The sequence below is a fragment of the Coturnix japonica genome, chromosome 1 (genome assembly GCF_054131305.1).
Source record: "Coturnix japonica strain WE chromosome 1, WE-NBRP24, whole genome shotgun sequence".
In the NCBI taxonomy this organism is placed as follows: domain Eukaryota; kingdom Metazoa; phylum Chordata; class Aves; order Galliformes; family Phasianidae; genus Coturnix; species Coturnix japonica.
Window position 1 is genome coordinate 30009249 of NC_140663.1, and position 238771 is coordinate 30248019.

The 238771-nt window shown below is 41.7% G+C and overlaps 6 protein-coding genes, 1 long non-coding RNA gene and 1 other non-coding gene across 14 annotated transcripts in view; 4 read left to right on the plus strand and 4 right to left on the minus strand.

Annotated features, from left to right (window-relative positions):
• Window positions 1-10050, plus strand: part of RXYLT1 (ribitol xylosyltransferase 1) — a 10874-nt gene extending 824 nt beyond the window's left edge. For both annotated transcript variants that reach the window (XM_015855410.3, XM_085514299.1), the window contains 4 exons: window positions 1684-1786; window positions 5481-5795; window positions 7894-8064; window positions 9071-10050. In XM_015855410.3, coding sequence (XP_015710896.2) covers window positions 1684-1786; window positions 5481-5795; window positions 7894-8064; window positions 9071-9488 — 1007 coding nt within the window. In that variant the 3' untranslated portion in view covers window positions 9489-10050. The remainder of the gene's footprint in view (window positions 1-1683; window positions 1787-5480; window positions 5796-7893; window positions 8065-9070) is intronic.
• A 25891-nt stretch (window positions 10051-35941) lies between these two features.
• SRGAP1 (SLIT-ROBO Rho GTPase activating protein 1) lies at window positions 35942-165836 on the plus strand. Of its 2 annotated transcripts, none has more exons than XM_015855441.3 (22): window positions 35942-36575; window positions 98213-98408; window positions 100561-100723; window positions 109131-109193; window positions 117325-117507; window positions 117846-117974; window positions 125968-126189; window positions 126960-127061; window positions 129520-129717; window positions 129830-129914; window positions 133878-133905; window positions 135484-135586; window positions 138984-139044; window positions 139202-139279; window positions 140739-140873; window positions 148857-148962; window positions 151808-152032; window positions 152710-152789; window positions 159763-159943; window positions 160527-160661; window positions 160783-161128; window positions 162873-165836. In XM_015855441.3, the coding sequence occupies exons 1-22, from the start codon at window positions 36509-36511 to the stop codon at window positions 163248-163250; spliced, it is 3264 nt and encodes a 1087-aa protein (XP_015710927.2). In that variant the 5' UTR covers window positions 35942-36508; the 3' UTR covers window positions 163251-165836. The 2 variants fall into 2 exon arrangements, with proteins under 2 accessions (XP_015710927.2, XP_015710931.2); XM_015855445.3 differs by lacking the exon at window positions 135484-135586 and adding an exon at window positions 136098-136131.
• An 8030-nt stretch (window positions 165837-173866) lies between these two features.
• KICS2 (KICSTOR subunit 2) lies at window positions 173867-178770 on the minus strand. 2 transcript variants are annotated; one of them, XM_015855458.3, is made up of 4 exons: window positions 178510-178770; window positions 176798-176871; window positions 176583-176719; window positions 173867-175200 (listed from the first exon to the last, which is right to left on the minus strand). In XM_015855458.3, the coding sequence occupies exons 1-4, from the start codon at window positions 178742-178744 to the stop codon at window positions 174384-174386; spliced, it is 1263 nt and encodes a 420-aa protein (XP_015710944.2). In that variant the 5' UTR covers window positions 178745-178770; the 3' UTR covers window positions 173867-174383. The 2 variants fall into 2 exon arrangements, with proteins under 2 accessions (XP_015710944.2, XP_015710935.2); XM_015855449.3 differs by having other exon boundaries at window positions 176583-176871.
• Window positions 178771-179892: 1122 nt separating this feature from the next.
• Window positions 179893-182542, minus strand: RPL18A (ribosomal protein L18a). The gene is made up of 5 exons (XM_015855510.3): window positions 182480-182542; window positions 181967-182146; window positions 181203-181332; window positions 180319-180428; window positions 179893-180037 (listed from the first exon to the last, which is right to left on the minus strand). The coding sequence occupies exons 1-5, from the start codon at window positions 182495-182497 to the stop codon at window positions 179945-179947; spliced, it is 531 nt and encodes a 176-aa protein (XP_015710996.1). The 5' UTR covers window positions 182498-182542; the 3' UTR covers window positions 179893-179944.
• On the minus strand, window positions 180703-180834 carry LOC116652811 (small nucleolar RNA SNORA68). The gene has a single exon (XR_004306030.2). It is a non-coding gene; the product is annotated as a small nucleolar RNA SNORA68 (small nucleolar RNA).
• A 147-nt stretch (window positions 182543-182689) lies between the features above and the next one.
• Window positions 182690-203223, plus strand: XPOT (exportin for tRNA). Its single transcript, XM_085514316.1, has 25 exons — window positions 182690-182816; window positions 185024-185160; window positions 186989-187071; window positions 187474-187530; window positions 188568-188637; window positions 189626-189848; window positions 190469-190649; window positions 191026-191194; window positions 191642-191878; window positions 192194-192232; window positions 193418-193480; window positions 194962-195086; window positions 195390-195534; window positions 195703-195822; window positions 195985-196079; window positions 196831-196900; window positions 197356-197594; window positions 198070-198355; window positions 199392-199581; window positions 200177-200293; window positions 200381-200496; window positions 201058-201105; window positions 201734-201805; window positions 202069-202125; window positions 202635-203223. Exons 2-25 carry the CDS (start codon window positions 185101-185103, stop codon window positions 202659-202661), a joined length of 2889 nt encoding a protein of 962 aa, XP_085370442.1. The 5' UTR covers window positions 182690-182816; window positions 185024-185100; the 3' UTR covers window positions 202662-203223.
• Window positions 199484-206871, minus strand: LOC116653136 (uncharacterized). Its single transcript, XR_004306521.2, has 2 exons — window positions 206347-206871; window positions 199484-199898 (listed from the first exon to the last, which is right to left on the minus strand). It is a non-coding gene; the product is annotated as an uncharacterized LOC116653136 (long non-coding RNA).
• Window positions 206872-206907: 36 nt separating this feature from the next.
• On the plus strand, window positions 206908-231205 carry TBK1 (TANK binding kinase 1). Of its 4 annotated transcripts, XM_085514326.1 has the most exons (21): window positions 206908-206958; window positions 209943-210063; window positions 211089-211229; window positions 212028-212157; window positions 212749-212930; window positions 214052-214212; window positions 215605-215715; window positions 216793-216972; window positions 218718-218914; window positions 220974-221032; window positions 221986-222077; window positions 222680-222781; window positions 224142-224220; window positions 225013-225134; window positions 225256-225332; window positions 225676-225715; window positions 226680-226785; window positions 226892-226984; window positions 228021-228127; window positions 228668-228739; window positions 229141-231205. In XM_085514326.1, the coding sequence occupies exons 2-21, from the start codon at window positions 209977-209979 to the stop codon at window positions 229190-229192; spliced, it is 2190 nt and encodes a 729-aa protein (XP_085370452.1). In that variant the 5' UTR covers window positions 206908-206958; window positions 209943-209976; the 3' UTR covers window positions 229193-231205. The 4 variants fall into 4 exon arrangements, with proteins under 4 accessions (XP_085370452.1, XP_085370462.1, XP_085370458.1 ...); XM_085514332.1 differs by lacking the exons at window positions 206908-206958; window positions 209943-210063 and having other exon boundaries at window positions 211116-211255; XM_085514340.1 differs by lacking the exons at window positions 206908-206958; window positions 209943-210063; window positions 211089-211229; window positions 212028-212157; window positions 212749-212930 and having other exon boundaries at window positions 214080-214216.
• Window positions 231206-238771: the final 7566 nt, after the last annotated feature.

The following is a 238771-nucleotide window of genomic DNA, read 5'->3' on the forward strand; positions in this document are numbered from 1 at the left end:
TGCAGCCTTTCAATACCTGAAGGGAACTTACTCCCAGGAGGGGAGTAAACTCTTTGAAAGGGCTGATAATAGCAGGACACGGGGAAATGGTTTTAAGTTAAAAGAGGGAAGATTTAGGTTGGATGTTAGGGGGAAGTTCTTTACTAGGAGAGTGGTTAGGCCCTGGAACAGGCTGCCCAGGGAGGTTGTGGATGCCCCATCCTTGGAGGTGTTCAAGGCCAGGTTGGACGGGGCCCTGGGCAACCTGATCTAGTAAAGGTGTATGTTTGGTGGCCCTGCCAGGCAGGGGGCTTGGAACTACATCATCCTTGAGGTCCCTTCCAACCCGGGTCATTCTGTGATTCTGTGATTATACGTATGATTGAAATCTGTGTATACCTGTAAATGAGAAGTATTAAGGTGGTGGTAGTTATTCAGAATTACATTAATAACAGTATAAAAGTAGCTACATGTATCAGCTCTTTTCAGTGCTGCTTTTCACATCTGTCAGAGAGCTGCAGTAGTGGCCAAGAAACAGAATCACATTTTGAATCCCACATAACTTACAGTGCAACAGAAGATAGGCATCTTATTTGATTCAAACAGGATTCTTGTCATGTTTATGCTTTATGAACTAAAGCATTGTGCAGTGAGAAATAGAGCATTTTGTGCACTGCTGCTCCCATCCATGAGTTGGGAAATTGTTCTATCCTAGAAGACATTGAGTTGCCTCTCTGTAATTGGACTTTGGCTACTGTTGAAGACATTTAATTGTTCTTATAGAATCATAGAATTCTCAGAATTGGAAGGGACCTTTAAAGGCGGTCTAGTCCAACTTCCATGCAATGAACAGGGGCACCCACAGCTAGATCAGGTTATGGCTCAGAGCCATATCCAGCCTGACCTTGAATGTCTCTAGGAACAGGGCATCCACCAACTCTCTGGACAACCCATTCCAGTGCCTCACCACCCTCACAGTAAAAGACTTTTTCCTTATATCCAACCTAAAACTCCCTTGTGTAAGTTTGAAACCATTTCCCATTGTCCTGTTAGCACAGACCCTGCTAAGGAGTCTGTCCCCTTCTTTCCTGTAGCTCCCCTTTAGATACCAAAAAGCCACTATCAGGTCGCCTTGGAGCCTTCTTTTCTCCAGGCTGAACAGCCCCAGCTCTCTCAGCCTGTCCCTGTAGGACGTGTTCCATGTCAGACATGATAGTTTTTGTGGCTATTGTTTTTAAAGTTTCTTTAGAAATGTCGAATTTCCAGCTTTAGTTAAACTTAGCACAGAACACACAGTGTATTATGTGGTGATACGTTCTGTCATAAAATTCGGGTATTTCTCAAAAGCTTTAGAGAAATATGCTTGTGCTTGAAATGCTGATTAATATGTGTTAACTTTTAAGTGTTAGGGGTGCTAGAAGGAGATGCTAATAGAAGTGCTAGTGTGGTATATTGTCATTTAGTGATGTTTTGTCAGCAGGAGAATCTTTTCAAATGCCCTGATGTGTGAAAAAGTTCTCTTAACTAATTGCAAGTCTTAAAGATTATGGGGGTGCAGTGTCCATAGAAATTTTGATACTTCTTTTCTGAGTACTTATATTGTTTTCATTTTCTATAACTACTTTTTTTTTCCTCTTTTTTTTCTTGCTGGTAACGTAAAGATATGCATTAAAATTTGCCATCATACCTTCATCTTTTATGTAGGTCTTTACCTATGGCAGCATATTTTTGGAGGGCATCTTGAGCCAGCTGATGTGACTGCACAGTGGAGAGAAGGAAGCCAAAAAGCAGGAAAAACACATTTCAGGTACTAGCTGGCTAAACTAACAAGCCTCCAGCTCATTAATTTTTGCTTTCCAATGCTGAATTTGTTAAAGAGCGTGGTAAGATACAGAGGTACATAATTTTGTCTATCAAAGTTGGAATTGTTTTAATGTGAGTTGGAAATACTGTAATTTTGTGGTGTGTGAACAACTGAGGACCTCACCAGGAAGTGGAACCAAGCCTGAGAAACATCTAAACACTGAGGCACCTTAACAGTTTTATATTATGCACTTTTTAATACCATTTTTGAAGGCTTTCAGTAAAGGTACAATAAAAGGAGACTAGACTGGCTTGGGTTGGAAGGGGCCTGGAAGATTACCTACTTCCAACCCCCCGCAATTGGCAGGTCTGCCATCCACCAGCTCAAGATGCCCAGTCCCTCATAGCCCCTGCTGTTCTTCTGTCCACTCTTCTGTCCTCTTTGTGCAGAGTGCAGGAATCTTGATTCATTGCAGATAGCTGAATGAAAGCACACTCAACAAAATGAAGCAAAGATTTCTTTTCCTGACAGACAGTTTCACAAAGGATCACTTGTGGCAATGTAGTTTCCTTAATAGCCTTTGGTGACACTTTTTGAAAAGCCAGATATGCTGTAACGTCCCTTTAGCTGTCTGTATTCCCTTATCCCCTTATCTGATCCCTTTTATCTGTATTCTTTCTAACACTTTCATAGGTGCAGGGCACATTAGTGCGACAGCATTTCTCTGTAGGAGCCGTGTTGGCTTCTACATGATCTTATGATCTCATAGGTCCTTTCCAACCTTGATGTTCTATGATTCTATGGTAGTAGTGTGACATCCATGAGTGTGACCTTACCAGATCTGATAATGTTGTCTTCATTGTAGGTTCTTCAGACAGGAAAGTCATACTGCCTGCTCTGTAGCTCTCAGTGTCCCCTCAAGTTGTTTTTGTAGAAGGGAATGATGCTAACAGACGAGCTTTTCGTTAGGTGCAGTATCTCTTCATACTGACAGCCACACAGACCTTTACCAGCAGTGCTGCAGTTTCCATGTTTGAGTTCCGTCAGAACTCACAAGTGAAAACCATCCAGCTCCAGTTTCTTCACTTGATATAATAATGTGTTTTGATTTGTATTTCCTGCTTCAGAGGAATGAGGTAGATGTGGAAGCGTTCTCTGCTGGGCTTTGATATCTCTGAGTATGTTTTCCAAACCGTTGCCATTAAGAGATCCCACTAGTTCTGTACTTGCTTTTATTACATATTATTTATATTATATATAATTTATATATATTCACATATATATTTTTATATATATATATTCATATATATTTATATATTTTTTTCATATATTTTGCTCTTTGTATATTTAAAAGCCTTCTCTAATCAGCCTGAACTTCTTTTTATGAGGTGCTGTTAATGTTACTTTTTAGCCTTGATCTTTTGTTTACATTTTATCTGCAGTATTTCATGAGCTTTGCTGCCCTCCTTTATTAGGGCAAGCTTCTTGGTTTTTTTAGTGGTGACCTTTGCCTTTTCATAGCTTCTAACTATTCTATTAAGCCTGGTGGTGGGTTTTTTTCTGAGGTACTGCATTGTTTCTTATTTGGGTCGAGGTGCACAGTTCATGTGGACTTTTTATACAGCGTTTCTGTACAGCCTACAGGCTGCTTTCAAGCTTCTTGTTATTTGGACTACTGCTTTCAGAGCTCTGCTCTCAGTTCTTCTTGCTCTTAAGTAATTCCTTTATTTCATTTGAGGTATCTCCATGGTGAATATATTGGGCATCTTTTCCTCTGTTAAAATGTTTAACCTAGTTATATTGCTGTTCCAGAGGGGCTTTCTGACCGTCACCTTTGTGACTAGGTCTATTTGTACCAGTTTTCAGACAAGTAAGGAAAAACAAAGACTTCATTTGAAGCAAGGTGTTTACTGAGTCTAAAAATGCAGACTCCACATGTCAGTCTGATGAGGTATTGTTACAGTCTATGTGAATAGTGAATTTACAGCTTCTGTAACCTCCTTTATGTTTCATAACAGCTATTGTATTCTGACTGGTATTTCATAGCACAACCTTAGTACTATGTTTTTATTACTGAAATGTGGTGTTTCCTTGGTCTTCTCCCTCCAGCACAACGTCATGCTGCAAATTCATGTTTCCTTTCATCTTTGCTTCCCCAGCTGTACATCGTGTTAACTCCTGTACAACTGGTAGCCTCACAACACTGTCCATAGATAAAACTCTTTTCCCCCAGGTCTCTTTTTCCAAAGTATTATCTGTATATCCTATTTTCTGTATCAGGCATTATGATGCTCAGGATATTCTCTCTTATGAATCTCAGCGATGAGGTTGTCACTGTTCTTGTGCATATTAAGTCATTTCTCATTGTATGTTTAACTTTGGATTATGTCTTGGCCTGATTTACATTAACTCTTTTAACAGTCTTAATTCCAAATCGTGATTTTTCTTGGCTCCAAAATAAGGCACTGAACCAGCAGCATGGCATATTAATTCAGGTTTAGAATATACTTAACCAAAGGTCAGCCTGTCTCAGGTATGTTCAATGAAGCCATCTGTACAGCTTTGCTGTGAATTCTCTTCTCATTAGGCATGCTTGATTTGAAACTGTTAGTCTCAATATTTAGTGCGTTACACCACACACTTATTCTCAGTTCATTAAAATTGATGTTTCTTTTAAATTAAGAGTATCTAGTAGTTATAAAACTGTAGTAATGCAGTATTTCAGTCTAGAACATGAACACTAAATTGATTTCTGATAGGAAAAAAATAACAAAAAACTTAGCCTTTTTCACTTCCACTCCTTCCCATGGTGTGTAATCACTAATCCTTTGAGATCAGTCAACACATTGTTAACACAGCAGGTGACTGAAGAGCAGAAGCTGGCAAACACTGGTTTGCTTCGTGGCAGTTCATTCAGGATGGGATGTTTATGTACTTGCACTTCCCATGCTTGTTAATGATTGGTGATGTAATGATTTTGCTACACGGCTGCAATTTCAATATTCGGAATATTGTGATAAATCTAAGAATGCAGTTTCATACCTAAAATGTGCAACCTGACCTGTATCAAATCCTGTGGTTTGACCAGAGTCACACAAGCAGCATGAGTTTCTCGTTAGATACCTATCTCTTGCCTTGTAGATTCCACTCAGTATCAGATGATGCAGTCTGGTTATTGTACTTACTTTAACATAACACTGGAACAGGCTGCCCAGGGAGGTGGTGGAGTCTCCTTCTCTGGAGATATTCAAGAACCACCTGGACGCCTACCTGTGTGACGTGGTGTAGAGAGCCTGCTTTGGGAGGGGTTTGGACTTGATGATCTCTAGAGGTCCCTTCCAACCCCTACGATTCTGTGATTCTGTGATAACCAAAATTTAAGGGAAAAACAAACACCAGAGCAGCCTGCTGTCCCTTAATAAGACGTCAGTTTTAGTAAGCTTCTACAAGTTTTTCTCTCCTTGTTCTAATGCATTATTCATTGGTTACTACTGGAATTAATAAAAAGCTTTTTTCCCTAAATAAAGCTGTGTTATAACTATATGTATTAACAACAGAAGTGGTTGTTCTCTCATAGGTATACTGCATTTACTTTACTGAAGAAAAAAAGTCTCTTGTGTGCGGTGAGGATGCTTAGAAGATCAAGGTCAATAATTTGCCTTAAGGGTATTTACTGTTTGTATTCTGGTTTTCACAGCTTTATCACTGGTCCATCTGTAGTTCCTGACTACTTCTCAGTTGAAGCTGAGAATGTTGTGCTAGTTCTGAATGGAAGAGAAAAAGCAAAGATCGCTTACGCCACTCAGTGGTTGCATTATGCACAAACATTGCTTCAGACTCACAAGATACGGCATGTAGCTGTTGTGCTGCTTGGAAATGAGCAGTGCAACAACGAATGGATTCAACCATACCTGAAAAGACACGGAGGATTTGTTAATCTGCTCTTCATAACGTACGACTACGCATTGGTAAATGAAGAAGATATTTTCCAGTGGCCTTTAGGAGTAGCTACGTAAGTGCTATAGGCACAAATTTACATTTGACATGTAATTGTTCTATACGAAGGCTGGAAATTGAATTGGAATTGTACTGCTGATATCCACAATGAGTATAGTAGAACATGGTCCTATTTATGATTTTCAACATGATGTGTTAGAATCTTTCAAAATTACATCTGTCAAAATAATAACATAGCAGAAGAAGAGTAGGATTTAGGCAGCTTCTAAACAAAATCAGCTTGTGTCCAGTGGAGTTTTCTGTTTGTTTATTTATCTTCAGTAGGTTTTCTCTTGAAATTTATGATAACTGCTGCTGCAATACATACACAAGGATTTAAAAGGTCTGTTTAGGACAGGAATGGGGTACTAATGGGGTACTATTGGTGATACTTTTTTTTTTAACCCCTCTCAATAATAAATTACATGCTTCTCGTTTGGAATTATTGTATTCCAGTATCAGATTAGAATAAGCTGGCTTAACTGCCTATTTACAAAACCTTTTTGTTCTACATAGTGCTCAGGCAGTGTATGTGAAGTGGATATGTGTTTGGTTCAGTTACATGTATTTTTTTGCAGTTTAATCCTTATTAACAAAGTTATAGTGTTTTAGCTGTGTATCGTGGTAATACAAGAACAAAAGAATTCAGGATTATTTTCATAGCTTTGTGTTACACTTGAATTTAGCATCGTGTGTTGAGCCAGTCTGCAAATGATATGTAGCTTTATACACAGTGCAGCTGAAGTATTGGATTCTTAATAGTGTCAGAGAATTGATGATATTGGGAGCTCATGAGCAAAAAGAAGTTGAGTTTTGAGATGTCAAGATTAAGGTGACTAAAACAGAAAGAAACAACAGAGTTGTGTTGTGTAAAAGAGATCAGGAGTTAGGGTGGAGCTTTGCAGCCAGTTAGAAGACTTGTTGTTAAAAGCAAGTATATGGGCCAGATTTTCCAAGAGAAGAAGGGAAAGAAAGATAAATAGAATAGTGTAATACGGTTTGCCATGGGGAAAAAAAAAACAGTTCTGTGAGAGTAGATGAATCAGGCTAGAGATGAACTTGGAAAAGGCTGCTTCATCCAAATCTGGGAAGGTGGGGAAAATCAGTGTAGATATTCTAGACTATGAGGGCTGCTCTGAAAGTTATGTCTCCTGTTCTATTACGTTGGCCCATGCTTTCAGAGGTCGGTGTTGGTGGTACAGTAGTAGAGGCTGAACCTTCCCACCAATATTCCATTCCATGTTGTTGCTCTGTGATAAATGGCAGCAGAGGGGTGCTCTGACTTGGCAGTGCATATAGAGAGCAAAGGTATGGCCTTGAATTCCTCCACGTGAAATAATGGCACCCATTGACATTCACTGATGCTTGCTGAATGTTTCTGGAGACCAACTAGTAAATATGAGAATGCTGAGGCCCTGGGTGTGGTACATTTCAGCAGTGGCAATACTGACATGAAAGACAAGTCACTTTATGGATACCCACACATTTTTATGTGGTGGCGTGCAGGCTTTTGCTCATGTTGGTGAAAATGCACAGCTAATGGTGATGGCTATATTGAGAAATACTGTTTTCTAGCTGATAATTTGTTACATCAGAGTATTATTTTGCTCACTGTTATAATTTCTGAAGGAGTAAATAGGAGGCATTACTTTTGGAGCAACCTATGTATTAATGAGAATGAAATCATTGCAAAGTAAAATAGAGAGCAGATGCTTTGGGGAAAGTGTGTTTCTAAAAGGTATTTGTAGCACGCATGCACAGTTTCTGTGGTGTCAAAACAGGACAGAAGACTGTGGAGACATTCCAGAAGGGAGTGGTCATGACAGAGGGGAAAAAAGACCAACTTTTAGGAGAAAACTTGTACTGGTTTGCTTATGGTTACAGTGCAGGTTGGTTTAAAACATATATATATTATTATATATATATATACACTATATATATATATATAGTGTGTGTGTGTGTGTGTGTATATATATATATATATATATATATATATATATATATAAAGGGGGTTTTAATCTTAGAATATGAGATAGTAAACATGAAATGATGCAAAGTGTATTTTCTTTTAGCATAAAGCCTGTAATTATCTAATGTGTACATTCTCTTTACAGCTACAGAAATTTTCCGGTTGTAGAGCCCAGCTGGTCAATGCTACACGATCCAAGGTCGTATCTCTGTAATTTCTTAGGAACAGTTTACAAGAACTCTTCTAGAGAAACCCTGATGGAAATTCTGAAGCAGGATGGGCTTGATAAACTTTGCTGGATTGCAGCCAGAGAACAGTAAGACACTGATTCACTTCTTGAAAATACCCTGAATTTTTGCCTGCTCTTATTACTACCAGTCCTTTCTTGAATGTTAAAAAATGGAACAAATAATGATAAAAGTCATGATTAAAGAGAACACTGCTAGGATTCTTTGCGTAAGGCTTAGTAACATTTTAAATACCTAGAAAAATCTTGTATGTAACCCATATGTAATGACATCATTTTTTTTTCCTTACATGATTATAATGTAACAAGAAATACTTAAGTCTTGTGTGTGTTAATCTTTCCAGAAGAAAAAGGCAGCAGTATTTTGTTGTGTTCTATACAAGGGTGGGTTTAATCTGAGCAGCATAACTTTTTTGCTCCTAATAGGTAGAACAGATCTTCTGGCTAGCAGAAATGGAGTTCTGATTGCTTTTCTTAATTTTGCCAAGCATCACCTGTGAAATGATTGCTAGTAGTCAGAGCAGTGCTTTGGAAGACCTCTGCTACCCTGATCAAAAGCCTCAGGAGGTGAACAGTATTTGTGGCATAACTCTTATCTCACAGACATGCTGAGACACTCCAGGCATACTAACAGGGTTAACAAATTGCTGTACATGCTAGAGCAGAGGGATTTAAAGAGTAAGTCATCACCAGTCTGAAGGATTTCAAGCAAAAAAAAAAGGTCATTGGGAAGTCCATCAAGTGTTTCGCTGTCTCTTTCTGAACTCAATTGTGGAATAATTGGACATACGCATCACCCGAGTCATGCAAAAGATTTAAAATGGAGTTTCAATCAGCACCTTATCCTTCTGTATGCTACTAAAAGGTCCATATCTAAAAAGGGTTGTAATCTGGTTTTAACAGTGGTATTTCAATAATGTTTAAGATGAAGTTAAGATGAAAAGTAAAAGCTTTTTTTTTTTTTTTAACATTCACATTTTCAGTTCTGTAAGCAACTGATATTAAAGCACATCTCTGCTTTTCATTGTAATGCACGTGGGAAAGTTGTTAATTTTCAACCTCTTTATGTTCCTAGGTGGCAGCCTCAGGAAACAAATGAAAGTTTCAAAAACTATCAAGATGCCTTGCTGCAGAGTGATCTGACATTGTGCCCAGTGGGAATAAATACTGAATGTTACAGAATTTATGAAGCTTGTTCATATGGATCTGTACCTGTTATAGAAGATGTAATGACACTTGGTGACTGCAGAAATTCGTCAGTGTACCACAGTGCTCCATTACAATTATTAAAAACCATGGGGGCTCCGTTTATCTTTATTAAAAACTGGAAAGAGCTTCCTGCTGTTTTAGAGAAAGAAAAACAAATGAGCTTACAAGAAAAAATTCAAAGAAGAAAAAAGCTTATGGAATGGTATCAAAACTTCAAAGCATGGATGAGACAGAAATTCATTAATACTTTGGAAAATTCATTTTTGCCCAGTGATAAAGGATAAATGTTCCCTTTGGAAAATCTAGAATAGATCAAAAACTTAATTTCATTAACCTTCTGAGGAAGCTTTTATACAAATCAAAATCCCAAAAGGTGGGTGTGTTCTGTTTGAAGTCAGCAGATTTGGCCTAGCTGAGCCATGAGCTACGTTTGGCCTTCCAGCTGTGGCAGATTTCAGAGAGGACATTGATTTAGAGGGATGGTAGCCTGTAAGGTTAACAGCAATTTTAGGAGTGTTTTTGTAAGTTCCATGTTGATATGTGGACGTGGTAAATTTTTTTAAGGAAGCCGTCTTTGAGCATGTGAGCTTGTTAAAATACAGCATGAGAACAACAGTTGTTTGTGAAGATAAGGGAAAGCTATGTTGTACAGAATAATGTGTTATGAGAACTAAAAAGAAGTATGGCTGTAGCAAAATGGCCAGGTTTAGCAGTCATTGTATCTCCTGGTAAGTACTGACTTTGACAATGTGAACTGTTTACTTGATTGATGTGTTTCATTTCCATGGAAGTGGTCATAAAGCTGATTAAACACTGTGGAATAAAAACATATATTTCCAGGTGAAAGTAGAGAACTATTTCTTGGAAATATTTCATAGCAGTCTATTTCCTGCTTAATTTCAGATACCAAAATATCTTCTGTTTCCAGTTAGTTTTAGGACATACCTTTCTGAAGCTCGGCTGAGAGAGTATTCGTTACCTGCTGTTACAGCTGCACATCCTGAGCGTTTGGCCTTAAACATGAACCTGCATGTTGTTTATCTGGTTGCTAAAAGTCTGCTGGAACTTGTCAGCTCCAGACAATGGCAGGAATACAGCACTGCATGTTTATGACGCCGCGTATACAACAAACAGATTTCATTAAATGTAGTGAAAGGGATCTGTTGTGGTTGTGTATGAGAAACAAGTATTTGCTGTTATCTTCTATGTGTTTGGCTGTGCTGTTTTTCTGCATCACGGCATTGGCAGATGTAGGGTGGTGTAGTTTTGTGTCTTTGAGTGTTGGTATGCCATATCAGCTCATTCTCAAGTAGCGATTCAAAAGCCTGTACTGGTGAATAATATTCACTAGTATAATAATACTATTTAGTTCTGGATTGTGTCATATGAGTGCATTTCTGTGTTTCTTTTCAGGTTTTCTTGCATGCTTTCTGTTTGTAAAAAGAAAACCATATAAAATCGCTGGCTTCACTGGCAGTGGGTGATACAGTGGCTGTTCTAGATCTGCAATTATGCATGTTTCAGGGCACCTGGATTTTGGGGAACTTGCATTCCAAGTGCAGTCAGTAGAGAAGCAGATGTTCTCAGAAGACAAGTGAGTTGAATCCAGGTGACCTGACCTGTATGTCTAAAATAGATTTCCCGTGACTGTCACCCTCCTATTCTGTCTGAAGCACTGTGCAATTGCAGTACAATGCAGATGAACTCCTTTCAGCAGAGACTGGAAATTCAGCAGTCACCATTCAGCACAGAGTTGATGAACCCTGCTTAGAGGAAGAGCCTGGAAAGCCAACGGTATTCTGAATTCCATGAGAAGAGGAGTGGCCAACAGGGACAGGAAAGTGATTGTCTCCATCTGCTCTGCATTCATAAGGCCCCATCTGTGTCCAGGTCTGGGGCCCCCAACACGGGAAAGATGCATAGCTGTTGGAGAGGGTCCAGAGGAGGGCCATAACATGATCAGAGGGCCGGAGCATCTCTGCTCTGAAGATAGACTGAAGGCCATTGGCCTGTTCAACCTGGAAAAGAGAAGATAGCAGCCTTCCAATATTGAATGGGAAATCTTTTTTTTTTTTTTACAAGGGTAGATGACAATTGGACAAGAGGGAATGGTTTTAAAGTAAAGGAATGGAGATTTAGATTAGATGTCAGGGAATTTTTTTACTGAAAGTGCTGAAGTGCTAGCACAGGCTGCCCAGAGAGGTGGTGGATGTCCCATCCCTGAGCTGTTTAAGGCCAGGTTGGGTAGGGCCCTGGGCAACCTGATATACTACTTGATCTAGTGACTGGCAACCCTGCCTGTGACAGGGAGGTTGGAACTTGATGATCTCTGAGGAGCCTTCCAACCCAAACCATTCTGTGATTCAAATTCACCTCCTTCTGCCCAAAAGGAATTAATGCTAGAAGTTTTTTCCTTTCATTTTTTTTTCTAATGTTAATGAAGCAAAGAGAGACTTTGAACTTATGAGAGAGATGCATGTTCTGTTTTAGGAATTAGCCTTCTGGTTTGTGATTGTGATGGTGAAGTATGGCTTTGCAGAGTGCAACCAAACATCCCATTGCATCAGATAGTGAGTGTGGAGCACACTCGAGCCTTTCTTAAATCAAGGATGCTGACTGTAACATCACATACTGTATAGATGACCAAGTTGGCAGTAATTTGCATAGTGCCTAGATTTGTGTGCTGAATACTGGTAGCTCTAGCAGTTTTGTTATCAGAGATATTCCATGTTGATGAAGACTTTACAAACTAATCTGGATTGCCTTGCTATAAGAGGAAACAGCTAGCTTCTCACGCTTTACATGTTCTTCTGTCTCTCTTACATAATTCTGAACCCATTAGGAATAGCTGTGAATGTACAGTGTAAGCTGTTTAAAAGGTCAGCTCCAGTGCAATGTGCTTCCAGAGAAATGTTTCCAGTCCTTGTAGCTGTTGATAATGCTGCAGATAAGGCTGTGGCTGCAAAGAGTCAGGATCCTGATTATTTACCATTCTTGGACATTAAAGTTGCATGTGTTTCAATATTTAGGTATTTCTATGTTTTTAGGCACTGTCTTTCAATGACTGAAGGTTATATGAGTGGTGCCACTAAAAGTTTTGTAGAAGGCTTTCCCATAGGAATTACTAACCGTGAAATTGCTCCTATCACCATGTTCTCTCTTGGCCTTACCAACACAATCGCAAAACCACAGAAATAAAATCCTGTTGCTTCCTGGGAAACGTTCCAAGTTAATAAGAACCTCCAGAGCTGAGCAAACTCAGCAGCTGTGGCAGCAGCTTCCATTCTGCAGTCCTAAACTATTTCCAGGCATTCTTCCTACAGCGATGGGAAATGAAAGACAGCAGAAGAAGATTATACTGATTTTGGCATGTTTGTGAAGACTAACGACGGGAGAAACTAATCTTACTTCAAATCCAAATCCAACTGTGCACTGCAGAACTTGCTTCCAGGAAAACTGCTACCATAAAGCATGTTGGGACTGCCATTTTCCAATAGCTAAGAAGGAGTCCAATGTTTATGTAGTGATGTGAATGGTACACAAAGGATTTGATGAATCAGCCAGAGAAATAAAGCTGATCTGATGAAAATGTGCCTGAAGGGATGACACATCGTTGACAGAGGATCTCAGGACTTTGTGTTGGTTTTGCTTTCTGTGTCCACAAAGTTAAATAGTTTGTTTGAACAATGAGCCATCCTGGGGTCAGTCCAAGAGTGATGCTATAAAAGCCATGCTGTGCAGCAAAAACAACAGTAGTTCCACACTCTTGTTCTTTCTTCTCCATCCAGAAACTTAAGCAGTCACAGGGAACTGCATAGATTTCTTGTTAATTACCAGCCTATAAGCCACAACTGCTAATCCTGATAAGGAAATAGCTTGCAAGAGGTTGTACTACTGATTGACACCTGAATTCTTTGGGTGGATAAAATTTTGGGATTTGTTCAGGGCCTCTCAAACAATAAAAACTAGTAAAAAGACACATACTTTTATCTTGCCAATTTAAGTACTTCTCCCATCTTTACTACAGATCTGAAGACCACTTGAATATTAAAAATCTCTCCATGTGACTTCAGTTCTAAAGAACTTAAAAGCTGAAAAGGCAGAAGTGCAATCCAAGGGCTGAAAGAAACACATACCAGCAGTAGGTGAATATGTATATGTATTTCTGATGCATTTCATTCAAACTGCAAAGGAAAATGCATCTGAGCACTGGAACTACACATCAGCAAAGTGGTGGGGCAGGTATTATCTCAGCCAGCCCCTTATCAACCTAATGGCAGAAGGATAAGTTTAAAAAGTCTCCTATTTGATATTTTCTGCAGTTCAATCTGACAATCCAAAATTCCTGATTTTTAGGTGATATTCCTGTGATCTTTGTGGCTTTTTAATCTTCAGGAATGTGTTTTTAGCTTGGGCTGCATTCTGAAAACAAAGCAAACCAAAATATTACACACAGCTTCCATGAAATGTGTATTTTCAAATTATGAGATGCAAAATAAATGCTTCGAAGAGAAACGAGCCATTCACTAAGATCCAGATGAGGACACAGCATAGAAGAAAGTTGTGCAGGTGGCTGCATACAAAGGAAAACAAGTATCTGAAAGGCTCAAATTAGCCCAATTCTTCCAAAGGAAGTTATTCATTCAAGCAGTAGGAAGCTGTTAAATGTTGTATTTTGAAGTTTGTTGTATCTGAGGAGTTTGTTCAGGGCCCAAAATGCAAAGTCTGTGTGTAAGTGAATCTTTTTTCTTCTCCAGCTGATACTTTTGCTGGGAGGCACTAAAGCGTTTTCCTCCATGGCTGCTTATTTAGAACCAAAGAATCGTCTAGGTTGGAAAAGACCTTCAAGACCATCACGTCCATCCATCATCCTGACATACCAAGTTCTGTTCAGAATATTAAAGTATTTGTGTGATCATGGCACCTGACAACTCTCATCAGTAGTTAGGCTGCTGCAGTGCTAAGGCACAGAATACTCTTAGAGGTGAGGAGCCCAGGTTCAAGCCTTGGGGCTGGACTGGGCAGAACAGGGATGCTGTTCACAGTAGCTGATGTCATCTACTTGGACTTGCGCAGGGCTTTTGATATGGTCCTGCACCACATCCTTATCTCTAAATTGGAGAGGTGGATTTGAAGAGTAGATTATTCGGTGGACAAAGAAGAACATGGAGCTGTTGGAATGGGTCCAGAAGAGCGCCACAAAGATGATCAGAGGGCTGAAGCACCTCTCCTATGGATAAAGGTTGAGTGAAATGGCCTTGGAGAAGAGAAGGCTCTGGGGAGATGACATTGCAGGCTTCCAGTACTTGAAGGCAGCTTACAAGCAGGAGGGGGACTTGTATGGTCCAATACTGACAGGACAAGGGGGAATGGCTGTAAACTAAAAGAGGAGGGATTTACGTTAGATGTTTCTATGCGGTAGAAAAAAAAAGAATAAACCATCTCTGCTCCAAGAAACTAAAAAAAAAACAAAAACGAAGAGTTCAGACAACCTGGGTGGGACTTTAGCAACAAAGGAGATGGTTTTTCTCCTCTCATTCATTTTTGTTTCCTCTTTGTCTCCATTTCCTGTCAAATGGCATGTCATCTAAACCACGCTGTGATGAGGTCAGTTTAATTATCCAAACACTAAAGTCTGCAGTGTGAAATTGGGAACTGATAGCAATGGTGGAATGTAGCAGCTATGTAAGGACCTTGATTTGATGGAGGGATTTTACAGGAGAAGCAACAGTTTTATTTATAAAAGTATTCCCCGTATTCAAGACAGGATCGAATCTCTATTTAGAAACTTCTAGTCATCAAGAAGTATGAAAGCATGCATCAAGAAGTATGAAAGCATGCATACGTTACAAAAGGTGCCTTTTGTAATTTCCTCTTGTTTTCCCCACACTCCAGTGGTCTTCTGCTCATAGATTCATATTTTTAATCCTGTGGGGGAAAGAGAGAGTCGAGGACAACTGTGTTTCCCTTATGAGAGGTGGAAACGTACTGATTAATTTCTATAGGGGTGTTAATAGTGCTTTGCTCTTCTTTCAAGTGCTGGCAGAGATTTAAGACAGCCAGTGACATGTCCTCTCTGCTATGCAGCCTTTAATTGTATATTCCTGTTGCTGGAGGGTTCACTTTATTCATTTAATAGCAATTTATCAATCGCAATAGACTTGCTTTGCTATTGACTGTACATCATGGTTGTTTTACCATAAAACTTGAGCAGCCTGACTCACACTACAAGTGAAGTCAGCAGACCAGCTGGGGAACGTACACATGGGAATCTGCAAATTACACCAAGTTGTACCAATTTTCTTCCACTGTCTAATCAGACACTGATTGTTTCTTCATGTACGTCTCTTTTCTTTCTGTGCCCTACAAAATGAACTGCGCTGATTTTACCCAGATGACCCACTTTTCCCGCTGTTATTTTAAGATTATAGCAAAGTGCCTTCTATTTAGTAGAAATAACATTTTCTTGTCCCTGTGGAGGTTCTCTAGCAGGCACCCAATCCCAGCATAGACATAATTAGGCTTTTACTGAATTTCTGCCTCAGCAAAGCTCTCGCTGTCACACAGTGTGCTGTCCAAATACCTCTCTGTAGGATATTACCTCACCTGAGTGCCTGCGTCTTAAACCTTTATAGTCTTTTGTTCAAGATTTTTGGCTGTCACTGTATTAAAGGTTGAGTGAAAAGGATTGTGCTTCCAGGAGCAGAAGAGAGAGGTGAACTTCAAATGTCTCCTTGCTTTCCATTTTAGAGCAGGAAATGCTCTTTGTTCTGAGCGAACTTCACATCCAGCTACACATAGCTGCACATTTTATGGTGTTTGACACCACCTTTGACACTGGCTCTTGACTTTCGAGGTCTGACTTCCACTCCCCACAATACAAACTGCCTGGGGCCAAATCCACCAGAGGATTTTCACATCCGGTTTAAGACTTGGGGCAGTTGAACACAGCTTAGATGGGTTGTTAAAAGGATTGATCCTTTGAACTACTTAGAGGCAGCCTGTGGTGCTTGGCCACCTGGTGAGCTCAGAAACACCACAAAGGGTGCATGAAATGATTCCTTCTTTTGGCCCTCAGCTGCCACGCACATTCCCTACATGCAGTTCAAATACTGCTGCCAGTATTTTTGGCAGAAAAAAAGACCGCTTTGCTGTTGATTTTCAATAAAGCTTTTACGAACATGAAATACAGAGAGGCCTAGATAATGTTTTTGATGTGATGAGCATTTTAGTACTATTTCCTCTATCATCAAAGCATGCTGCGAGGTGAGATGAAGGACAGTCTCTTCCCCATTGCCAGCAGTGCATGCTCCCTCACACAAAAGCTTGCTGTATGTTCCGGAGCACACACACTTCATCAGAGGAAACCCCTTCCTCTCTGCTCCTCCAGCTCTGCTAGAGTCCCTGGTCAGGTCAAGGATGAACGACTTCAAGCTCATCTCCAGCCAAACATCTCAGACTATGTGTTCTGCTGTGTTTTTCCCCCAGGGCCCATTACATGTCTGCAGCATGCCTGATGTGCACCTCCTAGGATGGACCCTTCAAAGAGAAAAGGCAAACTGTTCTGTTCAGACAGCAATGTGTAAGCAGGAGTGGATTGTGCCTGTTGTTTCATGCCATGTGGGGGAAGAGCGCTTTCCTAGTACATGTAAGAATTGGGCTTGGTTCCCTGCTTCTCAAGTGAGAACTTGAACCTGTGTGTTCTAGCTCCCAGATGAATAAATGCCAGAGGTATCAGTGTGGAGATGGCCCACCTCCGTTTTGAGTCATCCCAGCATGAAACCTTTCAGTATTCTCAGGGACAGAAAGTCAGCGGTTCAGAGAAGGTGATACCATCTTACTGCATTATACCATGTGCAAATGCCTCTGCCCCGCAGGTCCAGCAGTGAGTCCATGACAGCTCCTACATCCCTGACAGCACAGGAACAACAAGGGAAGAGTGATAACAGCCATTGTATGGCATAAGGCATTTGTGGACTCCAGTTTAGACTAATCACTCCAGATTATCAGGACACCAAACAGACGGACCATTTATCATCTGGACAGCACTGTAGTCACCACATGCTTATATGCCCATCACTGTAAGGAGCTGAGGAAGTAATACGGGTTCAGGCATGACACCAGCTGGGCAGCTGCATCCCTTCCACTTGTATCCTGGTTGGTCTTTTAGATTTTCCCTGGTCTGCTTTGAGCAGCTATGACTGGCCGTACCATTATGCTTCAGTAAGATCATGAAGACAAAAAAGGCCTGAATTTACACCTTAGTTTTTGATGAGCACAATGCCTTCCTCAAAGCAGCAGGTGGCTGGAACCACGTACACAAGCTTAGCCCAGTAATTTCCCTCTGATAGTTGCATTTACTGATATTCAACCCCTGTGAAGCTAACAAGGTATGGGCCCACAGCACTGAGAGCACTCTGCAAAACGTTGGGAGAAGTGTTCTCTGCCTTCATAGTTCCCATATACAGTGGGGTAATCTGATGAGACAAATGGAGCAGACCTACTAGGTGGCTCATTGATGCTCAAGATTAATCTCTGACAAGGAGTTCAATTAAACAACACTGAAGCTGGGCACTGGTCTGTTTAGGGTAGTATGGGTAGGTCATGGTTGGACTCTGTGATCTTTAAGGTCTTTTCCAGCCTGAGTGATTCTATTATTCTATGTTACTTACTTTATCTTGACCAACCCTGTTAGCAATCCCCAGCTCCATATAAGGGATATAAGGAAAAGAAAGGAACTGATTGTCTGTGCTGTGTGATCAGCAGCAGAAGCTACAAGGCTCCTTTAAGAACATAAATTCTGCCTTGCTTGGTGATTCAGTCAATGAGGCTATTAAAGCCACAGCTTACAGCTTGCTTAAGAAATACAGAGACAGCAAGGAGGAAAATGGGATAGGTCCCTGTGTCAAACATATCACCAGCTCTCTGAGTCACTAACAGCTTGAAAATAGATTGCCATGGTGACATCTGGATGAGTGCTCTGTACAGACAGAGATTCACAAGTTGATATTTGCCACAGAGTATCAAATCACTTCAGTAAACACAACAACCAGCACATAAACAGCTGTCTGTAACATGCAGGGGGAAAATGGAATAGTATTACTGGAAGGGATTTCAATATGAGTGATTTAAGAATGAGACTCATAAAGCCAGAATGAAATGTTCTTGAAACTATTATTACAGACGATGCTGTGCTAACTAGTAAAATACTGCATCCAATATTGGGGCCTTCTTGTCTTGGAAAAAAGCATCTTGGAAAATGAGCTGTGTGACGAAAGAAGCCATCATTGTTTGCATTGTGCTGATCATGTTTCAGTACTTGCTACAGAGAAGAACCTCAGCCAGTGCTGCAGGTTTGGTAATTACCCACTGAAACAACTCAGTCAAGGTTTTCACTTTTGTTTTTGGTATATTTTGAGGGTGGGGAGGAATACATTCCAGTACAAGCATTAATATAGGCTAGGGGCGTAGTCCACTGCTGATGCCAGATGCCCAAGCACTTGGTATTCTCAGTGCAAAAGCTGTAAGCTAATAGTTAAAAATAAATATGTTGTAATGTCTAAGCTTCTTTATAACATTTTGTCTTCAGTAGGAGGCACTGGGTTCACATTTTCCTACTTATGCTATATATTACTTAGAGATCAGTAGTATTTCCATGAAATATCATAAGATTAGCAGAGTAATTGTTCTTGTTTTGCAGGTAAAACATGGCTCCTGTACCTATCAGCCAACCGGATCAGTTAATCAAAATGCCAAATGGTTTTAATTTGCATGTAACTTCTGAACCTTGCTTTAGAAAAAATAATACAATGACACTGCTTGTTGTATCCCTCGGTCTATTTGCCACAGGGAATTGGGCTTTGACTCTTCTAAAAATACCCTATCCTAGGTTTCTCATCAACTGTATGTCCTCAGGCACTCTTATTTTAATCCTGTCACAGGAAAAAAGAAGTAAAGCAAAGATTTCTGCAAAACACCAGTGTTGAGTTACTTTGGAATAAGCAGGAGTATGTTGATAAAAGAATAAAGGAAGGGAGATTTAAGATAGGACCAAAGTGCATTCAGACTTGATTCGTGCTCAGCAGGGCTTCTGAAATGACATTTGTGGGAGGGAAAGGAAACTCACGCTGAAGTGGAAGAAAAAGGATTTTGTCTTTTCTGATAGAAACAACGCACAGAAGCTTTTCTTGAATCCTAGTGACAGTATATTTAACAGTGCTTTTATTTGTGTTTTCATTTTAAACCATCTTCAGTAGTTGGTGGTTATGGGCTTCAGCTGATGAGCCTGACTTGAACTGACTAATCTGTTGGCTTTCCTCACCTTAGAAATATCTCTCATCTCAAGTCTTCTTCAGAGATTAATGCTCCTCTTTAAACCATGACAGGATATAACATGTCATCTCACCATGACACACCTCGGTGTATTTACCCCACAGCCCAGGCCCATGGATGGCAGCACCCCAGGCCGTGCCCCTGGCTCACCCGCAGCACAGGCCCAAATCCACAGCACAGCCATGCAAGTCAAAGCTCCAGCCTTAGCAGTGTTTGCAGAAGGAGCTTACACTGTGGAGATGTTTTCGTATCTCATTTGGTGAGCACAGGGTTCAAGTAAGCAGGGGTCAACAGCTGTTGGGAAGGCTGGGCTAGAGGACACAGTGAACATGGTGGCACTGCTACAGCCTGGGCTGACATGCTGAAGTGATTTGACTGCACCAGCTCTCTCTCTGCTTCTATTTTCAAGGCAGCTAAATCTGCATTCACGCTGTAGATGTTATTTCACGGAACAACTTTCCACATGGCAGGTGGTTTTCTAGTGAGATGACATTTTGTTCTAGTGAGATGACATTTTGTTCCTAATTAACGTACGCAGTTCTTTGCTGAGGGTAGGTGATCAAAACAAGCCCTGCCAAGAAGAAAGGAAAAAATCACCCGCAGCTCGAATGCTGAGCTGCCTTTCTTAACTGCTTCAAACAATTAATTCAGAAGATTACATAAAAGATATCCTTCCTTCCTATTTCTTTTATGCCTGTTAGACTGTGTTTCTACCATAAGATGATGGACAAGGTGAGACCATCGGTCAGCACACTGCTCTGAAAGATTTAGAAGGGCAGCAAGCCGCTCTGATCTTCCCTGTTCTTCCTCAGCATTCCTGTTTAGTGAAAATTAATGCTGAGTTGTTTTTTATCATCAGAAAATGTACAAATCCATCCACAGAAATGAGATTTGGAAGAGGATAACCCCTACATGCTCATGATCCCCTCCAGAGAACAGAAACCAGAAGACAGCAGGTGGCAATAGGTGTAGGCTAAATTAGCAGAGCTCTGTAAAACCACTGCACTGGAAATAAGGTAAGGAGACTGGGTCATTTACAAGAAGGAGAAGAGGTGGAATCATTTATTTACCAAATCCTGGCTTCCAGCCCTGGCTTTTGAAAGGACACTGCATGGTCAGGAGATGCTCCTGCTCAGCACTTGCATTCGCACCCCAACAGTACCGTGCAGGGTGTTCATCAGGAGAAATGCTTTAATTATCTTGCCAGAAGCTCAACTTCCAGCAAGCTGGCTATGAACCGTATGCAGACACAAGACATGCTGTTTTTAAGTTGAAGTACAGGTTAGTCTGCGCATGTGGAGACTGCTAATTTTCACCCACAAGCATACAGCAACTTTGATACAGGCCTGTCTATAAGCTCTCCGTGAATGGCCCATGTAAGTACTGCAGATACTTAAGCTGTTGAAACCTTACATTGAACTATTTCTCAGATGTGAAGTTAGCTTCAGTTGCCTGCTTTGTGCCATTGTCTCTGAGCAAATACAGTGGGCTGTGCGTACCCTGACATCCTGCTGATGAGCAAAAGGCCACAGATCATATGAGGAAAGCCTGTGCTGCTGCATCCAAAGGTCTGTGACTTTAGCCTGACATTTGGGGATGCTTTGGGTACATCTGCATTGTCATATTAGCTCAGAGCACCAGCATGTAGTGAGCCAGAGCTCCCTGATGCTCCATACTGTGTTATGCCTCACTATTGTGTCCTATTCTGAAAAGAACCAACTACTGTATCCCTAACATGGCCCCTTCCCTCCTCCCACCACAGTCCTTTGTGACACCTAGCAAGAGAGATGTGTGGTGAGCCAGACACCAGTTTGCTTCAGGAATGGTCAGAAAAATAGAAATTCCAGTCCTGGAATAAACAGATCTGGAGAGTAAGAGCAGCAGGTATGTGCTCAGGGAGGTGCAGCCAGCTATCAGAATGGAAAATCCACAGTGGGCAGGAGAAAAGTGTGACCTGCTCTTGGGACAAAGAGGAGCAGTTCCTCATCTAACTCATGAGACTCAAAGGGGTTTTTTATCTTCTCTCAGTCTGCTACAGGGGGAAGTTACTAAAATAGGACAAGATGCTGGGATAAAGGATATCGCTGTGTGCTCAGCTGGGAAATCCACACTAATATCCTAATGAACTTTTAGCTAAGACACAGCGGTCTCTTTTTCTTACCTGATACTGTGAGGAAAATTATCTTATTTGTCCCCACAGTATGAGTCAAGAAAAAGGAGCTTACTGCATGCGTTTGCAATAATTAATGATACACACATAAAATGAGACTTCTACCCCTTCTGTGAGCAAAAGCTTAACTTGCAGAAGGGTCCTTTTGAACACAGTGGCACTAAACTTATCAATAGCTTAGCACAAAGCCTTTTCCCATTGCTTTGAAGCTGTTTACGAAGGCCTTGCAGCAGCAGAGTATAAAGTCACCTTTCTCCTCTCCATGTTCCTTCATTACAAGTTCCCCAAGGACCACAGAGAAGCAAAGAAAATATTAAACCCTCCTTTCAAAAGGTTAATATTTGTGCACAGAGACTTTCAGTGGGTCTCTGCAGAAATGTACTGAAGACTTTGCTGTGTTTATGCATATAAACTTTGGAATATCACCCACTTGATATGCCTTCTCTGGGTTCTCTCATGATCTGGAACATTATACCTACTTATTCTTTGCTTCCTCCCCAAAGTCATTTCTAGTTTCTTTCTCTTGAGGGATAAAATAAATAAATAAATAAATAGGAGACTTCAGTTTTAATCATCCAACCTGCTTTTCTTGCTTTCTAAAAAGCACGCAAAGAGGCATTTTGACCTGGACATGCTTAACCCCATCATCATCATTCCCCCTCCTTATCCTCCTCAGAAGACTCCTGAAATCCCCAGTTGGAATCCAGCTTGGAACTCAGCTCCTCATTCCTCCCAGACACAGAGGAGCCCTGTCCCTGGCTCATGGTCACAGGATCAGAATGACCGCTACCCCAGGCTGAGCTGGAAGAAGCAGGGGTCTGCAGATAGGGCAAGTCTAAAAGACAAGTTTAGAAGGCAGGAACCCAGGGGGATGGTGAGATCCACTCTGGCTCAGCGATGGGTAATTTGTTTGGGGCACAGTGTCAAAGGAAGATCTAAGGGAAGCAGGACTCTATGCCTATGGAGTGCCACTGCCAACAGCACTGGAAATCCCCCACACGAGTGCTGCAGTCCCACGTTCTGGTCTGACAGTAGGGTTCAGCTGGGATGTTATGGTTACCATCTCATGTCTGGTTTGATATCTTACTGAACAAGCTACTGACAACAGAGGTGAGGGGTGAAAATCTGTTTTTCCCAGCAACGAGGATACAGAATATTGACTGTTTTCATCAGAATGTAATTTCCTCCTCACCTCTGAGTCTGCTTCTGTGAAAGGCATTTCCTTCATTTTCCCTTGGCCAAGGAAACCACAACAAACACCTACAGCTTGAGCTGCACAATGTGTCAATTTCCAAATGATAATTCCACAATCACACAAAAATTGTAGCTTCCATACTAACAACGGTTAATGAAATGAGGTTTCTGGCAGTGAGAGAAATACTTCAGGTTAAACGCTTTCTAAACACTGCATGTAGGTTTATTGAATTCCTTTCTAGAAAGGAACATCAGGTCAGAATACCTTCCCTTTCTTCCCACTTCAGAGTAAGTTCTAGTCACTCTCTCAGGGTGTTTGTAGATTGACTCATCACAAAGTAACATAAGAACTCCTATAAAGTGACAGGGGGCTTTTTCATTATCTCTATCTGTTTTGATGAGATAATGGAAGGCAAACTAGTTGAAATTCTGCTAGCCCAAGGCAAACAATTTATTTTGATGTGTGAGTAAGGTATTATTAGTTCTTTTCATTATAGAAAACATAGGACAAGTAGGACTGTGTGCCTAGACTTGTAAATTTTCATGACAGGTTTGCATACTGGAATGATTCATGTAATGAAATAATGCTGGAAGTTAATAAAAGAAGTGCAGCTTCTCACATTATTCAGATACTCAGAAAGATACAGAGATCTATTTCTTCCTCAAGCCAGCGAAAAGGTGCCAAATGACTTCAGAAGCTTTGGAATACGTACCTGGAGATCAATGCAAACTGCCCTTCCCCATTATTGCCTGCTTTGAGTGCTGATTTATCCAGGGCGTTTTTATAGAAGAAGGTAGGCAAAATACTTAACACAAATGTCAGAAGAATCATTCTTGTATTTCAATAGCAAAGTAATGTAAATCGGGAAAAAGAGAGTCTTGCCCTAAACAACAGTCTGGGCTCAATGCTGTTCTTACAGGAGGATCCATGCAGACAACAGATGCTTGTATCTATAGTGAATATAAACATCCCTAGGAGGTTGGCCAGACACCTATCTTGCTCTGTACACACTTGTCTGCTTGACGTAGCAGTCCCGTCAGTTCCCACTTTTGGGCATGCAGAGGATCACACATTGGAGCAGCCGCCCAGCTGCTCTGGCATTATAATTAAGCAGAGGCTGCTTAGCCAGAAAGAGAAGAAAAGGAAAGAAAAGGTTTAATGTCTACAATTAATATAATGAACTCAAACTTAAGCACGGCAGGGCTTAGTTTTTGTTGCCTGGGCCCCAGAATGTTGTCTGAGCTGTCACTGTGTGAGTCGGCAGGAGAAGCTGAACACAGAAGTGCTTGTGAAAAGCTGATCCTCTTGGCACCAAAGTGCCCCCCTCCAGGCAGGACCCAGCCACTCCTGGGAGCTCAGCCAGGAGCTGACAATGAGCTATGGGCTCAGCTTCCATTGCTCCTTGCGGATCTTACCATAAATATAACTCAGTGATCAGCCATGACCTGCCTTTGGGAAGAAAGGATGGAGGAATAAGAGAGGATTTCATCTTGCATCCCAAACAAACTGACATTGGTGCCAGAATTCTCATGGTAGCAGCTCACCCACCCTCCCTATCTCCTACAGTGCTGGCCACATTGGCCTGTGTACATATCAGTTTTGTAGGTCTCCATTCTGATATTATTCTTCCCCCCCAGGGGCTGCACAGCCTCATGCCTGACTTTGTATGAACTTGGGAGATGCCTGACGCAAGCTCTGAGACTCTGCTTTGCATGCCAAATCCCTAAGGCCATTACATCATCTGACTCACGGGCACTCGAGTCCTCTGTCAGGTTTAGCCAAAGGAAGTAGCAGCTTAAATCCATTAAAGAGAAAATTGGATATGAGATGAAAAAGTTTGATCGCATGGATAAATGTCAATATGCTGTGGGGCGTTTTGAGGAGGTACAGCTGCTGATGCTCTTGAGAAGTCAGCCAAAGCTGCAGCTCTGCAGAGTGAACCTGATCTGACTTGCTCCCTACAGCTCCCAGGGCTGAGTCATACTAATCAGCATGTGCACTTTGGGCACAAAACCTGTTCATTACATCACCTCCAGATCAGCTATGCAAGTAGAATGGACCTGGTGCTCATTTTTGACTGGTAATGACTGTCTTTACCAGCTCTTCCTAATTAGTGCAGATTGTGTCCATGACCTATTTTCAGGAGCTGAGCAGTATGTCAGGATTGGCTAATGAGAGCCTGCACTTCTGCTTTTGTAAAATAATGAAAAGCTTGTCTGTAACTTCAAATTTCCCTTTAGCTACTGCAGAAAGGTTACAGGTATAAAGCAGGCTGCATTTTTTCAGTGTTAAACAAGCCATCCTTAACACTGAAGTCCTTTTTAATGAAAAAATCATTTAATTTCCACATTATCCTGCAATCTACATAGAGCAGATGGAACTTCACTTCCTTGTCAGACTACAGAGTAAGACTCGCACTCATCTTGTGATCTTGTCTGCCTTTCAGTGGATCTTAGCAACTTCCCTGCCCAGCCATGGAGTTTAGTGAGCAGAGCAGAAACTGCTTCCCCAGCCAGCGCTGCTTTCAGTCTTGTGGGCTGGACAATTTCTTGGGCAGTGAGATACAGGGGTGAACCCCTCTGGCTATGGCAGGCATGCTTTCTGGTAGAGTCCTCTATACCAGCAGGATTCTACACAGTGAAAAAGGTTCATCTATAGTCTGTTCTCTAAAAGAATAAGTGTAGGCATCAGGAGCTATCTGCCCCATATGGCCAGGATGCCCAATTCCATGCCAGAAAGCTCAAGAGGAAACCCAAGCTTATACCCCAAGCACCCAAGTCTTGTGCCCTGCACAAGGCAGTTCCTGGACAGCACATAGGATTTTCTGCTCTGTTGCTTCTCCACACGCTCTATAAAAGAGAAGTAAATAGCTAAGACTGCATTTGGCATTAGCCATTGTAGTGTTTGATTTACTGGGACTAAAATCTTAAGCTGGGCCAGTGTGATGAACCTAAAAGGCATTCTCTGAAATGCACCCTTCACTGAGGCCCCCTGCCTCACTAGAAACTTGCCCGTGCAACTTGACAATACTTGATTGATATAGCTGAATTACCACATCTATCTGGGAGTTCTTACCTTTGAGCAACTCAACATCAACTTTTGTCTAAAATCAATCAGGATTCAGAGAGAAAAGAAGTCAATACCAAAGTTTCTTAAGAGGTCCAGACCAAGAGTTTAAGATGCTCAAACAGACAGAAGTCCACAAAACAGGTATGTGGTGAAATCACAACAGTATTTCCATCACCCATGGGGTCCAGAGGAGGGTCCCTAAGATGATCAGAGGGCTGGAGCACCTCTCCTATGAGGAAAGATTGAGGGAACTGGGCTTGTTTAGCTTGGAGAAGAGAAGGCTCTAAGGAGACCTCATAGTGGTCTTCCAATGCTGGAAGAGTGCATATAAACAGGAGGGGAAATGGCTGTTTAAGAGGGTGGATAGAGATAGGACAAGGGGAAATGGTTTTAAACTGAGACCAGGGAGGTCTAGGTTAGATATTGGGAGGGAGTTTTTCACACAGAGGGTGGTGACACACTGGAACAGGTTGCCCAATGAGGCTGTGGATGCCCCATCCCTGGGGGCATTCAAGGCCAGGCTGGATGTGGCTCTGGGCAGCCTGGTCTGGTGGTTGGTGACCCTGCACATGGCAGGGGGTTGAAACTGGATGATCATTGTGGTCCTTTCCAACCCAGGCCATTCTATGATTCTATGAATAGAAGAGCTATTTCTAATTCACCCCATCAAAGTGGGCAGGAACAGCAGGGTGGCTCTCACACTGCTGGGTGTCCTGCCAGCGTGGTACAGGGAATTGGTGCCAATACAGTGTCACCCCTTCCTGCTGAAGCTGTGCCTGTAAAGATCCATGAGATTTACAGTTCCTTCTCTGAGTGTGTTCTCCAACGTAGGCCAGCATACTGAAGACCACAGACTGGAGTGTGCAGCAGGTCTGTGATTTTTAGAAGTGTTTTACTAACACGTCCTATTCTTCACCTTTCTAAGTAATAGTGCAGGAGCTAGTTATAGTTTACAGAAACCTGGCAACATAGTATATATTGGATATAATTTTCAGAGCATATTTAGTTTGCCTAATCCATATGAAGCATGTTGTAAATGACTGATGTTTCAAGACAGCCTGAGTATTTGTAGCTTCCCTTATGCAGAGCAAAGATCCAGGGAACAGGAGAACAAAATGCCTCAATTTCTTGTCTCTGTGGGCACAGAGATAAATGAACAAACTGCCAGAGAAAAAAAAAGCATCCTTTTATTCCATGAAGGATGTTTTATAAATCCTATAAATCCTGAAAACTCAAGGGAAAGAAAACTGCTTCTGTATAATTATAGCTGAACTGCGATACTGTAATGTGTGCTTAGAAACATCAGACACACAAGATGCTTGATTAAGACAAGGCACACTGATGACTGGGGAAAGGAACTTTATTTTTTAATTAATGCCATTTTAAAAGTGATTGTGCAGAGCCAGTTTTCTAAATTCCACAATCACGCAGTATCAGAGAAATAATTAAAATCACTTACTTGCAGAGCAAGGACACACACAGTTGCCAGGCAACATCTTACGTACCTTGAGAATGTATAACGACGCACATGATTTATGTCGAGCTGTTGTTGTATCTGATACCATTGTTTCTGATGTGGATCCTCATAGGCTGAGCCACCATCAAACTACAGCCACCATGCTGACTCTTCTCCTTGGTTTACAGAGCCATTCATCTGCTGCCAGCACATTTTCAAATCTACAACTTGAATCGCTACTTAATATTGTCAACCATATAAGAATAAGTTGGTTAGAAAGGAACATTAAATTCCATTAATGCATGTTCTTCTCGTATGAGTTCATCAAAGTAATGACATTAATTTGTCGGCCTAATAATTACTAACACACGTGACGGCTGTAACCATGTTCAGGAAAAGTAATTTAAGATATTTATAAAGTGCATGTCACAATGTATCATTTCCCCAGAAACAACAAAGATTTCTGGGATATGAAAGCTACTGAAAGAATTACAACCAGAATTAGAAATACTGGAAACCACCTGAATAATTGTGCTGAATAACTGTGAATGTGATACTCAGCCTGGGTTAGACTTCATTACCCATGTGGGCACGTCTTTGATCACTGTTACACTGGAAAGCCTGTAAAAGGAGGCAGCAGCTCCGGTAGATATACAAAGATACTGCTAATCTGTGTTACAACATCAAACCTGCACCAATTCACATACATTTAAACAAATGGCTCGTATCTTGTGTTGTATCTGCTGCAGCTGTTCGATCTCAGAGAATGACATCGACAGGATGTTAATATAACAAACCTTCCTCGTGGTTACATAATCCACGCCGCCCAACTCAACACCAACAAATGTCTGCCATAAATGTTTTCTTTTTGAGTTTTAGAAGCTTTGGTAGGTCTGTAGAAAACCTCCTCGCATCACTTTGCTTTCCTCATCTTTCCACTTGAGGGAGCTCCAACATCTGAAATGTTTTAAAATTCTCAAGGAGGCCCTCAAGAAACCTATTCTATACAGCTCTGCTCCCGGCGGATCATACTTCTGAACACTGGGCTTTACGCTGAACAGACACTGTCTTTAGTAAAAAATAATGTTTTGAAGCAGTTATTGTCCACAGGAAGCTTTGGGTTGTATGTGTGCATGTGAGAAGCAAGTGACAGAGACATATATAAACACACTGTTGTACATGTGTATGTAACATATTGTATGGGAAAATGCTGATCACAGCCTGAACCTCTGATTAACCACCTGAGGCAAGCAATGAGTCAGCTGTGGGAGCACAGGGGAAGGCAATTCAGCTGTGCTACCGGAAGGGGTGGAGCTTGGCTCCACCTCTCCCAGATCTCATTTAAGGGCTTACTACAACTAAGGCAGGATCTCTTTCTTTGCAGATTGCTCCTTTGTAGAGTTTCCTGCCAACCTTCAACATCAGTGAGCATTTCCCATTTATCATAGATTATCTTTCTATCATGATAATCTTTCATTCAAAACTTCTGTTTAACCTGTTTACCTGTTGAGTGTATGATTGTATAACTGTGCACATATTTATACATTACTTGCTAAGAAAAAAGAGTGCATTTTGTAATATTTATGCAGCCTGCTATTGTGACATCGTGCTACTGAGTAAAGAAACGCACCCCTCACAAAAGGAAAAAGAAACAATAACTCAAACTCCCTGAATTCCCTGCCAATTCTCTTTAGTAGAGGATGTCTTCCTGGACAATAGGATGAGAACTTGAACGCTTCAATCTGAAGCCACAGTTGTGAAGCTGAGGTCATTATATTTTACTTTAAAACCTCTATGTATCTCTGGCTGATGAGAACTGGTGGCCCAAATGTGCAGAGGGGGTCAGCTGCAACCTGAGAGTATGACATGATAACAGGTCCAATAGGAGATGTGCATACCACAGCACCCCCTGCATGCCCAGCCCTTGCATCTATGCCTCTGCTGCAGGGAAGCGGGCATGGCCTTAGGAAAACATAAACAACTCTAAATTCACACCAAACCTTGCATGTTACGTGAAGAGAGCCTCTTGTAGCAAGGCAATAAGAAAAGCTAAGGACAGAAAAATGCATGAAGTCCCCTCCGAGCCCAGGGCTAGGTCTTCCATATTTTGAAGGGGAGACTGCCTCAAGGGCCACCTTCCCTTTTGAGGACCACACTAGCATAAGGTGTTTGAAAAAGAGTTACCGGGTTACCAAAGTCTTTTAAAACACAATGGTAGGAGAATGACTTCACTTTACTTTTTAATTCAGTGAGCAGCTGTCCGTGAAGTAGGAGGTCTCGATTCAGCTCATTCTACAGCCTGAAGCTTTTCCAGCTGCTACCACCCAGCTCACACTAACAGCTGGGTGCAAAATGTGGAATTACCAGGTCTCAAATGCATGTCAGGGCCTGTATCCCTCCCTACTTCCACTTGCCTGGAGATCTGGCCATCTGACACCCCCCTCCGTGATCCTGGTTTGTATTTTTGCAACAGAGAAGCTAGAAGTACCTGGGGGGGGAATAAATCGAGCACACTGCTACTACTCATAATTAGAGAAAATGTTACAGAAATGGCCTTTCTTTTTCCACTCTTGTTTCTCTTTACATATGCCTTGCTCTTGGAGAAGGGCACAGCCAGAGGGTAGGCCAAGGGGCTGAATCAGGGCAACAGCAGCATCCTGGGTAGACCATTAATAGCAGTGCACTTTTTAGCCTGATAGCTGCAGCTGTTCCCACCCTTCTGGCCCACACTAATAAATATGCACATTAGATGGATGTTTCTGCCAAAAAGAACAGGGCTGACATTTGAAGTGTCATTGCTGGGTTTCAAAATTAATGCCCTTCTGAGACAAATAAGGGCGGTTCACAACCTTCAAGCTACTGGCACCGACAGAAGCAGCCCCAAAAGCTGAGATTCTGAAAGATCTAGCTGGCCTATCTCGGCCATATAAGGACAGCAAGACTAGGAGTTACATACCCCTATTAAATGCCAGAGGTGCAATCCAGCAGCTTTATCCATGTAAGCATTCTCATTAAAGTCAGTCAGCAGCAGCATGATGAAGGATATGGGACTAATTTTTAAAACTCAATTCTTCTCAGTTCTTTGCTGTTCCTTCGAGCAGTCTCCTCTTTGAAATTTACTCCAACTTTTAATGTTCTCCATTCAGAGTCATTAGCATGAGAAGGTCAGGAGTAATGAAGTGGCAGAAGTACTTCATTTTTAGCTGAGAACTGATTGAACAAACATAAACAATGCAAACGGAAAATTTAAAACCAAAAGCTAATTATCAGAGATGCAATTATCTGCTCATCAGAGACTTCAATTGGCCCCTCAGGCTCACTCGGAAGAGCTCTCCAACACACCGTGTTCTCCCACCAGGCTTGGAAAGAAAGGCTAAACCATAAAAGTTCCTGACGCTATTCCGCACAATGCGGCGGTTAAGTTTAAGAAGCAAGATAAAGATCCAGAATAATGCTGGTGTTTGTAAGCTGGCAGGTGTAAGGCGCGTGCAGCTGCCTAAATTCAGGTGTTCAGTGCTTACAGATTGGACGTTCACATCATTATTCTGAGAAGAACTGGAATACGGAGGATTCAAAAGCTACCAGCAGGATGAAAGTAGCCCTACAGATAATGCAGGGCCTGCTCTGGGAATGCAATTACTCGGATGTGTCTTCAAACCAACAAAGTTGCCTCAGTCTCTTCTCATTAAGTGACAAAGTTACTACCCCAAATTCGTTCCTCTTTGTAATTGCTAGTTGGGAAGAAAATAGCAACACCGCGGGGAAAAGGATAATGTTCCTAACAACAGTAAAAGGCACAAATTAGCCTCATAACTTTCCATGTATCAGTTCTGTCATTAGTCCTAGTAGCACCGCTCAAAATGAAGAAATTAACAAGGAAACATTAAACTGCAATTCATGATGCTAAAGCAAGGGGACTAAATATTGACATACCAATTACTGCTTTAAGTCTCATGAATTTCTTCAAACAAAGTAGCAACTAAACTAATGTCAGGAGCTTTGGCTTTGGTACTTCTCTTTTTGTTTTACAAGAAATACAACGATTTTTCACATACCAGACACTACCGGTCCTCTGGGGCTGGAATCTTCCCTTACCTTATTCAGACAGAGGGCTCTCTTTCATTTCAAGCCAGTGACTTTACCTGGAAGATATTTTTTCTGTGATATCAACAATTCCCCGCTGGATTCAGATCTATGTATTCCGTGCTGACAAAGCTATCACACGCATTTGAACACGGCCAGCTTGGCTGCACACAACACATATATAGAACATTACCTAATTGTATTTTTCCTGAACCCTCCTTCAAACAACAGGCCAAGAGGATTCCTTTCCAACATGACTACAAGTAGTAAACAAACAAACAATCTGCAGATGCTTATCTGTGCATTTTAATTGGGAGCGAGGCACTAAAATTAATACCTATAATTCTAAGAGGCTGTTGTTAACATTCAGCACGTTACATTCAGGTTTTCAAAAGAGGACGTCCCTCCTGTCTGCTATGACTCCTGGTTAGGACAGTAAGGAAAAGTGGAACAAAATCCATCTTAAAATAAGCATCTAAAATAAGTGAAGTGCAGTAATCACCACCAAGGACGTGCCCACATCTCCTGGCTGGCTTCTGAAGGAGGTTAACTGACACGTCTGGAACAGGCACGTGCCTTTAGTTGCCTAAATTTAGGTGTGTAATGCTAACAAATTGGGCATATGGATCATTGTGTCTGAAAGAAAACCATCAATTTGGCAACAGACAAAAACAGTAATCCAAGGAAGTACACATTAAACCCCTAAGGCTTCGGTTGCAGAAGAGATGGTGTGCACAGGACCTCACAAGCAATGCTCCTACACCAGTGGTCAGAGTAGCATTCCTGGAAATGGAAGATTAGTCACAGCTTAGCCTCACATAGAAGCTTAGGTGAGAGAAATGCCTTTCCTGGACTGCTGAAGTTCAGACAGCACACAGAGCCTCATTTCATAGCTGCAGAGATCCATCTGAACGCTTTAAAGCCACTCACTTTCAGGTCAGACAGGGTGAATTCCCAGCTCTTCTACAGGCAGTGACAAACCCCATTATCCCAGATTTTGTCTCCATGTCTCAGGAGTTTATGAGCACAGAGCAGCATTAAGTGCTGCGCTGATTGGGAGGGAGAAAAAAAGCTTCACTGGTTTTATACCTTAGATAAGCAACTATATTTACTACAATAATCTCATTCCTGAGCAAATAGATTTGATTCTATAGAAATGTGCATCTTATCAGTGACAAACATTTGAACAAGCTCATAGAAAGCAGCTTCTTATTGTTTTTTTCAATGACAATCAAATGTTTCTTTGTTTCAATTAATGCTTGGCCTTTCATTTAGAGACTTACTGCCCAACAGTGAAATGACTGATTGACTGCAATTGTCAAGCATGATGAATTATTTCTGTCTTCTTTTCAGCCTGAAGGAAATTAGTGTAGGTTTTTGTTGTTTAAGGCTGCATTTCATTATGTGCTCACAGAGCTCGGTGATATTCCAGCCATCAGTTTCATACGGTCTATTTTTATTAGCAGCACAAGAAATGAAATCCCGCACAGCTCATCAGGCTGTGTAAATGAAATGCAATAACGAAGTCCTCAAGCAAGCTGAATCCAGCTTGCTCATGTTATTCCTTTTTTTGCACCGAGTGCATCAAGTATTGCAGGGACTGCTCTCTGTATAAACACATCTCTGCTTTATCATACATAATTCAGGATCTCCAGTTCCCTGATGGAGTACATTATCTAACTGCACAATGAGGTATGGTTCACAAACTCTGCTCCTGTACTGTACAGCTGCAGTGCCCAATTGCACTGCATTTTTTATACAGCTCTGCCTCTTCCAACAACATATGTGCTCTCAGTTGGCTTTATGCAAGTACATTTTAAATGTCCATAGCGTCCCCCCATGACAAGACCTGAATATGCTCTACATACACTAATTTAGAGTTCACAGAATTACATCATGGATAACCAAGCATTTTGAAGCACCATCTATGGATACACGTATATCAAGACTGTTCCACACCTCTAGTGCTTGCTGCTCTTGAAATTGATGGGAAGTCTGCAGGGACCCTTTTGAGACAGAAGACAGGAATTTCTGTAATAATCTCTGTCCTGTAAGTCATCTCAAATGTGGTGTCGCAGAGCCAGGCAGGGTCTGTTCCTGTGCAATCACCCTCCTTGCCATGGGATTGCAAGCTGTGGAAATTAGTGCGGAATTGAGTCCGGAGACTTGAGCTGCCACGAACATCTTCAAAGAAGATTACCACCATGTAATAACGCACAATCCTTTGGCAATCCCTAAAGAAGAGCAGGGGGTGTGGGAGGGTGGAAATCAGATTTCTCAACCAGCTCAATCCTGGTAGTCCCGGAAGCCAACCCTAACTCAGGGATCCAGAGTATGCACAGCTCAAGCCATCTGCGAACATGAGTCCATCCCTAGCTAGGGATCCTGCCATGGACAGGCTGAAAGCACCAACAGAGGAAAGCAATCTCCAAAGGCAAACCATGGTTTCTGTGCCTTCATAGGCAATTACATAGAAACAGGAATTCCCTCCCTGCTGCTCCACAGATAGCCACATCCTCTGCCTGCAGTATCTAGCACAGAAGGAAAAGGATGGTATAGACATGGAAATCCAGTCCCCATCTTGCATTGGGTAGTATTTCCCATCCTAGGCCTGGCTGCAAGAGGGATCTTTGTTGTTCAGCCTTCATAGAGGAGAAAGCAAGTAACTTCACATTCTTAATCCGTGCCACATTTTGGGTATGGTTTGTACACTCAGCTCCCAGACCAGAGAGCTGGAGACTGGCCTGACCTAAGACAATGTTCTGCAGAGCCTCGAGTCCAGAAACAGGGGACAGAGTGGCACTTAATGATCTGAAAAGGGTATGTACACTTACTACTAATATGTTGAAGACATGGTAGAGGTGTGGAAGTGATTAGCTGCAATGCTAAGGCAATGCTTTACTAAGATTTAAATACAAACACAGGCTAAAATGTCAGCATTAACACAGTATGTGTGCCACCTCCCTCCGAAGGCCAGATCCCCATAGCACTAGAGCTCAAATCAAGCCAGATTATTGTGTAGCTGGCTTAAGCCACTCCAGAGCAGAGGATCCCACTGCTCACTCCAGTTTGTCCTGAAGGGTCAGGCCTGCCTGTCCAGGACAGGATCTACAGGTATTTTATTTCTCTGGGCACTACCACCACACAGGAGCCACCTTTGGAAACTCCTTGTCTGCAACTTTGCCTAAATGCTTCTGGCTATAATTGAAGTTGGCAGAGCACTCCACATCTCCATAACTCCATTGCCTGCTTTTAAACTCCTCAAGGCTGATCTCCCTGCAGCCCAAAGTCTGCATCTGTAACCCTGGAATTTCATGTTTCACTTTGACTTCAAGAATGACAGCCACACTCCTTGCTCATCAAATAGTAGCAATACCCATCATCCTTTGCTTTTTACTTCCCAACTCTTTTCAAGCAAAGGCTGAATTTCAGGGCAGCCAGGGGACAAGGAAAAGGGTTTTGCACCCTGAGACACGTCTGACTCCTTCAGTGGGTGACACCAGGATTGGAGTATGGGACCTACAAGCAGCACGGCTACTGGCTCTGCCAACTGCAGCGCTCAGCTCCTGGCACATACACCATCATCTCAGCATGCAGCACTGGCAGCTCACTCATCCTTCACAACCCAACAGGGCTAAGCCTGGTGCCAGCTCTGCAGGCAGAGTTGGAGGCTGACCCCACACTGCTGGATTCACCCCAGAGAAAGGGCGTGGGGGCTGCACTCCCACCCACAACTCTTTCCGCCCTTCCGAACGGCCTTAAGCTCACAATGTTTGCAGGTAGGGCCGTGAACCACTGCCCACCGGCCTGGCGTCCATCCTTCCAGCAGGACCTTGTTCCCCATGTGCCACGCACAGCACTTCAAGGGAGCACGATTTCGGGCGGCCTCCCACCCTGCTTTGTTTCCTTCCCACTATTAGTGCCGTGACGGGCGGTGTCAGCCCTCGGGACGAGCCGCAGCGTTTGCACAATGCCGCCACGCCCCATGGCGGTGCCGCGGGCACGGGGCAGCCCTACAGCAAAGCGGCGGCGAAGCAGCGCACTGCCCTGAGGGGGAACGCGGGGTCCCCAGCGGTCACCTCTCGCCCCGGCCCCTCCCTCCCTCCCTCCCTCCCTCCCCCCGCAGCTCAGCGGAGGCGGCGGTGAGAAGCTTTAACTTTCCCCGGCGGATCAAGGCCCCTCCGTCACCTCGCGGCCCCTCGCACGCCGCTCCCCAGACGGCACCCGGCCGCCATCTGCTCACCAGGGCCGGCCCCTTCCCTCCCTCCGCCCGCCGGGCCTTGCTGGGCCTCCCGCCTCGGGGCAGCGGGGCACGGCGGGGCTGGACGGCCCGGCCGCCAGCAGGGGGGACGGTGCGGGAGCAGAGCGAACCACCGAGGAGGCGGGACGGGAGATCGACGGAGGGGAGGGGGAGAGAGGCGGGGAGAAGTTCATTCTCGGAGACACCTCTCGGGGCGCGGCAGGAGCCGCCCCGTGCCGGGGCTGGGCCGTGCGCTGGGCGCCGCTGTGCGGGGATAGCGGCGGCAGGGCGAGCGCCGGCTCCGAGTCCCCACCCAAGCGAACGCGGCGGCACTAAGCGCTGCTTCTGGCGGACCGACCGAGCGCAGTCAGCTCTCCTCACCACTCCCTCCCTCCCCTTCCCTTCCTTTTTCCTGGGTGCGCGAGGAGCGCTAGATAACAATGGTGGGGCGCAGCCTCCGGGCCCCCGCCCTCGCCTAGTGGGAGCGGTGCCCCCCGGCAGCCCCTCCAGCACCGCCCCGCCCTGCGGCGGCCCCGGGCCGCGGAGCGCCCTGCTGCTGCCGGCGGCGCTGCCGGAGGCGATGGTGCCCGCGCCGGGCTTGCTCTGAGCACCGCCTACCCCCGATCCGCTGCCGCCCGTCGCTCGGGCTCGAGTGGAGCCGGGGCAGCTGGCGAGTCCGTCCGGAAAATAATAGCAATTAATAATTAATAATAATCGAAGCAGAGGAGAAGAGGGAGAAGCGGAAGAAGCGAGTGGATAATGTCAACCCCGAGCAGATTCAAAAAGGACAAAGAGATTATAGCGGAGTATGAAAGTCAAGTGAAAGGTAAGCGGCGCGGCTCCCGGCCTCGGGGCTCGGCCTGCGGAGCTTGGCCCGGCCCGGTGCCTGTTGCCCGAACTTCGTGGGGCGGCGGAGCACCTTCCCCGGTACCGCTGGGGGAAGGCAGAACGCCTCCGAGAGCGGTACCGAGGCGAGAGACAATGGTGAGCCGGTGTCCCTTCCCCAGGCTGCCCCCACCCAGCCCTGGGGATTGTGGCTCAGAATGAACCATCGCCGGGTATTGAATGAGCCTGTCCAGCCATCCCAGGAAGTGTTGCAGCCTCGCACCGCCGGGCTGCGTCGCATGCGGGCGTTGTGCCGGAGTAGTGCCGGCTCAGCTCCGGCTCCGGCTCTCCTGTTCTTTGCGCGGCGTTTCCCCGCTGCAGAGGACGAGAAAGTAGCGGGTGGCGGCTCCTCGGGGCTTTTCTTCCCGGTACTGTCTTACATAAGGCACAAACGGCAATAAATTCGTACTTCGGAGATGGGTGTGAACCTGAGACGCAGCACCCACAAGGCTGCGATCCGCCTGGGCTCCGGTTATACAGGGTGTGAGATATGCAGGGACGGAACGAGCCCCACGCAGCGCCCGGGGCTGCGGGCCTTCAATGGGCGGGAGGAGCCCGTCCGCTGCTCCGAGCTCTGTGGGTTTCCTGTAACCCCGCGGTCGTTTTTCTCCTCTTATCTCGTAGAACCGATCTTGCAGGATCAAATGATTCCTGCGGTTTTGTTGTTTTACCTGAAAGTGGTAGGTTTTTTTTTCATTCGTCTTTCCAAGCTTAACTTTGTGTGTGTGTGAATACCTGTCAGCTATGAAAGGCTTTTTGGGTCCGGGGTGAGATTTAGGCTTAAAATAAAGAGGTGAACTGCCAGACAGAGGGGCGGTGGGCAGCCTGGGGTTGCTGAGCTGGCTGGCACGCTGTAGCTTGGGTGCCTGCTGGGAAGGGCTGAAGCAGATGAGCCTCTGGAGATGGATCGGGCTTGTCCTGCTCACTGAGCAGGAAAAACGCTCGTGATCCAAACCCTTCTGCAGGGCGTGCAGGCTGCTCTTTGCCTCCTTCTAATATGATTGTCACGGGCTCACGGTGTTTATTATTATGGCTGGTTGCTCTGTAAGCCATTCTTTTCTTCTAAATAAAAATACTCTTCCCTCCAGCTAAGTGCATTGGCTCATTTCATGAACAACAAAGACTCAGGCAGCAAGCACCTCTGATAACCATTGCCTCCTTCAGTGTTATGGTCCCTCATCCTAATTGCAAAGGGAAATGGCATTTGTAAACATAGCTTGGGAGGAATTCTGACTTGCTTTGCTCCTCCATGGGGGTCCGTACAGTCTGGTTCTGACCATCCAGCTTAGGTTATTGGTGAGCAGCTGTTTGGTAAGATGTGCTGGGCTGGAAATTGTAGCCAGAACTGCTCTGTCTTCAAGCAGTATCACTACAATGCTCTTTCATGTCACAAGAACTCTTTGTATTAAGGGATAATTCTGCTTGATGTTAGCACAGTGATAACACATCAAAGTCGTGATGCCATTGTGTGATACTCTGCAAATCTTTTTGATATTGGGAAGCCAGGGGCTAAGGAATCAGTCCTAATTAGCCAGCTAGGTGACTTGAAGAGACTGTAAATGCAGGGAACCCAGGTCCCTGCATGCTGCCAGGATTTCATGCATGAGGAAAGGAGAAAGGGTGTGGCCAGAAAGCTTTTGCTGTTTGTGGGGTGCACCTTGGCTAGTGGTGTTCTTCAAGTAGCTTATTTTCTCATTACTGCTTCGTACTAGAGGAGTTACAGATGTTAATTGTTCTGTCTAGTCCCTGGGTGGTGTAAACTGGCCTCCTCGGGTAGCTTAGGCACTCCTCTAGCAGTACCAGTAGGTTGGCTGTTGATTTAATGGATGATATCCATCCTGGGGTTCTGAAAGAGATGGCTGATGTTGCCGAGCTGCTCTCCATCACATGTGAAAAATGATGTCTGTCTGAAGGCCCCGGTGACTGGAAAAAGGGAAACATTACTCCTGTTTTTAAGAAAAGGAGAAAGGAAGACCCAAGGAACAACAGGCCGGTGAGCCGCACCTCTGTGCCTGGGAAGATCATGGGGTAGATGGTCCTAAAAGTTTATTAGAGCACATACGAGACAAAGAGGTGATTCGAGACAGCCAGCATGGCCTCACCAAAGGCAGATCTTGCCTGACCGATCTGGTGGTCTTTTATGATGGAGTGATGGCTTTGGTGGATGGGGGAAGGGTGATGGATGTCACCTACCTGGACCTCTGCAAAGCCTTTGGCATGTTCCCTCACTACATCCTTCTCTCTAAATTGGAGGGGTGTGGATTTGAAGGGTGGACTGTTCAGTGGATTAAAAATTGGCTGGCTCGATGCAGCCAAAGTGTTGTGATAAATGGTTTTGTATCAGGGTGGAGGCTGGTCACAAGTGGTGTCCCTCAGGGCTTAGTCCTGGGTCTGATACTCTTCAACATCTTTATCAATGACATAGACATTGGCAACAAGTGCACCCTCAGCAAGTTTGCAGATGACACCAAGCTGAGCCGTGCAGTCAATACATTGGAAGGACGGGAAGCCATCCAGAGGGACCTGGACAGGCTGGAGAAGTGGGCCCATGAAAACCTAATGACATTCACTAAGGCCAAGTGCAGGGTGCTGCACTTGGGTCAGGGCAATCCCAGGTATTTATACAAACTGGGGGAAGATCTCCTTGAGAGCAGCCCTGCAGACGTGGGGGTTCTGGTGGATGAGAAGCTGGACATGATCCAGCAGTGTGCACTTGCAGCCCAGAAGGCCAACTGTGTTCTGGGCTGCATTAAAAAAAGGGGTGGACAGCAGGGAGAGGGAGGTGATTGTCCCCCTCTACTCAGCTCTTGTGAGGCCCCATCTGGAGTACTGCGTCCAGGCCTGGGGCCCACAGCACTGGAAGGACGTGGAGCTCTTGGAACAAGTCGAGATGAGGGATGGGGCACCTCTCCTATGAGGAAAGGTTGAGGGAATTTGGCTTGTTTAGCTTAGAGAAGAGAAGGATCTGGGGAGACCTTATTGTAGCCTTCCAATATTTGAAGTGTGCATATAAACAGGACAGGAAATGGCTGTTTATGAGGGTGGATAGTTATAGGACAAGGGGGAATGGTTTTAAACTGAGACAGGGGAGGTTTAGGTTAGATCTTAGGAGGAAATTTTTCACGTGGAGGGTGAATTTGTAAAGTCAGAGAGGCAGATGGGAAGTACTGCTTGGTTCTGAAACTCCTTACTATGTGAAAGTGAGCTGTCTTGAGATACTTCTCTTTCAGTCTGAACTTGTTGCTTCATAGTCTTGTTGAAGCACCTACTTCTCAGCGGTGTTCCACTTCTTAAGCAAAGGCTTTGGAGGAAGCATCAAGAGCTTCTTTTTTTCAAGAATATTTTGACAGTTTGGAGGAATGACTTAAATTATTTCTAAAGTGGCTTGGGCTGTGTGCAGCCTGTATTGGATTACTGAGTAAAATAGCTTCTTAGAATATCTCTGATCATCTAGACTGTCAATTGCATGTGATTTTTTTCTAAGGAAAGTGGTAATTTTATAGGGCTTCTGAAGTTCTTGGAAGCACATTTCTTCCCAGCCATGAAGCTGAATGGAGGTAGGGAGTGGTGGTAGGCCTAGAGCTAGGGAGGAAAGGGACCTATTTAACTAAGCAGCAGACTGGTGTTATAGTTTCGAATATTACCCTTCTGATACGTGACCCTTCTTAGATTTATTCACAGCATATCTTAGTTCAAAGCTATTCCGTGACTCAATGATCTGGATTAGCCTTCTGTTATACTATATTATGCTATCTTTTGTATTCTGTGGACCAACCTGGTGCTGTTAATAATGTCAAATATTATATATTAGTAAACTTAACAAGCAATCTGTGGCAGTGAAGAAATACAAGAGTGTCTACTGAGGTCTTTGTGAGTGTCTCAGGTATGGAAAGTGGTGAGCTAGGGAGATCTTGAATACCTGGTTCACTACAGAATTGTATTCCTCCAAAGAAGAAATGTATGGTAGCAGAGGGGATTGGAGCTGCTCCTCAGGAGCTTACAGGTGATTCAAATGTTAAACTGGCATGTTTATTTTTTTTTAAGACTTAGAACTGGCTACCAGAGAAATGTTTTTTTTCCTCCTCTACTTCCTACTGGGATCTTATCATCTACAGGATAGAAATCTCAGTTCTTTGGGTAAACATCATTGAGTCTGTAGTTGGATATGCAGCTGAAAGAGATACCTGCAGGTTTAAGAAGTTGAGTCACAAACTGAACAGGCTTTGTCATCTGTGTATTTGGTACTTTTGTCTTTCTCATATATGTTTTGGAATACAGTCCAAAGAACTTGTATTAGTTCTGTGCTGTGCAGCAAATCGTTTGGGTGGTGTGTAACCCTGAATAGAGCCTCCTTCCCAAAGGTCATGAAGGAATGATTTCAGATATTTAGATCTCTTAGTTTTTCTTTCTAGTAGTTAAGGAACAAATTATTATTATTTTGTACCTTTTTGGAAAACATGACCAATGATCAGGAAGATAGATACACTTATTTTTTTCCTGGTTTGACTACACGCTGCAGCTTCTGTTCCCCAGTCCTGCAGTGAAACTACATTTACTGTTTCAATTGAATTTAAAGGTGAATGAAATGCTGTAGCACACATGACAGGACAAGCAATGAGTGGGTTGTCTGACCAGTATTTCTTTCTGGAAAAAATGTTTATCACGTCTGACCAGTATTTCTTTCTGGAAAAATGTTGATCATAACATATACTTAATGTGTAAGATTTTTCTGTACCTGCACTTCTTTTTCCATTATTCTAAGAAAGGTTTAACTTGTTTCTGCATCTGTAGCAGTTTGGATGCTTCTTTAGGGTTTTTTTTTCCTTTGCAGATGTACTTTCTGTGCAGTTGCACTATTGCAGAATAAGGTTCTAAATCATGCTAAGGTTCATTTAATTTCCTGCCATTATCTTTTATTGGTCACTTTTTTATGAACTGAAGTACCGGTTGATAATAAAATTAAACTTATAGCTTTGAAATGGCTGTGGTAAGACGCAATGGGGTCCAGATTTCATCTTATTCTCTGCCTCAAACTTCTCTTGGGCTGGCTCTTGCCTTTTATTAAAACTGTTTTCCCTGTCAGTCAGAGCTGATGGATGGTAGTATTGGAAGGAAGCAGGTCAGTGCTGCTGTGGCTCCAGAAGTCCCTTGCTGACCATGATACAGCCTATTGGAAATCACTGACCGTGGCCTGACAGTGTGTCATGTCTGATCTCCGCTTTGGACAGGGCTGGACATCAGGGAGAGCACAGATGGATCTGGACAGGTTGTCATTGTGTGTGTGTGTGCTCTTGTGGTGGTACTTTTCAGATCCCCTTCAAGCTGCTGTTACATCTTGCTGGTGTAGTACTCCACACATAACCTTTCTGATCTCTGTAGTGGAAATTAGTGCTACCTTAGCTTTTATTAATCCTTATTAAAGTCTAATCTGCTCTTACTGCTTGGCTTTCACAGGGCAAAAAAGGCTTAGGAGTTGTGTTTGGGGTTGCTTTCATTCACAGGCAGTTTGTATTGCTCTCTTTGCTCCCCATGTGCCGCTCCCTCTGCTTTTTGGAGATTTCATTCTTGTGGCAGCATTTTCCCTGTGACTTGCTCCTTCTGCTCTGCCAGCTTCTGAGCTGATGACCTTTCTGAGACTTTTCTGGGACCTGCTGTGAGCCTCCCATGCAAGGCCACTGGGCCTGGCTCCTTGCCTTGCAGTCCATGAGCTGCAGGTGGCCCATGGCCTGGCATTCCTCACACTTTTTGCTTGTCCCACTGCCTGTCTCTCAGGTAACTTGAAGGGCGAGAGGTGGTGGGGCTGCATGTGCTTCAGGAGGAGGAGAAATGCCAATACCAGAGGCAGTGGTTGGAGGCAAGAGTGCTGACAAAACTACTTTGTGCTAGCATAGATCTGCAGGACTGTGCAGTGAGTGTGACTATTGTGAGCATGGGGCTGTGTTCCTGGCAAGAGGCTGAGCTGAGCTTTCTGCACAGGAAGGTTGCTTGCTGCATGTCTTTTACATTACCAAGGCTATGTCGGGGACCAGAACCAGAGAAGTTTGTTATCACTGCTGTTTTTCCTTTGTTTCCAGGATTTAAACAACTGTAGGTTGCTGTAGCAGTTTGTGTGATGGTTTGCTCCTGTGGGAGTACTCCAAGGCAAACAATTCACTTTGATCTGTTGTAATGGGAACAGTAATCCTGAGATACCGCTTCCTCAAGAATCTGCTGTGTTCTGCTGCCTGTGGGACATGCAAGTATGTCACAATTCAGTTGTGGCCAGCAGGCAGGCTGAAGGTGATCTGTTACGTTTTACCTATGCTCTGCCCAGTGATTCAGAGCAAAATGTTCGTACCCCAGAGCTGTTTGCTGTTGCCTACAGCTCAATAACCAAAAAAGGAAAATCTCTTCAGTGCTCCCTTCCCTCTCCTCTCTCTGTTCATGTGACTTTTTCTCAAGTATATGTTGTATGAATTTCAGGGTGCAGTTTTCAATCTCACATCGTACAACCTACTGAAAACCTTGATTTTTTACCTTATGAGAAGAATTAGGCGTCCAATAAATCTTGAGGTGGCGATGCTGTCTTTTTGTGGAAAGCATGATAATGTTGTGCAGACAACCTGAGCCAAATCTAATGCTCTGTTTTGTGTATGGACCTGGCCTTGGTTTAGTGTTGCTCTGCTTGTCCTTGAGAATGGACGTTGTAACCAACAGTTTGCCTTCAATAGAATGGAAAAAAAGCCACTTGGTTTAGTTCACGATTGGCATAATCAAATCATCCCAGCTGTAGGTGTGCGTTATTGATACAGACATTGCAGGTAGGAAAAGAAGGTGCCCTTTGTGGTCTCTCACTTGAAACATTTGGGCAGAAAAAGGACCCAGCCTCCTATGTCAGACAGAAATCTCGAGGAAATGAGCATTAGCAAAGCAAAAATGCTCTCAGAAGGTGCTGTGGAGGAAATGTGTGCTTTATGACCTGACTGTAACACTCATGTCTGCGGAATGGGTTCTGGATGACCTGTATCATTAATTTCTAACTCTGTACAGTGCAGGACAGCGCAGCTGACCTGATTTTAATGAATACTCTGTGCAGGCATATGGATCTGTGTTTCCCTTGATCATAGTGTTCATGGTTAGGTGGGGCTGAGGGTTGCTTTTAAATCAGAGCGCTGAAAAGGGGGAGGGAGGAGGGAAACACTTTTTTTATCTTTTTTTTTTTTTTTTTAGGAGAAATTCCAGTAGAATTTGCTTAGAAGTGCAATCATGCATTCATCAATTGAACTATCCCTGTTAACTTTGATGTGTTACTTATTATTGAGTGATAACACAAATGGAGACTTCTGAGCCTTCTTATTACGGGTGTAAATGAAGGGAGCTTTTTAAATTGTGAAATAGAAGTAAATTCCAAAAATTATAAGAAAATACAAAATTATATAATGAATACTGTAAAAGTGATAGAGGAATACTGCATCTGTAATGTACCATTTCTTGTTAACCATACTGAGAATGAGAAGCAAGTACAGCTGACTTACTGAATGATGACTTCCAGGAAGTAATGACTGCAACCCTTGACATAATTGGCTGCTGTGGGAAACAGAAATGACTCCTGCACATTCATGTAAACGGACTGTCCAGGCTGCTTAACTGACTCAGGGCTTACTCATCTGAGTTGCTCCGTGTGTAGGATCTACCAGCAGTTCACTGGTGCTGTGTTCTGTCAGAAGTCTTCAAGGTGCTGCTTGGACTCATCACACGTAGATTAGCGCGTGCTTTTAGCATTGCTCTATCTGTGTGTTAGACTAAATAAGGAGATGTGCTGATTCACTTTCCACTGTCCGTACTTTCATATGGTAAAAGATCATTCTCTTGTGTGTTATCCAGTTCTGAAGTATCTGCTTCCTGAAAAGCAGAGGAGTCTGCTCATGTTTACAGAGTACAACAGAAGTCTAATAACATTCAGTGATAGCTCTTGTATGACTCTGTTCTTATAACAACCTGTCTTCTTTCAAGCCTTGCTGCTCTCAGCTTTTCCCCTCTGCTTCTTTTTAAGTGTAGAGAGGATAAACAATCCTAAGTGCTGGGTCAGAGACAAGATTTAAAAGGAATAAAAAAAAAGGTGTTCATTCAGTACCAAGATAAGCAGGCATCTGAACTGAAACTAACTCAGCAATTACTGAAAGTAGTAGAGTAAATGAACAGTTATCACTATTATATTCTATTTATTATTATTATGGAACAAGGAGACCTATTGCTGTTTTCTTCCAGGTTCCAAACACCTTTAGATTTGTATTGTTAACTTTAACTAATTGCGTGGTGCATCCAGTCATTCTTGTCCTTGCTTCTTAGATGCACTTCTGTACCAAAACATGCTGTGATTAAGCTGATAGGCAGCAAGTGACTCTTCATCCTTTGACAGTGTTTATGGAGACATTCAAAATGTATACTAAAGAAAGACTGTACCTTAACGCAGGTTACTTGACACAGCGAGATTGTAGCATTGCTGTTTGTGTTTAGATGGTGCTTCGTGGCAAATTGGTGTCTCTGTGTTCTTAGAATAAATGGCAGCTCCATGAAGATCTGGCTGTGTCACAGAAAGCTGGCTTGTCTGCTCTGTATTGCAAGTAGGTAGTGGTGTGTTTAAGAAGTTTATTTTTTTTCCTAATCTATGATGGCATTGCTTCCCAACAGACTACTTGAGGTTAAGAACCAGTGTAATAGGATTATATGTATTATGTGCCCTCTTAAGGCTGCTGTTGTGTATTGGTGCCTTCCTAATTTCCAAATAACAATGGATAAAATTAGTGAGATTTGTAATGTCGTGACAGAAAATAGAACTAAAGTGTCGATCTCAGGTTATCTCTCCTCAAAGCCACAGTGAAATGTGGAATAGGAGCAAATGCACTGTGCAAATCTATGGGGAGCCTGGTGTGGATAGTGAGGCCCATCAGTGCTGCTCCCCTAGAGCTGCTCTGGGGAGCCTTCAGCCAACACACACCCTGCCTCGGTTCTTCCCTGGGCAGCCTGCTGCCAGCAGTCTGTGCGCATCAGCAGCTCAGCTCATCGGATTACAGTGACTCTGTTGTAATCCTTTAATTGCCAGCCACTTCTGGTGCCATGATGTTGAGGTATGGGTCAGGCACTGCGCTGCTTGTACAACGCTGCTGTTACTCTCTTTAAGTTTACCTGGAGAAAGGTGGAATCCCCGTGCAGCCTAGATCATATGGCTTAACTGAGAAACAGCCAAGAGTACCTTGAACCACCCTGTTCCATATACCTGACTGAAGTTACTAAGTGAAATCCAAATAGTCATCTGTCTGTCAACAAACTGTTAACACTTAAAACTGTGTATCACAGAATGGTTTGGGTTGGAAGGGACCTTAAAGCTCACCCAGTTCCAACCCTCTGCTGTGGACATGGAATAGCACCTCCTGCTTTGCCAGGCTGCCCAAAGCCCTGCCCAACCTGGCCTTGATCTCCTGCAGGGATGGGGCTTCCACAGCTTCTGTAGGCAGCCTGTGCCAGTCCCTCACTGTCCTCTGAGTAAAGAATTTCTACCTTTTATCAGATCTAAACCAGCTCTCTCAGTTTAAAGCCATTACCCCTCGTCCTACCACTTCACTCTCTAACAAAATGTCCCTCTCTAGATTTAATGCAGGTTTCCTTTGGATACTGGTGGGCTGCTTGAAGTCTCCCTAGAACTAATAAAATGCTCGTGTTTCTGTTGAGCCTGGTCATACACAGTTACAGAAAACTGAACCATGTTTTTGTTATGAGACTAAAAAATGTTTTAAAAAGAAGCTGGTCCAGTTGATGCTTATCGCAGTAGGCTGCAGTGAGGCATGGAGCGCTTCAAGGCTAGTGAAAGAATGTAGGTAACTGGGAAGTGAAGAACAAGTAGCTAACACATGTAACATTTGCCTGTCAGTTTTTGCCTCTATCTCAGTATCCCTGGGAAACCTTTCTGGACAGACAATGGTAACTGCTTTATAACACTGAGCAAAGAAACCCTCTTTCACATCAAGAGGGAGGAAGGACTGAAAATAAGAACCGAGGGGTAATTCCTCCAGCCTGTCCCACCCTGGCTGGCAATGCAGCAGATTACTGAGGAGAACGGAAGGGAAGGCAATGGGACAGGTCAAGGAGATGCAGGCAGGCAGCCGGCCAGCTCAGTAGAGCTCTGTGCTGCTTCCTGACGGCTACAGGATGGCTGCTGTGTAACTAGGGAGGTCTTGGCTCAGGTTGGAGGGAGCAGACTTTCAGGCTACTGCAGCAGTTTTCACACTCTTCCATATGGGCTTTGAGAGGCATAGGGTGGAAAGTATCCTGTGGGATTAAATCAATAAAAGAATTTTTAAATTTTTAAAAGTGTTTGTGCTTTAGTTACCATGGTTAGTTTTCCCCTTTAGCTGCTGTCTCACTACAGAGGTGTCTGTGGGTATGTGTATGTGACCATGTATACAGGCCTATGTGTTTGTTCTGTGCACTGTTATAATTTGAGGCACAGCGCCTCTCTAGGGTAGCTCCCCTTATTTATAGACCAGAAGCTGCTTTGCCTCCAGCTGGCAGAGGGAAGAGATAATGCTGGCCCCATCCTGATGTAATCCGAGTTGCCACCAGTGATGACCTGGAACGTTAAAGTTTCTTTTGCTGAGCCATGTGGAAATCTATATGATACTGTGATGTTAGGAGCCTGATCAGTGCATCCTTCCTGGTGATCAGAGCATTCACATACAGAGTCTGCCCTTGTATCTTACTGCCGTTATCTTAGTCAGTGTTGAGCCTTGAGTCTCATATCTCCCATCTTGCAAGTGACTGCTCCAAGAATGAGGTAACGGAGTATTTAGGGACAAATCTCCTCCTCTTTTTGTGTTTGGTGAAGCTGTTCTGCTTTTCCCCAGCCTTAATGAATATTTAATTATTTACAGGGTGAACGCGAATCCATTGCCTGGTGGTTAAAGCACTCACCGAAGAGATGGGTTTCACTGTGTATTCCAGCAAGTGTGCATTTCTCTTCTAATTTTTTTAAAGGGATGAAAGAAGTGAAAGGGGGAACAGCTATAAAAGAGATGTTTGCTGCCTCTCTGAAGTGAGAATACTCGTATTATTAATCTAGAAGGGGGAAGTATTCAGAGTATACCTTGTTCTTTTGTTGCACACGATGGTACTGTATCCAAAAAACAAAACCAAAGCCCAGCCCTTTCCTTTGTATTGATTTTTATTTTAATGCCTTGCAGGTGTGTAAAGCAATCACTGGGTTAGTGACAAGCTGAATGGTCATAGAGCCGTTAATACAGTTGTAAGAAATGCAGTTAAATAGCTGCAAGAAGAAGAAAACTGAACGCCTCTTTATTGGTCATGACGGTTGATCAGGTTATTTCCTTTGCACTGTTATGTGGGACAGCAGGCAGGCAGCACCTCAGGCAGCCAGAGCACCTGAAGTCGTTGGGCTTTATGTGGGTATATTAAAATGCCAGTTCTTTACTTGTGGTACTTCAGCTGCCTGTGATGAAGTCAGGTTGTTTGAACAGCTGTGTGCAAAGCACTGTAACTCGGAATCAGCCAAGGAGATGGAAATGTCCACATTCTTTTTTATACTTCATTTTGGAAGGGAGTTTAGGGCAACCCTTTGGGTATGTTTCTGAATCTGTGCACTGGAATATATTGTGTTGTATTTAGTTCTGTCCTGCGTGCCACCAAGTTTCCAAGTAATGTATAGAGTTACTCATTTGATTATTTTTTTTTTTTTTTCATTTTTTCTCCAGTTGTAATTGAATTTTGTTTTAAATGAGGAGGCCTGAATCAGTAACAGTTCCTATGGGATAAGGATTTTGCTTACAAGCAAAAGAAAAACAAGACAAGAAGAAGATAAATGGCTGTCCTGCCATTGAGAGGGCAGTGGGGGCACAAGGAGCTGGGAACAGAACCAGGACAGCTGACCCAAACTGGTCAGAAGGATATTCTGTACCATATGATACCATGCAAAAAAACTTGAAAATGGTGGGGAGTCAGCTGGGGGAGCAGCCACTGATCAGGGAGTAGCGGGGCATTGGTCAGTGGATGATATACAATTGTTTGTGCATCACTTGTTTCCTGAATGTATATGTATATATCATTATCATTACTATTATCTTAGTAATGGTTTTTCTTTCAGCCTATGAGTTCTGCCTTGTTTTCCCACTCTCTTCCCCCATCCTGATGGTGGGGGCCATGTGAGCAAACATGTGAGTATGGCGCTTAGCTACTTATTGGGATAAACCACAGCACCTTTGTGAGTTGTATTTTGCAGTCATAGCTGGAAATGGCAGTTATGGCCAACATCTGGTAAAGAGTGAGGCCCTGTTTACTTGAGCTTGGAGTTTTTTAGCTGGTGGCCTGGGCACTGCTGGAGCTGTGCACCAACCGATGGACGGTATAGATATGTATAGACATCTCTACTCTCTGTAATAAGCCTTGCTTACAGGATAAGCTTGAGACCTGCTTCTCTAGTGTTGCAGTCAGTTAAAGCATTAGGCTTTGTAGTTCATTCAGTGCTGTGAATAGTTGCTAACAATTGCAGGGCTAGAGGAGTGAATGAAGTGGTACAGCTTTTCTAAGCAGTATAGTAGCTGCCGTGTGTGTCCTGTTACGCACAGCCTTGTTTACTGTACATGCATGAATCTGTTGACCTCACCAGGGCTCTTAACCTTCCCAGAGCCACTAATCTCCATAAATGTCTACAGGATTGGGCTTAATTTTGGCATGGAAATATGCAAAACAAATGAATCAAACTGTGAGTCATCACTTAATACAGCCAAAAGTTCTGACCTAGTCAGAAGTCCTGTGCCCATGTGCCAGCCTGGTGCTTGCGTGAGAGCTGGTGGGCTCTGTCCGTGCTTTGGGAATCCTGGTTTCGTGGGACTAGCAGTGGACTGCAACAAAGGAAGCATACTGAAATAGGTATGCTGAAGCAAAGCAAGAACTGTCAAGCATTGAAGGTGTGGCTCACAAGACAGAATTAATTTAGGCTGCTGGAGGGATTATACACGTGCTACGGAATGTTTCAATAGCATTCAGGATGCCTTTTGAAAACTGCAGTGGGGACTTACATTTGCAGAATGTTGTTCTCCTTTTTGTACGTCTAGCTCAACCAAAGTATGGTGTACTAAGGTCACCTTTAGAACTTACTGCAGGCAACGAATTGTTAAGCTAATTCAGATAAGTGATTTGAACGTTGCTTTAGTTCCTGTGCTGTAAAATGCAAAAGCACAAATGTGGTAACTACAAGGTACTTTTTGATATTTTAATCTTATAAACCTTTGAAATGTTGGTGTGCTTGAAAGGACTTCTAAATCCTTTGGATACTCTGTGCTGCCTCATATTGTGTTCAGAATCATAGCAGATAAAGGAAGAGTGATCAGAAAGCTTAGTGTAGCCAGAGCGTCATGACCTGTTATGTAAAACAACATTTGGCAGGGCCTTCCCAGCTGCTGTAAATGAAAGCTAACAGTATTTTATTGGCTGCTTCCACTGCCTTTATTGCATAACCTGAATATTTATGACCCTATTAATATGTTTAGCTGTGAAATTCCAATATTGATGGAATAAAGGTTCAGTGGAAGAGTGAATGAGCAGAATGATATTTGCATCATGAACAATAGATGTGTAAATATTAAAAAGCTTTGTGCTCATATCTGAAAAAAGGCTGCTGAATTGCTGTACAGATGTTACGTGCTATTTCCCTAAACATTTTCACAGGGAAAGCACTTTGGTGATGGGATAGTGTTGCCGAATATTGTGTAAAACAGAGATCGCTAACTGGGAAGTGGTAATTATTTAATTTTTAACACAAGTCCCTGAATCTGTAGGCAAGATGCTCTGTTGCTTTGAACAGACAGTGCCTGCTGGGTTAAAGCACAGCGCCTTTGAGAGTTTTTCCAGTCATAGCTGGAAGTGGCAGTCATGGCCAACATCTGGTAAAGTGTCAGGCCCCGTTTACTTGAGCTTGGGAACTGTAGGCCGGAAAGAGCTTATCAGAATTGCCTGTATTCTGAGAGTTGGTTTGTGTAGGATGTGGGGCAAGCTGTGGGCCAACTTGTTCTTCTGATGATTTTTTTTCAGTGACTAAGATTTTCCTTTCTGCCTTTTGCCTCTTTTCATCACAGCCCAGTGCAACTCCTTGCTGTGACCAGATGATGTGTATGGCTGGTGTATGGAGGCCTGACACTTGCAGTCAATGGAGTTTACAAATGTCACTGATTCTGAGCTTCTTTGTCATTCTGCAGGATAAATAGCTTGGTTAACTATAGGCTTCTGGAGGGCTGAGCTGGAAAAGGAACTTAGATTTTATTGTGGATGAGTTGGGGTTGCTGGTCATTTTTATACTGCATGTAGATGTCAGTTCTGCATGCTGTAATATGTCTAAAAGCTGCTGTCCTATCTGCCTTTTCCTCTTGTCTCTGAGTATCACTACTGAAGTTTCTGAGGAATAAAGCTCTTGGTGGAGGACAGTTCTGTTTACAGTAGCATTGTGGGTACTGGTACCAGCTGTGTCCTGTGCTTTTATACTACACCTGTTTCTGAATGAATATTTCTTATGGTTTCTACTTTTTACCTTCACCACAATGAGTACCAGGGGCAGCTGCATGCAAATGTAAGTGTACAGAACGTTGGAGAAGTAAAGGTAAATGGGTGCAGGGTGTGTGGAGTTTAGATTCAAGAAGAAAGTGTAGATTAACACATTTTTAAACAATATTTTGTCCCCAGGCCAGTTTGCTTTATCCACTTGGAAGCTCCAAATGAGCTCTCTCCCTTGTGGGCATTAGAGGTTTAAATGTGTATTGTTCTGGGTAATGGTATTGTGTAGTGGAGTAAAGTTCACAATAGAACAAAGAAATCTTGATTTGGATAAGAGTTTCAATTGCATTTTTTGCTTTGTGTAAGAGAAATTTGCATTAAATAAGATAAATAAATAAGACAATGGATAGGGTGGAGGGAATTTGGAAGAAGCACATCTGTTTACAAAGTTAAGTGCCAAGTTTACAATAAACCAGTAATTTTTACTCTGGAAACTCTTAAAATAGGATTCTCCTTCTCCACGTACATTGCTCTCTGCTGCAGAGATCTTGAAGGCTGTTTACACAGTCTCAGCAAATTGTGAGCGTGCAATAAATTCTGAGCCTGGGACTGAAGGGATAATATTCAGTAGGTTCAGAGTTTTCGTGTCACTGAAATGACCTTTTGCAAAAATACAGACTGCAGTTGCCTCTTCATTTCAGTCACCGGTGAGCAGAAGCTTTCATGGTAGATTAGAAACAGTTTTTCTTTTGCATTTCAACACATTAATTTCCTGTCTTAAAAGAATTTTTTAAAGGAGCACCTTAAAAAGATGGCTGTGATGAAGCTTTGGCCTTCTGTGCTGTGCCTGCCCTCTGCAGTTTAGATGCCAAATCCAGCGGTGACAGAAGACAGCTGTTTGCTGGGATAGTTTTCTGTTGATTCTGTTCCTTGTTTGGGCAAAAGAACTCTCTGACATGGGTTAAAATGCTCCATTTTCCTGATTACCCATCTCTTTGGTATTGTACAGCCTTCTGCTCATTTCTATCTGGACAGCGTTTTCCAATGCAAAATCCATAGTGTTTCTGTGAAGGACTTAATAAAAACTCAGTAAATTCAGGAGAAAGCTGGCACTGATTTCCGTGGACTTTTGGCTGGGTTTCTGCAGAGGAAAGGCATAGTCTTTTGTATTAAGTAACTGATGTGAACTTCATTGGTCAAAACTTTATTCTGTGGGCTATTTAAAAAATATTAGTATTCCAGTTCTATGGAATATACAGAAAATCCTGTTTCAAGTTCAGAATGCAGTACATCTTACTTGTGGAGATGCAAAGGATATTTATCAATAAACTGAGAACTTTTAAAAATCAGATGCTCTGACCCTCATCTTGCTTTCCTTTTGCTGGATCTTATACAAGTAATTCATTAGCAGAATAAGGCTGTTGTCCTTCCTCCCCTTGGAACAACCTCAGCTGGCACTTGGGAGCCTTTACTTCTAAGAAGAGGCAGGGACATTTTGTTGAATTCATAGAATGTGCAGCTTAATTACTCTTGCTGTTGCCTGGCTTGACCATGACTTGTTTGTCAAAAGGGGGGTGGGTAAGGTAAGTAACCTCTGTGAGGCTGATGCTAGTAACTTGAGAGGGTAAGTCTAGAATGGGTTTGTTTGTTTTTCTTATGAATACCAGTTAGTGGCCATTGCCTCTTGTCCTTTCCCCAAGTGTTAATGAGTAGAGTCTGGTTCAGTCATCTGTGCTGCCCTTGCCCCCAGCCTCCATCACATGTTTATAGATGTAATTCAGATACATTTGAGCCTTCTCTTTCTCAGGACAAACATCCCATCTCTGTCAGCCTCCCCATTATGTCAGATGTTCCTGTGCTCTAGTTGTCATTGTGTCCCCATTGCTGGAGACTCTTGTTCTGGTATGCTGGTTGTACTGTACAGTGTGGGCTTACAGTCAGCGTAGTGTTCACCAGGACCCTCGAGATGCTTTTTCTCCAAGCTTCATTCTAGCTGGTATGTTTACTGGTGCCTTGGGTTATTCCTTCCCTGATGTAGGATTTTGCATTTGTCTTTGTAATACTTTGTGAAGTTCCTATCCATTTCCACAGCCATTCAAAGTCCCTCAGAATGACAGTACAGTCATGGTGTATCAAATGTTCTTCCCAATTCTGTGTCATCCGCAGACTTGCTGAGGGAGCATTCCGATTAAATATCCAGGCTATTAAGATATTAAACAGATCTGGCTACAGAATTACTCCTTGGGTTGCGTGACTGGCAACTTCATCCTGGTGATGTCAAGCCTTTGAGATCAATAATTCAACCAGTTTTCAGTTCACTTCGCTGTCCGTTCATCTAACTCAGACTTCTATCAGTCTTTCCATGAGGATACTGTAGGAGACAGTACTGAAAGCATTACTGGAGTCAAGATAATGTTCAGTGTTCTTCTTTCATCTGCCAAGCCAGTCATGTCATTTTAGAAGACTGTCAGATTGGTCAGGCCCGATTTTCTTTTTTTTTCATGAATACCCACTGACTGTTTGCAATTGCCTTCTTTTCTTTACTAAGTTTAGAAGTAACTTCCGGAATTATTTGCTGCTTCTCCTTCCCTGGGTTCAAGGTAAAATTGGATGAGTTGTAGTTTCCTGGATCATCAGCCTTTTTCTGCTTGAAGATTCTCCTGTTGCTTCAGATTCAAAGCATTCCTTGCTAGGTTTGGCTGGAGATGGTTTTGCCTCCCAGTGCTCTTGCCACCAGCTTAAATGAAATTGAGATACAGGATCCCCATGGTGGGAGACTTTAAATCTGTCTGGTCAACTTGTTACGTTTTTCGGTCATCCACGCAGTAAAGAAGCATTTTTAAGAACCTTTTTGTTTGTTGGTGGTTGTTTGTTTTTCTTCCCTTCTTGAAGACAAAGTGCAAATATATTTCCGCAGCCTTAACTGGTTAAAGATAACCCAAGTCTTTTACCAGCTGTCTTGAAGCCTTCAACCTGGGGGATGTTTTTGTACAAAGTGGCATCAGTTAGTCTCCCTACTGGAGAACATGGAAGACTAAGGAAGCTTTGCTGATGTCCTTTTGCATCCACTTTTGATTCATAGTCTGCTGATTTTTTTCCACTGCTCACCCATCCAAACACCAGCGGTACAACCTCAGAACCGATGTCTGGCGTATCTTGATGAGTGTCTGTTGCTCTTCTGGAGGCATTTTGTCAAACCAGGGCTGTTCTGCTGTTGGATCTTTCTGGAATGATTTGTGAAGGATTAATGTTGCTTGTAAAACTCCCAGTGACTGCACTTCAAGTCATCTGTCTAGATTAGGAGATTTGGTTTGGTTGGTTTTCCCTGGCTTTCCAGTTTAAAATCTGTTTCTCTCCTGGATCCAAACGGAACAGAATATGTGATGCAGATGTACCAGCAGAGAAACATGTGCTTTGGATGGATGGATATATAGAGCTAATTAACTAAATATAATACAACTTAGATTAAATATTGAAGCAATCATATAAGTGCTAGTCCATAGCTATTGAAGTCTGAACTGATACTAAAAATGTTGTTAATGAACCTCTTTAGCTAAGCAGTGATATTCTTCTGTAAGCTTTTTAAACTGATCTTGTACCGAATAATTCTGGAATGAGTTCTGCAAGGTGGGTGTAAGACAGGAGCATCCCGGTGACATGCACTGACTATTATCTTTGCAAGAATTTTCTCTGGGAGCAACAAGGGAATCTGAAAAATAATAACCTGTGCATCTTCCGTGTTAATGGAGCCCTAAGAAATTCATGCCTACAAACCAAATGAAAATGGAAACTTTATACATTTTATCAGCAAATAGCAAGCTATCAGTCACAGCTACAGATGAAAGCTAGCACGACCTACATCTGTCATGTTGTCACAATGGTGCCGGCATTACAGTTCCATTGTTTAGATCTAGGGTCAAGCCTGCTGAGACCTCTTTTTATTCAGCTTTGAATGTATCCATTTTCATTAAGTTTTTCAAAGCCGTATGAAAGACTCAGTGGGGTAAGATGTGGCGATGTTGAGCCTAAGTTAGTAGCGCAGCTATCGAACTATCTCATGGTCACAGATGGTCACTGCAATTGTCCACACCAGTCTACCACCGGAGCTGCTATTGAAAGGGCACAAAACTGGTGGTACAAAGGGATGCCTTTTTTTCCCGACAGTAAATGAGTCTACTGTTGCTCCAAGCTGGCATTATTGAAGGTTTTGTGCAGGAGAAGAATAGCTGTTGACAAACCAGTTTTCATGCTAAAAAATGCTACTCTTATTCCTAAACTTAGAGATCTTTCCTTGGGTAAATAACGCTGTCTGACTAATAGCAGAGTGGCATTTGCAAACTATTTTCATTGATTATGTGGATGATGGCAGTACTGGGAGTCCTAACTCTGACAGCAGTAAATGCAAGCTTGTTAACGTGCTAAACAAGGCATGCTTCTGTTCTGTAATTCCATTAGAGGAAAATCTCTTTGACTGTATACTGTTAAAAACATCAGGGACATTAATTGCTCAGTTTCTGTGTTTAATTCTCAAATGTTAAGGTGTCTTTACACAGACTGAAGGAGTTCAGCTGTTTGTCTCACTGAGTTACCTAATGCGACTGATGGGGTACCACAGGCCTTACTCTTCGTGTTGAGACATAGTCTAGACCTAGTAAATCTTCCAAGCCATTCTTACTGATGATGTGAATGTGCATTTTGTTTTGTCCTTAAACAGAGCTGCTTCTTCAAAGCATTAACTACCATTTTCCTCTTTTTCTGGTATGATGAGCTGAAAGCCTCCATACAAACAGTCTGTGTTTGTTGGCAGCCTGTGAAGGTTCTGGTAAGATTAAAATAGTTCTTGCCTGAAAGAACAATGAAAAGCAATAAAGCCGATTTCTCTTGTATAGGATCCTTTGTGGCCTGTGACAGATCAGTTTACCGCTGGCGAGGGAACCCTTAAAATTCAAGTGACCACTGAGATGAAATGGATGCTTGTTCCTGAACAGGAAATATCAGGCCTCTGTGGAGACTAGCTCAGTGATTTGCCTCCAGACATTTAGAATTTGTACTTTAATATTAGGATGTGAGACTAGGATGGGTTTTGTGTTGTTGGTGGTGTTGTTGTCCTCCTTATCCTACTAAAAGCTGCCCGTTGGTTTGTCTCGTGTGCTGTAGTGGAATTTTTCAGTCCCCGGAGGCCCTCCATGACTTCTGAATGGCCTGTTGCCCCAGGAATTTCATAGCTCTCTGAGTACATGAATGTTTGTTTGTTCGTTTTGTCCTTTCATCTGGCCCTGGAGTCTGCTGCTACATGAAATGTCTCAGCCAGGCAGGTTTAAGTTACAAAGAGTATATTGCTGCATGTGAGAGGTATTGAACCTGGTAATGTACTTTGGCTTGCAGTTACTAGAATTAAATACTCTTGTGCCAAAGATGGAACTGCGAAAGGAGAAATATTTTTCCCATAAGATGAAAATCATTTGCACAGGGGTGGGTCTGGCTGTTCCAGAAAGAAAATTCCAACTTTCTTCTGCTTGGATTATTCAGTTAACAGGAGAATCCAAAGAATGAGACTTCTTGCCTGGAGAGAGATGGATATTGATGATTTTCATGATTCTGAAAGAACGAAAAGGAATTTGACACTGACCTGAAGCAGGGTCACTACGGCAACCAGTCGTTCTTAATGACTTCAGTCAATGTCCCTTTGCTTCAGTAGTCATGGCTTTCTGCTGCCTTGTTAATGCTGTGCTCCAGTGAGTGTCACATCTCCCCTTTCTTACAGTGCACTGCATGCAAATGATCCCTAGGCAAACAATCATTTAAATTTGTCAGTAGTGACTTCCTGGAAGCTGCGTCCTGATCAGGGTTGGGGTGGGGGCAGCTTCTAGACTGGTAGCTTCCTTTCTCATAGCTGGTCGGCATTTAGCATGATGTCAGTGTACTTTTATGCTGTATATGACTCAGACAGAAGCTTTTCCCTATTGTTTCTTTTATAACAGGTGCTGCTAGACTAAGCAGTAAATGTTCTTGAGCCAAGCAATACATATTCCACAAATTTAAAACCCAGCACAGAAACCGCCAGCCTCTGTAGGCTGTGGACCTGTGAGGCCTGAAAGCGGAAGGCTGGGACTGACGCTCAGGTGACTTGAATTAAGACCTTGCTGCTCCACTGAGGAGTGGAATCAGCTTTTGGAAGCGTTGGGAATAGTCATAGCTGCTTCAGCAGCCCTTGTTGCAGGCAGTGCTGCCGTGGGTCATGTCACTTATCGGCAGCACTCAGACCTGTCAGACCTCTTGTATAGGTGGACTGTTCTGACTCATTTCAGCATCCTGGGACTGCCACTGTCTTCTGGAAATTAGGCCATCAGTGAACTGGTTGGGCACTGGTCGTGTTTAATTTCTAGTTTAGGTAATGCTGAAAGAGAACTACTTTGGACTTTTCATAGTCATTCATGGAACAGAAGTACCTTTTCAGCTACAGTTCAGCTTCCCAGGTGGAAAGGAGTTGAGGTCTCTCCCTGCCAAATGCATTGGAGTGAGGGAAAGGGTCTTATACATGTGTTCATTAGTAACCGTAAGTTTCATTATAAGGTGTTATTTTATCACTTGCTTTGCACACGTCAAATTTCTAAGCATAACTGAAGGAGCTGATTCTGGAGTACGGCAGGCTCTGCTGAGGAAGTAGTTCCTGGTGCACTTAGACCTGTAGGTCATTTAGACTAGAGGTGGTTCTTCCTGCCTAGTTTCGGATACGGCTGTAGTTAGATGTAACAACAAACTCAGAATGCTGCTCAAAGATCTAAGGGATCAAATGTAGCTTGTGTTGGTGTTTCCTTCTGTTTTCCAGCTTTACATTACAAATAAAGGAAAAGTCCATCCAAATAGATTGCCACAGGAAATAAAGCATTAAATAAAATGTGCTTACTTCATAAATTATATTGAGGGTTAAGGTAACAGCAGCTTTCTGAAATAACGAACTGGCTGAAGATTTGGATGCCTGGAGAGAAACCTTCCTACTTTGAAAGGAAGGACGTGAGCTGAAAAGCTACTACTGTCCATATTAGAGCAAAGCCAATATGTTGCTGTTTCTGCTGCAGAATGAACCTCATTTTCATTGCCCCGGTTTCATAGGAATGCTTAGCTACTTAGGTGTCTAATGTGATTCCGCATGCATATCTTTACTATTTTAGTGCCTTAAATCGTTACTTATCTAAATGTTAATCACTCAATTTTTTAGAATGTGCTTTTAAAACTGAGTTTGCAATTCAGTACGTGGGTTAACTTTTTGTTGGCTGTAAAATGATTTCTGAATATTTACCAAAAGCTGATCAGCATGGAATAATAGCTGAAAGCATCCTTAGTCTTCAGAGAGATACCACAGTCTATGACTGATTTTAAATGTCTGACAGCTTCTCTGTGTGCTGATTATGGCCATCATGATTTCCTTCAAGACACTTCTTTCTAGCAACCTATCCTGCATTATGGCTTTTCTTTGGATGTAGAGGAGAGATTCTGCCCAAGATAATTAGGTTTACCCAGACAGTTTCTATATTATCTAGGAGCCTGAGGGATGCTTTGGCATTCCAGCTTGGCATGAGGAATGGAGGATCCTGGAATTCATCAGCTTAGGGCTGTCACTAGATGAGAGCTTTCTGAAGGCTCCTGGGACTTTGTGAAAAGCTACTAAGGGTGTGCAGCCAGAAAACTGGGAAGACAAACCTGTTGACAGCGGACTTATATTTGCTGTTTGTACCTCTGCTGGAAAATGTTTGCAGAATTGCTCAGTTCACAGAACTGAAGTGCAGAGCAGTCAGGGTGCTGTGTGTCTCAGCCTACTATTTATTTTAACTGCTGGGACCGTTTTTTTTCACTGCTCTGTGATGTTTCTATTCTTTTATGTTCACTCGCTTTGAATCCTGTGTCTCAAAGATAGCTGTTGCTATCCTCCTGCCTGAGGAATGCTGGCAGAGCCTCACATCGGAGCTCTTCCACCTAAATTCTTAATCAGATAGTCTGCATTGCGAGACCAAGCGTGCTGCCTCTGCATCTTTCCCTGCCAAGAGCAGTGAACCGCTCTGTTTGTCTTTCTGCGGTGCTGCTGAGCTTTGCCTGCTGCCTCTGCCTGGTAGCAGTGGAGGGAGGGGTGTTAAGCATTTTAGTTTTAAAGGCCTTCCTGTGTTTTGGGGGTGTTTGGTATGTGTCACCAGTTAGATAGTTGTGAGTAACAAACTGCTTCTGCTTTTAATGCTCTCTTCTCCTCCTTGCTTCACTTCTTTTCAGACATGTGGGAAAAAGAAATGCAAGTACTTTAGGTACTGCGGTTATTATAAATGCAAACCTTTTTAAGGCTTTCTGAAGGAAATTAGCAACACCTTATTCATCAGAGTACTTGAGAGTATTCTCACGAGGCTGGACTGTCATCATTTGGTGCTTTGCATGCTAGTACAAAGAATGCAGAAGATCAGTCTCGCACAGTCTCACAGTTTTTAAGGTGAATGTTCTGTATGAGGAAGAACTGGAATGAACTTTTACTCTGTAAGTGCACAATTCCTTCATAAATTGCAAATGAAGTTCAAGACTAATTACAGTCGGACCTTTACATAAAACTGAGGCGTAGCTAAGAGCTGAGACTTCCACTAATACCTTGAAAGCGAAACGTTGCAGTGGAGCTGGAATTGGGCCCCTGCTTCCTGAAGCGATGGCCAAACCTCTGTGCTTGTAAGTTTGTCTTTCATCACCTTGACTCCAGAGGGACCTCATTTCTTTCTCCACCTTGCTGTGTGCTGCTGGCTGGCTCTTTTCAAACTAGCTTAAGGTTGATTTTGATTTATTTATTTATTTTGTTTCAGTGGAGATTAACCTTAAAGGTAACTCAGTGCATTTTAAAATAAATATTTTTGGAAAGCATGCGTTATAAAGCTCTCGGAACAGAAACGCACAAAGGATCTTCTAACTGCTGGAGCTGAATATGCTTAAAGTTTATGAAAAGAGGGATTCAGGGACAGGGTGCCGTGTTGTGTCTTGCATCCTCAACACAGCTGCTTAGCAGCGATAAGAAAGCAATGCTCTATTCATGCTGACCTTGTTTCCAAAGAAGCCTTGTCCTATCAACTACTGAAAATAAGGAAGAATTTCCTGTGACATGCTGCTAATGTTGGCTTTTAAAGGGGAGCAGAATGAAACCTCTGAGCACGACACATACTGTATCTAACCACACAGGATTTCCTGTGCTGGAATGGGAGCTGAGTGGAAGCCACGTTTTTCTCTTCCTCTTAATTCATTCAGAAAAATAAAGGTCAGCGTCATGAATTGATATCGCTGTAGTCCCTGTTAAAAGCTCAAATCAGCAATTGCTAATGGATATATTGCGATGCCAAGAGGACTGCAAGACAAAATTGTTTCCCTTTAGTACAATAAAGTCTACATGCCCCTAATGACATTTTTAAACCCTCATAAGAGAATAGTTGTACAGGGCAGAGCTCTCAGAGGCTAAGGATAAATATGTCACAGTAACTAAAAATTCCACCTCATTGCAGTAATAAAGAAAAATAATACAAACATTGCATTAGTCTTCATTGGTTTTGGTATTACGCTTTTTTTGTCTAATCAGAATGAATTAAACAATTGATGAACTGTGTAGAAGACACGGAAGAACTCTTCAGTTTTGACTCAGACACTGCTGAAACTGTAGAGGACTTAAAATACTTATTTTTCCTTAAATTAAACTTCATTTTTTAATATGCCGGCTAAGTAAACTTCTCTTTTTTTCCCCCCTTTGTTGTTGATTTGTAACGTTGTCTTCCTGATAATGTTTCCCTGGCTTTGACTAGTAAAACCAGAGCTTCCTGCCATAACAGTTGTGCAGTTTGGGGTTATGCAGCTGATTTTAATAGGATAAAAGGCACGTATTTTTTCTTCCTATTTAAAATCACCCAGTTTGCAGTAAATCTTCAGAGCATGGGCTAACAGTACGTGCCTTTTATTCAAGTCCTACCATGTAGGATAGGATATACTGAGTTGGAAGGGACACACAGGGGTTATCAAGTTCAACTTCTGACTCCACACAGTAGCACCAAAAATCAAACCCTGTGTCTGAGAGCACTGTCCAAACACTCCTTGAACTCTGTCACTCAGGGCTGTGCCCGCTGCCCTGTGCAGCCCATTCCATGCCCACTGCCCTCTGGTGCAGACCCTTTTCCTAACCCCCACCTGCACCTCCCCTCACACAGCTCCATGCTGTTCCACTTAGTCCTGTTGCTGTCACCAGAAAGAAGAGAGCAGGCTGTCACAGCACACCATTTATTCATCTTGCAATCAACCAGGACCCATAGATCCCTTTCCACAGGGCTGCCCTCCAGCCTCTCTTCCCCAGTCTGATAGCAGATGATCTAATGAGCTATGTTATGTACTGAGAACACACAGATTTATTTTTGCCCTAGACCATGCTGACAAAATGGACTCCTGACTATACTGTCACGGTTGTCAAGATGATGTTAAAGTTCCACAGCCCACCTAGTACTGTTTGTCTTGGACTCAGTGCTTTTAAGTTAACATACTTTTGTTCTTCTTTAGTTCAGACTGTAGTCAGATGTTATCCTGGAACACGGGTAGGAGTGTGCTTACTGTCTCTGGTCAGCTGTGCAAACTCTGCACAGGTCTTCTTCCCAGACATGTCATTCACGTGGGGAGAGATTTGTTCATGCGTAGTTTTCACTTCTACTCAAATGATGTGATCTTTAGTACTTCTATGCCATCTGGATTTGATTTGTCTGGTGAAATTGGTTTTGGACTAAGAAGTAAAAATTTTGTTACACCTGGACTGCTTTCACTTCTCTGGTAATTCTGAGATCTCTGTTTTAAGAGTTTTTGTCTCAAAGAGAAATGAGTCATCTCATGGCACACTTGAAGTGCTTCTACTTGGTAGGAGCACTTCATTTTCTTCCAGTGCATTCATAGCCTGGTCCTGCAGTCCTTCAGTGTCATGGAAGCTAATAAATAATATATTCTAAAGGCCTGTATGGATAGGCTCCACCTGCTTTTTAACACAGTCCCACTTGACACATTTTCATGTTACGCATGCCAGCCTGGCACATCAGCTGTTCCTACATTATGTCTGCAGTTCAATTTGTATTTAAGTCAGGATTTCCAGTTGTAAGTTACTGAGGTCTGGCTTGGATCTTGTGTGTCTCACCAATTTAATCAATTAAATGTTTTAATCTCAGAGCAAAATCATAAGGGAAAACCTATTAAGGAATTCTTGTGTATGCTTTACATGAGGACTTCCTTCTGTGCCACTTTACATGTATTTCGGTTGTGTATTTATCTTGAAAGAGCTGAACAGTACCCTGGAGCCACTACACACAGATGGGTATGTAAACAGTTTGAAGAAGCAAACAGAACTTGTACATCAGAACATTTGCGCTCAGTTGGATGATCTGTTAAGTAAGGAAGAATTTGAAGGCATTTCTAAACAGTACATAGGTTTGTTTTCTCTCTTTCTCTCTCTTTTTCTCTTTACTTCTGACCAGTATCTATGGATTTGCACAGCACAACCAATACTAAATTCCAGCGTATGTAGGTCTGCAGTGTGCTGTGTATCTTGCTCTAAATCTGTTTTGCTTTTGATTTACCTATTATAACACATATGAGTTCTAGTAATGGGTTTTGCTTAGTCTGTAGGAAAATGCCTATAGCATTTATGCTGAGTTTTTTGAACATTCATATTGAACAGAAGCTTAGCTGTACTAAGAGGTCACGTAGCCCACTTCTAAATTTATAGCTTCTGGTCTTCTGCTTGACAATTCCTGCATAATTCTACAGGCAACAGGAGGCAACACTTGGCATGCTCTTATCTGTATGATAATTTGACTCTAGTGAAGTTTTACAGCTATGTACCAAGATAATGTAGTAATTATGCTCTGTGCATGTCTTTGAGGAAGTACAATTTGCTGTTACCAACAATCAGATAAGGTACAAGAGAAGATAAAAGAAGTTATCCGAAACTGCAGAGTGTACAAGAATGTGTGTGCCCTGTTGGCTTAGAGGCAATTTCTGCAATATATTTCCTACCACGTGCACTAAATTTGTGTAAAATATCACTGCTCATTACTCTGCTTGTGGGCCATTCTGTCAGTGCTTCTTAATGAATGAGTTGTGAAGAACAGCTTTGCACCTGCGGGTTATGAATGAAACAGTGGATTACATATTAACACGATGGCCTTCCTGTGTGGCATTTCGATTGCTCAGAAATACTGACCACTATCCTTTTGATACCTGCTTTGAATGCATGCATACTTACACATATAGAATGAAAATGGCATTTTAAATGCATATGTCTGTCTCAGCTTGCTAAGTTTGTGTTAAGAATGAAAAACAGTTTTAAAAGAGTATTCTGCACTTGAGAGCCATGTTCTGACCTTGCTGTATCAGCCCCATCTCAGTGTCCTTGGCATGACTGTGTTCTGAAGGCTGAGTGCCTGTAGGTTGTGAAGGGGAAGATGGGATGTCCTTGGGATATCAGTGTTATATCAGAGTGCTTACCTTTCTTTGTATTTCTACTTTCCCTCACTTGTTGGAAAACAAATTTCAGTGGGAGCCCAAGAAGCCGATCTGTCAGTGACTGTTCCACTTGTTTTTAAGCAGTTAATCACTCTTGCCTGAGTTGTGTGTTATCTCTGAGTGCTGAGATAGCACAACTATTTGCAAGGGAAATAATTGCTTATCAATAATATAGACACAGTAGGAAGAAGGCAGTATATATTTTAAATTTAATTCTGAGTCTTTGTAGTTGGAAAATATAAAATCATTGCTTTTACTTTGTAGTGTCAGATTGTTTCATGCTGCCTGTAAACAGATTCATCAGTAGACATCAGTTGTTCTGCTAAGATAAGGGAACATCCCTGAACTGGCTTATAGGGATTAATAAAGACATGGTGCCAGAACTAAAACTGTTTTTTGGGTTTTTTTATTTTAGAGATAATAGATGAGTTGAGGAAGAGGAAATCTTTTTCTGCAGGCACCATCATCTCTGTGTTGGATACATCCAGAATAGGAAAAACTATACTAACAAACAAGGAATTTTTGTTTTGGAAGCGCTTGGTAGTAGTTTTAAGACTTCACTGGATTAATTCTTGCATTTTCTTTGCATGTCCCCTGAGTATTTATTGCTGCTCTTGACAACAGCAAGAAAAAGCTAATCTAACTCTACAGTCACTACTTTTGGTTTATGTGGACTGTGTTCATTTCCTTTCACTAATTTTGAATTTTGCCCAGCAAATTCTGCCTTGGAAACTGTAGGGTTCTTCTCTCCCCATGCACTTTGGTAAATAGTAAGCTGCAGGTGCATCTGGTCACAGATGTTTCTAGATTTGACAGTCTGGTCAGATGGATTATGTTATTCCTCAGCCATGACAAGAAGAATAGTGTTCCCTGTGCCTCTTCAGAGAGTTGGTGCCTGTCAGATGCCAAAACTTCTTTGGCAAGCTGGATTCACAAGGCACATATGGGCTCCTGAAAGAAAATAAAGTTACCATATGCATTTAGGAAGAATTCTTTCTTCCAGTGCTTTGCTTATGAAAAATAAATGCTAAACTTTTTTCCACAAACCCTCTGAATTAGGAATGTTCAGTTTACCAAAATAGTTTCCAGAGTCCAAGGCGTGCATCTTTCACCTTCTCTTTTTGATCAGGCAGAGAGTGGGCTGCAGACCTCAGTTAGTCATCACAGATCTCAGTGGAGTTCATTCCATCCTAAGAGACTTCTGCCAACAAAATGCCAAGGTCTACCATCGTGTGATAGACAGCTTCCTATTAAAAGACCAGATGTATGTGAAATAGACCCTAATTTGGACATACAGTAATGACAAGTAACTTTCAACTATCCTCTTTACACAGATGACATAAAAATAGATAATCAAACCAAGACCAAATCTGTCTTTCTATACAAACATCAATGTTAGCTAGCACAGATGTATTGGTGTGTGTGAATATTACTTAGGATACTTTTAATTAATTAGGACATTTCAGTGTGAAATATTAGTCGGTACTGCAAAATAAGAGTAGGTTACACTATTGGGAGAATTCATTCTTTAGGAGAATGAACTATTGGGAGGCTTCGTTCTTTGAGGAAAGCGACACTGCACTGCATTAATAAACCAAATGCATCAACAAGTGACTCAATCCTTATGGACAGAAATTCAGTGTATGCATAGAAATGATCTTGGGAGAAGAAAATTTAGAGGGAATCTTACAAGCACTTACAAATACATAATGGGTTGGTGTTAAGAGGATGGGACCATGCTTTTTGGTGGTGCTCAGTGGCAGAATAAGGGGCAGTGAGCACAAACTGCAACGTGGGAAGTTCCATATGAACATGAGCAACACTGTACTTACAGTGAGGGTGACAGAGCACTGAAACAGGCTGCCCAGAGAGCTTATGGAGATATTCAAAACCTGTGCAGCCTACTGTAGGGATCCTGCTTTAGCAGGGCATTGGACTCAGTGATCTGATCTTTAGAGGTCCCTTCTGACCCATATGGTTCTGTGATTCTATAAATACACTACCAGCTTCACAGAGTAATTTTAGCGATGTAGAATAAAAAAAGTAATTCGGATTGCTGCCAGATATGGAACTATAATGACCAGAGACTCTATTTGTTTTTGCAACATGAAGTTACAAAATATACGATGTGGAAGTAGTGGTCAAATACAAATGACTTTCTTGGAGAACCCACAAGAGAAAATCAGATTGTCCTGCATCTTTGTTCACAGTTGATCCACTGAAGAATTGTAATAGTCAATGTAATGTATTTGAATTCAATTTTCTCATTAAAAATGAAAAAGCCTCCAGAAAAACACTTCCCACTATAATGTTTCAGAAAGGAAGTAGATAAAAATGAGGAAACAATCAAAGGCATATTAAAAGGAACAGCTCAAAGGGTAAAATACATAATAGACTATGGATTAAGCTATGGATCAAACCATTAAACCATGGCTGTGGTCTAATGTGGTATCTGTAAGTGTTCAAACTTAATAGTATAGTACATATCAAAGAGCCTGCTGTATAAATCCATGATGCAGAACATCTTGAACACTGCAAGTGTCGCAGACACTTTATCTCAGAAATAAGGAAGTATAACAAAAGGAGCATAGAAGATTATTAGAAGCATGCGACCACTTTGGTGCAAAGATGATTCCAGATAGCCTGGGAAGAAGTCACTGGAGGGGGAAAGAGGAACTTGTATGCAGCTGTAAATCAGCAAAATAATATGGAGAAGGTGACAGGGAGTGACTGAAGTGGTGAAGCACTGGAGCATGTTTTTCCTTAAGACTGTGAGGGCAGAGTATGTATGGGATTAGGAAGGGATTAGACCAGTGATTAGCCTTTGCTGAAAGTGTTCTGCATGAAACATGGTGTTCTCTAGCTTGGGAGAGATATCAAGGGTAGCAGCACAACTGAGTGACTGTTGACCTTGTCATATTAAAAATGTTTCACAGAGCTTTAAATCTAGCCTAACACGCATCAAATAAAGGTAGACAGTTAACAATCACCATCTTTATCAAACTTGTGGTATTCTCTGAGGGAAATAACTTCACAATCCAGGTAGTTTGTAGGCACAGCAATAGCAGGTATTTTTGAGAATATTTTTTCTTGTTTCAAAGTGAGATTAGTGTATGATTTTTGCTCATTTGAACAGTTCTTACTCATCTCATGAACCATCTTAAAGGAAGAGTTCAGTGTGGTTAAGTTTTCTTTAGCCACTAAAGGGTAGCAAAACTGTTTATTGAAAACAAGTGTGGGTGAATGTATGTTCGCTTTACTGGTGAACGTGAAGATTGTTTTTCCAGTACCTGTACAGATTCATTATATGATTTAGGTTGGGGAGGCCATAAAGTCCAACCTGTTCAAAATAGCCCATACAGTCAGGTTGCCCAAGGCTTCTTCCACATATATTTTGCTTATTTCCAAGACTGAAAGTATTACACTCTTCCTCGGAAACCTATTCTTGGGTTTGACCACCATCACAGAGAAGAGTTTTTCCGTACAGCTTCTCAGAACTTCCTGTATTGCCATTTGTTTCTACTACCTCTCATTTTGTCACAGTACACCTCTGGGAACTGTGTCATCTGTATTCTGTTTTCCTTCTTACTGGGTTGAGCACAGCACTCATATCGCCCTTTGTATTTTAGACAGTCATTAAAAGTGGAAAAAAAAATCAAGTTACTGTTTTATTTTCATGTGGGAATTGTAATACAAATGTCTTTTGCCTCAGAACTCATCTATCAACTGAATTTTCTAATTATAGGAATTTTTCCCTTCCTTTTTAAAGGAGTATAGTTCAGCTGAACTTGTCTATTAAATAGTAATGGAAAGCATAGAAAGAACACTTGCATTACATCTCTCTGAGCGTTCCATTTTGAATGCAGATACGTTCAACTTGAAGTGTTTTGTTCTTTCAGGCTTTCTTCCAACAAAATATGAAAATCATATGTGTGTAAAGAAATCTTGTAGGAAAATTCTGAGCTTTGCCTTTTGATATAAAATTTAGTTTTGACTTAATTTTGTCAGAAAGCCTTTGAGCAGATGTTGAACATATTTTGTACATCTGGATGCATTTTTGCTGCTGCCGGAGGAATTGTATCTGAGTGTCTTCTGAAAATGGTGGTCTCAACTGTGTTTCCCAAGCCTTCTGAAAGTTCCTTTTTGTTATATTTGAAGTTGTGGCAATTTCTGATGTTGTACAATATGATCAAGATGTAAAACTTAAATCTCAATGTTTTTTTTTCTCATTGCATTCTAATAAATTATGACAGTACTAGCATTTTCTCATCGAGTATCTAATCATCTCTTTAAGTTGGTTCTTACACATTTTCAGAGCTCTGTGTTTACTGTGTCTTCAGGAGTAGCTGATAGTTTCACTTTGTTTATTGAATTCACTTAAGCTCTTGATAGGACTCTCTGAGGGAAAGAAAAGCCGGGGAAGGACCCCAGTTTGATTTGGTTGGAATTGCTTTCTTGTTTTAATAACTTATTTTTCTCTCCTGAGAAGCAGAAAATTAATGCAAAGTTAAAAGCTGATTTTACTTTTTGCTCTTTCAGATGTTAAATTTGAATTTCCCTTGGAACAGCCAGGAAACAGAACAAAAAAAGTCAGGAGGATCTGCTATATTTTACTGTGGCGTTTGGCTCTGACATCCATTCTGATGGTTTTAACTGCTCAAAACATACCATGCATAAGCAGGCAATCTACAGTACTTTGACCCAAACAGCTACCGCATCGATGATATGGAGCATGCATTGAATGAGATGACTGTACCTACTAAGATTCATTAAGAAGCATTGTGGCTAGGAGGTTTGTAAGATTTAAAACATGCAAAGTATTAGTATTTTCAAATCAATAGAAAGGGAAGAGAATCAAATATGAAGGCTTAGTGTTTGTTACCTTTTATACAGTGAAACTCAATTTGTTCAGTTGCATAAAACAATAAAATTCTTAGGGCCTGATTTTAGAAGCTGATGAGCGTAGATAGCCCCATAACTTTAATGTAGCTGGCATCACACCTGTTGAGCTTTTTAAAAAGACCTTCGCCTGGAGCCAGTTGAAGCATCAGCTGCTTCTTAAGCTCATTCCTTGGAAGGCAAGTTTTGGAAGAGTCTTTTTGTCTTGGAAGGTCCAGGTGGCTGGCAAAGACAAGTCTTTGTCTATTGCTCAGACTTGGACTCCCGGGGGTATTAAAATGAGTTATAAAAATTTTACAGCTTGTTTTATGGAGGCTGCAACACTGATAAAAGTTAATGCAGTTCTGATTAGAAGGACTCTGTGAGGGAACCGAAAATGTCTTTTTTAGTGTTTCTCATGACACACACTGAAAGTGCTCATAGCAACTATCACCAGGGAGACCAGTGAAATCCTGAAAAATTCCAAGGTCAGATGAGAGCACCAAGGGACATTCCATCTCGATTAACAGGTTTTTGGACCTCACAGTTCTTTTCCTCCTGCAGTTCAACTTTTTAATGGCTGAAGTAGCTGAAGTACACCGTGCAGCTTTGAAGGGCTGTGTGAAGAGTGAGGAAGAAGGAATTAGTTCAGAACATATTAATTCCGTATTGCACAAAATAGTTAGACACTATATTATGTAAGGCTAGAATGAGGCTGGTATTATAATGATATCAAACCTCAGAATGTGCTGTTGGGATACGAGATGGCTGTGAGAAATACTTGTGGTGGACACATGCTGAGTCATACGCATCAATCCACCATCTAACACCTTGCAGCTTCTTACTTTTTTAATGTATTAAAGGCCGCCTCCTGCAGGTGCTGACTTTTTTTTGTTGTTTGCAACTTAACACGAAATTTTTAGGTACCATCTACATCTTGACAAATTTCTGCTCTGAGTACCATGAAACACAGTTCTTAGATGCAAAGCTTGATGTTATGCCAGAGGATGTGTTGTGGTTGCTTTATTCTTAGATTGTAAGTTGGGAGGAAGTATTTCTCAATTCTCCTACTAATATTAAGCGAAAGGGATGCTGGAAATTCAGAATGTCTAGTTGGCAAATTCTGGGGTAATTTTTCCATCATTTGCCAAAGCACGACAGCTGGATGCAAATGTCCTGTTTCTCTTAGAAACACTTAAGTAGTGGATATGACGTATGTAGTTGTAGAGATTTTCTTGTCGTTTTTAGTTTCTTACAGTGCTTTCTCGAAATAGAGTGCCTTTGCATCTGCTTCTTCATACCTCTCGGTCATCTCCTTTCTCCCAAGTTCATTTTGCTGTGCTCAGGACTTCATTCTATCACATTACAATAGGTTTTAATATATGTTATTGGCTTGAGATGCATCCGTAACTTTTGTCAATTTTATATTTGGGTTATTGGAAATATGACGGCAGTCACAATCTGGCTTCCTCTCACACCAGTCTCTGTTCTCCAGTTATCTGACATCTGGTTTGTGGCCTTTTTATTGTTGTTTTTTAAATGGAGAGCATTAAATAGGCCATGTGGGATAAGAAGTAGGGATGGCTGTTTTCTGCTATTGATTACCTTATGCATGACCACACTTTTTAATTTGCGTGGCTAAACAAAAAGGCAACGGCACAGCCAGCAGCTCATCCTTATGTAACATTTGCAAAGAGTGCTCTTGGGGCTGTGGCCTTGATGAGTAGGTCGGGCTGGTATTGATGGAACCAGCCACTGGGGAAAGGCACCAGGGGCTGTGTTGTAGCTGGCTTTACTGGTCTGATGCTGGTGAGCTCTGTGCAATACAGGCAGGCAGAGACTGTTGGGGTTTATTCTGAGGCAGGGATCTCTTTAAATTCTGCAATAAATCAGATGCTAAGATAGTGACTGCTATTTTTAAGTGTCTTCAAGGTGACCTGTTCATTGAGAGCAGCCCTGAGGAGAAGGACTCGCGGCTGTTGGTTGATGAGAAGCTCAATGTGAACTGGCAGTGTGTGCTTGCAGCCTGGAGGGACAGCCTGGTTTGCATCAGAAGCGGGGTGGCCAGAAGGGAGAGGGAGAGTATGAGCCCCATCTTCACTGCCCTTGTGAGGCCCCCGTCTAGGCCTGGGGCCCCAGTGCAAGGAAGATATAGAGCTTCCTTCTTCCAGTCCAGAGGAGGGCTGGAGCACCTCTCCTAACAGAGAAAGCCTGAGGGAGCTGGTCTAGTTCAGCCTGGAAAAGAGAAGGCTGCAGAGGAACATCAGTGTGGCCTTCCAGTACCTGAAGGAGGATTTTAAGAATGACAGGGAGAGACTTTATTTACTAGAGTGTGTAGCACTAGGACAAGGGGCAGTAGTTTCACACTGAAAGAATTGGGTTGTGAGGAAAAATTCTTCACAGGCTGCCCAGAGAAGCTGTGGCTGGCCCATCCCTGGACGTGTCAGCGGTTTGAAATAGATGATCTTTCAAGTCTCCTCCAACCCAAGCCATTCTGTGATTGATTCTCTGATTGTGTCTGGCTGTTAGCAGACAAGTTGTGAGGTTGTAGGCTATGCTGTTTGAATCCTGACTGATGCCTGTCACTGCCTTTCCAGTACCCCTTCTATACCCTAAAGAGCTGGCACAAGACACGTGGAGGAAGGCCTAACCAGGAGCAGGTAACTGCCCACACTGTGCTCCTGAAGGGGTGGAGTAGATTTGCTTTGCTGCCATTGTCAGGAGAGTAAAACAAAGGAAAGCCTTAAAAAGTGACCTGGATTACTTGTATCATTTGCCCAGTGTCAGGATTAGGTGTAACACTAGAGAGAAGTAAGTACCTGTTTGAGAACCGTGACCAGCAGTGTCTGCAGGGAAAATACTAAAGGATGGTGTCTTTATGGCATTTCCCACTGCACTGCATGTTTATACTGATATACCTTTCATCTTTGTTAGTATACAGAAAATTCAAGATAGTTCAGATATGTCTTTGTTTACAAATTTTGTCTTCATTCTGACTTTGCGAGCTATTTCTGATGTTTTAAGTTTTCCCTTAGAACTCATAATGAATTGGTTTTAAGGTGCTACTAGCACTGTGCTCATTGGGTTCCATGGCAAACCTACCTGTCTGTGTGCTAGTCTTAGTTTCAGGTTAGAACATGTCTGCTGTTAAACTGAAACTTTTCACATTAAATCAAGCTTAATATAAGATTGAGAAGTTTTTGGAGAAGGAATTGATTTGGATCTGGAAATAAAAGCTCATTTAATACTGAACTTTCATGCTGCGCAAAAGAAGAAAATTGTTTGAACTTATTTTTTTATTTATGTTAAAAAAAACCCACAACACTGTATTTTCAAAACTCTTAACATGATTTGCAGAGCTTAGGAGTTTGTATGGGGGAGATTGTTTGGCTTGGCTTGGCTTGGGTATTCATAGTAGAGCTGCAAAACACAAAGAATAGGAAATATCTTTTTTATGCAATGTCCATAAATAGGTATAGTATGTCTTTATTTAATGGTATCTCTACCCATTGTAAGTAAATAAAAATCATTGCATATGCTGGAGAATGCATCCTGTAACGTTTCATGTTTTAGCTCTGCAACAAAATGCTCATAAAAAGCATGCAGAATTGCATAAGAATATGTTCTTTGCACAGAATAGGAGGAAATGCCTGTGACTTAAGAGACATATTTATTTTTCTAATCGTGGCAGTGAAATTATGTTATCAGAGACAAAAAACCTTCTCATAGAACACAGGAAAATAAATCATTCATTCTACTAAGATGCTTGTAAACCATCAGTTTGCCGGGGTTATAGGATTCAGGGAGTTTCAAGATAGAAGGAATTGGGTTGGTTTGTTAAGTTCACCTTTTAAGTATTTGTTTCTTTACTGCCTTCTTCTTATTAGGGAAAACGGTTTCAAAAAGAAACTGCCACAGAATGAGCATCCCTGAAATCCTTGCCATAGCCTGTGCCATGGTGACCAGGCATCCAGGCATTGCTGGGACCTCCAGTTGTGCACTGTCCCAGCCATACGCCTTGAGCAGTCCTGTCCCTGTGAGGCAGTTCTCCCACTCTTAGGCGGTGCCCTGAGTTTCAGCCCTCCAAATATAGATTGTGGTTTACTCACCAGGCCTAATTTATTCCCTAGACTGTGTAATTTGGTACTTTTTGAAGCGGCTCTCTGGATTTGGAACAAAGTCCATGCAAAAATAAGCTCTAGCTTTAAAAAGCAGAATGGTTTAAATGCATTTAGTGTTTATAGAGTACTTATCCAGCATAGAATGAGCTGAGGTCCTTCTCTCAAGCTCCCCCTGGCCCCAGCTGCCTTGTTTCTCTTGGTTCTGACTTTGGGGAGCCCATGGCAGCTCATCCTGCTTTTGCAGCAAAGGTGCTGTTCAGCCTGTCTGGAAAGTCAGTGGTCTGGTTGTGCTGGCTCATGCAAAGTGAGATCTGCACCTAACTGGAGAGAAAGGAAATAAATTCCTTGATGCTAAACAGCTTGGCTCATTGTATTTAAGGTGTCTGCCCCATTGTATTTGAGGTCTATGCTTTCACATTCTTATCTGGGTATACGTTCTGTTACTTCCACATTTGCTCTTCACACAGCCCTGTTAAGTTTCATCATTAAGCCATACAGTAAGTGGTCTGTTAGATAGTGGTATGCAATGGAGCATCAACAACTTGCTTGTTCTTGCAGTGTTATGAATATTTTTTTTCATAGCAGCTTTCATTATATTTACTGTTACATCGTGTATTACTGCTTCTGTCACAGCTTACACTGTACATCTTCTGAGTTATGGCTGATAGATTGAGGCATTACTCCAGAGGTGGAATATGATCCTGTTGTGGCATTGCTAATAAGCGTGATGGAGCAGTCACATAACACAATGTGCTTTAACTTTGCAAAACAGGTGGTACCTTTATCTTCAAAAAAGAGAATAACCATCTCTGTGCATTTTCTAATGACCTACCTACCTCTATGGGTAGACTGCTTCCATCAGCTCCAATGAACAGGACATCAGTAACCACTACAATAAGCCACTCAGAACAGAAAATTAAGCACTTGCAGCTGGAACAGAGCATGGCAAAATCCCAATGAAATGTATTATATATTAATGCTAACCTTGAGTGAACTACAGGTGACTCCAAAAGGACAAATACTGAGTGAGTAATGAGCATTACTAGAGGGTAGGCCTCAATTAGGTCCTTCTGGAGGAAGACATCATGTTGTGGCCAAGTCTGTTGTCTCTGATCTCTGCAGATCTGGTTTGCTTTCTCAGCTTTCCTGCTTGGCTTGAAAAAGTCCCTTCATTTCCTTTAGGTCTACTTCCACAAAGCAAAGCAGGGATGGCGCTTTCTTTTTCATCCTCCTGGTGGTAAACTGTGGGAGAACGTTGTCTGTTAACTCTGTATTTACACATGATTTAGCACAGAGGGGTTCCTTCTCAGCTGGGTTTTCTGGAAGCTTTTCTGCTTAAGGAATTGACTAATTTTATCTACCTCAATTACTACGCCATGCAGAAGTTCAGAAAAAGGAAGATGACAGCAATCTTTTTTATGCAGTGGAAATAAACTTAATACACTTAGCTTTCTTACTCATTTAAATACACACTTGAAACTGAAGAATATTAACCTTGAACAGAAATATCTCATCAAATTGTTCACACTCAAAACCTGCTTTGAAAGAAGAACAGTCCTCTGATGTAGCAAGAGTTAGATTATGAAGAGATACTCCAAAATCTCATTTAAAATAGTGTCAGGATGCTGTCAGTATCAGTGAATGCCTCAAGTTTTCCCATTCTTTAGAGGGGGCACTGATAATTCAGGTGACCTATCGGTTTCTTTTTCAGTTGACAGAACTAGGCAAAAACCTCCGTCCAGTTACAAAATAGTAGAAGTCTTCCAGGGGCTGCCAGTGAAATCAAGTTTCTTGGTTAACATCCTCTAGAAAAATCTCTTGCTGATTTGCACCAACTCATTTCTCCTTGTGTGTGATTTAGTTAATGAGATACCAGACTGGAGCATGGTACTATGTAACAGGAGTCCTGTACCAGCTCCAGATCACCATGGTATAATCTATCCGCTTTCTCAGAGTAAAGCCAGGAGCAGGTTGGATTAACTGTTACGATGAAAGCAACCAGCTCGTCCTCCATCATGTACTGGGCAGCCTGCTGAGTCTCAGCCTTATCCCAGTCACAGGCATGAGGTTGTGTTGATCTATAAGTGCCAGCTGTCCTGCAGGTTCAGATGTGATTGCTTGCATTACTCATGTTGGAAATGCATGCCTTCATGGGTTTGTGGCAGTGTAAGACGTTTTTATGATATACATAAAACTTGTTGGTGTGGTAACTGCCTGGAGGTTTGGTGGTACTGCTGCTGTGAGCATGAGAAAGAAATTGTGATTTAGAAAACGTGCATCACTTCAGAGTTTAATTTCATGCTTGCTTTTCTGACTTCCTCTACACATTGGGACCTTACTCACACAGTTGGTATTTTGAGAAGCTGTCTTAAAATTGTGACTTCATAAACAGACACGTTTGTTTCCATTCTTGTTTACCTCTCTTTTCCATCCAGCTCCCACTTCCCTCTTGAAAGCCTCAGAAAATAATTTGCTTTCTGTCAGAGCAAGAAGAACGTGCTCTACCCTTCAGACTTGTAACCTGTTTTCCTAAGGAACCAATGCTGCAAGCTCCTGCCTATCATCACTGTTCTCTTCTCTGTCACATTCTGAACCCCTGGGCAGGTCTGGAGCAGATTGGTCAGAGGGTCAGCAGTCTGCAAGGCAGGGTGCTCCTCTCACTCTGTAATATCTGCAGATCTGTTCTGTGGGTGAGAGGTTTCCTGGCTTTTCCTGCTGAGGGCTGTGCTAATTAGCTCATCTTTCATTAGCTATCAGAAGCCTCTGAAGGCAGGAGACAGAAGCAAACAGGTTTCATCACTTCCGCTCTTATTTTTTCCTTTCCTCTGTCCTTGTCTCTACTTTTTCCCGTTCGCTTCCCCTCTCTGAACAATGCTGCTCTCTGGGGAGGGCCTGCTGTTCGTCATCCTGTTATTTTGACCAGTGGTCTCGTCTTTGCTCTGCAGCTGCTTATCTTTTTAACCTTGCTTGCCTAGAAGTTGTTAGAGATGCTGTCGGGAGGCCAGCTGGGAGACACAGAACAAAAGGCATCAAGGCTGAGAGGTCTGTCAGGAAACAGGAAACTGGAGTTTTCTGGGGGGTGGGGGGATGTTTGCTTGCTTCTGGGCTGCTCTCACTGTAAAGCCTGATCCTGCCATCCTCTGCACAGTGAATGATCCTCATCGGTGTGCTCCGACTCTGGGAAGTGGCAGAGTCTGTCCTTGTGTGTAAGGAGCTGGATTGAGTCCTTATTTTGAGAGCCAGCTGAATTGTTTCTTGCCTTTGAAATTCACGCCAGCAGCAGCCTGCGCGCACTGAAAACCCAATGTACTCCAGTGAGTTAATCACCCGAACATTCAACAAATGGCTAAGTGGCAAACTTTAGGCAGATTATGTTTCTCTGAATTGTTTTCCCTGTTTGTTTTTTTCTAAATGTCAAATATATCACAGTGTAATTTATGAAGACATGCCTTTGAGCAGAACCACGAACACTTACAGGGACACTTCTTTCAGACAGCATATGGCACAACCTATGAATTATGCACAGCCAACATACGGAGAATGGAGACAGCCTAAGGAAACGATTAGACCTGTTATCGTAGCAGTAACTGTACATTATTTTCACTTGACTGGAAAAAATGCAATTTTACTTTAGATTGGGGCTGTGATTGTTGCTTCCAGGTGCCATATATTAGCAACACACACGAATACTTAGTGGTTGCTAGGAAATGCAGCGTTTTAGTTTTGGCTGCTGCTTTGGTTCATTGAAAGGCTGGTCCTCCCCTGTGCTCGGTCTCAGGCTGCCGAAGGAGTCAGTCTCTCTGCAAGCGTAGTGGCGTAAAAATAGGTTTCAATTTTTGTAACTGTATTATTGTAAAATGTAAGTTATACTCCAACAAATATCACACTCCAGATGGGCAGCTTTCAGCTTTTATTGCTTCCTGCTTTTCTTGGTCTGAATAGTAAGCTTTATCTTTTTAAACACAGGTTAATCTTGCTGTTCCACCAATGAGATCAGCTCACCCTTCATCAGGCTCACCATTAGCAAAATGCTTATAAGTGGAGTTTGGACTCTTCTGGAGTGAAAGTCCCAAAGGCTTGTAATGAAAATCCTGTTTCTGCTTCTCAGTGTTGTCAGATGCCTTCCATAGTGTTCACTTCCAGGAAAAAGATGTAAAACCGGTGTGTTCCGTTGGAACCTGAGCCACAGCATTTCCTTGCAACCATATTATTGTGTGTGGGTCACTGGGTGTGCAGAGCTGTACCAGTCAGCACTGGTTGGCCTTGCTGCTCCACAATTTCTGCTGTGGTTAAAAAAGTCGGGACATGATGTGCTTTAAATGCTTCAAACTCTTATTACAGAGGAGAAACTTCATCAATGTGAACTGGGTGTTGTAAAACCAAAGAAAAGGATGCCATGGAAGGAATGAACATCTTTGTATTTTAGGATTTATAACCAAGCCCACCATATGTGAGGAGCCCTACTGGAGCTTAAGCACCAGCTTTCTGCTCTCGAGTGTATCTGTAAAGCACTTTACAGTGTTATCTCCCCTTTTCTGCTAGGGTTGACTGTTAACTCTTCCCAGCTGACTGATAGCTAAGTAGGTGTTCTCCAGCCTCTTCATTAGATATGTTTCTTCTAGTTAGCCTTCTGGGAAGGGCTGTCTGCTGGTAATTAGCTAAATCAGAATCCCTATTCCACATTTGCAGTCTCACTCCTGCCACTACCATATTCATCATACAATGTATTACGTATGTATAGAATGTTAGCTAGGGAAAGCATCTAGTTTGCACACACTGAAAGTCCATAAAACTACAATGCTTCTAATTGCTGATAGTATTTTCTGGACTTTCCTTTCCTGAATACATCTGTCACCATATAATAGCCTTCACCACAGAGAATTTACAGACACTTCGCCATATTTATATATAAAATAAAAACATGGGATAGCTTCTACCTTTTCCATAGAGGGATAAGGGAAAAGGGCAGGAAATGTCTCAGTCAAATGATGAGCAGTAATATTAATTTTGGTAGAAGAAATGTATAGGTAAATCTCCTTGTCCTTGTGTCTAAGCTGTATATGGTGACATATTTATCTGATTAATTCTCTTTCTGGAAATCCAAGACACCTTCCCTTAAGAGAATTTGGAATGAATATGACTTTTCTCCTTCAGAGATTCTCCAAATTTAGAGCAGCACTGCCTTGCTCTGCATAGCTACAGGTTGAGGCAAGTATGCCCATAATGATATACAAACTTGATAGATTTGGATGTCACACATGCAGCTGTACATGATATAACACCAAGAGATACTGAATTTTTTCAGCTTCATGCCTCTAAAAATTGAGATTGAAGCCCGATCCTAGTTCTATTGCAAAGGAGTCCAGAATCCCAAATATTTTTCACTCGTGTCTGTCACACCAATATCCGTAGAAAGGATTATCTGCACTGCAGGAAGGTCAGGCAGTTCTGCTTTGCAGTGTATTGAACAGGGTCCTTACACAGTTGGTCAAAATTTGCCATAACATTCGTAAGACTTAAAATCAAAGCAGGGCATTTTGATAATGTCTTTTTAAAAGCTCCAACTGAGTCAGTCTGTGCCTGTGTTTTGTTTTGTGAGGTCAAGATTTTCAAGGGGGAGATGTAGTCCAGGGTCATTTCAACCTTCTTGGCTTCTGTCTTGTACAGACACCCCTGCTGAGCTGTGAGTAGCCTCCAGTCGGGGACCTCCTGAAAAATAACAGCTTCTAAAATGGGGTTGTGTTTGTGTAGTAATTTGTCTTATTAGATAGTGTGCTAACTTGAAACGTGAAGATAAGTTTTAGGATGTAAAGATGCAATCTGCTTGAGAATAAGCAGACGGGAAGCTTATTTGTCCAAAGGCACTTCTATTAAGAGTTACAATGACCCAGGCACTAACTCAGCTGCTCTACTGCCAACTTGCGCTGCCATGCAGGTCACCAGCAGGCTTGTAACCAGAGGAAAATCCTTTTACTTTTGAAGCAAGTAAATTTTTCCTCTTTTGGATGCGCTGAGAGCGTCGCCCTACATTTGAGAGGTTCTTCTTCTTACTTAGAGACTCACGAGGCTCATTTTCTTCCAAGCGTGAGGATTTAAAATTTAACATAGGGATTTCTGCAATGTTTCCACCATGCTGCAAAATGAAGTCATTATGCTGAGTTTCTTCAAGCAAACTAAAAAGTTAAAGGGTAGATGGGTAGTAAATTTTATCTGTAAATCAAAATCAGGTTTAACTGCTGGATTTATCTTACTAGTGCACGTGTTCACTACTTTCAGGATCAGACAGTGTTTTTCAGATAGGAAGCGAAAAGTTATAAAGCAACTTCTTACTCTTCAAAAGCACTTTTTAAATTCCTTCAATTACAATCTTCGACTTGCAGTGAAAATTATACGGATTAGATAAAGCTTCATTTTGGAGCATTCAAAGGTGAGTAGATTGGTCAAAATATTGCCCAAAAATGTGCAGCAGCTTTTCATACTTCAGACGTTTTACAGCCTAGCGGTGTCATTCCCCTTTACTTGTTTTTAAGCATTTTGTCTTCCATACTAGAACTCCTTACACGCTCCTCAGAGCTCCTCTTCCTGCTAGGAGTAGATGGGAACAGCTGTAGTGCTCTCCTGCTTTACACTTGGACAATTAACTCCTTGTGACCACGCAGATGTTAGTTTTGCAGGCTGAAGGCAGCACTGCACAGTTTCCTCTCTTCATCCTAGCCACAGATGTCTGGATGCTCAAAAGAGTGCTCAAAAAGGGCTTCTTGACACCTAGAACAAAATGTTTTCCTTAGGAAGCAGGAGGAAGTTATTAGTATGCAGACCCACAACAGAACTCTCAAATGAGCTATTTCAGAAGTGCTAGTATGGGGGTAAATGCATTGCATGTACTCTGTACCAGAATTGTCGCTCTTCCTGGATTTCCTTTACCATCAATGACATCCCTGTCCTCATGGGTGTGTATACATGGAGGGGCTAAGCCTACAGCTGGTGGTGATCTGGGCATCTGGAACCTGCTGTCACCCCTTCCTTAGTGCTCAGCCATTTCCCTAGAGCTGTTCTTTTGTGTCCTGCTGTGGGACCTCAGATACTTCCTTCTGCTTGTCATAGCTTCCAGCTACTGCACAGGTGTGGTGACAACTATCTCACTTTATTCAGTGACTATAAAGGCAGTAGAGAAACTCAGTGCTGTTTTACTTGTGTGTTGTTTTAACAAGGGCTGCCTTTGTGAGTTGTAGCACACAAGTGCCTGTCACCTCAAAGCTCATGACTAGAAGAGAACTGTGGTGCAGGGAGAAGCCGAGAAAGGAGAATGGATTGCCAGGTCTGAGAATGAGATGTACAACAGTCACTGTAGCTCTTCGATCCCCTGTGTCCAACTTTGAGGTCAGGAGAAGTAATGAGGATAGTGTGATCATCTCAATCGTTCTATTGCAGTGGATGTAGAGTGGCGAAAACACTTTCCCCTCCTTAGCATGTGATGGCAGCAGGAGAAGAAAGCTCCTACAGCTCCTTCTATTTACTCCCTGGCAGTTCAAAGACAGGCAAATATAAAATGTATAAGCCTTCTCCCACTTTCTCTGTCCCCTGTAGCCTGAACAAGTCAAGTAGGAGGAAATGAAGGGAAAGGAGGAAGCATAAGGGTCTGAAAAAGAGCTTTTTGGAAAGAAAGACGTCTGTGTCCTTGAAGTATAGATAGGATAGGACACAGGGATAGAAGGACATGGGAAGAGTAGTGCAGCAGCCTGAGGCACTCATCTGTGTGGGACTGGGCTGCTTGGAGCTGAAGTCCCTTATGAACATGACTTCAAGTGCGAGCAGCTGGGCAGAGGTGTGGCAAACACCCAAGAGTGGCAGCGATGACTCCTTGAGGGATGAGTTTAACTCAGGGGGCTGAAGGGGAACATTTTGTTTTGTCCCTGGAGGTGTCCAAGGCCAGGCTGGATAGGACCCTGGACAGCCTGTTCTAATGGACGGCAATCTTGCCCATGGAAGGGGGTTAGAGCCGGATGATCTTTAAGGTCTCTTCCAATGCAAGCCATTCTGTGTTTCAGCGACCTGTGCATCTTGCACTTAGTTTTTCTCCTTTTTCCTGTAAAATTGATCTTGATTTTTTATGGGATTTTAGTGTAATGGTTTTAACGTGTCAGGAAAAAAAAATCATAGGGTTAAAATGACAGATCATAGCTTGTGTGACTCTTACCAATAGCTTAGAGATGAGCTGAGTTGGTGGCATGCCTTTTGGATTACAAATGGTAAGGGAAAGCTGGAGAGAGGCCATTCTGGGAAAATTTATCTCCTAGTTAGAGCTTCTTATTCTGCCATAGTTAAGGGCTGGTCATTACTGTGGTTTTCTAGAAATTATCTTACACCTGGAAATAATTAACACAAGATTGAGTTCCTTGTGGAATTCCTTCAAATGTGTTTGTTTGTGGAACTTATCTGTTGCACTCGATGTGGCATTTATAATAGATACTATTCCTTCCTCCTGAGACAGATCCTTGTTCTGTTCTTGTGAATGGCTTTTTGCCATAGCATTTCCTCTCTCATGTATTTTCTTCAGACTTTTAAGTCCCTTTGAACAAGGAGGTATTTGTTTTTGCTTTTTATTTGATTTCCATAACTACACTCTTTCCTGACTAGTATGTTTGTAGGAGCTGATAACTTCTTTTGTGTTAGCATTCCAAAATCTGGATGTCCTTAATAGGTGCCTCTGGTCCATAGTATGTAGTCATTGTCTTCTTCCATGGAGCTCTTGTGTCGGCAACCACCTTGTGCCATCAGATGTATTGCATCCTATCTTCCTAACCCAGAAAGCATAGAGTTGGAAGGAAAGGGAGCAAAAAGAAAAATGCTGCTGTATTTACAGAAGGTATCTCAGTGGTGAAGGAGTCAGCTTGCTGTGCACAAAGCAAAAAGGCATGTTTCTGCTCCATCAAAGAGGTCAGTACGTTTCCCCTATCTAGCATATCTGTAATAGCTGGCTGGTGACCTGGCCAAACTCCTGCTTGGCAAACCTGTCCCTTTCATCCATGGCTGATGTGGTATCCAGCACTTTGGAAAAGTGAGAGTCCTGAAGAGTGTCATAGTTTGGTGTGCTGTATCTGAGACAGATGGTTTTGGAGTGCCAGCTCCTGTCATGGAAGTCTTTTCTTCCTCCACAATAAAAATAACCAATAAAAATAAGTAACAGTAAAAATAATAATAATAATAATAACCTACAGAATAAGACACTTCCTTTTCCTCACTAGTGAGTAACATCCTGACACCTCCATGCTTCAGGCTTAACACACATGAAGAAGCAATTACATGAAACAGCACTTCCTCCCTGGCTTCCTCTGTGAATCAATTGCTTCACGTTCCCTTGGTGCCTCAGTGGATCTGTCCCCAGCACAGGTGTCTGGCCCCCAACATGGGCAACCCTCACAGGGCTGCTTTGCAGCCTTTGGGCATCATACCCAGTGTGTAGGACTCCAGGCTTAGATAAATGAATGAGGAATTAGATTCCTGAACGTAGATACCATGGTATGTCTTAGCTAACATAGGTGCCTTCACCCAAGATGTGGCTTCCTATGGATTGTTGCTCCATACCACTGAACATCCATTAGTGGGATGGATGTGTTAAATGATGGTTTGGTCTGCAAAACTAAAAGGAAATTCTTCCACAAGAAACAAGGTGAAATACATGGTCATGTGTGCTGAAGGCTTTAGGCAGCAGAGCCATTTATCAGGGAGAAAGCTATATCATCCTTCTTGTTAATGCTTTGCACATGCTTTTTTACTCAAGTGCTTGACAGTATCTGTTGTACTTTGTGGCTGACAGTAATAGAAATCGACCCTGTGCTGGAGGGTTTAGGCTGGAAGACAGTGAGCCTTCGGCAGTAGTGCCATTGCTCTTGCCATGTCGTTTTTTGGGAACTGTATCTTTGCAAGTACTTCACTGGGGTGTCTGATGCAGAATTGACAGACAAGACAGCGCCTTTGCCAGTCACTGCAGGAAATAATGGAGCCTGTGATCAGATGACGGCATGTCATGCAGGGCATAAAGAGCTTTTCTCGCCCCTTTTTTTTTTCTTAACACGTGACCACGCATCTGAAGTGTATTTTTTTCCTTATGCTGCTGCCATGATGTGCTGCTGCTCTTTCCACCCCACTCCAAGGTGCTGCAGTGTCAGGCACAGCATCCCCACAACTGCTGCAACTCTATGTGCTAGTGCACAGCCAACAACTTCTTTCTCTTCCTTGCACATACACGAACAATGAGGTTTTCATGTTGCATTGAGAGTCCATGCCTGCTCGTGTATGTGCAGCATTTGTCAAATGGTGGTTTGAGATTTCTGTGTACGTGGCTGATGGAAAGGTCTCTGGTACCTAACAGACAAGAGTAGGCACAGCTGGGTGTGAATGCATTTGATCAGTGCAGCTGCTGCTGTGAGCTGGAAATGTCTTCCTTGGCTAAATCTTAACAGTCTCATGCTGAAGGGGGTGTCGCATTCTGCCTTTGTGAGCAAGAAAGGTACAGCTTCATGAGGTGACCTGCCCTTTACTGTATGTTTTTTTCTCAAGGAGTACACCCATATTCAGCTGTTTATGTCTGTAGGCTTTAATAAGGAATGCCCTTAATCTTTCAGAACCTTGTTCTGTATTTTTAACAGAGTTTTTCTATTGCAAGATTAAATATCTTCTCGTGAATCCATCAGGTAGAATTCTCTGTCCTGCTCTGCTTTTCCAAATGCCTCTCATAATCTGCCTACAATAGAGCAAATGACTCCAGTCCTCCAAATTTCTTTTTAAAACCCTCTAAACATATGGGAATACCAAGGGAGCATATGTGTGCTGAGTAAAACATATCGGTAAATAGAGACGAGCATCCTGCAAATCAGTGCTTTACTCATCTCCATAGTGCATATGTGGAATGTTAATGGAAGGGCTTCCTTTTGCCCCTAAGCAGACACATTTGCCAGGCATCCCTCTACCAGGTATAGCTTCTGCAGGGCTGCTGCCTCTTCTGCACTGATGGTGGTGATGGTTCCCAAAGCTTTTATGTCTCCCCTTGAATTCTCTTTGGCAGCAGTTGTTTAATTCTTTTTACTGGGTGATTTAAATTCTAAAAACTCTTCCTAAATAACACTGGTTAATGACATTTTAGGGAAAAAATCCAGAGTGTTTCCCTTCTGCAGGAAGTAAGTGTTTGAACTTTTGTTTACATCTTAATTAGATGCTTGTAATAAATCAAAGGACAAAAACTTAGCAGAGGAGGGAAGTTTTAATTAAAATCATTAAGTTCTAAGAACTGACTTGGGTTTCTTGAATTAAAATGCTTGAGGGCTGTTCTGATTTATTGAGTTTTGTGGTCGTTTTTTTTTAGATGACCTCTACGCACCCTGTCCATGCTGCCATTTGGGCAGCAATAGGCTCTGAATGCATCTTTCCTTTTTGCCTGCACACCTTGGTTGATCCCTACACCAGCTGGGGTATGAGCCTGTCCACAGAGCCTCCCAGGGAGGGGGTCAGCCTCCAGACAGTGTGAGGGGGCTTGGCTGGACACAGCTGTCCCACTGGGAGTCCCAGCAGAGTCCTGGGATGCAAGTGGGCTGAATTGATCGGCACTCTTCACTACAGGGCAGTTAGGAGGGTTTTTGGATGGAAGAATCATTTCACAAAGCTGTAAGTGACCGACAATAAAAACGAAATCTGATATGTTTCTATCAAAATCCATTTTATATCTAGCCTTAAGGATGATGCAAGAAACAATTACTCAGAAGATTAAACTGTTGCAGATGTGCTTCCCTCTCAGAGGACGTGAGATTTGCCTCCAGTCATTTCCTCGCGTTGCTCCAGTCAGACTACTAACTCTGGGTGGTTTTTCCACCCACACTGAGGAGCTCAGCAGCTTGTTTGGCTTGAGTGTGAAGTGCTTGTAGGTTTGCTAGAAAACTTTTTCCTAGCAAGCTGGCTTACAGCCACCTCTTTTTGCTTAAGCTACTGGCTTTTCTGATCTGAGATTTGTGTATCTCCAGTGGGCAGAGGTTGAAAAGGAAGCAAGTCATAAAAGAAATTTTTGTGAATAGAATTTCGAAGCGGCTCAAAAATGAGACATACTTGGGCACCAGCCTTGTTATAGTTTTGAGTACAGGCTTGAATGATGCTAAAACACTCACTTTCAAAGACCAGTTGGACCAGTGACAATGTCCAGCTTTCCAGCGCAGTAACTGGAATGCTTGTTTGTGAAAAGGCAGCTCAGTTTTAAGTCTTGTAATAATGTATGTTCCATGATTTATCCAGAAGGAAAGACCTTCAGCTGGAGAGGCTGAGAAAGGCCAAGTTTATCAAGTAGCGCCATGCACTTGCATTTAGGACTTGTTCTGGAAAGCACAGTGCTGGTTCTGCAGAGGAGGCTGGGCTGAGCTGTCTGGCTGGTGCCACTTGCCATAGTCTCTCGCACCATATCAGACCTCTCATCAATTTTCTAAATCCAGCGTTAGGGAGAAAAGAAGAAAGTCTAATGGCAACTTCTCAGTAAACTTCAGTTAGATTTGCAGGACCTTCTTGGTGAGGGTTGCTGGGCCCATCCGCAGCAGTGTCTGGATGCTAAAGGCCCATCAGGCTGTCTGAGCAGCCTTTCTTCACATACCAGGCTCATCTGTTTTCTGGTGGGTTGAAATCAATGCTAATCGGGAAGGAAACTGTTTTTTACAGACAAGGACAGAGGTGTTCAGCACATCATACAGGCCTGACTTGCAGGACTCTCAAATACCATTGCAGCTCTTTCTGTCACTGCTTTCCACAGACAACACTGCCTATAAATGATGTGTCTACCAATGACCACCATGGATTCACCACAAGTATTTAATGGGTGTTGTATTACTGCCTGCAGTCACATCCGTGGCACTGTGCTCAGCACGGTGGGGGCATTCAGTAAGCTGGAAGTAGAAGCTGGGTTGCTGATGGCTGAGGAGGGTATAGCCAGCTGTGAAGGGGCCTCTGCATCTCTCAGTGCTTGCTGGCATATCTAGTTTGTCCTTTTGAGAGCTTTTGCTTTTTGATATCTGAATTTTGTACCTTTCTGGTATCTGGATTTACCAGATACCAGATAAATTTAAATTTCTTTAGAATTTTTCCCCTATTTTTTTTTTTTACTGGGGTCTGGAGGATAGGGTTTTACAGGACAAGGTTTTCTGCAATGTAGGGATCACATCTTTGATTTCTTCACTTGTCTCCCTGCTTTCTGTGAATTACCAAACTGTACTACTGCTGTGACGGTTGACGTGCTTCTCATAGCTGGCACTTTGTATGTATGTAGCAGCTCGGATTGAGTTTCAGTTTTCCAGAGGAAGGACTTGGTAGACACTGCTCCTGCTCTGCCTATTGCAGCAGCTCTTCTCCTTTATTTGCTCCAGCAAGGACTTTACTATCAGAATTTCAACTTCCAAGTTGCAACAGGCTAAAAATAGAGGCAATAATTGGGTTTTAATGGTCTTTTAATGAGGGGATCCTGCACTAAGTAGCACATGAAGGATTCCTCCCTTGGCCTTTCACTGAAAGTGCCCAAAGTGGCACATCTGTTTCCTACAGCTGTTCTCTGTGCCTTTGCTTCTGTAGAGCAGTGATCAGAGCCCCACTGGAAGCCATAACCATCCATATGTCTCTTGGAAAGAGACAGTTTTCACAATGAATGTAGATTAGGGAAGTGTTGCAGAAAGACAATGGAGATACTGAGTTCTGCAAATTATCGACATTTTGTTTTACTGGTTCTAATAATTTTATTTTTTAAAAAATCAGTTATTTTTAAAATTTCTAACAGGTTAAAATAGTTTTCAGAGGATCTGGTAATATGGAAATGGTTCTAGCCCAAAGATCCCTTACTAGTAGATACTATTCCTCATCTTAGTGTTGAGTGGGTGAGCAGCAGTAGATGTATTTTTTTCTATCCCCATTAGCATGAACCTTGGGGGAGCTTTCTTCTCCTCCAGCTATAACAACTCAAGCTAAATTTAATTAAATGTGGTCCACAATCCAATTTATACTTCCCCACAGCTGAAAGACAGAACAAAGAATCTGCTTTGTGACACTAAAGGATTTGTGTTTTTTTTTCTCACTGCTGGTAGTGAGTGGAAGTTGGGGCTCTGAGTAATTGAGTTCAGACTTGTCAGAAAACATTCCTTTGAGGTACATGTTTTATTTTCTCACTTAGAAATTATGTCTTTTACCAGATCAGAGCAGTACATAGACAATGTACTTGAAGCTTGGTAGAATTTGTATCATCTTATTAGTTCAATGACACATAAAAAACACCTGACTGCTATTACTGTTTGTTTTATAGTTACACTGAACCAACACTGCAATTATTTAATGGTTTTGTTGGATTCCAAAAGACAGAAGTTGTTCTTCTGTCACGATAGGGATTACTATTTTGTTTAAACTCCAAAAAATTTAACATTTTATGCTCAAAGTTTGTCATATGAAACTTGGAATTAATTCCCAGAATGTGATGTTGTCCTGTTTTATATCAGCTGTATTTTCAGGTAATATAGTCATGCTCAGAGGGCCAGTAATTACAGACTGGAAACCACTTCTTTCAGACACTTAGACCGTGTCTCCACTACAAAAGGATGTAGATCAAGGCCCGTCTGCCTGCCACCCAGCAGGGCTTGCATCTGTACATATATATCCCTGAAAAGGGTATGAATCTTGGGGGGGATATGGTTTAGCTCCAAGGTTTCTTGGGTGGTAGATGCCAGCCTCATCAGTGTTGCATGGTGAGGTTTGAGCTCCAGGCCCCAGCTGCCATGAAGACCCCTCACCCATGCAGGGTGTTGTAGACAGCTCCTGGGCCATACTGCCCCTGAGCTCTGCCCAGGTGGTGCCTGCAAGGAGGGGTCTATGGGCTGGGGCCAGTGCAGCAGTGAGCAGGATGTGCAGCTCCAACTCACGGCTGTGTCTCTGTTCTGTTTGGTTCACTGGAGTAGATAAGGCCTCATGCAACGAGGAGGATGCACTCAGGTATATTATTAGCATGGGATTTGGGCAGAATGTTTTAAGATTAGCACCAAAGGCATCACAACATCATAGTTGTCTCGGTGAAGAAAGGGAGCGTCATGGACATGTCACAGCAAAAAAGCACAAAATTGCTGTTTTAGGTAAGCAGTGCTCAGTGTGTTAAATTTACAGTTCGTAGGAGTTTAATGTGTAAAAGATAAAGGAGCAGCGGTGAAAGTATTTTGCTATGTGTTAGACAGGTTGAACTGAACAGGGATGTGGGTAGCAGCTTGGCACATGGAATACGAGTTGCGGTTTTCCTCTTGTCCTTAACTGGACGGTGACTTCACCTTGGGACTTAAAAAGCTGTCATTGAAAGTCATGGCTGGGTCGAATGTGCGGTCTGATTTACAGCATGCAGTGGGGCATATGTCATACTAAAAATGTTTTACTGACCTCTCAAAGATGTGCCATGCATGAGAAATCACTTCCAGAGGATGCAGAGAGGGCATTTTCTGTAGTTATTAATTCCTAAGCCTTATCACGGTGATAGTAATCAAAGTACAGGAGGGGCCGTGCGCAGCACGCTGATGGATATGCAGATAGTGACGCTGGATTTCATGGCTTTCCTGGTCGTTTGCTGCTCAGGAATTCCTGCCTGTGCTGCTACTGGCGTGATTCTCATTTTAAGAGCTATGTCACCTGCCAGAGGCTCAGGATAATTTGTTCTGTTGTTCAAAAAAGCCACATCTCTCAACATTTAATTTATAGAAAATGCCATCAGATGTTTTTCTTGTCAGCCATCTACCTGAGATACTAAGGAGGAGGGGTTCAATTGCTGTAGAGTTTAACAGAACAAAATGGTGGTCCATGCGGAGGGGAGGTTTCTGTTCTCCCTGCGGGTGAAGGACATGTCAGCTTCAAGCCTGCTGCCACTGCAGGAGCTGTCGGTGACGGATGGCACGGTGCTGTGGCGATGCAGACCTGTCTGCAGCCATGCAGGAGCCAGGACAGAGCTTTCAACACCTTCCTGATAAAGGTCATACAGGTTTCATCACCCTTCTGCTCTTGACAGTCCAATACAGATCTTTTTCTCTTCATATTTGCCTGCATACTGTATTCTGCATCCTGAAGACTTCGAGAGAACCTTTTGAAAGGAGGTGCTGCTACATCTACCGAGTATCTTTTGTGTTTATTGTATAGACTCCACAGCAAGAGCATACATGCACTGAATGTTGAAGCGGAGATGTCCTGAGTTATTTTCAGGGTAACTGAGAACTTGCTTTCACTACAAATCTCATTTTTTTTCTTCTGCAGTTGGATATTACTGTGAAAAGTCATAGTAAATGTGACTTCAATCAATTCTAGATTTTTTCCCCCATCTAAATCTAATTAGAGAAGGAATTAGTGAACTGAAGCACTAAAATAACTTCTGAGCTCTGGAGAGGGGTGGAAAAAGGGAAAAAGAGGACCTAAATCTGTCAAGTTGAGATAATAAACCAGCTTCAGACAGGATGCGAGGGTTCCCCAGCACTCTGTCAGCTCCTGCCTGCTCACAGTGCTGTCTCTAAAGTGCAAATTAAGAAAAAATAACAAAAAAACAAACAAACAAACAAAAAAAAACAACAAAGAGACCTCAGTGTCTTCTGTCTGCCTTACCATTTCCTCGTGTGGGAAAGAAAAGATGATACAGAAGTCTTCCAGGGAAAGAACGAGACTGTTTAACAGAAGTGCTTGCCCACATTTTAGTGAGAAGTTGATGATGGTGATCCAAAGGTATGTAAAATCTGCATACAACCATCACTTGCTTTTGTGTTGCACCATCAGTTTTAAGACTACCAGCTGCTGCTTCTTTTGTTCTCCCTTTCTTGCCATTTGTGGCTCTTGCCTGACCAGAGAACATCGCTTACCTCAGAGGTGCCTTTTAGATGGCAGCTTCATATTCATTCTTCAGTGTAACTTCTGCTGGGATCTAAATTTGCTGTAGGTACCCACTTTCAGTATTGTTTTGAAGGAGAGAGGCTGACCTGTAGTGGCGGTGACTTAAGTGGTCTGAGCTGCACCTTCCTTCTTTTTCCCTCATTTGACAATACCTTTTGAGCACAGCTGAGAAAACCTTTCATTTCTCCCCATGGCTTATTTGTTCTGTCTGCGGAGGTGCCAGTACTGAGGCACAATGACCTGGAAGGTTTGTGTAGCCAGGATATAAGACGGGAAGAAGGCACTGCCTCCTTAGAAAGCAGCATGTCTATTAGGTGAGCCTGAGCTTCAGCCTTGAGTTCAAGCGGAGAGTTAGGTAATAATCCCAGCATGAGTAAAGTTAGTGGCAAATCTCTACTGATTTCAGAAAGATCGAATTTATTTTTAAAGTCTCAATCTTTTGCTGACATTAATTTTCTGGGAGAAGTGAATTTCACCATCGGTCAGTGCTAAAACTGCTTGTAAAGGTCTAGCAATAAAAGGGTTCTTCTTTCTGCTTCACGAAGTGATAAATCTGAAATAACATTGCTCCAGGTGCCAGTTAAAATGTAGAATTTGCAATCTAATTTACAATCTAAATACAGGAGAAGCATGTAACAAGAATATAGCGTAATGTGTATGATGAATGAATTCTGTTTGAATAGATAAAAAACACTCTGTGTTCTGTAAGGAGAGCATTTTCTGTACAGAGAAAACAAGCAGAAGGGAGGATACATTACATCTGCTGTGATTAGAGCAATCACTGCAGCCTATAATAACTATATTAAATAGAAGACCTAAAGAAGTCTGTGGCCAGGGAGGGGCATGGTGGTATTTTTTTCCCCTTGTAGAGTGCCCTTGTCAACCCAGCATTCCAGACATTGCTGCAAAGAATTATTCAAAGGAGAGTCATGAATGATTTTTCTGTTCTGCTGACAGATACCTCATTGGTAAGAAAAGAAGAAAGATTTGGGCGTATTGAGTTTTCTTTTAATATTCTTCTGTGCCCAGAGTTTAGATCTGCAGGGAAAGGCTGATAGTATCTGTAACAAGCATTAAAAAACTTAAACCGTGGAAACCCTTTGGAAGCATCAGAATGAGCTGTCACTCGGACCTTGACAGTTTAGATGCCCTAAATGGGTTTTTAGACACCTACTGCATGATACCCTGTCTGCTTGGCAGACAGAGATGCCCACAGACTCTTTGTCTGCCCCCCACTTACTTTTCTATTTTTTTACTTTCCTTTGTAAGGCTGTAGGCCTTTGCCATGAATGCCCTGCTTGAGGCAGCGTCTGGTTTGTTCAGTTAATCTGAAATGTGTATTGTGACTTGTTTGATGTGGGTTCTTTCCTCTCCTTTTGTGTGCCCATGATTTGCAGAACTGATGCATTTGTCTGGAGGTGGAGGGCACCCACTGCCTGCATCACCATGAAGCCTGAGGGCTGCTGCAGGGCCCTGCTGCAAATGTTTCAGGCCCAGGAGGTGTCCTGAGATGAGATGAGCTATTGCTTTTGAGCAAAAGTAAGTCCCCTCTCCTCTGAGTGGGATCACAGGTTTTTTCCTTAGTCCCAGCTCTGGCAAAAGAAGGATGAGAAAGTTGACCTCTATTGTGCTCCAGTGTGGGTAGGATTCAGGGCCCATACCTTGCCGTGATGCGCAGGAGCAGACAGTGCCAAAGTAGCAGCACTTGAGAGGTGGTGCAGGCAGCCTGCCTGCCCAAACCCACAGCCACTTGGCAGCAGCACCATGGCAAAAGCACCCAGCCAAGTTGTGAGCTGGCGAGCTGCCCTCCATTCAGGCTTGGACTGCAGGCAGCCAAGTGACCAACAGCTGTGTCTGCGAATAGCAGGAGGGCATTATTCCAAGAACAACACGATGAAAATTTTCTTCAGCTATGTCTAGAGGTTTTTGTGGCTCATCCAGAGATGTGTCTGAAGGTAACTGGAAGGTGGAAGGGGCCTGGATGCAGCCACCCCTTTTGAACCCCGTCCACTGGGATTCCCCAGTTACGTGATTCTGGCTGAGAACACACTGCTCCATCTGTGGCTGCAGTAAGCAGGACTAGGGCAGTATTTGCTTGAATGCACTGCTTAAAGTTTTCAGTTACAGCAAAGAGAGAATCTGTTACTTCTCTGCTCTTTGTTTCTACAGCAGCATTTCTGCTAATGGCCAATCAATGACTGATCTTTATGGCCTAGGTGCTCAAATGAATTAGTTGTATGGGAGTAAGGAACTCAGATGTCAACAGGTTCTTCAGATCCCTGACCCTTTGTGCAGCCCTCCAGTCATGGTTCTCACTCCCATTCCAGCACCTACAGCCTGGAAACCTGTACTAGGAAGCAACCTCAGCCGCATCCCCACAATCCCCAAGCAAACAAAAATCCTGAAATGGATTTTTCTGGGAAATGGCATGCAACCAACAATATGTTTATAATTGGGGTTTGCACTGGGCAGGTTTCATTTTAAGTGTAAGCATGTGTAAGCCATGTCCTAAGTGAAATCAGCTAGGGAATAGAAGAAAGTCCCCAAAAATTCTGCCTTCAGAAGCTCCAGGTTGTCACTATCTATGCAGCCACATTTCTTATGTGCATGTTGAAGACAGGGAAGTGCTTATCACTCATCTGTTATAGAAAGTTAATGTTGTGGAATAGACTTATGATCTATTTAAAGACATTTCTGCAGCAACCTGTGAGAGCCTGACTCCAGCACCTCTCATCAGCTGTCAGGCAGTTGGGATTTCCTGGCTTTGGAAGTGCTTGTGGTCCTAGAAAATGGTCCTGGAGCAGAGCGTGAGCCAAGATCCCTGCTGACCACACTGCTTCTCCTATGATTTATCATAGAAACACTTCGACAGCTTTCTAGTTATGGCTCTGAGAAATAAAAGCTTGTCCAACACTAGTACCTTTAGGCTTCATATATTCCAGAGAAGTATCAGCAGCTGGGCCAGAAGAGGCACCATAGAGCTTGTACATCTTACAGTCTTTATCTTCTTGTCTGCTGAGAGACAGGATAGCATCCCAGACAGGCTTGGGAGTGCTGATCCTAGGCATGACTTAATCCTAACTGTGCACGGTGGAGCTTCCCTGGGCTTTTTGGTGGTTACTGCTGCTCTTTCTCTGCTGACACTCCACCTGGCCAGCTGGATCTAAGTACTTTCCTGAGAATATCTAAACATGGGAAAAACTGGCTCTGTAAACCAAGTTATCTGTGTTTTCATGGGGATGAGGAATGTCTGCACTGATGCAGCTGTTGGCCAGCTGTGTTCAGCTAAACCAAAGCTCTGCTCATCTCAATCAAGAAGCCAAAGGCAGATCCTCATAAAGACAGAAGATAAGGGTGAACTGGGAAATTAGATCTCTTGAGGAAGGAAATAAACTTTTTACACAGGTAGACAGTGATAGGACAAGGGGGGGTGGTTTTAAACTGAAGGAGGGGGGATTTAAATTAGATGTCAAGGAAGTTTTTCACAGTGGTGAGGTGCTGGCACAGACTGCCCAGAGTGGTTATGGATGCCCCATTCCTGGTGGTGTTCAAAGTCAGGTTGTGTGGGCCCTGGGCAGAACGATCTAGGTACTTGATATAGTGGCTGGCAACCCCGCTTGTGGCAGTGGGTTGGAGATTTATGGCCCTTGAGGTCCCTTCCAGCCCAAACCATTCTCTCATTCTTTGTAGTGTCCCAGCTTCAACCAGCAAACTTGGACATGAGCTGGTCTTCTATGAAATAATTGAGGCACAGCGAGAATCATGTAAGATTGTGTCTGTAAGGAGGAGCTACAAAACAAACAAGGCAACAATATCTCCTTAATTACAAACACATGCCAGCCATTAAATGGTATCTAAACTGAATTTAAGCTCTGAATCTTCTCCTGTGAAATACAGTCTGGATCACATAAACGTAAGAATGAGGAATATGTGTATCAGTGGTATAAAAAAATGGGTAAGTTGTAGCGGATTGAAAATAGAAAGTCTAAAACGGTATCAAAAATCACCTGAGTGCTTTTGATGAGACACTGACTGTTTTAAAGCTAATATGGAATGTAATTTTTTTGTGAGGAGGATATTTGAAATAGGTGGGTAGGTGATACAGCTTTCTTTGAAGTTACCAAGTGGATGAAGATCTGCAGAAAAACATGCCCTGTTAGAATGTATTTGTACTCTTAAATAATTTCGATGAGCTTCTTGCTTTTATCACCATTAGCAGGAAGGGGCCCTGGGGCTTTTTGCGTCATTATCCAGTGATTCTGCTGGATGGATGCATCTGTATGCTGTAATCACAACTTCAGTATGCGAAGGCAGCAGGTGGGAAGCTTGCAGACCCAGGGAGCAAACCAGGATCTGGTTCATGTAGCACTTTACAGGGTTTTGAGCAAACAGCAAAAGCCATACCAGTGCTGTTCCACAAGCACAGAAGTACTTCCACCCAGATAGAGTAGCAGGGAGTTGAGGATGGCAGGCTGCAGCAGCTCAGAGGGAGTTCTAGTGGAAAGTGTCCATATAACAGTGCTGTGAAGGGTTCGTAAGGGATGTGTGGGTTGAGTTTGGTAGTGAGGGTTTGCAGTGGTCTGGAGGTCTCGTGAGAGTGGTGTGGCTGGAGACTGCCTGACCACATGGGCAGTGCAGCATCACCTGTGAGGAACATGGGTGTTCCAGTGGGTTGTGAGGGTAGTCTTCATAGACTAAAATAACACTGTTTTGATTTAGAATCCATGTTAAATTTTAGAGCTAGAGAATGCTGTGTATCTATGAGATGTCCAGCTTCTTGCCTTCTGAAGTCAGGAGAGGAGTATCCACAGCTTTCCAGGATGCTTGATGGAGCGTGGTGGTGGTGGGCTGGTCATGGGGTTGAATGTGATGAGTTGTGTTCCCTGCTGGTGTGTGGCCAGCGTGATCACCATGTGTCACATCTATGTATTTCACTGCAAGTGCCTTTGGATGAGTCATTGGCCGCATGTTACTGCAGTGCTGTGTAAGTCATTGTAATGCTGCACTGTGTACAAGAGACAACTTTGATGAGTGTATTTCTGATTATGATTTGGAAGATACCAGTAGTTCAGTTCCCTCTACTCCATTCACCTCTAAACAGCTCTGATCTCATCTGCTTTTGTTTCTGTAGTGCACTGCTTTAATGTCTTGTCAGAAGAAAATATGCTAAAAGCTAAAGCAGTATCTTAAAGGCTCCGACAAACAAAACCAGTTTTTTTTCGTAATGCTTTAATTCTAGAGACATTGTTGAGTGGGGCATAAATTTAAACTGAGTTTTAATATGAAAATCTGCAGAACAAAAGTTTGCTCAGGGGTTGTGGGTTTTTTCCACCTGATGTGAGCTCAGTCTGTTGAAGCTGCATTGTAAATGGATGGGATTCCCTTTGGTTGGCCATAAAAGCAGTGGTTATGGCTGAAAATTGCTGTGCAGAGAAGGCGAAGGTGTTAATTTGTCCACAGTTTGACAATCATTTGACATCAGCTACCCCACAGAGCAGAGTAGGACAATGTCATTGTCCCTTACAGCTGGCATCAGTTCGACTTTTAATTTAAATGTGCCTGCAATACTGAGCAAGGACAGGCAGTCTTCTGTTGCCTGCTGCACCTGTCTGTGCCTTTATAGAGTTTGGGCTTTCTGGTTTTTACTTGGCACCCTCTCAGCATATTGGGTAGTTATTTCTTTGAATATAGTGCAGCTCTTTGCAGCTCTGGGGAAGTCACACATGTGGATTTGTTAAGGACAACAGTGTTGCCTTGGTGAATTTTTCCTTAACAGGAGGAGATGGACAGTCTGTGCTGCTTAGTAGTACTTGGCCAGTTAATTGGGATTTTGTGATGTGCAGCCACTCAGACTGGCTGGCTGTTGTGCCAGTGTTTGTTAGGTTTTCTTTCCCTTTTTTTTTTTTTTTTTTAATCTACAGTTGTCTCTTATCAGCAAGTGGAAATCACAACATTTCTTGTTCACTGCCATCTCCCCAGTCTAGCAGCATGGCATCACACACATTATTACTAGAAGTAGAATTAGAAAGAGCAGGAGCAGAAGGACACGAAGGGCTGGAAGGAGAATTGCTGTGCCACAGTTTCTTCTGAACAGATCCTGGTCTGCTGACAAAAACAGAACGTGCATCACCCCTTGCTGCAGATGAGAGGCATAGCCATGGGACTGGCAGTCTTTTTCCTTGCTGAGATCCAACCAGCCAGGAATTGTGAGACATCCTTCATGAAGCTGCTGTCCCACATCACTAACCTAATGCCTTGCACAGAGCTTGGAGCCCACCAGGCACCATCACCATCAGTGGTCATGATTCAGTTTTGGTTTTGAACATGCAAGCTTGAAGGAAACCACTGCTGTCAAGCAGCTTTCTTACATGGAATCTGTCATCCCACATTCCTTGTTTCTTACATCTCTGTTCATGTATTCCTTTTTCTACAATCTTTCTTCTTCTTGTTGCTATGGTAAAAGCTTGCCTAGAAAGGAAGAATTATAGCAGCAAGATCCACTGACCTACAAAATAATGAGAAGGTAGTTGTTCCGTACAGTGCTCTGGTTTTAAAGTCACTAGTGGAAAATCTCTGGTGAGAATGGGGGATGACCAAAGTACAGGGATAATGTGTGTGGATTTGGATAGAGTCAAAACTCCTGCTTCTGATAAGTGAATCTGTGCAACTGATATCCTTTAACTGGGAATTTTCTGTGATAATAGTGTCCACAAAGTAGTGGACACTCAAGGAAAAATGTTTGGTTTTTTTTTAATTATTTCTGTTAATAACCTTCCAGCTTCAGTTTGCTTTTCTCCTCTGTGTACATGAATGTCATTGGTAGGGTGTTGTATTACAGTGGCTCAGCCTTGCTGGAGGCATGGTCCTTTTCTGATGAGCTGATTTTAAATGAAATGAAAACCAAAACATGTATTCTTTGGTTCACCTACTAGAGTATAAAAATGGATGGTCTCATTAATGATTAACACAGCAGATGGTAGCTCAAGGGAGGTTTGGAAGAAAACACTGCAGTATCTGTCTCCTCCAGTAAATATATTGACTTAACAGCTTCCTATGCTCATCCCACCTTATTTCAGTACACACATTTGAGTCCCAGCAGACTGAATCTCTGCTGTTAGATCTGCTTTAAGATGAGTGAAGATGCATTAGTTCCTAGTTGCCTCAGATAAGCTTTTGCAATTTCATTGTTGCTTACTGATTTGCAGTTCCCTCTGATGTTAGTGGTGGTTTTCAGAAAGACTTTTCTACTTCTGTCCGATGAAGCATCTAAGATTTCTGATGTCTTTTCACCTACAGCATGGTTAAATCAGTAGAACGTGAGGAGGCAGCCCAAGGACATGAGGAAACAGCCCCAGATTGAGTCAGGGCAGCTTTAAGTTGGATATTTGGAAGAATTTCTATACGAAAAGGCTGCCCAGGAAAGTGGTACAGTGACCATCCCTAGACATATTCAAGAGGTGCAGATGTAGCACTAAAGGATGTGGTTTGGGGATGGGACTCAGTGACTGTGTGCTGAAATAAACATCCTCAATTTCATGAACATCATTTCTGGCATATTGTTTTATTACCAATATATAATTATAAACTGTACGTATATATATGGTGGTTGCAAAGTGTTTACTCCACAGTGTTGGATTCTAGTGTGCACGGGCAAATTCAAAAACTCTAATGAACCAGCCTCACAAAAGAGGTAGAGGGATATTTTTAGACCACGTATTTCCAGAATGTGGTTACCAACTTAGCACTAAAGAAATAGAAATGATTTGGGGTTTGTTTCTTTTTTAAAGAGACCTAAATAAAGACATGTAGTAACCGTACATATGGCAAACAGCACAGAATACAGTGGTAAGAGATCTGGAGGCTTTTCCCTGTTACTCCAGATGCTCTCTATAAGCAGACATTCTCTTCCAAATGGACTAATTTCGTTATATATTAATAAATGTACCACAGTGTCTGAAACTTTTTACACATTTTCAGATAGCTGCTTCAAAAACACAACAGCACTTGTTGCTCTAAGCTCACTGTAGCATATTGGTGAATAATACCACCAGTTCTCCCTCTGGTGTAGATGGGCAGCTGTGAAGGCTCATTGTGCACAGTCAGGGTAGATAATGCCTCCAAAGTTTATTGCAGAATTATTTCCATAGTGTGCAGGGTGATATGAGCTGGCATGGTCCACCTGGCAGGGAGCTGACTACAGCCCAAAGGATATATGCTTAGCCTAAAATTTTTGGGGTAGCAGAAGGAGCTGCTGCTCAAACAGTTGAACACCACCACCCCCCACAAGCAGATAGCTCTGAGCCAGATGTCTTGCTAATGCCAGAGGCTGGGAGAGGAAATGGGAGGCAGATCTGATCATATGAGCCCAGCAGATTGACAGTGGGTGGGAGGACACCGTGGCCCAATGATATGTGTGTCATGACAGAAATGAGGGCTACCTTGGCTGCATCCCACCACCAGACCTGAAAGTCAGGACCAGTTGGTGTGGATGCAGAGGCTGAAGTTCTCCAGAGTGTTTGTAATTTTGATTCATAATGCTTAGTTCTTGTTTACTTTCACTGACTTGATTGGCATGTGCTTCTTTTATTAGAGATCCGAGCTCAACTCATAGAGCAGCAGAAATGCCTGGAGCAGCAGACTGAAATGAGAGTGCAGCTTCTTCAGGATCTGCAGGACTTCTTCCGCAAGAAGTCAGAAATCGAGATGGAGTATTCCCGAAACCTGGAGAAACTGGCAGAGAGGTTCATGGCAAAAACAAGAAGTACAAAAGACCATCAGCAGTACAAGTAAGATATTTCTTCCTCCTCAACTCCATGTCAGCCTCTGTGGAGTAACTGGAGAGTTGGTTGGCAGATTTTAAAAGTGTCTAAATAGGTCAGTCAATATTATAAAAGCAACAGCAGCAACAACAACAACAACAGCAACAAAGGCCATGAATATTGACAAAAAGGCATTGAGAGAGAAAGCTGTTTTGATTTGCTTGAGCTTGTGAACTTCCAGTACCTCTTTGCCACTCTTATCCCTGGACAGGGATGTGAATGTTATGTCTTGCTTGCAATTTAATGTATCCCTCTGAAGGCATAATAACTTGGGGCAAAACAGAAGTGACCAAGTGGTATTTGTTAAAAAGCATTTACAGCATTTCAGAAAGTGTTTCAAATGCATTATTTGCTGACATGGTGTTACCTGGTTATCTTCCTGAGCTGAACTGATTAATGAATGCATCTGCCTGGCTTTCTTTTGTTTAGGATTATAACCCAAAAATGTGTTTGGATTTTTTTTTTCCACTATCCGGGTATTATGGTGCTGTAGACACAGACATTTTTGCTTGGGGACAAAAATCTTCTCCAAACACTTCAGACACAGAGGAGGTTAACCTGAGTACAGCACACAGAAGTCAAAGAACAGTGCTATATATTTGTAAAAATTCTGTTAAGTGACTCAATAGTTCTGTGAAATAACCAAGATGTGTATGTCACTGCTTCAGAAGGAGACCAGGCTGTTACATAGCTTGTGTCAAGATCCTTTTGCCTTCTACATACAAACATCTTTTCACATTCTTAAACAATAGCTAAATCCAGAACAGCCAATGTGCATGAGTGTCATGACTGAAGTCCTGTCTTCAACTTTGTTTTTGTCTGGCTGTTTCAAGAAGTGAGAAGTCACTTAAGATGGTGGTCTCCTTGCTTTTCCCACCATTCCCTCCCAGAACAGGCAGGAAGGTGGGAGTACCTTCCTGTGGGAAGGTAGAATTACCTTTGGGACACGTGGAAGCAGTGCAGACCAAGTAATGTCAGCATGGCACTTCAGGGATGCTTATGCTGGCTGAGCTATATGACAACACCCTGAAACTTGTTGCTGTGAGTAGCTGTGTTAAGATGTCCCACTCCAACAAAACAGGGAAGTTTCCTGAACACGCTTCTGATTCATAGCAAATCAGAGCACACTGAATGATTAAGAAAAGGCTGGTGTCTGTTAGTCATTCATTGTCGCTTTGATTCTGGGCGTAAAAGCTAAAGCTAGACAATCAGATGAGGAATTAAAGACACATTGTTAACAGTGGCTCTGGTTAATCATTAGAATAATTTACCAAGAGCTGAAGGAGTTTCTTCCTCAATTCATTGCCACCCATGACTGTTATCTCCATGTCTTGATCCTTATTTACAATATGAGAATCCCTATGCAAGAAAAAAGAAAGAGCAGCAGCAAGCTTTTAGACCATGTGGTTTGAAGGCAAACTTAAAGCTTCAGTAAAATCATAAGGCAAATATTACCAATAGGTTTTGTTTGTCTGTGAAACAGTTGTTGAATTACATACATTTCTATTCGTGTTAAAGAAATGAGAAGCTGTTTGTGATTTCACCATCTGCAACATTAGTCGCTTGGGCCCATAGCACAAAATTCTGTAAAGAAATTTCAAAACTGGATCATTGGGGAAAATGTCTGTACTGCTCTTGGCCCTGTAGTTGAACTGGCTGTGACTGGCAGCAGCAGTATGTTCATGAATGCTGTGGATTTATGAATGCTGAACACAGAATATAGATATGCTTGTGACATTTCCTTCTGATTGTATAGCTAATTACTGTTACTCTCAGCAGCCACCTTTATTAATTTTGCATAGTTATATTTACATGTACACAGTCTGTAAGCTTTGTGGCAAGACTTTTAAACTGTTGGCTGTCTTGAAGTGTTCCAAATTCTTGCACTTTTTTGGTATTTTTGTATCCAGGCCTCGTGGGATTTGTGAAATTTGTCTTAAAAGAATCACCTGAAACTTGCCTGATCTGAGTTACTCCAAGAATGGATAGGCTGAGTTTTCAGAAGTAGCCATTTTTGCACAGTGAACAAGTTATGAGTGTAAATATTGGGGGGGTGATTGTGATAATAAAGTAGCTTTTCCGTTTCTGTACATAACACATATTTATCTCCCCTTCTTAGAAAAGATCAGAACCTCTTATCACCAGTAAATTGCTGGTATTTACTCCTGAACCAAGTGAGAAGAGAAAGCAAAGACCATGCAACGTTGAGCGATATCTACCTGAACAATGTCATCATGCGCTTCATGCAGATAAGCGAAGACTCCACCAGAATGTTCAAGAAGGTAAAGCCTCTTCTGCAGTGGGGCCCTCAGATGCATGAGGAAGGCAAATGTGTCTTAATCAGTAGCATCTGAAGAGAAGGTTCAGCACATGTAGCATAAAATCTGTTGTAGCACACTTATAAATTCTTCATGACAGTTCTTATGGAGGAAGTCCTTAGCACTGAAGTGCCTGGAAACCTACTGTATATGCTGCTGACATTAAGAACTGAACTGCAGATATCTAAGAGGCAAGGAAAAAAGCCTGTTCTTCTTTCAAAAACACATTTGTCTACCCATGCAGATAGGAAATAGTTTTCACGTATGATTCCCAAAATAGCCATGCTGAATTAATGAGTTATTTGTAAAAATGGTATTTCATTGTAACTCTGTCATTGGAGAAACTTTGATTCAAGCCACATTAAGGGTGTGCCTTGCAGATTTGCCTTGGTGTAAATATTTTAGCATATACTGTGACTTCCTTGAAGGACTTTCCTTTCTTTCCCAATGTTGGGTATGAACATACATTTCTGATCGCATAACTACTTCTGTTAGATCATTAAGCATTATAGTACATGCCCATTGCATGTTTTTCATAGCCATATAACATATGAGGGCTGCTCCAAAGGTAACACCTCCTATTTTATTAAGTCAGCCTGTGGCATCAGAGGCAGATGGTGGTGGTACAGCAGTGGAGACTGAATCTTCCCAACAGTATACCACTATGTATTGTTGCCATGTGACAGAGGGTAGTAGAAGGGCAGTCTGGCAAAATGGCATCTGACATAGAATCATAGAATGGCCTGGGTTGAAAAGGACCACAAAAGGATCATCCCCCCACCCCGCCATATGCAGGGCTGCCAGCCACCAGAGCAGGCTGCCCAGAGCCACATCCAGCCTGGCCTTGAATGCCTCCTGGGATGGGGCATCCACGACCTCCCTGGGCAACCTGTGCCAGTGCATCACCACCCTCTGTGTGAAAAACTTTCTCCTAATCTCTAACCTCAACCTCTCCTGTCTTAGTTTAAAATCTTGTCTTATCACTATGCACCTCATAAATAACCTTTCCTCACAGGAGAGGTGCTCCAGCCCTCTGATCATCTTAGTGTCCCTCCTCTGGACCCACTCCAAGAGCTCCACGTCCTTCCAGTGCTGTGGGTCCCAGTCCTGGACGCAGTGCTCCAGATGGAGCCTCACAAGAGCTGAGTAGAGGGGGACAGTCACCTCCCTCTCCCTGTTGGCCACCCCTTTTTTAATTCAGCCCAGAACACAGTTGGCCTTCTGGGCTGCAAGCACACACTGCTGGCTCATATCCAGCTTCTTGTCCACCAGGTCCCCCAGGAAGTGTACATAATCCAAATGGACATGGGAGTGTACACAAAACAAAGGTGTTTCCACGTTTCCTCCATGTGGAAAAAATGGCACCTGTTGACATTCACCAAGGTTTGCTGAATGTTTCTGGAGACCAAACAGTGGATATGAACTCAGTGAGGCAGTGGATGTTGCATTTCAGCTGTGGTGTCAGTCACAGTGGGTCACCTCCTCTGGTGCAGATTTTTACAAGTGCAGCGTGCAGACTCTTATTCATCACTGGTGAAAATGCACAGCTAATGGTCAAAAAACAGTGTTTTGCAGCTGAGAATCTCTCTATCAAGTAGTGTTCTTTGTATCTGTTGTAGTTTCCATGAAAATAAATAGGGGGCATTACTTTTGGAGTGACCTACATATATATCTCAGTTTGGCTAAGCACTCTAAGGCATATTAGCTTGAGGTCTGTATAAAGTGTTTGCAGTCTTCATTGTTACTAGGTTATGAAATAAAAATAGAATGTAAATGCAGATCCATCAGTTGCAATTGTGAGGTTTGTAGGCAACAGTTGTATTTAGTACAAGAAAGAGTTCCAAGAATTGTACAGAATATAAAGTACATGACTAAACAACAGTGTGTCTAGCAAGGGGTAATCATCATAGAAGTATAGAATGGCTTGGATTGGAAGGAATCATGAATCTCCAGCCCCCCTGCTGCAGTCAGGGCTGCCAACCTCCACATTTAATACTGGACTAGGCTGCCCAGAGCCCCATCCAACTTGGCCTTGAACACCTCCAGGGATGGGGCATCCACAGCCCGTTCCCCTGATATCCAACCTAATCTTCCCCTCCTTCAACTTAAAACCATTTCTGCTTGTCCTGCTGTTATCTACCCCTTCAAGGAGTTGAGACAGATTAACAGGTAATAGGTTAATGCATTCTAAACATTTTCACATATACCTGCCTACAATCTCGACAGGTAACAGTAGAGTGGGAAGAATTATTTAGAGAATGCATAGGTTGTAGTTGATGGGAAAGAACTGAAAACATGACTCAATTTTATTGCTGTGCATTAAAACCTGTAGCAGTAATAGGATCAAAATTTCTAGTTCTTCAGTCTCTAATGGTTTGTGTTAACTTGCGTCTATATAAAGCTGTTATTCACAAACAAGTAAGTTTACTAATTAGGGGGATAGTGTTGGAATTTGAAAAGATGATGGAAAAGCAATGTGGAAATATTCCAGTATAGTCTGTGTGGAGATGTCTCAGACTTGCTTGAAACAGTAAAAAATTTTCAGTAATGGGTTTGGAATGAATGGCTTTTCAATTGCTTATGTTGCTCTATTTTGCTATATGTGCATTACTAGGCTGGCCCATAGTTGAGGGTCTCTAGTGCTAGAAATCTTTCTTTTGCTTTCCTTCTCTCCAGATGTGTTGTATAAAAATACCTTAAGTTTTCCATACAGAATCATAATAACTCATAATTCATAAATAGGGATTGCTGCAGCTTACCATTCAGAAGGGGGAAAATATGTGGACCTTTTTTCAATGTATTAACATTGACACAATGCCCCACTTGCATTTTCCTGACAGACTTTTGTCTTTCCTCCAGATCATGCCCAAGAACATGTAACACCAGGTTTTCTCACTCTAGCATAGCTTCTTGAAGAAGACCAAGAGGTTTTTCTTGCATCTTTATTCCTAACGTGAATGTTCTGCTGGGGGAAGAAGAGAAAAGAAATTGAATGTGCGTACCTTGAAGCACACATTAGTGGAGCCCACATCCTAACCAGCCTTATGCTACCTTTCAGCTGGGTTTTCTAGTTAACACACAGAGTGATACTGTTACGTCAAAAAGCTATTAGATATTTTGGAGCACAGGCAGGGTAAGCTCCCTAAGGGATGCATAAAGGGATGTGAGCAGGGCTCTGTGATGTGAAGGAAATGGTAGCAGGAAGACACATAGCACCTTGAAGTGATGTAAATGAGTTTTACAAGCATTTATCCTCAGTGTGGCAATGATTGTTCACCAGTTAATTTTGAGCACTTATTTTTAGGACTTTACTCTGTCAGGAATTAGTACTTCTTGGAGAAATTGGTCTTTCCAGCATGTTCCAGTGTAGACAATTCGTGCTGTAGTGCTTGCTGCAGAGTGCTACTGAGGTGGTTAATTTGCCTTTACTTCCCAGGTGCAGAACCAATTAAAAATCTAATGATGGCGAAGTTCCAGTTCTGAGTAAAAGGGAAAGCGAGTATGAAATGAGGTGAACCATGTTGAACAGAGAGAAAAACAAGACCAGTGCGGGAAGTGGAGCTATTAGCAAATTGTGTTGTTTTATTCATGAAGAACATAAGCTGTCTGCGCTTAGATTTAGTTCAAATGGGCAGCTTCAACCATAATTTCTGTCTGATGGGAATGAGATGTCTGACTTAAGGTACCTCACATCTCAGGACTGCTTAGTTGACATCCACCAGGAACCAGACTGAGATTAGCTGCAAAATGCACATGTTCACCTGACAGAAATTGCAAGAGCAAATAGAAGATACATATAGAATGAGAAATGTGACATCCAACACTTTTTCTCATTAAAATTATGTAATGAAAAAATCAAACAATATCTTCTTTTCCTGGCCGTACCTACCAGTATTGTTTTATTCCCTTTCCTGCTCATGTCTGTTACGTGTAGCAACCCCTTGCTCTAGTCCTTATGAACAAGATTTGTGTTGTACCCGCTGTTGTTCTATATGAAATGCAGGACAAAGATAGGATCTAGTTCAGAGATACTAAGGCATCTACCTGATGATATTATGTCAGGCTTCTTACTACCAGGGAGGCACTTCAGCTCTTCTATTTTTCAGTTGCTGGCATATAAAAGCAGTGCAGATTGCTGTTCATGCCTGCCTTCTTGTTGCACATAAAACTGCAGACATAAAGTAGCAGAGTTCAGATCTTGCATGCTTGCACATCTCTTCAGGCAGATGGGGTAGATGGCCTCATGGGGACAATTAAAGAATAAAGCAATAAGGAAAAATGTCAAGCAGAAGGGAAAAGTATTATGCAGAACATTTCATGCAGCGATTCTGGTTACCCCAGCATTAATAATCAACTGTATAAACACACAGCCACAAAATCCTTAAGCAGATTTGTATATTTATAATTTATAAAAATGTATTTTCTTTGGACAGAAACCATAACAAGGCAAGATGAACATATCTTCCAGTGTTTACAGTAAAAGATGCTGGAGAAGCCAAGTACAATAAATATTTTAGTTCCATAATCTGACTATTAGCAGGGAATATGACCACCTGCCAAATCTGTTTGGAGGTTAGGAAAATTGTGGCATACGTAGAGACTTTTCACATCACTTTCTTAAACGTTTAAAGGTTTAAAAGGATAGCAAAACTATTTGTTGCTATAAACTGGCAAATCTGGGACAGAACGTTACTGTGACACAATAGCTGTGTCAGTGTCACAGCAGCTTACAGAAGCTTCTTTTAAACACGGGTTCGCATATCGCTTCCCCCAGGGACCAGCAGCAGACTCATTTAAAAGAAATAGTCACAGAATATTTTCCCTAAATGATGTAACTGATAGTAGTACTGTGTGTGCTAAATACAGACAATAAAGAGTTCCAGGAACAATTCCACTGCCTAAAGTTTCAGTAAAAAAAACAACAGATGAGTAAAGATTGGGTTCCCAATGGACAGAATGGAGAGAAATTCCTTACAGACTCCAGAGAAAGGGTATTAATGAGGACTACAATTCTTAGCGTATCAGTTGTTATTCAATAAATGCTAATCTTGAGAACATCAGTAGGATCACTAATAGGATGAAAATTGGGCATATGCTGAAAGGCTGATTTAAGTACACTTGCTTGTGTCTGTTGCGCAGGCATGATCTATCCTACCAGTAATTTGGATATTAAAACAAAAACAAAGACAGAGCTTTCATATTATGACAGTTTCTTCAAAATGTGCTTTGAACCAGATTGGTTACTAATATATTTTTAACAACAATTTGTATGGACTCTAACATTTTTATTACCGTCTATGTTCTTTCGGTTAATAGATGCTAATACATTTCCCTAGGACACAGTGAATAAAGAAGCATCTCAGTGATTGGTCCTTGGGTTTTAATGGCACGATTAGAGCTATCAGCTTAACTCCACAAAAATGTGTGTTGCATCTTATGTTCTGTTTGGCTGCCCTGAGGAGAAGCTCCTAGACATGCTGAACTGCTGCGGGGAATAGGCAGCATCAAGGAGAAACAGGAGAGCCATTAACCACTGAAAATAAATGCACTTCTTATCTGCTGCTCTAACGCTCTGAATATCACACACTAAAAGCCTTGCACTTGAGTCAGTATTTCTTGATTATAAATGTTAATGTAAAAGGTGTAGGTTCCTGAAAATTAATCCTTTCGATGCTGATAATGCTAAGCAAATTTCCTGATTTTTATTGGACAATTCCAGCAAAAAGACAGAAACTGACATAATATCCTCCAGTACTGAGGGCTGAGTCCCCAGATGAATTGATGGGAGGATGACTCATCTGTGATCATGTGGCATTGCTAGTCTCCGTCTCCCTGATTTTTACTGGGTTTTATGTTTGGTTGGTTTTTGTTCGTGTGTTCTTCTTTTACAGCAGAGTCTGGGGGGAAAAGAAAAATCAAAGAAAACCTGCTTTTCTGTCTCACTTTCAAACAACAGCTTTTCACTGCACAGTTAAATCATGAAGACTACTTAGAATCCACCTTGCTGTGTTTAGGGCTTGGGCTGTCAGCAGCTTTGAGATGGTAGCTGCTGACCAACAGTTGGAAGGAATAAATTGCTCAGAGCTAGAGTTCATCCCTACTGGTTTTTTCCCTTGTGATTATGTTTACATCTAACAGTCTTAATGTCTGTCATCTTGACAGACATTTATCATCAACAGAGCATTTATCTTACTGGGCCTTGGTTACTACAGCTGATGCTGTTGGGAATAAAAGAATCTCTTAGAAGACTTTGTTAATTCTTAACATGAGCCAACAATGTGTATTTCCAGCCCAGAAAGCCAACTATATCCTGGGCTGCTGTCACGTCCTGCCCATCAAGGGTGGCAGAGGTGACCTGATTCACAAATCCCCCCAGTATCTTAAAAGTATCGATACTCTTACAATCATACCTGTCTAAACTGTGAAGCTGCATCAAAAGAGGGATGGCCAGCATGGTGAGGGAGGTGATTGCTCCTCTTTTCTTTACCCTTGTGAGGCCTCACTTAAAGCACTGTGTTCAGCTCTTGATCTCGTATCAAAAGAAGAGTACAGATCTGTAGGAGTGGGCCAAGAGGAGGGCCATGGGGACAATCAAGTGGCTGGAGCACTTCTCCTGCAAAGACAGGCTGAGAGTGTCGGGGTTATTAGCCTGCAGAAGAGAAGGCTCTGGGAGATGTCCTTCTAGTGCCTAAATAGAGCCCACAGGAAAGCTGAAGAGGGATTCTTTATCTCAGGGGGTATAGTGGTAGTGGTAGTAGTTTTAAACTGAATGAAGGTAGGTTTAGATTAGACATTAGGAGGGAATTCTTCTCTGTGAGGGTAATAAGGCACGGGCAAAGGCTGCCCAGATAAGCTGTGGGATGCCCCATCCTTGGAGGTGTTCAGGGTTAGTTTGCATGGGGCTTTGGGCAGCGTGATCCAGTGGGAGGTGTCCCTGCACATGGCAGGGGGTTGGAACTGGTTGGTATTTAATGTCCCTTCTAGCACAAATCATTCTATGATTCTGCAATTCCATGATTGTAATTCTAGTTTCTTGTCAGTTAAAAATCATGTTGCATGTAAGGATTGGTATGAATATCGTTAAGTATTAAGGCAGATTCCTGAACATACTGCCCAGAGTTTGGTATGACAATAGGAGTGGAATCATAGAATCATCAAGGTTGGAAAAGACCTCTAAGGTCATCTAGTCCAAGCGTAAACAGGAGCAAAATGTGCTAAGTTTTCTGTTCCAGCTACTGTATGTATGTGTTGGTTGTCCTTTCGGAAGACGTAGTGGATGGGATGTGTGCTGTGACTCCTTTTCATATGTGGGTGTCGCACTGGAAATTGTCATTTAGAAATGGTTCTTCCTGCAGGTGTTTTGGTGATGGCCAAGTATGTGTTAGCAGCTTTGGAGATTAGCTGCCCCAGAAGATTTTCCTTTGGCTTCTATCCAAATACAGAGTACTTCTCATAGCTAACGTTGTTATTTATTACACAGTTGGGAGTTTTTAGAAGTTGGGCTAATCATCAATATATTCACTGAGGAGAACAAAAAAAAAAAAGAGAGCATGTATGTTACAATTATACACTTTGCAGAACAAATGTAGCCGGGCTGTTTAACAAGTCCTGTAGTTCTGTTCTGTAGTTGTTTTCCAAAGGCTGTGGTACAAATGCCTTCAACTGTTGTAGCTGATTGAACTCTGTGGACAACTGACAAAGGAATATATTTGAATGAGACTCTAATTAAATGCTCTTATTTTGACATACTTGATTTTGTTAATAACTGCTGCCAAGCATTTCTTTTTTCTGGGTCAGAATGAAAGTAAAGGCAGAGTCCAGGAAAGCTAAACAAAGCTGTTTCAGCAGCCCACTCTGTGAAATATTATGCAGTTGAGTATCTGTTTCAGAGAGGAGCCACAATTATTTCTTGCATAAATATTTAGATAATTGCATGTGCTGAGAAACAAAGACTATTCTAGATCTAGAACTGGGAGGGATGTCCCACTGGAGTATCACATTCCATGTGGTTTAGTTTATGTATATAGCATAGCAATTTTAAAACAGTACACAGTCTGTTCCATTAAAAAGGCTTATAACATTAATCCCGACCTTTACCCTTTCTGTTGGCACCTAATCTCCTGATGCTTCATGAGAATATCTCTCTTAAATTGCTTCTGAGTTTCCCTCCAGGAGTTTTCTGTCCAGATGTTGTGTGTCTACCTCTGCTTCCCCGAATCTTTATTTATAGTACACTGTAATTCTGTCAGAATGGTGTCTATGTGAGTTCCATTACATTCACTAGCATGAACGATGAATACTAACAGTAAGAGAGAAGTTTATATTGCAGTTTTTGCATTCTTTTTTCTAATGATTTTCTTTTTAATTACAGAGCAAAGAGATTGCATTCCAGCTTCATGAAGACTTAATGAAAGTTCTTAATGAGCTTTACACGGTAAGTACAGTTTCTTACTTGCTTTATCTTATTCATATTCTGTATCGAACTTCTTCTGTAAGTGCTAAGTATCCTTTTATCTAGCAAGTTACCCCCAGTGGAGGCGCTTATTTTTGTCTTCTTACACAAGTCTAAATTATCTCTTGCAGAAAGACTACTCACTTGTTTAGAACACGTATGCTAAGGATTTCAGGATTAATTTTTATTTTCAGCCCCTTCTCCTCCTAGACTATGCTAAGCCAGTTTATTATAAGTTTCGTTGGTTATTAATGAGACATTTCTACCCAGAGCTTACCAGAGCAAAGCTTCTCCCTTTTCTACCTCTTGGCAAGCAGCTGCTAGTGGAAAATCTGAGGAAGGTTTCCTTTTTGAAACTCACCTACACAACTCATAACTACAGGATGAGGTCTTGTCTACCTGAAAACCATTTCCCAAAATACTTTTGGGGCAGGTACCAACAACGTTTTCTAAGAAAGAGCAAAGCAAGGATCTTTATTGTATTTATTTATTTTATTTTATTTTTAACATTGTTGTGCAGTGAAGAGGAAATGGTAATATCTACCTCTTACAAAAGTCTGTTGATTCCTGATTGTCAGGGAAATAGTATGTTTGAATTTTGTCTCCAGCCTGAAAGAGCTGAAGCTTCTATGCTCCTGTACCGTACATAACAGTCTCTGGATTGCTCCCATCCCTATCCATGATATTTGAGAGATCAGGAAGGCAAAAAGAAAAAACAAACCATCAAAGCAAAACCACAACAGCAAAAACATGTTATTTGTATTAAGAAACAATTTGGGATTTTAATGACACTTAGGAAAACGTCAGAGACCAGCCCTCCTGAGGCAGTGATTGGTGAAACATTATTTGAGTGCTTCTGATCTCCTTTTCTTTTGACCTAGGAAAAATTGTGCACTACTTGTAGATGGGCTGACAAGCATTTGAACAGCTTAGGTGGTTGCAAAAAAAAACCCAAATGAATGTGGACCTCTACCAGTGCCCTAGATTCTTTTGGACTGTGGTTCAGGATGCAAATTCCTGAAATATAGCTAAAACATCATTTCTTTAGAGGTCTTTTTTTAGGCGTTTTTGCTCTTAAAATAACCACTGATTTTGTAGGGTGTGATACCATAAAGCTGTGTTTCCTCAGGCCTTTCTGTATTCTTTTAAACATGCTAGAATCTGCTTCTGGAAAATAGTGGTAGCCTCGGACAATTCACACATCTCCAGGGAATCAGCAACTGTAGAAGCCACTGCACAAGCGGGACCTTGGCAGTGAATTAAGTCCTGAAGATACAGACTTGTTCCAATTAAACAGTTACATAACTCCAGTGCCTGGATTAGTGCATGTGCTCCCAGGACAGGGAAAACACTGATGCATGTTCTGAAATCCCTGGCTAAATTACCAGTGAAAATCTGCAGGACTGTGTTTTAGCAGTCTCACTCGTGTTCATGCTGCATCTTCCCACTGAGAGCTGCAAAAATTTATTCAGGTGCTGATTTCCATGTTATATCTTTCATATATTCTTTCTCAGACTTAAAGATTTTTCTTTACTAACTGGTTAGTTTTTTGAAGGTGATAAAGTACAGACTTTAAAGCATCATTTAAATTACTGATATACAATGAAATATTTTTTTTGTATCAAGTTAACCGCACCTAATTTTTACACAACTGCAGCGTAGATGCAAATCTTAGCTTGCCATCTGTATTCCAGTTATAGTCAGTAAAATGTAATATGTGGAGATCAGAACCCTTCATCTAATGAGGTGTAAGTGTGTGCTTCTGATGAAATTTACTACACTATTAGTTCTGTTGTTGTCCAGCTTTTTGCTGATTGCAGAGGACTTGATCAGCTGTAGGTGCCTATATTTAGCCGGATATAAGCCTTGCATAGAAAAGTGGCGAGATGGTGCTGAGTAGCATCTGTTCCACTATTTGCAGCATTAGGATGATCATCAGTTTATGTGCGATACATTTTTGTGTACGTAAAGTTAGAAGGATACTTAGACAGATGGAAGCTCCATACATAGGATTTTTATTCTGTGTAAGGTTTACTGTTTAGAGAATAAGGTGATAGTGGCCTTACATAAACAAATGTCAACAGTTTTAAACTCTGGGAAGTAAATTTCTCAGTCATTTACAAAGGGAGAAGTCATTTTTTTTGCTTTTCTTCTGACTTACGAAAAGAAGTAAAATCAATCTTACTGTTGTGACATAAATCTTTCTGTCCAAAAGAAATCCAAAGAATTTCAGGTTATTCAAATGTACGATAATATTGAAGTCTATGTATATTAATATGTTTTGGGGTGTTGTGGTTTTTTTTTTGTTCTTTTTTTAAGGAATGGTGCTTTCATGAAGCGTAACTGTTAAAATGTAAAACCTTACTGAAGTTTAAATTCCTCCAAAGCACAACCCACTGATTATCAGTATAATCAACTTTGGATCAACTATGATAGTCACCTGTATCATCGAAGATGCCAGACATAAAAGATGATTTCGTGACCCTTCTCTGAAATTATAGTCTACACTTGCACCTCCCAATAATTATTAACATCTTCATGGTTCATATATGAATATTGCAATAGTTAAGGAGTTCTGCCCGTCAGCATCAATGTTTTTTAGATCAAATTCATAGAATCATAGAATTACCCAGGTTGGAAAAGACCTCAAAGATCATCAAGGCCAACTACCATTCTTCTAGTCAGTAAGTCCTGCTATAGATTTTGCAAAGAAATTGTTCTAAGAGAATTAAAAAATAAAGCACTGAGAAGTACTTACCACCTTCCACTGAGAATGCACAGCGATTTCCAATTAAAAAAAAAACAAAGCTTCCTTCTGTTCAAAGATCAGTGAAAATTTGAATGTCTGCCTTTCAAGAAGCTACAGAGTGATTTGGCTTCTTACTGAGTGTGGAAAGCCCAGAACTGCAGTCAGATGTCCAAAACAAAACAGACCTCTGGGTCAAAAACCCAGATATTTTAGAACATTAAGTAGCTGTTCTTTAGAAGTGAACTCCATTAGGAGATCTTTCTTCTTGTGTACATTTTAATAATTCCTCTTTTCCCATTTGCATCACTACGAATTATCTTGAAAGTAGGAGATATCTGTGATACGTCTTGTATTTGTTCCCTGGGAGTATTCAGTGTGTCTTGTGCCATCCTAATTAAAATTATGCATCACGTACAGGATTGATGAAAAAATATAAACAGAAGAAGATGAAGCAGGGCTCCAGAGTGTGTACTGAGAACCTGTGAGTGAAGTAGGTTTACTTTATTGGAGTAATCAGAATTTTATAAGGCAAACTTTCCTTTCTAATTTCCATCTCTCTTCCATAGAGAAGGTTTACTTGTGTGCTACGTTAAATATTTGTATGTTTTCTTCGTTACTCACGTTATTAGTGAGAATACGTTTTAAAATTCTTTCATTTTTAGTTCTCAGTATTTCATGCTCTGGTTCTAATGTTATTACTCAAAACGCTGTGCTAAAAATAATTGAATAGCTAAGCTTCAGTCTGTATCTTTGCAAGCTCAGTAAATTATAAGTGGCAAGTACTTTTAATTATGCATGGCTTTACTGTGGCTTTGCCAGACAATCGGTATTTTCAGGTCTGCAACATCCTAGCAACTGCATTTATCTCTCTCTATTACTCTTTCAGCCAATGTTATTAGTCCTATATTTTACATAAGGAGTAAGCCAGTCCTTTGAGCAAGTGGGAATGAGAAAACAGGAGCCCAGTTAGTTCTGGGTAGTGAAAGAATGAATTTTTTTTCCTAGCAATTCCAGAACAAAAAGTGCAAGTCAAACAGAAGAGTGTAAGGGTTTAGGCTGGTGTTTTTCACGAACTGAGAGATTTAGAAATCTTGTTACATGTTGAATGGAAGAGGAAATAAATCGTTCATTTTACATCTTTGCTGCAGAGAAAGCTTCCCAAACTCTTCTTCCATTTCTCTTGGAAGCTACAATATCTTGTAATATCTTCATGCCTCCTACTTGGTTTTCCAGTTACACCTCCCAGCATTGCGCTTTTTGCAAGCAGTACAAATGTAGGGTTTGCAGAGGAATGAAAGTGTCCAAAGGACAATCCAAAAGAAACAATATTAAATAAGACCAGGGCAGCGGTGCCACTTGCATTTCCCATTGTTTTATCTCACTCATTAAAATTTTGGCTGTTTTGTTTCTGAGAGTCCTTGATGCCAGATTTTCTTTTTTTCTTTACTCATTAACACAGAATCTGGATTCTTTGTAGAAGAGTTGTGTTCAATTTATTGTAGTACATCAGGCATCTGAGATCTGGCGAAATCAGTAATTCTGCATTGAGTCAGCGGTTGTTCATGCAGCCACATCAGAGACTGTCTTGGAAGTTATAAGAATGCTGAAAACATTTAAATATCAAGCCTGCTCAACTGCTAGAGGCCAATGATATAGTGGAATTGGCGTAAGATTTTACTTGCTTCCTGGGGAAAGCACTAGCTTTAACCCAATGTAATGAATTCCTTGCAGCTCCTCTTTCTAATAGAATTCACTGCTTACCAGAGTTGATTCTGAAACTATTCAGACTCAGTAATTCCAACAGAGATGAACTTCTGCTCTATTAAATGCTTATTTCCTGAGAAATGCTATGAAAAAGCTATTAATTAGGCAATTTTATTACACAAATAAAGCATGTTACTTTGACAACTCAAGATAAATACGATGTGTTTTGACTTGGAAACATTCAGTCAGTAGTCTAGGTTAAGAAATTTTCTAGAAAAGAAGCTTGCATGTAAAAAATGAAGGCCACGGCCTTGCTACAGGAATATTCCACTGGTAGCCCATGAAAGTAAGGCACTAATTGCTGTCCTGTTGCTTCACATGTCCCAGTAATTATTGTGGGCTTAAATTAAATAATTTTCTAAGTGCTGACTCTAATGTACCTTTCCCTGTACTAAGTGCTATGTGCTGCCCTTTCTGAATTCTTAGAAATGATGAAAGTTTATATCACTGAGTGTACAGTGCGTCACCTACAAGTAGGAGGGTACATAGTTTGTGTAGCATCATCTTTTTTATTTACTTGCAGTCTGACTTAGTTATCTATCAGAAAGCTATATTTTACATTTTCCATCTGCAGTAGTAGACTTCCTAAACTAGTCAGAGATGAACTCACCATTTGATTTGAGAAAGGGACTAGCATACGTTTAACAATGCTTGCTGAGTACAGCAGAAAGCACAATCTGTCTGTCTTGATGGCAATGCAGCATCTGCAAAATTACAACCTTGTTCTCTTTTCAGTGCGTACCTGGTAGCTGATCAATAAGCACTTTGGAGACTAATGGAAGTCAGTTCAGTGATGGATACTCCCACATGATAGTCTATCAGTTCAACAGTTTGTTGAGCATTTGTGAAGCTATATCACTTATTTCATTACTTAATTTGTCATTTGAATAACAGATCTATGGATCTGTTACATATTTACAGCTCTGGGATCTGTGGATCTCAGAATTCTTCTTACAGTAAGTCTATTTTAAATAATTAGACAAGCATATTAGTGTCTTTTACAGAATTTAACACTTCTAAATACTTCTGAGAGAAAAGACGGTGTGATGTTAAGGGAAAGATTAATATATATGTTACTTAGCGTGCAAATTCTAAACTAATGATGGTGATAGGTTGATGGTTGGACTAAATGATCTTAGTGGTCTTTTCCAGCCTTAATGATTCTACGATTCTCACACAGAACTTGGCTATCAGTCAGGGTGTATGGGTATATTGGGTTTAGCGGCCTGTGCTATAAGCGAGCAGTGAGTGGAAGAAGTGATCTTCAGTGATGCATGGTTGGTGGAGTCAGCGCAGGCTTCTGAAACTTCTTGGTGAGATGTCATGATGTATTTATGCTCCTTCTCTCAACAGTAAGGCAGGCTGAAATGTCATGGCCACTGCAGAAAGTCACTTATGCCTAGTGTGCTGAGCTGTGCAGCACTCAGAAAAAACACTTCAGAAGCTTCAGCATTCACTGCTGCCTTTATCAAGGAGTGACAGTGCAAGGATTTGTTCTAAGGTCAAGTGCTTTGAGATGTGCTGTTAGGAAACTCAGAGATATTATTGTTTTGTCTTTGCTGGCAAACACACAAACAAACAAAACACAAGGATTATAAAATAAAGTAACTTCTCTAGATGGTAAGACAAATAAAGTAGCTTTGTCTCCACCAACTGAAAACTTCCCGGACATGACACTGAACAAAAAGTCGAAACTAAAAAGAAACACCTGTAGAATTCTGTAAATAAGCACTTAATTTGAATACAAATGCCAAAAGACAAAGGTGCAATCATTGTACTCGATTGCCTTTTCCTATTGTTTTTAATAGGGCCATATCACTTTTTGTGCCTTTTATTATTTATTTCATGCATAATTTCTTTAAGAAGTGCATTCCTTTTCAGTAATTATTTCCTTATGCCTATATGAATTAAGTTCCCTTAGAAAGGATTATCAGCACCATTAAAAATGCCAATGAAAACAGCAGATATAGGAAGCCAAGCATGGTATGTAGTTAACTGGAAAACAGGGCAAATCTCAGCTTTGTAGGCTTGCATCCTTTACCCAGCCCAGCTTGTTTAGTCTTCATGGTTGTGCCCCATCCATTTAGACTATGGTCACCAGCTTTTCACTTTGTGTGCCCTTTTGGCAGAGAAGTGTGAATATGGATAGAAGTCCTGTTGCATAGGACTTCAATTATGCATCTCCTCGCCACTCACCTGATGTGGAGTTCAACTGGTTTGTGCTGATCCATGCTAAGCTACATGCAGGATAGCTTAAAGGCTGACAAAGGCCAATTTACACCCTCTAGCTTTAGTGTTGCCAGTCTCTGGGTTCTCCAGAGGCTGCCCTAACTTCTCAGTTAGAAAAGTTACTTGTCTCATTTTCAAGGCAGTTCCCCAGACTGGTCTGTCTCTTCAGCAGACATGCAAAACCCTGTTGAAGGAGAAACAGCCCCTTTGATTTCTCCAGACTGCATCCTTTGCAGGAGAGGTGACTGTTTGCATGGCCTGAGCCTGAAAGTGACATCTGCTGGAGAGAGATCTCCAGCATGCTGTGAAGAAGAGAGGAAACCATTGTCCTCCTGGGAATGCCTTCCCACCTTGTTCCTAGCTTATAGCTTGTGTGTATTTGAAGTCTGGCAGCCCAGACTTCCTTTCTTTTCTTTCTGCAGATCAAGTGTGTGTGTGGGAAGGATGCTGCTATTAACTGGGGTCTATAGTGCGAGTATCTTCAAGGCTTATCTATCAAACTGCTCTTTCTCCAGATCATGTCTGGAGAGCTGGCCAGTTCTACATCATGGCTAATCTGCTGGCTGCATGGTTGAACACAGCTTATTTCCAGGCCTTCAATAGCTATTCATCTGATTAGGGATATATCGCCAAGCTGAAGCTTCTGATTGTTTTTGATTCCTTGCCTTGTCCTCAGAGCTAAATGGATCCTCCCATTCTCAAACATTTGATGTCCCCAGCTGGGCCATCGTTAACTAAATACTGAGGAGGTGAGATAGATTTGGCTCTGATATTCTGTTTTGTTGCTCATCATTTCTCATTTTTTACAAAGATAAAAGTCCTGAAGTATAATAACAAGGATTTGGTTCTTTCCTGACAGAGAAATGAGAGAAAAAAATCCTATAAAATATTTTTTACACAACTACTGACTGAAATATTTGATAGCTTTCTGCTCAGTCACCTACCAAAAAAATCCTAAGATACAGCACCTTTCTCAGCAAAAGTGAGATAGAACACAAGACAGTCTCATACGCTTATCATGATGACTAGTTCTCCATCATCTTCCTCTTTATTCACTGTGCCTATTAAAGCACTCTGAACATTTAGAATGTTATATTTATAAGTACCTATTAATTTAAAGTGCAGAGTGGCAGTTCTGGCATCATCTGAAGACATGACTGGTAGACGAAGGCCTATAGGTTCTTAGTATCCCTACTGGTTTACTATTGAATAAGTTGGTGAATATGAATACAACTGGAAACCCTCAGTCTTTGTTGATGAAGAAAATTACTCAGGCTCCATCTTTGTAAAGGAACATTTTACTTAATGACCCCATAATTTTTCTATATGTACATCTTTCTCCTAACTTCCTTTTCATTCTGTCTTTTGCAGGTCATGAAAACATACCACATGTATCATGCAGAGAGTATCAGTGCAGAAAGCAAACTGAAGGAAGCAGAGAAGCAAGAAGAGAAACAGATTGGGAGGTCAGGAGACCCTGTTTTTCATATACGACTAGAAGACAGGCACCAAAGACGGAGCTCTGTGAAAAAGATTGAAAAAATGAAGGAAAAAGTAAATAGTCCTTTTATTTTGCTACATTTGAAATAAATTCAATGCATTTCTGACATTCTTTAGCATGATGTTAGAAAAATCCATATGGGAAATAAAATTAAAGAAGGTACACAAAATAAACTAGAAGTGGGTTATAGACAATTTAATTGAGGTTCAGAGTGGGGAATACTTTATTCCCAGTACAATTCTTACTATATATTACATTCTTTATATGTATAATAGTCTGACTGTTAAGGTTCATTCTTGTTAATAGGAATGTGTGTTTGAACCATTTCTACTTTTGCTAGATGTCAGCAATTAAGTCATTCAAAGACATTAATATACAATCTCTTTCCTAGCGTCAAGCAAAATATTCTGAAAACAAGCTGAAATCTATTAAGGCCCGTAATGAATACCTGCTCACCCTCGAAGCAACCAATGCTTCTGTTTTCAAGTATTATATTCATGACCTTTCAGATTTAATCGATGTAAGTATTTGCACATTTGTTTTAAATATCTTTTTTTTTTTTTTCATTTTCAAAGGAGATATATTAGTCATATGAATCATCATTTATAATGTCGTATGGCATAATTTGCAGATTTTTCTGTTAGCTTTATATTTCACAAAATAAAGAACCAATAAGATGCTGAACCTTCCTTTAAAGTTAGAACATTATGTTTCTTCCCCATGTGGCAAGAACAAATATGTCAGGAATAACACACAAAAAAAGCTGGTTATTCCACTTTGTGCTTCAGAGGTATTTCTGGAGTATAAATATTTCTTAAGAGAGAAACTTCTAAAGTGGGCGTGTAATAACAGTATTCAACTCAGTAAGAAGTAATTTCTTTTGTATCTTCAAAATCATTTAGATTCATTCACTTAGTCATTGAATTGAATACACACTAGGTTTTTTTCATACATTTTGCAGAACACGCAGAATCAACTCTCTGTTTTAACAGAACTAGTTACTGATTTTCAGTAGGCCATGAGAACATCTAGGAGTATGAGGTGGAACAATGATGCTGACCTATGCCAGCATTTTGTCTGCAGAACCTGTATTAGGGACATTTCAGGTGATACAGAGGGCAGAACCCGCGCTCTGTCATGTCTCACCTTCTTTGCAAACTAATCATATATTTTTAAAGAAAATGTGGCTACAGCACATACAAGCTCAGGAAGCAACAACATGTTAAACGAGTCAGTGGCTTTACTACTGATACTTGAATGTGCTTTCTCCTGTAGCAGTGACATTGGTTACTTGTAATAGTAAACAGTCCCACTGTCATTTCTGGTGGGGGGTTCAGTGCAATGATAAGCCATCTGGGTTCTGGTTTGTCATACAGTATAAATTAATTTAGCATTTGACAAGATTTTTTTAATTTCTACTGTCTGGAGTAGCAAAGCTTTATAAAGGGAAAGATGCCTTATTGAGATGAATGGGCTAAAATAGTGGCATGCATTTTATTATGATAATGAGGGGACTGGAGCTCTTTGTTATTTGCTTTCTTCAGTAACGTGAGGGCTGCTCCAAAAGTGGTGCCTGATATTTTAATATGTTGCCCACAATGTCAGATGCAGATGTGGGTGATATGGCAGTAGAAAGCTGAACCTTCCTGCTCGTATTCCATAATAATAAAAAAAATTCTCTCAGAGAGTGGTCAGGCACTGGAATGGCTGTCCAGGGTACTGGTGGAGTCGCTATCCCTGGCAGTGTTCAAGAGACATCTGGATGAGGAGCTACAAGAGATGGTTTAGTGGCTTCTAGTAGCAATGGTAATGGGAGGATGGTCAGACTAGATGATCTTGTAGATCCCTTCCAACCTTGTGATCCTATGATTCTATGAATATTTTGTTGCCATTTGACAAATGGCAGCAGAGGGGCAGTCTGACAAAATGACATCTGACATGGAAGTATTTATGAAACAGAGGTGTGTCATTGAATTCCTCCACTTGGAAAAAATGGCACCCATTGACATTCATCAATGCTTGTTGTACGTTTTTGGAGACCGAACAATGGATATGAGCACAGTGAGGTGGTAGGTAGTGTGTTTTAGAAGTGGCAACAGTCATGTGAAAGACTAACCACATTCCAGATGGCCACACACAGCTGCCACATCATTAAATGAAGAGCGTTTCAATCAATTCATCCACAGGAATCAGAGGGTAAAGTGGTATGCACTGTCTTTTGGGATAGGAAAGGTACAATCCATCCGGATTTCCTGAAATGGGGACAAACCATCAACTCTGCTGCATTGTGACAATGGCTCTAAATTCCAGAGTCAGGACAGAGAGTTAGACAACCTTTGTCTTGCAAAACAATAAGGCTCCATGCCAGTTTAAAGACTGTAGAGCACATGGCCAGCCTTAGCATGACTGTCCTACTGTGCTCACCGTACAGTCTGGATTTGATGCCTTCTGACTGTGTGGGTAATGTTTTCCTAGTAACGGCACCATCATAGCAGCTGTGAAACCGTGGGTCACCTCCACTGGTGCAGATTTTTACAAGCACAGCATACAGGCTCTAGCATGGCAAAAATGCATAGCTAATGGTGCTGGCTATGTTGAAAATACTGTTTGCAGTTGAGAATTTGCTCTGTCAAATAGCGTTATTGTGCTCTTTGTATCTGTTTCAGTTTTCGTGGAAAAAAATAGGAGGCATTACTTTTGGAATGACTTACATGTATTGAAAACTTGTCCAATTTTGTTGTAAATATATCCTTTTCCCTTTCAACTTTCTTCCCTCCCAGTTATTTTATTGCTGTTTCCTGGTTGCTGGAAGGAAGGGAATCATAAAATGGTCTGGATTGTAAAATACCTTTAAAGGTCATCTTGTTCAATCCCCTACTGTGGTTAGAGACATCTTTCAGTAGATCAGGGTGCTCAAAGCCCTGTCCAAGCTGGCCTTCAACACTTCCAGTGATGAGGCATCCACAACATCTCTTGGCAGCCGGTTCCAGTGTTTCACTACCCTCCTAGTGAAGAATTTCTTTCTTACATCTAATCTGAATCTACCATCTTTCTATTTAAAGCCACTACGCCTTGTCCTGTCACTACATACACAAGTAAATTTTTTCCTCATCTTTCTTCTAGACCTCTTTAAGTACTGAAAAGATGTAATAAGGTCTCTATGGAGTCTTCTCTTGTTTAGCCTCTCAGCTTTTCTTTGTAGGAGAAATAGGAGAAGTACTCCAATGCTCTGGGCATTTATGTGGCCTTCTTCTGGACGTGCTCTAACGGCTCCATGTCTCTCTTGTGCTGAAGGCCCTAAAGCTGCACACAGTACTCCAGATGGGTTCTTACAAAAGCAGAGTAGAGGAGGACAGTCAGTTCCCTTGACCTACTGGTCACGGTGCTTTTTGCAGCCCAGGATACAGTTGGCTTTCTGGGCTGTAAGCCCACACTGCCCTTTTCATTACTGTTTTGTAAGACTTGGCTAATAAACGCGTAACTAGAATTTCATTCTGAGCCAACTTAATCTGATTGTGATCTTGTTTAAATGAAGTGTCTTGCAGGCATTTGTATTTCATCAGAATATTCTGTGTAAGCACTGGTATCTAGACAGAATGTTTACTACTTCACAAAGGAAACACTTTCTGTAAATGAAAGAGTCTTGGCAAGATTTTTGTGTTATATCATTGGAATGTGAGACATGCTTCCCACTCACCATATGTTGCAACAGTCCAGACGATCTCATTCTGTAAATCTATTAGTGTAATTGAACAATTCTGAGTTTTCAGAGCAGTGGTGATTTTACCTTTTCTTCTTTGTCTATCTGCCTTTCTTCTTTTCTGTGCTTCCATGAACTTTGTCTGTGTAGAAGGGGATTATTTACCCTCTATGTCTGAGTTCCAGCTAAGGTGGAAAAGATACAAATCTCTCTGAGCTGTTGGCATTGCCCATAAATGTTATTGAATGCTTTCCAACTTTACTGATAAATATATCTGATAAAATTAGATAAAAATATGGAGAACTTCAGTGAAGTATTCAGTATACTGTTTGCAACAAGACTGGGGAGGATTCTGAAATTTTCTTTTTTAATTTTTCTTTTAGTTTTTTTTCTTTTTTCATTGGGGTTTTTCTGTAGCTTGATTTGTGAGGCTCATGTGGAAAATCCTAAGTTGCAGCTCATCGACTGAGCTCGATTTGAACTGTTCAACTCATTCATTTCAATATGAAACACGGGGCTTCTGATTTAAAATGATGTGTTCATCTTAAGCTCTTGTGATAAAAGCAAGATAAAAATATTGCTGGAGTCTTAGCTGGATGTTTTAATGCAGTTAGTAAGCTGAGGGTTGTGACCATCATTTGCAAAGAAGTGGGGGGATGAGAAGGATTTGATATATACAGTACATTTCTGTCCTGTCCATATTGTTCTAGGGGAATATGTATTTTCTCTTGAATATTTCTTTTCTGTTTGATATGTAGTAGGTTCTAGTTCAAGTGAGGAATAGGATTAGTTTTACTCTCTATGTGAATCATGCAGAAAATAGCAGAGTGTTTTTTAGCTCAAATAAGCTTTATCTAAGATATAGAATTTTAAAGTCTGCATTTTGATGAGCAGTATTGTACACACCACTGCCAACATGACTGTTGGTGCCAACATATGTCCATATGTCAGAAATTATTATTCATTTATTTAAAGATGTTCATGTAATTGCATTCATTAGACTTATCTGTGTGTAAGAGGAAGGTAGGGACCTTTTTTCAGGCTAGCCGTGCACTTGTGTGGTCTGAAGGTGAGTGCAAGGAAACAGTGGTCAAAACTAATCTGTCTGTAGCTCTGCTTCTAGAATAAATACGGTGTTTTTGTTTTGATCTTCTTTAGAGTTAGAATTTCCAAATCTCTAATTGCATCCTGCATGCTTTGGATGGTTAGGAAGTTAGAGAATATTTCGCTGTCACAAACTTTATTGGGTAAAGATTCTTTGTTAATCATCGATAGAAGCAATTTTAAAACTAGGCTAGAGTTTGTGTAGCTCAGTCTGGATTGAAAGTTCTCATAAATATGACATGTGCAGTCAGATCTCTTTGATTTGAGTGTTGATGTCTATGTAAGATGAATGATTAGAATGTGACTTACTCAGAGGTTAAGACATTTTTATGAATTTCTCTACCCATGGCATTAAGTATTTTATTACGGTTACTGAAATGAAATGAAGATCATCTTGGATATTTGGTTGCAGCTCAGTGCTAAGCACTGCAGTCTGCTTTGTTCAAGCCTAAATATACTCTGGGGTGCAATAAAGACAGTAAATGCTCTTGAGACTGCTTCAGATTTAATTCCAAATAAGTATAAAATGCAAATTACAAAATTAATTTTTCACACATATCCTAAATGCATCACTCATCTCTCCCAACTTTGCCTCACCAAAAGTCTTTATGAATCCTGAAATGCAATAAAATTCATAGTCTGTGACTTCATTCTCTCATTTCTCATCTTCATTTCTTACTGCACCAACAGACTCCTAATCTCTCTCTTGGCTGTAGATTGATATCAGGTCTTACTAGCCATCCAGGCTGTCAGCTTGCTATGTTGATATTGTGATGAACAGTGTGGTTGCTTCTTTGATCTTTAAAAGTCTTTTGGATCTATTTTTTTCCTGAAAATTATGTATTCATGCATGAATGTGTGTATATGTGCATACATACCCGCTCATGCATGCATGCATTTATACATTTTTGCAACACCTGAAGGATTAGGTTTTTGTTATTGGTTTGGCTTTTTTTTTCCCAGAGCTGTGGGGATAGTGGTTTAGTAGCAGTACCTTACATCATTAGTCTTAATAATGAGCATATGTATCAAGCTCTTTCTCCATTGTAGCCATCTCTATTTCTAAAAAATCACTAGTAAAAAGAGTGCTCGCCGAATAGCTGTGAGTTGATACTGTTACAGAGCCGTTCCCAGGTTAAGGGTATCTTTGTCTCCATAATTTAGAGAAAATGAACTACCTTCTGGAAGAAGTAAGACTTGTGGTGTATCATGAGTGTTCATTTTGCTTCTAAAAATATAATATTAATCAGACAAATACAGCTTTCACTTAATTTTTTGAAGTCAAAATCCAAATCCAGGCATTTTCAGTTTGACTCAAGGAGCCATTGGTGATAAGGCATTAGTTCAGCTTCTAGATTTTGTGACTGTTTGCTCCACTGGCATTAGTTCTGCAAGAAAATGCCTTAGTCTGCAAGATAGTTCAGCTTCACTTGAAGAATCCATGTTCTTGGCTGAGAAGCCATATTTGTTATCCTGTACAGCTGTCTTTGCCTTCAAAAATAACTGTGGCTTTCGTTCATGAGCAGGTGATAGTCACAGAGTAGATTAAGGGTTAAAGGGAGAAGGTTTTGCATAAAGCTGCAAGGCTGCAACCTTATATTCCAACTTGTAAAACAGCTGCATCAGAAACCCACACATCTATAATTGTAAATCAATGAGCTTTCTGTTAATCCTCCAAAATTCAGGCTCGAGATGCCTGTAGTTTTGTAACACATGGGTACTTGGCCATGCTAAATCTAGCATTGCCCTTATTTTCTCTCAGTTAAATCTTCCACGAGGTCTCTCTGAAACTAATGCACATGAAATAAAACAGCTGGCCTGATCCACTTTCTTATCATCACTTTTAGTCTGTCTTTTTCATCCAAGGTAGTGAATTAAATATGAGATCCGAGTTGACACAGAACAAGAGAAAAACACCATGAGATTTTTTTCCTTTTAGAAACGGTATTATATAGAATGGATGTCTTTGAAATATAGATGGACTTTAGTATAAAAGCTGAGTGGCTCTTTTAGTAAATGTAATACACTTCTGTTGTATAAGTGCAAAAGAAAGAGGATAAGCTGTGTGCCTTTGATTGAACATGACATCTTTTTCTTTCCTGTTTTCTGTAAATAGCTCAAGAGCTAGTTTTTGGGTAGGCACTGTCCCCTTGGCAGTAACTACCCAGAATACTTGCTAAGCCCAAAAGTTTGTCTGGAAGTTTTGGCATCCATATTGAGCACAACAGCCTTCAGAGCAGTTTAATCACTCATGATGACTGTACGTAAGGGAAGGTGTGAGTGGTTTGTTTCTCTTGTACACATAGGTTTAGGTGTGGTAAATAGCTTGAAAACTTTCCTGCTCTTGTATGTGTGCATGTGTCTGTTTTCTGTCTTTCTTTTAATAAGAAAGAGGAAAGGAAAATGAAAAGGATTCAGTGAATCCTAAGGGTTTGTAACAGCTGGGAGGGAAGGCTGCATGTAAAGAGTGGACTGAATTCAAATTGCTTCTTTACCCAGATGCATCCTGCATGGGAGAATGATTTTAAGCTTTGGGGGATCACCTGGGAAAGAAGGAGGGTTCAGAGACAGTGTCTGACTGCCCCAGGGAGGAGGCATTGTCCTCTGACTGGGACAGATCTCTCCTAAAACTGTAGTGATTTCCTACATGTGCTCTATGAGATGGGAAATGCTGGATATTTTTGTCTGCTGCTGACTGTGTACCAGCAGATGTTTGGTCAGTTTCACTCAGGACTGAGCCAAGCCTAAAGACACATTTCTGGTTAACATTGCTTTGTATGCAACTGTTAGCGTATTGATCGAGTACAGGGGTGACATGGAGCTTTGCATTACTTCTGCCATCACCTGGAAGCTCACTAAGTAAAAGCAAGATACTGTTTACTGTGAAATTTGCGAGGAGGTTAAGAAAACAGCTACTTGATAACACTCCTGCTGTGACGTTTTAAAAATATATTAAGCTGTTCCTCTAAAATATTAACTAATCATGAATAATGCAAACCGGGGATACTTAACATTCTGGAACAAACAGAACTTTACATTTTACCAATTAGATTGCAATTATGTTCCAGTGTTATTCTCACCCCTAGAAAAAAAAGACATAAATTATAACTTTCTGTATTTAGTAATGATGTGCATTGCTGCTTCTGTCTAAGCATGGGGAAAAAAAGGTAAATATGCCTGTACTGCTGGGGGAAAGGATGTTAAATCATTGTCACTGCATCAAAAAGCATCTTAAATGGGTCACTAATGTGGGAGGCAGATATGGGGCTTTTTGGTTGGGCACAACCATTATTAGCAGGAAATGGTTTATGTGCAATTAGGTGGCTAGCGTTCTCTTAGATGGCAGAGAACATTCAAATGCGTTTGAATAGATGACCTGACAGGTATACTGAGAAGACCACTTCTTTGTGGAGTCCCAAACATTTTCTGTATAATGTGATCATAGCACATCTAAATCCAGAAGACAAACTGCCATACTTGTACACTTGATCTCTTTGCTAAAACGGTCCTTTAGTCTTTGCAGTAGGATGAGAATACAGAATACTTCCTCTCTTAACCCTAATACTAGAATTGCAAGGTATTTTGTAAAGTATTTTGAAGACAGAAAAGTTCCTGGATGTAATATTTTAGTGATAATTCGTGATCTGGGATATTGGAATGGTGTTACTGCTTTTTAATTTGTTTTCTTCTCCCTTTATTATGTTATTAGTGTTGTGATCTCGGATACCACGCAAGTCTGAACAGAGCCCTAAGAACGTATCTTTCTGCAGAGTATAACCTTGAAACTTCCAGGCATGAGGGCCTTGACATCATAGAAAATGCAGTTGACAGCTTGGAGCCACGAAGTGACAAGCAGAGATTCATGGAAATGTTCCCCACTGCTTTTTGTCCACCAATGAAATTTGAGTTCCAATCTCATATGGGTGACGAGGTCTGTATAGTGACAAGTATCCCCCCAGAGATTATTTCTGTTCCTGTAGAAAAGGAGATTTTATCACCTTTTACAAAGTCACAGCTTGGTAACAGCTGCTGTTGCTGTCCTGAAGCAAATGGTCAGCAGTAAGCACTTGCAAAAGTTGCAGCACTGTTCTTGAGTTCTAAAGTAAACACTGTTGTGTGTTATAATGTTCAGTACTACCTGCTATGACATACCAGAAGATTTTCTGGCCATGCTGTGCTCAGCCCAGTGCTGATGTACATAGTGACTTTGTCTTTAGTACCTGCCTTTCCTATAATGGCGCTTGTGATCGCTGTTTGAAGGAAACTGCAGATCTCCAAGCTGTGCTCACTGAAACGTAGCCCTTTCCCCTTCTTCCTCTCTCATTTTGTCACCTGATTATTGCTAGAATACAGTGCTCCCCAGCTCCACCATGTCCTGCTGTTTCAAAGGCCAGTAGTAAAGCAGAATGCAGAACATACATATTTAGGGGAAGGCAACTCCAGGGTTTGCATTTCTGTGTGACAGAGAATCAACAGCACAAGGCAGCCATGCAAAAAGGGCTTGTTTGCTGTTCCTAAGATGTAAATAGTTCCATACTCTGTAGCATACAAATACTTTAAATTTAGATGAATACATTTTATTGTCTGCTTTATTACATTTAATGGCTTTGGTGGGAATTCCATAGCATTAAGGAGAGCAACAGAAGAATTGATTTTGTTTTTCTTCCTTACATCTCACAGCTCTTTCTGATTGCTTGTTAGGTTTGTCAAGTCACTGCCCAGCAACCTGTGCAAGCAGAGCTTATGCTTAGATATCAGCAACTGCAGTCACGATTGGCCACTCTCAAAATTGAAAATGAGGAGGTAAGATCTGTGTGTGCATGTGCTGTGCATTGGACACCATTTTCAGGGAGGTGCAGTGTTTTCTACCTTGTCTGATCCACATAAATAATGGTAAAATGACATCAGCTATCTTAGTTTTAAATGAAGGAAAGTTGGAGATATTTCAGGGGATGTAGAAGTGCTGGGTTTGGCTTGCATTAAGCATGACTGCTTGCCTAAGCCTCGTAAACAGACGTGAATGAAACAGCAGTATATGTTGGCTACATATGTGTTGTTCACTGTCTTTTTCAGGAAAGGTGTGAGGTAATTCAGTTTTGGCAGACTAGAACATACAAACATTCACGTGCTTCTATACATCAGTCTCCAAAACAATTGTATTCTGCTTTCACATTTATATTTAGCAATTCATTAATGTGAAGAATTGTAAGAAGATGTGAAAATAAACTTTCTAGGCTGCGTAATGTCTTTCAGCAGAGATAAGTAGTTGTATTTTTCTAACTCTTATATTTACCTAACCCTGATATTTCAGAGAATAATTCTATTCCTTAAGGAAACTCTGGTATTCTATGTGGTACTTATTTATTTATTTTTCTTTTAACCAAATGTCTGGTTGTACACACTCGAATGTTAGCACTCTTTTGAACCACTGATACCCAGTTTTAGGGAACCACTGAACTGGAAAGAGCTGAAACATGCTTATTTTTCCTACATTCACGTGCCTGTCATCGTGCTCTACTTCCTTAGACCCAGTTATCCTAGTGAAGAACGTAATTTTGAAGGTCACTGGCAGAATGCTCAGTAGAACCTCCTTTTGTAGCCACCTTTGTGGATGTGATAGGCATGGAAAACCACAAAACCTGCACTTAGCTTTTTTGGTTATTCAACTCTTTGGAGATTGAATGTGCATTCAGATACAAAACTACCACTTCTGATGTCTGCTACAAAATGTTCGAATATGTTGGATTTGGGGGCATTTCCAGGGGTGTTAAGAGAAGCACCATTTAGGCAGCATCATTAAATGTCACCAAGGCCTACATTTCTGGAAGTCTTATTTGTTCAGCTGATACCTGTGTGATACATATAAAACTCTAACAAGACTCCTGATGTATCTAACTATGTAAAGGTACGTGTGTAAGTGCTTTGTATCATTTAAGGGCAGCTAGATCCTTGCCTGCTTTATAAATGTACGCATAATTTGTTCTTTTCCTGTGTATGCAGCCACAATAGTGAGGTCTGTGCTTCAGCGAAAACTTGTCTTTTATTTTTGCATCTTTGTGGCAGAAAGCTGCTGAGCACACTTGCTGTGTGTCGTCTGTGACCACCCTCTGTCTAGTCCCCAGATTGCAACTTCTGAAGGTCAAAGGAATTTAGACTGTCATTTGTGGTAGCTGAGTCAAAACCTGCTATGCTTTCAGCTGCAGCTATTTATAAACAGGAATACTGAATGCCTGTCATGGGAATAGCTCACCTAGTAAAATAGAAAACTCCTTTGGTCAAGTGCGAAAAACCAATGCTGTTCTCTTTCCTCTAGTCTAGTGGTAGAAAGAGGCCCCACCTTGGGTAGAAATTGAACTTTTTTTTCCAATTTAAGGCAGTGTTAAAAGTCTTCAGTTTCAGTGGGTATTTGTACCTAAATTGAATCTTAGGGGCTATTTAATTTTTTGGTGGACTTTTTTGATAGACTTTTGAGATTCAATTTTTTCTCATTCTATGTTATGTCCTGAATGCCTGGAACAAAATACTGATGTCTATAAGACCGGTATGGTAGTCTTAAAAAATAAACTTGAATTCAGTAAGTATCTCAAAGTAGCAAATACAAAAGGAAATATTTTTTTCACCGTTAAGTGTGAGGGCACCCTGTTCTATGGCATCCATCCCCTGGTTTCCGCTATGACTTTTCTTTGCAACTCATAGGAAGTTCTGTGAGTTTTCTTTCTCCAGTCCTTCGTTTCCAGCTGTGTATTGCACTTCTGCAGTGCAAACATCATTATGCTTCACACCACAGAACTCTACATAACAGTGCCACAGATTTTTATCATGGAAGAACATGTTCTTACAGCCAGATCCTCTAATGTCGATGTTCAGCCTGGCAGATGAGCCATATGCTGGAGAGTTGACCCTCCAGAACAACCTCTCATATTTACTGTTTGTTGTCCCAAAATAGGCACCATAATCAAATCATTTCACATTTCTAATTTCAGGAAACAAGTGTTTGAGAATGCTATGCAGTCATCAGTGTTTGTGGATTGTACCATGGCAAAGCAGGGAGCTAGATGTGAAATCTAATTATGTCGTTCTTCTGCTATGTAGATATCTGTTATAGAACATCTTATTTTTCATGTTCACATGACAAGGTTTGTTTGGAAGATTGTGCCAGAGGAGTGTGCCAGAGAATTAGTATGAATAGTGAACTTCCATTATAAGCTGTTCTGGTATGCGTTTATCTTCCCGTTTGGTAAGTTGTGCTTTTTAATACCAGGTGAAGAAAACAACAGAGGCTACTTTGCAGACGATACAAGATATGGTCACCATTGAAGACTATGATGTGTCAGAATGTTTTCAGCACAGTCGTTCAACAGAATCTGTGAAGTCAACAGTCTCTGAGACATACTTGAGTAAACCTAGCATTGCAAAAAGAAGGGCTAACCAGCAGGAAACTGAGCAGTTCTATTTCATGGTATGTTGGGTGCTTCCTCATTTGTATGAATCAAACACCTAAAGTAAAAACTGCAGAAATTCATGGAATTTGTGTCATACGCATAGTAATAGATTGATCTTCACCTCTACAGAAATTCAGAGAATATCTGGAAGGTAGTAATCTAATCACTAAACTTCAAGCAAAACATGACTTGCTGCAAAGGGCACTCGGAGAAGGTAAATATTATATAATATATGTAAATGTGATTCTAGACTACACGATGAACCCGCTGAAATGCAGGAGAGATTTAGGAGAAAATGAAGAAACTTAAAGCTTAATTGTCAACTAAGCATAGATTTTTAAAGTCAAAGTTTTGATAAAGTGGTAAGAATACAGAGAATAAATCAATTTTACTTGTTCAACAGATGTTTGTTTCCACTTTACAGTTGTTTAGACAAGTGACTATATGTGAAGATGGAACTGTTGAATGAAAAAATGTTGTGCATGAAAGGAGAGCTGATGCAATCAATGCAGGGAGATTTAAGAGCTGTAACAAATGCACTGCTTCTGTGTCTCAGTGATTTCTGTCAAGTTGAGTTTTTGGTTATTTTAAGAGTCAGAGGAAAGTGAAAAATAAGCATGCAAAATTATCCTGCATGCATAACTTACAGTGGAGCCAGTAATGCAACATGTCTGACAAATGGGCGTGGATTTCCTTCTTGCAGCCTTATAACTTGGTGGAGCATTTGTGAAAGGTAATAGGTGAAATCCGGACCTTACTGTATGGATTCAGTACATTCAGTAGTGAGACTCTCATAGACGTAATTAGTGTGGGATTCTACATAATATTTTATCTTAGTGAAGTGAAATGAATGAAAACTGAATGAATAGCTCTATACCTGTTGATTATCATTACTGCACGTAAAATTATTTGATTTTTTACAAATTGTGATGGCAGAGAATTATCCATTCTCCTGAACTTACTCCACAGTTATTAAAAATACATCCTCATAAAATATGAACCAAATCAGCAGATGCTCATGATCAAATGAAGTAAAGCTGAATTCGGACAGTACTGAATTAGGCACTATGTGTAGTTTGAGCCCACTTCTTACCAGCCCTCCCAGCAGGCACTTCCTCATGGACCAAATGGGAAAAGGAAAGTCGTCCCACATGCCTTGAGGACTAGCCACACAGGGCGTTACATACTTGAGAGGAAGTCTATTACACCACAAAGGATAAAAACCCTCTCCTGGAGGTTAAAGACTATAATTCAAAGATCAGGCACAAGAAAGGAAGCTTGTTCTCTGAAGAGTAACAGGATGTGTCAATTTATTTTCTTTCTACTGCCAAAAATGTGTTGTTAATCAGATATCTTCGTGCCTATAATGTAAAACTTCAGCTCCACAAATCCAGTTGTGAAGGTTCCTAGAGAGCTTTTAGCATTTCTATGGCTGTGACTCAAACAAAGCCCCTGTTCAGGGAGTGACTGAGCATGAAATAAGCAAGATTTTCTTTCAGGCCTACTATCAAAAGACAGTAACTGTTTTCAGACAACTAGCTATACTTTTACATGGACGTTTTTCCTTAGTAGGATTTTGTTATATGTGTTAAGCAGTTTGTTCCCATGAAACGGTATGCATCTATGTTGGTCAGAAATGAGGAATATTTACCTCAGATACTCACAGAGAATGTACTCCGAAAAATGAATTAAATACTTATTATTAAGAAGCCCGCCAAAATACATGAGGCAGGGAGAAAGATAAAAGACGGTAGAACTCCTTGCCTAATGCATGCTGGAAAGATACGAGGACAGAACCGTATCAAAGGAAACCCAAGGGAAAATTGCTCAGCAGCATGACGACTTAGGTGATAAATTACTATCAGACTCCAGGATGTTTAGCCACGCACAGACATGCTTGGACCATGAAGAGTTCCCTTTGACCCAACAGCTGTAACCCCAAGTTGTTTATCTTTGTTGCCCACAGTGTTTTTCCGTGTAGTTGTTTTTCTGTCGTCATGCTGTAGCACATACAAGTAGTATCTGAAATGTGTACATGCTCATTCAGAGCTGGTATTTGGAGCAAAAGCCGTTGTAGGTTAAAACAAACTTCAGTGCCCAGTTTTTTGAGGCATGTCAGTGAAGGAAGACCTGTATTCTGAATGTGCCTGGAAAGAGGAGATTGAAAGAGTAGAATTACTGTGAAACTAAGAGCGTGGCTACTGTAGCTACTATAGAAATGATTTCTTTAGGACCTGAGCTCTCCTTCTCTACTCAAACCACCTTTTCTGGAAACTTCTGTGTCAGCAAGACAGCTGACAAATAACACAGGGTGCCAAATGAAGGGGAGAACAGGAGGGAGAGGAAGACAAGGGAAGAAGGATAAAAGGAGGGGAAGTGGATGGTCTGAACTGGAAGTTTTTCTTGCTTTTATTCAAACCTGTACAGTGTAAAGATGTAGGCAGAATAAACCCAGATTTACATGTGATCCACAGCACTGACAGCATTTGGATTCTATTCCAGCCAGTTACCTATCTGCTACAATCTGTTGCTGTTCGTGGGCATCGTAGGTGCATATTCATGATCTGCATGAGGAAGACAGATGAAATTCTCCGTGCTAAGTGTGCAACTGCAAATATAGAAGAATAAATGAGAAATATTCAGACAGTATTAGTGCTAAACATGGGAAGCACGCTTAGCCATGTTCATTCAGACTCATGGCTTGTCTGTTGAACAATGCAAAGAAAAGGGCAAGGAAGAGAGTAAACAAAATTCAGTGGATCCCCAGCATTCTGGTATTGCGGAATGTACTTTCAGTGGAAAATTGTACCATGCAGTGTGTGAGCTGCACCAGGACATCACCGCGTAGCAATATTATTTTTGTTTATCACCAATTTTCGTTCTTTGTGCAGTTTAGGGAGCTTTTTTGGTATCACTTTGAAACTGAGCAGTGATTTTAGACCTATAATCCAAGTGATGCTCGGAGTGATTTTCAGAGTCAGTATAGTTACCTGTAGTTCTACTAGCTCCATGGGTATTTCTTCTCAGGTATCTGTCAGTACTGACTTTGACTTGTCTTTGTGTGTCTTCTTTAACTTCATTAAACCCCTCTGAAGAACTTCACAGTTTGGTCAGAACTTTATACGGAAGTATTTTAGTTACCTGCATGGTCTTTTGCCTCCTTAGCTGCCGTGATCTCCCTAGTAAATGCATTCTGTAAGTAGCTGTGTTGGGAAGGCTTGAGTAAATGGAAGTTACGCTTCTGTCATGATAAAAATAGACCATTTAATTCAATCCCGTTTCCTTTTTCTTCACTGGTTTCTTGATGAGCCGTATTATTTTGCCTTTCAATCCATGGCTGTGTAGTTACTTCAGTAGCTTCTGAAGAAATTGATTAGAGGACTTATAAATAAATTAATTCCACTGATTCTCCTTTGTCTGGTATTAAACTGATGTGTTCAAAGAGTTCCAGTAAATTAATAGAGAACAATCTCCCTTGGGGAAGACTAGACTGGTGGAACATACCTTATCATGACCTTCCTTCTGTTTCACTGTTTCGCATGTCATTATCTTACATTTACATGGGGCACATGCCTAACTTACTGATCTATTGTTCTACAAAGTTTAAACCTTTCTGGGGTACAGTATTTACTTTTGTACTGTTCTGTGCAATTCACTGTTCTTAAGTCCATACTGCATGTCTTGGTGATGATGCTGTACTTTTTTCCTACAGTACACAAATAGTGAAAGAGAGTAAAGGCTTTCAGCATCAAGCCACTGAGATACAGAGCTCTTTATTTGCAACACTGAACAGGCTTAGGCACAAAGCATAACAGGAGGTATAATCTAATACTGGCACGGCTCTATCTCCGTACTGATTTAGCCACAAAAGTAGATGAGCATAAGCAACATGTGTTATTTGGAGTTTTGCTTCAAATTATTTACAGTATCAAATGATCCTTTAATCTGTGGGCAGGCTTCTTACTTGCTGGTAACGTGGCTTGTGTTTGTATTCTAAATGTAACTCTGGAGTTGGTAGATAATTGCATTGCCTGTTAACTGTATAATTGTTTGTCTTTAGCTGGTAATATGGAAGTTGAGGTTAAAAACTATTTGTCAAGCATAATTTAGATGCAAAAAGCTAAACATGTACCTAAAACATGCAAATAATTGTTTCCTGCTTATTGAACTTCTCTAGGTCACAGGGCTGAATATATGACAACAAGGTAAGAGATTTTTATTTAACTGGATTTACAGAGCTACAAACGGGAAAAAAAAAAAGAAATTACAAATTTTAGAGCAACTTCCTACTGATGTATAACGCTGTTGTTACTGTTAACTAAACTGTGTGCAGGTGCTGTGTGTTTTAACGTGCAGCATTTTCCGCATGCTGGTGGATAAAGGGCTGCCTTCCCTGTTCTTGTGAGCTGCTTAGGCCAGTGTCAAGGATGGAAGAAGCGGGGAAACGGCTGAAAATATTTGTGTATTGGGGAACACATCAAATTTGTGAGTTGGAAGGTGATTTTTGGTGCTAGGAAAAGATGTTGATTAAGATGCTCAGCTCAGAAGAAACTGATAGAGACATGAATTTAGGGGATAGGCCACATCTTTAGTAACATACCTCTGGACAGGAATACCCAGTTCCCTCAGTATCTATGTATATGATGCTTAAAAGGGCCTGTATATTCCCAGAAGAGAAGAGAGATCATGTTGGGTCTCCCTTCTTTGTGCAGCACATAGTTTTTGCATTGTGTAATGCCACACCTGTGAGGCTGCCTCCAGACATAAACACAGACAGGCACATTACAGCCCCCAGGGCTATCAGGCTGTGGGGAGCAATGGCAACTGTTAAGGTCTGCAGCTGCCACTTGCCTGTATCACTGCTGCGCACACCACCTTTCCCACCCTTGTGAGAGTAGGAACTTCCAGCCCAGCCTTCTTGATCGCATTCTTCCTTGCCCTTCTCAGTTATCCCATCCCTGGTCAGTGCCTCCTCTTTCTGCTTTTGCTTCCCAAACAGTAATGGCATTGTCACTGCCCCTTGTCTTCAATTTAAAAACAAAAACATGGATACAGCTCTAGCTCTGTATCTGCCCAGACCATTTGGTTTTATATAATTTCTTCTGCCTGGTCCCTAGTATTCCTGGAGACATCTCTACAGTCTTCAGAGCTCCTTTCTTCCCCCTGATCTGTGGCCATTGTAGCTCCATCAGCTGGATTCACCTTTCTTCAATACGTGACTCCAGTTGAAAAGCATGACAAATCTGAGCACTCTCCAAAGGTGTTGGTGGTTGAATGTCGAAGGCTAAAGCTGTTTAATCTTACTGACTAGTTGAAGATGCAGACAGTTTGGTTTTGAAGCATCATAGGATTCAGCGGCTTGGAGTTGAATGTGAAGCTTCTCCAGCACTAAGGAACTTTCCTGCTTGAGGTGCTTAGAAGCAGAAGGAATTCTGTTCTGCTGTGGCTGGCAGGATGAATCCCAATGGTGCTGCAGATGTCATAGATGACAGCAACAAGAAATGGCTTACAGAAACTTGTACGGTGTTTGGAATAAATGTATGTGGTACAACTGCAAAGCGAGGATTGATAAAGAATGTCAGTATTTATGCATAAATAATACATTGTTAATGGAGGTGTTCTTCACGTGTTACAGTTAAATTTGTTGGAAAATCTGTATTTGATAATTACTTTGTTTACTTCTCCCTTCACAATACTCTGTTGTTTTGCTGAGTTTACAGACATTTAGTTTTATTGTTTGACTGAATTCTACCTTGCACAGTAATCATATTCCCTTCCCTTAGGCCTCCAAATGTTCCCCCTAAGCCCCAGAAACACAGGAGGTCCAGACCCCGATCACACTATAGTGCTAAGTTGTTTAATGGTGATTTGGAGTCATTCATTAAGGTACTGGCACCAGCCACTGGAGTGGCTGATCTCAACACTTCTTACTATAATGGTCACGGCCTCACGTGAGCTGAGGCAGATCATTATGTGTAAGTCTGTCCCGGGGCTCTTGTCTTTCCCAGTTGATCAATATAATACTTCCTGAAGTCAGAGGGAAAGAGGAGGATTCATTACTTAACCTTAGTCTTCCTATGATTTTGTTAATTAAGTAGGGTAGTATTGACAGCTTGGTTTTATTAGGGAAATGCAGTGTGATTTAGAAGATAGAATATAATGGTGTAACCCACACTTAGCACAGTTTCTGGCTTGTTCTTTTTAGATAGATTCAGTATCCAAAGTCTGCAAAGAAGCAGTATTAGCCTGGGTTTCACATCCGGCTTTTGATTTCCTGTGACTTTGGGAATTTATTATATTGTGTGAAATTGTGATCACCACTATTCTGGATCTTGTACCTTTGCTGTAATTACTATCTTCTTCTTTTTCATACTTTTATTTCTAATAATGCTTCTAGCCGAGGCCGAAGGAACTCTCACGCAAGACATCAGGTATAGTTCTGGTGGAAAGAGAACCATCTCTGCCTCACTGTTGGGCTTCATTCACCCCTGGCTCAGAATTAGTCCTTTCACTAAACTGAAGGGAAAAGTTTGCATTAAGAAATTCTATTGAAGTACAGCAGGCAAAACTGAACCACGGCTTAACTGCAGAGTGATTGTAGCCTTAAATGAGGATATTCCCTCTTCATTAACAAGCACCTACCCCTCCCAGTCAGTTTGTGCTTTTGGACAATAGCTGACAGAGCTAAAAGAAAGCAAGCTTATAAAAATATGTAGCAATACATTCATAAAACACAGTGAAAAGAATTCCTGACTGCAGGCTTTGTGAACTGAGTTAAAATGTTGCATGATTTTTTTTTCTTCCTCTGCAACACAGTTAGCAGAGTATTTTGCAGAACTAATTCAGTGCTGGTGGCACTGTAACTGTTTAGCAGCCAGTCTCAGTACCACTTTATGGAAAAGCTATTATTGTTATATGAGTGATGGCAGAAACTTTCAGGAAACCATCACATGATGCAAAAGATGCATATGACAGAGCTGTTTCTTGCTTAAGAAAGCAAAGAAACAGAAGATACACTACATGCAGGTGGGTGACAGAGCTTACTTGCAAGTGGAGGGAGTTCTACAGTCAGTCTTTCAAAAGGAAAAAGAAAGTAGGCAGCCTGATGACACATTTGGCAGTGTGAGAGTTAGCCCAATTGTTTTGTGTTACTTTTTGTATCATGAGATACGATAATTAGTCTCAAACTTGTATTTACTGACTGCACACATCAGATTAAACAGCCACAGTAGGGTCACACTGTTCTTGACATTTCGCCAGCCCAGACTGCTGTTTCATATCTTTTCCCTGTCATTGGATCCAAAACCCGAAGCTTTTGGTTTGATACTTAAAGGAATTCCTTCACTATGAAGCTGTGTGTGGTGCTGTACCAGATTCTCCAAAAATGAGCATGAAATTAATTTTTGGTTTGTAATTTCTTACTGCAAACATGATCTTTTCAGAGGCTTTACATTCATTGCATGAACCAGTGTACTAACAGGAGGTACGGGTGCATGTTGTGCATGTTTTCTAATACTCTGCTTTTTGGAGGACTAGAGTGCTCGATGTTTGTGAAGATTACAGTATTTCTGGTTTAGCAATTGACTTGTTCCATGTCTTTTTTATTCAACTCTTACTGAGTCATGAGACCACTCAAAAACAAAGTGCTCATCCAGACATTATTGGTTCTTGGCTATCTAGTTTTGCTGGGTTTTGATTTAAAAGACAAACAAGCCACAACTTAAATCGTGAAATTACTGTTGTGCTCTTTGTTGAGGCCCACTAAAACAATACGTAGGACACAGAAAAACAGGAGTTAGGCTGTCTCAGGAAGTGCTTGTTTCGTTGCTTCAGTGTATGTTATTTTTCAGCCATTTTTTCTAGCACTTTTTGTCTACTTGAGCTCAATTCACAAACTTCCCTTTAGTGTAATGTAGTACGAAACTGTGAAGGACTGGTTTGTAAGAGGAAGTGTGTGTTCTGAGTTACAGGTTTTGAATTCATGGTTTTGTGATACAGACTGCTTTTATGCTGAACTTACAAATGAATTAGTCAACTCCCGGAGTACTTGCATATTTGAAATTCATTTGGAAAGAAAAATTATAGCTTTTAAGACATGAATTTTGAAGGTAGTTATTATTTATGAAATAGTAATTTTTGCAGCATAAGCACTGACTTTTCTAAATAATTTTTAATCATATGATTCATAACATTAATAGGTAGCTGGTGACTTGTAGTCATTAATGTGCATTGGGTAAGACATCCATGTTTTAAGGTGCCAAAACACACAACTGAAGGACCATGACAGTTCTTTTGGAAAACAAGCAGCTTAAAGGAAAAAGACAGTTCGCTGCAAGTTGGTATAGAGTCATCTTCTTCTCCCCCTACCACCGCAAGCAATTCTTCTCTTTTTTAAAAATCATCTCTGTTCAGGTGAAGATGTGCATATAAACTGGCTGTTCTGTGATGGCTGAGGCCAATAGCTCTGATCCATGAGCGCTGCCCGCTGAAAGTTGTGAGGTGTAGACCATGACCTCCCTTTCCCATGCCCTCATTGTGCTGTAGAGGCAGCTGGGCACTGTGCTTGGCTGAAAGTGGCTTCAGTTCAATACCATGTGTATTACCAGGTAGTTTGTGCAGCCTGAAATAACATGCAGAACCATCATCCACTGTCTTTTACAGTACACTGATCAGGACAGGGTCAGGAGGGAGACAACCCCTTCCCTGTGCAGAGTCATTGGGTGACTCTTCTCCAAGAACTTTTCCAATAGTTCAGCAGGTCCAGAAAAGGCTTTGTCAAAGCTTTGTTCACGGTCATAACTTCTAGCCAAAGAAAAACCCCTGTGTAGGGCTCCAGAAATTAGGCCCTGTGTAATTAGACCTATGTAAGACTTTCTCCGTCAGATAAAAAAGATAGGCTAAATGAGTGCAGAATATTCATCATGAAGTATTCTTGTTAATAATAAACTTCTAAAAAGGCAAGTTCACTGTTTTAACTCATTTTGCTTCAAAAATCTAAACCAGACGCTTGAGCTTAGATGTCACTGTAGTGTTAGCCAGATACAATGGCAGAGGCAGAGAATGAAATCTATGATTTTCCTGATTCAATGATTTTCATTAAGAACCATAGTCCTTTCTCTTCACCTACTCCTATCCATCCCTCCCTGAATGATATTTTTGTATGCATTTTTTTGGCAGCACTGTGTGTCCATCTGGATTGAGAAAAAAAAAAAAAATATCTCTTGCTCGTATTTAATCCAGAGAAAGGAATGCAGTGTATTCTTTCTGCTCTTATTTTTACCAGGATTCAGGACAAGTCATTCCTCTCATCGTGGAAAGCTGTATCAGATTTATCAACTTATATGGTAAGCACTGAAATATGTTATGTTCTTGACTTATTGAACCTTTGAATGTATCTTTTCCATAAAGCATTTAGCACTACAGATTTGTTTTTAAAACAGAGATGAAAACTGTTTAACAAGTGAATTTGTTTCTCACCGCTGTCTCCTGTCTTTGCTGCAGGTCTTCAGCATCAGGGAATTTTTAGAGTGTCTGGTTCCCAGGTGGAGGTGAATGATATTAAAAATTCATTTGAGAGAGGTAATTGTGTTTTCATTTATTCAGGCACTCCTAATGTCCGACACATAAAGATCTTTTAAATTCTAATTACTTTCTTGACCATTTAAGCAGTTTGTATGCACTTTGTGCACTGCACCTAAGACTTTGCACCATCATGCGCATAATGGTGAAGTGTAATGGTGACATGAATGTGACTTTCCCCCAGTTATGTCCCAGGAGCTTGAGGTTGGTTTTGTTACAGTGAAATGTAAGGAATAGGTAGTCTTTATTTTAAAGCTTCTTAGAAAGGAAATATTATGTTTTCAGTTGGATTCAAGAGACTACTTAAAGCAATTTGAGAATGATGCTACTTGATCTTCTGGAATATGAGCGCTTAACTTTCTAGCCCATGTGCCAAAGTGACATCTCAGTCAAGGCACATACAGGTCAATGCAAATACAGGCTGTGGACGAGTCATTCCATTTTCAGTTTATGCTCCTGAAGGAATCTTCAGCTCCAAAGGAGGAATTACGGGAGATACAGCAGGAATAGATTTTTACACATGGATGGCTTGCAACAGCAGCCTTAGGATTCATAGGAGATAGAGTCCAACAAACCCCTAATTGTGTTAATACTAGTTACGATTTTATCTCTTTTTAGTCACATATTCTCTTTTCCTGGGTTTTGGAAGCTACTTATATAGATTTTTTCCATTTTCCAGAAGAGCCTATTACAGATCATGTGCTAATAAGAAAGCCCTTGGGGCAGTCAATCTTGTGACTAGAAGCATGAAAAAATACAGTATTTTTCTCCCTGGTGTTAGTTGCATATCTTGTTACACTTGATCTGGTCCTTGGAAAGATATGCAAGTAAGCTGTTTTTACGTGTGGAAGCATATTCTCCTATTTGCCAACTCCTGCATATGCCTTGTTTTTCACTGTTTCTCCTAGGTACTGTTATTCTGGAAGGCATTTAAGTTCTACAGTGTTTCAAAATCAAGCCTTTAGAATTAAACTCAGTTCAATCAAGGGCCTTAAAGAATTTCAGTTTCCATGCAGTGCTTTCACCAAGTGGTTGCATAAATTCCTGGATACTTTAATGTTTCAGAATTAATACTAATTTGCAGTTCAAAGAGCTATCTAATTCCATTTCTTTACGTGAACTCTCAAAAAATAGTCTGAGCAACCTTATTCTGTTAAGCACATGCAGCATTTTTATTTTACTAAATGTAAATAATAACATGTCCATAAATGCGTGGTAGGAAGTTCAGGACCTAAGAGATTGCTGGCTTATGTAATGTAAAGGAAGTTTTATTCAAGCTGACGTTTTCAGTTTAATCATAGCCTGGGATTTCTAAACCAGTGTTTATTATCTTGCATGCTTGCATTGCCACCTCCCACGTAGAAAAAACAGCAAGAAAGAATGTCATTCATTTATGAAAATGCTTCATGAAAGATTGCTCCTGCACGTGTGTTTTAATTCACTTTGTTTACTTTTCAAGGTGAAAATCCTTTGGCAGATGACCAAAGTAACCATGACATTAACTCAGTTGCCGGAGTACTGAAGCTCTATTTCCGAGGGCTGGAAAATCCTGTCTTTCCTAAGGAAAGATTTAATGATCTTATTTCTTGTATCAGTAAGTAGAAATCTATTTATTTCTCAATTGACTTTTGCTTTCATATGTACAGTAGCAGAATGAAAAAAGACCTAACTTCACAGGTTTTTTTCTCAGACAATTTGTTTGCCGTCTGTAGCGGTCTGGGTCAGCTATTAGTCATACTTGCAGCTGTGGTTGTTCCATTTTTCTAGGAGGATTAATGTACAGTACCACTCTTTGTTTAATAGGGCAGGAAGAAAATCTTCTGGTGTACAGGAGATAGTTAAATTTATAGGCACTGTTGTTATTTTCTTCTGTGCACTGAGGCAGATGGAAGGAGATGAAGTCATGATTGTGCAAACAGAATATGTTACTTTTCAGAAAGGTTTTCATGCCCTGCAGCTTGGGGTCAGTGCTGGTGAGTAAGTAACAAACTGCTCAGCATTGAGTGGTTCTGCTCAGCTTAAAAGCTCAGATTCGACTGTCTGGAAAACCATTCAGTGCAAGAACAGGGGGAAGCTACTGAATATTGTCTGCAGAAGAGCCCAGTGTGCCTTCCGACTCACAAGAGTTGTCAAGCTGTAATGGGATGCCCAAGGAGAGGAGCGTGTTAGTCTGTGTGCTGCTGGTATTCGTAGCTGGATGCTGAAAGCCTGTAGTAATTTAGGAATTAGTCAGTGGATGACTGAGTTGCTTTGGCATGCACAAAGCCTTTTCCAGTTCACAGATCCCTGCAGATATTCAAGAGGTGCGAGGCCCAGCCAACCATCAGTAGGCTTGCTGTTCCCTGTGGGTACATTAGAAGTAGTCAGAGTGGTCCCCACTGTGTGGGAGAACTTCCTTCTCTAAACCCTTTCTTTGTAAACTGCTTCAGCCAAATGGAGCCAATGAACAGTTTTGCAGGTAACGAGGGCTAGTCCTTTGGGGATATTAATTAGGACAGGCTCTCTCAACTGTGTTATTTTGGCAAAGGACACAGTCAGCAGTCAGGACAGCACTGATGTGTGCACAGTGCCCTGTACTGGTCAGCAGATGGGCTGTTCTGCTCTGTGCCAGAGGGAGCCCTACTTGTGCAGTTTCCTTACCATGTAGGGAGGATTGCAGTAATTCAGCCTGGAGGTTATGGAATACGTGGATTGCTGGGATCAGGACTGTGTGCAATGTTTTAGTTTTTGTCAAACAGACCTGCGCAATTTTCAGCAGTTTAACAATCTGATTCCCCGATAAGGAGGATGCAGAGAGAGCCACCATCTCTTTAGAAAGCATAATCTTTGTCCTGCCTGAGTTTAGCTTTATCCGACTGCATGCTATAGCCCAGAAAATGTCAGTAAGTTGTAGAAACTGAAATTTAAAGTGGGATCATTTTGACTGAGTGATTTTCTGCATGACAGGGATGATGGAACTTCACCTACTAATGCTGTGCAGATTTCCATAACTTCTGGATGAATTAAAGCGTATCTGCTGGAAAAATGTATCGGTTTAATAGCTTCAGTTGACAGAAAATCTACCACATTTGTGGATAAGCTGTTCAGATGGTTAATCACTTCCATCGTTAAACATTTGCTCAAGATCTCCTTTTCAAAATTTCTGCTTTCCGATTCTGGCCATTGGATCTCCTTATGACTTCATTATTTTTACTAAGAGTTAAGAAAAATGGGGATGGCTGTTCTTATATGTGAAGATACTGTATGCGTTATTAAATGGAGTAAAGTAAGTGGAATTGCACTCCACTGTGTTGAAGAGCTTTTAATAGAAACTTAGAATTCCAAGTGCTATTCAGCTTGCAAAGATTACAGAAGTGAAGTATTTAGAAGATGGAAAAATGTCTGCCAGAATCAATTGTTTAAATTAATTCTAAGAAGAGGAACCTGGATGGTTTCAGAGTAATTCCATTCACCATTGGTGCTTCTGAAGACAAGATAGGATATGTGGAAGGAGATCGGAAGTTCAGCAGGCTGAGCATGTGTACACGGCATCTTTGCAGTTGGGGGTCATTCCCCAACCTCTTACACAGCTGATGAGAGTGGTCAAGTTCAGTTATCTTAAAGTGATCTTCTGTTACCAGGAATTTTGAGAGAAGTAACAATGAATACAGTCTTTGGCATTAGGCCTTGGTTTCCTTAGAGGAGGTCGAACTATTATGTGTTTAAGGAATTGGATTGTTTTCAACCAAGAATTAACAGCCTTTTATTTAGTTAGTAGTAATAATCGATCAGAGCTTAGTTTTGATTAGTTTTGAACAAAGTCACTGCTTTTCCATTTGTGGGATCATTACTGGGGAAGAGATGTTGCCATCTGATCCCAGCTTAAACCAGCCTGTTCTCTGTGGCTGTCCTAAATCCAGATTATCAGCTCCAAGGCATCTTATCAGAACAAGGTGTAATGATGTTGTGGTTTAACCCAGCCAGTCCTAAAGCAGTGGCTGACTCCAGCCAACTCCCTACAGTTCTTAAAGTTGTTTTTTTCCCACAAGGTCGTGTGATATGGAACATCCCTTTGGCCAGTCTGGGTCGGCTGTCCTGGTTCTGTCCCCTCCCAGCTCCTTGTGCCTATTCAGCCCCCCTCGCTGGCAGAGTAGTAGAAGTTGAAATGTCCTTGGTTCTGTACAGCACTATTCAGTAACAACTGAAATGTTGCTGTGTTATCAACACTGCTTTTCTCCCAAAGCCAAAATATATTATCATGCTGGATACTATGAAGGAAAAAAGAAAACAAATTGCTGTCCCAGCTGAATCCAGGACAGTGACTGAATAGTTCTGCTGGATTTGACTTGTACTATTGCTCTTGCAGAAGATATTTTCTTTATGATAGTGTTTGCTAAGTGTTCTTGGCAGCTTTTGAAGGAAGGCAGCTATCTTCAAAAGCAAGATTTTGTTGATGTTGGATTTGGTTTCCTCAGGGTTATCTTTAGGGGCACTGTGAAGTAACACGTCACTGCCTCCCTTCAGCGAAGGGAGAAGACTTAAGTTTGGAATTTGGCTGAAAGAAAGGGGTTTTGTTTTTGAACATTGTGGGGTGGTTTTATTTGTGTTGTCACAGTGGGAGTCTTGAATGCGATGAGAGAAAAAAGCAGCTCTTGTGCCTTATATCCACAGCCAGCCCAGGGTCACACGCTGGGAATAGCGAGCTGTGTCTGCATCTTCTGATTATCTGAGAGAAGCCCAGGGTGGAGAGTTTCTATGGCTGTGTACCTGGTCTGCGTGCCTTGTCAAGTGGTGCACGACTTCCAGGGAACACAATGCTTTTTATCTGGAAAAAAAGAAGCATTTCAGGATGTAGTTACCTGTCACCATTGAGTTTAAATGGAACCTATGTGGCACATTGTATTAGAAACTGTCTCTAAGATCCTTTCTATTGCTGTCTTTCAGCACTGATACTTCATATGTCTTGCAATAAGGAAGACAGTCTAGGCAAGTTTTTTCTCCCACTTCCGACTTGGAACCTGTTGTAGTTGCATTAGTTTCTTTTTCTGTACTCACGTGGCCCTAGCAAACCCAACAGTTCCTTCACGTACTAAGTGTTTCAACCTTCATGTTGGTGGGAGCAGGGCCAGGCTCTGTTTCTTCCATGAGAACAGAAGTTTCTGTACCTTCTTTAGATCACAGTTGAGTATGTAAAGTCCAGGAAGCTTTCGTGTTTCTATTTAAGAAGCAGGTATTCTTAGTACTTAATGCATTTGCTTTCTGATGAACAGTGAGAAAAATATTAAACATTAGCTTGTTTTCAAATAATTTCTCGAAGCAGATGCCAATGTGTTTTTGTTAATTAGTCACAGAATCTGTTAGAAGAGTTGGGAGGGAGAAAAACAAATGAATGAAGTTAATGTTCATGTAAGATTTTAAAAGGGCAGAGTGTCAGGCGTTCTATATGGAAATGTGATGTTGCCAGTGAAAAAACCCTTGAATCTGAGGTGCTTACTTATGGATGTCAAGCATAATTGAGGTTACAGCTGCAAAATGAACCTTTCCTCAGTACTGCCACTGAGGAATTCCTTTGCATCTATGCATACATTTTCTAATGAAATAGAGCATTGTGATTTAATGCTTTTCCTTTTGGAAATACATTGGAAGGAGAGCAAAATGACTGGCTTTTAGGGCAATTTGTATTAATTAGTCATGAGAACGGTGTTATTCTGTTTGAGTTTATGGACCCTTTAAGTAAAATTGTGTCTAACTTCTCCAAAGCAAGCAAGGAAGAAAGGTAGGATAGAACATAATGATTCCTTTTCATTATGGGCCATAATTCTGCATTCTTAGCAAAAGCAGTGGCTACAATTACTCAGATCAGCACTCAACAATCCAGCAAGTAGAATGCAGTGGTGGGAAAGGGAGGAGAGCTGTGCTGTACTTCTGTTCTACCCCTTTCTGCAAACAGATTGGGCCAGACAAGCAAAGTTTTTGTAAGAGGAGTTATGCATAGGCAGAGGATATCGAAACTGTGTGGAAGGTTGGTCATAATTCACTATTTAAGGACCACAGTTCCTCTGCTGGAGTGAGTTTTTATACATGTGAATTATAGTCGACATCTACATACATAGCTGTGCAGTATGACAGCAGGTTCATTTCAGCTGCCCAGACAGCGTAGCTTCTACTCGGGTCATTATAGTTCTTGATTTCGTCTCGCATGTCCTAAATTTGATATATTGTGATACCAGGATGGATGAAAACTTTTTCCTTCAAATGTTTATCGTTTTGATCCTTTGCAGCCAGCACAGTGCATTTAGCTCCAGACGTGATCATTATGTGTGCATATTATTCACTGCTTTTCCAGGGCATCGCTTAAAAAGTAAAAAATTATGCTATGAATTGTCAGCTCTTCCTGAAAAATATTCAACCAAATGACAACAGCTGTTTTCTTCACCAAGTGACAGTGGATGCGGTTGTGTTTGTTTTCCTGTAATGCCTCCTGAAAGAGATTTGAAAGAGCTGTAAATGGCATCGCGGAGTTAATGTATCCCTACCTTTGAATTGGGTTGGACTCATCTGCTGAAGTGGAAAGGCGCACAAATTGCGAAGTTCAGCACTAATGCATATTCATGTAGATTACTTGTCAGCTGCAAATTGACCATAAAAACTACATCTGCGAGTGTAACTCAGTCCCATTTGATGTGCAGTGGATGTGTAAAACAAGCATTAGCATTCATTCTGTTAATACTAGGTGCCACTCCAAGTAGTGGGAGACCCCTGCTCAGAGCTACTGCAGTGGGTTTTGTCCTTCAAACCAGTGGTCCTAAAGGTGAGAGATGTTTTGTGTTACCACTGTTGCCTTTCTTCTTCACCCTTTATAGTGACTTTGCCTGTGAAATATGCTGAGCTTGCACAGCAGTGGCGATTAGGTTAGCACAATTCAATCATTGCTAACACTGGTCTTTGCCTCCCATATGTTCTAATCAGTATCTTGCCATTGCAAAATGTTTGCATTTCTTTTGTTACTACTGAGGTTGGCTAGGAAGTGTATCAACAGAGGGTCACAGAAGAGCACCAACCAGAATGCGTAGTTTTGGTTTGTGAGCTCCGACAGTTCCCAAGGCTCCAAGTTCTCTCTGTTGAACATCTCGCCACTAGTGAAGGAGAGGTCATATGTAGGACCATGACCAGGAAATGAGTGATGCTTTTGTACCATCTTTAACTAAACTCGGATGATAAAGGCATGTGGCCAAATGGCCCAGAGGATTTGGGAAACACCAGCAATTGCTGTCTTGAAAAAGCCATTTTGTTTTCCAAAGCAATGAATTTATATGTTTGAATGCATGTAAAATTTTACGTGTTCCACTACTTCAGGATTATTGCTTAATTAAACTTCAATTTGCCTTACGTTTTCTTAATGTTACGTAGGATGAATGTATCCCTGTCTTCATTTTTAAGTTACCGTTGTTTTGTTTGCATTTAGGGGGCTTCTGTGAGCACTTGTGTTTTCTTCTCTCTTGTGCTTCTTACTCTCTTCTGAGAGAAAAGTGCATTCACTGACTGCAGTAGGCAGAGGTGACACCACCTCTCCAAAACAGGCACCAGGGTTTTATCTTTCTTGGAGGTCAAAAAATCACACCTTTTATGTAAGTCTTGGATTGCTAGGGTTTGTGCCTATCTCATGCTATTGAGAAGTGCTCCTTTGTCTGTGGCTGACAAACCAGTGTTTGTAGTATCAGTATTTCAGTCTTCTTAGCTAAGGAATGGGCAATAGGTGGCTGAGTGTTGAGCTAAGGGTAATTACAGTTCTTTAAGATCAGACTAATGAAGAAGGCCTCCAACAGAAGCACCATGGGAATGAAAACACAGTGGCATATACACTTCAGTACTGGGAAAATGGTGTTAATATGCTCTGGTATTGGCACTGCATGTGGTTCCTTGCAGCTGCCAGCTTGTGGCCTGGATGACCATTTGGTCCAGAGGTTCTCTTTAGCAATGCGGCTGGTGGTGATAAGGCAATGCTTCCTCTTTCCCCCGCAGCAGAGCTGCAGACTCTTTCTTCCTGGATGCAGAAAGAGCTCTCTGTATTCAGTCCTTCTTTCTGACACATCCAAACACTCACACACTTCGGACTCAGGGGCAACTCTATAATTTGGTTCCTCAGTCAAAATCAGCATGCAAATACATGATATTACTAGATATCTCATTTATACCAAACCAGTGCTCAGAAGGACAAGCAAACCTTTTGAAATCATATGGAAAGCACGCAAACTTACCACTTGGCAGTGGTTTGGATTTTCAATAAAGAGGCTTTCATGGAAGCTGGGGCTGGGTTACCAGGAAGGAATTAGAAATGCTTGCATTTCAGCCTCATGTGGATAGTTTTTAACAGCTTCATTGCAAAGGAGACCTCCAGGTACCAGTAATGCCCCTGGTAGGGCAACTGAGGTAGCTCAGCACATGACCACACATCCAGATTCTCTGTGCCTCCACTGCCTTGTCTGTGCTGACTGTAGAGACCAGTTCCTGGTTCATAGATCCTGTAAACTATGTCTGGGAAGTGCTCAGAAGAGTTGCAGTTGACACAGACCAGGAGGATTCTATGCAGTACCTGCATGCCAGCATTCAAGACTGTGCTCCACCTTGGTTTTAATTTCCAAGATTTAACAAAGTTATTGCACACACATCAGCTGCTCGCTGCTGGAATATTGACCAGTAACCAGTAGCACATCCCAGAATCTTCTGCTTCCAAGCACATTAGTGGTGCTGAGCCAGTGGGATCTCCCATAAGTGCAGACGTAGGAACAGTTTTTGCCCTTCAGCTCACTGTACTAGGTAATCCTAATGATATACAGTGGAAATCTCATTGCAGATTCTCTTCTTACACTTAGATTTTGGTACCAAAATACTGATTATTAAACACCAGTTATTCTTCTAAGAAACGTATGTCATCGCACATTTTGCTTCTGCAAATGGATTCTTATTGGTAGAGCTGGTCATACCGAACAGCACAAATACACACTCGGAACTCTGCTTACAGTTAACATTTTAATGGAAGTAATTACTTTAAATTTCTACTGTTGGCATTGATGAACTGCTATAAAATCAACCAGGAAAGTACATGGGATCTTTATGTTTGTTGTTTACATCCCAAACTACTTAAGACCTTTGTTCTACTTTGGCATTAATAGAATTATAGCTGTTCATTAAGGAAGCTGAACAGACAAGCTCACTGATTGGAAACTTACAGCTGATACATACACTTAAATAGAGAGAATGGGTCTGGTTTTGAAACTGGTGGCAAACGTGTCTGCTTGGTTCCCTCATATTATTTATGTTCTGTTATTTTGGTTGCATGAACTGCCTAGCTCAGCAAATGACCCGAGGTTTGACTTTGGTGGTTTTATCACTTTCTATATTTAAAGATGCTATTTTTAAACTGTGTGATTTTAATGAGAGAAAAAGGAGACTTTCACGTCTTACTTTTCTAATAGCATAATATAAGAACATATTGTCCACAGGCATGTGGTAACAGAGAGTCGAATTAAATAGACTGACTGAATACTATTGTACCACAATATGGAATGTGATTTGAAGTACTTTCTTCTGTTTACAGGAATAGACAATCTCTATGAGAGGGCTCTTCACATCCGCAAACTCCTCCTCACTTTGCCCAGGTCGGTCCTTATAGTGATGAGATACCTCTTTGCCTTCCTCAATCAGTAAGTGCTTTATACTTCTTGGGGATACCCTGTCTTTATCTGCTTTCCTCTACTGGTATCAGTATTCTTTACTCATATCCAATGTACAGATTACATTCAAGTTGCCTTTAACGTGAAAGATAATCTTTCAATTGACAACAAAATTGGAGGAAAACCCCAGTTTCTGTTTAAATTAAAACTGCATTTGTCCTACAGTGAGCAGGATATAACAAGACAGATTAAAGTGATGTCCAGAATGGGGAGTGCAGTCTACAGCAGTAATGCAAGAAAAATAGCAAATACAAACTTCAGTTATATTTAAAATAATTTATGTAATTCAAAAGTAGATTTTTTTCCCTCATCTCAATCTGATTTTGATCTCCTGATGGAAAAATAAGCAGTATATTCAAACCGCACAGGCATTGCAGGCTATATGTGTGATGCTAGGCACTGCCAGAATGGAATGTGTATTGCCTCTTCTGTTTTCTGTTAATGGCACTACCAGTACATAAAACATGTATCATCTGTGTGTGCTTTGATATAAGCTGTTTGGATCCTAACAAAACACAGGCAGCATCTGGAAGGAAGGTTGTGTGAGGAAAGGGGAAAGGTCTTTATTATATTAGAAAAGCTACTTCATTCCTAAAGGAAAAATAAAACAGTTTGGGCGATTGCTCTCCCTCCGGTCCTTCATAGCCCTCTCTAGTTTTGTTGAGTATTTTCACTGCAAACTTGACTTGTTGTGCACTTTGCCCTGATTCTTTCTCTTCCTTCTGCTGTCATGATTGTCTGTTTCCTGTTATATCTGTTTTCCTATTGTCTTTTTCCTCTTTTCCTTCTAAATTTGCCCTCTGCTGATTCATTCTGTCTTTGCTACCTTCCCCATTTAATCCTTTCTGTTTGTTCCTATAGAAACAGGCTCTTTTCAGCCAGGTTGTGTGTGTGCTTGTATTAACAGCTGTTCCTGTTTCCTTTCTTCTAGTAATTCATGAACCACTTTCAGGTAATATTTAAAAGAGGGGCAGAGATCCAAAGTTTTGTGAAAGCAGCTATTCATTGAAGGCATTAATTCATCACTCAATAGTGACACGGTGTAAATATCTCAAATGCTTCTGTTGCAGCTTCTCCTCTGAATAGACATATAGACTGACCAGAGTTATACAAGGTTTTACTTGGTACGTGGTCATGTTAGCTGAATCTGTGCTCCCTACACTGGAATGCAGTTCAGAAAAAAGGCTAGATCTCTTACTGCCTCTAAACTGCTCGTTTCAGCTGCAGAAAAAAACATTCCCATAGTTTGACTTTCTGCAAATCCAGTTCTGCTTTTTGATTATGTTCATATGGCCAAGAAGTCATTAGATCTCACAGCTAGAGGTCACCTGGTCTGGCCTCCTGCTCAAAGCTTCTAAAGGTAGATCAAGTTGCCCAAGGTCATATCCAGTCAGGTATTTCAGGGGACAGGGAATCCACAGTCTCTCCAAGCCTCACAATGAAGTTTTCTTCCTGCTCTCAGCTGAGATGTCTCTTGCCATGCTTTGTACCTGTTGCCTCTCATCCCTTTGACGTGTACTTCCAAAGAGTGTCTGTCTCTCTCACACTTGTGATCTTGAATGTACAAGAATGCAGCTGTGTTTCCCTTTAGTCTTCTTAAGGCTAAACAAACACAGTTCTCTCTGTGTCGCTTTGTGCCCCTTGTGCTCAGGCTCTCTAACCATCTTCTTGGACTTGCACCAGTTCATCAGTCTCTCAAAACTAGACTTAGTACCTCCTGCTCATCATGAGTGCTGAGTAGAATAATGAATTCCCTTAACCTGCTGATTTTGCATGTCCTAATACAGCTATGTATGCAACTGGCCTTCAGAGAACACACTGCTAAACCACGACCAGCTTCGTGTCCAGCAAGACCCTAGTGTTTTCCACTGAGAGCTGCTACACAGCAGTTAACTCCAGACTATAATAGTATGGTCCAAGACATGGGCAGGACCTTGCATTCATCCTTGCTTTAACTTGACAAAGTCCATGTTAAGGCATCTCTCCATTTTGTCAAGGTCCTTCTAAATAGCAGCCCTACCCTTCAGTGTATCTCCAGCCCCCTGCAGTGTGGCATCGTCTGCAAGCACTTCCCATTCTTTTTAACCGATCCTGCACAGAACCACTCAAAAGCTCGAATGACCACTAGAAATTTTGATGCTCTTGAATAAAGGAATAAAGAGCAACTTGTCATTCAAAATAAAAATTGAAAACTAGTCATGTTTAATTTTCTGTAGGAAAGAAGAGCTGGCAAAAGTTGATGAACAAGAGTAATCTAAGCCTTTTCTTTAGCTGCTTCCAAAATGAAACTTCTGTGGGAGTATCTGATCACAACACAAGTGTTATGTAGTAAAAACAGAAACTAGAAGTCAGAAGAGTCTTTGTAGAACATGGAATTTCATTGCCTCCCTAAGACAATTCAGTCTGCTTAAGTTACATAGCGGGTTGTTGGGAGTCATGCATCAAGGTCAGATGAGAAATGATATGCCTCCGGTACCCACTTAGGATACAGTCTGCTTGGGCTTCCAGGGATAAACGCTGATGAGATGGATGCAGCAGCAGTCAATGCGTTTTACATTAGTCCATTAGGTCAGTGTATACTATATATAACAGTTCAAGAACACATGCATAAATGTACATGTATGTGCTACATACTCTGTAATGCATGTAAACTATTGAAGAAATTCCCTTTTTTGTTTTGTTGTGCTATGTAGAATTGTGCCAGAGAGCAGGAAATCTCTGCCTGGGGACGGAAAATTAAGTTTCTCCAGTTTCCCAAATAAGGTTAGTTACAGTGGAGAGAGGTCATTTGTTCTTGATTTTTCTTTTATTACAGCCTTTCACAGTACAGTGATGAAAACATGATGGATCCATACAACCTGGCCATTTGTTTTGGGCCAACCCTGATGCCTGTTCCAGACATACAAGATCAGGTGTCTTGTCAGGCACACGTGAATGAAATAATCAAAACTATCATCATCCATCATGAAGCTATTTTTCCGGATGCTAAGGAACTTGATGGCCCGGTGTATGAAAAATGCATGGCTGGAGATGACTACTGGTAAGTCAGAACACTATCCTTCTTACTCCTTAATAAAATCATTAGACTGGTTGTCTGGATAACTCCTGTGATGAAGAATGACTTTCGAAAAAGTATGGAGATAAATGAGAATATACTTTAGGTTCGTATAGGAAAGCTTTAGCTGTAAAACACATGAAGCAAAGACAGTTATGATGAGGTTCCCTACAAGGCTTTATGGCAGATGCTAGCCCTGTACTCAGCCAGATAATACCAGAATTCACAGTGTAATGAGCAGAGTCCACAGTCAGACAGGATAACAGCTGACTGGCTGAGAACCACCAGTTCAGAAGGGAGGTGAACAAATTTTCTTTTACGCTGCCTTCCCCCTGCTCCTTTCCTCTCTTAGTCACTCACTCTTTTCATAAGTGAGAGGATTAACAGATCCGTAATAACTGAAGATGTTCTCTGAATGAGAGAGATGTAGACTTCTTCTGTAATTATGTATTCATAGCATGCAGTCTGTGTTGCACATTACTTTATACACGATAAGAACACTTTTTAGTGATTGAATGGGAGTGGCAGACCATTGATAAGTGTGGAAGATGTCAGTTATCCCCAGTGGACTGAGGGGGAGAGGGGCTGGAGTTGAATGCTCGCTGAAGCATCCTTTTCATGGTCTAATTTCAATCTCTGCTTGACCTTTCATTTCCTTTCAGTGACAGCCCATACAGTGAACATGGTACATTAGAGGAAGTGGACCAGGATGCTAGTACAGAGCCCCATACCAGTGAAGACGGTACGGCCATTTTGTTGTTGTTTCTTTGATAGGAGTAAGTCTTACAGGTGTTTCATGCAGGCAACCTTCTTCCTTTCCTAGTTGTGTCTCATTTGAAAGAAGAGATTTTCAGTCCCGGTGTGCTGTAGCAAAGCCAGCGTTTTTAGTCCTTGTTTGTGTTCTTTTTCACTCTGATCTATCTGTGTTTAGCCAGCTGTTTCCTTGTCCTCTTCTGGTTTGCCCAGCAGTCACAGGAAGGGCAAGAGAGAAACTATTTCAGTCAGCAAATATTATTATACGATTTCTGATATGATGTAACATTTTTTGTGATTCTTTGTCTTTTGTCAGCAGAAGTTGAACTTAGCAAAAGTATGTCTTCAAATATTTTATCTAAGGGTTATTCGTCATTCAAAATACTTTATTTTGATATAGATGTAAAAACTGCTGCCTTCTAGGAGACTTTTAGCTACTGAAAAACATGTGTTTACTCCAAGTAAAACTTCTGAACAGGTTGTTCACAATATTGATCACAGACACTATGGAAGTTTCAGATATCATTGATATCCATGAAGAATTTGGTGCATCTTTGTTATATGAATTCTTTTTAACTAGATAAGTAACAAAGGTCTGTTTGACTGTGATGTACTTCAGTTGAACCATCCCTCCCATAAACTTCTGCCTGGTTAACAAGCAATTGTAACAGATGGAAGGAGGTGTCAGAATTGTTAAGTAGCCAGTTAGAGGAGAAGGATTAAAATATTCCTTCCTGTAGAGAAGAGCTGCAGTGTGAATTCACTGCATATCTGTGGTGTAGGCAACTCGGAGCAACAAGCACACCTGCACTTATAGCAAGTGCAAACAAAAGGTACCTCTTGACCATCTTAGAGGGTGTATGGAAGGAGGAAGAGAGGGGAGAGGAGGAAGGGAGCTACAACAGGAAAGGAAATTGTTTCTTTTTTTAAAAAGCAATGTATACGGGACATTAAATAGGAGCTGGGAAGACTGCCATAGGGAAGGGAAACATTAGGAGTTTCCTATAGGAAACTTAACTGCATTGGTCCTAATGCGCACCAAGCATGCAGGCAGTTGTTTAAGTGTAGCTGTGCCTGTCTGCTTTGTCATGCAGACAGGTTGCCTGGGACAGATTGCCTGTCTCTTCCCCTTTGCTGGGGTGAGGAGAGGCAGGCAGAGTCTCATCAATGCACCTGTTCAGAGAGGACGCACAGCTGAGTGGGTAAGCATCACATAGGGGTGGAAAAAGACTGAAAGGAGAATAGAAGTCTCTTGCTATTTTTGTGCCTGGGTTTATCCCATGCCTTCACTCACTGTAGGGAATATTGACAGCTTTATGAGACAGCCTGTACATGCCATCATCTTGACCACCTCTCTGTAGCTAAAAGCACCTTCCTTATGCAGTACAGCACCATAAAATGATGTGAACAACCTCATAAACACACCTTATCTTTCCAAGACAGCATAGCCAAACTTAAGGATACATCCTTGTATTGGATGTATCAGGCCAGATCAGAAGCTGAAGAATTCCATCTGCCTCTTGTTTAGAGCATAAATGAAGTAGGGAAATGCAGGCAACGCACCAATGCAGTATGTAAGGGCCAACTGTGCGGGCCCATGGCCGAAATAACAGAGAGTATTAAGTGGGCAGGGAAGAGAAGCGCAGTTTTTCATCAGTAGATGAAGGTGGTTACCTCAGAACCATGCTTAGGAAAGATTAAAACATTAACGGAGTAAGAATGTGCCCGTTCAAGCTATGAAAATATGTAGCGTGTCACCTGGGGCTCAGTAATTGTGTGCTCTACCCCACCATTTGTCCTAGGAATAATTTTACATTACTGTTCTGTTGCTACTTGTGTTACAACCCTGTCCTTGATGGAAACAAACCCTGAAGAAAAGATCTGTCAACAAAACAGGGAGATTGAGCTGCTGGATATGTGTGGTTTTTTGTTCACCAGATGGGCCAGCAATTAGTTGTCCCATCGCACCTTTTTATTCTGTTCAGTACTGAAAGGAAGCAGACATTTGTGCTTACAGCAAAATAGTTGTTAGCACAAAGAAATATTTCTAATCTAGAGAAATACTGTTGCAAAGACAAAGATTAGCAAACCTCCGGGTTGCACACAAAACACTGTTGGCCTTCTGTTCTCTCAGCCTACAAGCTTTAACTCCTTTGTTTCCATGGATAGGAGCTTTCAGTTATAATAGCTCATTTTTCTAATGTTACCTACAGGCATTGAATTAAGTGCATTTACCATTTCACATTTATTCCAACGTGCATGTTTTACTTATTTCTTTGGACAAATCTTTTTATTAGATGTTCTTTGTACCAAATGTGAGAATAAGTGAGAATTGTGCAGGTTGCATATCAAATCTCAGCGGGGGAGGCACTGATGAACCCGTGGTGGACCTAAAGAGTCTGGAGTATTTGGGTGGATTGGGTGTGACTGATTCATTGATTGTAGGCTGGATTTGTCACTGCCACTCACCAGTGGACATGGGGAGGCATGGCGTTGTTGTATTGACCAGACACATGGTACTCACCCTGCTGGGAGATGAAAGAAGCTAATTCTGTACATTTCAATTAATGCTAAAAATCTGATTAGGTTTATGCTGAAATGTTCTGTACATACCCGAGACCAAGGAGGTGACCTCATAGGAATTACAAGGTTACTGAAACATAATCCAGAGGCTATGACCAAAAGCTAAAGGATTTATTTCTCTGTTATTGTTGCTTTAAGAATTGCTTGAACTGTGTGTGAAAGTCTCTGCTCTTAGTAGAACAAACCCATCTGTATTTGCTACTTCAGCAGCACCAGGGGTGTTTAATTACCATTTACAAAGCAATCAGATTTTATAAAAATTAAAAAAAAAATAAAAATGTAATGCATCTACAGAGGTAACATCTGGAGGCTTGGGGAAAAGATGGCTGCAGCCTGTAATTGAGCACATAAATACTTCATGACTGCTTAGTTTTAAGCATATGAGTAGTCATTTTTCTTCCAAGGCCATTCGTCTTTGTTTATTTCTGTTGATCACTGGAAAGGGATAAGAAAAAGAGAAGGTGATGTATTTTACTGCAGTGTTTCTGGGTTTTTGTAAATGGGGGTAAAATATCCCTATTGAGGAAAACACGTACCTTTCTTTTCCTCTTAAAGCCAGAAATGAAACCTAATTTGTGACGTTTGGAACATTTGTACTCACATGTAGACAGTAAAGATTCAAACAATGAAGGACGTTGTTTATATTTTGCTCAAGCAATCTTTAGAATACTTCTTTTACCTTTAATTTGCTGGATTATTATTTTTTTAATTCCTGTTGGGGCGGATGGAAAGGCATGACTGGATTTGTTTTCAAAGGAAGTAAATGAGAATTTCCTGAGGAAGTCAAACAGATGGGTCATTTCTCCTGGGAAAACATGCATACGATTGATACCATGCTGTTCATAGATATCTCATAAACATAGGATAAGAACTGAGACGGTAGTTCTGCTGGAGACAAAAATTAAAGGGATGTGGAAGGCTCGAAGTTATTGTTGTGTCCCTGGCCTGTAATGTTTGTATTATTTTCAGTAGTTCATTCTGCTAAAACCTGTCCTACCAACAGCATGCAACATCTGTTGGCTTTTGTTGCTCTCCAGTCAGAGCACTGCTGTCCTGAGGACAAGACTTTTCAATAGCAAAGCTGCTTTTCTGTGGTGGGGTGCAGGAGAGGTGGAACAGATCAAGAGATAGGAGATAGCCTCTTCCCAGAGGATGTCAGGACACAGTGTATTCCCATCAGGCAGGGTACCCCCAGGGTAACAAAGGATGTATACAGCAATGACAGCCCTCCTGAAAAGTGCAGGGACCCATTGTCCCTCTCAGCCTCCTCATGCCCCGAGGTGCAGAGGGCAGCCTGGTGCCACTGTAATGCTGTCACCACTGCAGGGAGGCCAATACTGCATCTGGGACTGAGACTGCAAAGTTAAAATTAGAGCTTGTGTTTCCTATGCCTCTTCTGCTCTCGCCTGGAGAGATTCTGGCTTTTGACAGCTCTGCTTACTGTCCATCTGACCTTCACTTCTGAGCACACTACAACATAACGTGCCATCACATGATGGTAGTAATCATAACAGAATTCGGGATCATAAAGAAGTGAACAAAGCTGATTGTAATGAAGTCCCTAAAGCTTTTCCCATGGTACTTCAGTTTGTCCTAATTTTTCCCTTCTTTATCTTTGCCTGAATCACTGGAGATGATTGCTGGTGAGATCATACATGTCACCAAATGCTCATTGCTGCTGTAGGCAAATGCCCCCAGGTGTTGACAGAGCAGTACAATTACATTTCCCTCCAAGCTGTCAGTTTTACTGTTAGATGCTGCGGTTCGGCACCACGCAGAGTTTGAAATACAGATCCCAAATTCAGCTTTCATTGCCTTTGCTTTCTTTGAAAAATATTTGTCTGCCTGTTGGTAACCTTGGTATGAAATGGCTTAGCTTCTCAACAGAAGACAGATTCCCATCATGCGCTGCACTTAACATCAGTGTTATTCCACTAATGGAGATATACCTAACTCTAGTTCCGTCCATTCATTGTAAATAAAAAGACATTTAGACCTGTACACTCGAGAGTGGGATACTATACGGTCTGCTGAAATTAGCAAAGAAACAGGAAATCCCTTAATGAGTCAACTAAGGGGTTTATCAGTCAGTCAGGTCTCTATGACCCTTATGAGTTTGCTTCAGAGAATGTCAGAGAAAAACATGTCTGGGCAACTTGGGATCTTCCTATTTGCTGGAAAAATTGGAGGGTTTTTTTGTTTAGGTTTGTTCTGGGGGGTTCTGGGTTCCTTTTATGTTGTTGTTCTGTTGTTTTTCTAGCATTTCAAAGTATTACCCATTAGTGAACAAGTGACTCTCTGAAACCTGGGCACTTCTGCTTCTAAGTTCTTGACTCATTCTTCTATAGCTCCTAGCTTGCTTGTAGGCTCAGAGTCATATCCATACAGTCTTGTCCTTTGGAATTCTACCCGAGCTCAGTAACATCTTCATGTAATGAGCTACACAAGAAACATGTGTGACTTGTAAAAACTGCATTTAATAGAATCACAGAATGACAAGGTTGGAAAGGACCTACAAGATCATCTAGTCCTCCCATTATCGTTGCTATCACACACCACTAAACCATATCTGGTAGCTCCTCATCCAGATGCCTCTTGAACACTGCCAGGGATGGCAACTCCACCACCTCCCTGGGCAGCCATTCTGGTGCCTGACCACTCTGAGAGAAGAAGTGTTTCCTTATGTCTAATCTAAACCTCTTCTGGTACAACTTGCGGCCATTTCCTTCAGTCCTGTTTGTTGCCTGAGAGAAGAGGCCAAGCCCCTCCTCATCACAACCTCCCTTCAGGAAGTTGTAGAGTGCAGTGAGGTCTCCCCTGAGCCTCCTCTTCTCCAGACTAAACAATCCCAGCTCCCTGAGCTGCTCCTCATAAGACTTGTGCTCCAGACCCCTCACCAGTTTGGTTGTCCTTCTCTGGACACGTTCCAGGGTCTCGATGTCTTTCTTGTAGTGAGGGTCCCAAAACTGAGCACAAGACTTGAGGTGCAGCCCCACCAGAGCTGAGTACAGGGGGATGATCACCTCTTTGCTCCTGCGGTTTCCTCCTATCGGTGTTAGGTCATTGTAATTCAGTTTAACATTGCTTTCTTAAAACGTGATGCAAGATAAACAGGCACATTTAACTTCCTTTCTCTTCCCCTGGTAGTAATGCCTGCTCTGTCACATCTGTACTTCGTGTTAGAGAGATACTGTAGGTAGAATATCTAGAAATAAAAACAAGATTGTACGTTTGAATACAGCACTAACATACACACTAGCATTCGATTTTTCCAGATTTCCCAGAATGTTTCCATTGATGCCCCCTTTACTCTCTCTTTGCTTAAAAACAGAAGAAAAAGAAACCTCTCCCCACCCCTGGGGAATGCCTGTCATGGAGCTATACAGCAGTGCTGTATTTGAAGAATTAACCCTGTCATTGCCAAGTTCTTAGTTGCATTTATGTAATTGATTTATTCTAGTGTGCACTACTTTTGTGCTGTAGAAGTTATTTCTCCATGCCCCTCTACGCCACCTTAGGAAAATCTCTGGTGTTACAGCTCTGACCAAGCAGAGCACCCTGCAGTTTGCTACAGCGCAGCCACTCAAACAGCAAGGCACCAGGCAGCCTTCTGTGGGCCGGGCAAGTCATTAAGACAAATAGCTGCAAACTGTGGCCTCAATAAAGATACAGTCACTATGTTTGCTTACTGCAGGATGAAGTTAATTTTAAGATGCACAAAATGTTGTCATAAAGGGACAGTGGCTTTTATTACATGCCTGGCTCTTTGGGGAATTGCTACCTCAGCGATTTTAATTTGCATCAGGCAGAAAGTTGCTGCACTAGTCATTAGCCCAGGTGTTAATTTCCACCTAAATATTGTTCTGGTTCTATAAAAAAGACAGTTATTTCCATGGTCTTACTTGGAGTTATTCAAACCAACAGCATATTAATTTTTAGAATGGCATTTTGCAGGATTTTCTTCAGGCATTCTCATTGTCTTTATCACACTGCTTCCTCAGATCTCCAGTTGTTCAGTTGGTTCATCTTACATTACAAGGTCCTCATTGCCTCGCCTCCATCCCACACCCAGCCATGAAACAGCCCTTCATCTGTAGGTTTAGCCCTCCCTGCCAGCAGCAGCTCTTGTGCCATTGGAGTCTGCTGTTACATTTTCTGCAGCTTCCAAAGCAACCCAGATGTTTCATGCTTAGGGCACAGATCATGTAAGGAACATCCTACAATGACTGCTTGAAGTCTGCCTTAGCTCAGCTGATCTCTGTCAGCTCTTCTCAGTAAGAGTGAGCATGAAGAAAATGCAGTAAGTGGGTTTGATGAAGCCAAAATGCAGATAGGCCTTCATGGAATCTGATAACCACTCTTTTTCCCTCCCTATCCAGAGTGCGAGCCAATAGAAGCTATAGCCAAGTTTGACTACACTGGAAGATCTGCACGAGAACTCTCTTTCAAAAAAGGAGCTTCCCTTCTCCTGTATCATCGAGCATCTGAAGACTGGTGGGAAGGAAGGCACAATGGAATCGATGGCCTTGTCCCTCACCAGTACATAGTGGTGCAAGATATGTAAGCAGTGTCTCGTGCAACAGGGCTCTTGGTGGGGTGTAAAAGCATACTGAAGCAATTAACAAGTAATTTCCAAATGAGAGAGTGCTTTGAAGGTTCAGATGGGTCAAGCATTTCCCTTTTAAGCAGCATCCTTCTGTCTTGATTATCTCATATTGGTAGCTCTTGATCAAAAGCCACTGCTCGGCTAAGCGAGTTTGTGGATGTGTTCACAGTTCATTAAGAGATAGATAGGTGCTACTGCACCTCTTTTAATCTGCCTCTCTCTTTCTAGCAGTTGATAATAGTTAACCTCAGAATAGCAAGGGGTGGAGAAGAGCAGCCCTGAGCTCTTGTTTTGTAGTATCAAGCATGTGCATTGCCAAGGGTGACAAAGTTGTTGTTTGCAGAAAGGTTACATGCAAACAGAAAGAGCTCGGTAATCAGAAGGATTATAAGTGATTTTTGGAGACTCAGAGGGGCTGCAATGCATTATAACATGCTTGGAATTCCTTAAAGGGGATTAACACCTGGGAGTACCAAGATGCTCTCTTGTCACACCTGATTTTCTGACCTCTAATCTCACTACATGTGTTCTGCTCAGGGATGATACTTTCTCTGATACACTGAGCCAAAAAGCAGACAGTGAGGCCAGCAGTGGACCTATAACCGAGGACAAGTCATCATCAAAGGACATGAATTCTCCTACAGATCGTCATTCTGACACCTATTTAGGAAGGTAAGTAAGTTAGAGCATAACAGGTTTTTGCCAGTACTCAGCTCAGGTAACACACCAATTCTTAACGTGTTTATGGTGGATCACTACAACTTGTACTATGACTGCTTCTTCATTCATACAGGCAAAGAAAGAGATCAGAACCACCACCTCCTCTAAGACGCCCTGGAAGAAGCAGTGATGGTCACTGCCCAGTACACCCCCCTCACCCTCTCTCCAATTCATCCGTGGAGCTGGGATCCCCCAACCTGGCAACTCACTGCAGTCCCAGAGCCCTCCTTCAAAACCGCAACCTCAATGCAGACAGCCCTGAAAGGAGACGCAGGCCTGGGCATGGCAGCCTCACCAACATCAGTAGGCACGATTCTCTGAAGAAGATTGATAGCCCTCCAATCAGAAGATCTACATCGTCTGGTCAGTACACAGGTTTCAACGATCATAAGCCACTGGATCCAGAGTCAATAGCTCAGGTTTGTGCCTTCTTTTCCCCACTCACTCTGCTTTTAATAAGGGCAAATTTCAGTGAACAGCATAGTGGGGCATGGGGCGGGGGTGGGGGTTGCACTAGTATGAGTGTGCAGGAGAATATCCTATTTAGTTTTCTAAACAGTGCGTGTGAAGGAAAACGCATTAAGAGATCCTGGATGGAGAAGCACAAGGGGAATAGATGTTGCAGAAGCAATAAAAAGAAATTATTTCCCGTTACACCATAACCAAATTGCCTCTGCCACACTCTCTGCTAGCACAATAAATGATTGCAATGGTTACGTTAAGTCTCTGTGCTCTGATGAAGGCAAGCCTAATCTAACATGCACGTAATTAGTGTTCAGTTATTTCTGAGTATTATGGTGTGCACAGATATTACTGTATCTAGCTTTGACTGGCTAGGAGCGGCCTTTGTCGTTCAAAGCACAGATATACATTCTGGAGTCTTGTGAAGTGTAAATCATATTTAGCTTTCATATAGATCATATGTGGTTTGTACAGTACAATTATGTGGTGCTTGTAGATGTTCCTTAGAACATAAAATGCAAGAAGTTGCCCTGTTGTAAATCCTGGGCCATATGGTTCCCATGAGAACCCCTCAACAGGCTCATTCCTATCAGTGAAGTGATAAGAAGGGTGGAACAGGAAACACCCACTCATCACATTGGTCATTGTGGAAGTAGGAAGAAGTGCTTTATGGTGAAGATGGTGAGACACTGGGATAGCATGTCTAGTGATTCTGTGAATGCCTCCCCCTGGAAGTATTCAGTGCCAGGCAGGATGGGGCTGTGAGCAACCTGGTTTAGAGGGAGGTGTCCCTGCCTATAGCAGGGGGCTGGAACTAGAGGATCTTAAAGGCCCCTTCCAACCCAAACCATTCTGTGATTGTGCAAAACTGGTAACAGGGAGCTCTTGAACAACTTAATACTTCTGTCTTCAAAACTCAGGTTTTGTCTAGATAGTATAACATGATTCCCAGGGGCACCCTGTGGGTACAGTGTGACTGCAGAAGTATTTTCCAATAACACTGGCACTCATGATTTAAAATTTCATATACTGACAATGCTTGCTTTCAAACTCAGCTTCCAACAAGGGACACAAGGGACCGTCGTGGTTGGGTCAGAAAGCTGAACCACTACTAGAGAGTTAGAAAATCTAAATGTTGTTACTGCTTTGTTTGACTCTAAGTTGTTTATTTACTTTTCTTGAGCCACACATAGAGCTGTTTGGCTCAAGCTATCATTTTTCATGCCTAGACTAGTGATAATTTGGCTGTGTAAGAGCCTGAACTTTGCTTAACCTATGTGAAAGTTCTTGTGAGTAAGCAAGGAACGTTAGATATTTAACCTCAGTTCTGTCTCAGTACCACTGAAAAGTAATAAATCAGTGCTGGTTCTTTCTTTCAATATTTGTGCTTGAAAACCTAATGGAAAAAAAATAGCTCATGGAACAATGATATGTTGCAGTTTCTCTGCTTAAAATTTAACTCAGAGAAACAAGAGTGGAGAGCCGACAAACATGCAGGCACAACTTCCTTATAAAACATGGTTCGTAACCCCTGTCTTTCAAATGAACTTGGTGCAACTTGGCTTTAACACTTTAATATTCATTAAGGAGAGGATAGTTGGCAAGTTAACTCATGCATTTTGCACCCCTCCCTGGTCCTCCTGCCCTGAGTGTTCAGTAGCAGCTCCAATGACGTGCCGCTCTCTCTGTGCTCTGACACAGGACATTGAGGAGACGATGAACACGGCGCTGAATGAGCTGCGGGAGCTGGAGCGGCAGAGCTCCGCCAAGCACGCCCCGGACGTCGTGCTGGATACTTTGGAACAGATGAAGAACAGCCCCACCCCCGCCACCTCCACGGAGTCACTGAGCCCTCTGCATAGCGTGGTTTTACGGAGCTCTGAGCCTCAGATTCGCCGCAGCACCAGTTCTTCCAGTGACACCATGAGTACTTTCAAGCCCATGGTGGCCCCTAGAATGGGAGTGCAGCTGAAACCTCCCGCTCTTAGGCCAAAACCTATTGTTCTTCCAAAAACAAACCCTAGCATAGGGCCTTCCCCTCCTTCCCAGGGTCCGGCAGACAAATCTTGCACAATGTAGAAGCTCAGCCACCCACAGTGCCCGGCTGGAGTATGCTAGGGAAAGAAATGGATTAATGATAGAAGTCAGGGCTCCATAACATCATTTGTTCATGTTTATAACTGGAGAGGCTTTGTTTTTCAGTGTTTTTGAATGTATTGTCTGAAAGTAGCTACATTAACATGGGCATTTGTATTTTGTATGGTTTCAATTAAAAGAAAAACTGGACAATTGTGCATCATTTTAAAAGAAAACAAACGTAGACTTACTTGAAAACTTGATGCTGCACCGTTTGTAATAAAACCAACACGGATCACAAACAGCTTGCCACGTTGTACCGTATTTCACAGTCTTACTGTAACTATGTAATAACAGATCCTGCACAAAAGTAATGGGCAGGGAGGGGGGTATCAGGGAGGTGGAACCTCTCGTTTCCGGGTCACCAAACCAATTCTGAAGCAAGTTAGGAAGAGCTGAAATATAGCATGTGAGGGTTAAGTGTCTGTGTGAAATGTCTAAGTCATCTCAGGCCACAGTTGCTATTTAAGACACACACGAAGAAAAAAAAAAGCCACCACAGCTCTCACAATTGGCACCAGTTTGTAGCTTCTTGTTGTCAGTCGCACTTTGGGATCGGTGCTGAATACATCTGGATCTCACAGTGCTGTGCTCTCACTGATAAAAAGCTGCATCCCAGGTCACAGCTAACGCATCTCCAGGATAGTATCAAGAATCTCCTCCTTCCACCACCATAGACCTTCATTCCCTGATACTGCATTTCTCACAAAAGCTAACTTCATTTAAAGTTGCTAGCTGGGCAAGCCAGGCTCTGGGGAGCGTGTGACTCTGCCGGTCCATTTGTCAGGCTGGTAGGCAGTTAAAAGGACCAGCAATGCAGTCATTCGGCAAAGTATCCCGTCGACTTTATTGCTCAGTGGCCGATTAAAAATGTGATTTGAGCTGCAGCAGTCGGAGTTTGAGCTGCCCCAGTGCTGCTGGTTGTCTCACAGCGCTGTGCTGACCGCAGCCCCAAAGGGCGCACTGCAGGCAGGCTGCCCCACGGGACAGGCAGCTGTTCTGCCACCTGGATTCAACCTGACTCAGGTTTTCCGTAACCACTTTTTCCCCTCTTGTGTTTTGTTTTCTGTTTGTTTTACTACAGAAATCAGTACCTTTCTTATGCCTCTGTGTAAGTGAAGACTGTCAGCTTTGCTTAGCACCCTGTTGTTGAGCTTTGCTCTACGTGAACTGCTCAGAACATTGCAGCAGTAAACCATCATATGATTTCTGTGTATAAGATTTCCAACACCCAACCCATAAAATAAGTTCTAGTGAAGAGGATGGGAAAAAAAGCACCCATAGTAGTCCAGCTATGGGAGCAGAACAGGCTTTGAGTGAGATGTCTCTTTCCGTGCATTATTTAAGACCTCACCAATAGAGAGCTGTAAGTTGCCCTGCTCACTACGTATAATTCAGTCTGGGAGAGGAAGAATGGTGACAGCTTTTGATACAGACAGGTACTGAGGTGGTGTCATTTTGGAGCAATTTAGTTCTGCTGTGGTTTGCACTCTGGAGAGAGACAACGCAAAGCCCCAGAGAAAAGCATCCCATTAAATTCATTCGAAAGCCCACCTGTCTGGGCTCTCCCACCACTCCCACTATGTGCAAACCCATCATCAGCCCCACTGCAGGCTGTCCTCTGTCCCACTGAGAAGCAAAGTCCGGGTCCCCAGAGCACAGTGCAGGCAGTGGCTTCCCAGCCTGGTTAGTGCTGCTCTCCAGGGTCTGCACACTCCTTTGGGACCGGGAGATAAATGCCAGTGGTTCCTCCGTTTACTAGAAACAGTGAAGCAAACTGGAATTCCAGCTGTCATTGACATGCAGTTGTAGTCTAGCGTTCTTTAAAATAACCAACCTGGCATAATTGAGATGGATACCTGTATCTTTAAATTGCATAGGGAATTTTGTATGTTTAAATAACTGTACTGAACTCCATAATGCTTATATTAGAAATTGTTTAGCAAAAGAAAATATTAGAAACAGTGCATTTAGTGAATGCATCCACTTAGTGCATTCACACAGTTAAATGTGTAGTTCGATGGTAATTATAGATACTTAAAAGTATAGTAAGTGGATATGTAACAGGGAAGACTACTACAACTACAGGCGTACTAAAGGGTAACTCCTGCACACCTAATCGAGTCAGTATTGTCCTTTACTGTCAAGTTTGATGAATTGCAGTACTGGTAGCTTCCTGCTTGTTGACTGTTACCTACTTGTGTCAATGTACATCTGTAGTATGTACATGTGAAAGTGCCTTTAAATTTTAGAGGAGCTTTAGCCTTGCTCTTGTACTGTTGCATTTCCATTGCATCCTTCCCTGTTTGTGTATGGCTGCATTCCCATTGCATTCCTTCCATTCTCGAAGAACAAACAAAAACATGGATACTTCACGGTTCTGGAAGAGAAATGCACTGTTAATCTGTTGTGACAATGCACTTTTATGTATAGTACTGTACATTTTGGCATGTACCATTACAAGCTTCAGTATACATTCAGGTTTGTTCCTCATAGTGTTATCTTTATAATAAAGAAGTTAGTTCTGTCTGTGCGTGTAGTTTTGATGGGTCAACCTCCGTACTGTCTGGTGTGGGTTTCTCATTTATCCTTACCTTCCCCATGAGAGAGTAACCAGCATTCCCTCAGCACCCACACCCAACCGGCGTCCTATCGCCATCCTGGCCTGAAGCAGTGCTTGTTCCCAGACAGGATGCTCCCTAATTAACGAGCACCATCCCTGTACGCCCACCAAAGCCCCTCTGACTTGAAGGAGGAGAAAAGCCATTTGGAAAAGAAGCATTTTGAATGCTTGCTTAAACCCAAGTGGGTGAGGGGAGCCATCTTGGGCTGTGGAAGCCATCTTGGGCTGTGGGCTTCTTGGGCTTGTGCCGCTGCCCACAGCACCGCTTTCCATACAGCTTCTGGAAACCTGCAGGAACATTCTTGATGGGCCCATCCATCAGCCTGCAGTGCCAGCCTCTGTGTTTTGGCACCCAGTGACCTACTTTAGGTATTTCTGCTTGTCCTCTGCCACACAAAAGCTGTCTCAGAGCTGCAGGAAGGGCCGGCACAGGTCGTCCCTCACTCAGGGCCCTGCATAGCCCAGAGGAAGCGTAACCTAATTCCTGCAGTCAGCTGCCGAACAGAGAGGTTTCTGTGGCAGCTTTCAACCTATTTTAAAACAAAAGGGAAACCACGAGTTGAGGAGTACCCTTCCCTTGTTTCACTTGTTGCTGAAGCCCTGGTGCTGCTTTGCTGTTCGCTCACAGGCCTTGCGGTGAGAGCAGGCCTTGCCTTCGTGGCATTTCAAGTGTGATATGAGTGGAATCTAAGATCCTTCACAACCTCAACCAAGGCATGCTGAGAACCGTGGGCCCATTCGCCAACCAGTTCAACACATCAGACTGGTTCTTCACTACAGTGTTTGCAGAGAGGCCTGTTATGATCATACGGCAACTCCATGGCCAGCAGCCAGCAAGGTGCACCTAGCAACTGCCACCAATACCCACATCCCAGAATTTCACCACAACTTTCTCAGCTTTTCAGATGTTTTTCCCTTGGTGCTACTATAAGAGCATGTCCAAAATTAATTCCTATCATCGAGACCTCTCTTCTAAATTTCATGTACATCACGGGGCTAATTTTGTGCTTACATCCCATTTATCCTGAACGAAATCCATTTACACACAAGATAAAAATAAGGAACTGAAACGCAGCTGATCAGGGATTGGCAAATCACACATAGTTAATTCTAAATTATCTTCCATTCTCTTTCCCACCTGTGGTCCCCATCGGTGTGGATGCTGCCAGACCAACCATAGTGCTGCTCCTCCACTACTTCTGCAGCTGAACTGCAGTCTCTGAGCTGCTGGAAGTCACTCCCTGTGCAGGGCAGAGAAGGATGGTGAGCCCATGGCATGAGAGCACTCCTGGGGTTTTGTTTCTCTTCTGGGACTCCAGCACCATCTCTGGTGTTCACTCACTGTTGTTCAGCCTGGAGAGGAGAGAGAACAACTCCAGGGAGTCTTCCTTGCAGCCTATGAATACATAACATAAGAAAGATGAAGATACTTTTTACTAGGGCGTGTAGCGATAGAACAAGGGGTAATGGGTTTAAAGTGAAAGAGGGCAGGTTTAGATTAAACATTTGGAAGAATTTTTTCATGGTCAGCATGGTGAGGTGGGAGGTGTCCTGAGGTGTGGGGGCCATAGTGGCGAGGCTGGTCTCTTTTCAGTAGTGTGTGGGGACAGGACTAGGGGTAATGGGCTTAAACTGGAGCATAGGAAGTTCCGCATGAATGTGCACAATAACTTCTTTACGGTGAGGCTGACGGAGCACTGGAGCAGGCTGCCCAGGGAGGTGGTGGAGTCTCCTTCTCTGGAGACATTCAAGACCCTCCTGGACACCTACCTGTGCGACGTGGTGTAGGGAACCTGCTTTGGCAGAGGGGTTGGACTCAATGATCTCTAGAGGTCCCTTCCAACCCCAACAATTCTGTGATTCACCCAGAGGCTGCAGTTCTGTATTTGAATGGGTACTTGGGTACCCTGTGGCCCCATGAGTTCCTGAAAACTTTGTTCCTTAGGTCAATGAGTTTGACACAATTTATGGGGGTAATTACAAAGCTGTGGACAAGGGAGAGAAAGAAAACAGAACTATTATTTGTAGATGTCAAAGTGATGCTGTGAAAGCTGGACTTGGTTCTGAGGAACTACAACAAGCCCTCCAGGACGTGGTGGCAATGAGAACTCACACGAATTGTATGCTGAAGCACACAGGGATCAGTGGTTTATAAAGCAAAACGAATGCTAAAAATATCACTGCGATGACAAAGATTTAGGAGTGCCAGGAACAACCCAGATTCCCACCCAGCACTGTTCAGGTCCAAATCCTAACACTTTCCTGAACCAATATCCTTCCTATGCTTCCTGTCAATGAGTGTCAGTCTACCGACCCACAAACGACTTCCTGCTAAAAAGCACATAACAAAGCATTGAAGACATTTATGAGGTATCAGTGCTGTTATGTTGTACACCTAATTTTCTAATTTTCCAAAGGTCCAAAAAACAAGAGGAAACAGTCAATTTAAATAGGACTGCATCAAAAAGATGCATTTCCAAGACTACATATATATATATATATATACACTGTAATTTACTAAAAGGGAGAAACCGGAGCAAATTTGCTTCAGAGATCAGCTCAAAATAATTTTTCAAATGGGCACCTGATATCCCATCGCATCACATCCAGGTACAGATGTGAATAGCAGGCACAAGATTAAAGAAGTGCCTGGAAGCAGCCTTACCAGCAGAGTTATATTTTATTAACACACCTTAGGCAGTAGTGCACGTAACTATATTAGGTTTAGCAACTTATAGTTCACCAGAGGTTTTCTTTTCTTCCCATATGTGAAAGCAAAATGTATCCTCAGGATGCAAGAAAACAAGTAGTCCAATGGGAAGGACATGCACTGTCCATGGTGGGTGTGAATATTTTTGTCCAGGAAGAAATGAGGTGAACTGCCATGTCCAGAGACCCCCTCAGATTACATCTATCACTCCCCAGTACAAAGATGACAAAAAAATCTGCTCCATCACCATGACAACTCTTGCTGCCTCATTGCCATAGTAACCAGACGAATACTGTGAGTTTTTAACCAGACACGTGGTGAGCAGGTGGCCAAAGCACCAATGAGGAAGAGCCACTACTGCAGCCACCACCAGGGTGGGTGCTCAGCTCTGTGCTGCTGGCAGTCCCACCCAGCCCACCTCTGAGCTTCATGTCTATCTCTTTCTGTGTTTCCCAGCCACTGGCTGAGCTGCCCTCCACTGACCGCTCTCCAAAACCGAGCCCATCGTCCTGCTGGAGTGCCACAACTGTGCATTTGACTCATTTAACTGCGTGTTTGTTTGTTTTGCCAGTGATTTATCAGGCTAAGATTAAACATGACTAGAAAATTTTCATCTTCACGCAGAGTCAATGAAGATCTGCTCTATTAAATCCATGCTCCACGGGGTGGCTGTACACACTGCATTTGCATCCCGTGCACGCAGTCACATTATCAGCTCAAAGGCGCCGTGCTATCCCCTGTACAATCATAATTTCAACACAGTCACATTGAAAGATGTGTTTACTGTGCACCGCCAAAACCCTCATTATGATGACTACTCACACCGAAGAGAAGCAGAGAATAACCCCCCAAAATAAAAATATATATATATAATAGAAAATCTTCCCAGGAGCATGTTTCAAAAGATGATGCCTTGGATAGATATGCCCCACTGGGGAGTCAGGTCTTGACCAGTCCTTGAGTAGAGTTTGGAGCAAGCTGACAGGGGGTATTACCCAGCTCCCTCAATGGGCTGTAACAGTCATTAGCTCATGTTGTGATACCGCGGCAAAGAATAATTTAGCTCCCCTACTGTTTAAGAAGAAAAAAAAAAAAGTTAAGAATGAGGGAAAAAAATCTATAAAATGCAACACAATTTTCAATGAATTTGGTAGTTTTCAACAGAAAAATCATAAAAGCTTTTTAAGTGGGATTTGTTTTTTTCTTTCCAACTCAGTGAGAAGCCCCTCGTGAAGATGAATGAAACAAAATCATTTTAGTGCCCGCGTACATATTGAGGAATGAAACAAGATACTTGCTATTGCTGTTTACAGCTAAAACAGAGCTCCATAAATTGCTCAATGGGGAAGCAAGCCAACAATACTAAAACAAATCTGCCTAGAGCATTAAAATCTATCACGTTCATAAACGTGTAGGAGAGTACAAATAACAATTCTATCCTGGAGACAAACTGAGCTCAAAACCACTTACATTTTATATTAACACCACCCTCTAGTGGTAGTTTTCCTGTTTTACCAAGGTAATAAGGTAATTAATGCATTGCCCTTATGCATGGGAAAAAATGGTATAAAAATTGCATACAGCTGGTTCCTTCCCTGAGCTGGACAGAGCTCTTACATTTGGCGTTCCTTAAGGAGTGCCAGCTCTGGGAAAAGTTCTACCTGGTTTATTTCTAAAGATACTTTCTGAAATAAGCATCCGAACAAAATAATAAGCCCCTGTAGAACACAGCTGCGGCATAACCTTTCAGATGAATACGTAAGTTCTTCCACGCTTGGTGAGCAGATTATACTCTGAAGCACGAAAGCTATGCTTTTAACATATGATTATCGTATCAACTCTCTGAAGACATTTCAGCTGACAGCTTTGAAGATACATATAGGAAGAACTTGAAATAGTTCTGTTTCTTGAAATTTCACCTCTTTCTTGAGAAGCTGGTTATACTACAAAGCCATCAAACTACAAAACCATGTGGTTGGGGTTTTTTTCCTACGTTCTTCCCCAGGAGTTGGTTGGCCATGTCTCTAGAGAGCTTAAGGGCCCATGAGAGCTGGTCAGTTTTCCAGAACCACCTTTTAAAAGCTCAGGAGCAGACAATCCCACTGTGCCACAAGTTAAGCAAATGGGCTAGAAGACCAACTTTGCTGAACAGGGAACTCTGACAGGAATTAGGCTTGAAAAAGATGAAAATGATCTCTGGACACAAGGTCTGTCTTCATAGGGAGAGTATGGAGCTTCAGTTTTAATCTACAGGGAGAAAATGAGAAGAGTCAAAGCCCAGCTTGAATCGCCACTGTGGTGTCAGACAACAAAAACATCCTTTTCAAGTATATGAACCACAATTGGACTAATACTTGGAGTGGAGATCACCTAATGAGGAAGGAAGAGGAAAAAAAAAGGAGGAATTTAATGCTTTCTCTATTTTTTTTTTCCTCGGTATTTAACAGTACTGACAGTACTGACAGAGCCTGGCCTCAGAACTGTGGGACTACGACTGGAGGAGCAATGACTGTCCATTTGTATATATGAAAGGACTATGTGAGCTCAGTGTGCCACAGGTCCAGTGAGAAGCTCATCAAAGATAAATGCCAGACACTCGTTGTGGGTTAACCCTACAGGAAGCATTGCACAGCTGTTCACCCATTCTCCCACCCTGCCACAGTTGAATGGGGAAAGAAATGGAAAGAAGTAAACCTCACAGGTTGAGAAATAAGACAGTCTAGTAGGATTGAAAAAGAAGGAAAACTAATAATGATAAAAGAATACGCAGAACAAGTGGTGCACAGTGCAGTTCCTTGGCACCCACTGACAGATTCTCAGGCACTTCCTGAGCAGCAGTCCTGCTCTGTGGCCATCTCGCCCCAATTTGGTCCAGAGTGACGCCATATGGTATGGGATATCCCTTTGACCAGCCTGGATCAGCTCTCCTGGCTTTGTCCCCTCTCATGCATCTCCCCAGCCTCCTTGCTGGCAAGCTAATGTAGAAAGCTGGAAAGTTAACTTAGAGTGAGCACTGCTGTGCAAAAACTAAAATGTTGGCACATTATAAACATTATTTGTGATGCCTCGTGCCTCTCAGTTTTCAATAAATGATTGGATAATGCCCTCAGTAATATGTTTTAACTTTTGATTAGCTCTGAGGTGATCAGGCAGTTGGACTAGATGATGTACAAAGGTCCTTTCCAACTGTTCCATCCTGTTCTGTTCTACTCTACTGTTCCATTCTGTTCTATTCTACTTCTCTCAGAAGTAAGTAGAACAATCCCTTATTAATCTAGCTGCCATCATTTCAATAAGTCATCCCCAATTAGAGATGAGCCCAATGGACCCAAATCACATTGTCCTGAGACAACTGTTGTGAAAATTCAGCATGTGAAATTTTGGAGTTCTCCAGATAAAGATATCCTGCATGCAGACGGCAACTTCAGCATGGAAATGGTAGATTCACTACGCTTAAGCATATTGAATTTGCAGGCAAAACAGTGTAGATAAATTGCTTAGGAAGCTGGGGTGGGAACTCCATTTATCTCACTTATTCCACTCGTAAGTAACAATAAAAAAGGACAAGCTTTTCCCAAATGCTTATTATCCAATAGAAGTCAAAAATAACTGGCTATTGCTCTCTCTAGATAGATACATATGAAGAGAAGAAGAAAATAACTTTTACTGTTTCTGAATCTTTCCTTCAGCATAATTTCAGGAAGAGGTGAACTCTACAAAATGATTTCCATACCTACACTGGGACTTAAATGGTCAAATCTGTAAATCATGCAGGCAGATTTGGAGCATCAGATTAAAAGCAGAAGACTGAATGTATTAGTGCTCGTAACTCCCCACCCCATCCCTCTGATAAGAGCTCGCATCTCCCAGAGTGGAGGTGCCTAATTTACTTAGGGGAATATTGGCAAGCTGTATGAGGGCAAAACCAGCCTCAGATGCCCCGCCACAATTCTAAGTGAGTTTTCAGATACAAAGTGGAGTTGCAAAATCTAACCTTTAGCCCTTGGAGTGTTCCTAGAATTTTACCTAAAGTCTTGCACAAACCCTGGAAGACCTTGGAGAAGCACTGCCCCATTCCTTACCATGGATAGCTCATCTCACAGGAAAGTACTGCAGGGGCAGACAGAATTTGTGCAACACTTTATTACACCGCTGAAGACTAGGAATCAGTTTGGGTGGCAGCTTCTTGTCTCTTACTCAGGCTGAGGAAGTCAATAGCACGACCATATAACAAGGTCACCATGTGAGAGATGGTAAGCACGCAAAAGACAGTATTGGGAGCAACATTATTAGAACCAGGTGATGGTCTGCTGCTGCTGGTGTATTTACAGCTCCTTTTCCAGTTTCTTGAAAGTCTTAGGGGTGATACTGCAGCTGGACTAAGACTTAGGAAAAAGAAGAAGCACAGCTATTTACAACAGACCAACATCTGATTATAGCCAAATATGGAGACTCTCTGCGGCACAAAATGCTAAACTGAAGCTTACACTTTGAGATGAGAATGTGCTTATGTGACTGTGAAGAAATCAGTACTTGCAGGAGAGGTGAGACAAGCTACCAAAACCCTCTGCAAGAGAGAAAGGTACTCACTAAAAGCTTAATATTCAAGGTCGTCTGCTCTGCTTCAAAGCTTCAACAGTGTGAGCTAAGGATCTAACTTGACTACAACAGCATACACTGTATGTCAGAGCCACATCCTTCCCTCCTGAGTTCCCATACAAGGATCTGTAAAACTGCATAGTGGTCAGAAGAAACACACACAGCAAGAGCCTGTAAGCTGTGTGTGATGGGGGGAAATATGGACTCTCAAAGCAAACACAGCACTTTGAGGATAACCAGAAACCTCACTTCTAGCCTCCAGATTTGGAGAAACTAAGTGTAACAAGTGTAAAATAACTCACAGAGTGTATTTCCTCCTGCACGCCTGTCTAAAACGTAGCTGAACAAAAGCACAATTTGAAAGAGCTTTGCTGCTTTTCCATGGAGCCATTCCAATCCAAAGCACCTGCTCAACCTCCTCCAGCTTCAGTTGGAGCCAGTGCTGGTCCCACACACAGTCACCACACTGTGGGGAATGGTCTATTCCCAACACACACTTCAGCTTGACTTGATTTGAACCTGCGTTCTGAAGCAGCTTTGTGCTTCAGGGCTTGTTCAGAATCAACTGCTGCTTACAGAAAGTATCAGCCCTCGACCATTTCAAAAGTGTTTTAAACAGGGAGCTCCTTTGTGATTCATGTATCTGATTTATTTAAACGGTGCTCTTGCAGACCCACACCTTTTAATATTCCCTTCCATAGGTGTACAGATCCCAGAAGTGATTCTTTTCAGACAGTTTTTTGGTTTTCTGAAAATACACATTTTCCACCCTCATCGCATGTTCAGTCATCTCTATAGATCAGACTACAATAAAGTGCATATATTATATTCCTCTGGTATACAGGCAACTAAGTTGGGGACTGAAAAAATAAATCATACTGCAAATTGAAAACCACACACACACAAAGAAGCTCTCAGTGCTGCCATTTAGCACCCTGCAGTTCAGTTACCCACTGAATACTGCCAAAAATACTTTTTTTTCCCCGAGTCAGTTAGTTGTTTTTTTTTTAACAGAACTTATATCATTAAAAATAATGGTTCCTTTTCAATTAGACGATGATAATCATGAGTTCATGTAATCCTTGAAGCTGCGGTTACCCCAAGGCCAGCAGTCTGCCTTGATAACTTGTTTTATTTACTTATTTTACCCTTTGGATCCAGGCTTCAAACTTGCAAAAGCTTTGGAGTTCTTAAGGGAATGTGAAATTTCATTGAGAAAAGAAATAAAATGAGAATCCCTTTCTGACTTCTTGGACTCAAAAATAACTACAATGGTGAAATGAGGTTCAGGGCGAGTCAGAAAATAGGTGCTTTGGACTTTGTCATCGTAGAAATGAACAACCTTCTCCAAAGTGTTGAGGTCAGAGGTTCTGTCAGTCATAATCATGATTACATTGGGCCAGTGCATAACCGGCCTGTCACTGGGCAGAGACACCACTGCGGGATACTGATCCACTCCTTTGGGAGCTTCCCTGTAAGAGTGGGGATGATGATAACCATGTCCTTGAAAACTCTCCGATCCACGATTGTCAAAGATTAAGGAGACGTTGACAGCGTCGTATTTACGAATGAAACTGGAAATTTTCCCAAAGTAATCAGGATTGGTTTTAGCAGTCAGAGTTTTCATTTCAGAAGCGGTCGTTTGTCGGCTAAGGGCCTCGTGAAAGTAAAAGCTAAACTTGGCAAGGAGAATGTTTTTGAGTTTCACCAGCCAGAGGAAGAGGTGAGGAGGTTGCACGGCTTTCTGAGACTGCCCCCCAAACAGATGCTTTTTGGTCTCTCGTTGTTTTTCGAATATCTGGCCCCACGTCTGTAGCTTTGTGTGAGCGCTGTGCAAGTTGACCAGGGATGGAAGGAATTTCCACTCTGAGATCTGAGCCTGAGCCTTTAAGAGGTGCGCAAGCACATCTACTTCCAGCTGGAAACTGCTTTCAAGAGGACTGAGGATCGGGTGATGAAATCTAGAAAACACAACATTATTCACGACATGAGAAATGCTATATGCAACAGTGAGGTTATCAGCTAGTACTTATCAATTCACAGGCAGAACACAAAACGCCAAGGCAGGCTGAAGCCAACAAGTTACCCTCTTAATCTAAGAACTGCTACTTAGCACAACTATGACAAACATTTTAATGAGAATACAGCATACCTACATCAGCCTATATTGATTCACAAGCTACTACAGCAACATTCCTCTTTACATTCAAGTGGCTTTGGTTCAATTTTAAATGTCTTCTGGTGGCAATGTCTTGATAGTTGTCAAATAGTACTAAGATATCGAGTTTAAATAAAGTTATCTTACGTTATAAATATCCTGGGTCTGGATACTATAAATATATATAGGAATATATATATATTCCTAGGGGCAACAGACAGCGTAAGGGTGAGTTTATCTGACCTTTCACTTGAGAGAGTCAACTGACTGACAGAGAAATACTGTATGGGAAACACACGTCAACATTAACAGCCCTCAGAAACTGCTCTGAGATATGACCCAACAACAGGAAGGAATAAAGGATGGGCTTTGTTTCAGAAATATCCTGCACAATACTGGGGACAACCAAGCTACCCAGACAGCTCCAGGAGCATCGTAGAGTGTCTCCATCTTAGGAATTGCTTATTGTCCCAGAGCAAGATTGTCGGTGTTTTCCCCAATGAGAAGATATTGCTTATTTCTTTAATGAGATTGTAAGAGTGACTTAGAGTTCTTAATGTAAGAAACCACAAAGGCAAGCACCAAAGACTCGTGCCCCTTCTGCTAATTCCAGTAGCTCTCAAAACAAGTGATAACACCATAAAACCTTTCACGGAGGATCAAAAACAATAATAGTCTATACTAAAGGCTAATACTATTGGGAAATCAATCTGAAATTTACCCAGACACGGGCACATGCAGACTAACGCATGGCTTTAGAATGTGTCTGCTCAGTTCTAAGCTTAAAACTAAAATCAACACACAAAGATCTGTTCTGTTCCTACCAGTTTCACTCAGGTCCATATGGGATTAAGTCATCGTTTCCCCTACAAGCACAGCAGTGGATGAAAGAACTGAATTCTGGCACCTTTCCCATAAAGAAAATTATTCTCTGCTCTCTATTGAGTATGAATTAAGGAATAGGGAAGATGGCTCCTATAAAATAATGAATAGAATTTTATGGGTTGTTTTTTTTTTTTTTTGAGAAGTCTTATTTTGAGCCCTCAGCTCAAGGGTGGACATTGCTCACCAACATTCACCTCATGCATGAATTCCTGCAAGGAGCCATGCTTTAAGCTTTCATCCTCAGTATAATTTATGACAGACCATATGCCCGAGTACTTACTGCCAGAAATAAGCACTGACCTTGAGCTATATTTCTTTAGGATGGATTCCAAAATGTTTACCAGTTCCTCAGAGTTAATGAACTTTTGGGTGCTGAGCGTGTACATTTTTTCATAGAAGTCAGCAATTTCCATCCGAGCCTGAACAAAAAAACAGAGCTGTTCAGACAGGTGAGAAAGCAGCTCTTCCAAGTGAGGAGCTGTTCCTCCTAGTGCATTGCGACCCGTCGCCACCACCTTCTTCAGCTCATTATGCAGGGATGTGTAGATGGTTCGGATGGAGTCCTTTCGGCTGAAGAATGACTGACCACCTGTTCAGATAAATATGGAGGTATTACCAAATTCCAGGGAGAGCAAAGACAGACAGCAATACTGGAAAGCAAAACCACATTTGTTTCTCCCCAGGTGTTCCTAAGGGTTATTTATCACAGCATTTTTCATCAAGAAATAAGTTTCAGCCTATTCTGCAAGAACGAACTGCACATAGAAGCACTCTGCCTAATGTGATGCAAGTCGTGCCTGCCCCGATTCATATTTCAGCAGCCAATGACTGCTGCAAAATTTCCTCACACCTGTGTTAGCTGCAATTTGGGCTTTTTAACAAGGGTTTACTTAACTTTGCTGCTATGATACTCGACTGGAAATACTGTTATCTGTGGAGGTCATGAGCCAACACTAGGTTTTCATAGGCTCCGCTGCTGTTCATAACTCTGAAACTTTTATGGTGAACTCCCTTAATAACAGCTCCTCAAACACAAAACACTCGGACTGCAAAGCAACCATTAGAACAACCTAGCTCTCTATAACTTCCTGAAGGGAGGTTGTAGTGAGCTGGGGGTTGGCCTCTTCTCTCGTGTAATCAATGACAGAACTAGAGGGAATGGTTTTAAGCTGTGCCAGGGGAGATTCAGGCTGGACATTAGGAAGTGTTACTTCTCAGAAAGGGTAATCAGGCATTGGAATGCACTGCCCAGGGAGGTGGGGGAGTCGCCGACCATGGGGGTATTCAAGAAACAACTGGATGTGGAGTTGATAAATATGATTTAGCTGGCAAGTGTCAGGAATGGTTGGACTAGATGATCTTCTAGGTCTTTTCCAACCTTGATAATTCTGTGATTCCTTACATGGGAAACATGATATCTGTGTCTACAAACACACAGTTTCCAGTCCCTACCGTACGTTAACATCAACCAGAACTCCAAGGGACAACAACCACAGTTTATCTCAGTGGGGCCACAGCAAAGGTTAATTCATAACTAAAACTGAGAAAAAAATGAAGTCAACGCTTCCCTCCCTCCATGTGCTTAACATTAGGATTAATTTAAAACTGAAATAAAATAAGCCCTCATTGTGAAAAGGTTTGGGTTGGAATAGACCTTGAAGTTCAGTTAGTTCCAACCCCACCACCACCAGGGACACGGACAAAAGATATTCCAGTATAATGTTACCAAAAGACTGCACAGAAATCATACAGAATCACAGAATGACCCGGGTTGGAAGGGACCTCAAGGATCATGTAGTTCCAACCCCCCTGCCTGGCAGGGCCACCAAACATACACCTTTACTAGATCAGGTTGCCCAGGGCCCCGTCCAACCTGGTCTTGAACACCTCCAAGGACGGGGCATCCACAACCTCCCTGGGCAGCCTGTTCCAGGGCCTAACCACTCTCCTAGTGAAGAACTTCCCCCTAACATCCAACCTAAATCTTCCCTCTTTTAACTTAAAACCATTTCCCTGTGTCCTGCTATTATCAGCCCTTTCCAAGAGTTTACTCCCCTCCTGGGAGTAAGTTCCCTTCAGGTACTGAAAGGCTGCAATGAGGTCACCCCGCAACCTTCTCTTCTCCAGGCTGAACAAACCCATCTCCCTCATCCTGTCCCCATAGTGGCGGTGCTCCAGCCCCTGCTCATCGTGGTGTCCCGGCTGTATTCCCGCACTGTTCCGGTACCTAGCTTCTGGCCCAGGAACGTCATGCTGTGGTAGGCCTTCTCGGCGGCCGCCAGGTGCGCCAGCCCCGCCAGCAGCGCCAGCCAGCTGGCACCCGCCGACTTGTTGGCCTCGCGTTCTTTCTCCACGTTGTCCTTGGCCTTGTCGTACGAGAAGATGCCCAGGTGGGAGAAGAACGTCTCCAGCACCGCCTGCTCCACCGGCACCGGAGCGCCCAGCGGGATGGACTCCCCCATCCCGGCACCGCTTCCGGCTTCCGCTCACAGCGCGGCGACCGGCACAGCTCGCGCCGCCGACCCCGGAAGTCCCCGTCACGTGAGGCGGGCAAGATGGCCGCGGCCACGCGAGATGCGGCAGCCCTCCCCGTCACGTGGCACTAGGAAGGGCCGCTTATCTAGTGCTGATCCCGCCATGCTGCCAGAGCAGAGCACGGCATCAGCTCCTGTGTGCTTCCTCTGAGCCTTACAGCATTAGCACAATTCACACTACACTGCTGCTCGGCAGAGAAAGACCTTGGGGTCCTGATGGACGAAAGACTCAACATGAGCCAGCAGTGCGCTCTGGCAGCCAGGAAAGCAAATGGGATCCTGGGCTCCATCAGGAGAGGGGTGGTCAGCAGAGATAGGGAGGTGATTGTCCCTCTCTACTCTGCTCTTGTGAGGCCCCATCTCTCATACTGTGTCCAGGTGTGGAGCCCTCAGTACAAAAAAGACATGGAGATTTTGGGAAGGGTCCAGAGGAGGGCCACGAAGATGATCAGGGGGCTGGAGCACCTCCCCTATGAGGACAGGCTGAGGGAGTTGGGTTTGTTCAGCCTGGAGAAGAGAAGGTTGCGGGGTGACCTCATTGCAGCCTTTCAGTACCTGAAGGGAACTTACACCCAGGAGCGGAGTAAACTCTTTGAAAGGGCTGACAATAGCAGGCTGCCCAGGGAGGTTGTGGATGCCCCGTCCTTGGAGGTGTTCAAGACCAGGTTGGACGGGGCCCTGGGCAACCTGATCTAGTAAAGGTGTATGTTTGGTGGCCCTGCCAGGCAGGGGGCTTGGAACTACATGATCCTTGAGGTCCCTTCCAACCCGGGTCATTCTGTGTGATTCTGTGTATACTATTCTATTAGCTGTCCCAACACATGGGCTTCTAGCCCCGTAGGAAGGGAGCTGCTCCCACAGCAGTACCTGTAGCAGCTCCTATGGAACATCAGAGCCCTGTCCCACCCCCTCCTACTTAAAAGTAGCAGGCACTTCCCCCTGCTGCCGCCCCACAACAGCAGCATCCCCACCTTCCCATGGCCACTATCTGTCCCTACAGCCTTCAGCTGGGCTGCAGATATACAGAAAACAGGGGCTTCCTAGCAATGAACAGAGCTCACAACGAGGCCCAGGAGTGAAAGGTTCCAACAGAGCTTTATTACACCGAGCCGACAGCACCTTTTGTACTTAAAAGAAAGTATTTGGTCTCTTGGTGGTGAAACGCGGCTTGTGCTGACGGCGCAGAACTCTGTGCGGCAGAGGGAACTTGATCTTAGAATCCTGCAAGGAAAATAGCAGCGTTGAGATACTCTTGCCCACAAAGCAACCATCATCACAGTATCAGTCTCATGCGGGTTGGAAGGGACCTTCGAGATCATCGAGTCTAACCCCCGGGATTCGAGCCTCCTGTGTAGCAGAGCGGCACTTCTACCACTTGCACCACAGGGGGATTTGAACCTGGGCACCAGTGTTGCAATGCGGCAACCGGGGCACACAGCTCTGTCCTGTCCCTGCAGCCTCCCATCGGCCCAGGGCCCAGCAGACACTGCAGTGTTACTTACATGGAACTGCTTGACCGCTGGCCGGCGGCACTTGCTAGCAGCGATCTGCTCCACCTTCATGATCTGAATGGAGTGAGCACGGGCACGATGGCGGGCTCCCATATCACGGTCTGCAACAAGACAGCTCATAACATCACCAAAAGAACGGCAGCTTATTCTGAGTTCGAGATACGCACTTAGAGAAATAACCCAGAAGGGATTGACCTTCTTAAAACAAGGGAGCTGATGGAGAATCAGCACTGAAGTGTTATTAATGGACAAATATACTTAGAATTCCTGAATGATCGCGACAGGATACTTAGCTATCAGTCAATGCATTATGACAAACTTAAGCCTGAGGCCTCTTTTCAGTGCATGAATTAACAGAAAACACTCTATTTATGATCATGTAGAACCTTAAGTTTCACTTTCAAGAGCACTTCAGCTCCAGAAAGGCGACAAGATGCATTTAATATCTGCACACCCGACAAGAATATTGTTATGAAGAACAACATCCTTTGGGTTTTTGTGTGCATTTTGTACGGTTTCAAGTACAACTATCGACAGAATCAGCTATAAGAGTGGTCTGCTCCATGAGTACTTCACATAACAGAAACCGAGATATGAGATCTGAAATATTCCTTCAACAAGGCCATTCTGATACATTATATATAGCAAACATCTCCACCCAGAGCACCTGAAAGGCAAAGAAACTCAGCCTATATCATTACCACAGCTACAATGAGTGTGAGCTCACACCTACAGACCCCTCCAGCAGCTTCCTGGTTTAGTTTCCTAGAGCTTCATTCTTTCTACCTCGTGGTTTAAGGCAGCATTCTTACCTAAGACTCAGTTTAAGACTTAAGGTTATAGAGGTTCTACCTCAAACAGTGACATGAACTTACAGCACTGAGTGACGGCACCAGCAGTGGTCAGATCCCTGTACTCTCTGTACATGTTGTGAGTCCCACTACGAGAATCGTAGCGCAGCCAAATCCCAAAGTTCTTTACCCGTAGGGGGGTCTTCTCATACACCTGGAATTAGAAAAGGGGGCAAAAAAAGGATAAACACATCATTAGTATTTCAGTTTAACTACAGTGAAGCTCTAATGAAAGCACTATGGGAAGTTTTAGTGGAAGATATTGTCTCTTCTCCCACACCAACACAGCTGCATTCAAGCTAATAATTCTCTGTTAACTTCTTAATTCTGCTTTACATCAGTAAGGAAATACATGGAAAAGGACATTCAATAAGATATGTAAGTGTATGTTCTCCAAGGATTATGGATGTCCACATAAATCTTATGAGGTATAAGCCCAACAAATGAGTGTGAGGCCCAGAAAGCAGCACAGAGTACAATAAGAACTTAAGTCATTATGGTTCCAGAAAATTAATCTTGGGCTTTTTTTTGACAATTTGTTGTTTTCTAAGCTCCATGGGTATACGCTGCCATTGTGACAAGAGGAATGTGTGGTTAACTCAACAGCATTAGGATGGTGAGCTGAGCTTCAAGTAACTTTATATATACCAGTGAGAATCACAGAATGACCCAGGTTGGAAGGGACCTCAAGGATCACGTAGTTCCAACCCCCCTGCCTGGCAGGGCCAACAAAGATGTATGAAATTCCCTTCAAAATCCCCCATATCATCGTGCTTGCCATCCCCCACCTGACCGCAGTACACAATCTCTCCAGAAGACTTTTTCATCTTCTTCAGCTGAGACACGAAATACCAGAACCGGGACTTGGCAACAACGTGGTTTGGAGCGAAGATCCGCATCCTGTAGAGCGGCGGAGTCCTGCATTTCGGCGTGGGCAGACTGCGCCCGACCACCTTGTACTCCCGCAGCTGCAGGGGGACGAAACACAGTGAGTCGAGCGGCGAGAGGCGCAGGGCAGAGACCCGTAGCCATAACGGCGAGGAGCCGCACGGAGCCCGAAGAGCAGCCGAGCCCTGTGAGGCTGCCGGCCAGGCCAATGGCGCCTCCCCCCCTCACGCGTCGTGCCGCAGCACCGCCGCCATATTGGCCGCTCGCCTCCTTGCGGGGCCCAACGGGGCCGCCCAGAGGCGCAGATCCCGCTCTGGAGCTGCTCCGCGAGCCGTCCCCGCCGCGCTCCCAAGGCCCGGTGCCGGCCCGGTGCCTGCTACGAGACGCGGCCGCGTTCCGAGGCCTGCACTCACGGTGCCCGACGCCTTCATGCTGCCGCCGCCGCCGCCCGCAGGAAAGGAAAGGAACGGAAAGGGAAGGGAAGGCCGCACGCGGCCGCCTCACGTCACCCGCCCCCCGCGGCACCGCCCGCTGTCCCGCCCGGCCGTTGGTGCGGTTGGCCGAGGCTGCTGTCAGTCTCCGCCCTCCCCTGGGCTGCCTTCTCGGGCCGCCTCCTTCTCCTTCTCCTCCTCCCGCCGCCAGCCGAGGCGGCGCGGCCTGCGCGGCCCGGCCCGCTCCCTTATGCTCGTGGCGACATCGCAGCTGTGGGGCGGGAGCCGGCACCGCCGCCATGGAGGAGTGACCGGGAAGGTAACGGCGGCCGGGAGCTGGGCAGCTCGACGGGCCGTTGGCGGGCGGGGGGGCGGCCGAGGTGGCGGCGGCCTCCGCCTCTTTGCCTGCCCGGCTGCGGGGAGCGGCCCCGACACCCCGCGTTGCTCCCGAGGCCGGCGGCGGAGGAGGCCCCGGTCCCTTGGAGCTGTGCCCCTGTGCGGGAGGGACCCGCGGCGTTGGAGGGGGAAGGGGAAAGCTGGGACGGGGGGAACTTTTTAGGCGATCGGAGAAGTTGTGGGAGCTGCCCTCATTGCGGCACTGCTCGGACATGTGTGAAGCCGACGTAAAGGCTTTGGGTCCGAAAGGACCACGTAGGGTTAGCGAGAAACCTCAGGCTCTGCCTGCTGACATGACCTTGTAAATACCCCCCAATTGAATGGTGTAAATGAGGCGCTTTAATCGCTAATTGTTCTGCTGCTCATCACCTGTAGTGCGTGCTCTCAGCACTTTTATGGCTCAGCTCTGCCTGCTGCGTGGTGCCGCACATCTCTGACCATATAATATGTCCACCTCCCTCACCCCAGCTGTGACTGCATTTATTTCTTGTGTAACTGCCTTCTGAGTGGGCTAGTCAAGCTGGAACTCTTAGAGCAGGATATATGTTGGAAGATCAAATGTTAAACATGCTTGTGTAGCACATGCAGGGGTAGCAGAGCTGACTGGCTCTGCTGTGAGCTGAACATGTGAAGGGAGCACATCTCTGAGCCACGTTACTTTCAATAGTGAGGCCTGTCAGCAGTGTGTAGGAGATTACTACTTGGGGACAGAGATTCTAGTGATAATCAGCAGGAAAAATAAGCAAAAAACAGGCTGGTGTATGTTAAAACAGTTTTACGTGTGTAACTGTGGGCCAGACCCCAAGTGGAAGAAGCCATTTTTAGTGTTTGTTCTTGTCTGGCTGCTCTGGATGTCAGTTATGGGGAAAACAAGCTGGGGGTACAGGGGGAGAAACGTGCTTAGAGCAGCTTTAATCCCTGCAGGTTCTGACCCCCAGCCGGGCGGCTCAGTGTTGTCATGCAGAGCGACAAAGCTTGTTTTGCCACCACTCATCGCTTTGTTCCAGACTTTCTGGTTCCTCTGCTGCCACAGTTTGCAATTTTCTTTCCATTTTGTATGAACTTGTAAAAAATTCTCCTTACTAAACCGTCCTTCGTGTTGCATTTAGTGACAGTGATTCTGTAAGGAACCTTACAGAAATGCCTGCCTGAAGTCGTGTTGATTGCTGAGCTGTCCCTTTCAGGCTTGCTTCCTTGGCTGTCACCGTGCCACCTTTCTTCCAGTGGGGGAGGGTGGAAGGCAGCGCCTGCACCGGGCACGTAATGCTCAGAAATGGGAAATTCTACCTGCAGGCAGATTGAACCAGCAGTTTCTTTGCGTTTTGTCTCTTCCTCTTGTGTGCCTTCTTTCCCCTACCTCCTACGTACTTATGTAACCAGTCCTTCCTTTGGGCCTGAGCGACTCTGTTACAATGTGGGCGCGTGCTTTGATGGCCTGGTGGATTTTCGATCTCTTTTGCTGTTTAACAGCATCCATGTGTTTAACAAAGATTTTTTTACCCACTTTTTTTATCCAGTGTATTGCAGAATGGCCTATAGAAACACCTGATCTTCACAACTCTCTTCCTTGTTAGCTTTACATTCATGTATCTAAATAGAAATCATCACTAGTAAATTATCATCCATTAATAGAAGCAGAAAACTTTGTTAACAGCTCAGTATGATTTATTCTGTGGTCAGTGTCTGATACTTCTCTAATGTGTACTTGCTTTAGAAGAAAGGCCTGGGAATGCTTTTGTTCCCATAGAGGAGATACTTTATAAATGATTTTATGAAGCACCTTAACAATATTTCAGAGCTGAGGAGCTGCTTATTGTTGCAGTTGCTAAGCTGCTGTCTATCATTTTAGTAGCTCATCTATGCTTACGTCATGTCTTACTGGAACAACCTTGATGTGCTTGGAATTTGACTTCAAACCCATCCACAGAACAGCACGTATTAGACTATTTTCCTGTTATTGAAAGTGGACGAAAAGGTGTAGGATTGTGAGATCTGTATCAGAAGCATTCCTTTTGGTGCAGTGCATACAGTGTGTTTGGGATCTGTGCACAAAATTCTGTGCTTCTCACTGTCCTGCTTTTAGTTTTCATTGCTGTACCGAGCAAATAAAATTTCTTCTTCTATTTTCAGATGATCGTAGTTTCCACTCTGGAAGAAGTGGGCAAACCTGTTAGCAGGACTAGGAAACGGAGAGTATAGCAATAGAGATGGATGAGCAAGCCCTGTTGGGGCTGAACCCGAATGCTGATGCAGACTTCAGACAAAGAGTACGTTATCAACTTGCTTATTTCTCTAATAGATCTTATTTCTCTAGTAGATCGGGGCTCTGCTTCAATGAAAGGGTCTAGTAATTGCTTTCTCGTTGCTTATGCACCAAGGGTTTGTGGTGGAATGTGCCAACTCATGTTGCAAGTGTGTATCTAAGCTGAAAGAAATGTTGCCAATGCAGTGAAGCTGTGGTTAACTTGTATACAATTTGTTTCTCTGGGCTCTGGCTTTTCCTGTCCTCTCAATTCTAGTCCTTGTTCAGCACCTTAAATGGGTTCCTGTGGGGTGGAAATCGGCCACTAGAAATGCTCATGATTTCCCTTTAATACTTGGGAGGCAGTTTAGAGGCTGGGTTTTTTTTTTATTATTATTTATTTTGATTTGTTATTTTGAATGGATTACCTGCCTTGAGAGCCTTTTAATGAAACACATGATTTTGAATGGTGGTAGAGTAGTTTAGAGTAACTAAACGTCGCGGTAAGTGGGGACTTAAATGATACAAGAGATGCTCATTTGGAAAGGCATTTCTAGTTTTATGACTGTTTGATGAGTAAATGCTTACTTATCAAATTGATTCAACTGCGTATAAGATGACATCCAGAGAAACCTTTCAGAGATGAGAATACAAGCATCTTCCTTGGGTGTTCGTAAAACAAGGAATGTATAAGGGAGTTTAAACTGCAATTTGCTGCATCCTGGCATTGCTAAGCAGCTCGTTATATCTGTTTGTTGGGGGTGCTTGTCCTTGAAAAGATGAGTATGGCTGAACTGTAATGTTTTGTCTAGAAAATGTCAGTGTACATTTGAAGCTCACAGATCTATTGACCATTTAACCACACAATCTGCATACTTCTAAAATACTTTATGGTGAAAGGTAGTTTTTTACTCCTCGTGCAGGAAGTGACATTATGCAACTTGACTTTATTAAGTATCAAACCTTAGCTACTTGAACCCTTCACTGTAAGGAAGTTAGTGCGAGCTACAGTGATTTCTTGTTTCAAGAACTTAATTGAACTCTCTGAATAATTACATTGATGAATGTAAACAATCAGAATACTTAGAAAAACCTCTTGAAATACAAGTCTTTATAGGCTTAAAATGATGTTGTCAATCCCACCTGAATTTCAGAAATTATTTACTGATTTGTGTAATGCACCACACTAAATTTGAAGGCAATTATGTCAAGTTAACTGTTTTTAGAAGTGTCTTAAAAGATCTGATAAGCAACTTTGGTATCTAAAATCTGGCTGAAGTATGAATTCCTTAACAGTCTGCAATGGGTTCATTGACTGTTGTCAGCTGGTCAATGAGAGATTGTGTTTGCTTGGAATGTACAGTACAAGCAAAGTGGTGTGACAGAAATGGGCTGTTTTCAGTGAAAAAGACCAAGTCTCTCGCTGTGTAGAATTTGTGGAGGGAATTTATAACTTGGACTTGAACTCCCACCCTTGGAAGTTGTATTCAGCACCCAAGTGAGCAAGGCCCTGAACAAAGCCCCATAGCTGCCCATGCTTTGAGCAGGCAGTTTGGGCTATCACCAGAAGTCGCTTCCAACTCTGCCAGTTATGTGATTCTGACCTTTTAATATTCAAGTAACAAAATGTTAAGTGGAAGTGAGCAGCTGTGGTGTTTGGATTTGGAGGAACAGTTGCATTGTGTTAATGAGGGAGCCAAACAGAAACTTGGAAGCTTCCAAATACCATGTTTTTTGAAGGAGAGGTGTGTCTAAGTGTGAGCAAGATGTTTTGCTGTGTGCTTTGGGTTTTGTTTTGTTGGCATTTTCTGTGTAGGTTCTTGACCACATGAAACTTAATTGGATGCTTACAGGCACTGGCCTACTTTGAGCAGCTGAAGATATCTCAGGATGCTTGGCAAGTCTGCGCAGAAGCATTAGCTCAGAGTATATACAGGTAACGTAAATAAAAATCATTGCTTATTTCCATTGGTAATACAGACTTTATATACAGTAAGCTCAGAAGTACTTCTACTGAGTAAACCATTCCATTGTTCCATATGCAAAGACTGTGCAGTCAGCATTAGTTTTGCACCAAGTTGTGTATTCAGATCCCAAATCATAGGTTGTTGCTGTATTGTAGAATAGTGCAAGTTGGAAGCAAATTCAGGGGCGTGTATCTGTGGAATAACAGTAATGGTTTATGGTGAATACTTCTTTTTTCTTTTGCAAATGATTTACCAGAGCTTCTCTGATTGCACCACATAGTACACAGTCATTAACAAAACTGTGTGACATTTACTTGACAGGGAAGCTTACCACACTTCTATCACTAACAGAATTTTCTCTTCTTTTCTAGTGATGATCACATCAAGTTCTTTTGCTTTCAAGTTCTGGAACATCAAGTTAAATTCAAGTTAGTAATCTCTTTCTCAATGCCAACCACGTAAATCTATTTTGTTTTTCCCTTTTTATTCTGCTTGCAAATAAAATGGCGTGTCACTCCTACTATTCCCAAATAAAAGTTGTCAAAACCCTTACTCTGCAAACTGTTCCCTCCGTGTTGTTGATGAGCTTTAACTGAGCCCACAAGGCTTTTTTATTCCTTCTGCTTTTCCTGGAAGAGGGGTAGTTGGTGTTTAAGCAGTGCACTTTACTTAGCTAGTTGTAACAGCTGTGTTTGGCCCAACACAGACCTGGTCACCAAGTATGGAATGAAACTTAGCGCTTACCTTCAAGCCTTGCTCTGCGCTATCACTGATTTTCAAAGAAGAGTTTGTCCTGCACACAACAGCCTTGCTCAGTACAGAACCCTGGACTTAGACAAAGCCCTGTTTGTGCAGTAAGCGTGGCAGAGATGTTGTGATAAAGTCGTATTTTCACTGAGTTGTGTTTCCGTAGTGTCTTAATTTTAGGAAAAAGTTAAAATAATGCAAGTTTCATTGCATAGAACTGTATTTATTCCATGCTTTGGACTCCTTTAATGTGAGCTTGAACATCATGGCAGAGGTGTCTGCCTCTTGGAATATCATTACAACTGGTTGCAGTACGCTGAATGTTTGAGCCAGGCTGTACGTAGGAATAAGATGTATTTTGTAGCTGGTGATAACATAGAATTCTGCCAGGGGTTGTGTATGTGCCACATAAAGTAGAATTCCTTGTTTGTTTTGTTTTTCTTGTTTTGAGATATGTTTGATAGTAAATGCGCTGTAGGATCAGATCAGTGAAACTCCTTGAGATCTTCAAAGAGTGTAGAACTCAGATTTTAGCATATACAAATGTCCATCCTTCTCCCCATAGTTTATGGTCAAATGTGCGTTAACGCTGTCTTAAGATCCTGTCCTTAAAGCAGGGCTGCCTTCCTGCAAAATTTCAGGCTGCTTAGTGGAGGCTCCAGTGCCTGGAAATGTAACTCATGAATATATCTTTTGATTTCTTTATGCTTTGTTTCAGATACTCTGAGCTTACTGAAGTCCAGCAGCAGTTAATTAGGGAAACGCTCATAACATGGCTGCAAGCCCAGGTAAGTGTATTTACAGTGGTTTTGCACGGCAGGCTGACATAATGCATTGAGTGCAGGCTGAATGTTTAATCTATCATTCGAGTTTAAAATGGTTTCCTGAAGATATGCATTATCTAATGGTGAAAAACTACTAATGTGCTAATCATTATTAGAAATCCTTTAAATTGTTTGTTATAAGAAAGTTTGTGCTTGAAATTAATACTAAATGTAAAACTCTTACATCAGATAATGATTGTGGTTTAATCCGTTGTGTACGAAGTAAGAAGCATTAACAGTTTTCCTGTAGTGAAGTATCATCTAGGTTCCTGATATTTGTGAGTACCCAGAATAGGAATGGTAATTTTGTTTTTAAGGCCCTCCTGGCCTAAATCCATTTTATTTAGCATAGCAGCAGACATTTGGGAATGAATGGAAAAGACTTTTTAAATAACCCCTCTGGTAAAGTTATGGCAGTATATTGGCTACTCTCGCAGAGGTAGTTACTGTAGCTAAACTTGTAGTAACAGTTGGACCCAAGAGTTTGCAATATGCAGAACCATCAAGCGAACTGATACAAATCTTTTCCTCTTCCTGCCACAATCTAGTTGTCATTCCAGTCCTGTATCGGCAACTGAGATACCTGCTTTGTTTGTAGAAATTCAAAAGTTAATAGAACATATTACAACTTGAAAAAGAACAGGTAGTTATGAAATGGATTACAGTGTTTTTAGATTTTTCCTTGGTGTCCCATTTCAGAGGAATTTATGTAAAAGAGGAGGGAGGGAGAGAGAAAGATTGATAGCGACAGCTTCCGTTTTTTCCCTAAAGAGATGAGATCTAGAAGAACTTCATAGCATTCTTACTAGCATCTAACTTAGGTAAAACTAAAACTTGTTCTCAGCCAGTAAGGGAGAAGAAAGGTACCACACATCACTCTGCAGAGATCAATGAGCATATGTGATTTTCCTCTACTTAAGAATAAACAAATATAATATCTTGTTTCTACCAGATGCTGAATCCCCAGCCTGAGAAGACTTTCATTCGCAACAAAGCAGCGCAAGTCTTTGCATTGCTTTTTGTTACTGAGTATCTCACAAAATGGCCCAAGTTTTTTTTTGATATTCTATCAGTAGTTGACCTTAATCCACGAGGCGTAGATATGTACCTCAGAATCCTGATGGCTGTTGATGCTGAGCTGGTAGACCGGGATGTTGTTCATACATCAGAGGCAAGTTATTATTTCACATTCATATTTGTTTTAAAGTTCCAAAAAATTCTCTCTTTCATTTACAGTAGAAGATTTGCAGAGAGGTTTGGTGGTTGTTTGTTTTTTTTTCCTATGGCAACTCTGCCTTACAGTCACTAGGGGATTTAGATACAAAAGCTGTATGTTGTTTAATGCTTTTAATGCTTTTATACTTATGAGTACATTATTTATTTTTTTGTTTTTGCTTGAAGAGCTAGCAAACAAAAACTAATGGGCTGAGTTAGCTGACTTGGTGTTAGACTGACTCATTTCAGAATGGTAATATCTTCTAGTGCATGTTGAAGGAGTCCTAACAACAAAAATCCATTTAATCACATAGAGAACTTTTTTCTCCCTTGCCTTCCTTTCTTCAGTGCCTGGACATCGTGGTAGGAAAAAAGAAGGAAAAGCTGTGCTTTGGTTTGGTTTGGTTTTTTATTTCCTGCAAGAAAAATAAAGGTGCTTTTTCTGGGTTTTTGATTTGAATTGTTTGTCTTGGTGGAACAAGTGGTTTCTGGTAGTGGATACAAGAACGCTACTAGCTTGAAAAAATGCTACTAGTGAATGACAAGATTGATTTATTGTTTTTGTTGTGTTGACAGGAAGCTCGTAGGAACACTTTATTAAAAGACACCATGAGGGAACAGTGCATTCCAAGTCTGGTGGAGTCGTGGTACCAAATCTTGCAAAACTATCAGTACAGTAACTCGGAGTTGACATGCCAGTGCCTTGAAGTTGTTGGAGCCTACGTATCCTGGATAGATTTGAGCCTGATAGCCAATGAAAGGTATGGGCTTTTTGATGGAATATTTAGGTGGGAGAGAAGTCATCAACAGCACTTGTTAGGATGCTGCCTGTATTTCCATGAAACTACATGAAAACTTTTCTTAGAATAGAGGCTTTAATTACATGTAAATAATTGAGACTTCTGTTTTATTAGAGTGATTGAATTTGCAAGCGAGCTGATATAATGACCAAAACAGACACTGCACCATTTGCTGTATTCTCCTTAAAATATATCAAGTACTGCATTTAGTCAGTACAACAGACTCTATAATGATTTCATTTATATAAGGCGTTTTTAATTTTGTGCATGAATAGTACAAAGCTTTTGTATGATGTTACTGTGGATTTTTAAGTATAAACTTCTTTTTTTTCCAAAGGTTTATAAATATGCTGCTAGGTCACATGTCTGTGGAAGTTCTCCGGGAAGAAGCCTGTGATTGTTTGTTTGAAATTGTAAATAAGGGAATGGACCCAATTGATAAAACAAAATTGGTTGAATCTTTATGTCAAGTATTACAGTCTGCTGGCCTCTTCAGTATTGATCAGGTTTGTAAATTGATTTACAATAGCAACAAGTTATAGGCTTCATGCGGTTCTTAAACAAGCAGATTACAGAAAACTGTGAAAATAAGTGCACGGATGTAGGGAGAATCAGCTGTTTTTCATCACTGTTAAATTTCTCATACTGAAATAAAAGGTGGTTATTACTATTCTTTATTCATTTAAATCACAATTTATTGCATTCTGTGTGTCCTCAGTATGAGGGTATTCTGAAACTCCTAAAGTATGTTTCACATACCATTTATGCTGTTCCTATGTTTTGTTCCTTTGTATCCTTCCTTAGGAATTGCTTTACAGCAACAACTCAGGAGTTGTTTCTCTAAGAATCTTAATTCAGTCTCAAACTTGATTAACAAGTAGCACCATCCTTAAGTTCATGCCAGGTAGACCTGAGTTCTGCTAGTATTTTTAATCAGGTATCATTTCTTACAGGAAGATGATGTGGATTTCCTGGCCAGATTTTCTAAGCTGGTCAATGGGATGGGGCAAGCTTTAATAGCTAGTTGGACTAAATTGATAAAAAGTGGTGATATGAAGAGTGCTCAAGATGCTTTGCAGGCAATTGAAGCAAAAGTGTCCCTAATGTTGCAACTGCTAATTCATGAAGATGATGACATCTCATCTAATATCATTGGCTTTTGTTATGACTACCTTCACATCTTGAAACAGGTAAGCATGCCTGACTTCAGTTAAACATTTTATTGATATATTATTTTCTTTGATTTTGTTGGAATATATGAAGCTAATGCTTTGTGTGTGTTGTCTTGCAAAATAGTCTTTTGACTAATCAGCATTCAGTATTTTCACAGGCTGTGGATGTACTGTTCGTAGTTTTGTTTAGAAATCTGTAGGAACTGTGTTAAATCCTTTGTTAAGTGGAAAAGAGGCCTGCTTTGTATGGTTGTTAAGAAGCAAACCTGTATTTTGCTATTGGTAAGAAAGAAGTTGCTATACAAGAAATAACACTTGAAATTTCTTTTCTAGCTTTCTGCACTTTCAGACCAACAAAAAACTAACGTGGAGGTAAGTATTAACTTTTTTTATTAAGGATTCTTATTGACATTTAGTCAGAACTATTCATTTTGTTGCAACAAATTGTGTACAATTTTATATGCTTTAAGACATCCACGAGACAATCATTAAAATTAACTTGTAAACCTATGTTGAATTGTATATGAAGATGAAAGCTATGTAAGTGCTTGGTCTACCCAAGCAACCTCAGTGCTGTAAGCCTGCCTTGCAGTGCTCCTTGACAACTTTTTTGATAGAACGTTTTTTAACCAAGACAGAAGATGTACTCCTCGTAAGTAAAACTTACGGAAGAAGCTGCTGATCAGATGTGACATTTGTACTTAAGATGAGCAGCTATGTGCTAAGTATATATGAAGCTGTGCATTAAGCTGAAGTTTATGAGCTTAATTTTATGCATTAAGCATTAAGATAAGTCAATATATTTGTGTCCAGTTTTGGAAGCAGAAAACTTTGTATCTTCTGTTCAAGTCAAATTACTACAGCAGCACACTTAAGACTCTTTAAATCTGAATGTGTTGCTATCTAGATATCTATGCTTATGTTGAACTTGTTTTTCTACTGAACTTCTTGTTATTTCTCAACTGTACTGAGCACATCTTGAGGGTTTTGTTAGACTGAGAAATTGTCATAGCAACCTTTCTTCATTCATTCAATTCGCAAAAAGAAAATGTTTGGAAACATCTTTTGATGAGCCAATTTATCTTTCTAACCTGGGGAAAAAGTAAAAACAAACCCAATCCCATGTCTGCTTTTGAAGATGCTGAGCTGCCAGAGAAATAATTTTATGATGAAGCTGACCTTCCTCTTTGAAATATAATTTCAGACAGCCTGTTTAGCTTCCTATGCCTCATTCAGTCATCTCTAATTGTTCTTTTTAGTGTGAACTGAACTGCGCAGGTTAGAAGTAGGAAATAAAGACAGATAATGCTGCTAGATGGAGGGCTCAAAGTCATTTATACCGTGTATCTAAAATTGCATGTCTGTAATTTGGATAGAATCTATCTGTTCCAATATGCACAGTTAATTCTTCAAAACTTCTGAAAATAGTCATTCAAATGGGATGTAAATGTTTACAAATCTTTTAACATTTGTTATGATGTTTCCTTTTCAGTAGGATTTTGACTATTGCTTCTTATTGCTTGTCTGCTTCTACACTTACAGTTCTGTTTATCTTAGGCAATCATGTTGGCTGTTATGAAGAAGTTGACATACGATGAAGAGTATAATTTTGAAAATGAGGTACTGTATGAACAAACAGACAAATGCAACTTGAATTGCACATCATAAAACTTTCTCATACTCTAAAAATTCCTGTCTTTCTTAGGCTAGGGATTTGGATGTACATCTGTAGACAGATATTTTCCTGTGGGAAAGCTTTTGTTTTATTTAAGCTTAAGAGCATGTCTTCATAGGGCAGAGCTACACAGTAAAAGGATGTACAAGCAGTTTACTTAAAATAATAACTCTGTTTTTGTACAGGGCTTTTCCTAGACAAATATGACCATGCTGTTAGTTAAGCATAGCTGTTGAGCTGGCTTATTCAGCATGAGTTTGCATATTTCTGCTGTTATGCAAAGCCATTTGAGAACAAACATTTGAGAAACACTTAAGAAATACCTCTCAACCTATTTTAGATGGAAGAGGTCAAACTTCTGAAAAAATAAACTAAAAGAGGAGGACAGTTTTTGATTTCTTTCTTCCCGTTGTACCTCTGTTAGCCAGCAGTCGTGGCTGAATGTGTTAGGCAGTTCTGCTGTGGGCTATTCAGAGAGCTCTGATCTTGGAGGTGAACTTGGACTATATGTAGTACATGTTAAATGTTTCTGTCAGATTAATTTAAAAAAATCAGCTCGATGCTGAGGGGCAACATCATCATGAGGAATGAGTCTATTTTCAAGAACTGGGTCAGAAAGGCTTTTCTAAGAACGTTTTCTTTCTTGTTGTTCACTCTGAAAGTAAAACCTCCTGTTTATTTCTGTGGAAGCTACAACAGATACAAAGAGCACAATAATGCTATTTGATAGAGCATATTCTCAGCTACAAAACTATTTTTCAACTTAGTCACCAGCATTAGTTCTGCATATTTGCCAGCAATGAATAAAAGCTTGCATGCCAAGCTCATCAAAATCTTCCAGGCTGACCAGAAAGTGGCTTGTCTTTATTTGACTATCAGCACTGCTGAAACACGCCAGCCACCACCTCACTGCACTTGCATCCACTTTTTGGTTTCCATAAAAATTGAGCAAGCATCAATAAATGCCAATGGATGCCATTTTTTTTTATTTTTTTTTTATGCATAAGTGACACACCTTTGCTTCCTGTGCATTTCCACATCAGATGCCATTGTGTGAGATTGCCATCATATTGTCTGTCACATGACAATGTGGTAGGGTACTGGTGGAAATATTGAACCTCTGCTGCTGTATCAGCCTCTGATGTCCTAAGCTCACATAATAAAATAGGAGACTTTTGAGTGCTCTTGGTTAAATTTCAGTTTGGAAAGACTTTATGTGTTTCTGGATTGAATGCAGTGGATCCCAGTGTATTGCAACCAGACAATAAAGGAGCTAGCTGCTATGTTGCAAGGTTATTATTGAATTTTCCAATAATGAAGTATTTTTCTTGCATATACATGTTTTTGTTTGGGGTGCAACTGTCTAAAATGGTTCTGGATGTGTTCAAGGGTGAAAATGTGCTTCACTGATGTGAATGTTTTGCAGGGTGAAGATGAAGCAATGTTTGTGGAGTACAGAAAACAGTTGAAACTGTTGCTGGACAGACTCGCTCAGGTCTCACCAGAGCTACTGTTGGCATCTGTCCGCAGAGTTTTTAACACTACACTTCAGTAAGTTTGTTTGTTTACCTAAATACAATTCCCATAGCTTTCTTGTGTTTCCTTCTGTCAGGCTTTGCACTAACAGTAGATGTGAAGTAGCACAGCAAAGCCTACTGATAAAATAAGCTACTAATGGCTTTGGTAGTATGACTTTGTATAGCTTTGTGATAAAAATCTCACCCAGTTACTTAAGAAGAAGCAACTTTCTTTTTGTAACCTTGTTAGTAGCTGGGTTCTTTTGTTTGTTTGTGTTTCTTCCGGTGGTGTCTCTTCATAATCCACAGTGACTAACAGGATCTTCTCATTCTTTAGGAACTGGCAAACGACACGATTTATGGAAGTAGAAGTCGCGATAAGGTTGTTGTATATGTTGGCTGAGGCTCTTCCTGTATCTCATGGTGCTCACTTCTCTGGTGATGTTACAAAAGCTACGGCTTTGCAAGACATGATGAGAACGGTAAGCAGGTGTTACTTGGGAACTATTTCAAAATGTTAACATATACTGAAACATTTCAATTTGAATGGCTTATATTAATTACCAGCATTTCACGTGCATTGTGGTTTGGTGTTATAAATGGCTGAAGTACTAACTTGCTAATGTTTTTTGTTGTTTCTTCTTTTGTAGCTAGTGACTTCTGGTGTTAGTGCCTATCAACATACATCGGTGACCCTGGAATTCTTTGAAACAGTGGTTAGATATGAAAAATTCTTTGCTGTTGAACCTCAGCACATTCCAGCTGTTCTAGTAAGTTTCATTTCATTTACATATTCACCTAGATAGGCCTTCATGTGTTGTTTTGGCTTAAGAACTTATTTTCTGAAGGTCACTAAAGAAATAAACCTATCTGAAATAGTTGGATGATTAGCTTTCTCTCCTTGGTTAGACTGAAATACTTTCTGATTGCAGATGGCATTTTTAGATCACCGTGGTCTTCGCCATTCAAGTCCAAAAGTACGAAGTCGAACAGCTTACCTTTTTTCCAGATTTGTCAAGTCTCTTAAGTGAGTAAAACATGTACAAATGTATTTGTATGATGCAAAAAGCACATGTACGGTAAATTCAGTGCATCTTTGAAACAGGCAGGGTTTTAAGTGGACTGCTGTGAAACAAACTAGTGTCCTTACAGAGGTGTCCTGAATAAAGAACTCGAATGTATATTCTTAGCTTATTTTGACAATATGTTAAAACTGATCAACTGTGCAAGTATCTGCTTTGCTTTTCGTCAGTTAGCACAGTTGAGAGTCTTCAAATCCACTGACTATCAAGTGTAACTTCCCTGTACCTAACCAAATTCTGAGTATTTACAAAATTTATATTGATGGAGTTCACTCAGACTGTTGTAGCCTTTCAGATAGTCCCGTCTTGTTGGTCTAATTTAACAGGCATATTTGGATGTAGAGGCAGGAGAACCTCTGAGGTGGTGCAGATTTCAGAAAGATCGTATTTCTTAGTGAAAATACTTTGCTCAGAAAAGTGATGCTGTTTATGCCATTTTAAAAATAATTAGGTAGAGAAGTAAATGTGTATTTTTCACCCTGCCATGTATCTATTTTACTCACTGCAAGCACCATATGCATAACTCAGACTTGTCTACAACAGTGTTCTGATACGTTAAGGGATGTTCTGTACTGAGTAGGTAGTTTAATGTTGAGATTTACAACTTAAGGAAAATGCCAGCAGTTTTGTAAAAACAAGGAAAAAAAAAGCCCAACCCACTTGTACATGGTGTTTTACTCTTGTGTTTTACTCCAGTAAGCAAATGAATCCCTTTATTGAAGATGTTCTGAATAGGATACAGGATCTACTGGAACTCTCTCCTCCTGTGAGTACTAACAGCAGGTTTTTGTAATAAATAAGGCTTGTGCTTATTCATCAGTGTGCCCAAATAGTGACTGAATTGTGAGCGTAGTACACGAACATTTAAATACAAATGATTGTTTGATTTATTTTTTTTATTATTTTCTTTTTTTTAGTGAGATCTCCTGCTTGTGTTCGTGCCTAACTTTTAATAACTTCTGCTTATTTGGGTTTCTGTGTATAGGCTAAAGAGAGATATATAGAAGGCTTTTTGAATTGTATCAAAATACTCGTTCTTTCAACAATATTTTACCATCTACTCAGTAATATTACTTGGGCAGGAAGAGAATAAAGGTATTTGTATTATAAAGATAAAAGAAATGTGTGATTAAAGAAAAAGGAATAATTTCAGCTTTTTTATCAGCAGATGACTTTGATAGAGGACACTGAGTGAATTATGCCTGTTGTCTTCCATCTTAGGAAAATGGTTACCAAGCTCTGTTAAGCAGTGATGATCAACTTTTCATTTATGAAACGGCTGGAGTGTTAATAGTTAACAGCGAATACTCAGCAGAAAGAAAACAAGCTCTAATGAGGAATTTGTTGACTCCACTGATGGAAAAGTTCAAGGTATTGTTAGAAAAACTGATGATGGCACAGGATGAGGACAGACAGATGGCACTGGCTGACTGCCTCAATCATGCTGTTGGGTTTGCGAGGTAGGTGCTGTACAGTGTCTGTATGTGTGTTTCTGACTGGAGTAAAATGGAGTTTATTTTAAAGAATTTAAATTGAAGAGTTTACTGGGAGGAGAGACTGAGTATCTGTAATTTATTGACCTAGAAAATCTCAGCAGTTGTAGAATTTCAAAGTTCCCTTAAAATAATAAACAAACAAAAAAAGAACGAAAAGGGTGTAGATGTAGAGAATAGTGCATAATACAAGCTTCCTCTAGGAACTGTCTGGGGCTGTTCTGATCATGTGTTGTTGTGGTACATTAGAATTTCATTCTCCAAAAGTTGCCAAAGCGTAACTCCTTCTTATCAGATAATTGCTATTTCTGTTGTTTGGCTCCCACTCCACAAAATATGATGTTCTAGTTAAATGTCTGGGCTTTAAGTGTACATTGTTCTCAGTTTTTTTGCTTCTCCATTCTATTGAGTCTATATAAAACTTGTTGCATTGTTTTTACAGCCGAACCAGCAAGGCTTTCAGCAATAAGCAAACTGTAAAACAATGTGGCTGCTCTGAGGTATATCTGGACTGCTTACAGACGTTTTTGCCGGCTCTCAGTTGTCCATTACAAAAGGAAGTTCTGAGAAGTGGTGTCCGGACTTTCCTTCACCGTATGATTATTTGTCTAGAGGAAGAAGTTCTTCCATTCATACCTTCTGCCTCTGAACACATGCTCAAAGATTGTGAAGCAAAAGATCTTCAGGAATTCATTCCACTTATAAACCAAATAACAGCTAAGTTTAAGGTATGATATTGCTAGTAAACAGTCTTCAACCACAGGCACGTGTTGCTGGACTCACAGTACCAAAAAAAGTATTTTTCCATGATTTATCTCAGAATTCTGTTGTTTCTAAACTTTCAAGGTTAGTATTTGAAAATGAAATGTTATTTGCAGCACAAAAATATCACCATGCACCACTGAAGAGTCTGGAATGAGTCTATCCTCATATCCATTGCTTGATCTCCAAAAGTGTTCAAGTGTCAGTGAATTTTAGTGGATGCCATTTTTTCACATCAAGAAATTCAGTGACTCACTTTTGCTCCATAAGTACTTCTGTGTCAGACATGGTTCTGTTAGACTGCCCCTCTCTTGCTGTCTGCCACGTGGCAACAAGATGTAGTGGGATATTGGTGGAAAGGTTCAACCTCTACTGCCATATCCATCAACATCAGCTTCTGGCACTGTGGGCTGCATAATAAAATAGGAGGCATTACTTTTGGAGCAGCCCTTGTGGTATAGGAATCATTGTTGTATGAGAAGGTCAAAAAGTCCAATAAATAGGTTTAAATAAGTCTTCCTGCAGAATGCAAAATTTAGATTACTTCTAGGAAGGAGAAATGTGTTTTGTGAGCAGTAAAATAGAGCCATAATATGACTTGTGTCAAATTGGTATGTGGACCTTTGGAATATACTTCTACAGAGTGGGGGTAAAGGAATTTTGGGAACAAATTAAGTATTTCAGAGATGAGGAATATACTTCTGTTAGTGAAGTCCTTTTCACAGCTCGCACTACAAGCGATTCACAGTGGATAAAGGGAGTCTCAGGTGAAGAAAATGTAAAAAGTAGTACGCAGGAATGAGATTTGATGACTACCGTGTGTTCAAGTTTAATGCTTAACTTCTTATGGCACTACTGTTCTTATTACGTGCTGAAATAAATAGCCTAGCTTCATTAGGCTCACCTTGAAAGACAGGAATTGGAAACTAAAACTTCACAGCTTGTTACTAGTGTTCATTTTCTGTGGCTGCTTGAGCTCATACCTTCTTTCAATTTCCACAGACACAGGTTTCACCTTTTCTGCAACAGATGTTTATGCCACTACTTCATGCTATTTTTGAGGTGTTGCTTCTTCCAGCAGAGGACAACGACCAGTCTGCTGCTTTAGAAAAACAAATGTTACGGAGGAGTTACTTTGCTTTTCTGCAGACAGTAACTGGCAGCGGAATGAGTGAAGTCATAGCAAATCAAGGTGAGTAGTTCAGTTTCTCAAAGGATGTCACCATAGTTGCTCTCATTTAAGTTTTGTCTGCTAAAATCGTTAATCTCCTTCCATGTAATATTAATTATGTTAATATTAGTTCGTTCTATAGAAATTTACATGGGACAAGTGATAAGGTGGAATGGTTTTCCATAGTCAAAAGTCTAGTTTTGTGATTATTGTTTTACTGAATATCTCTCTTAGTCTGTATTCCACAAACGTGGCCAGGGACTTGAAAATCTTCAGGGTGACTCGTGTGGAAGGTAGAGCTCAGATTTACTCTCCACATCCTAAAATGTTGGTGATACCTGTGGGGGAGGAAAGGATGATGTTAAGAAGTGCTAAGAGGTTTCTTAAAAGAGTCATCTTGGTAGTTGCAATAAGGCAAGAAATTGTAAAGAAATCAAGTGGAAATAAGCAAGCTTCTATGATGCTTTTGTGAAATGTGATAAAAATACATTGTATTGTACTGGAAGTGAGCTACTTGGGTGCTGCTGAGTTAACTAACCCCATCAACAGTAGTGCAGAACTACAGAAACTCTTACGTTGCAGGTTTGAATGACAAGTTCGTTTTAATGTGTTTAAGGTGCAGAGAATGTGGAGCGTGTGTTGTTCACCGTCATCCAAGGAGCAGTGGATTACCCAGATCCTATTGCACAAAAGACTTGTTTTATTATTCTTTCTAAGCTTGTGGAGCTTTGGGGTAAGGCTGTCTTTCCATAATTTCCATGCAGCTACTACTAATTCTGAAGCACGGGTAGAACATATACCATGTTATTTGTCTTTTCAGGAGGGAAAGATGGACCAGTAGGTTTTGCAGACTTTGTCTACAAGCACATTGTCCCTGCATGTTTCTTAGCACCTTTGAAGCAAACGTTTGACTTAGCAGATGCCCAGACAGTATTGGTATGTATTACCATTGGGCTTTTTGCTGTTACTGGTTGTTGTTGTCTTCCTATCATTGCCACGTGGCAGGTTCAGTAGAAAAAAAGGAAAAATGAAATGGCCCCTTGGTATTAAAGGTTGTCTCATCTTAGAAAGAAAATATCTTATGTTTTTTTAACGGGGTACCTTAATAGCTTGCTCTTAGATGTTATGGTGCCATATCCTATAGTTCAGCTCTGCTGAAAATCAAGCTAGAGAGTTGCAGGTTTGAGTATTTGATGCTGATCTATCTGCCTTGCCTATCAGCTAATATTCAGTGGAAGCAAACATGCACAGATCACAGCTGTTCCTTGGTTTGTATTGGGTTTAGTTGTGGCAGATACTTCTTTGGTAAGAAACAAAAACTGAGGGGAACAAAAAATTGCAAGGAAATATTGAGGCTGACTTAGCATGGGATGAGGAAAAAGGAAGGAACAACTGCATAAACTAGCCCTTGCTCTGGGAGTTATTTTAGGATCTTTGGATGGAAATACTTAACCAGCAGACTGACTGAACGATCAAATGTTATCCATTACATTACAGGCTTTATCAGAATGTGCAGTGACATTAAAGACAATTCATCTCAAAAGGGTAAGCTTCGTAATACTTTGCAGGGAGTAACTCTTGCAGGTTTCTTTCTAATGCTTTTATCTGTTTCTCAAAATCAGATGTATTCTAAGATTCATTACTGTTGTGCTTTTATATATCTTCATAGGATGGCTATAGTGCATTGTTAGGAACAGACAATTAAGAAGTTCTACTTCTTGATAATTTATTGCAAAATATTGACTCCTTAATTAAGGGAGAAAAATCTGATCGCTTTACTTTTTAATGTACTACATCAACTAACCTGAAAAAGCAATTAAAGACATATGATAAAGCCCTTCTGAAAAAAATAAGGTTATTTTTCAGATTTTGAGACTAGATTGAGAAACGTTTATGGAAGAAAAGAATATTTCTTTGGCCACTGACTAAAGCACTACTACATATTTCAGTTTAAATGGAAAACCAAGTAGTTTCCGTGTTCCATGTTACTGTGGCCTTTAACTTGATGGCTAATTTCTCTCTCTCAAATGTGAGTTGAAGTCATATCTAAATAACAAAATAGGAGAAATATAGATCTGTTTTAAAACTCTCATGTGCCATACAGTGCAGGGCTATGACTTGCTGTAGAGATGTACAAAACTACACTTGAACAAACTGTGCTGCTTTTCTTTAGGGTCCTGAGTGCATTCAGTATCTTCAGCAAGAGTATTTGCCTTCTTTGCAAGTAGCTCCTGAGATCATTCAGGTAGGAGTTCCTAAATGAACCTTTGGAAAACTGTTAAGATGCAGAAATCTTAAATGGGAACAAAATGCTTACCAACAAAACTGTTCTGTTGTCCCTCAGTAAAAACTGGTCTGATATTGCACATTGGAATAGAATTAATTTAGCATAAAGAGTGAAGTCGTTAAGGAAAATACGAACTAAGATCAATAGTTGTATGTACAAAGTATACGTACATAGTGTATCTCAGGTTCTCTTGTGCTTCATGTGCTTATTCTTCCTTACAGGAATTCTGTCAAGCACTTCAGCAGCCTGATGCTAAAGTTTTTAAGAATTACTTAAAGGTAAAGATTTTGTTTCATTAAATCACTTTTAATTGTGTGAACACTGACACATAATTCAGTCAAGGTAGTGACCTGAAATAAAACTGAAATATAGAATGCTCTGGCATCAGACTCAACTGATAGATAGATAAGCTTTTAGCTGTTGGAAATCTCCAAGTTGTACAAACAGTTACATGTAAGGAAGGAGCAATAACAATAAAAAACCAGCATCAGTAGAACTGCACGTATGCTTTGCACGCTGCCATTTCTTCAGTAGCTCAGTATTGCTGTGGCTTGCGTTGCTTATTAGTTGAAATAACAGAGACAGATGTACTGTCATTAAAGTCAGTGTGTAAGAAGACTTCATTTTTGGGGCTGTGAATTTAATCAAATAGTACAAGACGCATCCTTGAAACTCTTGGTTCATTATGTTAAAGAAATTGAGCTCTGACAAACTATCTCACACCTCAGCCTTTCCGTGTCTTAAATTCAGATTTCCTTCTTATTTGTTTAATCATATATTTTAACAGGTGTTCTTCCAGAGAGCAAAACCCTAAGGAAAGGACTGGAATCTCATGTATCTGTTTCCATAATCAAGAAGTCTGGTTGTTAATTTATAAACAATGCTAACTCTTGTGCCATTCAAACTGGCTTTGTCCTTTCAAAACGTTGCTTTGTGCTCACATCCAGTACATATTTCAGCCTTTGCATAGAAAGAAAGAAAAATGCAAATACCCCACTTCTGTGTCTCAAACATGAAGGTATGTGACAACATGTAAAGTTGCCTGTATCCCTACACAACACTTCTATTATGTATAAGATGATTTAAGCTTATGCTGTAACGTGTATGGCAATAAAATGACACTTATTTTTTTGAAATTAAATATAAAATTCCCTTCAGACCATAGAAATGGTTATTAAAATATGTACATTTTTGATACTGAGTAAAATGTTTTCATAAGACATAAAATTCATCTGTTCATGTACGGTGACATGAAAATAAAACAATCAAAGTCATTTTTGTAGATAGTCATTTCATTGAAGTTGTCTTAATGATAAAATATATATATATACCTCCTATAAACAGATTGGTTTAATAAATGAATTCATTTAAAAGTAGCATCTGGTTCTATCTTTTTTTTAATTTAATAAAAATAAAATGTTATTCACTGAGATATTTCAATACCTGAAGGGAACTTACTCCCAGGAGGGGAGTAAACTCTTCTAAAGGGCTCACAATAGCAGGACACGGGGAAATGGTTTTAAGTTGAAGGAGGGAAGATTTAGGTTGGATGTTAGGGGGAAGTTCTTCACTAGGAGAGTGGTTAGGCCCTGGAACAGGCTGCCCAGGGAGGTAGTGGATGCCCCGTCCTTGGAGGTGTTCAAGGCCAGGTTGGACGGGGCCCTGGGCAACCTGATCTAGTAAAGGTGTATGTTTGGTGGCCCTGCCAGGCAGGGGGGTTGGAACTACGTGATCCTTGAGGTCCCTTCCAACCCGGGTCATTCTGTGATTGTGTGTGACTCTGAATCGTTTTGATTCAATCTGTAAAGCTACAGCATTTAGGTGTTTGGCTGTTACATTTAAATAGAACCGGGCAATTTGACTTGGATAGTAAGTTGTATTAGTCTTGCGTGTGGAAGATGCAGGCAGAAAGACAGAACCGCATCCATGAAAATATGAGGGCTGCTGTGAAAGTAATACCTCCTGTTTTGTTATGTTGGCCCACAGTGCCAGAGGTGGATGTTGGCGGTACAGCAGTAGAGCCTGTAGCCTGCAATATAACTGAGTTTGTAATTCTCTCTGCTTAACGGTAGTAGGTTCTTTATCCAATTGAAATGAAAAGCAAATGAGGAGATGGATCACAAGCAACAACCTTGAGTGGTGCGTGGTGGTGTTTTAAGGATGCTTTTTAATGTATGATATATCTGCCTTGTCTAGACTAAAAATGTATAAGCATCACTGTGGTATTAACTCCTCCTTTTGTATACAACAGTACTTCCCCCTGAAGAGTAAAATGTTATTAAGTAAGGAAACAAGGTTTACAAGTCTTTAAGATAAAAAGCGTGCTTTGGAGATAGAATATTTAATTTACAAGCTGGTGTTGTTATTAAAGGCAGTCAGCCTTTTCCAGGTGTGAATTAACATCAATGAATTCCATGCCAGGACAGGTGAGAGATGCTTCCTCTCACAGAGTGGCTCATCAGTTGAGGGAAGACGCTTCACCGACTGGTTGCTGCCCAGAGAGTCAATCTGCCCATATACCCTCTCAGTTCAGCCTTGACTTGTCTGGTGCTGTAACAAGATTATTCACGGTGGAAAGCTAATCTTGAGAAATAAACACAATTTGGTTTTGTGTCTGTATGTGCCCACAGACTGTCTTGGGAGATTACATTTGGTATTAGTATCACATTTGATATTTCCTTTTTGCAACGAGGTGGGTTGCTGTAGATCAGACAGATGATGTGTGTTACACAGGCACGTGGCAGGAGAGTGCCCTGGCACACTTCTTGCATTTATTACTCTAGTAAGGCTTCTTCCTCCCACCTTCTTTTCTCTGTTCTTGCTTAATACGTTCATTACTCACTATATACCATGCAGTTCAGAAAAGTAGGAGATGGCAGGCTCTGGAACAAGCCTATATATATTTTTTTAGCCTAGTAATGTCACTGACTGTCAGCACTAGCCTCTGTACCACTGAAATCTAGAGGCTTCTTAACAAGAGGAAGTCTATCATTTGTAGACTACTTAACATAAATACTTTCGGACTAAAATTTGCCTGGGAGCATCAACTTGTACTTCTGATAAATCGATTTGAATGACTTCTGTGGTGGCATGTTGGGAAAAAGGCAGAGCTAATGAGAGCTGTCAGACATCATGGAATTGTTTCCCTTCCCTCTCTACAGAACTACAGAAGTGGAAATGGATTAAATGATGTGGAACAAAGAAAGGTAGTTCCAGATGAAGCTGACTGCTTAATAGATGTGCTTACTCTGATTTAGTTGCCATGCCTCCTAAGTATTTAAATCAGATGCAGAAAACAATTTGGCTATAACAATAAAATAGCTCAAAAGCTTCAAAGGAATATGCAGGAGAGGCAAGACAAAACACTTTGTGGGAGATGAAGGCAGGCAGTAAAAGCTTTGTCTGCAAGGCTGAGGATCTAACTTGCCCTTTCCTGAGCCAGAGCCCCTTCCAAAGGGCATTTCAATTAGTCCTGCTTCTTTGCTTCCTTTCTTCTTCTTCCCCACTTTAAAAACAGAGAAGCTATGTCACGCAAAGCACACAAATGGGATCCGTGTGAAGAATGGGCAGGCAGCATTCTCCAGGAAGAAGTCCCGGGATGTTGCTCTCTATCAGCCAAGTTCCACAGGATGCCAGAGGACGGAACTCCTGTGAACACTGTATCGCTTCCAGTTTCACATCAAACAGGCCAACAGCCAAGGACAGGAACAGCTGTCCCCACAGAAGCAAATACCACCTTCGCCTGGGCCTTCCCAACTAAAAGGTCAAAAGGACATTGCAGATCAGCTTCAGCACTTCCTCTACCATTAGCAGGTCCTACTTGGGTATCCACATCAGTGGAGGGCACAGCTCCAGCCCTCGTGGGATCTCATCTCTAATGACCAGCACGCAGCTTATGGCAGAGCTATTTTTCCCAAGGGTCCTTCAGAACAGCAATACATGCTTGACTACAAGTGTGACTATTCCTCTCATGCTCAGCATGGAGTGCGCCCTGCTCTCATCACTTTAACAGCTGCAGGCCTTCTGAACACCAGGCTCAATTTTCCCATCAGCAATCCAGTCACACCAAGGACTGACAAGCACATTGCTGGTGTGTTCAATTGTGCTGTACAGAGAGTCGTGAAAGACTTAGAAGAGTCTAGAACTTAAGTTTCCTCAACACGTAGGTCAAATGCTGGTGCCTAGGCCACAACCCTGCCTATGGAAAGAATCAGAGAATGGGTTGCAAAGGACCATAATGATCATTCAGTTCCAACCCCCTGCTATGTGCAGGGTCACCAACCACCAGACCAGGCTGCCCAGATCCACATCCAGCCTGGCCTTGAATGCCTCCAGGAATGGGGCATCCACAGCCTCCTTGGGCAACCTGTTCCAGTGTGTCACCACCCTCTGAGTGAAAAAATTCCTCCTAATATCTAATCTAAACCTCACCTGCTTTAGTTTAAATTCAGATTAGGGACTACTGTTGGGGTATTGCACATGCTTACCAGGCTTCCTACCTTTTGGATCCATCTTGTGGCTGAGGCAGAAGGTAGTGAGTGCAATGTGTCTGGGGCAATGTGTGCGGGAGCTGCCTCATGTTTGCAGGGTCACGGACCTTGCTTTGTGTAAGATTTCTCTGGGGTAATCTGCAATTCTTCACTTGAGTTATTATAAGTTAAATAGTCCAATCTTTGTTGTTGCTTTCCAGGCGTGCATCCACAGCAGCTGGTTTCCACTCTCCCCTGTTACTGTCTCATTGATGGGTTGTCCAGAGGATCCCAATGACGGGAGCAGATGCTGAAGAGATTTAACTGCTCTCAGCTCGATCTCTCAGTTTCACTCTCTCCTTTGAGCCAGTTGCTCAAGAAAATAAAGGGGCAATGAATCTACGAACAACATGAAGGCCTGTGACGCTCCTCAAGTGCGATGCTGAACTTTACCCGACGTGTGGACACGTTTAACCCCGTCGCTGTGTTCCCGCGGCCCAGCACTGACGGACCGTCCGGCGGCGGTGACCGAGGCGGCGCCTCCGTCAGTCACGCATCGTCCCGCCCCGCCCCGCCCCGCCTCCACAGCGCGGCTCCAGGAAGCCGGAAGCGGCCGGTGGGCAGGAGGGAGAGCGGCGCTGGGTGCGTGGGGCCGGGGCCGGTGGGCTGGGCTGGGCTGGGCTGGGCAGTGGAGAGGTCAGCCCGTGGAGAGGTCAGCCCGTGCCGGGGGGCGGCCGCGGCCCGGAGGGAGCAGTGATCCCAGATTGCCGCTCGGGAAAGAAGGCTCCGGTTCGGCGGGGCGGAGGCGGCGGGGCCTTCCCGGGAGCTGCGGAGCCTCGAGGAGCGCGGCGGGCACGGCGGAGCGGGGCGACCGCGGAGCGGCCCTGTGTGGGGCGAGGCTTGAGGCCTGGGCGGCTCAAAGCCTCAGTGCGGGAGGCTCGGTGTGAGGATGGGGCCGCCCCGAGGCCGCCGCCGCCTCCAGCCCCCGAGGAGCGCCCTGCTCCGTGCTCTGAGCGCCGGGCCAATGCGGGAAAACCCCAACGAGGGGAAGCGAGAACTTGAGGGGAGGAAACTTCCTTCCTGAGAGATAACAGGAGGGGACTGGGCCGAACGCTGACGTGTTTACAGGGGGTGAGGAGCCGCAAAGCAGCCTTGGTGCTGTGCGGGACCTTGCGTGCCGCCTGCCCTGCCCGGCACACTCAGTTCCGTGCCCAGCTGCTGTTCGCTGCTGTTCGCTCAGCCATCCTGCAGGATGAGCAGCCAACCCGCGATAGTTCGCAGCAGCAGCAGCAGCAGCAGCGCTCTTCTTGCTTCAGAGCGTGGGGAGCTTTCAAAATCATATCAGCAGTGCAGCTTGTTCTGCTGCTGCCAAGTAAAGAGACATCGAAGAATATTCAAGTCACTAAAAAGCAGCCCCTGACCCAGCAGCCTGCTAACAAGTCGTGGGGAAAGTAAATCAGCACTTGGTAGGAGACTTTAATGCCCATGTGAGGAACTTCTGACTCATTTGGTGCGAGATTAAGTGATAGTGAGCACGAGATGTGAGGAAATAGAACATTTGGTGTTGAATCTACTAGTAACAGGACTGGTCCTGCAGGTAGAGGTGCAAGGGAGAGAGCAAACCTCATATGTAAGCTGCCTCATCTCTTACTTTGGGCAGAGTCTCCATCTCTAATGGGCCGCTAACAGTTCTAGTATTGGAGTGGATATCAGTGAAGAAACTCGAGTGTTGATTTGACTCATCTATGTACTATCTGCCTAAAAAGGATTCATCTACAGGAGTGCTCTCTGGAAGAAGTTGGTACTCAGAACTAGAGATTGTCTTAGCAGAAATAACAGAACTTTAAGGTTGTTGTGTGTGTATAGAGATCGATATTTTAGTTTAAACTCAAGATATTTTTGTTAAGATTTGAGAGAAAACCTTTCTTTGAGTGTAAAGAACTATGTTTAGAAATGCTGTTGCTGAATGATTCTGGGCTTAATGTGGAGTAATGGCATGTCTTCACATTGTATAGTTGCACTCTGTGCACTCCATGATATTAGTTCAGTGTTCTGGGGCAGCTGTATCCAGAGCTCCACACCTTACATGAGCCAATAGCTAAATAAAACCATAAAATCAGTTGTGCATGGAGACATGCCCAAAGCCAGAGAACACTATGGTCTCCGTGCACGGCAGGAGTCTGGCCTGGAGCAGGGGCAAGGTGGGCACCTCAGCATGCTGTTGCTTACTGACTGGCTTCAGTCATTGCTATTGGGATGCTCTGGTGCAGGCAGTGCAGAGAGGCTGCTACTGAGGGACCTTACACTGCGCTGGTCTGCATCCTGCTGCTAGGATTCTTTAGGTCTGGCCTCTTTAATCTTTCATCTTTTTGCTCAGTTTAATGGCAAATGTAGTGCTTTGATTAAACCAGAAAGGTAAAGGTGCTCAACTGCAGCTCCTGCTGGTTTGGCGAGGGGAAAAAGCTTGTGCTTCTGTTTTATTAATCATTTTTATTTGATCAAAGTTTTCTTTCTTTCGAATCTGTGACTTACGTGTTTGACACCTTGTAGTTGATGGAGGGTGGGGAAGCCCGGTGGTATTTAAAAATGACATGATGTACTAAATGTGAAATTTCAGAAGTGAGAAAAGCGTCCTCTGATTTCTTCCTGCACTAATCAGTGGTTTCAGCAAAAAGCTGGTAATAGTTGCATTAACTGTGACTGTAACCTAACTCATCTCAGAAGAGCTTGTAAGTTGCTGGTACAGTCTCTCTATAGCTGTACTCAAGTACAAGGGCCCCATCTTCCATTATCTAGTTGTTCTAGGACCAAGTTGATCTAAAAACATGCTTTTATCTGCCTTGTTTTCTCATCTTGTGTGTTCTTTGGTGCTATATGCTGTAGCAATTGGACAGGTCAATACAATGGGACGGGCATTACAACAAAGGAATGATGGTGGAAGGACTAGCATGACAAAAAGGCGTTACAAAAGAAGACAGTTGCTCATCTGTATCAGAAGATTCCAGCTTCACAGGGGAAAGCTTCACCAAGGAGGGATCTCCAACCAGAGGTCTCTCCCTTGTGGCAGTCAGGCCTTAAATGGGGTCTAAGAGAGGCACAGCCAGGCTCCACCCCTTCCAGTCACACAGCTGAATTGCCCTCACCTGTGCTCCCAGGGCTGACTGGGTCTTTCCCCCTTGTGATCAATGAGTGGTTCAGGCCGTGACTCAGCAGTTCCCATATACAGACTGAATAATAGCTTGTCCTGCTGATCTTGGTGCATCATTTTGACTCTTTCTTGTAGTTTCCATTACTGTGTGATTTAAAAACATATTTACAGTAGAGCAACGATTGTATGGTCTTTGCTTTTGCAGCTGATTCTTCATGTAGTTTGGTAGGATTGTGTCATAAGCGTTTGTTTTGATTTGTGATAGTGTTGAGCTTGGTTTTGGTTTTGCGTTTCACTTCTTAATTTTATGTCTGCTTCTTTTAAATTGTCTTTGTATGTTTTTGCAGTTGTCTGTGAGTTTTTTGGCTTTTCTTATCGAGTTGCTTGTGGTTTTTGTTTTTTTTTTCTTGTAATTATGAAGTCCCAATTGTGCATTTTACTAAAATATTTTGGTATATTTTACCTTCTTGTTTTTAAGGTCAAAGCCGAGGCTGTCTAGTAGGAAAGTAAAGATGCAGAGCACCTCAAATTACCTCTGGCTATTATCTGACATTCTAGGACAAGGAGCTACTGCCAATGTTTTCCGGGGGCGACATAAGGTTTGTGAAGAGTTACTAATGGTAATTAGTAATTAAAGTCCAACCGCAGCCTAACCAGAACCCTAACTCTAAAAACCCTACACTAAATCATATCCCTGACCGCCATATCCAAACGGCTCTTAAACACATCCAGGGATGGCGATTCAACCACCTCCCTGGGGAGCCTATTCCAGTACCTAACTACCCTTTCTGTAAAGAAGTTCTTCCTAATATCCAACCTAAACTTGCCCTGGCGCAACTTGAGGCCATGAATCCTTCCGTTCTTGGAGTTTATGAATAAAACACTCCTTGCTTAAGAATTTAAATAGGAGTAAAAGTCTTGTCAGTTTGTCTTTTTAAAGTTTTCATATTTCTTTTTTCTGATCTCGTACAATCAGTACAATATTTGTAATGTATTCTCATCTGATTAAGCTGCTGTGATGCTCATCCTTACATCAGTGCTTCCAGCATATGCTGGACACTGTCTTTTGTGGTGATGTGCCTTGAGTAATCCTCACACTGCATCTTTGAGCAGTTTTACCATATAAATGGTGTTCTGCTGTATATGTTGTAACCCAAGGAGCTAAAATGACCTTCTTTCTGTAGGTCATTCCATTCCAATGAATTCTATACTATGTCTCCCCAAATGAAGAAAAGCCTAGTTGTGAAAGTGGCATTCACTTACATAGTAATAATGCCGTCAAATGACTATAAAATTAGATGTAAGCTACAGAGTTTGCTACAGTCCCCATCTATGTGAAGCAACACTGAGCAGTATTTTAGCAGTTTATGTACTTCTTTGGGTGAGTGAATTTCAGCACAGTGGTTCCGCTAAGTCAATCAATATTTATTTATTTATTTATTTACTTATTTTTAGGAGAATCTTAAATTTCATCTTAAAACAAGATACTATTTTGAGGTATTTCTAGTCTGGTTTAGCTCAAACAGCGAAAGATATGAGAATGCTTGAATAGTGGATATGTGCATATTTACAGTCTTAGGCTTCTGGTTGATTAATCACTCGTTGTTTGTTTTGTTTTTAACAGAAAACTGGGGATTTATATGCTGTCAAAGTATTTAACAGTATAAGTTTCCTTCGTCCCGTGGATGTTCAGATGCGAGAGTTTGAAGTACTGAAGAAACTGAACCATAAAAACATTGTCAAGTTGTTTGCTATTGAGGAAGAGGTAATGAATTGTAGTTGAGAACCAAGGTACATGGTAGTAACCAGAGTAACTTGTCTTTTTGCTTTATCTTCACTTAGAAATGATAAATTTGAATTTTTAAGAACAGTAATTTATGTGATAAGATAAATACTCAGATCCCACTATCCTTCTTCTCTTTCTTTTTGTTATTCTTAAAATAATAGGCTTTGTTTCAGTGTTGAGATACAGGTTTTGTTTCTTCAAAGCCACCCCAAGAAGGTGCTGTCCTAAGAACTGGTATTTTTAAGTTATCAATGTGTATTAATATGTAATACATACTGATAAGATGTAGAAACATTAAGCGAAGTGAATATAGATAAAATACAGTAAACATTCAGAAATTGGAGATGTTTTGGTAACTCTGGATCTTGTCTTGTAATCAACTCAAACAATGATGTAGTACATGTAGAACTTCCTATGAGTTTGAATTACAGTGCTAAAACTTGAGACCGATTGGTTGAAATGACCCAGATGCTGAGACAGCTAAATAAGAAAGGAGAATTGCTACTGTCTGCTCTTCTGTTCTTCAGTTCTTTGTTTGCCCACCTGTTAATATTGCTGTGTACCCTGTAAGGACCCAGAACTCGAGGCTTTCTTCATGTTAGAATATGTGAGATGATATTAAAAATGATCTGGCTTTCTTTTCAAGATCTCTGGAATGATATTTGTGATTTTACCACTGATTTTCTTCATTGTTGAAAGTAAGCTTCCATTGTGTGTGTGTTTTCTGACACTGTTTTCATAGTATTCATGAACTTGTCCTTTGTAATTGTTTTCCAGACAACAACTAGGCACAAAGTGCTAGTTATGGAATTTTGTCCATGTGGAAGTTTATATACAGTTCTAGAGGAACCATCCAACGCCTTTGGTTTACCAGAATCAGAGTTCTTAATTGTGTTAAGAGATGTAGGTACGTAACCTTTGCTCTTCAGCCTTATTGAATTAAACAGACTTGCACGTGTTTTGTTGATCTTTGAATAGCAAGAGATGAGAAGTTTAAATTAGTTAAGTAATTCAGCAAATTAAGTTGGCCATGTGGAGTCATGGAGTACGTGTCATGTTGGTGTAGATGGCTGAATTAAGAAGCAAAGCTTTAAACATTTTTACTTAAATAATTGCCATTTTGTTCGCCAGTTTTAAGATTATTTGTCACTTTGTATTTGAGTGATTTCTAGTGATAATTAGTCTCTGAAGGGGAAATTAGGAATAAAATGAATTTTACCTGTGTGTGCCTGTCATTAGTAAGACATCTGCCAGTATTTAATGGGAAGGGTGCTACTGAGGGCAAGAAATAATCTAAGTTAGCAATATAAAGAAAAAAGCAAAAATGCTAAGAAATTTTTCCAGTCTTTTTGTTAATTGTATTCCTCTTCTTGTTCTCATTTCCCAGTGAGAAAGCAAACACGCATGTATTCTTAGCTTCAGTTTCAGGTCAGCATTTATGCAGTAAGTGCCAAGATACGTGTCAAATTCTGCTTTTCTTTTCTTTTTTTAATGAAAGTGGCTGGGATGAATCATCTCCGGGAGAATGGAATAGTGCACCGTGACATCAAACCAGGCAACATCATGCGTGTTATAGGTGAAGATGGTCAGTCCGTGTACAAACTGACAGACTTCGGTGCTGCCAGGGAGCTTGAAGATGATGAACAGTTTGTTTCACTCTATGGCACAGAGGAGTATTTAGTAAGCCTGTGTGATTTTACTTTCTGATGAAAAACTGTTTAAAACTTAGGACCCTTTGGGACAATAATTGTATAGATATAGTTCAGACTGTTGGAAATTAATAATGAAATCCTTGTATTATACTTGTGTTTAGATTTTCCACCTTCTTAACTGAGTCACGCCAGTTCTGACGTGGCAGCAGAACTTTAAATAATTTCCAGATCTAATTTGTGTGGTTTCCCATGTTTAGTATTGTAACTGATACTCTCCTTTGCTGTGGACTTTTTTCCAGTTTAGCTTTTGTTGCTTCAGTATCATCTGGATGAGTAAAGGTTTCCTTCTTTACTTTGGGGGTGGCAGAGCACTGGGGCAAGTTGCCCTGAGAGATTGTGCAGTTTCCTCTGGAGATATGCAAAACTCAGCTGGGTGCTTTCCTTTGCAACCTACTGTAGGGAACCTGCTTTAGCAGGGGGTTGGACTGGGTGATCTACAGATGTCTCTTCCAACCCTTGTAATTCTAGGCTGGATGTGGCTCTGGGCAGCCTGGTCTGGTGGTTGACAACCCTATATGTAATGGAGACTGAAATTTGATGACCATTTTCAATCCAGGCCATTCTATGATTCTGTAATTTTCCTCTCTGGTGCTGTTATATTCTAGTAGACTAGTTCTGACTGAATTTTAACATACTATTGTCAAAACTAGAAGTAGCTATCGTATACATAAGAGCACCTTGTGGTAATCTGTTGGAATAACTTAAGCAAATTCTGTGATACCAGCTACCTTTGATTTTTGATTAAATAATTTGCTGTGAATCACAGAATCACAGAGTGATCCAGGTTGGAAGGGACCTCAAGGATCATGTAGTTCCAACCCCCCTGCCTGGCAGGGCCACCAAACATACACCTTTACTAGATCAGGTTGCCCAGGGCCCCGTCCAACCTGGCCTTGAACACCTCCAAGGACGGGGCATCCACAACCTCTCTGGGCAGCCTGTTCCAGGGCCTAACCACTCTCCTAGTGAAGAACTTCCCCCTAACATCCAACCTAAAAAAAATATTGAAATTATTGCGGTTTTGTTCTTAAAATATCATGTTCATAACATGATATTATGTTTGTTTTATCTATTTTTTTTTCTTGTTAGCATCCTGATATGTATGAGCGAGCAGTTTTGAGGAAAGAGCATCAGAAAAAGTATGGAGCCACAGTTGATCTGTGGAGTATAGGGGTGACCTTTTATCACGCTGCAACGGGGAGCTTGCCTTTCCGACCCTTTGAAGGACCTCGTAGAAACAAGGAAGTGATGTAGGTAATTTAGAAGGTTAATTTTATCTGCTCATAAATAAAAAATCAGTACATTAAATGTTTGGGATTTTTTAAATTTTTTTTTTTAAGAAATCCTACATATTTACAGTAAAATAATGAAAATATTTAAGGCATAATGTTCTTCAGAATTCTCCTTCAACAAGGATTTTAATGTGTGGAACCTCTGGACTTGAATTAAGCATCAGAGCTCCTCCAGAATACAGATGTTTTTCCACACACCTTTCCTTCACCATTGCTGTAGGTTGGTCAGTTGCAGTGTGTGTAACTTGATTATTCAAATGAAGTTGCAGTATTCTGAATTTTTTTCAGTGCTGTAAATGTTTGTTGTCTTTTTATACGATTGTCTCTCCAGGCTGCCTTGGAATGCATACACTATGCATGAGGCTGACGTGTTTTGGTTTTTTTTAGCAGATGACTGTTTTGCTTATTTCATGCAACCAGCTAAAGACAGCAGGTAGCTCCCAAATGCAAAACAGAACTTGTGACAGCAACATGCTGGTTGGAATGGATTTATTTTTCATTTTATTCTGGTGTTCTTTTGTATGTTACATTTAAAAAGCAAATCAAGGTGGGAGCTGGAGACTCTGATACTTGTAGAGCTCCTCTGTACTGGTAATGCTTGAGGCTGATTCCAGTTTTCTTAGTTTAAAGAACTACCCATGCTTTGGTTCTCCCACAGGCATTCTCATCTGTTTCATGCTCTCAAGCAGACAGGAGTACATTTTGTGTGTAGTTCATCCTCTGAGAAAAGAGAGCACAGATGAAATTCTTGCTCTGTAATAATCTATTGCTCCTGGTTTATTTCATGAGAAGCTGGAGAAATACCAGCCTGCTACGTGCAGAGTTAGATAGTGCTGAATTGCATCCAAATTGATGAATAATTTCATGTTGCAGTAATTTCTCATAGCCCACCACCTCCTGTTCATTTTTTGATCCCCAGGTGAGTTTTTTGGTAGCTAAATGTCATGGCTTGCTATGGAACATGCTGTGAGTTAGTCAAGTAAATCCCAACATTAGAGGCTTGGCAATCTGATTTTGATTAATTAATACTTGTGAACAAACTACTGTTTCTTACAGTAGTAACTGAGATTTCTCCTATTTCTTTTCTCACATCCAGGGTAGAAATAACCTGCTTTTTCAATGTAGTTCGAAGTGTTTCCTCTTCATTAAATAGGGTTTATTTTAACACCACTTGGTGTCAGCTTGTAAGCGAAGTTCCCTGACTATTGCACCACCTCAAAACAACAAGTTGGCCTAACATTTACTCTTGGTTCAGAATTTATATTATTGATTTTATCTTGAGGGTCAGTTTGCTAGACCTGCATATAAGAGGTAACAATTTGTTAATGCTGTATTGATAATGTGTTGCAGGTATAAAATAATCACTGGGAAGCCTTCTGGTGCTATTTCTGGAATACAGAAAGCAGCAAATGGTCCAATTGAGTGGAGCTGGGACATGCCTATTTCTTGCAGCCTTTCAAAGTAAGTTTGAACTTCTCACAGAGTGTTTCAGGGCCACTTAATTGTGCTTTTGCAGTTATTTCTCAGCACTGGTCCTTTAGAACAGAGGTCTGACTGTTGCAGTTGTTTTCTTTGAACTCTTCTATAGCTCTACATAGTGTACTGATTGGGTCATTAAATGTCTTTTTTTCTTCCCATCTATCCATAATATTTCTACTATTGCTAATTTACAAATGAGCACCAAAGAATTTGAAATGGTGTGAGTAAAATAAAGATGATTACTATTGTTATCCTCCCTCAGAAAGGAGTATGAAGATTTAATAAACCTTGAATTTGACGTGCTCTGTTTTGCCCTTTCTGAAAGGATGTGATGTAACACATCCCAAAGATTAGACAGTAGAAAATGGTACGGAAAAACAGTTCCAAAATGTACATTAAACATAACACACAAGTAGCATCCCTAATATTCTGTACGTGTCAGATTTTCAAAGTAGAAATGCAAGAAACTTAAATTGTCTTTTCATAGAATAGCAATGGCTGTAAGGCAATAGTTTCCCACTTTCCTCTGCAGATGGTGAGCTGCATGTATCAAATGCTTGTTTGGCCCCATCTCAATCCAGGTGTGTTTTTAGCACTGGCAATTCACAATTCAAATAATAAATGTTTGCTAACCAAGCTGATTGTGACTGAAAGCAATGCACAAAGCAGCTGGGTCAGCAAGTTTCACTGGCAGTTACCTACTTAGACTGCTCTAAGTGTTGGTGAGAGCTCAGTAAAAGATCATTCCCCGCAGTGGTGGAACATTAATTTAGCCCTAAGATGCAGACTTCTTAAATTGCTTGTCATTTTTTTTCCAGTGACTATGAACTTAGTTATATACCAAGGAAAAATATGTGATAGTCAAGCCTCAAATGGTGTGTTATAATTAAACAATGGGCATTGCCATTAAACATTTTGCTTTTAAGCAGAGGAAATAAAAAAAACAGTGGGATATTCTACAGGGCATAACGGGACTGACTTATGTTCATGAAGCAAGTCAAAATGTGAAAAGATCTGTGTAAATCCAAGTTGTTTTTCTCTCTCCCTGGTGTCCTGCAGGGGTCTGCAGGTACTTCTCACACCTGTCCTTGCAAATATTCTGGAAGCAGACCAGGAGAAATGCTGGGGCTTCGATCAGTTCTTCGCAGAGACAAGTGACATACTGCACCGAATCATAATCCACATCTTTTCACTGCAGCAGATGACCTTGCACAAAGTTTATATTCACAGCTATAATACGTAAGTGTCATGGTTTTAAGTGTTGTTCACTTCATTTATTTTCATTTATATTCATTTTTTTGCTCTTACTCAGGCAAACCAAATCCTGACCTGAGAGTATCAATGTTACATATGTAACATTGTACATATGCCTTTCCTTGGTGGTGTGCCTGAGAAGTGTAACCTTGTAATTCTTCTGTGTATTCACAGTGCACAGAAATACCTTGATCATAAAATATTTCTAACAAAAATAAAATAATTGAAGGTTGAATCAGCAGATTTTAGATTTGGTCTTAATCAGTGACACAGGCTTAATTTATGAATTTTTATAGTGTTTTAGTGTTTGTAGTAGATGCCAATGAAGCCCAGGTTTCTCTATGCTAAGTTTTTCATGCATACTATTTACAAAGTAGCTTTTCAGAAAACATGTTCAGTTCTCGCTGTGCTTATTTTGTCATCAGGAAAACAAAACGTGCATAGTCTCTGTGTCTGACATACAACTTCCAGGCTTCTGGAGTTGTATTCATAGAATCATAGAATTACCCAGGTTGGAAAAGACCTTGAAGATCATCAAGTCCAACCGCAGCCTAACCAGTACCCGAACTCTAAAGACCCTACACTAAATCATATCCCTGAGCATCACATCCAAACGGCTCTTAAACACAACCACCTACCTGGGGAGCCTATTCCAGTACCTAACTACCCTTTCTGTAAAGAAGCTCATCTTAATATCCAACCTAAACTTGCCCTGGCACAACTTGAGTCCATGTATTGCTACAGTTTAGGATCCTGAGTGATACAGAGTTCACTTCATCACCGTAAAGCACTGATATTAAAAGCTAAAAAGTCTGACTTATAGAATGATACAAAAATAAATTGCTTTTCCCTGCCCTACTACAGATAATGTGAAGAATGAATTATTCTTAAATAAGAGAACAGATGCAGTTATTTCATCAAATGCGTACATAAATTTCTGGCCTTTTCTACTTCTTCTTTTCTATTCAGTGTGTTGTATTGCCTGAGTGCTATTTTTGCAGTGGAATCTTGCTTGTAGCAATCATTGCTATTTACACTTTATTTTTCACTTATTTTATAATTATTTACCTTTATAATTATTTGCATGCTATCTGTAGTATTAAGAGGTGACACTGCCTCCTGTGCAGCACTGGAACAAATTGGTCCTTCCTATTTTATATATTTTTTTGTTGTTGTTGCTTTTTAAAGTTGTACATTCTTATATGGTATCCTTTGACTACTGAATTTAAAACACCAGAGTATTCTTGGTTGTCTCAATCTCTGCTGTTTCAGGAAGTAAATCTGTCTATCTTTTAGCTTCAAGGCTGAATTTTGGGTGTATGCTTTTTGACATGTATAACTACTTGATCTTTCTCTTTGGGAGACCATCCATATATACTTAAGAAGTCAGTGTGCCTGAAGGGCTCATCCTTCCTTTCCATTTTTACCAATATTCAGACTTCAGGGCAAAGCAGGTTTTGTTTACATTCACAAAAGGTGGAAAATCAGAGAGAAATGCAGAAGTTTGATGTTTTGCAGGAAACTGCATCTATTTTTGTAACAAAGCAAGCTGGAGCTTTGGGCAGTTTTGTCTTCTGGGTCAGATGCCTTATGTATCGAACCAGTACGTAATTCAAGACACGTAAAAAGGATTTTTTTTACTTATTTTACTTAAGTAATGTAATTGGAGTTGTTGAACTGTTGTACTGTAGTGACTCGAACTACTACCGTATGTATTTCTTGTATTGTAGAGCTGCTATATTTCATGAGTTGGTCTACAAACAGACAAAGATACCATCTCAGAATCAAGAACTTATATACGAAGGTCGGCGTTTGATACTGGAGCCTGGCAGACTGGCACAGCACTTTCCCAGAACTTCTGAGGAGAATCCTATATTTGTAGTAAGCAGAGAGGCTGTGAACATCGTTGGATTAGTCTATGAAGAAGGTATATAATGGCTATTTCCTCCTTCTTATAAGTACCCTAATAGTTTTATTTTATGTCTGGTATGGCTAAGAGTGTTTTGGAGATTTATTTTTGTATATCAGAATTTCTAAGTAAGCAATCCAATTAAAAATAAAACTGAGTATCCAGCATATTTTTACAGTAAGAGTAGCCGCTTGCAGTATAACACTCGTAACAAGCTGAAAGGAAGTTTACGGAATGTAATTCACAGCTGGTTCTCTTGTTACACTTCTCACCAAGTGGAAATTCAGGTTCTGCTCTGCTTTATTCCTCGTGAATGTGGTTAGTCTTAATGTTAAGGTGAAGGTCTTAACAACTTAGATTTGCTTAGAAGATAATGCTGAAGAGGAAGAAAACAGAACTGACTTTTTATGTTTGCATCTTTCACTGAGGCTTACAGTGAGCCTGTGCCAGAGCCCTTCTTTATGAGGGATGAGCTGGAGGGCATGCCTTCAGCTGAGAGATCAGTGCTGCTTTTGTCGGTATGTCCTACATACTGACTGCTGGGGCCAGCTGGTGCTCACACGGAGGTGCTGAAGAGTGTGGGTAGGAGTGCTGTCTGCAGAAGGGTCAGCAGGGCCTTTATATTGTGTCAGAACTCTCTGAAAGAGTCCATGAGAGTGAGAACAAAGGAGGTTCAGCTGATAGAGGCTACACTGGGTTTCAAAAAGGTATTCAGTAAAGTCCAGCCCTTCGGACTCTCCATGAATGTAAGCAATCATAAGATAAGAAGGAAGGATCTCCCACAGGGCCAAACAAGGGACTGAGGAGCAGAAGTAAGTGGTTGGCTTTCACAGTGGAGAGCTCATTAGTGGAGATTTGTGTGAAATCTGTGCTGTGCAGCCTGTTTAAAAGCAATCTGAAAAAGGTAGTGAAGGGCATTTTGCTCAAGGTTCCACATTAAGGTGTATAAGACAAATCTGTTCGTTCATTAAGGTGTGTGTGAGAACCATGTAGTATTTAAAGGCTTGGCAGTAACAGTGTAGACGAATCTCCGTGTAAATGCATATGAAAATAGTGGGCAGGGTGGGGAGGGGAAACAGCTTGAGCTTAATGGAAAGACTCTGCTTTAATGTTTCCTACCTTTCTATTCAGGAAGATCTTAGAGTTTTAATGGATAGTTCAATGCAGTAATTTGCTTAGTGCTTTGCAGTGGTCAAAACAGCAAGAGGAAAGCTGGGAATGCTCAGTGAGGCTTAAAAAAGTCATAATCCCTCAGCATCAACATACTATGTGCCATTACTTTTGACCTTTGAGTTCCTGGGCAGTCCCAGGCCCTCCTTCCTCCTCATTCAGTGGTGGTACAGAAGTAATAAAACATATTCTGACAAAAGCATCAGGAAAAACTTAAAAATGAGTGGAATATATAAACTTTCAGCTAAGAGAGAGGTGATGGGGGAGCAGAGGAAGATGCCTGTGCAGTTTGCATAGGTATCTGAGCAGCATATAGAACCTTTGTAAGCACTGCTTACTTTCTCTTCCAATGGAAGAACCATAACATTCCAAATTCACTTGTCACAATGACTGTTTTATGTGAGATGAGACTGTATGTGAGATGCTTCAGTTGCACAAAGCATACTTAGATCGCAGATTTTTTGCTGTAGAATTTGAATGTGAAAGCTTTTAATGGTTTCAGAAGGCTCCTGTTAAAATAATGGAAGAAAAGGAATATTGGGGGTTTCATTAAACACAAATTTCATCACATCTCAGGAAGACCTTGAAACAGATAGTGTGAGTCTGGGAGAATTTGAGGGAAAACTGGATTTTTGTCCTGTTCTTACATACTTCCTTAAGCTTCTGCTGTTGTCTGCTGTGGGAGAAAGCACACTGAGCTGGATAACAGAGTAATGCTTTTTGTATGGAGGTGCTTGATGTAAGGGTACAAAATGGGATACTTTTCGAGTTCCTTGCTTCTGACTCAGTTGTGCTTTTGAGTTTCAGTAATAAATATTTCTTAAACATATTAGCTTATCTGTTTTATTAAGGCTTTTAAAGTCTATTGCGGACAATAGGAAATACAGATGTTTGGTTTGTGTTTCAGTTTTGCTTCCTAAAGTGCATCAACGTTATGACTTGGATGGGGATGCCACTATGGCTAAAGTGAGTAACGACGATTTTTAATGTATACAGCTGTCTCAGATTATCATATTGAAACGAAAACTACTTTGTTCTCAGATGAATAATGTTAATAAAACTAGTTTTATATGGTGGTGAGAATTCTTACTGGCAGAAGTGTATTTGCTAACAAGGGGCTCTAGAATTATATTTTAATAAAGTCAGAGTTTGTATACAAATTGATTTTGCATTTGAAAAACCAAACAGAAACAGCCTTTAAAGTTCAAGTTCTTTGCTATGCCATAGTTTAGTGATGTGAAGAAAGGAACTTGCCAATTTCAGATCTTCTATAACTAGTGGATGTGTGCATTACCATGCCCTGATTTTGTTACAAACACTTTTATGCTTTGCCTATAAAATGTGGCTGCTGAGGAGCTTTATTTTTCCAGTTTGGTAATCCTAAAAGCACTTGTCTCTTCAAAAACCAAACATCTTTACAATAAATTAACAGAAGGACAGCATTTCATATTATTTAGGATATTTTTAACTGTCTTTTATGAAACTTTGTTCTCAGTTCTCAGTGATAAAGCAAACTTGTAAGGTTGAAAGAGTCCCTAGCCTTAGAATTGTAAAATAAATCGTTTTGATTAGTTTCTTTTAGTTTATTTCCTAAACTACTGAGGAAATATACTTGTCCCTTTACAGAAGTTAAAGTAGATCCCGAGAGTAAGTGGTGTGATTTTGCTTATAAGAGCCTTATTGTCATCCCTAACAGATATTTTAGCATAACTGGAAAAACTCGCTGTTTACTCTGCCTCCATAATGAGTATTCCATTGTTTCCTGACTAAAGTTTGGGCAAAATTATTCACCTTCTACTACCAGCTTCATGTTGCTCTTTATTTTATTAATCTTTGTTGCTTTGTTGTGATTAATTGACCTGAAAGAACTGTTAAGATAATGTCAGATTAGCACTAATATTGTCTGTGTTTTCCACCAGGAAGTAACACGTATCGTATGTTATGCCTGTAGAGTTGCCAGTTCTTTGCTACTTTACCAGGAGCTGATGCGAAAAGGAATACGATGGCTAATGTAAGCAACTGATTCAATTGCTATGAGCATGATTTATTTGTTTTCAATTGAGATATTGAGATGTACCTTGGTCTTCAATATGTGATTTTGGGATCTGCTGACCCGGGAGTTTTCTTTTTTTCTTGCATCCTTCCGCTTCTTAGATCATAAAGGAAACATATATATATATATATATATATATATATATATATATATATATATACACAACAGCTTTGGGAGATGGAAGCTTGTCCTCGAGCACTGAGGCTCCTTTATGTTTGGGTTATGGGATTATTATTATTTTTTAAATTATATATATATATATATAATATATATATATATAAACATATATATATATGTTTCCTTTATATACATATATTTGTTTATATGTAGTAATATTTAAGTATTTGCAATTTCTCTTTCTCCCGTGACTAGTTAATTTTCAGCCTCTGATAAGGTGCATGTACAAGATGGTTTTGTATGAGGATTATACTAATGTGTCTCTAAAGGAAAGCAGTTCTTAGTAGCAGTTAATTACAGTAGGTATATGACTATATAACTTGACTGCTGGTAAGGTGGCAGTTGGATGGCATTTGTTATAGACTAATGCTTTACTTTTTTAGTGAAATAATCAAGGATGATTACAATGAAATGGTTCATAAAAAGACCGAGGTTGTCATCAGACTGGATTTCTGCAGCAGAAACATTGAAAAAGCAGAGAAAATGTGAGTAGAAGCTGTACACCAAATGCATTGATTTTTCATCATTAATAACAATGATATTTTAAGTTATGAACATTTACAGGGTTTTGCATTTACAATTAAATTGGAATTAGTATAGCTGTTGTGATGCATTGCTTTCACTTCAGCAGGTTTAGTAATCTGTTCTACTCAAATTAGTATTACTTTTACTCCTTAATTTAGTGGGTGCAAGTAACTGCTGTTGAATAGTAGTTGCACACATCCTTTTTCTACTTAGACATACTACTTAGACATAGCTCATTTACTGCTGTAGTACTGCTTTAGTGCTTTTGTCATTGAGTTTGGTTTCATATGTGAAGGATGGCTTTGAGCACTGCCACATTCACAGCGTTAAGACCTTTGCATTTTCATGTTGGAATACAATAGCCAGCTTATGGTAGCTAACAGCATTGGTTCCTGTTCACTCTGTTTGGCTCAGACATTTTCCAGTATTCAGCCATGTCCTGCAGGTGAATGGCACTCGCTGCTCAGAAGAAATCAGTCATTTCTGATGTACGACTCTGTGGTATTCAGTCGAATCTCAGATCAACAGTTTGAACACAGATTACATTCTTTTGCAGACTGGAGTCTTGTGAATAGAAATTTGCTGTGTGTTTGGATGTGTTTTTTCAGCGGGCTTTCAGTTTATTTCACTTTAGAGGACTTTCTCAGAGTTAGCAAAAGACAAATCCTCTTGTTCTACTTTCTCAAGGCTCTGCCACAAAGCCTGGCAATGCAGGGCTGTTATTTGAAAGGCAAACAGAGTATTCACCTTGAGCAAAGTATGCATTGTTTGAAAGTAGCTGAGCTGGTTCCCAGCAAGACAAATAACCACCGGAATGATTTATTAAACACTTGAACTGTGGTCATATGGAAAGTATCAGCTCTTGGCCTGGCCTTTAACATTTGGTAACCCAGCCTCTCCAAGTATGTTTCTGCATTAAAAACGACTCGGTGCACTGATCTGTTGCACCATTAACTACCTTAAGAATCTGTAGTTTGGTAACTTTCTAGAAGTGACGTGATGAGAAAAATAGTTTTCTGCTGCCCGCTGAATGCAGGTAATGGGAATACAATTAAGAATTTCTGAATAAATGTTTCAAATTCATTTTTAACAAATGAAAGGTAGGAAAATACTGAAGGAATTATTATTTTCTTGAGAAAAAGGTTTTCTTTTCTAATAGCTGCTTTAGGTTGTCTGTCTTCCATGGTTGCTTGATTAAAAACTGTATTTCATATAAAAGAAGTGGTAGCTATTGTTAATATTTAGTTTCAAAGAAAATATGGAGTGAATGCATTACTCTTTTGGTTATTTTTTAATAAATATTCTGTTTGTCATGGTCAGATATGAGAATTTGATGCAGATCAACTTGGAATCGTCAGAAGTGGATGAAATTTCAGAGATAAACACGAAATTGTTGCGGGTGAGTATTTGTCAAAGCCCATGTTATTTTCAGAGCAGTGGTCTACAATTACAAACCAGTAACTCAGGGTTTTCTGTATTTTCCAAGAAATCTCTAGACTGCTGAAGATTGTTAAGATGCCTCTGCTGAGATATGGATACCTTTCTGCAAACACTAAATCCTGGCATTAGTCCACTCTAATGAAAATTGTGTCATCCCTGACAATTCAATTCCATTTACTACACTTCACTTAAGTGAAAAATTATAACCACTAAATGTATTTTTCTGTTTCCTTAAGTGATTTTAAACTGTTCTTTGGCTTTCTGAAGCGATACACACACAAACATGCTTCAGAGTGTTCTGTTTTGAAGTTTGTATTAAGTTTCCAGACAAGTGAGGGATAATTGCAAATAACTTCAGACCTTTTCCCAGGACACCCGTCTATTAAGTTCACTATTCTAGAAAGCAAATGGTGCTTAGTGCATTTTTATTTTGTTTTTATCTTTCTGAACTGCGGGGAAGGAAATGTATGAACGACGCTTGTAGTCATTATGTGAACTCTTAGCAAACCAAAATAACTAGTGGAGAAGTAAATAGGGAATTTAGGAAAGGTACAGTCTTACTATTAAAGCCTCAAACGAAACTAGATATTAACTAATAGAAACACCAGCTTCAGTGGAGAAAGCTTTGTAGTTCTTTAATGAAGGTCAGTTAAACAAATGGACATTGATGTTCTCAGCCTGTTTGCAGTGTAGATTAATTTTTCCCTTGGCCCAGCAGTAAGATCGCTTGAACTTTCTTGCTCTTACTTAGCTCTCCAGCTCTCAGGGCACAATAGAAACAAGTCTTCAAGATATCAAAGCCAAACTTTCTCCCGGTGGTTTACTGGCTGACACCTGGGCCAATCAAGATGGCATGCATCCGAGAGACAGAAAGTGAGTAACTGTATTGACTATTCTAATGTAGATTACTTCTACATTGTGTTGTAGTTCATAAAGCTCATTAATGGCTATTTGAGTTTGTAGATGAAATGTTTTATTATTTTTGTCATTCTAGTTGTGAAAGGCTGCAGACACTGCTATCTTCAATCACAGATATTTATTATCAGTTCAAAAAAGACAAACAAGAACGAAGTAAGTCACTTATTTCATTCATTTTTAATGTAAGCTGTAATATAAATGGCAAGTCAGTCCTTGTTCTACATGGATATTTGTGGTAGCAATGAGGGTTAGTCAGCAACAGTGAATGTGTGTGTAGGCCTTTCTTAGTTATCTTCTTAATGCCTGTATGAATGAAATGCTGCTAAGAATCTTAGAGATTTGAATTGCAACAAAGAGGAGGAAAAAAAAAGTAAATTGCTGCTTTTACTTAACACAGAAGAAAAACATGCTGAAAATGGGTCATCTAAGTGAAGTCTTATGTAAATACAATTAACGGAATTAAAGTAGTAATGTCTCTTGTCTGCTCTGACCATAGGGCTTCCCTATAATGAAGAACAGATTCACAAGTTTGACAAGTAAGTTTTGAAGTTAACTTTGGGAGACAGTTGCTTTCAGGTGCTCTCCGTGTTAACCTCTCCTGTTGATTATTGCTGCAAATTATATCTTCTTTAGAATTTCTGTCTTACAAAGATATATTTTTAAATATCTTAAATATAGAGAGTGCCAGCATCCTTTAATGTGGTGCTTTCTGGCAGTGGAGTTCCTTCACATCCATTCCTTTTAAATGCAGATGTTCTTCATCTGAGCATAACTGCCTTATATAGAACTCCTTTTTGTCCTGTTTGCTATTGAGATGGAAATATCCCAGTGGTTATCATGCAACAGTTAATGAAGCAATAGAAGCAGCTGTTAGACTGTACCTACTCCCATACCTACTCCCATACCTACTCCCATACCTATTCCCATACCTATTCCCATATCTATTCCCGTATGCCTTAGTTTTACTTCCTAGTGCAATGTGTAATACAGTATGGCAGTTCTATGGAACTACTGTCTGCAGTGCTAACCAGAATTTGGGTTTGTTTTGTTTTCCTGTCTTTATATCTACGTGCTGTTTTTCTCGTTGTTACCTTAACCTACCACAGAACTCCAGCTGCTTTCTTCCAAGGATATTACTCAGCACAATGGATTATTTATGTATATTGGATGTTCCAATTATCCATAGAAGGCAACTAAATAATAATGGATTCCGTCCTTTCCATTCAGAGCCGCTTTCCTTTGAATATACCTGCTCAGATAAATGCTGACTACAAAAGCACATTTGATCAATTATTCATATGCAAATACTTGCAATTTCTCCCTGCCAAGGATTGTTTTTGAGATAACCTGTCAGTTCAGGCAGTTTTTTGAGTTCTCATACATTACAGTGGTATGAATAAAGTTGATCTGAAGGGGTTTTAAGTCTGCATACCTCTTGTTTGTTGTTTTGAAGGAGGCTCTGAAAGCAGCGTGGCACTCTTAATTGTTTCTGTGTTGCAGGCAGAAGCTGTATTTGCATGCTACCAAAGCCATTGCTCTGTTCAAAGATGAATGTGTCAGCAAGTACGATGCGTTTCTGGACAAGGCTGAGGACTGGACAAGGCAAGTTTTTTATTTTCTTTAGTATTTGGTAATGTGTGTCAGTTAAAAGTACATATATATATAATTATATATAATTAAAAGAAAACTGCTACGTTTTCTCATTTAGGAAGATGCTTCACACAAGGAAGCAGCTGCTGGCTCTCACCAACCAATGTTTTGACATTGAAGAAGAAGTATCCAAATACCAGGATTATATAAATGAGGTAAAATTCTTCTAAATTATGGAAAGGCTTTGCAGAAATAAATGCTGTTTATAGTGAGCTGTACTTAATGCAGTTGCATTAAAATGTAGGCATGCATGGATGTAAAGTTTGGTCTAGAGTAGCTTCATTGATGATGTAGGAATGCCATAAAGGAAAGCCTCATTTACAAATGCCGACTTGGTGGATTTTTTGTGTTTTCTTTTGAGTGTTCTGTTTGGTTGCATTTTTTTTTTTTGCATTGCTGGCACTCCCATAAAAATCTGTGCTGACAGATGTGGGTTCACTGAGAGGTTTTCTGTGCAATTACTACCGTAATAGTATGTGAGCGCCTAGAGGACTGTGTGAAAACGCTCATGGAGCATAAAACATTACTCACGTTCATGATCAGGGAACACACGCTCAAAGATACACGCTAATGTAATGCTGCTGGTGGTGTGAAAGAAGTTCCATTAAGATTTGGACAGTGTCTCCGTTGGGTGCAAACTCATCAGAATTACCTCAAAACAGAGAGAATGAGAAGTACCTTTACTCTTTTCTGTGTAACCTTAATGAGACCTGAACATCATACTTAGTACGATGTCCCCACATCAAAACCTAATCTCAGTCTAACCTTAAAGAGCATCTTCTTGCCATCGAGTTGTTATTCTTTATGAAGGAAATATAAATGAAAAAACACTTGCCATGAAGCAATTAAGAAATAGTGAAGAGCAATGTTTTACTCGTTATTTGCTTGTATTTTAGTAGCACCGTGGAAGCCATTTATTCATTATAATCCTCTTCCCTTGGGATATCTAAGAACATAAGAAATAGATAATTCTTTCATATGAGTTTATTACAAAAGCTTGAGGCACTTTAGATGGAACACATCAGAAAACTGATGGTCACGTCTATAAAGATCTTGCCACGATGACCTCATAGCTCACTACTGCAGTGATTTAGTAAAGCATCTCAGCAACAGAGAATTGAGAAACGGTGAACGTCAAGAAATATATCACAACTTGTATTTTAACTTACACTTCCTTTTTATCTATTGCAGTTACAAGATGCTCTACCTCAGAAAATGTTTGCAGCTTCCACTGGGATGAAACATACCATGAATACAGTTTATCCAAGTTCAAACACATTAGTAGAAATGACTCTTGGGTGAGAACTTATTAATTGAATTGATGTCATATGCCGTGCCTATTAGACAGATGGATTGGAAAGAATGCTTACAGTTGGCTTTGTGTTTGCTCCGCTAAGGCTAAGAATGATATAGGCTTCCCAGGGAGGTGGTTGAATCGCCATCGCTGGATGTGTTTAAGAGCCGTTTGGATGTGGTGCTCAGGGATATGATTTAGTGTAGGGTCTTTAGAGTTAGGGTACTGGTTAGGCTGCGGTTGGACTTGATGATCTTCAAGGTCTTTTCCAACCTGGGTAATTCTATTGTTCTATGATTGATTCTATGATTCTATGATATAATTATTGCAGAAAAAAGCCTTTGTATTGCTGAAGCGGCAGTATGGACTTGGAAGCGAGTAAAGGGCAACATTAATGATCATCCATTACTTTTAGTAAATAACCAACCTGATATGTGTCTCTTATTTTGCACATAATGACAAGTTGCTGAAGGCTTTGTGATGGTGAGTGATTGCGCTGTCTCTATAACAATGGTGACCTGTCTTTGGCTTATTCCTACCACAGTATGAAGAAACTAAAGGAGGAAATGAAAGGGGTTGTTAAAGAGCTGGCTGAGAACAATCATATTTTGGAAAGGTAAGCATTTGTTTTTCATTTTTCATTTTGGGGCTGTTAGTGGGAGCAAGCTTTATTTTCTACCTTTTGTAGATCAGAAATGCAAACTAAGGGACAATTCTGTGATCTAACAGCAAATACATCTTGACCTGCTGATCTGAAGTGCAACAAAAAGCCTTTCTTTGCAACTTTGAAACATAACTGTAACTTCATTCTGACGTAGCGATTGGGACTTCATTTTCATGTCACATAGGTTTAGCTGATAGAAATACTTGTTGCACGGGGGGGTTAATTCCAAATTTACACGTAGTATTTTTGCAGCAGTTCAGTTTGTTCTCTTAACTTTTCAATGAAGTAAGGATTAATTGATTCTGTATTTGATCTATTAAATCACCTAAGAACACGCTGCTTTTTCCTTTCAGATTTGGTGCTTTGACTGCGGATGGTGGCCTGAGGAACGTGGACTGTATCTGACTTTTAAAGACCCTGAAGATTTGTACATTTTTCAAAGGGAAAAAATACTGATGGGACATTTAAAAGCAGATAATAAATCTGTATCCAGTTTGGTTTTTTTTTCCTCTGCAACTGTAGTATTAAAAACAATGTAAATATGTATAATATGTAAATACAGAAGAAATATATATCTTTTTTTTTTTTTTCTTGGCAGCATTTAGGGCAGAATTAATCCTGGCAGGGAATTTAATTCTTGGAGGATTTCTGACATAGTCCTGAAGGCGAAAGTGTTGTTGATGAAGTTGACATTTGTTTGGTTTTAATACTGCCACCTTTTTCAGGATGCAATTTATTTGTTATTGCAAGAGTAACCTATAGCAGTCTAAAAACGATGATTAATCTTTAAAGGGTGTCGTGGAGTTCCTTCACAGCAAGGAAGACATTGAGGCCCTGGAGTGTGTCCAGAGAAGGGCAGTGAAGCTGCGAGGGGCCTGGAGCACAAGTCTTACAGGGAGAGGCTGAGGGAACTGGGGTTCTTCAGTCTGGAGAAGAAGAGGCTCAGGGGAGACTCTATAACTGCCTGAAGGGAGGTTGTGATGTAATGGGGGTCAACCTCTTCTCTCATGTAACAGCAATAGGACGAGAGGGAATGGCCTCAAGTTGTGCCAGGTCGGACATTAGGAAATACTTCTTTGAGAGTGGTCAGGCATTGGCACAGGCTGCCCAGGGAGGTGGTGGAGTCATCGTCCCTGGAGGTGTTGAAGAAGCATTTAGGTGTTGCACTGAGGTACATGGTCAGGGGGAAGTACTGCTGATAAGTGGACGGTTGGACTGGATGATCTTAGAGGTCTTTTCCAACCTTGGGGTTTCTGTAATTCTGTGATTCTATTTGGAGACCAGCTGAATGACTCTAGTCAACCCAAAACAGGGGAGCTGTTTTCAGTAAGCTCTTTAAATAAGTGTGAATGGAGACGAAAAGCACAGACAGGACAGAGTGGAAACACATTTGTCTTTTCTTCATGTGCATACTGTTAGTTCTATGGGAAAATAAATTCAGTGTTTTCTTAAAGTCCTTGCCCATATTCAATGCCGTATTGTCTGCTCCGTATAAGGAAGTTTGGCACTGCAGGTGTCAGACTGAATGTAGAAACTCCTTTTGTAGAGTTACAGCACTTTGGGAACGTTCCTGAAATCTTGTTGCTCACTACAAGAGAATTGGGTTCTTAAAGTAAGATCGTTTTATCCGAAATCCTTTTTGCAGGCATAATTTTTAGAGGTTAAAAACTGATCTTACAAAGGTTTTTTGAGCAGTGAGCTGAAGAGACAGCATTGTGCCTCCTCAGTGGCGTTAGAAAAGTAATGTAACCAGTCCTGATCTTGGAGAGGTGAACCACAGCCACTGCTGACTTTATATATAATTTTCAACATTACGTTGGTAACCCATTGCTATTTCAAAGGCTCTGAATTTTAAGAGAAACTTAGCGTGAGTTGGAATATGTGATTTTCAACGTCCTTTATACCGAAGCAATCTGAATGGGAAAGTTCATTGCGATTATATTGTCTGTATATGGAAATACGTGCGGCATTGTTTTTCATGGTTGAAGCTGATTTACGTTCTGTTATGTTCATTTTAAACATTGCTGGTTTTAATGTTGCTAAATACATCAATGATCTTAATCTTGTTAAAATTACTTGAGGGAAAGTAATTTTAACTAAGCGCTATCTAAGGATGTAATCAGTTCACGATCTGCTGATTGCCTTCTTATGAAGTCAGTATGTTTTTCCTGTTGAGGTGCGGCATGTGATACCATGGAGCTCTTGGCTCATGCTAAGTGTCCCAATGCTATCAGTCATGCCACTGATTTGCCAAAAGAAGTAATAGAAAGTAATATATGGTTCTTCCTCCTGAAGCTGGTTTGCCGTTTTGGGGGGTTTAGCGTAGTATATTAATTATCTGTTACTCAAACAAATCTGTTGTCATATGAATTGTGAAAATGCATGAGTGAATGACTTAAATACATCACTGACCACTGACTGTGGGCTGTGTCCTTTCTTCTGTCTTTCCAGTTTTGTTTTTGGTTCATTTCAGTAAACTTTGTAATACTTATTTCCCTGTACGCTCCTATGAAATAAGCTTCAAATCACACAGAATTACACAGAATCCACAGAATGACCCGGGTTGGAAGGGACCTCAAGGATCATGTAGTTCCAGCCCCCCTGCCTGGCAGGGCCACCAAACATACACCTTTACTAGATCAGGTTGCCCAGGGCCCCGTCCAACCTGGTCTTGAACACCTCCAAGGACGGGGCATCCACAACCTCCCTGGGCAGCCTGTTCCAGGGCCTAACCACTCTCCTAGTGAAGAACTTCCCCCTAACATCCAATCTAAATCTTCCCTCTTTTAACTTAAAACCATTTCCCTTAGTCCTGCTATTATCAGCCCTTTCGAAGAGTTTACTCCCCCCCTGGGAGTAAGTTCCCTTCAGGTACTGAAAGGCTGCAATGAGGTCACCCCGCAACCTTCTCTTCTCCAGGCTGAACAAACCCAACTCCCTCAGCCTGTCCTCATAGGGGAGGTGCTCCAGCCCCCTGATCATCTTCGTGGCATCATCTGAAGCAGCAAAGCACAACATTAGTTGGTGGTGTCCCAGACAACTGAACACCCAGCATGGCTGCCAGTAGAGCCACTCATCCTTTCTGCTTTAGAACTGATACCCGTTACGATGAAAATGAGCTCCCTGTGGGAGTGCTGGAGTTCTTGGGCTGTGGAGGAGTCCTCTTGTCAGCGCTAATTGAATCCAAGTGCTGTCATAGTGGTAACAGTAGTATAATATTGGATATAGTGCCGCCATAAGGGTTAACAAGGCCGGATGGAAGAGGGTGGGCATTTTGTTGTTGGCTCGTAGTTGTCCGTGTGGGGTCCTTCTCTTGCCCCCTCCGGTCACGGCGGTAACTCGGAGGAGCTCTGAGGCACTGTGGAGCGCTGCGGGTCCGGGCCGCTCCCGCCTCTCCGGAACCCTCCCGAGGGAACCCGAGCTCGAAAGGCACGGTGTCTAAAAGCGGCTTATTATGGGATGCTCATTACGCTCCGCAGCCACCCCCTGCGCGCCGCGCGGTGTCACTGGTACCGGGCTGAGGAGCGCCGGGCGGCGCCTCCCGCACGCAGCCGAGCCCCGGGCACGGCGGGCAGGGCCGCGCTCAGCGGCTCTCCACAGGAGCGCGCATGGCGGCGGCCCCACAGGGACCCGGCCCCGACCCCGGCTCCGACCCCGGCTCGTCCTGCTGCCGTCCGGCTCCTCCGAGCGCCCCGCACCGCTTCGTGCCGGCGGCGGCGGGAGCGTGGTGCGACCTCTGCTGCCGCTTCGTCGTCTCGCAGGGCCTGCGCTGCGCCGGTGAGCGGCCCCATACACACACACCCCTCGGCCCTTCTGCCCCGTCCCGTCCGTGCGGTGCCGGGTGGGGGCTCGCGTCCTTCGTGGGAGGGAACGGAGCGGCGGTGATGTGGCAGCCTTAGGTTGTTAGGAACTCTTACCAGGTTCCTGTCATTACCTCCCGCAGCTCTATTCTTACAGTTAATATTCTGAAAGGAAATAAATACTAGCGATGTGAAAATACGATTTTTAATGATTTCTTATGATTCAAGTTCTTGCACCGTTGCGACAGGACGTGTAAGTGCGGTTATGGGAAAGTAGACCTTAAGAATCCTATTATTTTCTTTTATGGTTGGCTGTTCTGTGGCAAGAGCCCTCAAGTGTCATGTTGGATTATGCATCTCCCAGCAGTGTTTTCTCAGCACGATTACAGCTCGTGCTGCTTTTCTTTCTCCTCCGTGACAAGCTCCATTTTTATCAGCCTTAGTCCTCGTGGCTGCTCTTTGGTAAAGTAGCACAGGGAGCATTCAACATTTATAGCCTAGCATGGATGTAACATTTAAAAGCCATAAAGCGGTATGGAGATGAGAGGGAGTGGGAGCGAAGTCACGCACAGACCGCTACTGGAGCCCAAGTGCTTGCTGGCACCCCACGGTCTGAGTGGATGGACCCAAATGGCTGAAAGATTGGTGCAGAGCGGCAAATCCCCATCTGCACCAGTGCAGTCCACACTCTTCATCTGACCCGGCTGCAGGGCTGCAGCAAGGCTGGTGACCCCCGGTGGATAAAGCCATGGTCCTTGTCAGCACCCCTTGAGAAGCAGAAGCTACAGCAGGAGTTACAGTGCCAATTCCTGGCAGAGGCTTTGAGCTGCCTGGCAGGCACAGCAGTGCTGGGAGGTATCCAGGTAGTTCTGAGCAATGGTAGAGAGCTTTGCTGCCTCATCTAAAAAGCAAAACGACAGCATCTTCCAGGCGGCCTGCAGCAGGTAAAGAAGGAACTGCGCACTGAATTGTCACGAGGATTCTGAATCAGAGAGATGGAGGTATTACTTGTACTTGGGTCACCCTGTTGGAGTTGGCACTCAGTAGCCAGCTGCCCTCAGATGAGACCAGAGTCAGAGATGCTGACCTGCATGGTGTGCACTAAAAGCAGTGAGGAGCTCCCCTGGGACGGGGAGGCAGTCAGAGGGGACAGCAGGGGGAGAATGTGGAAACTGAGGTGAACAGGGTTCTGTCTCAGCAGAAAGAGCTGCCATGTCCCTATGGAGTGGTGGCAGAATGTTATGGCAGGGCTGGGCTGTGCCATCCTTGTTTCACGGGTGGGGGCTGTGATTATCTCTGGGGTTCCATGTTGTCCTTGGTACGTGTGATAAAGTGAGGTGGGAGGATGGCTGCAGTGAATGAGGAACCACCAAGGGAAGGTTCCTTCTGCTTTTCGTGCTATTCTGGTGTGGAATCCATCGGTTGGTTTTCCAGCTTCTGCTAAAAACTGGAAAAATACTTTCATGTAACTCAGGGAAGAATGATCAGAATGGAAAAAAAGAGTTCAAGGAGATCAGTGACCATCTGTTAAATGCAGTGCACAAGGTGCACATTATTCAAGCAATATATTTCTTGGAAAAAATAAGGCAATACCGGAATTTCTGGACCTCAGCCCAGGAAGAAAGCCAAGGGTAATGAGATTCCTCTGAAAAAGATGCTTGGTAGTATCTGAGCTCTTGCTGTTATTCTGGATTACTTTTCAAGGGGGCCTTAACTGGTGCGGTGCTCCTGACTTGCTTGGCCCTTCGCCTTTTCACCTCTATTTTGGGGGGAAAAGCCATTCATCTGTGCAGGCACAAACTGCTGCTGCCCAGTCTGGCTGCTCCTCACAGAGCAGCTGGGAGCAGACACAGCCCAGCTTATTCTGGCTTAAACCAATGAAATGATGTGCAGGAAAGAGCAATTTTCTCTTCTACTATTCTGATTTTCTTTCAATCTGAGAGTGTTGTGTAGTGATCAGAGTTGTGATCTGATCACAACAGGACAGTTGTCAGCGTCCTACATCACGCTGACGGCTTGATGGTATGTAGCATTATGTAGCACAGCAGCCCTGGAGTAGTTGTGTTGTTTGCCTTATCATTTGGCATTTGGAAGATGAGGCATTTCTAAGAGTTTTAGATAAGTGGGTGTCCTCTGGTACCAGCCTGCAAAGGGAAGGATGGAGGCTTTACAATCACATGTGGTGAATCTCCCTTATTACAAGACTTCTAAATCATCCTTTAGAAAACCACAAGGCCCCTTAGAACAAATTATGGTGCGTTATCTAAATGGCTCCTAATTAGCAGCACTGTTAAAGAAATAGATTCCTCCTTACAGAAAGAGGTAAAACGTGGAGGAAAGAAGGAAGTGCAGGTATTAGTGATTTTTTTTTTCCTTCAAAGGATATTTTTTTGCAAGCAATTTCTGGAATATACGTTTTAATGCTTTTTGAAAGGGAATAGACCTTGTCAGCTATCCTGGCAGCAGGAGTTCATTCGTATTTATTTCCATGTGATGTAGGGTTGTGTTGCTGGAGCTATGCCTAGACTTACCATTTGTATCACCAAACATTCTGTGTTCCAGGGTTGGCTTAAAGTTTCATCTAACGAGTGAGAACCTTGGAGCAGATTGGGGGTAAAGCTCTTCTTTCCCTCCCCGTTCTTTCTGTGGGCAATTTTCTAATGACTTGCCATTCTCAGATTTTCCTTTATTTTGTTTGAAGCCCAAGATTACCAGAATTTCTCGGGCTCCGTGTGGGCAGGAAAGGCATCACACTGCAGCCCAGGGTTTGTGTTCCCATGGGTTTGCTGTTCTAAGCCCATTTTCCCACTCATCTGCAGAGAACAGTAACTCCTCATCTGGAAGAAGCAGACCCTGCTCTGAAGTGCTGTGAGTGAACCAGATGCCAAGGAAAGCACTGAGAGGTGAACTCGCTTTCTTTGTCACTCAACAGTGCACTGGCCAAGCCTGAATAGGGGCTTAGCTCATATTCAGCACTCACAGTCATCCCTTCCTTGGCCCTGCCAGGCAGGGGGGTTGGAACTACATGATCCTTGAGGTCCCTTCCAACCTGGGTCATTCTGTGATTCTGTGATTCCTTCTGCTGCAGCATTTACCAGAACCCCTGGCATGAATGGATGGAGCTCTGTACCCAGACAGTTAACTGCAGGTCAGCAGTGCGCACAACAGAAGGACAGGAGTTATGCTGCTTTTAGCCAGATGGCTTTATGAGCTGCAAGGCATGTCTGTTGTCAGTACTCAGTGCAGCACAGAGACAAATGCCTTGCTGATTTTTCTCCATAGAGTAAGAGCACGTCTTGTGTAGTAGCCTGGGTGCAGTGCCCTGACAGTGAGCACAAGAGCCTGGAAGTATAAAGGGATACAGTGAAAGTTGGGCTCTGCGACATCTCTTTTTCTATTGCACTCCAGTTTCTATGATTCAACAGCTGACATGGCTAAAATAAGAAATAGGGGATGAGAAACATCCTGCTCTTCTGGGAATATGCATATAAGGGACATCGTCAATCTCAGGTGCAAATAGCATGTGATCACTTGTACAATGTGCAGAGATCTAATGAAGGATTCCCAAAGTGCTACTGTAGCCTAAAAAGTAGTCAGGCTTTTGATATAAACAGACCAGGCTAAGATGAATAAATGTGTTATTTTAACAATATTTAATGCACATGTTTGTTTTCCTGCCCTGATTTCTGATTTGCCTTAGAGATGCTTCCGTGCAAACTCTCAATGAGAAGTCTACTAATCTTGGCACAGTCACCCGGAGCTCACAGGCATGTTTGTCTGTCATCCCCTGAGTCAACTTCAATGTGTCAAAATGACTTACGAGGAGACTCAGTATCTTCAGTTCTAGCTGAACTCTATAGAGAAAATAGAGTTTTATTTTCTCTATATTCTGAAGTGAAACTGTGTGTGTATAAAGGCTCACTTGCAATACCGCATCAGTCGCATCAGGCTCTGCACATTTGCACCATCAGGAAAAGTACATAAAGAAATTACAACAAATGTTACGGGCTGAAGTGTTCAAAATGAAACAGGGCTGCACTCAGCGAGTTCTTCTCTCAGTCTGTACATGTCTGGAATTAGCCTGACCCAAGTGCAGCACCTTGCATTTCATTTTAGAATACATTAAGGCCTAACAGATGTGAGTAAATGTGCTTTGACACCCCGATTTCTGTCCTTAGATTCCTGGCCAGGATGAGTTCTACTGGAAGTATTTCTCTGAACTTCCTACTCCTCTCTCCCTAAGGGCAGAAATCCAGTTGTTTTCCAGCAGAGCCTATAGATGCAGACAGTTCTCAAGGTTTTTCAGTTAAGATGTTCTCAGTGTGCCACAGAAAAGATGGGATGCTGCTTTTTGTCTCCTTACAGCCAGCTCTGAGGAGGCTCTCACAGCCCCTCATGTGCTTTCCACAGTGGTCTCCTGGCTTCTTCAGAAGCTGTGCAGACCACAGTTCGTCTCATGAGCTGTTTTATAACTTCACTACAGGATGGGAATAAATATACCCAAGAGGCTCCGTTCTTCCTCTGCCAACAAGAGGGGAGCCATGACGACCATGGCAGCGGCAGACAGCTGGATTCAATTAGACAAATCCCATCTACCTGCTCATCCAGAGAGATTTCCGTAGGGCTGGCAATAAGGGTTGAAACCGCTCCTGTTTGCCTAATGCTCATTTGCTTTGGAGAGGTTTAATCCCAATTATGTGGTGTTTTACTCAAAAGTCATTCTCACCACAGGAAAAATAACTGCTGGATGGGAATATCTGGTGGTGTAGGTGTGGGAGTGGTTCAGTTTGGTGTGCAGTGACTGTCAGGTGAGGTTTGGGGAATTGGATGTGTTATGTTTTTATTCTATTTTTATTGTGCACCTGTAGTGCATTACATAAGGTTTTCAATATATTTCCCCTTTTGTTGTTTTTCTTTATTTCCATATCACATGTTGGTGCATATTACCTATTGGTGTATAAATGGCTGCAAAAATTCCCAAGAAAGGATTAGATGCAAAATGCCTTTGACAACTAAAAGGCTGTACAATCTATTTTAACTTTATAGATTTATTTCCAAAAGAATAGATCACGATATCTGAAAATGAATGTGTTTTACCCCAGTTTGAGTGCTGCAGTTCTTCAATTTCCATCTTTCAAACAGGGGCTTGGGAGCTGCAGATTGTCATTCACTGCCCATTTTTAATCCCTTCTTTTTGTGTATGTGCAGCTGCTGAGAATCAAAAGTTTTTTTAGAAAGCTCAAAATATAGCTCCTTATTTGGATTATGGATGGATGAGCAGCTGAGCTGGAAATAGGAAGTATTATGTTAGTTTTGCTGAACAAAGCTCAAATGCAGCAGATTTTTGTTTCTTTACTCATAGGAAATGCACTGTGCTCTTTATGAGCCTCCCAGCAACACCATTTCCACACGATGATGTTATGATTATGTTGTAGCATGAAATCTGTGGCGCTGTGTCTTGACACTGCTGTGCAAACGCAGCAGTGCTGAAGCACGAGACTACAGAGCTCTGCAAGTCTTTGTCCTTGTCTGGAAGTTCAAGCTCCATTGGCATAGAAAATACTGTTGTGAAAACTGACTTACAAATACTTCTCCACTCTGTGCTCTGCTTGCAGGTATTGTACATAACACTGTGCCACATACCCACGATGACATGGGTTTCCCTGTGTGGGGTGGGCTGTGGGGATGGCACTGTGGAGGATGAAATGTCTGCCTGGCTCTGGTGCATGGCCTAGAGAGCACCCATGGCTGTGGAGCCAGGTCTGTGTACCTACAGGGCTTGAGGTGTGTGGGCCAGACATCAGTATGCTGCAGGGAGAGCCTTGCAGGGGTTGGGGGTGAGACTGACCCACAGTTCAGCAAGCTGGTTTGTCACACAGCGTAATCGTCTGGTTTATTTAACTGAGGATTCTGCATACTAATCGAATTCTGTGTTGTTCCAGTAAGGCATGAAGCACTGCAAGGCGTAATCCTCCATAGGTTTGTTGTGCCTACCAGCAAAGTCAGTTTGCCTCCTTATGTTTTTATACCCTGACGTGTTTTACTGAGCGCTCTTTTAAGCCTCATAAAATACCGTCGTAACAAAAATACAGTATCAGTGTTTTTTGTTTGGATGACAAATGTATGACCCCGCCCTTCATATCCTGCTAAAGATAATACATACTTCTTCATCAATTTATAAACT

Coding starts and splice junctions, on each gene's coding strand:
- SRGAP1 (XM_015855441.3), top strand. CDS start 36,509: ATGTCAACCCCGAGCAGATTCAAAAAGGACAAAGAGATTATAGCGGAG. Junction 98,409..100,560: donor AAAGACCATCAGCAGTACAA/GTAAGATATTTC, acceptor TCCCCTTCTTAG/AAAAGATCAGAACCTCTTAT. Junction 127,062..129,519: donor TCAAAATTGAAAATGAGGAG/GTAAGATCTGTG, acceptor TTTTAATACCAG/GTGAAGAAAACAACAGAGGC.
- KICS2 (XM_015855449.3), bottom strand. CDS start 178,744: ATGGGGGAGTCCATCCCGCTGGGCGCTCCGGTGCCGGTGGAGCAGGCG. Junction 176,872..178,509: donor GTTCCTGGGCCAGAAGCTAG/GTACCGGAACAG, acceptor TTATCTGAACAG/GTGGTCAGTCATTCTTCAGC. Junction 175,201..176,582: donor CTAAAGAAATATAGCTCAAG/GTCAGTGCTTAT, acceptor TGTGTTTTCTAG/ATTTCATCACCCGATCCTCA.
- RPL18A (XM_015855510.3), bottom strand. Junction 180,429..181,202: donor TGGTGCCGTCACTCAGTGCT/GTAAGTTCATGT, acceptor GTCTTGTTGCAG/ACCGTGATATGGGAGCCCGC. Junction 180,038..180,318: donor CAGCGGTCAAGCAGTTCCAT/GTAAGTAACACT, acceptor TTTTCCTTGCAG/GATTCTAAGATCAAGTTCCC.
- XPOT (XM_085514316.1), top strand. CDS start 185,101: ATGGATGAGCAAGCCCTGTTGGGGCTGAACCCGAATGCTGATGCAGAC. Junction 195,087..195,389: donor GTTTTTAACACTACACTTCA/GTAAGTTTGTTT, acceptor CTCATTCTTTAG/GAACTGGCAAACGACACGAT. Junction 199,582..200,176: donor TGAAGTCATAGCAAATCAAG/GTGAGTAGTTCA, acceptor AATGTGTTTAAG/GTGCAGAGAATGTGGAGCGT.
- TBK1 (XM_085514326.1), top strand. CDS start 209,977: ATGCAGAGCACCTCAAATTACCTCTGGCTATTATCTGACATTCTAGGA. Junction 215,716..216,792: donor ATTTCTTGCAGCCTTTCAAA/GTAAGTTTGAAC, acceptor GGTGTCCTGCAG/GGGTCTGCAGGTACTTCTCA. Junction 225,135..225,255: donor ATGCATCCGAGAGACAGAAA/GTGAGTAACTGT, acceptor TTGTCATTCTAG/TTGTGAAAGGCTGCAGACAC.